Genomic DNA, 288,358 nt, shown 5'->3' with positions numbered 1-288,358 from the left:
ACCAAACAGATGTCAGGTTCCACAGGGATTAATGCTGGGACCACAACTGTTTACAATATATATTAATGACTTAGAGGAAGGAAGCAAATGTTAACTTGACAAATTTACAAGTGAAACAAAAACAGTTGAAAAGGATGCATGTAAAAGGGATAAAACAGCTTTCAGAGCAATATTTATTGGTTATGTAAGTACACAAAAAGTTGGCAAATAGAATATAATGTGGGAAGATGTTCATTTTGGAAGGGAATATGAAAGAACAGAGCAATATTTACACGGGGGGAAAAAAATTGCAGAAAGCTGCAACACAAAGGGACTTGAGGTTATATATGGAACCAAGAAGGGTGGGTAGGATGGCACTACTGCCTCACAGCGCCAGGGACTCGGGTTCGATTCCACCCTCGGGTGACTGAGTGGAGTTTGCACATTCTCCCCGTGTCTATGTGGGATTCTTCTCACAATCCAAAGATGTGCAGATTAGATCAATTCACTGTGCTAAATTGTCCATAGTGTTCAGGGATGTGTAGGTTAGGTGCATTAGTCAGGGGCAAACGTAGAGTTGTGGGAGAATGGGTCTAGGTGGATTACTGTTCGGAGGGTCGGTGTGGACTTGTTGGGCCAAATGGCCTGTTTCCACACTGTAGGAGTCTAAGAAAGAAAGCTAGCACACAGAGGCAGCAGATAATCGGGGAGGGTAATGGAATATTAGCCCTTAGTTCAAGAGGGTTGCAGTATAGAGTAGGGAAGGCTTACTGCAACTGGACAAGGGGCTGGGAGACCACACCAACAGCATTGTGAGCAGTTGTGGTCCTCTATTTAGGGAAAGCTATCATTTCATTGGAGGCAGGTCAGACAAGGTTCACTAGGATAATCCCCAGTTTGAAGGGAATTGTTCGATTAGCAAAGGCTAAATAGGCTGGGATGCTACTTACTGGAGTTAAGAATAAGAGGTGATCTCATTGAAACATATGGCATTCTTAAGGGGCTTGACAGGGTCAATGCTGAGAGGATGTTCCCCCTCAGGGGAGAGTCTAGGACCAGAGGGCACAATCTCAGAATAAAGGGCACCGATTTAAGACTGAGATGAGGAGGAATTTCTTCTCTCAGAAGGTTGTGAGTTTTGGAACTCCTTGTCACAGAGAGTTGTGAGGGCAGAGTCCCTGTGTATAGTTAAGGCTGAGACAGATAGATTCTGTCAGGTCAGTTGAGGAATCAAGGGCTACAGGGAAAGGATAGGAAAATGGATAAGATTTTCCTATCGGGTCAGCCATGACACTATGGAGGCTGCAGGGGCTGCTGGGCTTACTTCTGCTCCCATTTCTCACAGCCTTATGGTCGCATGGAAGAGAAGAGGTGGTGATGGGATGAGAAAAGAAATAAAAGCTAGGTCTAGAGGAGATGCAAATGGGAAAAGCAGGTTCATCACCTACAGCTATTGGCCATGAAACTGGGAACAATGCATTTTCATCACCATCTTTCACCTCCACTCCAGTTTCAGTCATGGCTCAAGGGTTCAAGCATCATTCTGGAGCCTTGTATAGGTAATGCAGTCACATACAGCACTAAGGGGTGCTGTGGTGTCAGTGATGTCTTCTTTCACTTGAGACATGAAACAGAGGCCTGAGCTACCCTCTCAGGTGGATCCCATGATATTAAAGAAGAGCAGAGGAGAAACCTGACTAAAACGTTGACATTAACCGGCAGTTCATGGAACAGGTATAAGGTCAACAACACTGGTGAAATGGGAGTGACAGTAGGAACTGAGTGAGGGTTGGGGGCTGGGGCGGGGGGGTGGTGGGAGTGATGTCTATTGAAGCAAAGGGAACTGAAATGAAAAAATGGGAGACACAAGTGGGCAGGGACAAGGATTGTAAGATACAGAATTCTCCACAACCACCTGATGAAGGAGCAGCGCTCCGAAAGCTAGTGCTTCCAAATAAACCTGTTGGACTATAACCTGGTGTTGTGTGATTTTTAACTTTGTACACCCCAGTCCAAAACTGGCATCTCGAAATCATCATAAAGTAAATCCAGCCGGAACACCTGGGTGAATGGACAGGAAAATCTTTCATTACTAAACCTTACCCCAAGATCTTTCCCCTCCCAATTATTTCCCATGAACGTTTTGTCCTGCCTCAGTCCTTACCGAAGTACGCCTTGGAGAGAAATGACGTAGGTTGGTGCAGGTCATTATTCCCAGCACCACTGAGTATCAGCTAGGTGGGGGGAGTGGGGAGGTTGGGGGCAGTGGTGCGTCACAGTTGGGACCAGGTTTGTGTACCCTCAATCCTCACACAGATACACATCTGAACAATGTCATAGGGCAGCACTTAGTAACAGAAACAGGGCTAGGATTTTCACTCCCCTTCAACAGCCACACCACAGTCCCTGACCTTTGACAGGACACATTGTTCTTGAAGGAAATGTAGCATCACCAGAATGTTGGAAGACTCTAAGAGTTTGATCATCAGGTGGGATTATGTAAACAAGGTTCACCGTCTCTGGAACAAAGAACCTTAAGAAGTGATTTACTCAAGATTTGTACAGTTTTGAGATGAAGCCCAAGAATAGTGAAGAAGGTGTTTGGTATGTTTACCTTTATTGGTCAGAGTATTGAGTACAGGAGTTGGGAGGTCATGTTGCAGCTGTACAGGACATTGATTCGGCACTTTTGGAACACTGCGTTCAATTCTGATATCCTTCCTATTGGAAATATGTTGTGAAACTTGAAAGGATTCAGAAAAGGTTTACAAGGACGTTGCCAGGGTTGGAGGATTTGAGCTACAGGGAAAGGAAGAATTGGCTGGGGTTGTTTTCCCTGGAGCATCAAAGGCTGAGGGGTGATCTTATAGAGATTTATAAAATCATGAGAAGCATGGTTAGGGTGAATAGACAAGGTCTTTTCCCTTTAGGATGAGAGGGGAAAGATATAAAAGGGAGCTAAAGGGCATCGTTTTCACACATGGGTGGTGCGTGTATGGAACGAGCTGCCAGAGGAAGTGGTGGAGGCTGGTAAAATTACAACATTTACAAAACATCTGGATGGGTATATGAAGAGGAAGGATTTAGAGGGATATGGGCTAAATACTGGCAAATGGGATTAGGTTAATTTAGGATATCTGGTCAGCATGGACGTGTTGACTGAAAGGTTTGTTTCCATGCTGTACATCTCTGTGATTCTATGACTTCAACAGAGTTACCAGCTAAAACCACAGTTGGAGGGGTGTTCAGTATGTAAGAACAGAACTTTAAAATGAAAACCTGATCATTCATGGGAGAAATTAGGAAAGACATTTTCCTCACAAAGGGTGGTAGAGGCATGGGACACCCTCTGACAAAAAGCAATAGACGCCAGGACTCAACCAGTTTGAACCTGAGATGAATTAAGTTTTGCTGGACAAAGGTATTAGGGACATAAGGAGAAATGGCGGGTGGATTGAGTTAGGATAGAAATCAGCCTCGAGGTGACTGAATGGCAGAAGAGGCTGGAGGGGCTGAATGGTCCACTCCTGTGTTCTCTGGACTTTTACCCACACAGCCATGTGAACTAATAATCCAGTGCAGACAAGTTTAAATCCCTCAAAGTTTCTGGGGAATGCAAATTCAATAAATTGAAAAAAAATGCAATATAAAGATAATTTCAGCAACAATGACCATGACTTTTGAATTGCCATAAAATATCCATCTGATTTATTACTGTTCTTTAGGAGAGGAAATTATCTTTACCTGGACTGGTCTACCCTGGCCCCACTCAGTGTGGTTGGTGCACAGCTCAGGGGCAACAAAGAGTGGGAAATAATTGTCAGCCTTCGCATGAAAGCAGAGACCGCTGTCCACATCGAGAGTGTGATTCAAAACGAATATGAACTAAATGCATTGCCAAGTAAAGGAGAAGCAATTTGACAGTCAAACTGAAACCTCTCGATAAACCATCAGAGATGCTATCATCTCTGTCCTGAACCTACTGCAGTGTTCCAACGAAACACAACACAAGCTTAAGGAGCAACAGGTCATCTTCTGTTTAGTCTATTTTCAACCTTGAGGTATCAACTGAATTTCATAATTTCAGAAAGTGAACACATGACCCCTGCCCTCGATTTATCTTACAATCTCCCCCACCTCACGATCTTGACTTGCTTGTTTTGTAGAGAGGACCCATTTTCTCCCTTGCACCCCTTAATTAACACCCATTTTACATCTCTATCTCTTTTTCACCACAATTTGCAATCCTTTTGTCTTTTACACTGGGCCTCCACATCATCAGTTGCCCTCATTTCTCCTCCATCTCTGTCAAAAGAAATTTTCAAAAACACTTTCCAGCCTCTTTCAGTTCCAAACAAGGATCACTGGATTCAAACTCTTACCTGTTTCTCACTGCACAAATACAGCCCTGCCCGCTGCGTTTCTTCAGCATTCTCTGTTTGTTCCAAATTTCCAGCATCTGCAAGTATCTTGCTTCTACTAAATCTGTCATTTATAGGAACAAAGTTAAAAAACACACACAAGGTTGTAGTCCAACAGGTTTATTTCATAAGCGACCTGATTAAGGAACTGTGCTCTGAAAGCTAGTGTGCTTCCAAATAAACCTGTTGGACTATAGCCTGGTGTTGTGTGATTTTTAACTTTGACCATCCCAACCCAACACCGGCACCTCCACATCATTTACAGGAACAGCAGCTAAACATCAAACACTCCCTACAATGCTCCTCTTTTCTACCATAGAGAGACAGAGATTCTTCAGAACCCAGTCTGACATACCTCATAACTAAAGACAAATAATCCAGTAGACCCAGCTTCAAGTGGTGCAATTTGAATTCAATAAAAAATCTGAGTTTAAATCAGGTTTAATTATAACCATGGTTGGTGTAAAAACTAATCTGATTCACTAACCTTCTTTAGGGACGGAAATCTACCAAAATAAAAGCAAATTACTACGGATGCTGGAATCTGAAACCAAAAGAGAAAATGCTGGAAAATCTCAGCAGGTCTGGCAGCAACTGTAAAGAGACAAAAGATCTGACATTTCAAGTCTAACTGACCTTTGTTAAAGCTTTGACAAAGGGTCAGTTAGACTCGAAACGTCAGCTCTTTTCTCTCCTTACAGATGCTGCCAGACCTGCTGAGATTTTCCAGCATTTTCTCTTTTAGTTAAGGAAATCTGCCATCCTTACCTGGTCTGGCTTTCACACGACTCCAGAAACACAGCGTTCACTTTTAACTGTTATTCTGCCCACTGAAATGGCCGAAAGAGCCAATCAGTACAAGGGTCAGTTAAAGATTTGCAATAAAATGATGGTCCAGTCAATGTTGCCAAAATCCAAAGAGACAATTTTTAAAAAACAGACACAATTGTACAACACACTTTCCAAGTAGTCAAACTTTATTACATACCTTGGGAAATCTTGCCACATCAAACCCACAATAGAATTGCAAATTACTGTTATCAGAACAATTGTTGCAGCCTTGAATTCGTTATTCATCATTTTTTTTAAAAATTCAATCACGCGACATGTGAATGGTTGGCTGAGCCCAGTATTTATTGCCCGTCCCTAGTTGCCCCTTGAGAAGGTGGGGGTGAGCTGCCTTCTTGAACCGCTGCAGTCCATGTGCTGTAGGTAGACCCACAATGTCTTGAGGGGGGAATTTCAGGATTTTGACCCAGCGACACTGAAGGACGGTGAGTGGCTTGGAGGGGAATTTGCAGGGGATGTTGTTCCCATGTATCTGCTGTCCTTGTCCTTCTCAATGGAAGTGGTCATGGATTTGTAAGTTGCTGTTTCAGAAGAAGCTTTGCTGAATTTATCTCAAGTAAGACAAGCAGAATTACCTCTAATGCAAAGCAGCCAGGGAAGCCTGTCATGGGGAATCCTCACTGTTATACTAAACCCTTATTCAAGAAACATGACATTGAATTTACAGCTCAGAAACAAGTCTTCAATCTCAATTATAGTTAGATATTCAAAAGCCTTCACTTAACTATCGATCCACAGACAAGGAGCAGAATTTGTGTGGACAGTTAACATTTCCTTGGCTGCAAGCCAGAATGTGGTCTTTATTTAAAAACTGACTCGACCTCCAATGGGTTATTATTCAGTCAGTAACTGCCTCACTGACACGGAAGGAACCTGGTTTAATCTCCAGTGAGCTTCACATTTGGTACAATGATGGCCCAGTCAGAGATGTCAACATCCAAAAACAATTATAAAAAAAGATATGATTGAACGATATTCTTTCCAGTTAGTCACAATTTATTACATATCTTGGGAAATTTTACCACATCAAAACCACAATAGAAATGCAAGTTGCTGTTATCAGAATGATTGCACAACTCTGCAGCCTCTGAATGCACAGTGGTTAGCACTGCTGCCTCACAGCGCCAGAGACCCGGGTTCAATTCCCGACTCAGGCGACTGACTGTGTGGAGTTTGCACATTCTCCCCGTGTCTGCGTGGGTTTCCTCCGGGTGCTCCGGTTTCCTCCCACAGTCCAAAGATGTGCGGGTCAGGTGAATTGGCCATGCTAAATTGCCCGTAGTGTTAGGTAAGGGGTAATGTAGGGGTATGGGTGGGTTTCGCTTCGGCGGGTCGGTGTGGACTTGTTGGGCCGAAGGGCCTGTTTCCACACTGTAAGTCTAGTCTAATCTAAGTCTAATCAAAAAAAAAATCATGGGATGTGTGAATCGCGCACTGGCCAACATTTATTCCTCATTCCTAGTTGACCCTTGAGAAGGTGGTACAATTGTACAATTGGGTATAGTACCTTGTATTGAGTAGGGCAGAACTCACTGTTCCCACTACTACACAATATACCAACACCACCTCCTGCACCATCTGCTTGAATCTCAGATGTGGTCAAGATTGGGTTCAACTTGTGTTCCTTACTCATCACTGCATTGTCAACTACACACAAAGTCTTATGAGGAAATGTACGTGCAGGGAGCAACTCCTTGTGTTGAGTACTAGAGATGGACAAGAGCTGGTAGATTTATCACCAGAAAGTAATCAATGCCATGAAGAATGACACCATGTAAGGGAAGGCAGTGGCACAGTGACCATGTCACTGAACTGGTAATCAAGAACTCCAAGTTAATGCTCTGGGGGTTATGGGTTATGGGTTCAAATCCCACTATGGCAAATGGTAATTCAATTTTCAAAAAATCTGGATTTAAAAGCCAGCCTAATGTAACCACTATCAATTGTCATTAAAAAGAAACCATTTGGCTCACAAATCTGCCGTTTTTTTCCAGTCTGGCTGACATATGCCCCCAACCTGGTTGACTCTTAACTGCACTTTGAAATGCCACTCCGATCGTGGGGCAATTAGGGATGGGCAATAAATACTGGTCCAGCCAGCGATGCCCACACCCCATTAATGAATATAAAAAAGTGAGGCAGCTAAAACAATTGACTGAAAGGGAAAGCAGGGGCGAGCAAGGAGATAAAGGACATTTTAGTAAATCCTTAGTCAACAGCAAGAGTGTTCTGGAGAATTGTGGTACTGTGACCATTTCTCATTCAACAAGGAGTGAGAAATCAAACAATCCTTGACAAAACTCAAGCTGTCCTAGGAAACACTGGTGCGCCAATTTTCAATTTTTCCAACTTCATCCAGAACTAGAGGGCATAGGTTTAGGGTGAGAGGGGAAAAGATATAAAGGGACCTCAGGTGCACTTTTTCACACAGAGGGTGGTACGTGTATGGAATGAGCTGCCAGAGGAAGTGGTGGAGGCTGGTACAATTATAACATTTAAGAGGCATTTGGATGAATATATGAATAGGAAGGGTTTGGAGGGATATGGGCCGGGTGCTGGCAGGTGGGACTAGATTGGGTTGGGATATCTGGTCAGCATGGATGGGTTGGACCGAAGGGTCTGTTTCCATGCTGTACATCACTATGACTCTATGACACTACTCAACACTTACACTGCACATAGCCTTAAGATAAAGACAATTCAAATATAACTGTCGCCAATCCATTCTGCTAAAATAGCATCCCTAGGAGCCAACAACTGTACAAGAAAGAAAATGTGCACACCATGCTTCAAAGGGAAGATCAACTTCCAAAAAACTATGAGATGCACCACAGATTAATTTTAAATTCCACTCACAGTAAAACCAGCCTGAACTGTGAATCACTTCAGCCATTTAAGTTTAAAACCTGAAGAGATCGAATTCCAGAAGCCCTACAGAGTAAAACTAGGCCATTCAGCCCATCAGATCCACACCAACCTTCCAAAGAGATTCCCACCAAAACCTACCCCATCCCTGTAACTCTGCATTTCCCATGGCTAACCTACCTACCCTTGGACAATATGTGTAACGTTGGCATGACCAAACTACCCTAAACTGCATGCCTTTGAAGTGCAGGAGGAAACCCACAGAGACATGAGGAGAACATGCAACCTCCACACAGACAGTTGCCTGAGGGTGGAATTGAACCCACGGCACAGGCACTATGAGGCAGCAGTGCCATCCACTGAGCCACCATGCCACCCAAGATGTTTGCTTGACTATCAGCAGTTGAAGGCTCACTGATGAATCAGGGAAAACTATTGCCAAGTCAGTAATCCAGCCCATTTTCCTGCCTCTCCCAATGTCTATGTTAGTTGAAAATAGAGTCAGTGGCCTGCTTTAACAGAAATGCTTCTCAAGCAGCTTTTCAAATCAGTTCAGGCCTAAACACCCAATTCCCAATCCGTCAATCAGAGCTTTGCTTCGTAGCTTAAACTGCTTTACAATAATATTGAATACTGCATTTCCACTGGCATGAGACAGCGGTAGGAAGTGAAAGCAGATGATCAGATGCCAACAAGGCAACCACAACCCAATATTAAGTCACTTGATTGAGGTGGATGTTATCATAACCTTAACCTTGGGGTAGGTAAAATGAGAGTGCCCAGGAGTTGAGTTGATTGCACACAAAAACCACAAAGTATCAAAAGTTCCACACCAAGGGCCAAGACTGAAAGTTCATTTTTAACAAAATACCAACTTCAGATGGTTTCGAAAGTTGTTTAGAATCTAAAACTGAGTGAAACTTAATCTTTAAAAAAATAGATGGGTGACACTGTGGGAGAAGTTTCAGAAGAAAACCATTGAGTGAAAGGAGCAGGAGTAGATCAATGATAACCTTTGAAAGGGAATTGGATAAATAACTGATAACGAATGCATTTACAGTCCTATGGGAAACAGCAGAGGGTGTGACACTAAGTCAAGATCAGAGTGGTGCTGGAGAAGCACAGCAGGTCAGGCAGCATCTGGGGAGCAGGAAAATCAACGTTTCGGGCAAAAGCCCTTCATCAGGAATGAGGAAGGGAGTCTCCAGGGTGGAGAGGTAAATGGTGGGTGGGGGGGGATATGCTGAGGAGAAGGTAGCTTAGAGCGCAATAGGTGTATGGAGGCGGGGGTGGAGGTAATAGATCAGAGATGAGGGTGGAGCAGATAGAAGATAGGCAGGTAGGACAGGTCATGAGAATTGTGCTGAGCTGGAAGGTTGGAACTGGGGTAAGGTGGGGGAAGGGAAATGAGGAAACTGGTGAAGTCCACATTGATGCCCTGGGGATGAAGTGTTCCAAGGTGGAAGATGAGGCGTTCTTCCCTCAGGTGTTGGCTGGTGAGAGGGCAGCGGTGGAGGCGACCCAGGATCTGCATGTCCTCGGCAAAGTGGGAGGGGGAGTTGAAATGTTGGGCCACAGGGCGATGGGGTTGATTGGTGCAGTTGTGCTGGAGATGTTCCCTTAAGCACTCTGCTAGCAGGCGTCCAGTCTCCCCAATGTAGAGGAGACTGCATCGGGAGCAATGGATACAATAAATTATATTGGTGGATATGCAGGTGAAACTTTGACCAGGATATGGAAGGCTCCTTTGGGACCTTGGATAGAGGTGAGGGGGGAGGTGTGGGCACAGGTTTTACATTTCCTGTGGTGGCAGGGGAAGGTGCCACGATGGGAGAGTAGGTTGTTGGGGGGTGTGGACCTGACCAGGTAGTCACGGAGGGAACGGTCTTTGAGGAAGGTGGATCGGGGTGGGGAGGGAAATTTATCCCTGGTGGTGGGGTCTGTTTGGAGGTGACAGAAATGTCAGTGGATGATGTGATTTATGCGAAAATTGGTAGTGTGGAAGGTGAGCACCAGAGACGTTCTGTCCTTGTTACGGTTGGAGGGGTGGAGGTGCGGGGTGTGGATGAGATGTGTTAGAGGGTATCTTCAACCGCATGGGAGGGGAAATTGCAGTCTTTAAAGAAGGAGCCATCTGGTGTGTTCAGTGGTGGAACTGGTCCTCCTCAGAGCAGACGTGGCAGAGGTGGAGGAATTGGGAATACAGGATGGCATTTTTGCAGGAGGTAGGGTGGGAGTCGGTGAGTTTGTAAAAAAAAAAATCAGTGTTGAGTCAGTCATTGTTGATGGAAATGGAGAGGTCCAGGAAGGGGAGGGAGGTGACAGAGATGGTTCAGGTAAATTTAAGGTCAGGGTGGAATGTGTTGATGAACTATTAGACCTCCTCGCGGGAGCATGAGGTGGCGCCAATGTGGTCATCAATGTAGCGGAGGAAGAGGTGGGGAATGGTGCCGGTGTAACTACGGAAGATGGACTGTTCTATGTAGCCGACAAAGAGACAGGCCTAGCTGGGGCCCATGTGGATGCCCATGGCTACCCCTTTGGTCTGGAGGAAGTGGGAGGATTCAAAGGAGAAATTATTGAGGGTGAGGACTAGTTCAGCCAAACGAATGAGAGTGTCGGAGGAAGGGTACTGGTGGGGATGTCAGGAGGCCCTGGTCAAAGACAAGTATAATTTGCCAAATCACATCAGAGTCATACAGCCCACCATGCCTGTGCCAGCTCTTTGAGCTATCAATTACCCTCACAACACCTGCTCTTTTCCCAGTAACATCATAACAGGGTCAGCTTGTTGAAGAGTACCCAGATTGGACACTCATTCCCTCCATTGTTTCCCTGATTTTCCACAGTGACTTTGAGGGAAACGGCCGTTTGCTTGTCTCTGCTAGGATGTTCTGTGGTCACTCCAGCTGTGTGCAGCGGTGTTCCTGCAGGCTGTTCAGCTGCGAATGCTAGGAAGAATGTCTTCATGAAATGAGTGGTCTGCAACCCCCACCGCCCCTGAAAAAGCTGCGAATGTCGGGAGTCAACTGGAACTTTCAAGACCATGATAGATTTATCTCGATTAAGGCATCAAAGGATTCAGAGCAAAAGCAGGTCAATGATGTTGACATGCAGATCAGTCCAAGATCTGCTGACCGACAGAGGAGACTTCTGTTCCTATCGCTGCATACTGCCACCAAACGCACTGCTTCTGCCCCTGCAGGTGCCACCAAACGCACTGCTTCTGCCCTCATGACAGCTACCATTTACATCACTTCCTCTGGTGATGTCACTGATGATCACGATTGTCCCCACTTCAGGGACACTGTCCACTCCCATTCCCAACTCGAGCTCTACACCAAGCCCCAGTCCCAAGCTCTGCTAGGTTTTCACCCCAGACCTCCCCCTCACTAATCAGTCCTCAGTAAAGGTCTCACCTTCATCCCACTACACTCCTGGATCAACAAATTCCGCACGTGTTGCAACACCAAATTTTTCTTCTGCCACCTCCGCCTCCATGCTTACTTTATCAATCGTGATTCCCACCCACCCTCCAAGGACCCCTTCTCCCGCCTCCTAAATACTCCATCCTCTGGGACACCAAATCCTGCTCTGTTACCCACCCTCGACCTCTTCATCTCCAACTGTTGCTGTGACATTGATTGCCTTAACCTGTCCACTCCCTCACCCACTCAAACCTCTCACCCTCACGTTGCACAGACCTTCACTCCAACCTCAACTTCACCAGTAAACCAGCCGGCAAGGAGGGTGCACTGGTAGTGTGGCACACCAACCTGTACACTACTGAAGCTAGGCACCAACTTATGGACACACCCCCTCTTACTGCCCCCTTGACCACGACTTCACCTCCCAACACCAAACCATCATCTCCCAGACCATCGACAACCTCATCACCTCAGGTGATCTTCCATCTGCAGCCTCCAGCCCCATAGTCCCAGAACCCCACGCCTTCCAGTTCGACCTTTTATCCAAAATTCACAAACCTGACTGCCCCGGTTGACCCATTGTCTCCGCCTGATCCTGCCCCATCGAACATATCTCTTCATATCTCAACACCATCCTGTTCCCCCTTGGTCCAGGATCTCCCCACATACATTCGGGATACCACCCCCTCATTCTACCTTGTCTATAACTTTCAGTTCCCCAGCTCCCGGTGCATATTCACCATGGACATCCAGTCCCTACACACATCTATCCGCCATGACGAAGGCTTCCATTTCTTCCTCTCGCGCCGACCCAACCAATACCCCTCCACTGATACACTCATTCAACTGGTGGAACTGGTCCTCACCCTTAACAACTTCTCCTTCCAATCCTCCCACTTCCTCCACACCAAAGGGGTAGCCATGGACACCCATCGGGCCCCAGCTATGCTTGTCTCTTCATCGGCTATGTAGAACAGTCCATCTTCCGGAATTACACTGGCACCATTCCCTACCTTTCTTCCTCTACATCGATGACTGTATCAGTGCCACCTCATGCACGAGGAGGTTGAACAGTTTATCAATCTCACTAACACCTTCTACCCTCACCTTAAAAGTTCACCTGGACCATATCAAACACCTCCCTCCCTTTCCTGGACCTCTCCATCTCTACATCCGGCGACTGACTCAACGCAGACGTCTACTTCAATCCCACTGACTCCCACAGCTACCTGGACTACACCTCCTCCCACTCCCCCTCCTGTAAAAATGCAATCCATTATTCCCAATTTCTCCACGTTCATATCTGCTCCCAAGAGGAGCAATTCCACTCCAGGACATCCCAGATGGCCTACTATTTCAAGGACCACAATTTCCCCTCCCACGTGATCAACAATGCCCTCCAGCATATCTCCTCCACTTCCCGCATCTCCACCCTTGAACCCCACCCCTCCAATCGCAACAAGGATAGACACTAGTTTGGCAAGGGGGTGGGAACCAGAGCTACATATCTGAGAGGGGGATAGTTGTAGATGGGGCTGTGACAGGATGCAGTAAATCTGTCGGTAAGGCTTTTCATCCGATGAAACAAAGGGATGGGCTAAAGTGTGTCTGCTTTAAGGCAAAGAGTGTCAGAAATAAGAGTGATGAACTTAGAGCATGGTTCAGTACTTGGGACTACGATGTTGAGGCCATAACGGAGACGTGGATTTTACAGGGGCAGGAATGGTTGATAGAGGTTCCAGGGTTTAGAATGTTTAAAAAAAAACGAGGGTGGAAAAAGAGGAGAGGGGGTGTACCGTTGCTAGTCATAGAGTGCATCACAGCTACAGACACGAAGGAAGGTTTGTCTACTGAGTCAGTATGGGTGGAAGTTAGGAACAGCAAGGGAGCAGCCACCTCATTGGGGGATTTCTACAGATCCTCTAATAGCAGTAGGAAGATTGAAGAACTCATAGGCTGGCAGATTTTGGAAAAATGCAGATGTAGCAGGGTTGTTATGGGTGACTTCAACTTTCCCAATTTTTATTTAGATTAGATTCCCTACAGTGTGGAAACAGGCCCTTTGGCCCAACCAGTCCACACCGACCCTCTGAAGAATAACCCACCCAGACCCATTTCCCTCTGACTAATGCACCTAACACTATGGGCAATTTGCCAATTTACCTGACCTGCACATCTTTAGACTGTGGGAGGAAACTCATGCAGACACAGGGAGAATATGCAAACTCTACAGTCACCCAAGGCTGGAGTCGAACCTGGGACCCTGATGCTGTGAGGCTGCAGTGCTAACCACTGAGCCACCGTGCCGCCCCCTAAAGGCTGTACCACACGTGCAGATGGTTTGGATGGAGTCGTTTTTGTCAGGTCTGTGGTCAGGAGGGTTTCCTTACTCAGTATGTAGACAGACTGACGAGGGGAGAGGCCATTTTGAATTTGGTTCTCGGCAATGAGCCAGGACAGATGTAAGATCTCACGGCGGGAGAACACTTTGGTGTCAGTGACCACAACTGCCTCACATTTACCATAGCATTGGAGAGGGAATGGAGCAGCTACCAGGGGAAGATATTTAATTGGGGAAAAGGAAATTATGATGCTATCAGGCAGGAGCTGGGAAGTACAGATTGGGAGCAATTGTTCCACAGAAAGGGCACAGCAGACATGTGGAGACTATTTAAGGAGCAGTTGTTGCGAGTGATACATGAGTTTGTTCCTCTGAGACAGGTAAGAAAGGGTAAGATTAAGGACCCTTAGATGATGAGATCAGAGGAGCTTCTCATCCAAAGGAAGAAGGCAGCTTATGTAAGGTGGAGGAAGCAAGGATCTAGTACAGCTTGAGAGGATTACAGGCTTGCTAGAAAGGAGCTCAGAAATGGACTGAGGAGAACCAGGAAGGGGCACGAAAAAGGCTTGGCAAGAAGGTTTAGGGAGAACTCAAAGGCATTTTACTCATACGTGAGGAATAACAGAATGATCAGGGAGAAGGTAGAGCTGGTCAGGGATAGCGGAGGGAAATTGTGTGTGGAGTCTGAGCAGATAGGGAAAGCCCTAAATGAGTTTTTTACTTCAGTTTTCACTAAGGGACCTGGTTGTGAATGAAAACTTTGAGGAGCTGGGGTACAGTCTTGACCAGATCAAGATTAATGAAGTTGATGTGCTGGAAATTTTGGAAAACATTAAGATTGCTATGTCCCCAGGGTCAGACCAGATTTATCCCAGGCTGCTCCAGGAAGGGAGAAAGGAGGTTGCTAAGCTGCTGGTAAAGATCTTTGCTTCCTCACTCTCCATGGCAGTTGTAGTGGAGGATTGGAAGGAGGTGAATGTTGTTCCTATTTTCAAGGAGGGGAATAGGGAAATCCCTGGCAAATATAGATCAGTCAGTCTTACATCTGTGGTCATCAAGGTTTTGGAAAGAATTCTGAGGGATAGAATTTATGACTATTTGAAAAAGCATAGCGTGATTGAAAGCAGTCAGCATGGCTTTGTGAGGGGTAGGCCATGCCTCACAAATCTTACTGAGTTCTTTGAGGAGGTGCCAAGACAGGTTGACGAAGGTCGAGCAGTGGTTGTGGTTTATATGGACTTAAGCAAGGCATTTGATAAGATTCCCTATGGTAAGCTCATTCATTAAGTCAGGAGGCATGGGATACAGGGAGATTTGGTGGTCTGGATTCAGAATTGGCTGGCTGGCTGACAGAAGGCAGAGAGTAGTTGTAGATGGAAAGTATTCTGCTTGGAGGTCAGTGTTGAGTGGGGTCCCACAGGGCTCTGTTCTTGGGCCTCTGCTTTTTGTAGTTTTTATAAATGACTTGTATGAGGAGGTTGAGGGGTGGGTTAGTAAATTTGCAGATGACACAAAGGTTGGAGGTGACGTTGATAGTATCGAGGGCTATTGCAGGCTGCAGTATGATATAGACAGGATGTAGAGCTGGGCTGAGAAATGGCAGATGGAGTTCAACCTGGATAAGTGTGAAGTGATGCATTTTGGAAGGTCAAACTTGAATGCTGAATATAGGATTAAAGACAGGATTCTTGGCAGTGTGAAGGTGCAGAGGGAACACTTGGTGTTCAAGTGCATAGATCCTTCAAAGTTGCCGTCCAAGTGGATAGGGGTGTTAAGAAAGCATATGGTGTTTTGGCTTTCATTAACAGGGGGATCGAGTTTAAGAGTCGTGATGTTTTGCTGCAGCTCTACAAAACCCTAGTGCGACCACACTTGGAATGTTGTGTCCAGTTCTGGTCACCCTACTATAGGAAAGATACAGACGCTTTGGAGAGGGTGCAAAGAAGGTTTATCAGGATGCTGCCTGGACTGGAGGGCTTGTCTTATGAAGAAAGGTTGACAAAGCTTGGGCTTTTCTCTCTGGAGAGAAGGAGGAAGAGGGATGACCTGATCGAGGTGTACAAGGTAATGAGAGGCATGGATAGAGTCAATAGCCAGAGACTTTTCCCCAGGGCAGGACTGACTGGTACAAGAAGTCATAGTTTGAAGATATTAGGAGGAAGGTATAAAGGAGACGTCAGAGGTAGGTTCTTTACGCAGAAAGTTGTGAATGCATGGAATGCGCTGCCAGCGGTGGTGATGGAAGCAGAGTCATCAGGGACATTTAAGCAACTGCTGGACATGCACATGGATAGCAGTGAATTCAGGGGTGCATGGTTAGGTTAGTTTAGTTTAGGTTAGGAATAATCTTCAGCACAACGTTGTGGACCGAAGGGCCTGTTCTGTGCTGTACTTTTCTATGTTCTATTTAACCCCCTAGTCCTCAGCTTCCACCCCAATAATCTTCACATATAGCTCAATATCCGCTGACATTTCCGCCACCTACAATCAGACCCCATCACAAGAGATATATTTCCCGTCCACCCCTATCAGTGTTCGGCAGAGACCATTCCGTCACGCTCCCCACCAATACACCCAGCACCTTCCATTGCCGCCACTATAAGTGTAAAACCTGTGCCCACATCTCGGTCCAAGGCCCTGAAGGATCATTTCATATCCAGCAGAGATTTTCCTGCACATTCACTCACCTCATTTACTGTGTCCATTCCTCTCAATGTGGTCCCCTCGGGGGGGACAGGACACCAACTTGTGAAACGTTTCAGGGAACATCTCCAGGACACACGCACCCTGTGGCTGAAACACTTCAACTCCCCCTCCCACTCCGCCAAGGGCATGCAAATATTGCCAAATCCAAGCCACCCAACAACTGGAAGAACATCACATTTTCCGCTTTGGGACCCTTCCACCACACGGCATCAACATAGCCATCACTAGTTTCCAAATCTCCCCTCCAATGATCTCATCCCAAATCCAACCCTCTAATTTGGCACCAGCTTCTTGACCTTCCAACGTTCTTTCCATCTGTCTGTTCCACCCTCCCCACCGACCAATCACAACTAACCCTACCTGAATCCACCTATCACCTACCCATCTACCCTCATCCCATCCCCACCCTGCTATTTATCTCTCAGCCCCTTCCCCCTCCACATTCCTGACGAAGGGCTTATGCCCAAAACTCTGACTCTCCCGCTCCTCGGTTGCTGCCAGACTAGCTTTCCCAGCGCCACACTTTTCAATTCTGACTCTTCAGCATTCAGTCCTCACTTTCTCTGAACATTCAAGTTGTAGAGTATATTGAAGATGAAGATCCATGGATTTTGTTTTGACACTAAGAAATAATGTGGATAAGTAGACTTGTACTAACTGGTAATGCAGGCTCAAGCAGCTGCACCTACTGTTCTCGTATGATTGCCCAGACACTGATCTCAAGCAGAACTCAAGTCTGGTTCCTGTAATTAGCTTTTGCTTTCCTGGGCAATACTCTGGGGATGACAGCACTCCTGTATGAACAGAACTCGTTAAAATCTGTCTGAACAATGGGATTGCTTTGATGAATTCTGATTTTTTGCAAATAGTTAAGAATTTGAGGGTTCATTTGCATGGCTCACACCAGACTGCCACAGCTGGCTTCACTGGTGTGGGGTTAGAGTTGGAAGTTCATTCTGCTCAGACGCACAATGTCACTGCTGCCTGCGGAACCCTCATGCTGCTCACTGCTCCACTACTCACCTACTCCATCTGGTGCTGAACTCTTCTGCTTCACTTCACTACAGCCCCCTAAAGTGCTTGCTACCTCCCGGCCATCTTGCTCCCCACCCCTCCCTGCCCCCCCCACCCCCTCCCACTAACTCACCATCTTGCTCCCTCCCCTCTAGAGACAGAGAATAGGGAGTTGCTCAGCAGTCGAGGAGGAAGGTATTGAGGGTCCTGGAGCTGAGCAGGCAAGTGGTTAGAATGAAACAGTGAACAAAGTGCAACCCTTGTGACAAACACATTTACAGTCTTGAGTTACACTGCATGGAAACAGGCCTATCAGCCCAACTCATCAATGCTCACCACCCTTCTGAAACTGAACTAGTCCTATTTCCATTTGGCCATACCCTCTAAACCTCTCTAATCCAAATGCCTTTTAAATGTAGTAACTGCACCCACTTCTACACTTCCCCTGGCAGCTCATTCCATTATGGACATCTGATTGAAAAAGTTACCCCTCAGATCTCTTTTAAATCTTTCCCCTCTCCCCTTAAACCTATACTCTCTAGTTTTGGGCTCCCCTATCTTTGCTCTTCACCTAATCTATGGACCTCATGATTTTATAAACCTTTATAAAGTCAGCCTCCTATGCTGCAGGGAAAAACAGCCCCAGCCTATCCAGCCTCTCTTTATAACTCAAATCTGCCAGTACTGTGACATCCTTCCTATAGGAGGGCAACCAGAATTGTACACAGTACTCACCTGGTTGGTGGCCCGATGCTACGGTACTCAATATCCAAGGTTTAGCAGAACTGATGAGAAGTAGAAGAGTTAATGCAACACCTGATCTGGTCGGCTGAGTGTAGTAAAGGCTGTGCAGCTTCTCTCAATGTGACCATGACATACAAGAATGAAATGAAAGCTGTTGTGGTTTCCCCATTTCATCATCAGTAGCATTATGAAATGAGCCGTATTTCAAGGCAGCTGGCATCATATGTATAGGTGGCAGATCAGGCTATGTAGCACTTTATAAGATCAGCATACAAACTGAAGTCACAAGTTTCCACATGCTGTAAGTGGCAGCTTGAGGACCCACACTCTTGCTTTGAAATCATGTTTTATCTTCTGGAAACCCCTGCTTTTCTTGGAACCAATGGTTAAAATTCAGCGGATCGAACATAGAACAATATAGCGCAGAACAGGCCCTTCAGCCCTCGATTTTGCACCGACCTGTGAACTAATCTAAGTCCGTCCCCCTGCACTGTCCCATCATCATCCATGTGCTTAACCAAAGATTGTTTAAATCTCTCTAATGTGGCTGAGTTAACTAAATTAGCAGGTAGGGTATTCCATGCCCTTACCCACTCTGAGTAAAGAGCCTGCCTCTGCCATCTGTCTTAAATCTATCACCCCTCAATTTGTAGTTATGCCCTCTCGTACACGGTGGCATCATCATCCTAGGAAAATGAGTCTCACTGTCCACCCTATCTAATCCTCTGGTCATCTTGTATGTCTCTACCAAATCCTCTCTTAGCCTTCTTCTCTCCAATGAAAACAGACCCAAGTCCCTCAGCCGTTCCTCATAAGACCACCCCTCCAAACCAGGCAACATCCTGGTATACCTCCTCTGCACCTTTTCCAACACCTCCACATTCTTCCTGTAATGGGGCGACCAGAACTGTACACAACATTCCAAGTGTGGCCGCACTAGAGTTTTGTATAGTTACAGCATGATATCACGGCTCTGGAACTCAATCCCTCCACCAATGAAACCTAACACTATATACCTCCTTAACAACACTATCAACCTGGGTGGCAACTTTCAGGGATCTATGTACATGGACTCCAAGATCCCGCTGCACATCCACACCACCAAGAATCTTTCCATTATCCCAGTATTCTGGCTTCCTGTTATTCTTCCCAAAGTGCATCATTTATCTGCATTGAACTCCATTTGCCACCTCTCAGCCCAATTATGCAGTCTATCCAAGTCCCCCTGCAACCTGTAACATTCTTCCACACTGTCCACTACTCCACCGACTTTAGTGTCATCTGCAAACTTACCAACTCATCCACCTATGCCTGCGTCCAAGTCATTTATAAAAATGACAAACAGCAATGGTCCCAAAACAGATCCTTGTGGCACACCACTAGTAACCGGACTCCAGGCTGAATATTTTCCGTCAACCACCACTCGCTGCCTTTTTACAGAAAGCCAGTTTCTAATCCAAACTGCTAAATTACCCTCAATCCCATGCCTCTGCATTTTCTCCAACAGCCTACCATGTGAAACCTTATCAAAGGCCTTACTGAAGTCCATGTATATCACGTTAACTGCCGTACCCTCATCTACATGCTTAGTCACCTTCTCAAAAAACTCAATGAGGTTTGTGAGACACAACCTGCCCTTGACGAAACCATGTTGACGATCCAAAATCAAATTGGTGTTTGCTAGATGATTATAAATCCTATCTCTCATAATCCTTTCCAAAACTTTTCCTACAACAGACGTAAGGCTCACTAGTCTAAATATATCCATGAGATCTCAGCTAACCAACTAGTTATCATTTGCAGGCATCTACAGTAAGTGTTGCAGGCTATTTGACCACCAATGTTTCACAAGATCTTATCTGACTTTCACCACATACAAAGCACCAGATATACTGGTCCATTTTCCCAGTTTACCCTTTCCTGCCTTGCTGTGAAGCTAACCACAGCTGCACTGCCCCCAATGTTACCGAATCCCAGATCAGAAGTAACTGAGCAATAACCTTACAAGGGCCTGCCTTTTTTATATATCACACACAGAAGGAGTTACTTGCAACAACAATGATTACACAAAATCTCTGTAAACTGTTATAAACCATCACATCATCTTTCAGATGTGGGCCAAAGAGCTACTGCACACCAGAGATTCTGACATTATTCAGAAGCATTTTCAATTTTTTGGTTTACAGTATCAAACACATCAGTTTGGTCACATTACTGAGACAGAGCACCACCCAGAGAGAAGGTGCTCCATCTTTTCATAGGGATGTTAGAAACAAGGGGCCTATCCTTAAGATTAGTTAGCCTGTTTAGGACTGAAGTCAGCAAGTACTTCCCACAAAGGAATCTGGAATAAACAAAAACTGCAATTGCTGGAGAAACTCTCTGAAGCAGATGCCTTGTGGCCAAATCAGTAGCAGCGATGTCACAAACACAGCGACTGGGTGGGCACTGAGTATACCCCTACAGTGGTGCTGACAGCGAATACAATCTTAACTGTATGAGGGGGGGAGCTGAAGGGGCTAACTCTGGTTCCTAATGCATTCACATACACCAGACAAAACTTTGATCAAGTCAGTCAAGTTAAGTCAACAGTGCTTTTACCCCAATGGCCCATGACAGCATGCTTACCCCAAACAAGTCTTTTCCCTAACCCTTTTTCATCTCACCCTATCAGCATATCCTTCTGCTCCTCAGAGGTAGGCACTACTCAGTCAGCCTCTGTCAATGAGAATGTCATCTGGAGCAAGATCTTCAGCTCTTTGCTGCCATGTGTCCTTTTGCGATGAATGTCAAAAAACGCAGAAATCTTTACTAGTGCCGACTGCTCACTGTAAAAATAACAGAGACTTCACCTCTCTGTCTACTGTGTGTGCAAGAGTTATTTGTTATAGTCAAACCCTGCTGAAAAGGCTCTCAATCTCTCTACTTCTCCAAACCACAGAAGCTTAAAGGACACCATCAAAATTTTCCGTATTAGCCACAGATCTACTACAAAGTCCTTTAATTAATAACTGTAATAATTATCACTGCATGGAAACGGAATTTGAAAACCACAAAGCAAGCAAAACAAATGTGCTGCATACTCGTAGTCAATGAAGCATGTTGCACTCTGTGGCAGCTGTTACTCCAAAGTCCAGTGGTGCCTGACCAGATCATTTCTCTTTCCCAGTAATCCTTCGGCTGGCTCAAACTCCAAGGGAATTGATTTCATTCTCTTCTTTGGTTCTCTTTCAAAAAGCTGCTTAAAACAAACAAAGTTATATAGACTGAGAGAATGAAAGACAATGCAATCTACAGTTTAAGAAGGCTCATAATATGTTCTTAATATTTAGGAACTTGGGTTCTGAAGTGGAACAGAAAAGGATTTTTCAGTCTGTGAAGATTTCACCTGGTTAAGGGCTGTAAAGTTAATAGAAACACTGAGTTGGAAGCAGCATGTGCAGTGATATGATTTCAGCTCAATGACCAGCAAGCCACTTGGGGAGATCACTGTTAAGGCATTTGCTGACATGAGTTATATGACGACCGACAAGGAGCCTGAAGCAGGTTTATGCAGTAGTGCTGTTATCAATAGTGTCCAAGCAGTCAGGGACGGGAGAAGTCCTGACTAATCCCGAGATGTCAGGGTTCCTTCAATGCTGTTGAAAACATGAGTTTAGAGAACCTAAATTAAGTAATAGCGAGCATAGTTGGCAGTTTGTTTTAACAATCTAAAAAGAGAAAAAGAGATTAACTGAACAACATCAAGTAATTTTGCAACAATTTGGTGAAAGGAAACAGATTCCAGCTGTAGCAGTGAGATTTAGCAGGAAATGGGTTGATTCTTTACTGAAGTTTGAAAGTCTGTTAGGGCATTGCTCAGATACAAGGGTTGAATCTTTCTGTCTGATGTTTCTAATGAGATTACTTCAACATTTTTCTACACTGGTATAATCTCTAATGAATATGTTCAGTGAATGATTTCCAAAGTAACTAAAGGAAAAATAAACCTTAATGCAGATTTCACTCTGGGATCTGACTGGTTAAGTCTTACCACAAACTGGCATCAGTATTGGCACCAACTCTAAGTTCCTCCATCCCCTGATTACATGACCTATTATAACACCTAAAGTATGGTGAGTTAGCCTGTTGATCATTCCCCTGTCCTCTTAGTCTTGAGCCCATTTTGCTTCTCCCTTATGAAACGCTCTGGGATGTTTTCTGATGTTAAATGTAATCCGAACCATTTACCAAGATGACAATGCTTCTTCAATTCTGTTCCCTCACTCAAAGGTAGCAGAAACTTAAATTGTGAAGGAGTCAAAAGAGATTACAGAGGGACAAAGATGGGTTAAGTGAGTAGGCAAAGATTGGCAAATGGAGTATGGAGTCATGGAGATGTATAACATGGAAACAGACCCTTCGGTCCAACCTGTCCAAGCCGACCAGATGTCCCAACCCAATCTAGTCCCACCTGCCAGCACCCGGCCCATATCCCTCCAAACCCTTCCTATTCATATACCCATCCAGATGCCTCTTAAATTTTGCAATTGTACTAGTCTCCACTACTTCTTCTGGCAGCTCATTCCATACACATACCACCCTTTGCGTGAAAAAGTTGCCCCGTAGGTCTCTTTCACCTTTCTCTTCTCACCCTAGACCTATGCCCTCTAGCTCCGGACTCCCTGACCCCAGGGAAAAGAATTTGCCTATTTACCCGATCCATGTAGGAAAATATGAAATTGCCTACTTTTTCAGGAAGAATAAAGGAGCACATTATCTAAATGGAGAGAGATTCCAGGGCTTTAAGATGCCAAGGGTTCAGAGTTTTCCAGTTCATGAATTGGAAAAGTTTAGTATACAGAAAGTAATTAGAGAAGCTAACAGAAACTTACTGATTATTCTAAGGGAAACTAAATGCAAAAGTTGGACACTTATGGCTTAGTTATACATCAGTTCTGCTATAATGCACATTTATTCAATGCGAATTGGCTTTAAAGCAATTGATGAATTTAGACTGTTATCTGTAGAATACAAACTTTCCTTACCTGTATTGGCTATTCCAACGCCATTAATTAAAATTGCGAGGCTATTGCATGATTTTCTTATAACACAAGGTTGTATAAGAAAAGGACTACCGCGTTTTATCAAAACCAACTGTATAGGATATTGGTGAGGCCACATTTGGAGGGCTGTGTACAGCATTTGTCATCCTTTTTAAGGATGTAAAGGCACCGGAAGCAGTTCAGAGAAGGTTTACTAGACTAATGCCTGGAATAGGAAGATAACTTGATGAGGAAAGGTTAGACAGTTTAGGACTGTCTCTCGCTGGAATTTTGAAGAATAAAAAGGATGATTGAAACGTTTAATATTCTGAGAAGACTTGACAGAGTGGATGTGAAAAGAATGTTCCCTCTGGTGGGAGACTCTAGAATTCAGGGTTGGCAATTTCAGACAGTGATGAGAAAAAAATGTTTGTTTCTCACTGTCATGAAACTCGCTTCTCGAAAAAGGTGGAGGAAACACAGTCTGATTATTTTAAGGCAAAAGTAGATAGACTCTTGATAAACAAGGGATGAAAGTTCATTGGGGCTGGGTGATAGCATGAAGCAATCAGATCTGAGTCATAGAGATGTACAGCATGGAAACAGACCCTTCAGTCCAACCTGTCCATGCCGACCAGATATCCCAACCCAATCTAGTCCCGCCTGCCAGCACCCGACCCATATCCCTCCAAACCCTTCCTATTCATATACCCATCCTATTGAATAGTGCAGCAGAGTCTAGGGCAGGAATGGCCCAGTGCTATTCCTAAGTGAGTTGTTCACAAGGTAACTGCTTCTGAGTTTGATTCAGGCCCTACAGCCAGGGACAACGAGTGTTCTATGGCCTCTGTCTTCATTGCGTCACCAGCACACCCAGACTGTTCAAGTTGTACAAGAATCGAGCATCTCTGACGCTAGGGTCAAGAAGTTAAGGAAACCCACACAACTTGTTTACAAACCCTGTTGTACTCTGCAGCAAACAGTATTTGATTTTGTGCAAACAATGAAACCCACACAAATGAAACTGCTTTTACTACAGTGAATATAGACGGTGGCTGTCAGAGCTTTTGAGCTGCAGTGATGATGGCCCTACCCGAGGCCAAGTCCCACTTGCCTCAGAAGTGCGTATTAATGCCTCTGATTAGAAATATCTAGAGGCTGTGTTTGTTAATCAGAAAGCGTTCTCATTCTCCTATAGAAGATCCCTCTCACTGGAACAACGTTATGTGCTAACACCTCAAGAAGTATTGCAAATCTCAGTCTATAAGGTGTAAATAGAGCTGTTTACCTGCTTTGTGCCTAAGTGAAGAGTTCATTTGTCCCTGTGCCAGCTCTGACATAGAAATCCAAAATTAATCCCACTGCGCACACTCTCCATAGCCCTGTATCAATCTCAAACTATTCCCATTGTCCCATTCTCTTTGTAAGCCACAAATTAATCCCCCTTTTCCATAATCCCACTGTCCCCTCTCTTTCCATAGCTCTGCATCTATCCCCAAATTACTCCTCCTCTCTCTCTCCACAGGCCTATATCAATTCCCAAGACGAGCCCACTGTCAGTCTCTTCCTCCGTCTCCCCCCTACCCCCACCATAGCCCTGTATCAGTCGAAGTTATCTGTCACGTGCTCGCGCTCCAAAACCCTGTAGCTCCCACTGTTTCAAATACAACTCCAGATTTATTTGTCACAAAATGGTATGACCCCAGCCCACCCATTCCTTGTGGTGAAAGCATTCCTGAGTAAAATTAGTAAGGCATTGTCTGGAATGAGAGCTGCAAAATGAGAGTCCACGCATTCAGTCTGACTGTATGAAGAAACATCCTCAACTCAAATCACTAGTGGGAAGAGGAAAGGGACTGAAAATTATTGTGGAGGAAATATTGTGGATTTCCCAAGAGGCGATGAGATTCCATATGCATCATGAGCCCTGTCCTTTCCAGCACACCTTGACAATGGTTCAGCACATGCGATTTATGGAACATAGGAACAGAAATAGGCCACTCACCCTCCCAAGTCTGATCTGCATTGTGTAAATCTGAGGTACTGCAGAGACGTAGAGATCAAGGTGGGGTGGGGCGGGCGGGGGGGGGTAAGTACATAAGAATAATGGGGAAGCAGAGGTCATGCTGTGAATTTATAGAAGTCAATATCAACTCTTAAAGGGTGCAAAGTGCCAAAATGGAAAATGAGGTGTTCTTCCACCAGTTTGCGTTGAGCTTCATTGGAACAGTGTAGCAGGCTAAGAATGGAAGTGTTAGTATGGCAGCAAGGTGATTAATGATTTCATGAATTGCAACCCCCCCTTCATATTCCAAGCATCAATCAGCAAAGATTTTAATGACAGGGTCCAACAGCTTCTCCATCAGTTTAGTAATCATCGAGCTGAAAATGTGTTGCTGGAAAAGTGTAGCAGGTCAGGCAGCATCCAAAGAGCAGGAGAATCGACGTTTCGGGCAGGAGCCCTTCTTCAGCTCTGATCTCCAGCATCTGCAGTCCTCACTTTCTCTTCAGTAATCATTGAGCCAAATACTGCCTTCAGTAGCTTAATGGCAACCATTAACCACTGTCAATTGTCCTAAAAGCCCATCTGGGTCCTGAATGACCTTTAGGGAAGGAAACTACCATCCTACCAGATCTGGCCTTTAAGTGAATCCAGACCCACAATAATGGGTTAATAATGGAAAGGCACTGCAGTTCAGGCAGCATCCGAGGAGCAGGAGAGTTGAAGTTTCGGGCATAAGACGCAGTTAGGGATGGACAATAAATGAGCAACAGCCCAACTGATGAGTAATGTTTTTAATTCAGTTACAGGATGGAGATGTCACTGGCTACACCCAGCATTTATTACCCAACTCTAATTGCCCAGACGGCATTATGGGTCAATCACATCACAAGGCAGATTTCTCTTCCTCTGAAGGACATTTGTTAAGCAACAGATGGGTTTCTTTAACAAAGTAACTATTGGTTCCATGGTGACCATTAGGCAAACATTTTATTCCAAATTTTTAATTAATTCAGATTTCACCATCTCCCACAATGGAATTCAAATCCACGTCATTACTTACTAATCCAGTGATATTACAGCTACAATACCGCCTCCCCCAATTAGTGGATCAAAATATAGCAATTGCACAAAGTTATTACTCACCTCTGAAACAGAAAGGTCAAGGAGTGTGGACAGGTCGGACTCTTGACTGGACAAAGCTTTATTTATTGTAGCTGCTTGATTGGCAACATCGGGATGGTAATGATACTGCAGAGTCTGAATGAGAGACAGAGAACAAAACAAAGCTGATATTGTGTCAGCATGAACAGAATTGGACTAATATTGAAACCAAACAGGCTGAGTTTGCTGGGGCAGCAGTCTTGAATGAGGAGTACAAGAAGTAGGAACAGCAGACTAGCCGGGCTGTCAAGCCGGTTCCATCATTCAATACAGTCATGGGCAACCTTATAGTTCATTTCCCAGACCATTTCTCATCTTCCTCAATTCGCCGAGAGACTAAAAACTGGTCTCTTCCAACTTAAAATATATTCCTGTGGTGAAGCCTGCACAACGCTCTGGGATAATGCTACAGTGTAGGCCCGGTACACTATAGCTGGGGAATGTACTCTGACATCCACACAATAAAATGTGCAAAGCATTGGTGCACTGACCAGGTAAAAATAAAGTTGCCGTAGTCTTACTAGACCACAGTGCTTGTTAAAAATTTGTTCATGGGAAGTGGGTATTGCTGGCAGGGACAACATTTATTGTCCATCTCTAACTGCCCCTCGTTCTGACTGACTTGTTAGAACCACTTCAGAGGGCAGTTAATACTGAACTCCATTGTCGTGGGTCTGGAGTCACATATCGGCCAAATCCAGAAAGAATGCAGATTTCTTTCCCTGAAGGACATTAGTGAACCGGATGGGTACACTGGTTAATGGTTACCATCAAGCTATCACAGCTTTCCACATTTTTCTTGAATTCAAATTTCAATGTGGTGGGATTTGAATCCATGTTGCCATATTATGAGCTTGGACTTCTGAATTACTAGTACAGTGACATTACCACTATACCACTGCCCCGTCAATGAACACTTTGGAATACGGTGAACAGTTGAGGTTTCCTTATCTTAGGAATAATATATTATCGTTTACAGCAGTCCAGAAAAGGTTCACCAAGTTGATTCCAGATTTGGGATGGATTTTATGAGGAGGAGTTGTTTGGATCAGCATTGTACTCAGTACAGTTTAGAAGAATGAGAAAAGCCTTTATTGAAACATACAAGATTCTTATGGTCTTGACAGGGTAGACGTTAAGAGACTGTTTCCTATTGTGGAGAATCTAGGACAAAAGAGTATAATCTCAGAGTATTTTCTTTTCTCTCAGAGAAAGAGTGAATCTGTGGAATTTTTTTTAAGGCAGAAGACTATCAAAGCTGGGTCATTAGGTATATTCAAGGTTCAGACAGACAGATTTTTAATCAGTAAGAGAATTAAGGAGATAAGTCAGTAAAGCGGAGTTGAAGATTACCAGATCAGCAATGGTTTCATTGGGTATGGAGCAGATTCAATCTAGCAAGTGGCCTACTTCTGCAACTATGGCTTATTTAAGAATGCCTTCATCTGAACATCCATATATTCGTAATTCCATGAGAATTGGTGGAAAGCTGAGAATTGGAATGAACACTAAATATTGAGGCCTGCTTTCTCATGAGAGACAGAGAGAGACAACTGATGGTGGTTTGACCCGTGGTCAATATACCTCAGGCAAGAGAAGAGGTTGAGAGGAGCGTCCTTTGTGCTAAAGCCAGCCGGAATTGAACCCACCCTGTTGTTGTCATTCTTATTGCAAACTAGCTATCCAGTCAACCCCTATGTAAAGTTAAACTCGAGAGCAGAAGGGCATGTAAACTACACTCGTTCCTGCAATAACTACTGCATGACCATAGATCTTTGAGGGCAGAAGGTCAGGTAGATAAGGTGGTAAAGAAGGCACATGGGATACTTGCAGTTGTTAGTCAAGGCACTGAATACAGAGGCAAGGAAGTTGTAATGGCATGGTGTAGAATGTTAGACTCCAGGATGTTGCCTGGGCTGGAAAGATTCAACTGTGAAGAGAGGTTAGATAGGTTGGGACAAAAAACAGAATTTTCAGGCAAAACTCAGCAGGTCTGGCAACATCTGTGGGGAGAAAGCAGATTTAACATTTCAAATCTGGACACTCTTCATCAAAACATTTTTGTGTTATTCTACACAGACTGGACTGTTTTCATTATTCCAGAAAAGGCAGAGGCTGGGGACGGGTGCTAATTGGGGTATACAAAATGAAGAGCAGAGACTGAATAGATAGGAAGAAACTTTTGCCTTTAGTAGATGGGCTAAAAAACCAGGAGGCACAGTTTTAAAGTAGGAAGCTAGAGGTTTAGAGGAATTGTTTATTTAGAACTCACTGCTTAAAAGGGTGACAGAGGTGGGCTCCCTCAAGACATTGAAGTATATAGATAATCACTTGAAATGCCATGTCACACAAGGTAATGGGTCAAGTGCAAGAAAACAGGATTAGAATCGAAAGAAGCTTGATGATCAACAGAGACAGACTGGGCTGAAGGGCCTTGTTCCATGCTGTTAAATCTCTATGTCACTCTGTAAGATTTTAAGATGACTGCTCAATGATGAGAGATGGAATAGAATTATTCCATACCCTTGAACTCAGAAGAAGTGATCTCATCAAAACATGTAAAACTTTTAGAGGATTTGACAGGTGCTGAGACACTGCATTCCCCTGAATGGAGAACTTGAGAGTCACGGTCACAGTCACAGAATAAGGATCCATTAAATAGGACTTTTAAAAAGCATTTAGATGGATGTATGAATAGGAAGGGTTTAGAGGGATATGAGCCAAATGCTGGCAAATGGGGCTAGGTTAATTTAGGAAGTCTGGTCGGCATGGACAGAAGGATCTGTTTCCTTGCTGTACATCTGATTTAGGAGAATGGTCCAAGAAATGGCTGATGAAATTCAATGTGAGAAAATGCGAAGTCTTTGGGAAAAAGAACACAGGCAAGGATTATTCTATAAACGGTGAGAAAATTCATAAAGCCAAAGTACAAAGGTATCTGGGAGTGCTAGTATAGAATTCTCTAAAGGTTGACTTGCAGGTTGAGTCCATGATTAAGAAAGCAAATGTAATGTTGTCATTTATCTCAAGGGAGTTGGAATGTAAAAGCAGTGAGGTGCTACTAAGACTTTATAAAGCTCTGGTTAGGCCCCATTTAGAAAACTGCTTCCAGTTTTGGGCCCCGCACCTCAATGGAAGGACATACTGGCACTGCAGCATGTCCAGCAGAGATCCACATGGATAATCCCTGGAATGGTAGGCCCAACATATGATGAACGGCTGAGGATTCTGGGATTGTATTCATTAGAGTTTAGAAGGTTGAGGGGAGATCTAATAGAAACTTACAAGATAATGCATGGCTTAGAAAGCGTGGATGCTGGGAATTTGTTTCCGTTAGGCAGGGAGACTATGACCCATGGGCACAGCCTTAGAATTAGAGGGGGTCAATTTAGAATGGAAATGAGGAGACATTTCTTCAGCCAGAGAGTGGTGGGCCTGTGGAATTCACAGCCACAGAGCGCAGTGGAGGCAAGGATGTTAAGTGTCTTCAAGGCAGAGATTGATTTATTCTTAATCTTGTAGGGAATTAAGGGATACGGGGAGAATAAGGGTAAATGGCATTGAATTGCCCATCAGCCATGATTGAATGGCAGAGTGGACACTATGGGCCGAATGGCCTTACTTCCACTCCTATTTTTTTATGGTCTTATCTCTATGATTGCAATGGGGAGAAACTTCTTCATTCAAAGGGTTGTGAATCTTTGGAATTCTCTACCCTAGAGGATATGGACTATAATTCAGTGAGCACCTTCAAGAAAAAGGTTGAGAGATTTGGACAGTAACAGAATTAAGGGATTTGGAGGCTGTGCAAGCAAATGGAATTGAAGTGGAAAATCAGCTATGATTGAATCGAACAGTAGAAATTTCTCGAGAGACTGAACAACCTACCCATGTCCCATTTCTATGTCTAAGGTAGTGGAACGTTTTGTTGAACAGTTTGCTTCAAATCCATGTAGTTTTTGAAAGGCAGGTACCTGGGATTAGAATACCAGCACATTTCTGAGTGCCCTATAGAGAGGAATTCCAAACAGACAGAAACGTTACCTCGTAAACTGACCAACCTGGATTTCCCACAGAGAACTCTCCATGGCTCGGCACTTGGCAGGATCTTCCTCCTCCATTATGTATGGGTCAGCAGCAAGATCTGAAAAATACACATGGTTAATACAGAATGACTCTTCTTCAGAGCTTAGGGGAAGATGGTGATGTAGTGGTCTGACATTGGAACCGTCAGCTGTAGGCTCAAGCTCATGCTCTGGGTCAGGGGTTCAAGTCCTAGCGTGGCAGCTGAAGGACTTAAAATTCAATTAATGAAATCTGGATTTGAAATCTAGTTTCAGAAATGGTGACCATGACAACTAACATCAATTGTTGTGAAGACTATTGCCCCTTTGAGAGGGAAATATGCTGCCCTTAACCAATCTGATATGTGATAGAAACGATAAAACCATTGACTCTTAACTATCCTCTGGAATGGCAAAGCAAATCCACACACAGGGCAGTTAGGGATAGGTAACAAATGCTGGCCTGGATAGCAATGCTCACAAATCCACACACAGGGCAGTTAGGGATAGGTAACAAATGCTGGCCTGGATAGCAATGCTCACAAAATCCACACACAGGGCAGTTAGGGATAGGTAACAAATGCTGGCCTGGATAGCAATGCTCACAAAATCCACACACAGGGCAGTTAGGGATAGGTAACAAATGCTGGCCTGGATAGCAATGCTCACAAATCCACACACAGGGCAGTTAGAGATAGGTAACAAATGCTGGCCTGGATAGCAATGCTCACAAAATACACAGAGGAAAAAAAACGCATCACCCTAAATTAGTTATTTGAATACAGGACAAAATGGAACTAAATCGGATAAGTCTTTCAAACAAACACAACAGACTGAATGACCTTCATTTAGCACTTAAGATTTTTTCCTTCTAGGTTTGATTCTAATCTGTCCCTTGTTCAGATTTGATAAAATCTTTACCTCCCTTTGAGGGAGTGCATCTCTGTAGAAATTCTACCCTTCAATATCTTCAGTCTTGAAGCCCAACTCAACTTTAACTTCCTCATGAGTTAATGACAGGTGTTCAAATCTAACCCAATTATTGAAGACCTTTGAAAAGCCTCTGGTTTCTGTGTCATCACTAACAAGTTCCTCAGCTTCTACTAAATTGAAAGTTACACCTGTAAAACATGCCATCAGAATGCAGGTACGTCATTTTACTGCAGCTAATTCACAGTAGCTGTAATAAGAGTAAGTGAAGCAGTTACCTTGAGGTTGATTGGATCTATGAATAAGAAGCTTGCATGATGGATGCCGACGGATTAGGTTACAGATGAACGGAATGAGCATCAGAAGAGCCTGAGGTGGGGAGGTTAATGCCAGGCGAGATAAACGCTTGCTAAATGCTGCCACAAGATACGCTGGCAAATGGCTAGATAAAGGAAAAGAAAAATCAAACACTTGCTGGTCCACACACAAGTAAACATTCAGAAATCTAAGAGCACCACATTGTGCTGCATCTTTATAAATCATTGGCTAGACCTTTACTGTAACGTTGTGTCCGATTCCGGGCACTGCACTTTCAGATGGAAGGAGAAAGTGAGGACTGTAGATGCTGAAGATCAGAGTCGAGAGTGTGGTGCTGGAAAAGCACAGCAGGTCAGGCAGTATCCGAGAATCAGGAAAGTCAGCATTTCGGGCATAAGCCCTTCATCAGGAATTTAAAATCCTGATGAAAGGCTTATGCCCGAAACATCAACTCTCCTGCTCCTCAGATGCTGCCTAACCTGCTGCGCTTTTCCAGCACCACACACTCGACTCTGATCTCCAGCATCTAGAAGAGGAAGTCAAGGTCAGAGGAGCATGAAAGATTTACAGCACACAAGGAGACTGTTCAATCCAGCATTTCCCAGTCCTCTGGGATCCTCCTTGAATCTAGCGATTCCTGAAAGATCACCACTAACGCTTCCACTATCTCTTCAGCTAGCTTCTTTAGAACTCTGGGGTGTAGCCCACATGTCTTTTAAACGCTGCATTTGTACCCACATCCACCACTTCCTCTGGCAGTTAATTCCACACACAAACCATGTAAAAAAGCTGCCCCATTTCCTTTCTAAATCTTTCTTAAAAATAAGCACTCCAGTTTTGAACACCCTCAACCCAGGAAAAAGACTCTTGTCATTCACCTTATGCATCCCCTTTGACTTTATAAATCTCTTAAGTCATTCCTCAACCTCCTACCATTCAATGAAAAAAGTCCGAGCCTTTCCAGTCTGTTTTTATACCTCAAATCCTCCATTCCCAACAACATCCTGGTAACTCTTTTTTTTGGTAAATTGGCAGAAGTGATCAGAGTTGATCAACTGTATAGAAAATGACTGTTTTCACTGGTGGAAGGATTGGTGACTAGATGATACAGCTTTAAACTCATTGACAAAACAAAAACGGCACAAGATAACAAAAATATTATTTCACACAGTAAATTGTTATGATCTATGCTGCAAAGGTTTCAGATCAAAAAAGGAATTGGATAAATACTTGCAGAAGAAAAAACATTGAAGTGTTATAGGGATACAGCAGGCTCTTTCGGTGAGTTTGCACAGGCACATTTGACTAAATCGCCTCCTTCGCTGCTTGATTCTGCTCCATGAACAGAAATGCCTAAGTACCAAGCTGCAGACAGTCAACTTATCAAGAGTTTACAGAAAAGATGGGTGATAAGTAAGCAGAGAGGATTGGACAGAAATGTCAAAGAATTGAGCGAAACAATTGAAGCCATCATCACTAATGGTGGGGTGAAGGGAGCTACATTAAAAGTTAGAAGCAGGGTAAACATCATTGAATGCAAGGAGAAAAATAATGAACTTGCGGAAAACAACCCGTTACCTCAGATTTTATCTCCTTGTATCATCAGAAATTTGTAGAAAGATAATCGAATATCAAAAGTTTAGTAATGGGGCTTAGAACTTGTTGACAGTTTAAAGTGAAAAAGCTAAAACAGGTGGTTACTGTTGGGCCACCTAGATGTAAATACTGACCTTGAAGACAAGAATACATCGAGAAGGTGGAAGAATCGTGCTCGGTACTTCACATGCAACACAGACGGGTCCAGCAAACTATAGAGCTTTTTGTAAAAGTCTGGGTATTCTCTACACACACACAAAATAAAACAAACAAAAATTATAAAATTTGAAAAATAACTTTAAAGAGCTACTTAGATCCTTCGGCAAAGCATGTTTTACAATTATGAATATTCTTAAGCAATTAACTGCAGCTTTGAACATTAAAAGATCGGAATATCGAAGAGCTGTAAGGTGAAATGGTTTTTTTTCAAATATTGCCTTCTAATTAGGATGGGTTTTCCCAGTGAACAATGAGAAACTGTTTTCAATGACACCTCTGCACAGGTGCAGACAACCTGTGTGTGTACACACACACACACACACACACACACACACACACACACACACACACACACACACACACACACACACACACACACAATGTATACACTCATACATAGACATGCACATAGGAAATACACAGACAGGAACAGCAGAAAGTCACAGACCGTGCACATACAGAGACTACACATGGATAATTACACTCAAGGAATCCACATGATTACTCAAATTCAAACAATACACAGTACACTCAAAATATACATAAGGACACACATCCACTGTATATGACCATGCACACTTCATTCAATCTTCATGCTTACTATACGCATGCTAATAGTTCTTATCATAAACTTCACACTGACCGTATACACATACAATATATAGGAGTGATACATTTTTGAGTTGCACTGTTAGCAAAAGCTCACATTCTCATCAGGTCAAATCAATAATCCTGGTCTTTATGTATAAAAAGGCAAAACTTCACCAGGAGCTACAGCCCAGGTTTATTAATTGTTCCTATCTAACAAGGCATAGAAACTTACAGGTTATGGTGATGAATAAGATAGAAGAGTCCATTCAAGGCAAGTAGACTAATGGCTCCTCCTGCAAAAGGCAAAGATACAAACAATGTTATTTCAACCATCAAAGGGCAGAGTCAACAAACTGGACAACAAAACTCAGTCCAGCTGGAATGTTAATGACCTGCTCTTATTGTGGGATACAGGAAAGCACATTGCTTAGAGAACGAGAACATCAATCAGAATTTTCAAAAGATAAATGGACAAGTGAACAAAGGCAGCATTGCAAAGGCTGGGAGGAGGCAGAAACCAATGTAACAAGATGTCAACCTGTCAGCTTTCTCAATTCTTTGATGGGATGTGGGGAATCACTGGCAAGGTCAGCATTTGCTGCCAATCCCTAATTGCCACTGAACTGAGTGGCTTGCCAGGGCTACTTTACAGGCTGGATATGAGTCATCCACACTGATAGGCATTTGGAGTGATATGTAGGTTTGACCAGGTAAAGATGGCAGATTTACTTCCAAAAAGGAAATTAGGGAAGGAGACAGGTTTTTACAGCATTTGAAGATAGTGCCCATCACAGAGACTCACTTTCCATTCCAAGTTCATTAACTGACTTCCAATTCCAGCAGCTGCTGTGTTTAGATTGCAAACCATGTCACCACATCTTTAGCCTAGGCTTCTGGATAAAAAGTCCAGTGACAATGCCACTATGTCCCCTCTAGAATGAGAGCTGTCACAAAAAACACGTGTTTAAATAACGCTTGCCATTTCTCCCTCGGACATCGCAAAGTGTCTTTACAGATCTCTATGGTCTTAAAACCTATAAAATCGAAATGCATAGATAGGGTAGATAGCCAATAGGTTTTCCCCATTATAGGGTAGTTCAAATCTAGAGGGCATGGGTTTAAGGTAGGGGGAAGAGATACAAAAGGGCCTATGAGGCAATTCCTTCACACTGAGGGTGGTAATTGTCTGGAATGGGCCACCAGACGTTATGTGCAGTTGAGTATTATTTTTTCATTTAAGAAACATTTGAAAGAGTATATGGATTTTTTTAGATTACTTAGATTACTTACAGTGTGGAACCAGGCCCTTCGGCCCAACAAGTCCACACCCATCCGCCAAAGCGTAACCCAACCAGACCAATTCCCCTATATTTGCCCCTTCACCTAACACTACAGGGCAATTTAGCATGGCCAATTCACCTAAACAGCACATTTTTTTGGATTGTGGGAGGAAACTGGTGCACCCGGAGGAAACCCACGCACACACGGGGAGAATGTGCAAACTTCACACAGAGAGTTGCCTCTGAGGCGGGAACTGAACCTGGGTCTCTGGCGCTGTGAGGCAGCAGTGTTAACCACTGTGCCATTGTGCCGCCCACGGTATTGAAAGATATGGACCAAACACAGGCAAATTTGACTACATTAATTGTGAAACCACATGGATAAGTTAGGCTGAAGGGCCTGTTTCCATGTTGTAAGCCACTTTGACTCTAAATGACTTCAAAGTACTTTTAAAATGCAGTTACTGCTGTAATGTAGGAATTGTAGCAATGCATAGAGACTCACTTTCCATTCCAGCGCAAGGGAAGGTGGTGTGATTTACAAAATAAGGGACTTTGGTGTTGCATTTCTAAACTGCGCTTGTGTGTAGTGAGAAAGTGGACAGTGCAGCTCATTCTTCACTGTAAGGACGAAGAGGCTGATTATGTTCAATTCCAGAAACGCCAAAATGAATGAATGACTAGGACTGGGTTTTTATTTAAAAATTACAGCCTTGGTCACATACCTATGTTGTAAGCAGCGGTAAGGAAGTCAATCATTAGGGTCGGCTTGCTCATGTGTGGCAAAATGGACTCATGCAAAATCACCAGCACCTTCTTATAAAGATTAGTTGATAGCTGTTGAAGAAAATGAGTGACATTCGGTTTCAAATCTTTAGTAATATTTCAGACTTGTTGCTGGATTTCCTATGTTTATGGCACAACAAAGACTTCCTGCCACAAGTGATGTGCAACTCAAACCAAAGAGTTCTTAAAAAAAAACAAGCTCTCTCATATATAACAAAGAACTGTGGATGCTGGAGATTTGTAACAGACAAAATCAGAAATTGTTGGAGAAACCCAGCATCTGTGGAGAGAGAACTGGAGTTAAGTTAACATTTTGGGTTCAGTGACCCTTCTTCAGAAATCTTCATTACTGAGGTTGCACATTTAATTACGACTGTCAGGCCCCAATACGAAGAGATGAGGGATGAACTGGCAAGCACCCGGAGGGAACTTTGATAGCAGCATGGCTAGAGAGTTGGGGATAGCAATTTGAATGAAACTGGCAAGAAATTTTATACTAGAATCTTGCCGTGCAGGAGGTCATTCAGCGAACTGTGCCTACGCAAAGTCTCCAAAACGGCTATCTAATTTGCCCCACTGCTCCTGCTCTTTCACTGTAGTACTCAACACTCCCCACTTCACCCCATCCACAAGTATTTACAAAGAATACATTTTTTTCCATCAAAAGAGATTTATAATATGTTTGTAAAACACCTACTTCCCACAACGATTGCAATATAATCACCACCTAGAGTTCTGTGATACAGCACAAGAGCAATACACATCCTGTTTACGGCTTAAAGCACCTGTCAGTTTCAAAATAACAGATCAACCACTTGCAGAGATGTAAACTGAACACTATTCACCATCAATAAGCTTAAATAACAGGGTTAAAACTTGGCACAGCTTTGTTCGCAAGGGAGATTTGAAAGGAAGGCTGAAGCCCACAAGAATGTCTCAATTAATAACATTCACTAATACACCTTCACTCTACAATGTGACAGATTCAGAGAACACATTCTAAATGCTAAATGTGAACTGAATCTTAGTTACAAAACATTAAAAGCATTGTGCTCAGTTCTGGTCTTCATTTGATAAACAAGGTTACAGAGACACTGGGGAAAGTGTATAAAAGATTCACAAATATGATCCAAAAATTGAGACATCATATCTACCAAGACTGAACAGGTAGTTCTCTTGAAAAAGAGGTCATAAGTGTTGAGGGAAGTGAAGGGGAGGGGGGGGGGGGGGGGGGTTCAAGGACAAGTGGGAGAAACAAACAGAATGATATATTGAAGAGGCAGACAGAAACTTACATGGAGCACATACATCCTCAAAGGACAACCTGAACCCAATGGTCTGTTAAGTTCTATAAAAACTTCGCAATATCATTGTGTTGCAAAGTGAATAATTTGATTGTCCCCAAAATACTTAACAGTATGTCAACTGCTGGAACAGGATTGGAGTATTAGCCACCTAAGTCTGACACACTGAAGATGTGGAGGATGTGTGAAATTAAACCACAAATCTAAACCACAATCAGCGAAGCAGTTAAAGAAAACGTGAACAGTTCTTTTTTGGAAGAAACGTACCTTATGTCTGAGGAATGCCAGCCACAGTCGCTCAAACACTCTTCTGTGTTCCTGTTAACAAAAAAAATGGAAATTTGTAAAAGATATAATGAAGTCAGCCCCTGCTCAGTACACAATTACTTTTTCAGATTAGCCCAACAGTATTTAACTAGTTCATTCCATCATACATTCACAATTCATTGATGGTAGCACAGGACCAATAGGGTTTCTCATTTCCCATCTTTCTCATACCCAGAAGTCCCCAATAAACAAGGAATTAATTTATTCCAAATGATGCTAGGAAAATTGGCTTAGGCAGTGCAGTTGCAATAATCGTAAAATGGTGACAGCGCAGAAAGTAGCCATTTGATCCATCATGTCTGTGTTCATTCTCTTCAGAAGAAACTCAAGTTAGTTCCACTGTCCAGCCACCCGCTTTTCACTGCAATTTGTTCCTCTTCAGATAATTATCCAATTCCTCTTTAAATGCTACAAGTGAAGCTGCATCTACAAAACTCCGAGGCAGTGCATTTCACATTCTAATCATTCAACTTTTAAAAAAACAATTTATTCTCATGTCATCGTTGCTTCTTTTACCAAGCACCTTGAACTGCTGTCCTCTGCTTCTTAACCCTGTCACAAATAAGAATGGTTTCTGCCCACCTACTCTGTCTCAGCCTCTGTTAATTTTGACCAAAGCAGTTAAGTCTCCTCTTCTCCATACAGTCCCAGTTTCTGAAATATTTCTATGTAACTAAGTTCCATATCCTTAGAACCATTCTCCTGCTTCTTTTTCTGCACCCTAATGAGTTTACATCTTCCACTCGATAAAATTTTCCTGCTGAGGATGGAATTTTATACACTCACTTTAACTTCCTTGCTTTTCAAAGGGGAAGGGGATTATGCTTCCATTAAAAATATGCATTTTGCAATGAAAAGTCATGAAAGAGATCTTGAGAATGGTAGATACTTGGAAGAGTCAGAGAGCTTTTAACGGAACTTGAACAATGTCACAGTGATCAAACAGTTAGGTACACAAAGCCAATGCAGCGCAGTGACCTAAAAGACCTTATAAATAACTAGTAAAGTACATTATCCAGGAGAACATGGTGGACAGATCTGTCCAAAAGGTAATGGTGTTTTTAATCTCCTGAACCCAGTGATTTATTCTCAACAGCAGTCTCTGTATTTGGATCAGAAAGGGAAATGGCTTTGGACTCCCTGTGTCAAATTGAGGGCATACTACATTCAAAAAGCACCTTCAATCTGGTCGCCTTCCATTCTGTGTGTTTACCTGTAAGCAGAAAGGTTGCAGTGTTAATATCTTAACTGAAACATCCTTTACAGTACAACCAAACAATTTCAGCAAAACAAACATCATTATTTTAAACCTATACTGCACAATGGGCCCCCACTACCTGCATGGAAGAGATTTTCACATTGTTGTCTTGGACTAGGCTTGAACTAGAATTCAGGAACTTGTAGACATTGTACTAACTGAACTACTCCTCCCACTGAAACTTTTAAAAAAAAATTGAGCATTCCACCTTGGACACAGTAACACCATTGTTATTCAGGCAGAACACCAAAGAAATTTTGATGGGAGCCTGCATAACCTCAGACTGACTTCCCCTGAAATGAAGCAAGAAGGCAACTTTGAGGACCAGAGTAAAAAGTGAGGTCTGCAGATGCTGGAGATCAGAGCTGAAAATGTGTTGCTGGTTAAAGCGCAGCAAGACAGGCAGCATCCAAGGAACAGGAATTTCCTGCTCCTTGGATGCTGCCTGACCTGCTGTGCTTTAACCAGCAACACATTTTCAACTTTGAGGACCAGCCTAATTCAGACTTTCCAGCTTTCTCCACATCGCAGTGGCAACCACTACACCTCAAAACCACCACACTGACAAAGAAGCTGGCTCGAACAATGCTAGGGCATGAACGCCCTGCAAGATTCTCTTTTAAAATACCAGAGCTGGTGAGATGAAATAGACTATATAATCCTCTGGAGCAAGACAGATTAATCAGGGACAATCAGTATGGATGTGTTCAGGAAGGTCGTGTTTGAAAAATCTGATCAAATATTTTGAGGTAGCCAGGAGTGTTGATGAGGGTAATGCATTCAATATGGTCTACATAGTCTTTAGTAAGACTTTTGATAAGATTCCTCTTGACAGACTGGGCTATAACGTTAACAGCCCATGAACTCCAAGGCAAAATAGCTCATTGGTTCTAAATGTAGAGAGGCATGAAGCAGAGAGTGATAGTAGCAGAATGCTTCTGTGACTGGAATTCTGTTTCCTATGGGGTTCCACAGAGCTCAAAGGCATGGGCAAGGGGTCTCCCTGCTGCTTGTGGTGTACCTTAATGATTTAGTTTCAAATTTGGGTGATACAATCAAGAAGGGACACGAAAATTGGTAGGGTGGCAAATAGTGAGGAAGATGGCAGTAAGCTGCAGGAGAATATCAACGGACTGGTCAGCCGGGCAGAGCAGTGGCAAACTGAACTCAAACTGGAAAAGTGCAAGGTAATGGATTTTGAAAAGGCTACCAAAATAAGGGATTACAGTGTGACTGGGGGCACCCTCGAAAGTACTGTAGGTCAGAGGGACTTTGATGTGCATATCCAAAGATCCCTAAAGGCATCTGGGAAGATAGTTAAGGCTGTTAAGAAGGCATATAGGATTCTTACTTTCATTAACTGAGACACAGAATACAAGAGCAGGAAGGTTATGCTGAAAGTGTATAAAATGTTCGTTAGGCCACAACTGGGTGCATTGTGTACAGTCTGGTCACCACATCGTAGGAAGGATGTGATTGCGCCAGAGAGGATGTTGAGGAAGCTGTCTGGGCTGGAGGGTCTGAGCTTGAGGAAAGGTTGCACAGGTTACGATTATTTTCATAGAATTTCACAGAATCCCTTCAGTGTGGAAACAGGCCCTTCAGCCTCTGACCCTCTAAAGAGTAACCCACCGAGACCCATTCCCCTACATTTACCTGTGACTAATGCCCCTAAACTTCTCATATCTGAACAATGCACAATTCACCCTAACCTGCACATCTTTGGATTGTGAGAGGAAGCTGGAGCATGTGGAGGAAACCCACACAGAAACGTGGAGAATGTGCAAACTCCACACAGACAGTCACCCAAGGCTGGAATTGAAGCCGGGTCCCTGGTGCTGTGAGGCAGCAGTGCTAACCATTAAGCCGTTGTGCCGACCAAATGGAACACTGAAGTTTGACGGGAGACCTGACAGAGACTATGAGGAGCATAGACAGAATGGAACGAAATACACTTTTCCATGAGTAGAGGGGTCACTAATTAGGGGAATGGACTTAAGGTAAGAGGTAGAAATTTAAGAGGGGAGTTTAGGAGAAGTTGTTTCACCTAGAAGTGGTGGGGATCAGGAACTTACTGCCTGAAAATGTGCTTGAGTCAGAAAGTCTCATATCATTTAAGCAGCATTGAGATATTCATTTGTATTGCCATAATCTCCAGGGCTACGAGCCAAAATCTAGAATATGGGGTTTGCGTAGTCATATCCTTGTTGATTGGCACAGGAATAGTCTCTGTGCTGTAAGCACCTCCAGGTGTACAGTGAGGGATGTACTGCTAAGGCTGTACAAAGCTCTGATCAAACCGCATTTGGTTTGAACTCCATATATAAGGAAGGATATGCTGGCCTTGGAGGATCATTGAAATAGGAAAGTAACACTCAAGCCTCCTTTGCCATTTGATTAATGGCTGACATGTATCCTGTATCCATTCACTCACCTGATCTCTGTAAACTCTTGAATATCCTTAACCAGCAAAGTGGGTCTTGAAATTTTTAACTGACTGGCCCTCTCCCTCAGCAACCACAGGTTTTGGAAAGTCCAACATACATTTCTTGGTAACCTTTCTTCTATAATCAATGAGACTTACTTTGTTGCTTCACGAGGAAATTTGAGAGTTCTTCCTGCTCAACTGGCATGCGAATTAAAGACAAAAGACCAAATGTGTTTTGTTGATAAACTGGAAGCAAATCCTACAAAGAGATGATGTACAAATGATTAAATAGCAATGACGCTTGTTCAGATTTGGAACATAGCAGAACATAAAGACTGAAAGTTTACCCCCTTCGAATTCTGCATTATCCTTGAGATATTATTAACAGCATAAACCATGACGTAATATCTCACATCCTCATATTCCATGTACTCCTGAAATCGAGACAGTAGGGACAAAGTATCTCTTTCAATCTGAAGCAAATTGTCCACAAGCAACTGAAAGGGAACAGACATTCGTGAAAGTTAAAAACAGAAGCTGAAGGTGGAAAAACAAGAAATATAGACTCAGCAAATTGACTTTACAAATGAGATCTTATATCTAAACAATGCCTATCAAAATGAGACATCCTGGGACACTTCAGGAAGGGAGGAGGACAGGGAGAAATAGACAACTACTTTTGTTAGTTTAGCAGCATTTTCCGCCACCATTGTGAGAACTTATTTTACAGAATCTTCTGTGTACTAAAATGTTCCAACAAGCTTCAAAGGAGCATGACACAACCAATGTAGACACTGAGCCAAACAAAAGAGGTATTGGGTCTGATTGGTCAACAGGTAGGTTTGAAAGAATGTTCTAAAGGAGGAGATCATTTCCAGAGCTCAATGTTCAGGCAGCCAAAGGCATGGTCTCCAATGGCACAGTGATTAAAATCGGGGGAAAAAGGTCAGCTACGGAGGAGCTCAGAGATTTATGGCAGTTCTGGAGTTGGAAGAATTTAGTGAAACAAAGGTAAAGCCCTGGAGGGTTTTAAGAATTTTAAAATCAAGGTATTGCTTCAGTCGGAGCCAATGTAGGGCCAGTGAGCTCACTGAGTGTTGATTGAAAATGTCTTACCACAAATAAGGGAATCAATACCAGAGGCTGAATATACTACCCAGACGACAGTTTTGGATTCTGGAGATAAACAATTTTAGTATTGCTCATTATTAACATGTGGACCCATGCAAACAGCAAGTACATACTAGAAACAATTCAGTGAACATCACCCCAAAGTCAGAAAGCAAGTCATTGCTCTAACCTCAGTTCACTCTCCACCCTTACAACTGGGTCAGGTTTCATGCAAAGGAGTAAACATAATCCAATTGTACTCTTAGCGCTGACCCACACCATCAACCTCAGGCACCACCCTATGATAACGCAAACCACTCAAGCGGTCCACAAGACATTGGAGCAAATAACACTTCACTATGGGTTTGGTTTCTGTCCTTCAAGTTCGCAGATCAACAGAAAGAACTCGTAAAACAGCCGTTGGCCTAAGAGCCATTTTCTGAATCTTGATGACTCTAACAGGTTATTCATTTCCTAACAAATATCACCCTGCTCTGATGTAGCCCCTCAAACAGCAGTTAAGACATTTCAATAGATCCTCACACTAAATGGAAATGAATAAAAACCAAATACCGTGTACCGCAGATGATGGAAGTCTCTAACAAAAACAGAAAGCACTGGAAACGCCCAAATGAGTCATATTCAACTTGAAACTGTAATGGTTTCTCTCTCCACAGTTGCTGTCAGGCCTGCTGTGTATATTTTCTGCAACTTTTATTTTTATTAAAATTCAGTTTGAGTTTTCTCTTTGCATCTTTTTAAAAATCAGGACACAGGAACTCGCATGTAACAATCAAAGTGAGATTGTTCTGGCACTTGCTATTTGATTGTAAATGATATAAAACAAATAACACACATCCTTTCTGGTGCTTATTGCTGTGATAGGTTAGTCAGAGGTTGCGCTAACTTCCTTCACACTCTAATGGCCAGAAGGCATGAACAGAAAGCCTAAAGAAAACTGTATTTTGTTCCATACTTATGTGCTTAATTTCTGTTTCTTTTAAAAATGGATAACCGCGCTGGAGTGAAAAAAGGGCAGAGAGTGAGCACACAATCATATTTCCAGAAGTATCTGAACCCCTTATATCATATAGATAACAGCCAAAGCTGCAAACGAGATGCTTGCTTTCAAACAGTTCTGGACAAAGAGATACTTCAAGAGCGAACATGCTAAAATGAGTGTTAATGCTTCTAAAGTCACTAAAAGTCACCACCTCACAGTGGAAAACACTGACGGAGGAAGTAAGCTCAACAACCTTACTAAGTTTGCGGATTACACCAAAATTGTGGCAGAGTAGACAGTGAGATTAGATTCCCTACAGGAGAGAAACAGGCCCTTTGGCCCAACAAGTCCACACTGACTTTTTGAAGAGTAACCCACCCAGACCCATTCCTCTATCCTGTATTTCCATCTGACTAATGCAGCTAATACTATGGGCAATTTAGCATAGCCAATTCACCTAACCTGCACATCTTTGGATTGTGGGTGGAAACTAGAACGCCCGAAGGAAACCCAAGCAGACTCAGAGAGAATGTGCAAACTCCACACAGTCACCTGAGGCAGGAATCGAATCCAGATCCCTGGTGCTGTGAGGCAGCTGTGCTAACCACTGAGCCACCGTGCCGCCTAAAGGTTTTCTAAGGCTACCAAGGGATCTTGATCAAATGGGTCAATGGACTGAAAAATGGCAGATGGAGTTTAATCTGGATAAATGTGAGATATTGCATTTTGGTACAACAAACAAGGGTAGGGCTTAAACAATTAATGGTAGGGCCTTGGGAGGTGTTGGAGAACAGAGGGACCTTCTTCTGGATTACTGTGTCCAGTTCTGGTCACCCAGTTATAGAAGGATATTATTAAGCTGGAGAGGGTTTAGAATAGATTTACCAGGACGTTGCTGGCTATAGAAGGCTCGAGTTATGAGGAGATGCTACATATGCTTGGACTTTTTCACTGGAGCTTAGGAGGTTGAGAAGTGACCTGATAGAAGTTGATAAAATAATGAGGGGTACAGATAGAGTTAATGGATTTCAATATAAGAGGGTACATTTTTATGGTGAGGAGAGAGATTTTAAAATGACATAAGGGGCATGTCTTTTACACAGCAGGTTGTTCAAATGTGGAATGAGCTTCTTGGAGTGGTGGTGGATGTGTGCACAATTACAATGTAAAAAGACACTTAGGTAAGTACATGAATAGGGAAGGTTTGGAGGGATATGGGCAGGAGCTGGCATGTGGGATTTTGTTTGGCATGGTCTGATTAGACTGAAGGGTCTGTTTCCATTCTGTGTGACTCTGTGACCTTTCAGTTAGCCTGAGATGAGCAAGGACGACTTGAAATGGCTGTCCTTGTCACCTGAGTGAAAAGCGAGCTTGCTAAAGTGTTTAAACGTACAATTCTGGGATTCTAAGGGAGTTGCTGTCTATCCACAGAACAGGTGGTCTCCAGGCTGAGGTGGCAGCTTGCTTTGGACCTCACACCTCTGCCTCCAAGTTGCTGACTGGAAAGAAACCAACTCTTTGCCTGTGAGAAGGAAACACCACTGGGCCCAGCTTGTCAAGGAACCTAAAACAGAAATTGCTGGAACCGCTCAGCAGGTCTGACAGCATCTGTGAAGAGTTAACATTTCGGGTCCAGTGACTCTTCTTAACTTTGATTTCTCTGCACAGATGTTGCCAGATCTGCTGAGCTTTTCCAGCAATTTCTGTTTTTTTTGTTCCTGATTTACTGCATCCGCAGTTCTTTGGGTTTTTACTGAGGAAGCTATTGTTAAGCGTGACCTCCAGGATGTTGCAACACACGCAAACTATTTTTAAAAACACCTCTCGATTTATGAAAATTTGAAATTTAGAATATATCACATTTCCTGCTTTCCTTAATTTTCTGACTGCTTGTCTATGTATATGGAGTATGGCAGCAATTTTCTGCAACTTGAGAGCTCCGTTAGCAAACCCTACCACTGACTTCACTTTTAAAGGACTTTACCATAGGTCTAGTTCAAAAACTGAAATTTGAAAACTAGAGCTTGGGGACCACCCTTCAGCCTACCTTAGGCTAGGGGCAGGCCAAAAAGGAGTAAATCTTAACAATAGCTAAAAATCTCAGTCTTAAAGGAGGCAAAGCAATCATAATTTCAATTCACCACTATTCCCACTCTGTCCATGATACAGCACACAAAATGGCAGAAGGAGACTGTGGGACTGGTATCAAGAAGCACAAGTGCTCAAGGAGTGATTGTATCTGGAGCTACCTGGGAATATGGATAGCAGCAGAGAACAGATGAATGAGGTATTACAAGTCAAGGTCTGTACCGGATGGGAAAGGCTGAATGCTCATCACCCACTGGTGCCTGCTGCAGTTCTGCAGTCAGTAGCATAGCATCATGCGCTGTCTCCACTTCCTTTTTCTACCTTGCACAGAGAGAGAAGCTCAGGACCTACAGTCCAAGCCTACCCAGTAAAGGGTGCACCCACTCAGAATCATAACTCACCTTTAACAGCCCTTGCGGAAAGATATTCCGCTCACTGTCTTCATGTCTGTCAAGGGGCCATCTTCCTTCTGCCTGAACAAATTTCATCAATGCGCAGAGTGCCACTTCCTGGGGAGAAAGCAATCAGGAGTGAACATGTTTCCACTACGATGCAAACAATCACGTACAGGCAACTAATGCTGCTCTGGCCAGTGGCACCCACATCCTGGGGAAATATTGAAAAAAGTGACAGTGCAAGCCACCAAACTGACAAGTCACATTTTACCACAAATTGCACTTAAATGCATCCGATCCACTACTGAATATAAAATGTAGATACAGTTGGTGGAATTCAAATTGTGAACTTATTCCATTTCAGTAACTGGACCTATGTTTTCTGTTTCTGCGCACCCCCAAATCTGAAGCAGAAACTGGTGGAACACAGTTTGTATTTGGACCTTGAGTAGGAATAAGTGAAGAGACATTTAACCTAAGATCAACCTTTTGACAAATACCTAGGAACAAAACCAGACATTTACATATATTTCAAACACAGAATGTTGGAGGAATTCAGGAGGTCTGGCAGTATTGGCAGGGAAGGAAAAACAGTTCTCCAGAAGGAAGGTTATACTGAACTCAACATTAACTCTGTTTTTCTCTCTCTCTCGAGTCTGCCAGAAACAGTTATTCCAGCGTTTTCTGTTTGTTTCAGATTTCCAACAAATGCAGTATGTTGCTTTTATTTACACATGCATCATCTATCAGCAAGCATTTGATCATACTGCAAAAAGTTAATAGACGTGCTGCTGAAATGTGGCATGTGGATATATATCCTGAGCTTACAGTGGGACCAAACCCTCAGTATCAGGCTAGAAAAGAGGCAGGTCAGAGTTCAATAAACCTGTGCACTGTCACCAAATTTATTCAATCCATATACAGAACTGGCTTGCGATGTACTTCCAGAGGAGAACAATTGGAGAAGCATAAACTTGTGGGTATGGTGACAACACAGAATCAGAAGAGGCTTTACAAAATGTCACAGATCAAGTAAAATCTAGAAGAGGTCTTTGAAATGTGGAAGTTTAATATATACTAAAAATTCCATGTAGAGACCATAAAACAAATGTAAAGATGTTAGAAATTCAAGAGCAAAAAGAATCCCCAAAAACTGACCTTCAGAAAAGGAAATGTCAGTACTCTGGCTGTTTGGTCAGAGATTTCTTCTGAGAACAGCAGAAAGTGGGGTCGATTCAAGACTGAGACGTGTGACGGATGTCACAAAGTGGTGCATATGAGCAACAGTGCGTGAGAAAATGGAGCAAGACAGATGAGTGTGTCATACCATAACAACAGATCTCCTGATAAGAATAGCTACAATCAGCAGTATGGTAAAAAGGACTGCAGATGCTGGAATCCATAGTCTAGATTAGAGTGGTGCTGGAAAAGCACAGCAGGTCAGGAAGCATCTGAGGAGAGAAAAATCAATGTTTCGGGCAAAAGCCCTTCCTGATGAAGGGTTTTTGCCCAAAACGTTGATTTTCCTGCTCCTCAGATGCTGTCTGACCTGCTGTGCTTTTCCAGCACCACTCTAATCTAGACCCAACAATCAGCAGTATCCCCATTCGGAGTTCAATCTTATAGCAGCTAAATCACCCAGTGCTCAAGATGGTACAAAACTCTCAGGGGCTGTGCTAACACATTGTTAGGACCACATCTATTTTTTCTGGCAAAGAATGCTGGAAAAATTGAGATTTTGGATAATGACTGGGGTGCAGAGAGCTTACCATGTGACTGTTTGGAACTCAAAGTCAAAAGTGGAAATGTGTTGAGTTGAAGTTATTCAAGTGACCTTTGGAAAAGCAGTTCCAAAATTGATTTTTTCTTTAACTTTTTGTGAGACAACACGATGGAAATAACTGTGAGCAGCAGGTGGCCTAGTTTCAGCTTTTGGACTGCTGGGCGCTGTTTGCCACAGGCTGAATGGCGGTGCAATTGAAGAGAGAGATCTCCAAAACGTTTGCGGCAAAGACAGACCCCTCTCTCACTCCAAGAAAAGGAAAACCGCTTGGTAGTTCAGAGCTTTGCAAGGGTGCAACACTCTCCTGCTCTCTGAAAACAAGTCAATGCTTTAACTGGTCATGTCCATGTTTGGGGATCTCCACAGAGTAATGGAGCATAGTTAACAGCACAATTTCTCCTGTCAGCTTTCATTGCATCTAGTATTGTCCCTAACTCTCAGCCAGGGGAGCTGCTTTCAAGGTTGAAAATGTGTTGCTGGTTAAAGCACAGCAGGTTAGGCAGCATCCAAGGAATAGGAAATTCGACGTTTCAGGCATCAGATTTCCTGATGAAGGGCTTATGCCCGAAACGTCGAATTTCCTAAACCTTGGATGCTGCCTAACCTGCTGTGCTTTAATCAGCAACACATTTTCAACTGTGATCTCCAGCATCTGCAGACCTCATTTTTTACCCGAGCTGCTTTCAAGTCTCACCTGCTCCAGAGATGTGTAATAATATCTCTGAAAAAGTTTTTTTGATTAGATTAGATTAAAAGGTTGATTAGAAAATATCTATTGCTCTTGTCAGAGTCTTAACAATAATGCAGAACATTTGAGTTGGATTCTTGGCTTAGGACTCAAAAGCTGAGAATAAACAGGGGAGCATTTAACAATCAGGTTTAAAATTTGCTTACCTACAGAGGTCCCAGGTACATACACTGAAGTTTACTCTGCTATTTTTACGAACTGTATATTTCCCCTACATATCAGGTTGGACTTGGGCTAACTATGCATCTGGGTTCTGGCCAGAGTTAATTTAGTGTTTACATAAGCACAGCTATATTCTCCCAGGTAACTGTACCATTTTAGAGGGTAGTTAAGACTCAATCACTTTGCAGTGGATCTGGAGTCACATTAGGCCAGACCAGTTAAGAACAGCAGATATAGAATCATAGAGATGTACAGCATGGAAACAGACCCTTCGGTCCAACCCGTCCATGCCGACAAGATATTCCAACATAATCTAGTCCCACCTGCCAGCACCCGGCCCATATCCCTGCAAACCCTTCCTATTCATATACCCATCCAAATGACTCTTAAATGTTGCAATTGTACCAGCCTCCACTACATCCTCTAGCAGCTCATTCCATACACGTACCACCCTCTGCGTGAAAATGTTGCCCCTTAGGTCTCTTTTATATCTTTCCCCTCTCACCTTAAACCTATGACCTCTAGTTCTGGACTCCTCGACCACAGGGAAAAGACTTTGTCTATTTATCCTATCCATGCCCCTCATAATTTTCTAAACTTCTATAAGGTCACCCCTCAGTCTCCGACGCTCCAGGGAAAACAGTCCCAGCCTGTTCAGCCTCTCCCTGTAGCTCAGATCCTCCAACCCTGGCAACATCTTTGGAAATCTTTTCTGAACCCTTTCAAGTTTCACAACATCTTTTCGATAGGAAGGAAATCAGAACTGCACGCAATATTCCAACAGTGGCCTAACTAATGTCCTGTACAGCCGCAACATGACCTCCCAACTCCTGTACTCAATATTCTGACCAAGAAAGGAAAGCATACCAAACACATTCTTCACTATCCTATCTACCTGCGATTCCACTTTCAAGGAGCTATGAACCTGCACTCCCTAGGACCTTACCATTAAGTGTATAAGTCCTGCTAAGATTTGCTTTCCAAAAATGCAACACCTCACATTTATCTGAATTAAACTTCATCTGATCCAGATTCCGTTGTAATCTGAGGTAACCCTCTTCGCTGTCCACTACACCTCCAATTTTGGTGTCATTTGCAAACTTACTAACTCATACTCTTATACTCGCATCCAAATCATTTATGTAAATGTCAAATCCACTGATCACAAGCCTCCAGTCTGAAAAACAACCCTCCACCACCACCCTCTGTCTTCTACCTTTGAGCCAGTTCTGTATCCAAATGGCTAGTTCTCCCTGTATTCCATAAGATCTAACCTTGCTAATCAGTCTCCCATGGGAACCTTGTCAAACGCCTTACTGAAGTCCATATAGATCACATCTACTGCTCAGTCCTCATCGATCTTCTTTGTTACTTCTTCAAAAAACTCAATCAAGTTTGTGAGACATGATTTCCCACGCACAAAGCCATGTTGACTATTCTGAATCAGTCCTTGCCTTTCCAAATATATGTACATCCTGTCCCTCAGGATTCCCTCCAGCAACTAGCCCACCACCAAGGTCAGGCTCACCGGTCGATAGTTCCCTGGCTTATCTTTACCGCCCTTCTTAAACAGTGGCACCACGTTTGCCAACCTCCAGTCTTCCGGCACCTCACGTGTGACTATCGATGATTCAAATATCTCAGCAAGAGGCCCAGCAATCACTTCACTAGCTTCCCTCGGAGTTCTCAGATACTCCTGATCAGGTCCTGGGGATTTATCCACCTTTAACCTTCTCAAGACATTCAGCACTTCCTCCTCTGTAATCTGGACATTTTGCAAGATGTCACCATCTATTTCTCTACAGTCTACATCTTCCATATCCTTTTCCACAGTAAATACTGATGCAAAATATTCATTTAGTATCTTCCCCCATTTTCTGTGGCTCCACACAAAGGCCGCCTTGCTGATCTTTGAGGGGCCCTAATCTCTGCTGAAAATGTGTTGCTGGTTAAAGCGCAGCAGGTCAGGCAGCATCCAAGGAACAGGAAATTCGACGTTTCGGGCACAAGCCCTTCATCCTGATGAAGGGCTTGTGCCCGAAACGTCGAATTTCCTGTTCCTTGGATGCTGCCTGACCTGCTGCGCTTTAACCAGCAACACATTTTCAGCTCTGATCTCCAGCATCTGCAGACCTCACTTTTTACTCGGGGTCCTATTCTCTCCCTAGTTACCCTTTTGTCCTTAATATATTTATAAAAACCATTTGAATTCTCCTTAATTATATTTGCCAAAGCTATCTCATGTCCCCGTTTTGCCCTCCTGATTTCCCTCTTAAGTATACTCCTACTTCCTTTATACTCTTCTAAGGATTCACTCGATCTATCCAACAAAACCTCCCAGCTCGGTGAACAGAACCACAACAACAAGCACCCGAGCTACAAATCTTCGCCCAAACTTTGAAGATCTATCCTGTCTATACCTGACAGATGCTTCCTTCTTTTTCTTAACCTCACTTTCTTTAGTCATCCAGCATTCCCTATACCTACCAGCCTTCCTTTCCACCCTGACAGGGATATACTTTCTCTGGATTCTTGTTATCTCATTTCTGAAGGCTTCCCATTTTCCAGCTATCCCTTTACCTGCGAACATCTGCCTCCAATCAGCTTTCGAAAGTTCTTGCCTAATACCGTCAAATTGGCCTTTCTCCAATTTAGAACTTCAACTTTTAGATCTGGTCTATCCTTTTCCATCACTATTTTAAAACAAATAGAATTATGGTCACTGGCCCCAAAGTGCTCCCCCACTGACACCTCAGTCACCTGCCCTGCCTTATTTCCCAGGAGTAGGTCAAGTTTTGCACCTTCTCTAGTGGGTACATCACATACTGAATCAGAAAATTGTCTTGTACACACTTAACAAATTCCTCTCTGTCTAAACCTTTAACACTATGGCAGTCCCAGTCGATGTTTGGAAAGTTAAAATCCCCTACCATAACTACCCTATTATTCTTACAGATAGCTGATTCTCCTTACAAGTTTGTTTCTCAATTTTCCTCTGACTATTGGGGGGTCTATAATATAATCCCAATGAGGTGATCATCCCTTTCTTATTTCTCAGTTCCACCCAAATTACTTCCCTGAATGTATTTCCGGGAATATCCTCCCTCAGCACAGCTGTAATGCTATCCCTTATCAAAAATGCCACTCCCCCTTCTCTCTTGCCTCCCTTTCTATCCTTCCTGTAGCATTTGTATCCTGGAACATTAAGCTGCCAGTCCTGCCCATCCCTGAGCCATGTTTCTGTAATTGCTATGATATCCCAGTCCCATGTTCCTAACCATGCCTTGAGTTCATCTGCCTTCCCTGTTAGGCCCCTTGCATTCAAATCAATGCAGTTTAATTTATTAGTCCTACCTTGTCCCTTGACTGTTTGACTCACTTCTGTTCTCAGCTGTACCCGTCTCAGATCGATCTCTTTCCTCACTATCTCCCTGGGTCCCACGCCCCCACCTTACTAGTTTAAATCCTCCCGAGCAGTTCTAGCAAATTTCTCTGCCAGTATATTAGTCCCCTTCCAATTTAGGTGCAATCCGTCCTTCTTGTACAGGTCACTTCTACCCCAAAAGAAATTCCCATGATCCAAAAATGTGAATCCTTCTCCCATACACCAGCTCCTCAGCCATGCATTCATCTGCTCTATCCTCCTATTCCTGCCCTCACTAGCTCATAGCACTGGGAGTAATCCAGATATTACTACCCTTGAGGGCCTCCTTTTCAAATTTCTGCCTAACTCTCTGTAATCTCCCTTCAGAGTCTCAACCTTTTCTCATCCAATGTCATTAGTTCCAATGTGGACAATGACCTCTTGCTGGCCCCTCTCCCCCGTGAGAACATTCTGCACCCTCTCTGAGACATCCTTGATCCTGGCACCAGGGAAACAACACACCATTCTGCTTTTTCGCTGCTGGCCACAGAAATGTCTGTCTGTATCTCAGACTACAGAAACCCCTAACACAATTGATCTCTTGGAAGCTGACGTAACCCTTGTTGCATTAGAACCAGTCTCAATACCAGAAACTTGGCACTAATGGGTACTAAAACAACGATAACCCACAGTTATGTATTCACCACAAACGATTGTTTTTAAATTGCAAATTTATTTAATTTTTTTATATTTAAATTTTCCAGTAGCTGCATGGGATTTGAAGTCACCTTTTTGGATCATTAGTCTGGGTCTCAGTATTACTCACCTTATCTACCAAACATTCTTCATTTGATGCATGGGGGCAAACCTGAGGCAGGTTCACAGTAGGAAACTCACCTGTACCTGACTCGATTCATGCACCATCAGGTTGAGTAACTGGTTGATGCAACTCTGATAACGATACCTCATCCACATCTTGTACTTCACCTCAGCACTGGAGTCGGCTGAAAATAGATGTACAGAACTCTTTATAATGTAGGTTTCTTGCAAATTCCAAAATAAAGGACACATCTTTACTGTATTTTAGGGTTTTGCTTTAAGTCTCTCTTTGCATCAGCCCAAAACTGACAATGATAGTATCTATTAACATTACGGGACCTCGTTACACATTAGGCTGAAGAGGAAGCTGAAATCTTGACTGTTACTACAACCTGCAGCAAGTTAGTTTGCACCTTCCTGCAACAAGAACTTTCTGCCGACCAACTCACACATCTTAAAAGACTTCATAAACAATTCAGTATCTCTGAAGTTCAAACATTGTGATAAATGTGAGATATGTAGTAGCCAATTTGTGCACAGCAAGCTCCCACAGGCAACAATATGATAATGTTAATCTGCCTGAGTGATAATGGCTGAGATATATAGTTCCCAAGACATCAGGGGAAACCTCCACTCACTTTCACAGTACTGCCATTGGAATTCAAGACAGCAAATGAGACACTTATCTGACGTGTCATTTGAAAGGCAGTACTTCTGCAGTACTGGGTTGGGAGGGTTTATCAATTTTGAATGATGTTGAGTTAGTGAAGAGGGTGTGAGATTGGAGGTCAGCCACGTTTTGGAAATTGTCCGTGCCTGCTGGATATCAGGAAGTTCACTGTACCAATTTTCACTTTCACCAATTTTCCCCCAAAAGGGATATGGAAGCTCAATCATCAAATACATTCAAGACAGAGGTCAAGATTTAGCTTTTTAGTTAATAATGACATCAAGGAATATGGAGATTGTGCAGGAATATGATAGGTAGATTCAGGTAGAGGATCTGAAATGTCACAGGAGGCTTGATGGGCTAAGTGGTCTACTCCAATTCCTATGTTTTCCTGAAATTATCACAAACTTGTTTCTCCCCAAATGAAACAATATCTACCCTCCTTTCAAATCACAACACAGATCAAGAATATTCCTCAAGCGTCTGCACCCCGCAACCACACACCACCACCACCACCCCCTCCCCGCACTGTTCCACTGGCATGAACACTAAGTGAACACTTTCTCTTTCCTGTTGCCTGTGCCTGTGTCACTCTGACAATGCTGTGGAAATGCTTATGGGAGCAAAGAGCCCAACAATTAACTTACTTGCCAGATACTCCTCTTCTCCAGGCAGCTGGCCAAAAAAAACTTCTCCTTGTTGCAGTAAAGTGCAAAATAATTTGCTGCAGGTTGCAGTTGCAGTGAGGATTTCAGCTTCGTCTTCAGCCTAATGTGAAGCACAGAATCTTACTGTCAATATATACTGATCATAAGAACGTTGAGGTTACTGATAGATTTTATTCAGGTCTTTAAACTGTGGAATTCAACTCATGCAAATAAATTAATTGCACTTATTCAGTCCTGAAACTATTTAATCCTAAATTAACTACTTTCTAAATATAACAAAAACTATTTTGCTGGCAAACACAGCAGTCAACGTGCAACCTAGAGGCTCTCACATAAGCAGCAAGCAATGATTTTTCAAGCACTGGGCAGAAATCTCCTGGTCTTGATTAGTGCAATCAGTTTTTTTTTCAGGTACTTCCGAGGGGAGATGAACCTCAGCTTAACATCTCACCCAAAAGGTCTCACCTCTGGCAGTACAGCACTCCATCGGTACCTACCCCAAACATCAATCTGGGGTTACATGCGATGCTGATAAGAAATCAGCTTTTTAAGGGATGAATGTTGGCCAATACAAGAGTGCAATTCCTGCTGTTCTTAACTGGCTTCATGTGAAAGACCAACCAAGTAATATGTGGGGTCAGCATTGAGTGCCAGCTTGTTTCTTTTGGAAGCATCCTTGTTTTGGGGACAAACTATTTCACACTGGATCTTGATACCAGAGTGATGGCAAATTTTCCAGCATTCTTTCCTACACAAACACCAGCAATTCCTTGTTATTTTAATGTTGCAGTGTACAAAATGTTTGGTAGGCTTGTCTACGTAAGATCACTGCATTTCAGAAGTTGTCTGTGAATGTACAATCCTTTCCTTTCTGTCCCCTGCTTCAGTCTCATGTCAAAAGTCACACAATACCAGGTTATAATCCAACAGATTTATTTAAAATCACAAGCTTTCAGAACATTGCACATCAGACCCAATAAGACCTTGGACATTCTCAAATAACAGGAACTCTACCATCACTACTGGAGTCTTCAAATTTCAATCAAAACTATCATATATCTACAGTATTGCACAAAGATTAATCCATTTGCCCCTGCCCAGAGGGAACCTCATCAAATGCAGTTCAGTGCAGTGCAGAAAACCATTTGGTCTCCCACTTAACATCTCAAGATTTGGGGTTCAAATGTATCATCTTCAGACATGGAAGTCATAGAGTTGAACAGAACAGAAACAGACACTTTGGTCCAACTCGTCCATGCTGATCAGATATCCTTAATTAATCTACTCCCATTTGCCAGCATTTGGCCCATATCCCTCTAAACCCTTCTTATTCACATACCCATCCAGATGCTTTTTAAATGTTGCAATTGTACCCAGCTCCACCACACCATACATCTTCTTAACAATGCTATCAACAGAGGTGGCAACTCTGCAAGCCTGAGCCAATCTAAATCCACTGTCTAAACTTGTCACCCAATTCCTAAGCATCTGTGTCCCTCTACTCCCCACCTACTCATGCATCTGTCCAGAGGCACCTTAAATGAATCTACCGTGCCTGCCTCTGCTGGCAACGCGTTCCAGGCACCCACCACCCTCTGTGTAAAGTACTTGCCGCATGTATCCCCCTTAACGTTTTCACCTCTCACCTTGAATGCTTGATCTCTCGTTATTGAAACCCTCACCCTGGGAAAAAGCTTATCTCTATCTACCCTGTCTATACTCTTTATGATTTTATAGACCTCAATCAGGTCCACTCTCAATCTTTTTTCTAATGAAAACAATCCTAACCTACTCGACCTCTCTTCATAGCTAGCACCTTCCATACCAGGCAAATTCCTTGCAAACCTTCTCTGCACCCTCTCCAAAGCGTCCACATCCTTTTGGTAATGTGGCAACCAGAACTGTACACAGTATTCCAAATGTGGCCGAACCAATGTCTTATACAATTTTAACATGACTTGACAGCTCTTATACTCAATACCCGTCCAATGAAGGCAAGCATACCATATGCCTTCTTGACCACTCTATCCATCTGTGCAGCCACCTTCAGGGTACAATGGACCTGAACTCCCAGATCTCTCTGCTCAGCAACTTTTCACAAGACTCTTCCATTTACAGTATAGTTCGCTCTAGAATTAGACTTCCCAAAATGCACCATCTCACATTTGCCTGTATTGAACTCCATCTGCCACTTCTCCACCCAACTCTCCAGTCTACCTATATTCTCCTGCATTCTGACAGTCCCCTTTGCTTTCTGCTACTCCACCAATCTTTGTGTAATCTGCAGACTTACTGATCAGACCAACAATGCCCTTTTCCAGATCATTTATGTATATTACAAACAACAGTGGCCACAGCACTGATCCCTGTGGAACACCACTGTCCTCTACACTATCAAGAAACCTGCCTTTAACCCTGTATTCTGCATTCTAATTCAACCTTCTAAAAATGAATCACTTCACACTTTTCCAGGTTAAACTCCACCTGCCACTTCTCAGCCTAGCTCTACATCCTGTCAATGTCCCACTGCAACCTCCACACTATCCAGAACTCCACCAACCTTACCATCAGCAAACCAACTCACCCACCTTTCCACTTCCTCATCCAAGTCATTTATAAAAATCACAAAGACCAGAGGTTCCAGAATAGATCCCTGCGGAACACCACTGATCTCGGAGCTACAGGATGAATACTTTCCATCTACTAAGACCCTCTCTCTTCTGTATACAGACAGCCAAAATTCCCTGTATCACATGTCTCCTTACTTTCTGAATGAGTCTAACATGGAGAACCTTATTAAACGCCTTGCTAAATTTCATGTACATTACATCCACTCCTCTAACTTCATCTATGTGTTTTGACACATCCTCAAATAATTCAATAAGGCTTTTTTTGATTAGATTAGATTACTTACTGATTAGATTAGATTACTTACAGTGTGGAAACAGGCCCTTCGGCCCAACAAGTCCACACCACCCATTCCCCTACATTTACCCCTTTTACCTAACACTACGGGCAATTTAGCATGGCCAATTCACCTGACCTGCACATCTTTGGACTGTGGGAAGAAACCGGAACACCCGGAGGAAACCCACGCAAACATGAGGAGAATGTGCAAACTCCACACAGTCAGTCGCCTAAGTTGGGAATTGAACCCAGGTCTCTGGCGCTGTGACGCAGCAGTGCTAACCACTGTGCCACCCACATGGCTTGTGAGGCATGACCTGCCCCTCATAAAGCCAAGTTCACTATCTCTGATCAGGCCTTGCCTTACCAAATACCTCCCTTGCCTTACCAAGTTCTCCCTGGTGTCCTACTCAATATTTACCCCTCCATCAGCCTGATAGGTGAACTGCTTAATGCTTTTTTTATGATTGTACTGTGTGCAGATTTGACTGCCATGTTTCTATTAAAACAATATTGATACTTTAAAAGCTTTCCGCCTTTGTCGCACTCTGTGACATCCTTGTGATGATGCACTGTACCATGAAATAAGGTCAAAAATCACACAAAACCAGGTTATAGTTCTACAGGTTTATCTGAAAACACAAGCTTTCAGAGTGTCACTTCTTCTTCAAATAAACCTGTTAGACTATAACCTGATGTGTGATTTTTGACCTTATTTCATGGTACAGTGCATCATCCCAAGGATGTCACAGAGTGCGACAAAGGCGGAAAGCTTTTAAAGTATCAATATTGTTTTAATAGAAACATGGCAGTCAAATCTGCACACAGTACAATCATAAAAAAAGCATTAAGCAGTTCACCTATCAGGCTGATGGAGGGGTAAATATTGAGTAGGACACCAAGGAGAACTCCCCTGCTCTTAGTCAATACAGTGCCATGGAGTCTTTTCCATTTGCCTGACGGAGTCACCATTTGATGGCTCATCCAAAAGACAGCACCTATGATAGAGCAGCACTCTTTCAGTGTGATAATGTTTGTTTATCTGAGACAGAGATTTCTCACTTTATAATTGGAGACATCCTGAGCACCATTTGGAACAGAACTGGTTGGGTGAGGTGAGGAAGGGGAGTTCACATGGGGTCCTGAGGCCACATACTCCAAACATTACACTCCGGTATTGTGTTCTGTTTACAAGATCTTACAGTGCACAGACAAACAGAAGGTCCTACCAATAGCACCCAAGTCCACTCTGGGATCTTACTGTGCCCAAGCCCACCCCAGCCTGAGATTTTCCCGTGCCCATCCCAGCCCCAGGATCTTGCTATAACCTGGTCCACCCCTGTCCTGGGCTCTTGCTGTGCACCCCCAGTCCTGGGATCTTGCTGTGTCCAGGAACCCCCACTACACCTCTGGAAGCACCAGGCCCACACCAGCTCCGGGATCTTGCTGTGCACCCCCAGACCTGGGATCTTGCTATGCCCGTGTCGCCACTCCCCCCCGGATCTTGCTGTGCACCCCTAGCCCTGGGATCTTGCCGTGCGCCCCTCCCCCAGCCCTGGGATCTTGCCGTGCGCCCCTCCCCCAACCCTGGGATCTTGCCGTGCGCCCCTCCCCCAGCCCTGGGATCTTGCCGTGCGCCCCTCCCCCAACCCTGGGATCTTGCCGTGCGCTCCTCCCCCACACACCCCCAGCCCTGGGATCTTGCCGTGCACCCATCTTCCCCAGCCCTGGGATCTTGCCGTGCGCTCCTCCCCCACACCCCCCCAGCCCTGGGATCTTGCCGTGCGCCCCTCCCCCACACCCCCCCAGCCCTGGGATCTTGCCGTGCCCGCACCGTCCCACCTCTAGCCCCTCCAGGATGTCGAACACGCTGTTAGCGTTCTTCCTGCTGCCGAGCACCAGCTCCAGGAGCTGCCGGTACCGGGGCCGCTGTGAGGCCGGGGCCGGGGCCGGGGATGGGGCCTGGGCCCCGGCGGGAGACTCCGTCTCGTGCTCCGCCGCCGCCGCCATCTTGCCCCGCGCCGGGGTCACGTGGGGGTGAGCCAGGGGGCGGGGCCTGAGGGTCACCGTCATTCCCCTCTCCACACAGATACTAACAAAGCCATTGCAGTACAAGTGTATGTTGTAATATTTAAACAGTAAATTAATGAGGGTTTTTAAAAAATAAACTGATTAAAATATATGCATATCACAGCCAAGACCAACACATGTTGTACATGAGGCAATGTGAGACATTGAGAGAGTGCTCCCATGATACTGACCAGGAATTCTGGTCATGCTGTATGTATGAACAGTTATAACATTAAAAAGACATTTGGATAAGTTCATGAATAGGAAAGGTTTGGAAGGATAGGGGCCAAGAGTAGACAGTGGGGACTAGTTTAGTTTGGGAACATGGTCAGCATGGGAATTACAACATTTCAAGGGCATGTGAGTAGGAAGGGTTTGGAGGGAGTGCTGGCAAATGGGACCAAATTAGTTTAGGATCTCTGGTTGGCATGGATGAGTTGGACCAAAGGGTCTGTTTCCGTGCTGTATATCTCTATGATTCAATGATTGATTAGATTAGATTTCATACAGTGTGGAGACAGGCCTTTCGGCCCAAGTAATCCACACCGACCCTCCAAAGTGTAACCCACCCAGGCCCGTTCACCATATTTACACCTGACTAGTACACCTAGCTCTGTGTGCAATTTAGCAGGACCTATTCACCTAACCTGCACGTTTGGACTGTGGGAGGAAACCGGAGCAGCCGGAGGAAACCCACGCAGACATGGGGAGAACATGCAAACTCCACAGAGTCACCAGAGGCAGGAATTGAACCCAGGTCCCTGACACGGAGAGGCAGCGGTGCTAACCACTGAGCCACCATGTTGCCCTAAGGTCTTTTTCTGTGCTTTATGACTATGATGAATGTACACTGATACTGTTCCTATTCAGGTCGTAATGCTATTATGTGCCTGCTGTCTGTGTGCTTTTTTTAAAAAAAAAGAGTATAAAGGCTGAGGGTTTGAATGGTAGTGGGAGCTTTGTTGTTCAAATTTTGGCAAACTGCCACAGATCACATACAAGATTGTCACTGCATGAGAATAGAGGGATGAGTGAATGTTTCAGGTAATAAACAGGGTTATGGATTTGCAGAAGATATGGTATCAGACATTTTCTACAAGACAGTCCTCTGATCCAAAAACAGGTGAAGCTGATATGATATTTGACTTCCTATCCACATATCTGGCACTAAGGCCAACACTGGCTTTTGGTCCAGCTATGTCAGTTTTAAAATATTCTCATTCTTACATTCAAATCCCTCCCTGGCCTTCCCTTCCCTCTGTCTCTATGATTCCCTGCAGCTCCACACATCACAGAAATCAATGCTCCTCTAATTTTGGTCTCTTGCATTTCCTTGACTTCCATCACTGCATTTCAACTGCCTCAGTCCTCAAGATCTGGAATTCCCTCTCTATCCATCTCTCCTTCTTTACAATACTCTTTACATATGATTCCTTATCAAGCTTCTCCACCTGTCCCAACATATTGCATGGTAAACAGGCAGGAGGCTGGAAGAACACAGCAAGCCAGGCAGCATCAGGAGGTAGAGAAGTTGATATTTTGTGTGTAACCCCAGCCTCCTGCCTGCCTTGGATTCCAGCACTGCAGTTTTTATTTTGTCTCCAACATATTGTATAGCTGAGATATGTTAGGGAGAGCTGGTGGCATAATGCTAACATCACTGCACTAGTAATCCAGAACCTCAAGCAAATGGGTACGAATTACACAATGGTAGATGGTAAAATTCACATTTATATAAATCTGGAATGAAAAGCAAGCTGAGTGATGACCATGTACCACCATCGTCATGAAAGTCTATCACATGCACAAGGAAATCTGCCATCCTTACCCATTTGGTCTCCATATGACTCAAGACCCACACCAATGTGGTTCACTCAACTCTGGGCAATGAGGTTTGTACAATAAATGCTGTCCTGCCAGCAATGCCCACTTCCTGTGAGTTCAAAAAAAAAAGGTGAAGTGCCCTGTGGTGCTCTATACAAATTAAAATTCAGTAGATGTTGTTGACAATTTGGTCATACTGGAAACTCTTTTAAGAGAATGTGAAAATGATGCTCGGTTTATATGGCTATTTCAACGTGGAGAATAAATGTACTTTAATTAATAAAACAAAGAACTGTGAGTGCCGGAGAACTGAGACAAAAATTGAAATTTCGGGAGATATATTTGACAGAATTTCAACCAGTACGGGGAAACCCCAATAGATTTCTAACCCATCATTCTAATCATTCTGCCACAACTACAGACTGCAAACAGAGAACAGTTAATCTAAGCAAGCCTAGCAGCATTTCATATCAAATAAGCAGGCAATCAGTTGGTCACAGTTTTATTAGAGAAAAGTAGAGTTAATATTTAGAGTCGATTCGATTCGATTCCCGAGTGTGGAAAGAGGCCCTTCGGCCCAACTAGTCCACACCGACCCTTCGAAGAGTAACCCACCCAGACCCATTTCTCTTTGACTAATGCACCTAACACTATGGGCAATTTAGAATGGCCAATTCACCTGACCTGCATATCTTTGGACTCCAGTGACCGTTCTTCAGAATGTTCTGAACAAGTCACATTAGATTCAAACTGTTAACTCAGTTTTTCTCTACACAGATGCTGCCATACCAGTTACTGTAGCAATTTCTGTTTTTGTCTGTTGTATTGTATTGAATGGTGATTTAAGAAATCTCCAAACTAGGATATATAAAGCCCATGACATAACAGCTAAAATAGAGAAAAATTTCTTTAAATAAATGATCAAGAACAACTGTAGTGCATTTACAAATGTGTTAATTTATTACAATGTGGTAGCAGTGGTTTATGAATACAACTAACAATCTGGTATATTTTGACAGTGTAACAGTAATTTCACACAATGTCATTGGAAATCAACAGTCCTGTCATGTTTGTTGAAAACTTAAAACTCACTCACTCTTTGGTCTCAGTTATCCTGGGCTGTCACTGAAACTCTATCCATCATCCTTTACCAAATTTACCATACATAACAAAAAATACCATGGCTGCTTAAAAAAAAAATCTACATCTGGCTCAACAAAGGAAAGATTAAAGGCAACATGACTGAGTGACCAACAAAAATACTTATATACAATTCTACTCAATCATTTCTTTGTGCCGATCACAATTGGATTTTTAATCATTTTTCAAGGACAGGGTTAAAGATGTTATAACACGATGCTATGCAAAACCATAACAAATACTGTACAACATGTACACTAAAAACTACAGGAAATACCTTTGTAGCATAGATTGCATTTTTAATGTGCATATACATACAGAATAAAAATAAAACATTATCACTTTAAAACAAATCCTGAACCATGGATGCGCAATGAAAAGAATGTAACAAAAATACAAAAACCTTGTATCAAAAATTTGTTAATAAACATTCGTGTCTTTCTCTAGATAAGGAATGTCAAATACAACTTATTCTGAAGTTCATTGCTGTTGGCTTCTTTCCAACTTTTACGTAATGAAAAAAACTACAGTTTAAGTACTTAATATTCAGCAACTACATTATGGATTTACAAATACTGAACACATGCCTATAACATCCACTTTCTGAATTTAACAAATACAGGGGCACATTAAAAATGTACCGAAAAAAATAGTATGTACAAAGATGACTAAGGTTAAACCTTAGAGTTATTGATCTTTTAAAAAGATTTACATTTGCATCAACATGTTACATTAACACCAAGATTCAATATTAAATGATGTACGTGAAGTTTATGCATGTCAACTTTTTTCTATACATTGGCTATTACACAGTGGAGTGAAAACAAACTTTACGACAATTTGTTCGGAGCACAGTCCAGCTAATGCTGTAAGCACATTCTTTACGTGGTGGGTTTCTCATTCCATTTAACAAGCTCAGTTTGGTTTTGTTGGGGCTTTCAGTCTCACGGTAGGGGCAGTTCGTGCTTGCACCTTGGCTTGTTGGCCCTGGGCATCAGAAGTTGCTGCTGGCTGAGCTGGGCTCTGTGGGGTCGGAGGCTGGATCTGAGAAGATGCTGCTGTCACAACTTGCTGCTGAATAAGTTGCTGCTGTACAACCTGAGCAGTAGCAGCTGCAGGAATCACCTGCACTTGCTGGCCTGTAGCTGCCTGCGACAATGTCATTGTCTGTGGCTGCGTCTGGACCTGACAGGGAGAAACAGAAAGAGGCAGATTGCAATCAGGAACACATTTCCATTTATTTAGCACATTTCACATTCTTGGAATGCTTCAAAGCACCTTTAAAGTGAGATCACTACTGTAACGTGGGCGAATACTCACCCATCTCAAGGGCACATTCACATGAACAGCAATGAAACAAATAACCAGATATCCTATTTTGAGTGAAGGGTGTATTTGGCAGAGACACCAGGCAAGCTTCCCTATTCTTCAAGTTGTCCACTGCAGTCTCTTCTGTTCAGCCAAGTAGGTACAAAGTGCTAATGCAATCATCATCATGTCATGACACATCTCGAGAATGCATACTGGCCATGATACTAAACACAAACAGCTTCTTTCACATTTCAATTACAAGGCAGCACCTCTGACAGTCCAGAACTCTACTTGTACAGTACTGCACTAAAATGTTAGCATAGGATGGGGCTGAACGTGATCTTCTGACTTAGTGGGTCTCCCAGTCTCATCTACTTTTTTACTTGAGATACCAAAGGAGGCAAATGGCCATAATACTGAAGCCTGAACATTATTATGGTTTAGATTAAATCAGGAAGCTTACAGGTCAACTAACTGATTGGAACAAATGCAAACTAATTTCAACAGACTTGATGTAATACTGCACAACATATTTGTACAGAAAGTAGATAACAGTATGGACCTGCAGGGTGAAATTGCCTGTGTCTGTGATGTAAATACCATGTAAATTCAAGAATTTGCAAATCAGTTTAACATTCTATTCAGACTGATTCACCAAAACAGGAGTACTAAATTAGAACCAAATGCACTAATTGGTGCTGCATAACTAGCCCAACTGTTGAATGACTGAGCATAGATCTGAAACATCAAGATGCTGCCTGACTTCTAAATATTTCAAGCATTTTCAATTTTTAATTCAGATTTCCAACTTCGGCTTTTCCATTGTTGTTCATCTAGGTTGACAATTTAATGCTAATGTTGATTATTTCATCAGTAAATTAGCAAATGAACAGACAATCATCTGGTCACAGCTCTCAACCTCCACAGAGAAGCTGGTGGTCAAGATTATAAGACCATAAGACATAGGAGTGGAAGTAAGGCCATTCGGCCCGTCGAGTCCACTCCGCCATTCAATCATGGCTGATGGGCATTTCAACTCCACTTACCTGCATTCTCCCCGTAGCCCTTAATTCCTTGTGACATCAAGAATTTATCAATCTCTGCCTTGAAGACATTTAGCGTCCCGGCCTCCACTCCACCCTGCGGCAATGAATTCAACAGGCCCACCACTCTCTGGCTGAAGAAATGTCTCCGCATTTCTGTTCTGAATTTACCCCCTCTAATTCTCAGGCTGTGTCCACAGGTCCTAGTCACCTCGCCTAACGAAAACAATTTCCTAGCGTCCACCCTTTACAAGCCATGTATTATCTCGTAAGTTTCTATTAGATCTCCCCTTAATCTTCTAAACTCCAATGAATACAATCCCAGGATCCTCAGCCGTTCCTTGTATGTTAGACCTACCATTTCAGGGATCATCCGTGTGAATCTCCACTGGACACGTTCCAGTGCCAGTATGTCCTTCCTGGAGGTGTGGGGACCAAAACTGGATACAGGACTCCAAACGGGGCCTAACCAGAGCTTTATGGAGTCTCAGTAGCACAACGGTGCTTTTATATTCCAACCCTCTTGAGATAAATGACAACATTGCATTCGCTTTCTTAATCACGGACTCAACCTGCATGTTTACCTTTAGAGAATCCTCGACTAGCACTCCCAGATCCCTTTGTACTTTGGCTTTACGAATTCTCTCACCGTTTAGAAAGTAGTCCATGCTTGTATTCTTTTTTCCAAAGTGCAAGACCTCGCATTTGCTCACATTGAATTCCATCAGCCATTTCCTGGACCACTCTCCCAAACTGTCTAGTTCCTTCTGCAGCCTCCCCACTACCTGCCTGTCCACCTAGCTTTGTATCATCGGCAAACTTTGCTAGAATGCCCCCAGTCCCTTCATCCAGATCATTAATATATAACGTGAACAGCTGCAGCCCCAACCCTGCGGGACACTGCTGGTCACCGACTGCCATTCCAAAAAAGAACCTTTTATCCCAACTCTCTGCCTTCTGTCAGACAGCCAATCCTCAATCCATACCAGTAGCTCACCTCGAACACCATGGGCTCTCATCTTGCTCAGCAGCCTCCCATGTGGCACCTTATCAAAGGCCTTTGGAAGTCTAGATAGACCACATCCACTAGGTTTCCCTGGTCTAACCTACTTGTCACCTCTTCAAAGAATTCCATAAGGTTTGTCAGACACGACCTCCCCTTACTAAATCCATGTTTAAAATTAAAATTGAAAATTCCAACAATTATTAGTAATCTCCCAATAGACCCAGGATTAGATCCAACTTGGGTACAGAGAACAATTCTGGTCTCAGCATAATAAAAAAGATAGAGACACTGGAGAAGGTGTAAAATAGATTTGCAAAGAAGATGTTTGAACTGAGATGCTATATATTTCAGGAATGGCTGAACAGGCTGGGCTGCTTGCTCTAGGTAAGAGAAGGTTAAGAGTTACATGATAAAGGTCTTTAAAATCATGACAGGGTTGGAAAGAAGAGAGCTCCACTTGTGAGGATATCCAAAAGCATAAAACTAAAATAGTTACCAATGAATCAAGCAAGGAAGTTTAGAGAAACATCTTCATCCAGAGAAGCAGCAGTTCAGATGAATATATAATTAAAGGGGAAAGTGAGATAAGGGAGGAAGAAATAGGAATTGCTGTTAGGATGAGATGAAGAGGAGATAGAGGATGCTTGCGTGGAGCATAAATGCTGGGCTGTATTGCCTGTTCTTGTATTCTAGATTCCTGTAATTCTATATTAACCTGGAATTCAGTCTATCCTAAGCAGAGTTGTTCACTAACCTCCCACTGGGGTAGCAAACCAGAGTGAGGGGACATAGGTTACTACTTTTAGTCCTATACAGCTGGTTAGATCTAGCAGTGGACAAAGCGAAAACTAGGCAAATACTAACAGGAATAAAGTGACTAATTGAGGGCAACATACTTTTGAAAAGACTTAAAGCTCTTAGGACCAGTTGCAGAAGAGGTTTACTAAAACAGTATCCGGGTGAGAGACTTCACGCACACGGGAGGAATGTCTTGGGTTGCTTTCTTTATAACAGATAAAATTAAGAGACCGCTAAGAAATTTTCAAAATCATAAAGGATTTCATTCAAGTAAACAAAGAGAAACTGTTTCCAGTAGCAGAAAGATCAGCAACCACTGAACACAGATATAAGATAATTGGCAAAGGAACTATAAGGAAATATGAGGAATTCCTTTTGCAGCAAGTGGCTTTCATCTGGAATGCACTGCTTGGAAGTTGTGAAAGTAAATTCGACAATAACTTTCAAAAAGCAATTTACAAATGATTGAAAACGAAATTTAAAAGAACCCAAAGGAGGGACCGATTGGATAGCCCTTTCAAAAATCCAGTATAGACACGATGGGCTGAAGGACCTTCTTTCTCACTGAGAGATTCTATAATTTAGGATCAAACATGGATGTTTCTCCTGGTCTTGGGATTTCCTTCATCAACTCATCTCAAACAGAGATTGCAAGTTACAGGTACCAGAAGAGTGGAAAGAGAGGCACGTAGAAGATTAGCAGAACCATTAAGTGCAAAGCGTAGAGAGGTAAAAGGAAAATAATGGAGGTAACAAAAGTTAGATTTCTTCTTTTACATCATGGAAAGTAGCAGCTGGCAGAATATGTGCAAAGTCCAATAGCTTCATCTGCGCAGAGAATGTAGATAGGTATGAGGAGGTGAAGTGTACCTGCTGGGCTGTCGATACCATCTGCTGGATACTCCCCACGGTTGCTTGCTGTTGAACCATTTGTGGAAGTTTTGCAACCTATTGAACAACAGCAGTTTATTTTAATTTTTTCACCCTTCAAGGTTTCCAAGCATGCAAGATTTCAGGCATGTTAAAGCATCATTTCTTCTGTATTCTTGGAGTTAATAGAGGAGTGTAAAATTGTAAAAAGAAAATAGGGCAATGTTAACAAATTACATTTGTGACTCTGAGGGGCCAGTGACAAAGAGCAAATGGTAGTGCTGGGACAGAATATAGCTTTGTTACGTAAAATAAGAGCATAACCTGGCTCTGGAAAGAAACAGTGCGAGAAATATACCATGAGTCTTGAACAGCAAAGAACAAAAGCACTTTGTACCAATGTGATATAATGGTAAAGAGTTCTGTGGCATTAAATGGTATCAACTTCATCAGGTTTGATGTACGCTTGCATATGCGAAGAACAGGGAGAAGTACAAATTCTCGTCATAAGACACAGCCACTCTTCCAGTCACCTGCTGACTGAAGGGATTGGCTAAAGTTCCCAAACTTTAGAGTAAATGAATAATGATTTTCAACTTACTAATCTATTAAAGCCACTTTGTTTATTAAACAACCGTGCGACGAACACACTCGAGGTATCAGCTGAGGATGAAGAATCCTGTTAAGATAATATTCATGTTTTCACCAAAAAGGATCAGCTTCAGGGCAGTAAATTACGACTATTGGCCTCCATTCATAATACAAGAATAAGGAGCTCATGTCTATTGATTTAGTTTTGTAATACACTGGAAAGTCATAACAAATTACAATTCGCAGCAAGATGCTGAGTTATTAACTGAAACATCAGACATAGGGAACATACATTTTCAATTCAGTTACTTACTTGTTGGTTATGAATCAAATGTATCTTGTAAAGATGGAAGGACAACAGAGATAGAACCCTCCCCAGCACAGCACTGCCTGCAAAATGGATATTTCTTCCAATCGCTAGTGCCCTTAAGATGAGCCTTTACCTTGGACTGTAGCAGTTTGAATGATTTGCTCGGCCACTTCAGTTAGTTGGTGCAACACTGGAGTTGTATATAGGCTCAGATTGGAGCAGGATGGCAGATCGCCTTGCCTGAAGGAGACTGGTGAACCTGTTGGACTTATTTTTATTTTACAACAATCCAGTAGCTTCACTGTCTTTTTTGCTCAACATCCTGCATTTAAATTCTCAAATTGCTTCCTTGGGATTTGAACTTGTACCTTCTAGATTATGGTTGAGTAGCATAACCTGTGTTACACTGCAAAGCTTGCATTGTTTACCTGAATTTGTGCCTGCATCTGTTGCGTTCCTGTAGGCTTTTGAGTCTGAGCACTCAAGAACTGTGGCTTCATTCCTGATTGGAGCTGGGCGGTGGTATAAGTGACTTTCTGTTGCTGTTGCTGTTGTGATTGAACAGTGACCTGCTGAGTTATCTGAAATAGAATGCAAATTGCAAATTAGCATAGCGCTGCTTTTACCCAACTTGTGCACCCTAAATACACTGGTGCAGAATAAGGCTGCTTTGACTTTTAAAATGTCAATGCTAAAGATGACATAGGTCTAGACTTTCTGAAATCCTGCTCCCACCCATCACCCAAAAATGATACAGGAAACTCGTAATGATCACCACCACCCCCCCGCACCCCCTACTCCCACTCAAATTTTCTCATCTCCATCCACAGCAGTGCAAAGCAAAATAAAAACAGAAAACACAGCAAACTTCAGATCAGGCAGCATTTGTGAAGTGAGAGAAACAGAAAGAACCTGAAACAGAATCAATCTGATCTTAACCATGTTTCTCTCTCCACAGATTCTGACAGACCTGCTGAGTATTTTAGGTTTTCGTTTCAGATTCCAACAACTGAAGTAGTGTTGCTGATGTTTTAACGTAAGCCAAATGTTTCTTATATTCACTGATTTTAGTTCCCTCTTCATCAAAAGGCACTAACCCCATGAGTGGCTGGACATTACACCCCTCCCCGCTCCAACAGCTTTAAGTGCATTACCATATACATTGACCTTGAGAGCAAAAACCGGCATGCTAGGCTGGAACACCATGTCTGTGTGCTGGCCCAGGTGTACCGAGCATCCTCTCAAGAACTGGCAAGTAGTCATCAGGGGCTGGAGCCCTGGATGACCCTTTCCTTCCTGGTTTATATGAGCTATCTCTCAGCAAAGACCAGGGCTAAAACCTGGTTGCCCATTCAAAGGTACACATTGTCAGCTAGAAGCCAACAGCATCCTGCTGCTGTCTGAGTACGTCATAGCCACCAGACATCACTTCCATGTTTTATTAAGCCTCCGTCATTCACCCATTTCAATTTTCCTCCTTTATTTTCTGTTTTCACTCTCAATTTGGCCTTCACTCGTTACCAGGGTAAAAGTATCAGGTCTTGGTTTCCATGATCTATATTTGGTTTTTTCCCTCTCTTTCTATAACTGTACTTAGCAACAGGTTTGATTTCTGAACTTGCTCCTATTCTTGATTTAACCCGCTCATTTGTTCCTGTCCGTCAAGCTGATTCTGTCCATCCTCTGCCAACCACATTTCAAAAGTTGTAAGTCTCCTCTCATCTCAGACATATACACCAAAAAAAAATTCAAAGCCATAAATTGTTGATGGTGAGGATTCAGTGAATTATTTACCAGGCAGGATTTGGGAGAAGCAAGAATAAATTACATAATCAATAGCCAGAAAGTTCTTAATCCTTCCTCTCCCCATCAATCCCCAACAATCTACTGAAGGTATTAAAGGGTAGGACATGTACCTTCTGTTGTGCAGTGATTGCTGCAGCCTGCACAGCTGCTTGTCCCTGTGTCACCTGGGCCTGACCTGCTTTCTGCTGTTTGAGTTTCAGAAGCTGCTGGACTTGCATTTGTGAGAAGTGCTGTGGTATGGCAGTCTTCACAACTGTTTGCCCTCCTGCAGAGTCAAGATCATGGTTAGGATCAGGGAACAGTTACTAATCTAAAACAACACTATAACAAGGCATTATTTCACATAGCAATTGAATACAATTGAGGTTTATTAATTTTCAACAAAATCTTTGTGTCACTTTTTAAATGGGAAAGACGCACATTACACGTACAAATCTAAAAATTAGTGCTCAGCTCACGTAACAAATTAAGAGGGTTAAGAATTTGGAGATACTTGCAAATGAAGAGGGATATCAGATGCCTGGGTTTAGGGCTAGAAAAAGAGATGCACATGTTGGGGGAATCAGGGTTCCTAGGTTTCTTTAAATTGGAGTCACAGGTAGGTAGGATTGGGTGGCACGGTGGCACAGTGGATTGCACTGCTGCCTCACAGCACCAGATACTCGGGTTCAATTCTCGCCTCAGATGACTGACTGTGTGGAGTTTGCACATTTTCCCTGTGTCTGTGTGGGCTTCCTCCGGGTGCTCCGGCTTCCTCCCACAGTCCAAAAATGTGCAGGTTAGGTGAATTGGCCATGCTAAATTGCCCGTAGTGTTAGATGCAGCTGGGGTAAATGTAGGGGTTTAGGTGGATGGCGTTTCGGCGGGTCGGTGTGGACTTGTTGAGCCAAAGGGCCTGTTTCCACACTAAGTAATCTAATCTAATCTAATCTAACGATAGTGAAGGTGCTGTTTGGTATGCTTTTCTTTATTGGTCAGAGCACTGAGTACAGGAGTTGGGAGGTCACGTTGCAGCTGTACTGGACATTGGTTAGGCCACTTTTGGAATATTGCGTGCAATTCTGGTCTTACTCCTTTAGGAAGGATATTATGAAAGGGTTCAGGAAGGATTTACAAGGATGTTACCAGGGTTGGAGGATGTGAGCTATAGAGAGAGGCTGAACAGGCTGGGGCTGTTTTCCCTGTTGGAGGCCAAGGGGTGACCTTATAGAGGTTTATAAAATCATGAGGAGCATGGATAAGATAAATAGACAAGGTCTTTTCCATCTTTTGTGTGTGTGTGTGTGTGTGTGTGTGTGTGTGTGTGTGTGTGTGTAGATCCAGAACTAGACGGCATAAGTTTAGGGTGAGGGGGGGAAAATTTAAAACTGACCGAAGGGGCAACGTTTTCACACAGAAGGTGGTGCGTGTATGGAATGAGCTTCCAGAGGAAGTGGTAGAGGCTGGTACAATTCCAACATTTAAAAGGCATCTGGATGAGTAAATGAGTAGGAAGCATTTAGAGGGATATGGGTCAAGTGCTGGCAAATGGGACTAGATTTAGGTTCGGATATTTGGTCAGCATGGACATGTTGCACCAAAGGATCTGTTTCCATGCTATACATTTCTATGACTACAATCACCCTTCATTAATGCAGGAATAATCAAGAAGCGTCATTACAGTGTGAGGGAAGAGAAGGAGGAGCGAGTGTTTGAAAACATGAATTGAGGTTTGAGTTCCAGAAGAGCATCATGGAAGTGTGTGTGTGTGTGTGTGTGTGTGTGTGTGTGTGTGTGTGTGTGTGTGTGTGTGTGTGTGTGAAGAGAAGAGAAGAGAAATGTTGCATTGCAGTGGCAGGGATCGCTGCAACTGCAAAGGATTCAATATGACCAGGGAAGTGCAACAGATTCCAAGTTTGGCAGCAAAAAAGAGGGAAGACAGAAGTGTGTTACCTGGAAAGTTGGAGCTGGGCATTACTGAAAGGGCAGAGTACTCCCATAGTCAGATACATTGTATGCTGCTATGGGGCTTGTAGCCAAATCTCCTAGACTCAAAATTGTCTCCTTAAGAAAAATATTGATAATTTACACTTCATGTGTTCGTGCTGAATGATTCCCTTTAGAGAACACATGAGCATCTCAGGAAATAGGAATTTAAAACTACATTGCTTCCCCTGCAAGCATCTCTCAGATTTGGGGAATGTGCACTTCAGTATTAGACATATCTCTCATAGTCAACGAACCCTTTTAAATCCCATGTAAGCAAAATCATTTTCTTATTCCCAATTTGTGGTGTTGGTATAAAATCAAGTGCATTAACAAGGGGCTATTCAGCTCATCAAGACTGGGCCAGCTGTCAGGTAGAGCTATCATAAGAACTAGGAGCAGGAGTAGGCAGTCTGGCCCCTTGAGCTTGCTCCGCCACTTAATAAGATCATGGCTAATCTTTTCGTGGACTCAGCTCCACTTACCCGCATTTTCATCATATCCCTAAATTCCTTTATTTTCAAAGAAGTATCTACCTTAGCTTTAAAAGCAATTACTGAAGTAGCGTCAACTACTTCCCTGGGCAAGGAGTTATACCGATTAACAACCCTCTGGGTGAAGAAGCTTCTTCTCAGTTCAGTTCTGAACCTGCTTCCTCTAAACCTTGAGACCACGTCCGCTAGTCTTAGGTTCACCCACCAGTGGGAACATCCTATCTATTTCTATTTTATCGATTCCCCCCTCATTCTTCTGAATTCCAATGAATATAATCCCAATCTACACAGCCTCTCCTCATAAACCAACCCCCTCAACTACAGAATCAACCTAATTAACCCCCTCTGCACCCCGTCGTGGGTAAGATCCTGGAATCATTCTGAAGGATGAGATTTCGGAATACTCGAGTGTATGGTAAAATAGGGCAAAGTCAGCATGGTTTCATCATGAGGAGGACATGCCGAAAGAATCTGCTAGAATTCTTTGAGGTGCTGAACAAAGAGATCTTGGAGTGCAGGTTCATATCTCCTTGAAAGTAGAGTCACAGGTAGACAGGATAGTGAAGGCAGCGTATTGTATGCTTTCCTGTATTGGTCAGAGTATTGAGTACAGGAGTTGGGAGGTCATGTTTTGGCTGTACAAGACATTGGTTAGGCCACTGTTGGAATATTGTGTGCAATTCTGGTCTCCTTCCTATCGGAAAGATGTTCTGAAACTTGAAAGGGTTCAGAAAAGATTTACAAGGATGTTGCCAGGGTTGGAGGATTGAGCTATGGGAAGAGGCTGAACAGGCTGGGGCTGTTTTCCCTGGAGCGTTGGAAGCTGAGGGGTGACCTTATAGAGGTTTACAAAATTATGAGGGGCATGGATAGGATAAATAGACAAAGTCTTTTCCCTGGGGTGGGGGAGTCCAGACCTAGAGGGCATAGACTTAGGGTGAGAGGGGCAAGATATAAAAGAGACCTAAGGGGCAACTTTTTCACACAGAGGGTGATAAGTGTATGGAATGAGCTGCCAGAGAAAGTGGTGGAGGCTGGGACAACTGCAACATTTAAGAGGCATTTGGATGGGTATATGAATAGGAAGGGTTTGGAGGGAGATGGGCCGGGTGCTGGCAGATGGGACTAGATTGGGTTGGGATATTTGGTCGGCATGGACGGATTGGACCGAAGGATCTGTTTCCATGTTGTACATCTCTATGACTCTAAGTAATAAGCAAGTTAGACCAAGGAGAGCCAATGGATGTTATCTACCTGGACTTCAAGAAGGCCTTTGACAAAGTGCCGCACAAGAGGCTACTGAGTAAGATAAGGGCCGATGGTGTTAGAGGCAGTATGGATTGAAGCTTGACTGTCAGGCAGAAAGCAGAGAATGGGGATAAAAGGATACTTCTCAGGTTGTCAGCTGGTGACAAGTGGTCTTCTGCAAGGCTCAGTGTTGGGACCACAACTTTTCACTTTATACACTACTGCCGTTCCTTCAAGGTCATTGGATCAAAATCCTGAAATTCCCTCCCTACCAGCATTGTGGGTCAACCCACAGCAAGTGGGCTGTAGCAATTCAAGAAGGCAGCTCACCACCATCACAAGGGCCAATCGGGATGGGCTATCAATGCTGGCCAGCCAGCAACACCCAAGTCCCGCAAATGGATAAAAAAATTAACGATCCAAATAAAGAAACTGAGGGCATTTTAGTTACGTTTACAGACAATACGAAGGTAGGTAGAGGGACAGGTAGCATTAAGGCAGCAGGGAGCCTACAGAAGGATTTGGACAGGTTAGCAGAGTGGGCAAAGAAGTGGCAGATGGGGTACAAGTGGGGAAAGCATGAGGTCATGCACCTTGGTATGAAGAATAGAGGCTTGGACTCTAAATGGGGAGAAAATTCATAAGTCTGAAGTGCTAAGAGATTTGGGAGTTCTAGTCCAGGCTTCTCTCAAAGTAAACTTGCAGATTGAGTCAGTAGTTAGGAAGGCAAATGCAATGATGGCTTGAGGACTTGAATATAAAAGCAGAGATGTATTTCTCAGGCTCTAGTCAGGCCACTGTCAGAGTATTATGTGCAGTTTTGGGCCCCATATCTCAGGAAGGCTGTACTGACCCTCGTGAGTGTTCAGAGGAAGTTCACGAGAATGGCCCCAGGAATGAAAAGCTTAACATATGAGGAACATGTGAGGACTTGGGTCTATACTCTATGGAATTTAGAAGGATGAGAGGGAATCGGATTGAAATACACAGAATACTGAATTGTCTAGACAGAGTAGATGTTGGGAAGACGTTTCCATTGGTAGAAGAGACCAGGACCTAAGGACATAGTCTTAGATTAAAGGGAAGACCTTTTATAACGGAGATAAGGAGAAACTTCTTCAGCCAGACAGTGGTGAATCTATGGAATTCATTACCACAGAAGGGAGGCTGGGGAGGCCAGGTCATTGAGTATATTTAAGACGGAGATAGTTAGGTTGTTGAGTATCAAGGGTTACAGGGAGAAAGCTGAAAAATGGGGTTGAGAAATTTATCAGCCATGATTGAACGGTGGAGCAGACTCGATGGGCTGAATGGCTTAATTTCTACTCTTATGTCTTATGCTCTAACATATAGGTATGTTCACCAAACCCTCTTTTAATGAAAGGAACTTATCTCAGTTCTACAGTTCTGTCACTCAAAAAACTGAATTCTATTATCTTTCAAACAAGTTGACAATTCACAAGAATTTGTTTTTTTCAATTACCTGCTGATCCTTTCTGAGGCTGACTGATAGCCACACTAATTCCAGCAACAGTAACAGGAAGCGTTGTTACACCAGAGGAGACTACCGCAGTAGGGACAGACACAACTGGTGGCTTTGTGAGCGTAACCTGGGCAGTCTGAACTGGCTGTGTCTGAATCTGTCCCTGAGCTTGTAGCTGTGATGTCGAAACTCTGGCCTGAAGAAAACAAAATAAAAATCATATGTTTCGGAAAATTCTCAAAAAAAGAAGCCTCATAGTTTTCAATGACACAGACGGTCAAGGAACAAGAAAATATTGCATGAAACACAAGGTGTAGAATTCCAATACAGCTACGATGTAACATTAACCCTGCAAACTCATGTAAAACAAATTTGTCAGTGGTAGCATTTAAGGATTCTAAGTTTACATGTGATGCTGAAATGAACACAAGTATAAAGAAAACTGTAATATTTATCAGTTAAATCTTGGATAAATAGTCAACCCTATATAAACATGAACTGTCAATTGATTTCTCTTTGCTTCCATTTATTCTTTACTATAAACTTTTATCACTTTAAAAAAAAAGGTTTTTCTAAAAGTTCTTCCTATCTGAAAAACTGTGCATTGATTTGAGTCTTATTTTACTGGCTTAAACAGGAAACTATTACAGGCATTGTACAGAACATTAAAGGAAAAGAGAATGCTATTTAAATGCATTGAAGTTAAGTGAAGTTTAACAAATACTGTATATACTCCAGTAGTGGCTGAATTTTTTAGACTACTTTTAATGTTAAATTTATGGGGTCGACTACTTTTGAGGGACTGAAATTCATACCCCTCAAAATTCACACCATATCATTAGCAGAAACCCAATTGATCTGTAAATGAAAATAAAAACCACAACCAATTACGGTCGTTACTGGATAAAGTCAACAGAAACAAAAATGAATTACAGGTAGCAGGCTTTTATTTATACATACAAATACTGAAGTAGAAATATAATACGGTTTTAAATGACAATTACTAGTACATGTTTAATTTAAGATGTAACATGTCAAACATCTTAAATCGAACATGTTAAACATTTAAAGCTGTATCATATAGAAATATAATACAGCTTTAAATGACAATTACTGGTACATTACATCTTAAATTAAACACGTCGAAAGTTCAAGAGTGCAAAATCACACTGTTCAACATCTTCAGCACATAAAGCTTCATAATCATCAGGATGAACGAGATCCCTGTATGGATCCTCCTCATCTTCGCTACCTGTAGTTAGAGATAGCACATCATCCGCTGCTTCATCTGTCATGCTATTGATAATCGTCTCTGTACTGTCCAATGCATTCAACATTCCACATTCCTTGAATGATTTGAAAATACTATCAACTCTTATTTCTTTCCATGAAGCAATGATCCATTCACAGATCAGGGGCAGTGATGAAGCCTGTACAATGTCTCCTTTCATATGTGTTTTTTTTCCCCATCACAAACCCAGTTATTCCACTTCATTCTCATCATGTCCTTAAATGGCTTATCAATACCAACATCTGTTGGTTGCAAAACACTTTCAAGCCAGCTGGAAATAATAGCTATGTCAGTGTTATATGATCAGATGTTATCAACAACATTCTTCACTAGATGGGATCTAAACTGATCCCAGACCTGCAAGCTCTTTTCCTTATGTAGTCCACCAATTTCAAACTTCCTTCATCCATTTCCTTCATCCATCTAGCCCTCTGCATACATATGGATGACAATTTCTTTTTGAAATTTCTCCTTCTCTTAAAAACAGCCATGGGTTTTAACTCAGCGCCATCAGCCATACAAAAAAGAACTAAAGTAAACCTACTTTTCTCATGGCCAATGGTTCTCACCATACTGTTTTTTCCCCTCTTTTTGGTTCACAGTTTGATTCTCTGGCATGTTGAGATTAATAGGGGTTTTGTCCATGTTTCCAATGGACGTTAACTTGTAAGCTTCCTTCTGCTGATTTCTGTTGACAAACTGGTAAACCTGTAATATCTTATCTTCTAGTCCAGCAGGCAGCTATTGTGCAGTCTGAGTTCTCTGCTGAAGTACTAAGCCATGCCTTTTCACAAACCTCGTGCACCATTCGACACTCGACATAAAATCCAAAATTCCATTCTTCTTTGATTTGTGTCTTGCATGGATTCAGATGGTTCACGACTAACACATATTCCATTTTGACGATTTTCAAGTATCCACTCAGCAACACCTTTCTCCAATTGTGGCCACTTGCTAGGTTTACCTCTGTTGGCAAACTTTCATTTTGGCATGCTCTGAAATTGAGTCGATACCTTTCTCCAGTCTCTCAAGTTTCTCTGATACACAAAATTATCTTGCTACTACACAGTCATTTGTTTCCTCTGCAACTCCAGTAACTTGCAAGGTTAATCACTGCTGTACATTTGTTGTTTTTTTCTGGAGGGCATTTTTACAAAAAATGAAGTAGAAATTTCAAAACCTCAATTAGGTATATAACTATATTCCACAAAGTTGGTTGTCACCTGAGTCTTTCGCACCAAATTGGTGTGAAATTGTACATCAAATCACATAACAGCACAAAAGAAATGAATTTCCTCATCATATAACCTCCACTCTTAAATGTTGTTCTGTTACCTGTGAAGATCTAGGGTCGACTTTTACACAAGATACATAGAAAATTCCAGGATTCTTTGGCCAAAAATAGGAGGTCAACGTTTACATGGGATCGACTATTACTCAAGTATACACAGTAAGAGAGACTGATGCCTAGAAGTGTACTGACACAAAACAACTCAAATTTAGAAATAAATAAGTAGACTTAATATTGTGAATGATGTAATTTTTGTCACAGGTTCAGTAGGATGAGCCCCAGTATGGGGGGATTGTCGTATGAGCAAAGGTCAAATAAATTGGGACTCTACTCTCTGAAGTTTAGAAGATGTGGAGGAGCCAGTGTTGGACTGGGGTGGACAAAGTTAAAAATCACACAATCGTCCAACAGGTTTATTTAGAAGCATCAGCTTTTAGAGTGCTGCTCCTTCATCAGGTAGCTGTGACACAGTGGCCTCACTGAAACATACCAGATTCTTAGCAAGCTTGACAGGGTAAATGCTGAGAGGATGTTTCCCATCATGGATCAAAGAGCATAGTCTCAGTATAGAGGGGCATCAATTTAAGACTGAGATGAGGAGGAATTTCTTCTCTATGAAAGGGGAGTGCCTTTGGAACGCCTTCTCACACATAGCTGTTGGAGCAAGTCCTTGTGTATACCGAAGGTCAAAATTAGGGGAATCAAGAATCCTGGAGAAAACGTGGTAAAGTGGATATGTGGATTTGTCAGAGCAAATGACTGCAGATGCTGGAATCTGTACTGAAAACAAGACCTGCTAGAGATCATAGCGGGTCAAGCAGTATCTAGGGAGAGAAAGCAAGCTAACATTTAGAGTCTACATGAAAACTGGAATGAAAGGTTCTGGGATTTTGGAATGCATAGATTTTGGAAATAGAAAAGAAAGTTGGATAGCTACATTAAATCTTTCCTAATAAAATTTCTAATTGTTTACATCAAAACCTTGGTGGCAGGGAAGGAACAATTAAAGTTTCACAACAGAAGGTCTGAAGGTGAAGCAGCAGGTTTACTCTATCTGATCCCCACCCCGCGACAAATGCACGTGTTTCCATTTTAGCTGGGGAGGAGTTAGGAACACCTAAGTACTCTACATTAGTAATATCGAGGCCCTTATTTACAGGAATAATTCTCAACTGTGAAGAAAAAAACTCTAGGTTTTTCCATTTTTGTTTCATATTTTTATCCTTTTTCTCTGCTTAGTTAAGTTCTCAGCCTGAATACTGACCTGATGCTATTTTATGATACTGTTCTTTAAATGCATAATTATACAAAAACATACAAAACCATTTTCTGTTACCGATGAAACAGACTTATCAGGAAAGATGCATAATGTTCGGAGATGTCTTGAAACATATAAAAGTGGATAAATCCCCAGGACCTGATCAGGTGTATCCTAGAACTCTGTGGGAAGCTAGGGAAGTGAATGTTGTGCCCCTTGCTGAGATGTCTGTATCAGCGATAGCCACAAGTGAGGTGCTGGAAGACTGGAGGTTGGCTAATGTGGTGCCACTGTTTAAGAAGGGTGGTAAGGAAAAAGCCAGAAAACTGTAGAACAATGAGCCTGATGTCGGTGGTGGGCAAGTTGTTGGAGGGAATCCTGAGGGACAGGATTTATGTGCATTTGGAAAGGCAAAGACTGATTAGGGATAATCAGCATGGCTTTGTGCATGGGAAATCATGTCTCATGAACCTGATTGAGTTTTTTGAAGAAGTAACAAAGAGGATTGATGAGAGCAGAGTGATTGACGTGATTTATATGAACGTCAGTAAGGTGTTCGATAAGGTTCCTCACGGGAGACTGGTTAGCAAGGTTAGATCTCCCGGAATACAGGGAGTTTTGGGAAGATTTTGAGAAGAATCTTCTCAAAAAAAATTTACAAAGGTGTTGCCAGATTTGGAGGATTTGAGCTATAGGAAGAGGCTGAATAGATAGGTTATTTTCCCTGGAGCATTGGACGCAGAGATTGACTTTATAGAGGTTTATAAAATCACGAGGGGCATGGAGAGGATAAATAGACAAGGTCTTTCCCAGGGGTGGCGGAGTCCAGAACTAGACTGTGCAGAACATAAGTTTATGGTAAGAGGTTGAGGGGACAAAGATATAAAAGGGACCTAAGGGGCAACATTTTCACACAGAGGGGGTGCATGTATGGAATGAGCTGCCAGAGGAAGTGGTGGAGGCTGGTACAATTACATCGTTTAAAAGGCATCTGGATGGGCATATGAATAGGAAGGGTTTAGAGTGATGTGGGCCAAGTGCTGGCAAATGGAACTAGATTATGTTAGGATACCTGGTCGGCATGGACAAGTTGGACTGAAGGGTCTGTGCTGTACATTTCGATGACTCTATACACACTGTAATGGTTTGTGTGAGCAATGAACTACAATTGTATAATCACATAGCAGTTGCAGTATTTGTAATATAAGTACAACTTACTATGCGGGCAACTGGGAGACTAGCCACAGCACCACCGAGGACAGTGTTCCTTTGTGTCACCTGAGCCAGCTGTTGTTGCTGCTGCTGTTTCTGTTTCAATTTTATTAACTGATCCTAATGAGGAAAAAGATTTTATTGAATTCTATCCATTTACATATTGACAGTCAACAGCACATCACTTTACAATAATCACATCTGATTGAATAATGAGGAACTCAAGTTCCCAACAAGCCTTAAGGTGGGGCCTTAAGAAATGTAGTGGGACAGAGGGACCTTGGAGTTCTGGTGCATGGTTCTCTCAAAGTGGAGTCACAGGTGGACATGGCAGTGAAGATGGCTTTCGGCACACTGGCCTTCATCAGTCAGGGCACTGAGTAAAGAAGTTGGGAATTTATGTTGCAGTTGTACAGGACATTGGTGAGGCCGTACATGTAGTGGTGTTCAGTTTTGGTCACCTTGCTATAGGAAGGATGCTATTAAACGGGAAAGAGTGCAGAAGAAATTTACAAGGATATTGCCAGGACTCAAGGGTCTGAGTTATAGGGAGAGGTTGGACTAACTAGGACTCTTTTCTTTAGAGTATAGGAGACTGAGGGGGGACCTTATAGAAGTGTATAAGATCATGAGGCATGGATAGGGTGAAAGCACTCAGTATTTTTCCCAGGGTTGGGGAATTAAGGACTAGAAGGCATCAGTTTACATAAGGTGCTCATCTGCAACTCCATTTTCTACACTAACCCATGTACACAGCTTAGGAGTCTCCATGAAAATACATCTTTGTAATGACTGCACTGAATGCTTATAGGGGTTTAAACAGCAATAGCATCTGTCAAGGTCAAGATGGATTGGGATTGAAAGTAGACATAAAAATGAAAATTGAACATAACATTAAATTTTTTGATGAAAGAAGGAACCCAAAGATTTCTTTTCACTGACACTTCCAAAAGATGAGGGAATGTGGTGGCATTGTGGTAATGTCACTGGACTGACCATCAGAACCCCAGCTTAATGTTCTGCAGACATGTGTTGAAGCCCACCATGGCAGATGGCGAAATTTGAATTCACAAAATCTGCAATAAAAAAGCTACCCTAAAGGCAACAATGTAACCATTGTCAATGCCGTAGAACCCCAGCTGGTTCAGTGATACACTTCAGGAAAGAAAAATCTGCCATCCTTACCCGATCTGGCCTACATGTGACTCCAGACGCATAGCAATGTAGTTGACTCTGAATTGCTCTCTGAGCAATGAGGGAAGCAACAATATATCCTGGCCTAGCTGGAGCCACCCACTCCCCATGAACAAGTGATTAAAAAATTGAAGGCGCAACTGCAACATACTTTTGTTTATGTAGTTAAAATAAAACATATACATATCTTTTTGTGTTTCAGACAGTAACTGAAAGCTCAGACTTACCGGCAGTTTCTGGACTGTCTTCAGCTGGGCGGAAGTTTGAGACTGTGGCTGGATTTGTTGAACCTGTACTGGAGCTGTCTGGGGTTGCCTGAAGAGCTGGATTTGTGCCTGGGAGATGGGTTTTCCGGTGGTCAGCTGAATGCCAGTAGCTGGGGATATAAATGTAAACTATCAAGGCAGGCTCATGGGTGAAGACTGTTAGCAAGAGTTGTACTCACTGTCATTATGATACCATTAAGGCCAGGATGAAATGTATAAAGTCAAATGAGTTTTACAAGTGTCAGTTCCCATATTAAACCAAGCTTTAACTTGCACTGCAATCATCTGCACTATATTTATTCCACTTTCTTAGGAAAATAATATCTTCTAACAGTGGAGGCCGGGACGCTAAATGTCTTCAAGGCAGAGATTGATAAATTCTTGATGTCACAATGAATTAAGGGCTACGGGGAGAATGCTGGTAAGTGGAGTTGAAATGCCCATCAGCCATGATTGAATGGCGGAGTGGACTCCAAATGGCCTTACTTCCACTCCTATGTCTTATGGTCTAATTATGCCTAGATTGTCACGGAGTTGAAATGACTTAGGAAGATGATTAAAATGTTTTGGGTGGAGGAGGATTGGGGCCCCAATTTTCTGGTGGCATTCAAATAAGGAATCCGGATAGGTTTTGGTTTGAAAATGTCAAAGAAAGGACATGTCTTTAACTAATTGCTTAGATTTACTGGAAGCCATGTGTCTGCATTTATGGCTGTCAGAGGTGTGTGATATTGTTTTGAAACACAGCTTGGGCATAGCCTGTGAAGACACAAGACATCCAGCTCAGCCTCTGCAACATGACCAACCCTCCTGAGTATCCCACAGATAGTTCTTCAATAACGCGATGGCTGCATTCTGGTTGCATGCCTGGGACTTCCATGTTGTGGCCATTTCTGAGACATGGATAAAACAGGGACAGGAATGATTGTTGCAGGTTCCACGATTTAGATGTTTCAGTAAGAACAGAGAAGATGGTAAAAGAGGGGGAGGTGTGGCATTGTTAGTCAAGGACAGTATTACAGTAGCAGAAAAGGCATCTGAAGACTCATCTAGTGAGTTAGTATGGGCTGAAGTGAGAAACAGGAAAAGAGAGGTCACCCTGTTGGGAGTTTTCTGGAGTCCTCCAAATATTTCCAGAGATGTAGAGGAAAGGATGACAAAGGTGATTCTGGATAGGGTCGAGAGTAACAGGGTTAGTTTTGTGGGGGACTTTAACTTTCCAAATATTGACTGGAAATACTGTAGTTCGAGTACTTTAGATGGGTCAGCTTTTATCCACTGTGTGCGGGATGGTTTCCTGACACATATGTAGACAAGCCAACAATGGGCAAGACCGCATTGGATTTGGTACTGGGTAATGAACCCGACCAGCTGTTAGGTGGTCGGTGAGCACTTCGGTGATCGCGACCACAATTCGGTTATGTTTAATTTGGCGAAGGAAAGGGATAGGTATATAATGCAGAACAAGAGTTATTGCTGGGGAAAAGGCAATTATGATGCCATTAGACAAGATTTAGAATGCATAAGATGGGGAAAGAAACTGCAGGGGATGGGCATAATTGAAATGTGGAGTTTATTCAAGGAACAGCTACTGTGAATCCTTAATAAGTATGTACCTTTCAGGCAGGGAGGAAGTTTTCGAGTGAGGGAGCCATGGTTTACTAAAGAAGTTGAATCTCTTGTCAAGAGAAAGAAGGAGGCTTATGTAAGGATGAGACATGAAGGCTAGGTTAGGGTGCTTCAGAGTTACAAGTTAGCCAGGAAGGACCTAAAAAGAGAGCTAAGAAGAACAGGAGGGGACATGAGAAATTGTTGGCAGATAGGATCAAGGAAAACCCTGAGGCTTTCTATAGGTATATCAAGAATAAAAGAATGACTAAAGAAAGATTAGGGTCAATCAAGGATATAGTGGGAAGTTATGTGTGGAGTCTGAGGAGATAGGGGAAGCGCTAAATGAATATTTTTTGTCAGTATTCACACTGGAAAAAGACAATGTTGTTGAGGGGAATAATGAGGTATAGACTACTAGGTTAGACAGGAATGAGGTTCACAAGGAGGTGGTGTTAGCAATTCTGAGAAGTGTGAAAATAGATAAGTCCCCTGGGCCGGATGGGATTTATCTTTGCAATCTCCTCCCTGGCTTTCCAGAGAATCCTGAGTCCTTGGCTTTGATCTTTATGTCGTCATTGTCTACAGGAATAGTGCCAGAAGACTGGAGGAATGCAAATGCTGTCCCCTGGTACAAGAAGGGGAGTAGAGACAACCCTGGTAATTACAGACCAGTGAGCCTTCGGTTGTGGATAAAGTGTGAAAAAGATTATAAAGGATGAGATTTATAATCATCTAGAGAGGAATAAGTTAATTAGGGATAGTCAACATGGTTTTGTGAAGGGTAGGTCGTGCCTCACAAACGTTAGAGTTCTTTGAAATGGTGACCAAACAGGTAGTTGAGGGTAAAGCAGTTGACGTGGTGTATATGGATCTCAGTGAGGTGTTTTATAAGGTTCTCCACAGTAGGCTATTGCACAAAATACGGAAGCATGGGATTGAGGGTGATTTGGCGGATAGAATCAGAAATTGGCTAGCTGAAAGTAGACTGAGGCTGGTGGTTGATTGGAAATGTTCATCCTGGAGTTCAGTTACCAGTGGTGTACCTCAAGGATCTGTTTTGGGGCCACTGGTTTTTGTCATTTTCATAACTTACCTAGATGAGGGCATAGAAGGATGGATTAGTAAATTTGCAGATGAGACTAAGGTCGGTGGAGTTGTGGTAGTGCTGAAGGATGTTGCAAGTTACAGAGGGACACAGATAAGCTGCAGAGCTGGGCTGAGAGGTTGCAAATGGAGTTTAATGTGGAAACGTGAGAGATGATACACTTTGGACGGAGTAACAGGAATAGAGAGTACTGAGCTAATGGCAAGATTCTTGGTAATGTAGAAGAGCAGAGACATCTCGGTGCCAATGTACATAGATCCCTGAAAGTTGCCACACAGGTTGATATGATTGTTAAGGCGGCATATGGCATGTTACCTTAATTGGTAGAAGGACTGAGTTTCAGAGCCACAAGGTCATGCTGCAGCTGTACAAAATTCTGGTGCGGCTGCACTTGGAGTACTGTGTACAGTTCTAGTCACCGCATTATAGGAAGGATGTGGAAGCTTTGGAAAGGGTTAAGAGGAGATTCACTAGGATGTTGCCTGGTATGGAGGGAGGTCTTATGATGAAAGGCTGAGGGACTTGAGGCTGTTTTCGTTAGAGGGAAGCTGCTGTCAGGTGACTTAATTGAGACATATATGATCATCAAGGATTTGCATTCAGCAGGGGGTGGGAACCTGTGTTGTAGTTCCAGTTCACAGGAGGATGAGAGTAGGGAGGATATGGACAGGATTCCATGGTCACAGGAATGTGCTGGCTGACAGCAAACCAGTTTGAAGTGTGTCTACTTCAAGGCCAGGAGTATCTGGAATAAGGTAGGTGAGGTTGCAGCATGGATAGGTACCTGGAATGTCGATGTTGTGGCCATTTTGGAGACATGGATAGAACAGGTCAGGAATGGATGTTGCAGGGGCCAGGGTTTAGATCTTTCATTAAGATCAGGGGAGGTGTGGCTTTGTTAGTCAAGAACAGTATAACGGTGGCTGAAAGAACTTTTGACGAGGACTCATCTACTGAGGTTAGAAACAGTGGAGGAGAGGTCACACTGCTTGGAGTTTTTTTTATATAGGCCTACGCAAAGTTCCAGGGATGCGGAGGAGAGGATTGACAAATCTATTCTGGGTAGGAGTGAAAGAAACACGGTGGTCATTATGGGAAACTTTAACTTCCCCAACATTGGCTGGAAATGCTATAATTCTAGTATGTCGGATGGATCAATTTTTGTCCAATGGTGCAGGAGGGTTTCCTGACACAGTATGTCAAAGAGCTGACAAGAGGAGAGGCCACACTGGATCTGGTGCTTAGTAATGAACCAGGCCAGCTGTTTGACTGAGTGGACAGAGTGACCATTATTTGGTTGTGTTTAGTTTAGCGATGGAAAGGGATAGGTACATGCCACAGGACAAGAGGTATAGATTTGGGGGGGGGGGGGGGGGGGGAAAGGACAATTATAATGCGGTTAGGCAAGACTTAGGAGGCATAGAATGGGCTAGAAAAATGCAGCGGATGGGGACAATTGAAATGTAGAGCTGGTTTAAGGAGACATATTGCATGTCTTGGATAGGTATGTCCCTGTCAGGCAGGTAGGAAGTGATAAGGTAAGTGAATTGTGGTTTAAGAAATTGCAACTCTTGTTAAGCGGAAGGAGGCGGTTCATGTGACGTTGAGGCAAGATGGTTAAGATGAGGCAATGGAGTTACAGATTAGTTAGGAAGAATTTAAAGAGAGAGAGTTAAGAAGAGCAACGAGGGGACATAAGTAGTCTTTACTCAGTAGAATAAAGGAGAACCCTAAAGCTTTCCATAGGTATGTGAGGAATAAAAAGGTGACTAAGGTAGGAATAGGGCCTGTCAAAGACAGAAGTGGGAAGTTGTGTGTGGACCCTGTGGAGATTGGAGAGGTGCTAAATGAATATTTCTCATCTGTTTTTACTCAGGAAAAGGAGAATATTGTAGAGGATAAGACTGAGATATAGGCTATTAGACTTGAAAGGATTGAGGTTAGTAAGGAGGAGGTGTTATCAATTCTAGAAGTATGAAAGTAGATAAGTCCCCTGGGCTGGATGGGATTTTTCCAAGAATTCTCTGGAATGCTAGGAGGGAGATGACGGAGTCTTTGGCCTTGATCTTTGAGTCGTCATTGTCGACAGACGATGAAGGAATGCAAATATCATGCCCTTGTTCAAGGAAGGCAGTAGAGATGACCCAGGTAATTATAGACCAGAGAGCCTTATGTCTGTCGTAGGAACAGTTTTGGAAAGGATTATAAGAGTTCGGATTTATAATCATGTAGCAAGCAGCTATTTGATTGGAAGTAGTCAACATGGATTCCTCAATGGCAGGTCATGTCTTACAAACCTCACTGAGTTTTTTTGAGAAGGTGACCAAGCATGTGGATGAGGGTAGGGCAGTTCAGTTAAGCCTTTGATAAGGTTCCACATGGTAGGTTTTTGGAGAAAATGTGGAGACATGGGATTGAAGGTGATTTAGCAGTATGGATTAGAAACTGGCTTTCTGTAAGAAGGCAATGAGTGGTGTTTAAGATAAGTGCATGTTAAAAGATGCATCGTGCATTAAGAGTTAACACAGGTAACTTCAGAGAAAGGCACTGAAAGAAATGAGCAGACACATGTGCAAAATAAATTCTGATCTATGTAGAAGTCATTAAATTACTCAATGATGCAATTATCAATTTGTGGCATGGCAAAAGGCAATAATTGTCCAACCTGGGGTGACTTGCGTGACCAATGGTCTTGTTTGGGACTGCACTGGAGTCAGGTTGGTCGTCACCACTGCTGCTGCTGTGGCTGTCACTGGGGCCATTGCAGCTCGGACACCCTGGTTGGTTGCTATGGCTACAACCTCTGTGGTAGCAGCAGATGTGGCCACGGTTCGCTGCTGAGCATGTACGACCTGAGCTGTTGTACCCCCTGCAGACTGGAAGATAGATAAGAGATATTAACACAAAATACTGTCTTCATTTGTTGGCTTTAAAGGAAAGAAAATGCAGGAGTGGCGTCTAATAGGTAGCTGATCTAGAATATAGAACACTACAATACAGAAATGGGCCCTTCGGCCCACGAGGTTGTGCTGAACATGATACAAATTAATCTAATCCCTTCTGCCTGCCCTTGGTCCATATCCCTCCATTCCTTACATACTCATGTACTTAACTAAAAGTCCCTTAAATGCCCCTATCGTATCTATCTCTGCCACCACCCTGGGAATGGTACATTCCAAACTCCTACCACTGAATAGAAAACTTTCCCCTCACATCTCCTTTGAACTTTTCCCCTCTCGACTTAAATACATGCCCCCCAATATTAGACATTTCAACTCGGAGGAAAAAGATTCTGACCATCAACCCTGTCTGCGCATCTCATGGTGTTACAGACTTCTATCAAGCCTCTCCTCAGCCTCTGCCCATCCAGAGAAAACAACCCAATGTTTTTCTAGCCTCTCCTCATAACCTCTAAGCTAGGTGGCATCCTGGCAAACTCTTCTGCATCCTCTCAAAAAGCCTCCATATCCAGCCTGTAATGTGGTGACCAGAACTGAATGCAATAGATTAAATGTGGCCTAACCTTGCGGCTTATCATGCTGCAATACCAGCTTTTATGGCATCTCATGCAGCTGAAGTGTAGTTTTGGGGGGAGGAGATTATTATTGTAACAGGTAACACCATGTTGTATCAAGCCCATGTTCACATTCTCAGTCCTCATCGTGTCTCTTGCACTGCACTGAAAGATGTGATATGCGAAGCCAATGAAATTGGTCATCCAAAGATGAGCAGCATTAGCTACAGGAGGATCGGAACCTGCAAGGGGAATCGCAGACAGGTGGCAGGTGAAATTTAAGATAAATTTAGTGGGCGGCACGGTGGCACAGTGGTTAGCACTGCTGCCTCACAGCGCCTGAGACCCGGGTTCAATTCCCGACTCAGGCGACTGACTGTGTGGAGTTTGCACGTTCTCCCCGTGTCTGCGTGGGTTTCCTCCGGGTGCTCCGGTTTCCTCCCACAGTCCAAAGATGTGCGGGTCAGGTGAATTGGCCATGCTAAATTGCCCGTAGTGTTAGGTAAGGGGTAAATGTAGGGGTATGGGTGGGTTGCGCTTCGGCGGGTCGGTGTGGACTTGTTGGGCCGAAGGGCCTGTTTCCACACTAAGTCTAATCGAATCTAATGTCGAGAAAACGCAAGTTGTATCACACGAGGACAACCTGAGTGTCGAGGAATGGATAAGTACATAATTGGAAAAAGAAAAATGGGCAATCAGAACTAACGAGATCCGAGAGTCCTGATTGAAAGTCAATTGAAACCATTGACGGCAAAGTTTAGTTGTAGCTGGTAAACTAAGTGAGGTGTTAGGGTGTACTGAAATATTGACCTGAAACAATGAGATAATCCTGCCTTTTTATAAGTAAAAGGCAGAAGTAGAATTTAAATCATATGCATATAATTCTGATCACTGAAATACAAACCAGGATCTTGCAGTAATTAAAAAAAAGGACAGGAAATGTACAGATTAGGTTCTAATGGAGTGATTATATAAAGTAGCCTTTTCTTCTTGGAGGGAGGAGTTAACTGTACACTTCAAGATTTTAAAAAACAACAATATATAATGAGATGGTCCACTATGCCCAGACAACAGATAACTAGAGGATATATCTTGTACTTGAATAGGGAAAAGGTAAAGTAAAAAAAATCTCAGGAAATACTGGGGACATTTCTTGGTCCCTGGTCCCTTGGAAGGAGCATGGGTAGGATTGGCAGCAAAATATAAAAACCTTTCACGAGGTCTCCCTGATGTGGCTCCCCCTTCTTGTAAATCTCCCAAATGTGCGCTGTCTCTGGAATTAGCAAAAATAAAATACTGCAGATGCTAGAAATCTGAAATAAGAACAAAAAACGCTGAAAGGACTCAGTACATCTGGAAACTCTGTGGAAAGTGTTATGTTTCAGGTTATCACCTGTTTTTCCACACATTCTGCCTGACCTGCTGGACCACTCCCGCAGTTTTCATCCCTATTAGTGAAATCAGCAAACCTTTAACCAAATGCAGGCAGGCAATCAAGACACTTAATATCTCAATCAGTCATCATTGTTGGAGTGACTGAAAGTCTACTGACATTGCAAAGCCCCTCAAACTGAGTCTGAAGTCTGCCATAACAGAAGATCAGAGGGCAACCAGGGAACTCCTCCTTCCACACGGACAGTTCTGGGCCCTCAGGTCATTCAGAGCATCATCTCAGACTCTCCAAGCCAGAGCAGCTCGCGCCTGTCTCTAACGAGTTCAACGCGTGGCGAGACATCGAACAATTCTTCCGCCGCCTTCGCGCCTACTTCTTCAACCAGGATTCTCGCCCACCCTCTGACCACCCCTTCTCCTGCCTCTAACACACCCCATCCATCTGGACACCCCGTGCTGACCACTTACCTGCCCTCGATCTCTTCATAGCCAAGTGCCGCCGCGACATTAACCGCCTCAACCTCTCCACCCCTCTCACCCACTCCAACCACTCACCCTCGGAATGTGCAGCCCTCCACTCCCTCCGTTTCAACCCCAACCTCACTATCAAACCGGCAGACAAGGGAAGCGCGGTGGTAGTTTGGCGCACCGACCTTTACACCGCTGAAGCTAAACGCCAGCTCGCGGAAACCTCCACCTACTGCCCCCTTGACCATGACCCCACCTCCCACCACCAAACCATCATCTCCCAGACCATCCATAACCTCATTTCCTCAGGGGATCTCCCATCCACCGCCTCCAACCTCATAGTCCCACAACCCCGCACCGCCCGTTTCTACCTCCTGCCCAAAATCCACAAACCTGCCTGCCCCGGCCGACCCATTGTCTCAGCCTGCTCCTGCCCCCCGAACTCATCTCTGCATACCTCGACACGGTCCTGTCCCCCTTAGTCCAAGAACTCCCCACCTACCTTCGGGACACCACCCACGCCCTCCACCTCCTCCATGATTTTCACTTCCCCAGTCCCCAACGCCTTATCTTCACCATGGACATCCAGTCCCTGTACACCTCCATCCCCCATCACGAAGGACTCAAAGCCCTCCGCTTCTTCCTTTCCCGCCGTACCAACCAGTACCCTTCCACTGACACCCTCCTTCGACTGACTGAACTGGTCCTCACTCTGAACAACTTCTCTTTCCAATCCTCCCACTTCCTCCAAACCAAAGGAGTTGCCATGGGCACCCGCGTGGGCCCCAGCTATGCCTGCCTCTTCGTAGGTTATGTGGAACAGTCCATCTTCCGCAGCTATACTGGCACCACCAACCACCTTTTCATCCGCTACATCGATGACTGTATCGGCGCTGCCTTGTGCTCCCACAAGGAGGTTGAACAGTTCATCCACTTTACTAACACCTTCCATCCCGACCTCAAATTCACCTGGACTGTCTCAGACTCCTCCCTCCCCTTCCTAGACCTCTCCATTTCTACCTCAGGCAACCAAATCAACACGGACATTTACTATAAACCGACCGACTCCCACAGTTACCTAGATTACACCTCCTCCCACCCTGCCCCCTGTAAAAACGCCATCCCATATTCCCAATTCCTTCGTCTCCGCCGCATCTGCTCCCAGGAGGACCAGTTCCAACACCGTACAACCCAGATGGCCTCTTTGTTCAAAGACCGCAATTTCCTCGCAGACGTGGTTGACGATGCTCTCCACCGCATCTCCTCCACTTCCCGCTCCTCCGCCCCTCCAATCGCCACCAGCACAGAACCCCACTGGTCCTCACCTACCACCCCACCAACCTCCAGATACATCGTATCATCCGTCGTCATTTCCGCCACCTCCAAACAGACCCCACCACCACGGATATATTTCCCTCCCTTCCCCTATCAGCGTTCCGAAAAGACCACTCCCTCCATGACTCCCTCGTCAGGTCCACACCCCTCACCAACCCAACCTCCACTCCTGGCACCTTCCTCTGCAACCGCAAGAAATGCAAAACTTGCGCCCACACCTCCCCCCTCACTTCCATCCAAGGCCCCAAGGGATCCTTCCATATCCACCACAAATTCATCTGCACCTCCACACACATCATCTATTGCATCCGCTGCACCCGATGTGGCCTCCTTTATATTGGGGAGACAGGCCGCCTACTTGCGGAACGTTTCAGAGAACACCTCTGGGACACCTGGACCAACCAACCCAACCACCCCGTGGCTCAACATTTCAACTCCCCCTCCCACTCCACCAAGGATATGCAGGTCCTTGGACTCCTCCATCGCTAGACTATAGCAACACGACGGCTGGAGGAAGAGCGCCTCATCTTCCACCTAGGAACCCTCCAACCACAAGGGATGAATGCAGATTTCTCCAGTTTCCTCATTTCCCCTCCCCCCCACCTTGTCTCAGTCCCAACCTTCCTAACCTGCAATCTTCTTCCTGACCTCTCCGCCCCCACCCCCACTCAGGCCTATCACCCTCACCTTAACCGCCTTCCACCTATCACATTTCCAATGCTCCTTCCCCAAGTCCCTCATCCCTACTTTTATCTTAGCCTGCTTGGCACACTTTCCTCATTCCTGAAGAAGGGCTCATACCCAAAACGTCGATTCTCCTGCTCCTTGGATGCTGCCTGACCTGCTGCGCTTTTCCAGCAACACATTTTCAGCTGATCTCCAGCATCTGCAGTCCTCACTTTTTCCCTAGTCAAGATGACAGCTAGCCATCACTTTGGCCCAACAACTGTCACTCTTGCTTCCATTTCCTGCCTGATTTTAACCACCCAATAAACAAGCCTGCAGCCAATTAGTCAGCCAGTCATGTAAACAACTTCTGGCAAGCAGCAGCAGCTCTGTACTCACAAAGTGTCCCAGTGTGGGCATCCCTACTGCTCATAGAACAGTTTAGATTGGTTATCTCAAGTAAGCACAGAAATAGACCCTTTGGCTCAACTTGTCTAAGTCAACCAGACATCTCAATGTGAACCAGCCCAATTTGCCAACATTTGGCCTACATCCCTCTAAACCCTTCCTATTCATATACCCATCCAGATGCTTTTGAGACAGGCACCAATGAGACGTAGGAATAGTTTATACTCATTCAATCAAACCAAATTAGGTAGATAAAATAACACTTTTGAATACAGTACAAGTAAAATAAACCCTTGTGTGTGGTAGACTGATGACTTTGCATCGATCATGACCAAATGGGGGTTTTCCTCATCTCATATGAGAGTTTGTTATAAACTGGTTGATAGAGGCTAATCATTGGGTCAATATCCCTTGCATCATGTGACAACCCACTGAATGTTTGTCCCTTTTCAATGAACAATCCCCATTTGTGTTCTTTTGCCCTTCTGTCCATGATTACACCAGTAAACTCACATCTTTGTCTTCTGTTTTTTTCCTTTGTCATTCTGTTCTCCTACTTCTTCTGCTTCTCTTTCACTTTTAAAAAAATTTCACTTATATTTTCACATTCTCCATACCTCAATGATGATAGGGAAGCATTGATGACATTGTTCAGGGTGAGGTATGGGGACATGCTAAAAAGGTGACACTTTAGGCAATGACAGGAAATGTGAAACGATATAGAAGAAAGCTGATCATTGTCAACCTGTCTCACAGGGACTCATTCATTATGAAGAATGTACCAACACAGGTGTAGCCAACTAACTGAATGGGAAATGTAATACAAAGGAAGCATGGCAATTAGCTGCTCCACCTAAGTTTTCTTTAGAAGTACATGTATGAATATTGTTTGCACTGCATCTTATAATTCTGAAGCAACTAAATATATTAACACATACTGTAAGAGTTCCAGAGATGACATGCGAAGTGAGTCGCTTGTTAATAGGCTGAAATGTACTCTGCTGGACTCCTGCTGCCGTGTTCACAATGACATTGCCTCCAACAGTGGCTACAAAGAAAAGAATCAATGTGAATGCCAGCTGAAATGAGAGTTGTGCTGACTCTATCAAAATGGATTCCTTGCAAAGCAATCACTTACCAGTCTGAATGCTTGTCGTGCCAGCAGCTGTTTTAATAGCTCCAGCCTGCTAAAAAAGAGAGAAAGCATTACTTAACTTGGAGCAATATAAATCCCACACCAATCTAATATAACAGTGAATGCTGTTACAGTGTGTCTTTAATGCACTATTAAAATGAGTTAAACCACTTACATGCATCCTTTAGCTGCTTAGCCCCTAAGCTCTGGAATACCCTCCCTAAAACCCACTCTAATTCTGTAATTCTCTCGCCTTTCCAAGATATTCCAAACCAAACTACGTCTTCAACCAAGCTTTTAATCACCTATTATATCAGCATGTGGCTCATAGTCTAAACGCGTTTGTTAATGCTCTCACAGACTAATTTGGAACATTTTACTAAAATAAAGATTGCGCATAGGTGCAAGGTGCTACTGGTTTTACTGTAAAGAATGTTTATCAAAAAGGCCAAATGCTAATGATATTGGAAATGACAAAATACAAGTCAATGCCCAATTCCCTGCTCAATCTAAAAATAGAGTCACAAATTTCCTCAACATTATTTCAATTAAGAAGCTCCAAGGCAAAGTAAAGGCCCAAATATAATTGCTGTCATGGTCTCTCACTCCCTCACACACTGGAAATCAAAAACAAGTTACTCATTATGGTCATTAATGCTGGGTCTTAAATGAATCAAACAATCAAAATTAAACATTTTATAAAAAGTATGAATAGATTAAAATTGTGGAGAAGCTTGATCCAAGTTTGTAGAAATAGGCAGGGGCATAGTTACATTATCATTGGACTAGTAATCTAGAGGATGTTTAATGCTCTGCAAACACAGATTCAAATCCCTTCATTGGCTGATGGAATTTCAATTCAGTTAATAAATTTGAAAAATAAAATTAGTTTCACTAAAGGGATGTCATTATGCATCTAATCAATTGTTTTAAAAAAAACCTGATTCGCTAATGTCCTTCAGGGAAGGATATAATGCCATCTTTACCCAGTCTGGCCTACATGTCATTCCAGACCCAAGGCAATGCTGGCCCTCTGAAATGGCCTGGCAAGCCATTCAGTTCAGGGCCAGTTAGGGATGGGCAACAAATGCCAGTCATTTGCAAAGCCCATGAAAAATATTTTGAAAGCCACATCTAGAAATCCACCAACTCAATTCTATTCCCCTGATTTCTTATATTTATGTTTGTTTTAAAACATTTTCTTTGATTCAATACAGGTTGTTGTGATCTGGAAAGCACAGTTTAAGAAACAATATTAAAGTTAATTAAATAATAACTTTCAAAATTAACTGGATAAACAGTCAAGGGAGAAATAAATCTTCAGAGCAATGAGGAAAGAGCAGGCCAAGTAGAATTAACAAGATGGCTCGTCTGAAGAGTTAAATTACCTCCTTTGTGCTGTGCAACTTTTATTATTCCTACGACACACACACTCCACACATGCATAAGGAAAACCCTCAAATAAAGAAAAGCAAATGAAAACAATCTTTCTTACTAGCACGGTGGTGTTGGGAACAGTGGATGCAGCAGTCTGCACGACAGCTTGAGACTGCTGAAGCACTGGAGTCTGAGCCTGTGAGCCCTGCTGCTGTTGTACAGCTGGCTGAGTATTTTGCTGTGCTTGCTGTTGTTGTTGTGCAAGTTGCTGGGCTCTCTGCTGCTCTGCTAAAGCCTTGGAGTTCATTACAAATAAATATACATATAATTAATCATGGTAGAAAATTTTGATAGAAATTAATTTGCATTCTAATTCTCTCATTTCCGATTCCTGTATTTTCCCAACATTGTTTCTTAGCCAAACTATGAACTGCTTCAAAGGAAAAAAATGACAGAAGATCTACAATTGCAAATCAAACAAAAAACAAGGTATAATATTATAGAAATTGCAGTGTAGATAAATCAACATCAGTCAAACGGAAAAAAAAGTAATGACGTCTCAAGTCTAGATCCTGATCAAAGAAAACGGTATACCCCCAAAACATCTTGCCTGGTCTATTCCCCTCACGAATAATGACTGCCCTTCTGTTTATTTGCAGCATTTAAAATTCTAGGTATTACTACTGTTTGTTAACCTGACACCAGAGAATAATTTAAAATGAATGAAATATTGCTCAGTTTAAATATAATTATAAAATTGAGAACTAAGATCCCTTTTACTGTGACATTTATTGTTTAATTCATATAATTGCGCAATCATTGGGCTGGTATGGCAGCATACTTCCCTTTATCTGTTGAGGCATAGTTTATAAGAGCAGGGAGACTATGTTAAAGCTGAACAAAAAACTTTGGTTAGGCCACCATTGGAGTACTGTGCGTAGTTCTGATCACACTATAGGAAGGATGTGACTTGCACTGGAGAGACTACACAGAAGATTCATCAGGACGTTGCCTAATTTTAGCTATGAAGACAGTCTGGATAGGCACAAGTTGTTTTCTATAGAAGTGAGAAGGCTGAGGGTGGAGCCTAATTGATGTGTATTTGTTTTTTAAATCAAGCTGTTCAGAAGTACGTTACGAAACACCTCGAACAAATGGGGCTTACAACAGCTCAAAGGTACTATCTCTGTGCCACAAGAGCCCATGATAGGAGATTTTGAGGAACATGGACAGGGTGAATAGGAAGCAGCTATTCCTCTAAGTTGAATGGTCAATAACAAGAGGGCATAATTTTAAGGTGAAAGGCAGGAGATTGAGAGGAAATTTGAGGTGAAGTTTTTTTCGCTCAGAAGGTGGTGGGAATCTGGAATGCACAGCCTGGAAGGGTAGAAAAAGTGGAAAACATCATAACTGCTAAAACAGGAGGATGAGTACTTGAAAAGTCACAACATTCAAGACTATGGGTCAAGTGCTGGAAAGTGGGACAAGTGCAGATAGGTCAGCACTGATTCAATGGACCTAAGGGCCTCTTTTGACTATAAATGTTTCAGAACAAAAAAATGAAAATTTTATGGATAATGCATTAACATCCAATATATACCTTCGAACAAAGAAACCCAAGAAATACTATATAGAATGTATAATTCAATCTTAATATTTTACTTGAATACATCTGCTCAAAAGGAAAATTACCATCAGTCATGAGAAAAAAAACTAAGTATTCAGTTAATATTTCAACTTAAAAATACAGAATTATTAACAGACTATAAATTTCTAACAAATTGCTTCAGAATGTGTGCTTCATCTTGAGACCTGTATCTTCATTACTTTTATTGTCTGTAAAAAACAAACATTTTCCCTCAAGTCTCGAGTAAGATTGATGACGAGTTAAAGCTAACCATGGAACTCTTGATAACTTCTACACGAGGCATTTATTTTCCACTGCAAGGCTACATGTCATGATAGATATTTTTATGCAAATACTAACCTTTTTCTCTTTTGATATGCGCTCAGCTCGAAGTGTGGCAACCTGGATTGGTGGTAGAGGCTTGTCATAGTTGATTCCACTAAGACAGATAAATAAAATGTTTTTATGCACAGACTTACACAAAATATAATGAACAGAAACAATCTATTTAGCTCAATCCATGCTAACGCGGTTGCTCCATTTGAAGCTCCTCCCATCTTTCTTCATGCAATGTTCTCCTCAGTTCTCTCCTTTCTCAGCTGCTCATCACACTTCCCTTAAACTATGCCTTGTGGTAGCCAGTGCCACATTGTCTCCACTTTCTGGGCAAAGAGGTTTCTTGGTTACTATCTTATGCTGACATATTCTAGATTTGCTCTTCCCCATAAGTGAACAACATTGTGCAGACTCCTAGTGACTTTGTTTGCAACAGCAGCCTAACCATGTGGGAACTGGCACTTGGCTGAATGTTGCAGGAAGGTCAACCAATTATGAAAACATTCTAGTTCAGTTGGCATTCAATTAAACGCAGTGAATAGACGGAACAATCAGATGTCTGAATGAGGACCGATGTTAAAAGGGCAGTGCATAGAGAGATAAAGAGATGTGACATCTTGTACAATAAAAGATGGAAGTAGTTGGATACCAGTAGGGGAAGGGAAGTCCATCGACATGTCACAGGAGGTCATCAAAGAGGTGTGGGGAGAGTACCAGTTTGCTTAGACTGGTAGTGTCATGAGTGGAACCCATAACCCCAAGTAAGGGCACAGTCTTAAAATGTCAATACAGCCGTTTATTTCTTTGATTGGCTTCAACTGAATGATGCTGAAAATGTGTTGCTGGTTAAAGCACAGCAGGTTAGGCAGCATCCAAGGAACAGGAATTTTCGAAGTTTCGGGCCACAGCCCTTCATCCTGATGATGGGCTCTGGCCCGAAACGTCGAATTTCCTGTTCCTTGGATGCTGCCTAACCTGCTGTGCTTTAACCAGCAACACATTTTCAGCTCTGATCTCCAGCATCTGCAGACCTCACTTTTTATTCAACTGAATGATATCAAGTTCTTTTTATTGAAAATTCCATCAAGCACGGTCTTAAGGGGCTGTTCTCATTTATAGCTAGCCTTGCATTAGGTGGGGTTTGCTAAAGTGAATGCCACTTCTCATTTCACAGTTTTGCAATGATAGCTTGTTGTGCACATACCTTCCTGACCTAGCTGGACTGCTGACACTTTATGGGACCTTGGAAAAGAGCTATTGCAAGTGTAAACTGGCTCTTCGTTGTCCTAACTATTCTAATAGACTGAAAATTTCAACTATTGGGATTCCTAATGTCAATGTTGACCCATCCTTGGAAAAACAAGGAGGGTGGTGCAAAGATGTTGGGCCCAATGTCCTTCTTATCACTGTTCTCCCACTCTCTCCTCCCGATTCTTAACAACATGGGGAAAGTCCTCTGTAATTGCTGAAACTACTTTATGTAAATACCTTGTTAGGTCACAACATGGTCTTTCCATGCCAACAAAAAATGGAGCCCAATTGCTCATCCCTTCCCAACAAGTGTAACATTGCAGTTCTGGTATCACCCAATTACATACAAAAAAAACTGAAACAGCAACAAATAATCAAAGTTTCAGACCTCTCTGCTAACACAGACGCGTGCTTTGGATTTTTCTGAAAGGGATTCATTCCAAGCCTAGAAAACAAAGCGAATCAATAGAGATTCCAGCAATTACAAAGAGAACACAACCATGTAGAAATATCACCTGTAAAAGTTATATGTACAACGTTTTACCCTGTGTACGACATATTGCATATATTTTTGCACACAAATTTGGAATGTAGGAGGAGTAGGCCATTCAGCCCATTGAAACTGCTCAGCCATTTAATGCAATCACTGCTGATTAAATACGTCAATGCACTCTTACCCTAAAGTATCCCCATTACGTCACTGTTTATCAGAAATCTATCAATTTTTACTTTAAACATACTCAAAGACTGAGCTTCTATATACATCTATGGTAGAGAATTCCAAAGACTCATCACCCTCTGAGTAAACAATATTCTCATCTTACTCCTTAACTGCATCCCCCTTACTTTTAAAATGAGGCCCCTGGTCTGGATTCCCCAACCAGAGAAAATGTCTTACCTGTATCTTCCCTGAATATCCATTTTAAGTATTTTGTGAGTTTCAATGAGATCACCTCTCAATCTTCAAAACTTTAGAGAATACATGTCCCAATTTGTCCAAAAGCTCTTCATAGGACAGTCCTACCATCCCAGAAACAAATCTAGTGAACCTTTGCTGCATTCCCTTTATGGCAATATCATCTTTCCTGAGATAAGGAAATGGAAACTGCACACACAGTACTCTAGATACTGTCTAACCAAGTTGCTACACAATTGAAGCAAGACTTCATTACTCCTGAATCTAAATCCTCCAATGATAAAGGCTAATGTTTTATTAGCATTGCTAACAGTGTGCTGCACCTGCATGTCCATCTTCAGTGAATTACTGACAAAGGTACCCAGATCGCTCTGCTTCTCACTTTAAAATAGTCTGCAAACTTGTTCCTCCTCTCACATTTTACACATTATATTACACCAACTATGCTCTTGCCCATTCACTATCCAAAACCTGTCCAAATCCTTCCGAAACCACTTTACATATTCCTCACAACACACATCCCTGCTTAACTTTGTATAATCTGCAAATTTGGAAATATTACATTTGGCCCCCACATCCAAATCACTGATATATATTGAGAAGAACCAGAGTCCAAGATCTGACCCTTGCTGTACCCCACCAGTCAATGTGAGAATGATCCATTTATTCCTTATTTTTGCTTATTTTCCATTAGCAAATCATTAGCTCTTAAGACCATAAGGGAATAGGAACAGAAGCAGATGCCTGCTCCGCCATTCAACAGGATCATGGCAAATTCCAAGCCGTACTTCACCTCTTGTTCCATGTGCTTTAATGTTACTAACTAATGTTCTTTTGATATTCTCCCCCAAATAAATTATTTTGTTTATTTTAATTTGAAAATGAGAGTTAACACGAAATGCAATACAAGAGTGTACAACCATCTGACTCAGTTAGAGAAGTGCGTTGAGGCCAAGAGGAAGGTCTGTGCACTTCACAGATATTTGAATACAACAGTGATGATTAGAACAGGCACAACCACAGACAAAACTAAATCTGTTAATGGGAAGATAAGGTGAACAGAAACAAAACACTAATTGTTCCTTTTAGGATGCTGAATGACCTACCCTGTATTTCCAACATTTTTCTTTCTTCTAACCTGCAGTTTCATTTTTTGTCTTGCCATCTGATTTAGGAGAGTTTGCATTCTGCACCCACTGGGTTACCTACTGAAACACTCTCAGTTGTATACTTAAAAGAGTGCCAATTTTCAGCCGTTAGCGCATTCTACAGCCATTGGTGAAGTACTTCTAAACTATAGCTACAGAATACAAAGTACTTGAAGGCATTAGATGCAAAACAACTAGAGTGAATGGTGAATAGTCTGACTGGACCATAGGGCTTCCCTCCCATTGGAGGGATGGCCAATAGTGATTTAACTTTAGGGTCACAGCGCCTCAGGTGAGGGATGCGATTGAGAAGGAGAGTCCTCATGGTAACCTCAACTGATTCAGGAATTGAGGTATATAAGATGTTAAAGATGATTGACAAAATAGGCACAGAGAGAATGCTTCCTCATGTAGAGCAAACTAGAATGAGAGGTCATAGATTTAGTATAAGGAGTGGCAAACTTAAAGCACAGATGAGGAGAAATTACTTCTCTCAAATCAGTATGAATCTCTAGAATTTATTAACCCAGAGTGCAGTGAACATGGAGACATTAAGTAAATTTGAGGAGGAGGAGATAGATAAAGACTTTTATTAGCAACGTTGAAGGATTATGGAGAGCGGGCGAGAAAATGGAAGCGAGGCTGAGATGAGATCATCCATGATCGTATTGAATGGCAGAGCAGGTCTAAGGGGCTGAATTGCCTCCTCATGCTCCTATTTCTTAAGTTAACGTGCAGAAATATTATTTCAGTGAGCAAACAGCTAATCCACTGTTCTCAGGGGACATAGCAGAAGCAGTTCATTCAGATGCAAGTTAAAAAGAATTTAAATTAAAATCTTGGAATATAGTAAATGGGTAATTTGAGACATAAGGCATTGAGTGGACAAATATTGGAAGGTGAGTTTAAACTCTGATTTCCAAAATGTTCCAGGATTGTCTGGATCTATTGCAGCTAGCTGATATGAGGCTGATTGCAGTCATTAGGCAATGGCTCCACCAAAATGACTTCCAGGATTATAAAATGCAATCTTAGATCAATTTTCTTTGTCCAGCAGCTCCTAATACACCAAAAAAAAACTTACATAGGTTTGATTGGCGGACTTCTTTTGCCAGCTATAAGCTTCACAAGCTCAAAGTGGCTTGTGAAAAGCTGTGTATGCATAACACTCTCATCTTGTGCATAGATTTGGCTGGTTCGCAGTGGACGACTGTTCTTGTTCTTCAAATGAAACACAAATACCATTTTAAGATGATACAATTTGCATTTGTTAAAGTGCATGCAATTTCAATTTAATGTAATACTGCAAAGCAATGATCTATCAAGAGATTAACCTACCTTGTAAATGCTTTTTGTCTTCTTCTTTGGATTAGTGTCATATATCAACTGCAAATGAGCAAGAACAGAGTCAATGAACTTCTTACTCATTAATTCAATCAAAAATTAACAGAGAATACATAAATTTACAAAGCATTGAAGCAAAAAGTAGCAGCATTTACATTTTATTAAAATGCTGTCAGAAACTGTGATACTGCTAAAACGTAACCAAACTGAACCGTCCCAATGCTTGAGAATTACAGATGGAGGCTGTAGACTGTATTGTTCTCTCTACTGTCCAAATATCGGCAAACTAAAACACTTTGTGCACCTTGCTAATAAGGAGGTCTAGTTTATTAATTCTTATGAACTAAACTCCATCTACACATGCAACATTGCCCCTCCTGTAAGCTCGAAGTTTTTAGAACTCTAATCTACTGGTCAATTTGATCAGAAATTTTGGAATCTATTTTCTTTCTTCCTTCCTTGTGCTCAAGGTGTGTCCTGCACAATCTCAATATGAAAAAATTATACATATCATTAAAATCCTACACAACTATCAATAAAGTTTTATCCAAATAGGTCTATTTGCATAGCTGTACACCATATAAACTCCTTGCAAACAAAAGCACCAACCGAGAATTCATGGAGTGGGTTTAAACTCATTAAAGATTTGCAGAAATGTTCTCTTAATATCGAACTCTAATTTGATCTGCAAATTCAGCCTTTAAAGGTCATCTTTCTGCTCTGTGGTTTTAACAGATATCTCTATCTAAATTTTATACAATATTTACTGTCATTGCTAAGCTGCAGGAACAGCATTAATTGAATTGCAGCACTTCTACTCTCTAATGTCAAGTCGTAACTGTGGATCACTGCTTCATACTGGTCCATTACTTCTGTTTGCAACATTTCACTCTTCTGTTCCATGTTATATAATTATTTTTGTATAGGTTTTATACATTGCTCTTCAATGTTTGCAATAATCAGAATAGTTATCTGAGCATCGCTCCTCTTTCCGTAAGTCAGTATTCTGCGGTTCTTTTTCTGGTCCTGCTGACTGCAACACATTGCTTGAAACAATTGTTGCTGATGGTCTGCAGCAATTGCATGAATCACAACAACAGCGCAAAAATTAAAAGTGGCATCACTTAGCCTTTGCTCCAGGTTAATTTACTTCACACGTTGAATGGCACTGAACACCCTGCTCTTGTGCACAATGTACCACTGCTACATTTTAAAATGACATTACAGAGCTCATTAGCACAAGATTGCTGTCTGAGCTTCACACATACAGTGAGCTAATATGCCTCCGAAACAAAGTGAACCACGACTCCATCCTCTGAGGAAATTTAGTTGCAGTGCAAACATAGACAAGGTGCATACCTAGTATAAAGCCAGTCATGCATGAACCTCTGATGTGAACCAGAAGCATCTGTACTACACTTGTCTGCAGATCAAATTTTACAAGTCCTAGCAATTACAGTAGAGAGTAGCCATTTGGCTCATCCTTCCTATTGGTGTTGGGCCTTTAACCAATGCAACCTACCCTTAAAGCATTGTCTGCCTTTTCTAAAGTTTTAAATTCTGTGTCTTCAAATACTTTATCTATTCCCCTTCTAATGATGCTTAAATCCTTGTTACAATTGAGCCAGTGTGGGAGGCATTTCATCTTCTAATTGATCCCTGGTTTGAAAACAGTTGCAAATTAATTTCCTCTTTAAATTAATCTGTCTCCAATAGGCTTTAGAAAACAATGATCTTCTAATTAGAGAATAGTAGACAGAAAGATACGCTGATGTCCTGACTATCCAGGAACTGACTTTCACTGTACAATTACTCTCGAGTCTGGAAATCTTAAAAACACAGAACTCAGGACAGGGTGAGTAAAATGGAGTGTGTTTACAAGTAAGCAAATGCAGCATAAGGACTTGCAGCTCATCCTGAATGCTGAAACATTCAACTTTACAAATTCATTGTTATGAAAGGTGGAACGGTGAAACATCTTTTACCTTTCCTTCTTCTCTTGGTATTATCACATTTTCATATCTGTTGCGACATTGTTTAGGTGATCTGTAAATGCGGCTGCAGGAGTTAACTACGTCACTGACAAGATCCCAGTTTGGTGTGTGTGCCGGGGAAATAATGGTCAGGTTTAAGGGCAACTCCAGTAACTGTTTCACAGCCTGTCACCAACAAACAATAAAAGTAAATAAAAGTGGTGCCATTAAAAAAACACCCACAAAATTGTTAATGCATTTGTTGGACACTCCGCACAGAATCTTCTGCAACATGAGGCACTAGAAATGGATTTGGACTGTGCAGTGCTTCGACTCCTTTCTACAGAGGGTTCTGCTGATTATAGAATCACTCAGCACTGAAGGAAGACATTTGTCCCAGTGTTCTCATGTTAGCTCTTTAGCCCCCTCTTTTCCAACGGTCCTAGAAATCAAATCCCTTCAAGCATTCAGCCAATTCCTTTTGGAAAGTTATTTTATCTATATATCAGATCATTATGATTTGCTGCGTAAAACCTTTTCATCTCAACTTCTGCTTTTGTCAATAACTTTAAAATCAGTTTCTTTATTACCTATTCTCGTGCTGATAGAAACGCTTTCTTCCCATCTATGATTCTAAATTCAATCAAACAAAGAGGACATTCTGCCCAACACGTTTACTGGTTCCATGCTACAGCAAACAGAAACAATTTCTACTTTTGGGATTCGTGATGCTTTATCATATATTTGGCTGATGTTGAAATCATATTTACGTATTAAAGATGCAAAGATAATTTCACATACCATCCCATCTTTTCTAAAAATAATATTCTTGTAACCTTGAGGTCAGTTAGAAAACAATTCATCATTCATGCAGAAACATAGAAATTATGTGAGTTTTTTTAAAAATATGAAAATAAAAGGAACAGAAATTTATATTATGCACCGAAAGCCAAAGGCAATGAATTAAGTTGGACATGGACTTTTTTTGCCTTACTTCCATAAATAGCCTGATCCTGCACCTGGCCTCACCACATGAAAAACAAGTCCCCAATCCTTCCATGCCAGTGGCATCTGTCCCTCATGTGATGACGGTCTCCAACCCACCCATTAATTACTCAGGACCTTATCTTTCCTCCAGCCATTTGTCTCGTCACCAGAGTTTTCCAATCCCCAGCTGTTTGCAGCAAATGTTGACTGAACATGAAGAAAGGGTTACCTGCAGCAAAGCCCAGTCCTCACTGATCAGCCAATCAGGGCTGTCTGTCCCACTATCCACTGGGGGCTTGGTCAGTGTGGGCAGGGGTTTAGCAAATGACGTTTGTTGTTTCATGAACATGTTCTTCTTCTGATCTTTAGCTTCACGACGTATCTTGAGCATGCATGGCGTTGACCTGTCGAACAGTGAGCGTGGTGGGGTGACTGGTTCTCCATGCCGAGCTTTCTTGAACTTCTTTCCAGCAGCTGCAACAACAAAGGTCAACTAGTTTTACTTTCTAGACTTACAAAAAGCAGTGCCAAATGAATGCTCTTCATGTAACTTGCCAGCATCTCTTCCTGCTGTTAGGGCCAGCATCCCACTCTGCTGAGAGTATGTGGTTGTCTTCCTCCTATATTGCCTACACAGCACAGCAATACAGTATTCAACCCAACTGGTCAGGTTCCACAAGAGCCTCCCTTTAACCTACCTCATCACCATATCCTTCTACTCCTTTATCTGGTGGGGAGTCCAAAACTAGAGGGCATAGGTTTAAGATGAGGGTGGAAAAATTTAAAAAGGACCTAAGGGGCAACCTTTTCACTCAGAAGGTGGTGAGAGTATGGAATGAGCTGCCAGAGGAAGTGGAGGATGCTGGTACGGTTACAACATTTAAAAGGCATCTGGATGGGTATATGAATAGGAAGGGTTTGGAAGGATATGGGTCAAATACTGGTAAATGGGACTAGATTAATTTAGGATATCTGGTCAATATGGAAGCGTTGGACTGGAGGGTCTATTTCTGTGCTGTATATACCTCTATGACTGATATTCAAACAGCTTTCTTGGAAATGCAGTAACACCATTGACCTCAATAATCACTGACCACTTTGACTAAAGATGTTTCGCCTGAACTTCCTATCTGAGTTAATAGTAACTATCATAGAATACTTACCTCCACTAATGTATGTGCACACGTGTCTGTGTAAAAATATGTAATTAAAAAAGACCTGCCCTAAGGGCAAGCACTTTGGATTGTCACAAACAAATCTGGATCACAAATGTCATTTAGGGAAGGAAATCTGCCAATCTTATCTGGTTTGACCTACATGTGACTCCAGACCCACAGCAATGTGGTCAGCTCTTAATTACCCAGTGGTACCCAAAAATGAATTTTTAAAATCTATTGGATCAATGCTGAGGCCTCAACTACTTATCGTCTACATTAGCACGGACCAATTAAGCTGCAGTGCTCAAGGAAAAAATAATATTAATTAATTGGATGAAGGAGCAAACTGTAAATTTGCCAAATTTGATAATGCTACAATACATAGGAAAGGAAGTTGTGAGAGGATAAAAGACTAAAAAATACAAGTCGATGTTGACAGGTTCGAATGCATAGAATCCCTACATGTGGAAACAGGCCCTTTGGCCCAACAAGTCCACACCAACCCTCCAAACAGTATCCCACCCAAACCCGTTCCCCATTACTTTCTTTACCCCTGATTAATGCACTTAACCTACACATCTCAGAACACTAATGGGCAATGCAGTATGGCCAATTCACCTAATCTGCAGTTAAGTGCAAAAGGTTAAATGAGTAAGTAAAAATTGGCAAATATAGGTGGGTTTAAAATTACTGAAATTCTTGAGAAAAGCAATGAACTGTATTACTACTACGAAAGAACTCATAATACGCCAATTTAGTTGAACACAATGTCTACTTACTATATTGGCACCTCTGAAGCCAAACAGAGTAAGATAAATGAAGTACGGATCCTTTCTTGGTAAATATAGGAAATGCAGCTAAGTTTTACCTTCCTCCAAATTCTTCCATTCTCACCAATTTGGAAAGAACATTTCTCACCTGTTGGGTCCAATTTTAGCCTCTTGTGTTCCTTTCGGACATAAACTGGCGGTAGTTTGGATTCCAGAATAGGAGTAGTGTCATAGAGCAGGCACATCACAGGATCCATGTAGATATCGTTGTCATCTTGGGGCGGTGTTGGAGGAGTCCATATCTGGCACAGATACAAATTAATGTTACCACCTCACCTGTAAATTGCATGAAGTCTCAAATTTCTTTGGGAGAAGTGTATGAGAACTCACTGGCATTATTTCAGTCTGGCCATCCTGACCTTCTTTCACATATTCCTTATTAAAAAGAAAAGACAATAATTGAAATCTCTCACCGATAATACAGCACAAATCACTTTATGATCACCTTTTCATTATCAGATTTTCTTAGAAACGTTGCAAAGCATTTACAGCACAGAAACTTGTCACCCAGTCCAATTAATCTGCATTGATGATTGTTTCATTGAAACATTAAATCTACTCTTCTTCCATTGCTTTCACTTTCACATGGTTATCTGGTGTCCCCTTAAAATCAGCATTACTATTTGCCTCAACTACCCCTGTGGTAATGTGTTCCACAATCTTGCCATTCACTGGATAAAGAAGTTTGTTCTGATTCCTTATTTGATTTCTTGGTAACTAACACATGTTTATGATCCCTAGTTCTGGTCTCCCTTTGAGACAATCACCTTCATCTCACTGCAAATTCTATTTCTTGATCAATGGATAGATATGTGGCTCGATTATCAGCTCTTGCCAAATCTGTCACTCTGCTCAGATAGCAGTTCCCTTAACACAAAGTTTGAGGGGGCTCCAACTGAAGTTTCATTCATGATGATGCTCCTAGCAGGTACCAAAGGCATGCTATATTGTCAGAGACTGGCAATCAGGTGCCAGACCCAACCAACCTAAGATGATGGAACAGTGCTTTAAGAAATTCATTGTACTATTTGAAAAGATTGAACTTCAGCAACTTTTGTAACCTCCCAAAGAGAAGGGCTAAGGCTCTACATAAGCAACTCTTTGTCTGTTCTTTTCTCCACTACATTAATAGCTTTACAGATATTTCAATGCAAATATACCCAAACAGCAGCCTTAAACACAATTAACTTCAGCCTGATTCTTCCTTTATTTATGGAGAAGGGATTCTGATCCTCCTCTTTCTAGTGTGAACTAAGACAGGAAAAAACAACTGAGGTATCCCCATTCAACTAAGCCTCATACTTGTACACCAACAAACTGTTCACAAAGGATTGTAAGCTTCACCAAATCATGGTAACCAGCAGCCCTCCAGATCCTTTCTTCACTTCTCTTCCCTCCACTCAACCTCTTCCTTTGCCATGACTTCACAGTATCTTCCAATCATCCCCTCTCTGATTCTGAATGCACTGCCATCAGCTTCACCCTTATTATGTTCTCACTGCAACGAATTTTAAGCTCAGCTAAGCTCTTCTTTGGATGCTTCTGTGTGCCCACTATTTTGAGGAGTCTTCCCTCTACTAGAGAACATTTCACCAGCATTGTCCCTCGAACAAAATCTCTTCCTCTGGCCTCTTATCCTTTCTAGATTTTAACTGAAAGTTGCAAACATTTTGACACTATCAGTTTCTCTGTTTCCTTAACTCACTACCTCCTTCCAAATGGCGTTCTCTCAGGACCACCACTAACATTATCATCAAACCTACTGACAAGCCTGGCACTGTCATTAGCTGGTGTCCTGATTTTCAGCAAGACCAATTGCCAAATCTCCAAAAATTTCACCTACCTCCCCCTGAACCAAGACCCCACGACACAATATCACAGCATTGTATCCAGGGTCATCACTAACCTAATCTCCTCTGTGGATCTTCTCTCCACCACTTCCAATATCATTGTCCTGCAATCCTGATGAACTCATTCATTGTCTTCCCAAAACTTATAGAGAAGACTATCCTGGTTAATCTACTACTTCAGCCTGGCTGGTCCCCTCCACCACCCCTATACAGTCAACAATACGTTCCACAATGTCTGATCTATTCCACACGCTTCAGTTCTCAACCCTACCCCAACATCCAAAACCACGATAAGGATGAAGGGAACCTCATCTTCCATATCATCAGCTTCTGTACTCAACAAATCATCTTTGTCCATTTATGTCACTTCCATCATGAAATCACCAGCAACCAGGTATTACTGTCCTCTGCCCAACGAGACCATTCCCTCTATAATAATGTGGTCTACTCCTCAGTCAGCACTACACAATCCCGCCCTTTCCTATCGCACTTTTCATGCAAGCACAAGAGACACAATATCTGTTCTGTTAACTGTTCCTCTATCATCAACATGTTTTCCAACTGCCAAGTGATATACTTACACTTCTTTCAATTTAATATACTGCATTTGTTGGTCATAAAAACAGAATGGGCGAGTGCTTTGCAAAACACTTCCATTTAGTCCACAAGCTTCCAATCATGAGGTATGTGAATTCTCCACCTTGCTGCTACCCTGAGTGTTGATGATCTCAAGAGCCTCTTCCCTACTGCATGATTCTATGAAACGATACCTTACCTTTTGACTTGGCATGTTAAAGCCTTCTAGACTCAACAACGTGCCCAATAATTTCGGGTTGCAATCTCTGCCTCCATTGTATTATGTATGTGTACTTTGTTGTTTTTATCTTCTTTCTTTTCTTTACCCATCGCATTGCTTAAGACAACAGCTATGCCCCCATTCAGCTCTCAACTGGTCATGTCTTTCGTTTCTGTACAACATGCAATGCAATTCTGTGCAAAATTTAAACAATGAAACCTTTTGTCATTTAATCCCTTCTGCTCTCCACCCTCCCAGCTTAAAATCTATTTTCACTGCTATCTTTACATACCTCTGGCGAAGAGTCATCAATGTAAAACATTACCTGTGTTTGATGCTACATATATTCTGCGTTCTACTTTCAAATCGACCAAATGCTAAAAGAATTTTGTTTTTATAGATGGTAAACATCAAGGGAGCACTTTCATGGTCATTAGAAAATCCTAAAACTGCAAGTGCACCTACACTGCATCGACTGCAGCAGGTCAAGAAAGCAGCTCACCACCACCCTTATACAGGCAATTAGAAATGGGATGAAATATTAGTGCAGACAGCAACGCCCACAACTCCAGAATAAACGAAAAAGCAATGCCAACCTTGTTGTAAGCATCCTCCCGACTGTATGTGAATAACACGTCATTTTCTTCATCCTCTAGCTGCCTCTTTTTTTCCTCCTTCAGAGAGTGCAAATGTCCAAACTCCCACACACGCTTGGCAGTTTTTATACGATCCTGACACAGCCAGAAATGACAGCAGTTAAAATTCTTTTTCTAACACAAATACACAGTCCTCATTGTGTTTGAAAACAACTTCCAACAACTCTATTTCCAAAAATGTATATTTGACTTGGCATTTCCATTGCGCAGACTTTTAACTTGATGATACCGGCTGCATTAAATGATACAAGTTGTGTTTATTATAACCACAAAAATACAGCTGAAGTGTTCATGCATTGGTTTAGCAAAAGGTTTGAAATCTAGAAGACATGCCATGAGTTTGAACACAATATCATAGTAACAATTCGTAGCTTAGGTTGAGGTTCTGGATGTAGGTTTGCTCACTGAGCTGGAAGGTTCATTTTCAGACATTTCATTACCATACTCAGTAACATCTTCAGTGAGCCTCTGAACAAAGCACTGCTGATATTTCCCGCTTTCTATGTTTGGGTTGGTGGATTCAAAGTCACCTGTTCTTCCCTCGACTGACCATATGTCCAGATTCACAACTTGCTTCTTTCCAGAAAGACACTGGTTTGATTTGGATAATGAAGAATTATTTGGGCTTTTATATCAGCGAGTTGAATAGTTCCTGGATGTAGGTTTGCTCGCTGAACTGGAAGGTTCCTTTTCAGATGTTTCATCACTATACTAAGTAACATCATCAGTGAGCCTCCAGATGAAGCATTGCTGATGTTTCATGCTTTCTAATTATATGTTTGGGTTGGTGATGTCATTTCCTGTGGTGATGTGATTTCCTGTTCTATTTCTCAGGAGGTGGTAAATGGGGTCCAAGTCAATGTGTTTGTTGACACAATACTATGCTTCTAGGAATTCTCGTCCGTGTCTCCATTTGGCTTGTTCTAGGATGGATGTGTTGTCCCCGTCGAAGGGTGTCTTTCCTGATCTGTATGTAAAGATACCAGTGAGTATCTTTACTAGTGAGGGACAACATATCCATCCTAGGACAAGCCAAACAGAGACACGCATGAGAATTCCTAGAAGCACGGCATTCCAACCAGAACTCTATCAACAAACACGTTGACTTGGACCCCATTTACCACCTCCTGAGAAATAGAACAGGAAATCACATCACCACAGGAAATGACATCACTAACCCAAACATATAATTAGAAAGCATGAAACATCAGCAATGCTTCATCTGGAGGCTCACTGATGATGTTACCTAGTATGGTGATGAAACTTCTGAAAAGGAACCTTCCAGTTCAGCGAGCAAACCTACATCCAGGAACTATTCAACTCACTGATATAAAAGCTCAAATAATTCTTCTTTATCCAAATCAAACCAGTGTCTTTCTGGAAAGAAGCAAGTTGTGAATCTGGACATATGGTTATATGTCAGTGGACATATGGTCAATCGAGGGAAGAACAGGTGACTTTGAATCCATGGTTGCCAAATCTCACCCCTCCCCCAAATGAGAGTTTTTCTCATTTCATATGGGTCTATTAGCAGTTTGTGATAGGGATCAATCACTGATTAGTCAACAACTCCTTTATCATTGTATAATACAGCTGCCAGGATGCAAAAGGTGAACTTGATGGACCTTAGCCTTTGATAGTTCCTATGTTCAGAGAAAGGAAACATTTCACAAGTATCGCACCACTTCCCCCACAGCCAAAGTCTGAATCCAGTGCTACAACGGGATTTTTGACTCTGAGGCCTTTAAATTGATCAACTCAGCAACCTACTTCAAAATGAAAACAGCCCAAGTCTCAGTGATTATGGTCCTATGTGGAGAACAAATTTTTTTTTAAAACTATTTTATTTGCACAGTATTAGGTGCAAACACACTTAGTTTCATAGATAATAAACCCTGAAAAGCGTTCAATATTGTACTTACATCCGGTAGTCTCTGCTCTGCTGGAGTTATAAATGCCTGTGTGAGCTCCAAATAATTCATTGCATACTTTTCAACAGGCGTAAGCTGTGGAAATGATCATTTGGATTATTATGTTAATTCATCTGGGGCAAAATTGAGAGTTCACAACTGCTAGGTTCTCATCACATATTATTGGGGCTATTTAATCATATCAACATGCTCATATTCAAGTTCCTCTTATTTTAAATTGCGCTCTGCTAAACCAAAGGGAAAGGAGATTTAACCCAAGCACTTTGAGACTCTGTACAATAACATCTGTCAGAGTCATAGAGATGTACAACATGGAAACAGACCCTTCGGTCCAACCCATCCATGCCGACCAGATATCCCAACCCAATCTAGTCCCACCTGCCAGAACCCAGCCCATATCCCTCCAAACCCTTCCTATTCATATACCCATCCAAATGCCTCTTAAATGTTGCAATTGTACCAGCCTCCACTACTTCTTCTGGCAGCTCATTCCATACACACACCACCCTCTGAGAAAAAGTTGCCCCTTAGTCTTTTATATCTGTCCCCTCTCACCCTAATCCTAAGCCCTCTAGTTCTGGATTCCCTGACCCCGGGGAAAAGACTTTGTCTATTTATCCTATCCATGCCCCTCAATTTTGTAAACCTCTATAAGGTCACCCCTCAACCTTCGACAGTCCAGGGACAACAGCCCCAGCCTGTTCAGCCTCTCCCTGTAGCTCAAATCCTCCGACCTTGGCAACATCCTTGTAAATCTTTTCTGAACCCTTTTAAGTTTCACAACATCTTTCCGATAGGAAGGAGACCAGAATTGCATGCAATATTCCAACAGTGGCCTAACTAATGTCCTGTACAGCCGCAACATGACCTCCCAACTCCTGTATTCAATACTCTGATCAATATAGGAAAGCGTACCAAATGCCTTCTTCACTATCCTATCTACCTGCGACTCCACTTTCAAGGAGCTATGAACCTGCACTCCAAGGTCTCTTTGTTCAGCAACACTCCTGAGAGGTCCTTACCATTAGGTCTTGCTAAGATTTGCTTTCCCAAAATGCAGCACCTCGCATTTATCCGAATTAAACTCCATCTGCCACTTCTCAGCCCATTGGCCCATCTGGTCAATATCCTGGTGTAATCTGAGGTAACCTTCTTTGCTGTCCACTACACCTCCAATTTTGGTGTCATCTGCAAACTTACTAACTGTACCTCTTATGATCGCATCCAAATCATTTATCATTTACATAAAAAGTAGGGAATCTATTCTAATCAACATGGACAAAACGTAGAGGACCCAGCACCGATCCTTGTGGCACTCCACTGGCCACAGGCCTCCAGTCTGAGAAAAAAAACCCTCCACCACCACTCTCAGTCTTCTACCTTTGAAATCTAACCTTGCTAATCAGTCTCCTATGGGGAACCTTGTCGAACGCCTGACTGAAGTCCATATAGATCATGTCGAATGCTCTGCCCTCATCAATTCTCTATGTTACTTCTTCAAAAAACTCAATCAAGTTTGTGAGACATGATTTCCCGCACACAAAGCCATGTTGACTATCCCGAATCAGTCCTTGCCTTTCCAAATACATGTACATCCTGTTCTTCAGGATTCCATCCAGCAACTTGCCAACCACTGACGTCAGGCTCACTGGTCTATAGTTCCCTGGCTTGTCCTTTCCACCCTTCTTAAACAGTGGCACCACGTTAGCCAACCTCCAGTCTTCCAGCACCTCACCTGTGACTATCAATGATACAAATATCTTAGCAAGAGGCTCAGCAATCACTTCTTTAGCTTCCCACAGAGTGCTAGGGTACACATAGAGCTGAAAATTCCTTTTAACCAACACAAAGGATAATGCAAGATGGCTTAAACACCAAAGCACATTTTGGAGAGGTCAACCTGCAGAATGGTGAAAAAGGCAGTGACATCTTGTACTGCTCGGTAACAGAGCTATAAAATGCAGATTCATTTAGCAATTTTCTAAATCCAAGTTTCTATAAATATCAAGTCAGTCAACAGGTCATAGATTCAGCTCCACTTCACAAGCCTGACCACAAAACCTTGACTGATACTTAACTGCTTTACTGTGACAGCCCTATCATTTAATTAACATATTTAGCAGTGGTCCTTGCGGTCTTTACAGATTAATGTACACGGTTAACAGCATTATTTGAGGATGAATCCAAAACATTCAGTCCATATGAGGAGGAGGAGGAACTGCAAGAATAAAATGTATGGAATACAACCGAAAGAGATGAGAAGCAGGAAGCAAGGATTTTCAATGGGCAGATTTAATGATATGGAAGAGAGTTTAAGCTTAAAATCTGAAACATATACAATTAAGCAATGACATACAATTAATTGTAAGCTAAAGTGTACAGTAAAAGACTTTCGTTGGTTTTTTAAAACGCTCTTTAAAAGGCAAATCAGAAGCACGAAAGTTAACTACAACACAAAAGCAGCAAAATCATAATAAATATAACGAAATACAAAGGCATTTAGGTGCCATTCAGTGTAAAAAATCAGTAAGTGCTGCCCAAATTCAATTTATTCATTCAGGCACGAGGCAATTAATTGAGATAAATTAAAGATCCGATACCAACTTCAAAGGAAGGCAGTAGATAGACTTTTTGACTAGAGTCCAGAGGTGAAAGTTTTCATTATGATCCCATTTCAAGGCTTGAAATAGTCACGGTCCCTCAGTGAGAACTGTGTTGGCAGGACTTCAACTGCTAGGACTTGGTCAAAGCTCCACAGAGCCACTGCTGCCTAAGAGCTCTCAACCCCACCAGGGGGGAGTCCTAGGTCAGCTAATAGAGTGAAGCTGAAGCCACATTCAGATTATCCATGATCTTACTAAATCTTACTAGGTTTAAGACACTTAAAAGGCTTTACCTCCTCTAAGTCATATGCTCTTATAGAAGGTTCAAACAACTGTTGTCATTCAGCTTGCTCAAAAACTGTTGTCAAGTCACCATTACATGGATCAGACTCCTCCAGGAGTAACATCTGGCCATAAGCAGGTATTGAAGGAGTGGATTTTGAAGCTGTTTTTATCTGCTTTTCCTCCTAGCTTAAAGAGATATTCGCATACCCCCACCAATACAAACCCATCGTCACTCTATTGCTCCCCCTCTCCTTAATCTTCTGCCCAAATTACTTTCCCACAGCTCACCTTCAACTTGATGTTCACATTGCACTCGTTTTGAGTCAAAGTAAGAGTTTTGTAAAATAGCAGATGTCACACTGGGACTCAGATGGCTCACAAGGCTAGTGAATGCAATAAATACTGATCCTAAAATCGTAAACTCAATTGTCAGTCTCTCACTTGCTAATTTCAGAGAAAAATTAAGTTACAAATTAGGCATAATTTATCATACTTAACTCAATTAATGAGAGTAACAACAATCCTTGCAGGCAAAAAAAGTGATAAAATAATTCTGAGAAGGACATAACAAAACCATTTGTAGTGAATTTAAAAGGTTGAAGGTGACACTTAAACTGGTAGTTCTGCTTGAAGATTGTTTACATAAACTATTCTCTGGATTTTAATATATGCCATGAGTAATGAAAAACACCTCAAATAAATTTATCTTTGAATATTCTGTTTGTACAGTGACTTTTTTAGCAAACTATATCATTCATCAATGGTATCCAAACTGACACCATGAGGTAGTGTCTAAGAGCTTGGTCAGTTTGAAGGCACACTCTAAGAGGAGAAAGACACAGAGGTTTGAAAACAAAACTCCAGAGCTTAAGGCCCAGATGGTTAAAAGCAAGGTAACCATAGGGTGGAAATATCAGGATGGTAACCACCAGAGATCAGAGGAATGGAGGTAAGGAGGGACAATGTCATACGAAAACAACTGAAGCTTTAATACAGGTAAATCCAATTGAGTCAATTTGTCTTTTTTGGAATTTAAACAAAAGCTGAGGGAATAGCAATGTCCTAGTGCAATAGTCCGATCAAAGTCCACTTGCTAACCAATCAACATGTTTTCAGTATAAATTTTGCATTCTCATGTATGTTCTGATGAGTGCAAGATAAACAGCTTCAATAGGAATTACAATTTTTTTTTTAAACAGCGAGATATTGTTTGTCAGGGAGCAAATTTAGATTAGATTTACAGTGTGGAAACAGGCCCTTCGGCCCAACAAGTCCACACCGACCCGCCGAAGCGAAACCCACCCATACCCCTACATTTACCCCTTACCTAACACTACGGGCAATTTAGCATGGCCAATTCACCTGACCCGCACATCTTTGGACTGTGGGAGGAAACCGGAGCACCCGGAGGAAACCCACGCTGACACGGGGAGAACGTGCAAACTCCACACAGTCAGTCGCCTGAGTCGGGAATTGAACCCGGGTCTTCAGGCGCTGTGAGGCAGCAGTGCTAACCACTGTGCCACCGTGCCGCCCACTTGTAAGTCAGTAAGTGAAAGGTTTGTGAATGAACTGACTTGGTGCAAATGGTACATTCACTGGCCATTAATTCAGAGGCCCAGACAGACACTCTAGGGGCATGGGTTCAAATTCCACTACAGCACCTGGTAAAATTTTAATCAAATGAATAAATCTGAAATTAAAATCACATCTCAGTTATGGTAACCATCAAACTATTGTCAATTGTTACAAAGCTCCATCTGGCTCACTAATGGCCTTTAGGGAAGGAACTCCTTCATGGTGACCTGACCTAGTCTACGTGACTCCAGATCCATAGCAATGCTGTTGAATCTCAATTGCCAACTAGTAATTTCCATGGCAACAAATGCTGTTCATTCCACTGATATCCAAATCCAGTGAAACAATACAAAAAAAGGAATACTTTAAGCTGACTTGAAACCAGTAGCGCAAGATATGCTTAACAAAATCATAGCTTTAAACTTGATCTGCAACCTCACGGTGCTCTGTCAAATCAAAGTGCTCAATGTATTTAAATCCTTCAAAATGACACAACATGACAAATACGTGCAAGGGGAAATTCTGCTGGTCTCTGGGGAAAGCACAATTGGATTAGAGCTTTCAAAGAGTCATCACAGGAAGAGTGGGCCAAATGGTGTTGCTCAATGAACACAAATCAAGAAACAGATCTTATAAAAGGAAACAGAGAAAACAAGTCACCTGCTCAACAAGTGCAGCCAATTCATCCAGATACGCAGGTTCTTCAGTGTTGGTACAACGGCGTTGCTCCAAGGAATTTCCAGCACCTTCCCTCAGTTCTGACCTTGCTATCTGTCCCGATCTAGCGTGATCACCAGTTTCCTGCTCAATGCTGTTAAGAGCCTTCACAAAACAGGAAGTAGAATTGTATTAAAAAGGCACATTTTCAATTGAAGGAGACGCCATTAAAAGGCACATATGAATGAGTGCAGTATTCTGTTTAATTGTTTTCGGGTATTACGAACTGGGTAAAATGTGCTGCAAGACATGAGAGCAATATGAACCTATATAGCTTCACAAGCCTGTCCCGTCACTCAATAAGATTACAGGTGAACTTCTATCTCAACTCAATTTCCTGATCCTATCCCAATTCCCTTGCGCACTCTTACCTGATTAATCTCCCCTCATTTCATCTGCTTCAGAGTATGGGCTACAGACAGTGTGGTGCAACAGCAAAGTGGAAGATCACCTCGACTCTTAATTCAATGAAGTGATCATGTCATTTATTATAAAGTCTTCAAAAATTGGTCAGTAGTCAGGGATGGAAGGGTGTGACTAAGTGAGGTAGAAAGGGAGATCAAGAAGGTAGAAGTGAAGCAGCCTTAGATACTCCATATACCCAACAAGTTTGAGATTCCTGCAGCTTGCATGGACAAAGGCAGCACCTGCAATCAAGCAGGGTGCTTTGTTCTGGATGATGTCCAGCTTCTTCACTACTGTCAGGAGCTGTATTCATTTAGGCAATTGAAAATTATTTCATCACACTCCTGACTTGTGCATGTGTGTGATGGACAGATTTGTGGACTGTCAGATGATGAGTTATTAGATTAAAGTAATCTAATCTAATCTAATTTGTGGACTGTCAGATGATGAGTTATTCGCTGCAGTTTTCCTAACATCTGAATGGCTCCTAAATCTATTGTTGTGGTTGGACCAGGTCAGGTTCTGGTCAATGATAACTCCCAGAATATTGCTAATGGAGTATTCAGGGATAATAATGCTTTTGAATATCATGGGGAATTTGAGACAATTAGACACTTAGAAAATCTCAATGCAAACAAGCAGACTGATCAAGGTTTTATGGACTGGAAATAATGTTTGACTAATTTGGGGAGTTTCTTGAAAAAGTAACAAGCAACGGTGCGCAGCACAGTGGTTAGCACTGCAGCCTCACAGCACCAGGGTCCCAGATTCGATTCCAGCCTCGGGTGACTGTCTGTGTGGAGTTTGCACATTCTCCCTGTGTCTGCGTGAGTGTCCTCCGGGTGCTCCGGTTTCCTCCCACAGTCCAAAGATGTGCAGGACAGGTGAATTGGCCGTGCTAAATTGCCCATAGTGTTAGGTGCATTAGTCAGAGGGAAACGGGTCTGGGTGGGTTATTCTTCGGAGGGTCGGTGTGGACTGGTTGGGCCGAAGGGCCTGTTTCCACACTGTAGGGTATTCAATCTAATCAACATGGATAAAAAAGGAACCTGTCAGTGTATCATACTTACATTTTCAGAAAGCATTTGACAAGGTTCCTCATCAATTATTGCCTCCTATACCAAGAGCTCTTATTTTGTATTTTAACATAAAAGCATGGATAGAGGATTAGTTAGACAACAAAAAACAGGGCAGGCATGAATGGGTTATTTTCAGGTTGACTGGGATCACTGCTGTGGCCTTAACTGTTTACAAACTACATCAATGTCTTGGATGAAGGCAGTGAAATGGATGGTTGCTAAAAGCACTGGTGACAAAAGGATAGGAAGGAAAATAAATTGTGAAAAGTACATATGGAACTTGCAAATGACACATGACGTGAATGGGCAAAAATTTAACTGACGTAATGTGAAAAATGTGAACTTCTCCACATTGACAGCAAGACTACAAAAGCAACATCTTATTTGAATGGCTAGAGATTGCATAATTTCTGTGGTACAGAGGGATCTGGGTGCCCTGGTACAAAATGTTAGTTTGCAGGTCCAACAAGTGATTAAGAAATCAAGTGGAACGTTGTTCATTGCAAGGAGAATGAAATGTGAAAATAAGGATCCTTCACTACAGTTGCACAAGGCACTGGTGAAACCACACCAGAAGTAACATGAACAGTACTGCTCTCCTTATTAAAGGAAGGACATTATTGCATAAAAGCTGTACAGATAAGGTTCAATTAATTGATTTCTGGCACAAGAGAGTTATGTAAAAATGAAAGGTTTGGCCTGTATCCATAAGACATTAAAAGAATGAGAGGTAATTTATTGCAGCATAATAGGTCTTGAGAGGATGTGACAGGATGATGCTGAAAGTATGTTTCCCCTTGTGGGATAGACTAGAACTATAAGTCACCATCTAACAATATGGGCTTTCCCACCTTATGATAAGGAGATATGTTTTCTTGATCTGAGGAAATTACTTCTTCAGTGAGCAGTGGAGGTGGGGGGGTCATCGAATATTTTTAATGCAGAAGTAGACAGTTTACTTACAAACAAGTGAGTCCAAGGTTATCAAGAGTAAGCAGGAATGTGGAGTTGAGGCCACCATTACATCAGTCACAATTTTATCAAATGGTGGAATAAGCTGGAGGGACCAAATAGTCTACTTCTGCTTCCTAACTAGTATTCCTGTATGAACACTGCACCCACACTCCTGCCAGTCACACCCTCCAGTAAATGAAGTACATGGAGCACATTCTATAGTAACAGTATGAAAATCAGTACATCACTTTTCTCGACTGCAGATTGACATTGTACTAATAATGCAAGAACAGACCATTCAACCCAACTAGTTTGTACTAGAAATAATACCACACTCCAATTCATCTGACATCTTCCCATTCCTTTTTTTAAAAAGTAATACACTTAAAATTTTGCATTCTGTCCTGTATCAAATGGTCCCCTGACCCACAAGCACAAATCAGTTTTAAAATAGTTTTCAGAAACCATGAATCAGATTCTTTTTTTCAACAAACTTTACTTAAATATTTTCCATTTGCATTTTTTAGTGCTTGGTTACTTGGTCAAAAGGAAGAAAAGTTGAATAATTTCTCTAAACACCTCAAATGTCCGTTTGGGAGGGGGGAGGGTTTTGGTAAAGAATCAATTGTTCTCAACATGTGACAACGGCAACACCTTGTGGTCAAAGTCTTAATAGCAATCAAGGTTTGTTCAATATATTGTTGCAGTTGCATGACTCTAATCTTTTGCTATAAACTGTCTTTGATCCTGCTCCACAGCTGGCTGATGAAGTAGCATCACTCCGAAAATAGTGCTTTCAAATAAACTTGTTGAACTATAAACTGGTGTTGTGCGATTTTTAACTTGATCTATATCACAACAACTTGTGGATCTTCAAAACAGTACAATGTCTTAAGACACTTCAGGGGAATAGTAGCAAACGCCAAGCACATAGATAGACAGAAGAGATAATATATCACTCACCACTGAAACACTGTGGATAATAACTTCACTATAAGCTTGACTGCTGGATTTATTTTCTCACAAATGTAAGATAGCCAAGCTTTAGCATGTATCAAACATTTTACAGAAGTGTCATGAGAAGGCACTAACAAACCATCCCTGCTACCTCCTAAGGAAGGGAGAACCTTCAACCATATCAAAACTACTAAGAAAACATTCAGGGGCAGGTTTCCCAGAGAAGGAACATTTATGTACAAAAACTGACAATATAAAACATGGAGTGATTTTACAAACAGTTGAGTTTGTTTTGAATTTGAAGGAAGTTATAGACTTCCAAATAAGATCAACAGCAAGCATCAAACTAACAAACTTGTTCTAAAATTAAGTTAGATTGGCATAATGTTGCCTCTCACCTATCATGGGTGATTGCATGTGTATGTATCATGATTTAATTATACCTCTGCCAATGGTGTTATAATCCCCTCCCCTGCAGGCTGGGTATGGTAAGGGGCTTGCGGGTGACAGCATTTACAACATGATATGTTTAGAGAGGCAATCTCTGTAATAAGGACCAAAGAATCATTTAATACAGTACAGAATGTATAATTTTAACATGGGGGATGGAATTATACTTGCACAGCATGGTCCAGCTAAACACACAGAAACAGCATCACTGGAAGTGGAAAATCATTTAGCCTCAAAAGTGGCTGATGGACAAGCTATTTCCAAGACTTTATAAAAGCTTCTGTCCAACTTAGAAGATGAACAAGACACAGAACAGATTGTAACAGCACATCAGTTACAAAGCTAACAATTAAAAGGGTTTGAATACCTCCAGGAAGGGCTTGGTCTCTTTTGGTGAGATCTGGTTTGCTAAAGATGGCACCTGAGACAGCACAACAAATTCCTCAGTCTTTAACTTTGACGCAGTCTCTCCCATAAAAGCAGGAATTTCAAACAAGTCACGGACTGTTTGCTGAAACAAAATGTCAAACAGAGTTTGCACTGATCATAACGAGTTCAGGTAATGCTGAATGTTAGCTGGAAAATGAACAATTATAAAGAAGCAATCCTAACATCATTGCAAATAATCAGTACATGCAGTTTAAGCCTGCCACCTAAACTTCCAAGATTGCAATAAACATTTTATACAGTCACAATCTGAACACACAGATGTCATTTCTTCAGCCCTCAGCCAGTTTTAAGTAAAGGTTAGGTCAGTTGCAATTAGGTAATACTTGCACACAGGAACAGACCATTTTCAAAGTTTGGGTGAAGATTTGTAGCTCGGGTGCTCGTTGTTGTGGTTCTGTTCGCCGAGCTGGGAATTTGTGTTGCAGACGTTTCATCCCCTGTCTGGGTGACATCCTCAGTGCTTGGGAGCCTCCTGTGAAGCGCTTCTGTGATCTTTCCTCCGACATTTATAGTGGTTTGAAACTGCCGCTTCCGGTTGTCAGTTCCAGCTGTCCGCTGCAGTGGCCGGTATATTGGGTCCGGGTCGATGTGCTTATTCATTGAATCTGTGGATGAGTGCCATGCCTCTAGGAATTCCCTGGTTGTTCTCTGGTTTGTCCTATAATAGTACCATACATCAAAACATTTCTGAACTGACAGCCAGACTACTGCGACCACTAGGACTCATAACAGCACACAAACCAACAACCACTCTCAGACAACAACTCACCAGGACAAAGGATCCGATACCCAGCATGAGCAAAACCAATGTAGTGTACAAAATCCCATGCAAGGACTGCACAAAACACTACATAGGGCAAACAGGAAGACAGCTAACAATCTGCATCCATGAACACCAACTAGCCATGAAACGACATGACCAGCTGTCCTTTGTACCCACACACTCCGATGACAAGCAACATGAGTTCGACTGGGACAACAATGCTATTATAGGACAAGCCAAACAGAGAACAGCCAGGGAATTCCTAGAGGCATGGCACTCATCCACAGATCCTATCAATAAGCACATCGACCTGGACCCAATATACCGACCACTGCAGCGGACAGCTGGAACTGACACCCGGAAGCGGAAGATTCAAACCACTACAAATGCCGGAGGAAAGATCACAGAAGCGCTTCACAGGAGGCTCCCAAGCACTGAGGATGTCACCTAGACAGGGGACAAAACGCCTGTAACACAAATTCCCAGCTCGGCGAACAAAACCACAACAACAGACCATTTGTCCAAACTAATTTGTTTGTTCTTTATTCTTCAGATATGGGTGCCACTGGTGACCAGGATCAGTAGCTCATTCTAATTACCAATGAATGGAGTGGCTTACTTAGCTATTTCAGAGGGCAGTTAAGAGTCAACTATGTTGCTATGGGTCTAGATTCATAGGTAGGCCAGACTGGGTAAGGATGGCAGATTTCGTTGTGTATAGGACATGAGTGAACCAGATGTGGTTTTAGAACAAACCATTGTTCTATATATTCCCTCTAATTTCTCCTGTCACCACACAGACCTCTAAGGTCAGCATGTGGCAACAAAGGAGACACTGGAAGTGAATGTGCAGACACATAAATCAGCATGCAGGACTCCATGTGGACACGTTGTCTACAGTGAACATTGGCTGTCATGGCCATTATTATTGATGGCTGGCTTTATAGTCCAGGTTTGTTTGAACTTGAACCCCAATGTGGTAGGATTTGAATATATTTCCCATACCATTAGCAGAGGTCAAATTGTTCTGGAGTTTCTCTCTCCAGATGCTGCCAGACCTCCTGGGTTTCTCCACGACTTTGTTTTTATTTCAGATCTTTAGCATAGTATCCCTACAGTGTAGAAGCGGTCGTTTGGCACAACAAGTCCACATCAACCCTCCGAAAAGTCACCCACCCAGTCCCATTCCCCTTTCCTGATTACTCCACATTTACGCTAACTAATGCATCTAACCTAGACATCAGTGAATACTATGGAGAATTTAGCATGGCCAATTCAGCTAACCTTTGGATTGTGGGAGGAAACCAGAGCACCTAGAGGATACCCATGCAGACACAGGGAGAACATGCAAACTCCATACAGCATCCGCAGTATTTTGCTTTTAACTTGGTCTCTGTATTACTAGTCGAGTGAGATTACAGCTATACCATCTGCCCCTGCTGGTATTTATGCTCCACGTCAGCAGCCTCCTACCCTATTTCATCAAATCATGTTGATGTGCTCCCTTCATAGCAACATCCAGGACAGATATCAATGAAACAAACTATTGTCATACGTGTAAAAGGGACAACAGCACAATCACTGTTTGGTTTAGGCAGCCATCACTTTGAGTCAGTGATAACACTCTCACCTCAGGTCAGAAGATTCTGGGTGCAGTCTCCAATTGAGACCAGGGTACACTCGTAACACTCCAGTGCAGTACTGGGAGAGTTCTATATGGTTGGAGGTGCATTCTCCTGGAAGAAATATCAAAAAGAAAGGGCCTATCTGTCCTCCCACGTGAATGCAGAGCACAAGTTTGTGATTGCCAAGGGGATCAAAGGTTACAGTGAGAAAGCAGGAAAATGGGGTTGATAAACCAATCAGCTATGATTGAATGATGACGCAAACTCGAGGGTCCAAATGGCCTGATTTCTGCTCCTACGTTTTATGGCCTATTACACATGGCACTGTATGGAAGAGAAGTTGACATGCAGCTCTTGGTGTTCTGGTCAGTATTTATCCCCTACTGAACATCATTCAGAATATGTGGGATCCTGCTGTGCGTAAATGGATTGCTATGCTCCTCTGCACAGTAACTGGGTAAAATTCAGCAGTAGTTTGCTGTCTGTAAACGGATTTCGGATACACTGAGATTGTGACAGGAGAACTGCATCTTTACTCCGTATGGTTTCAACCAATTACAGATAAAGGGAGAGAGAACCATATCAGAGGAATGTTGCCTGAAAGGCCACTGCATTACATTCAGCTCCAATGCACATGCACAACGTGACCTTAGAAAAAATTAACTTATTTGGTTCTCTGACGAGAAGGGCACATTTAGATTCTTTTGTCGTCTAGCACACAGTTTTGCCAGTCTCAAATGTGAGGAATCTCCGTTTTTAAGCTAAATGCCAAGGGAAGGGCCTGACCAAAGCAAACTTTTCTGCATAAGGGGATGAATCGCGTGTTTTGTTTTGCACATTAGAGGGATAAGAAAGGTTGTTATGAGGAGTCTTCAGCTTGAACTTATTCAAGAAAAGCATGCAAAACAGAAAAAAAATTCTAGATAAATAATTCAAAGCACAAAAAACATCTTTTGAAAAAATGTCAAACAATGCAAAATGTACTCCCACTTAATTCACCCCAAGTTGTTCATTTTTCCCAGGACTGTTTTTCCTCAAAATAACAGGAAATGTTCAGACTTCCCAAGTCACTCTGTAACAGCAAATAGATCACAGATAAGTAATACCTGCTGCAAGTATGCTGTGCAATAGTTGCTCCCATGTGAAGCCACATCTCTGATCATGTTCTTTGTACCATTTTTGAGAAGTTTCTCTTCGATGGAGTTGCCGATAACCAGTCTGCAGTGGTGACAGAAACAGGAAGGTGGGTCACAGACTCCAAAATGAAAATTTACAAAGCACCTGGTTACAAAGGTTAAACTGAACCTCACAAAATTTGAGGGCAGGAAACTCAAATAAAAAGATAATCACGCTCAGGATATGGGCATTGCTGGCAAGGCTGGATTAATTGCGTATCTTAAGATGCCCTGAACTTGATGGGCTGGTTCACTACACAACATCACTCATCTGATGTGGGACTTGAGTCCTACACAGGCTACATGAGATACTGGAAAGCCCAAGTTCCTGAAAAGCAGAACTAAACAGGAGAAGAATTTCTCCCAATTCATAAACAACAAATTCAACTGAATTCTAAACTGCCTGTACTATTCTAACTGTGGACCATAATGTTGGCTTTATATACTGTAGTCTGGATTAGTGGTGCTGGAAGAGCACAGCAGTTCAGGCAGCATCCAAAGTGCAGTGAAATTGACATTTTGGGCAAAAGTCCTTCATCGGGCTTTTGCCTGAAACGTCAATTTCGCTGCACTTTGGATGCTGCCTGAACTGCTGTGCTCTTCCGGCACCACTGATCCAGAATCTGGTTTCCAGCATCTGCGGTCATTGTTTTTACCTCTTCATATACTGTAGATTCACTACTGTAATTTGACTATTATGCATTACACTTCCTTTTTCAGATAAAATTCAAAATCTTTTTTTTTTTAAGTTGTCTTCTCTATACGAGGTGCTGCTATTAATAGCACCTCAACTCAAATCTCTGCCAACTCCAATTTTTCCACATCACAAAATTGCCAAAGTAATACATTTTTAATACCAAAACGTATTTGCTGACACTAGACTCCACTGGTCACATTGTTGGCAGTTTCGGCACCTTAACCAACATTCTCTGAAGTTTCCTACAGTTCTCAGAATTAAACCAGCAGTAGCAACAGCAATAGCAAGCTTGCACACCATCCCATAATACTGGATGTACACAGTGAGAAGCAGACCAATGGCAAAATCCTGTGTGTACCCACTCCCAACCACTTTGATAAACTGCACTTTAAACTCCATCTTGCTCTTTTCACTCCTCTAACCATCTTAGAATCCAATTTAATATTATATTAATGCTGCACCCGACTACCCACTAAATAGCAATAATTACATTAAGCAATTCATCAGTTGCAAAGTGCGCTGGCAAAGCCACTATATAAACCTTAGCCACAAAAACAGAAATTGCTGAAGAAACTTAGCAGGTCTGGCAGCAACTGTGGAGAATGACCGCTCTTCAGAATCAAAATGGACTCAAAATGTTCATTCTGCTTTCTCTCTGAAGAATGAAAAGTAATTAATTTAGCCATAAGGGGATTCGTACACAAGATACTGCACAAATGCAGGCTCTTTAAAATAATTACATGCATTTTAATAATTAATGTTTAGCTTGTTTATTTTAAGAAGCCCTTCATTCTCTTAACACAATGTCAGCATAATACTGTACAGTTTCACTCTGTCAAAAAGTTCTCCTTTTGAAATAAATTGAAAAACAAAATCCCCAGCTTTTAGTTTGGGCTAAAAGGTGGTGTGCAACACTCGTGCCATACTAATGTCAGGCAACGATCATCTCCACCAATCTAACCATCACTCTCGACATTCAACGGCATTACCATCACTCATTCGCCCATTAGCAACATCCTGGGGTTACCACTGGCCATAAAGTCCACTGGATGAAGTATACAAACCCAGTCACTACAAGAGCAAGCCAGAGGATAGGAATAATGTGGCAAGTAATTCACTTCCTGACTCCCCAAATCCAGTCCACCATCAACAGGCACAAATCAGTAATGTGATGGAATACACCCCATTGACCTAGATGAGTGCAACTCTAAGACTCAAGGAATGTGACACCACCCAGGACAAAGCAGCCTACTTGACTGGCTGAAATAACCAGAAATATTTAGTCACTCCATGAGTGACACTCAGGAGCAGCCGTGTGTACTATCTGTAAGATGCCCTGCAGAAATTCACCAAGTCTCCTTGACAGCACCTTCCAAACTTAGTAACACTTCCATTTAGAAGGACAAGGGCAAAAAATATGGGTCACCTACCACCTGCTAGTTCCCCTCCAAGCCACTCATCATTCAGACTTGGAAAGATGTCAACGCTCCTTCACTGTCACTGGGTCAAAATCCTAGAACTCCCTGAACAACACTGTGGGTCTACCTACAGTACATGGACTGCAGCAGTTCAAGAAAACAACTCACCACTACCACATTCTCAAGGGCAACTAGGGATAGGCAATGATTGATGACCCAACCAATGACACCAACGTTCCATGAGTGAATAATTATTTGTTTAAAAAAAAGCTCAAAAAATAAAGCTAATAAGTTATTAGATTACCTACAGTGTGGAAACAGGCCCTTCAGCCCAACAAGTTCACACCAACCCAGACCCATTTTTCCCTCTGACTAACGCACCTAACACTATGAGCAATTTAGCATGGCCAATTTACCTGACTTGCACATCTTTGGATCGTGGGAGAAAACTGGAGCACCCGGAGGAAACCACGCAGACACAGGAAGAATGCGCAAAATCCACACAGACAATCGCCTGAGGTTGAAATTGAACCTGGGACCCTGCTGCTGTGAGGCAGCAGTGCTAACCACCGAGCCACCAAGTTATTAGACATGACTTGGAGATGTTGGTGTTGAACTGGAGTGTACCAAGTTAAAAATCTCACAACACCAGGTTATAGTCCCACAAGTTTATTTGGAAGCACTAACTTTCGGAGCACTGAATCACCTGATGAAGTAGCAGTGCTATGAAAGCTAGTGCATCCAAATAAACCTGTTGGACTATAATCTGGTGTTGAGAGATTTTTAACTAGTTATTTAGATTTTGTATTGTTGATCGTATCCAGAATATAAACAGATACACGATCTGGCTCTTTGATATTCTTTTATAATATGGAGAACAGGACTTCTAATAGTGGCAAACTCCTGGGATACTTATACAAGCCATTCCTCGTGGCCAGTTAATCACAAGGAAGCTGTCACACAGAAAAATAGCATACAGCAATTAAAAAGATACGGAAGTCAATAAATATACAAATCTGATAGTCTGACAGATCCCTTGTACGGCATTCTTAAAAACGAATGTTTTGGCTAGGTTTTTGGTATGCAGTCTGATGACACTTTAATAATACAAGTTATTCTGCTATAACAAGTGTCCCATCAACGCAAATTCTCTCTTTCGCAAGTGATGAATTGGAGACGCTGTTTCTTAAGTGTGAACTTTTAAAACATGTGTTGGTTCTAATGCAATTACAGCGCCAACATTTTAAACACGTTTCTAAAGTGCTACTTTTCTATAACACGGGGTTGCACAAGAACGCAACCATTGTGTTTTATCCCTGCAAAGAACCTTGGGATATCTTACTTTGCTTACCAGGCTACATAAATCTAAGCTGTTGCCAGCTTCTGGACAGTTTAGAAAACAATTGCTCTGATCAATCTAGTGCAAGCTCCAAACATAATGAATGCAGTGATATAATGAATATTACTTTGTGATTCCAGATTACTCTCCATCTTAACTACTCCCCGAAATGGCCACGGAAACCACTCAGTCAAGGGCATTTAGGGGTTAGAAGCAAATGTTGACCTTGCCAGCAATGTCCACACATAAATAAAAAGGAGAGAAAAAAAAATCACAATACTAAAAGAATATAGACCACCCCAATAGTTAGCAGGAAATTGAGACACAAATTTGTAAGGAGATCTCAGTTATCTGTAAAAATAATAGTGATTATGGTAGGGGATTTTAACTTTCCAAACATAGACTGGGACTGCCATTGTGTTAAGGGTTTAGATGGAGGGGAATGTGCACAAGAAAATTTTCTGATTCAGTATGTGGATGTACCTACTAGAGAAGGGTCAAAATTTGACCTCCTCTTGGGAAATAATGCAAGGCAGGTGACTGAGAGGTGTCAGTGGAGGAGCATTTTGGGGCCAGTGACCATAATTCTATTAATTTTAAAATAATGATGGAAAAGGATAGGTAGGATCTAAAAGTTAAAAGTTCTAAATTGAAGGAAGGTCAATTTTGATCGCATTAGAAAAGAACTTTCAAACGTTGACTGGGGGCAGATGTTTGCAGGTAAAACAATGGCTGGAAAATAGGAAGCCTTCAGAAATAAGATAAGGAGAGCCAGAGACAGTATATTCCTGTTAGGGTGAAAGGGAAGGCTGGTAGGTGTAGGGAATGCTGGATGACTACAGAAATTGAGGGTTTGTTCAAGAAAAAGGAAGCAAGCATATGTCAGGTATAAACAGGAGAAAACAAGTGAATTCTTAGAAGAGTATAAACACAATAGGAGTATACTAAAGGGGGAAATCAGGAGGGCAAAAAGGGGACATGAGATAGCTTTGGCAAATAGAAAATAAGGAGAATCCAAAGGGATTTTAAAGACAAAAGAGTAATGAGGGAAGGAATAGGACCCCTCAAAGACCAGCAAGACAGGCTGTGTGGAACTGGAGATGTGGGAAGATACTAAACAAGTATTTTGCATCAGTGTTTTTACGGTGGCGAAGGACATGGAATAAATGGAATGTGGGTAAATAGATGGTGATCTATTGAAAAGTGCCCATATTACAAAGGTAGTGGTGCTGGGATGTCTCAAACCACATAAAAGTGGATAAATCCGCAGGACCTGATCAGGCATACCCTAGAACTCTGTAGGAAGCTAGTGAAGTGTTTGCTGAGCTCCTTGCTGAGATATTTGGATCATCGATAGTGACACATGAGGTGCTAGAAGACTGGAGGTTGGCTAATCTGGTGCCACTATTTAAGGGTGATAAGGAAAAGTGAGGGAACTATAGACCAGTGAGTCTGACGTCAGTGGTGGGCAAGTTGTTTGAGGGAATCCTGAGAAACAGGATGTACATGTATTTGGAAAGGCAAAGAATGATTAGGGATGGTCAATATGGCTGTGTGTGTGGGAAATCACGTCTCATGAACTTGATCAAGTTTTTGAAGTAGTAATGAAGAGGATTGATGAGGGCAGAGCGATGGACGTGATCTATATTGACTTCAGTAAAGCGTTTGACAAGGTTCCCCATGGGAGACTGGCTAGCAAGGTTAGATATCATGGGATAAAAGGGAGAACTATTCATTTGGATACAGAACTGGCTCGAAGGTGGAAGACAGAGTGGCAATGAAGGGTTGTTTTTCAGACTGGAGGCCTGTGACTAGTGGAGTGCCACAAGGATCGGTGCTGAGTCCACTGCTTTTCATCATTTATATAAATGATTTGGATGCGAACATAGGAAGTAATAGTTAGCAAAGTTGTAGATGGCACCAAAATTAGAAGTGATCTCGACAGTGAAGAAGGTTACCTCAGATTACAATGGGAACTTAATCAAATAGACTCAAGGACTGGCAGGAGTTTAATTTAGATAAATGAGAGGTGCTGCATTTTGGAAAGGCAAATCAGAGCAGGACTTATATATTTAATAGTAAGAACCTGGAAAGTGTTGCTGAACAGAGACCTTGGAGTTCCTTGAAAGTTGAGTTTCAGGTACGTAGGATAGTGAAGTAGATGTTTATTATGCTTTCCTTTATTGGTCAGAGCATTGAGTACAGGAGTTGGGAGGTCATTTTGCAGCTGTACAGACAATGGTTAGGCCATTTTTGGACTATCGCATTCAATTCTGGTCTCCTTCCTATCTGAAGATGTTGTGAACCTTGAAAGGGTTCAGAAAAGATTTACAAGGATGTTGTCAGGTTTGGAGGATTTGAGCTATAGGGAGAGCCTGAATAGGCAGGGCTGCTTTCCCTGGAGCTTTGGAAGCTGAGGGGTGACCTTATAGAACTTTATAAGGTCATGAGGGGTGTGGAGGATATCTTTTCCTGGTTTGGGTAAGTCCAGAATTAGAGGGCATAGGTTTAGAGTGAGAGGGGAAAGAATTAAGAGAGACCTAAGGTGCAACATTTGTTTTTACGCAAAAGTTGGTGCATGTATGAAATGTGCTGCCAAAGGAAGTGGAGGAGGTACAATTACAGCTACTAAAAGGGTGTGTATGTGAATAGGAAGGGTTTGGAGGGATATGGGTCAAGTGTTGGCAAGTGGGACTAGATTAATTTAGGATATCTCGTCAGCATGCACAAGTTGGACCAAAGGGTCTGTTCTCATGCTGTACAATCCATGACTGAGTAATATTTTCATACAATACCTGTAGATATGGATATCTTTACACTTTCCAATTCTATCACACCATTCCTGGACTTGGGAATCCAGGGTTGGGTTCAAGTCACTGTCATAGACTATAACAGTGTCAGCATCAACCAGATTGACACCTGTAGCACCACCACGGGTGGAAAGGATGGCACAAAAAATGCGCTTATCTGTATTAAAAAGTTTCATCAGCACCTAGGAAGGGAAAATTCACAAAGATTAGACTGCATCACTTTCCTTCACATACATACAGACTGACTGACTGATTCAGATTAAAAAGAAAACCAGAATTTGTAATTTGGTGCTGTCAGTTTACAAATTTCTAAATTTTCAAACAAATGGATAGAAAATCAACAAGTACATGGCTGAGTGAGTGCTACAAAAGTAAAGCTGCTGTTTCGGAGGATCCTGGAGTTGTGCTCCTGGCGGGGGAGAGCTGGCCTTAAACATCACTTTTTATCTTTCATTTTAATAGACTGTACATTTCTAAAAAATGTATTTGCTCTTAGAAAGTAGCTAACAATAACAATGCATCATTTATTTCCCAATCCCCAAATGGAAGAGTAATAAGAGTTGGCTGCACTGTCTGGCTTGAAGTAATATATTTAACAGCTAGCCGGGGAGAGGAGAGTTCAATTCCCTATATTCAAAGATCAACCAGTTGGCCTTTTCTCTAAAAATGTCACAAACCAACAGAAATTTTATTTGCTGTCAGCCAACTAATGATCAGCTTCTTGGAAGTCAAATTGTCATGATGAAATTTGATCTTGCAACCTCTAAGTGGGCAGTTCTGTGCCACAACCACTATGCTATTGCACTGTTTGTTGTAAGACATTGCTGATTTCTGTCATTACTTTCACTCCTAAAAGGAGTGAAAGGTTTCTGGATCAAACTGGTGTCAGCCTGTTCTAAAGGCCCCAGAGAAAATCACATTAATTCCCACTGGGGAGGGAAAAAAGGCTTTTTAATCTACCCCCAGGACAATGACAGTGCACAATACGGTTTTTACTGTGCCTGCAGTAAGGATGGGGGAAGTCTGCATCAGATGCGTAAGAGAAAGATCATGCAACACAAGCCATTAAACATGAACTACAGGAGCGAGTATTAGAAATTGAAGTTTCAAGGAATTACATATACAAACTTTATACACAAACAGGTATTTAATACAAAGAAGTAGTTATTAAAATAATGTACCTGTCTTTGATTAAGATGAACATTGCTATCAATTCTCACAAAAACAAAACTGTGATAATCCAGGAAACTCTCCAGAATGTCCAGCATTTGAACCATTTGTGTGAATATCAATACCCGGCGCCTTTCCGATTTCAATTTATGGAGCAGAACAGCCAGTGCCTCCAATTTTCCTAAATAAAGATTAATCACATTGATAGCTTAACCAAGCAATTGTTCTCACTGCAACCTGACAGCTGATTTCCTCAACTAGACCAAAAGAAACGGAACAGAAAGAAGGGGGACATGTTAAAACCTCCCCAACTCAGCCAAAACTAGGCATGAGGTAGACACAAATGAGCGAGAGACTTGCCACAGGCTTCCTATCACTGGGGACTCTGCTGCTACTATGGCATTGGGCTGAGTGGAAATTAAACTGGGGATTTTGTAGTCAGCCTATTGCAGTCCTGATCATCAGGACAAGACAACCTTTAGGTAAATTTAGAGGGGGAGCAGTGTCCCTCAAGATGCAACAGCAGGCCTCCTTTTATCCCTGAATATTATTGATCCTGCCCCGATTGTACTTTTAGATACTGCCTCCTAAAAGCCAAGATTTCTGAACTGCTCTAGGTTTAATTGCTCCATAATTGGCAACCATGAATTGAACTTTTCAGGCCTCAGGAAGGACCTAATCCTTTCCACCAGTTACCTCTCACTATGTAAAGCCTTTTTTGACGAAGTTTTTAATTACCCGTCCTAAACACCCCTTATATTGCAAAATTATTTTTCATTGATAAAGATTCAGTTATATACCGTAGATGTTTTACTACGTGAAGATATTTAAACAGAGGTTTCAACTGGATATTGACCAGCAAGATATCAATGAGTGAAGGCCATTAAAAACTGATTGAGTTGCCCACTGATGCTGGCTGACTGCTTGTTAAATTACTCTGCTACCAAGGATTTAAACATCCTCCACACCCCAAAATTTAGCTTTTCACCCAACTCTGTCAATAGGTTGGACATTTAATACAAAACAAAATAGAAGTCTGCAGAACAGCATGAAATAACAGCTCTATCTGAAGTTCATTAGTGACAAGTATCCTTAATTTACTGACCTGAGTCAAATTGTATAAGCCTCGGGTCAGTTAACAGCAACTTTGTTGTAGATGTAACCTGCAGCAATTGTTGGAGGTATGGAGCCAGCTCCTGTTTAAGGTTAGACTTAAATAGCCGCATGTTGTGCGCATAAGAAGGTGGAGGGTTAAACATATACAGAACTGGCGGAGGTGCCACTACATGTGGTACAACACACTGAACCCTGTGGAAAAAGCATAATGTTTCTTAGCATAAGTTTCAACGCAAAAGGTAACACCAATCTAAATGGAAATAGACAGTAATTTGTGTCATTGCATCACATTTGGGAAAGAAACATTGATTGAGATTTTGAAAGAAAATGTGACTTGCAGAATGACAAAACAATCGGCTGTGTTTTCGAATGCTCACAATTGGCCTGCAGGGATGTAGTTTCAAAATCACAGTTCTGCAGGAGGTCATCTCATGATCTTAATACCTCCAAGGTAGTTTCAAACCTACAAAGGAAATCGTCACGGGGAAAGAGAATAGTGAAAAGGAAACCTATTGGTGACCCTTGCCAGGCCATTAAGGAACATGCAGTCAGCTATATTACTTTTGATCTTTGTTCTCATGGACCCAAACATCTGATATATGCATCTTCCACAGCTATTTTCAAGCTACTTTTAATTGCAAAATCCAACACTACCGGTGGACTCCTATGAATATGTGACTCCAGGACCATACCTATTGACGCCACATAATTCCGTAATAGCATATGGGCAGGACTCCAAACCACTGTTCATCTGTTACTAAGAAAATGTGGCATAAATTTCCTGTTTTCTCTCAACACGCTAAACTGTGCTTCATAGTTTGTAAAATCCTTATCTGTAGAAAATACTTTCTGGTGTTAAAAGGTACAGTACTATGAGAGTGCTTGAAGAGAAACAAGGTATTCTCAGCATCAGAAACAACATCACCCCATCAAACAAACCAGGCTTATTCATTACTTGCCTCAGTGCCCGTATGGCAATAGCCACATTATTTTCAAAAGTCAGGGATTGCAATGCTCAATGGCACATGCTGAAAATACATAATGTCCTATTCTTTTCTCATATTTCTTGGCTAACATTATCCCACTAACCATATTTCTCAACAATTAATCTAAACATGGACTTCCTAAAATAGTTGCACATCTTGTCTTTAACACAGAGACTTAACACTGGGAACAATGCAACAGGTGCGCCTCATCAACTTTCAATGCCATCGCCTTAACTCACTCGCACCCTCTGACTTCAGCTTTTTTGATTCCAAGCTTCTTGCTTGCTTTCTTCACCTGTTATACATGATGAAATGGGGCAAAAGAATGAGATCAATTCTATTTCAATATTAGGCTATGGTTAATTTCATAGCACAGAATCAAAAAGCTGCTTTGGGTTCTGCATATTGATATTTAAAAAAAAATCTGAGACGACCTAACTATTTGGCATTTCATGGGATCAATGGCTTGATACCTTTGAAGATGTTCATGAAGACCTTTGGTTGTGATATAGAGATGCTCTGTAAAGCTCATTCTGCTATAATGCGTATTTCATTAACACAAATTCACAGTAACACTATTGACAAATTGGGGACATTGTTCCTAAAGCATGAACTTTTAAAACGTGTGTTGGCTGTAATGCGATTACATTGTCAACACCTTAAGCGCTGTTTCCAAAGCGCGATTTTTTCATAATGTGAGATTGCACACGAACGTAACCATCGCGTTATAGAAGAACTATGCAAATAGCTTATAATACAACAACTGCTCACCTTTTAATGATGTCTTGCATACTATCTTGCCTCTGATCCGTGGATAAAATTGCTCGTGACAAAGATTCTGTCTGCTTCCAAGATATCTCAGCAAAAGAGTCACTCACTGACTGCTGAATGTTGCAGCAGTTCACGTAACCAGAGAAAAGCCATGAGTTCTCAGCTGGTTTAGGCTTTGTAAGTTTATACTCGCCAATCAAGAAGCAGACTCCCAACAGTTCTGTACCATAGACAGGCATCACAGAACATCGTTTCTCATTTATCAAGAAAATTCGGTCCAATCGCTCCTTTATGAATTTTTTCTTTTCTTCTATAGAATCCTAGAAATCATAAACAAGATTCTCAAGTGTGACACAAAAACACTGAACCAAGCCCCCAGTTGTGTCAGCAGGGTAACTTTAAAAGTATTACAATTGGAGTTGCATGTTAATAGCTGAATAACTTATGCCCTTCACTTCTCCGAAAGCCATACACTGACCCCCACTGGTAATATGAAACAATTACAATGTGACAAGTTTAAATAGGTACTTTCTATTAAAATTATAGACATAGGAATTTATAAACTGAAAAAGTTTAGAATTCAATAAAAAAAATTATGGGAAACCTCCATGGGTTTTTGCTTAAAAAGATAATAAAGATAAAAAAGATGGCTAATCTGGCCCTCTTATGCTCTTTGTTCATAACTTTTCACAGTCTGACTAGTTTAAAAATATTGAATGTGCAAGTTAAACATGAATACTCAAACCTGTTTAAAAACAATGTGATTACCTGTGCAGCAGATCCTAGAGAAGATATAGGCCTTAGGATTGCTCCCTGCTCACCAGACGCTGAACTACTAACTGTTCTGGTCGTAAGGAAAGATGCTAAAAAAAAAAGATGTTATAAGCTGTGGAAAATGTAAATTCATAAATAAACCATATTATTGATAGTCTCTCAGTCACTCACCTTGTGTTGAAACAGGAGTGGAAACAGAACTGGGAACTATTCCTTGCTGGTTTCCCGTTGCTGCAGATGCATTTTGGACTGCATTACCCTGAGATTGTGCTTGCATTAGAGTCTGACTTTGTTGACGCATAATCTGCTGCCCTGGTGCTGATACAATTTGTAGGACATTGCCTGCATTTTAAAAAAAATAAAATAGGTAATTAAATGATTCTTCTCACACAATGCAAAACTACAATGAGAATTCCTTTGTAGAATATCATTGTTAGCTATGAACAGTCTCTATTAATAGCTATTAATTTTCCTAGTCTGATCATTATCTACTCCTTTGCTTGTCCAACTATTGTTCTCTCTCTGTGGGGTCTACCCCCACCTATCATTTATTCCTTACAGCCTCTCCTCACCCTATCTTCCACATAAAAACCCACTTTTTCCTAGCTACCATCCAGGTCACTGGACCTAAAACTTCAACTCTGATTTCTCTTCACAGATGCTGCCAGACTTGCTGAGCTTTCCCAGCGGGATTTCTGTTCCTTTGCTCTCCAACTCCTTACCTTTCTCTAGGCAGAGTTAAGATTTTCTTACTTTCTTTAACTGGGGGCAGAGATCCCTGAATTTTTAAAATAGATTTCAGATTCTTGGCATAAGTACATTGTGCAGTGTCTGTTGTGAATAGTTTCGATTATCTGAGTTAGTGCCTTCAGAGGGAGGTTTCCCACTAAATCACGTGATAGATTTGGGCTTTCCCAGCATCTGGATTCTTTTGTTCTCATAATTCATTCATAAACCCAAGTCTGAATCCTTAAGCAGTAAAGTGTTTCTTCAACAATTATACTCTCTGGTAAATGCTTGTTAACTAGTCCGAAAAACAAACAGAAAAATAAATTCAGATTTTTTTTTGAATGCTGAAATTATTCTACATCTCCACAGGATCTCGCTAGCCCCCAATAAGTAATAAAACATTACATCAATTTCAGATCTTATTCTCAGGTTTAAACTAATAAAACATCATTCAACAAACAAAAAGGACACAAATCATACATTTTTAGCAGAAAATGGGGGTTTTGTTCTCTACAAAAGGGAAGGCTGAGGGTTGACCTGATAAAGTCTTTGTGATATGAAAGCCATTGAGGGAGGAAAGTTGTGCTCATGCTTGTATGCAAGAACGAGTGGGGTGTCACAAAACTAAGATATCACTCAAGAATTCAGTAAAAAAATGTTTTTATTTAGACAATAGTGAAAAGTGAAACCAACTACCACAGAGTGGAGTTAATGGAACATGACAGACTCAAAGGGAAGCTGGATAAACTTAACAGAACAAGGAAAGAAGATTATCATTGTTCGGATTAGAAGAGGAGACTGGGATGAGGATTATGTGGTTCATAATCACCAGCCTGGACCTGCTATGTCAAATGGGTTATTTCTGTGCTGCAAACATTGTGTAACTTCAAAGATTCTGATATAGATACTAAATAGTTACTTGAAATATAAAATTGCAAGCACAAACTGCATCTACAGAAGTACAGCAACCTCACTTTTTTTTTTGTGAAGCATTCATTCCTGTTCAACTCAACACCTATCAACTTTGTCTTCTGTTCACTTTCTTAGCTTTTCTACAGATGCTAAGGGTTGTTAGTCAGACTGGAGATTCAGTCACTTTCAACAAAGACTGATCATCATCCAAATATTAATGATGAGACATCTAATGCATTTGTTGGTCTCTCCCTCTCTCATTCAAGGTTGGGACAATGCAGGTGGTTTCTAAACTTTAATCCCTGAATTAAAAAGAAAATGACCAGAATGGAACAAGACATAACTGCTTTTAGTGTTAATAAAGACAATCAATCAGAGGTGGGTATTTTAATTCCTTATAAGTGAGAAATGCAAATTTGTCAAAAGGCTGACTGAGAAGAATTAGCATGAGGAATTTAGATTAGATTAGATTAATTACAGTGTGGAAACAGGCCCTTCGGCCCAACAAGTCCACACCAACCCACTGAAGCGCAACCCACCCATTTCCCCTACATTTACCCCTTTACCTAACACTACGGGCAATTTAACTTGACCAATTCACCTGACCTGCACATCTTTGATCTGTGGGAGGAAACAGGAGCACCCGGAGGAAATCCACGCAGACACGAAGAGAATGTGCAAACTCCACACAGTCAATCAATCAGTCACCTGAGTCGGGAAGTGAACCCGGGTCTCTGGCGCTGTGAGGCAGCAGTGCTAACCACTGTGCCACCGTGCCGCCCGGCATGGAATTCTGCTGAAGGATAGCAATTAAGATATATTTCAATGCTCAAGTACAATTTATCAGCAAAACAAAATGGATAGAAACATTTGAAAGAGGATAAGGCAGCCAGAAGTGGTACTCTATATAAACCCAACAGGAAAATAAAGGCTGCTGGTTCTGCTTCCAAGAGGGGCTTTCTTTCCAATTGAATATCTCATGTAGATCAAATGCTGATTCTTCCCATTTGCAAGGATCTCTGATCATTTTCCCTCTCAAGAGTCAACCAACAATACAGGGTAACTGCAGTTTTCACCAGCTTGGTCTAAGAGAAGACAGATCTACGGACTCTTAGCTTGATGCCTTGGTAAAGCAGTATATTGGATATGTGATTGGACTAGAAAGCCAGAGACCTGAAGCCATGGGTGATGTACCCATCACAGCTGCTGGGCAATTTTAATTTCAATTGATTAAATAAATCTGAACTAAAAATGAGTACTGGTAAGGTTGTAAACTATTGGACTCTAATTTTAAAAAATCCATTCTGTACACATTCTGCTTTAGGGAAGGAAATCATCTATTCTTACCTGGTCTGTCCTTTTGTGACTTCAGAGCCAAAGCAATGTGGTTAACTCTGGGCTACCTTTAGAAATGGCTGAACAAGCCAACATGATCTTCGAAAGGACAACTGGGGGTGGGCAACAAATGTTGCTGGCCTATTAGTGATGGTCATACCCAAGGAAATAATAAAGTAGAGGATAGGAAATACTGTATTTCAGGTTTTGATTTCAATTTTGAGATGGGCAATGAGTTACGATATCTATCTGGCAACATGTTGCCTGCATAACAAAGGACTTTTAACATTGTATTAGCTGTTGGATGGAGTTCTTTGCATTTGGAAAATAATCTCCAGAAGCTGTACCACTCATGGCATGTCAGAAGGAGTGGAGGGTCTATTATCACCGAGTACAGTATCCGTGACTCCACCTACAGTGATGTGAGGAGTTGTCTGCATGGAGATTCCAATTTTGTAGACATTATCAAATATAAATGCTGCCTTAAAAAATGTGACCAAAACATCAGGGGCAAGGAGTGTGTGAGTGTGTGAGTGTGAGTGTGTGTGTGTACACAAGACAAATAAATGTTAAATGTTACGCCATACACATGATGACTGCTTGCTGCTCAATGTACCTTGTAACTGGAGATGCTGGCCAGCAGTGAGCTGCCGCAACTGACTGCTAGACAAGGTAAACTTGTTGCCTTGGAAGTGCAGCGTCACGGGCTGACTAGTCTGGGTGCCTCGTCCTTGCCCACCAGCTATGGAGGCAAGCTGGGCGATGCTAACGACTTCTCCACCTGCAAGGGAAGGACAATGTGCAACACAATTATAAACAAAATGTCAGCAGCACTGTGCTTTGGCAGTTAGTAAATCTGCACCCAAGCTCTACTCATGCAAGGTCGTCTACAGTGTGTAAACAAGGTGTCAGAGAAGTTTATGCAGGAAAAGCAAAAAGTGAGATAAAAATTTTTAAAAAGTTGGCCAGGCAATTAGTTATCTAGCTACTCAGGGAATATCTATTGATAGGTGTCTAATAAGATTGATTTATATATCTACACTGATCTTCAACTAGAGTTTTCTGGCAATAGTTAATGAAGGCAAGAATTAAACAGCGCTTCCCGCTTAACATATGTCCATATTTCTCTATTAATTCACAGGACATGGATGTCACTGGCAAGGTTACATTTATTGCCTACCCCCTAACTGCCCTCAACACCACCATCTTAAATACAAACGAGTGGTGCTCTCAGCCACATCAGAGGATAGAGTGAACTACACTGCACAGGATTGGAAATCACTTTTCACGTCAGATGAGGTAAGCACAGGAGGTCTCCTTCCCTAAAGGATATTTTCACTCTAGATTTATTTAATCAATTGATTTCCAGCTGTAGTGGGATTAGAACTAATTTCTCTGAATATTGGTCCATACTTCTGCATTATTAGTTCAATAATATAACAGCCTTGCTAGCATGCTCCTTTCTAGCATTAGGAAACTGTTAGAATACTGTTTGATCAAGCATAAGTTTTTGCTGACACAGTTAAAGATAGAATTAGATCATATACAAGTAAAGCTGTTATTTCTCTAATGAGATTTCTTTATTCACTTCTACCCCCATTTCACCCCACAGCAAAATTTTAGATAAACCTTGACGGAGCGTACTTTTTCCTACAATTTGAAAACAAACTCTCTGGCCATTTTTATTTTGTTAATTGTTATTTTAACTAGGGAAGTATCACTTACAGCTTCCCATCTAACTAAACAATGAAAACAAACTCCCTTTAGGAGAGGCACTTACAGGCTATGAAATGCTGATTGTGAGATGACAGAGCCTTTCAAAAGCAATACCTACACCCAATGCTATCAGAGAGTTATAATTAGTTGCCTGTAAAACCTTGAATGACACCCTGTTATTATCTGTGTTATGAAAGTTAAGGTGCATTTTCACACTGCCTTTCCAAGAGCACCACCAAAGCAGAAAAAGCAAAAGTAGGACAGCAGAGTCTCAGCTAAAGTTCATTAAACTCCTGTAGTCTGTTATAACTGCATTCATCCCTTGAAATATTACAGGATCAAGTTATCTTTCTCTCATGCTCTGTCAACTAACTTTACTACATTTAGGATGAAAGCAAAAGATAATGTCAAAAATTGTATATACTTTTTTTAAAGTGGAAAGGCTTTCTTTCCCAGCTTCACTTAAGAGCAGCAGGGAAAAGCAGTTTGAATTAATAGATTAGTATGACTGACAGTGAGGTTCAGAGAAGAGTCTGGAATTAACTCCCCTTCTTCCCTTATCCCCAACTCCTAGTTAATAAAACCATCTTGTAATACAACCTCTGAAAACTTAGATATAGGTTTCAATAATGGGTTTTTGTGTGCACAGAGATCAGATTTAACTATGATAAAATTTAAATGCTGTAATAAACACTTTCCAGCAATACTGCATTAATTTGTTGCAACTTAAGGAAAACCAAAATGACCTAACCCTAACACCATGTAATTACCACAAAAAATATTTGAACTGCCTAATCAATGTAACCTTGAAATTAATTATCCTACACTAGCTATTTTATTTGATACTGAGTTGTATTACAAAGAAAATTAAGTATTTTAATAGAGTCAAAATAATGTTTTGCAAACAACTAAAGGCCCGCAACTGGAAATTTCTGCAGTCCCAAACAATATAATTAAAAGAAAGACCAACTAATTTTTAAAAAGCAGCTTTTGTAAAGGCAGTGCATTATCTAGAGGACAAACGTATCATCAGGTCAGTACTCAATATCGAAAAGACATGCTAGAAGGCAACGTACGTACAAAAGTGAAGCAGAAGACAGTGTTGGGTTCATTAGCCATGAACCATGGCCAAAGCTTGTCTAAAGAAAATCTCAGCAGGTGATTAGTCCCTTACCAACAGAGAGATTTGCATAAATAGGGCAGCAAAAGAGAATTTGGAAAAAAAAGTTGGAAACTTGGCTGCTCATGAGGGACAGCCCTTGCCAGCAAGAAATGAGTGAGTCATGCAACAGAAATAAGTGGGAGAATTAGGCAATATTTGTGAGGCCACTTACTAGGCAATCGTGCCTGGGCCTGTGAGGTCAGCACCAGCCTCTGATGCAGCACATTGGTTGTCGGGGTGGTGTGAGCAGAAGAGGCTTGCTGCTGGGCCTGACCCGAGTGCGAGGTCTGGGAAGCAGCCTGTCCCTGCTGGGTGACCAGGCCTGCTGTGCTGCCCAGGGCTGGACTGGCTGTGCTAGAGGTGATGGTGCTGTTCACCGCTTGCTGCTGTCCCGGTGCATTGGCAGAAGTCTGATTCATCTGAAATGGAGTCGCTGCTGCAAATGACAAGTGGTTGGTTTGTGCTGGCCAACATGACAGATTTTTCAAAATTATATTCACATTTCATTCTGTGCAACTCACCATTCCTCCAAAAAAAAACTTAGGATGATAGTGAATAAAATCAAAGACATACTCACCTAATTAATGAAGTTAACTAGCACAATGTGTGCAATTCAAGACTTCTGTTTCTCAATTACATTTTTAAAAAATGGTACATTCAACTATGTTTAGTTTCAGCTCTGGCTGAATCACTGTTATCGGCGTCTGACAGCTATGGGTTCAAGTTCCACACTGGTGCCTTGAGCACATATCCACATTGGCATTCTCAGTACACTACTGAGTGAATGCTGCTACTGTCAGATGTGCCATCTTTCAAACAAGAGGTTGGAGATAAGTCAGAGTCTGGTCTCTCAGTTAGATGTAAAAGATATGACACACTTCTGAAGCGAAGGGATAGAGTTCTCCCTACTGCCCTGGCCCAAATTTTATTTCTCAGTCATCAGGTTAAGTCACCATAGTCCTAACAGGCTGCTCTCTCAGAGTTGGCTGACATTTTTTTTCTTATTTCCTCATTCAACACCTAAAGGAAATGGGAAGTTTAATGTTTCTGTTGTATGCATTGCTTGTTTTTCCCAAATTGGTTTACAGCCCTGACATTACAATAGTGAGTAAATTTCATTGGTTGTAAAGTGCTTTTGAATGCCCAGAGATCATTTTAAAAATGCAAATCTTTCTTCTTTTAATTACTACATAGATGCATTTGGACAATAGCCAGGTCAACAAATAAGAACAAAAATGTTTCACAAAGCCTTGTAAGTGTCTGAGATACAACTCGGGCTAAACTACAAACACATTTGCTACTCCCATAGGTCCTAATACACTTTGAACTGGTCAGGACTGCTCAAACCTTCCCCATATCCAAACTAGTGAAAGTAAACATCTATCACTTATGTTAATCACATAACAAGGAAGATGAGAATGAATTCTGGGGGATGCACAGCTTGTGCAGTACATTGATGTATCTCATGACAGCCTTATTGATTAGCCTCAGGATAAGCAGTTAGCCATTTAGAGGTTCAAAGTTTCTTCAGCTGGTGATAGAATTACCAAGATTGACTATGTCAGAAAACTGGATGTCCAGTGTTTAAGTACATCAAAGACAGTAATCAGAAACCTATCCATTTTTAAGAGAATCTAGGTACATGGGGATAACTGAATTTGAGTTAGAAGGTCAGTCATAACGTTGTCCAAATGACAGGTAGAGCAGGCTACAAGAGATAAAAGGTCAACTCCTGTTCCTTTTCCATATGTCTGCAGAAGTCTGAAGTTGCTGCTATAGTCATATTCTTGATGGCAGCCAGAACACTGGTGACAACAAAGACTATATAAGCTCAGCAACTAAGCCATCCAGGATTACTCTTGCATAAGCAGTGAAACACTGTACTATTACTACAGTCTAGGGTTCATCAATTCTGAATGGCCATATTCCTGGCATTTGCCATATCCGTTGAGTGTAGGGTGTTGGAAAAGCACAGTAGGTCAGGCTGCAACTGAGGAGCACGAAAATCGACGTTTTGGGAAAATGAAGGGCTTTTGCTCAAAACGTCAATTTTCCTGCTCCTCGGACGCTGCCTGACCTGCTGCGCTTTTCCATGAGCACACTCTTGACTCTATTCGCCAGTATCTGCAGTCCTCACTTTCAGCCAATTGCAATAACTGACCTGCTGCCTCCAATCACTTCACCTAATTATATAACGTTCCCCGACCACTGTATCCCTTTTTAAAATGTTATACTAATAAAGAAATATTTCTCATATAGGGCCAGTTAGCACAGCTGGCTGGATGACTAGTGAATGATTAGGTCAAATGCCATCAGCGGAGGTTCGACCTCTGTTGTGTTGATGTAGCCTTGGGAGCAGTGACCTCAGACTGTCCCTATGAGTGGAAGGTAATGGTAAACCTCTGCCCACAAAAACTGCCAGAAAATGGCTCATTTGAAACATCAGCACACAATGAATCAAGGACCTGCCTTCACCCATGAATGAATTGTATTTTCTCAAGGCACTCATGGCAATGGCATCATCAAATGAAATCTTCAAGGTCTGCTAATTCAAATGGTCTTTATTACACAAAATAGGGATTACAAAAACTAGGTGTGTGTTTCTTGTAATTAAGAGGTTAAGGAGTGATTTCATCAAAATTTGGAAGCTTTCAAATACAGTAGATTGCGGGACAATTGAGCAAACTGCAATTAGGGAGCTTAAGAAATAGGAACAGGAATAGGCCTTTCACCTCCCGAACCAGCTCTGCCACTCAACTTGATTATAGCTGATCTACTTCCACGCATTTTTTCATCTCCATAACCCCTCAATATCATTTAACACTGTTGATCTCTGTCTTGAACATACCCAATGACCAAGCCTCCACCAACCTGTAAAGTAGAAAGTTCCTAAGATTCACCACCCACGAGTGGGAAAGAAAATTCTCATCTCAGTTCTAGATGGTTAAAACCCTATTCTAAGACTACATCCCCTGGTTTTAAAATGCCAAGCTAAGGGAAACAGCCTGTATCTACCATGCTGAGCCCTTTAAAAATTTTGTTTGTTTCAATCAGATCACTTCTCATTTTCCTAAATAGTCTGAATAAAAATGCCAAACCTTTCAGCAAACATTTCTTCAAGCAAATGCTGCTAGAGATTTGGAATTCCATTCCACAAATGATAACAATTATTAACTTAATAACTAATTCTAAAACAAAGACCAATGAGGCTTTTAATTAACCAAGATACTAAGAAATATAAGGCAAAGAAGGTATACGAAGTTGGATCAGGTGGTCAGCCTTGATCAGATTAAGTCAAAGTCTCATGACACCAGGTTATAGTCCAACAGGTTTATTTGAAATCACGAGCCTTCACAGCGCTGCTCCTTCATTAGGTAAAGTGAAGTTCTATAATTTGGTGTCATGTGATTTCTGACTTTGTCCACCCCAATCCAACACGAGCACCTCCACATCTTGATCTATGGTGACAGAACAGACCTGAAGGGTGCCTGCATCTATGCTCAGAGAGATGCAGTCACAACTGAGATTACCATCAGATGAGCAAACTTTGAAAATCAGAATCTTCAGCTCCCCCCTCTCTCACATAAGAAAATATTAAAACATTTCCACAAAATCCCAAATTGATACCTGAACTGAGTTGAGCATCTTATGAGAAAGGGTTGGACAGGCTGGGCTTGTTTCCAGATGAGCAAGGGATGACTTAAAGTTTATATGATCCTGAATGATTGTGACGAGGTAGACATGGGAAGGATGTTTCCTATTGTGGATGAGTCCAGATCAAAAGGGCACTTTCATAAAGTTAGGGGCCCAAAAGTTAGTTTTGAGAGAGAGATAGGCCTTTTTTTTCTCTAGGAGGGTTGAAAGACTTTGGAACTCTCTGACCGCAAAGACGTTGGAGGTCAAGTACCTTGGATATTTTTAAGGCTTGAGAGATTAGAATATATTGTTGTTGGAAGTGGATGAGAATGTGGAATTCAAAACACAAGCAGATCAGCCTTGATCTTGCTGAATGGCCAAGCAGACTGAAAGGGCCCTATTTCTGCATTCGGTAAAAATCTGTCAGAGCAAATGTTATTCATCCCTTCCTTCAAATGTAAATATTGGTGTTTTAAAAATATTTTTATCACATTGAGAATAACACCTGAAAACTTAAGAAATATCTGAGGAAACAAAACAGAAACAACATTTTCATGAGAGGATTTCTAAGTTAGTGTACTAGCTTTGCTTAAGCCAAACCTCATGCTGTTAATAGTGTGGACAGCACTACGCAGCACTCAGACTCCATACAGAATTTAAAGTTGTTGTGATTCTATTCGCCGAGCTGGGAATGTGTGTTGCAAACGTTTTGTCCCCTATCTAGGTGACATCCTCAGTGCTTGGGAGCCTCCTGTGAAGCGCTTCTGTAATCTTTCCTCCGGCATTTATAGTGGCTTGTCTCTGCCGCTTCCGGTTGTCAGTTCCAGCTGTCCGCTGCAGTGGCCGGTATATTGGGTCCAGGTCGATGTGTTTGTTGATAGAACCTGTGGATGAGTGCCATGCCTCTAGGAATTCCCTGGCTGTTCTCTGTTTGGCTTGTCCTATAATAGTAGTGTTGTCCCAGTTGAATTCATGTTGTTTGTCATCTGCGTGTGTGGCTACTAAGGATAGCTGGTCGTCTCATTTCGTGGCTAGTTGGTGTTCATGGATGCAGATCGTTAGCTGTCTTCCTGTTTCCCATGCTATCCTTAGTAGCCACACACGCAGATGACAAGCAACATGAATTCGACTGGGACAACACTACTATTATAGGGCAAGCCAAACAGAGAACAGCCAGGGAATTCCTAGAGGCATGGGCACTCATCCACAGATTCTATCAACAAACACATCGACCTGGACCCAATATACCAGCCACTGCAGCGGACAGCTGGAACTGACAACCGGAAGCAGTAGAGACAAGCCACTTTAAATGCCGGAGGAAACATCACAGAAGCGCTTCATAGGAGGCTCCCAAGCACTGAGGATGTCACCTAGACAGGGGACAAAACGTTCGCAACACAAATTCCCAGCTCGGCGAACAGAACCACAACGAGCACCCGAGCTACAAATCTTCTCCCAAACTTTGAGAATTTAAAGTTTTCATTGCTATGTTTGATAACATCTTTAAGCTCAAGTAAAACTGTTCAATCACCAGGTGAGGATGGGTACTACTTCCCCAATTTAAAATAATTATTGAACTTTCATGACCAGCTACGTATACCAGTTTTATTTGTGAAAAGTGAAAAGGACCCTCTAACATTCAAAACATTCCATTTGTGGAGGGCAGCTTTTCCATCAGCACAGGGGACCAATGCATCCTCCAATGCAAAACAGTGAAGGGAGGAAAGGGAAAGAGACTAAAGACTAAGAGGGGGCACTGCTCAATTGGAGGATTCAAAAAATACCAACACAAATGGATTAGGCCCATCGGTTTCTTTTTGTGCAGTGTGACATGATCTTTACCATTATGATTTTGAGAAGGTAAGCCAAATGCTGAATTGCCTGCGAGCAGCAAGTTTTTGTTTAATCGAGGCTGAGTGACACACACACACATCAAATTTCAGAAAGAGGATGGGCAGAAAAAAACTCTCAACAGGAACTCTCTGAATTCAAAATATGTATGTTTTAAAAAATTTAGAAAAGAAAACCTTCGCACACTGTGTTATGTTACAATTGTGAGCATTTTACCGGGAAATAAACATCCTAAAGCACCAGGCAAGTTTCAATGAAGAAGAGATTTAGCAGGGAAGAATGTAGCATTAAAAATTCATCTAATAATCATACACACTGGATTTAGTCCTTACAAGCAGAAGATCGCTTGATGGTTTAATAGACAATTTGATTCCTATTTGCTGATCAGCAAGTACTAATGAGGCCAAATGTTTAAGACTAATTTATCCCTCACTCTGGTAAAATCCAGTACTCTCTCACCTTTTTGTCAAAGTTACTGTCCAGGATTTCAAGTACAAATTGGAAGGAGAAGTGTTGTATCATCAATGAAACTGCAACTAGTCATGAAACTCCATTACTGACGGAAAACTTTGCTCAACATTTTTGATTAGAAGGAATGAAGCTGTTTCTTACCCTGGGCAGAAGTCATAACCTGAGAAGCAGGCACCGCCACAGCTGAAGACTTGCCACGTGACTGCCCTTGATGGGTCGCAGCTGAAGTTGTGCTGGGTGCCCGCTGAGGTTGTGTACCAACAACCACAACCGTCCGGTCATCTGGCTTTTGGCCATACTGTACAGGCTGGAACAACCTTGACATTTTTTGAAGAACAAAAATCATAAATGCTAAGTTCATGCTTACTTTGGGAATTGAACTTAATAGCTCTCATTGGCAGTAGGTATCATAGTGTGTTATAAAAATCATTTAGCACCACAAAAGAACATGCTATCCCCCTTGTAATTTCAAAGACTGCAGTCCACAATCCAGGTCTCTCACACTGTTCAGTACTGGAGGAGTACTGCATTGTCAAAGGTTTCTGATATAACATTAAGCTGTGGCCCAGTCTACGGTCTCAGATGGACTTTTGTAAAAAAATTATTTCATTACTTAGATTTAGCAGTGGCAAAGCTTACATTTGTTGCATGTCTTACATTGGCCTTGATAAGAGGGTTGTGAACATAGAAAATCCATGGCATTATGCAAACAGCAGAGGAATTCTCCACCAGTATCTGGGTCAACATTTATCCCTCAGCAACATTACTAAAAGCAGATTGCTGTTTATTGGTCCTTGATGTGTGACAATTAGCTGCCATACTTCCTACAAATAGCGAGGAAAACGTATTTAAATGTCTATAAAGAAATACAGGAGTCCCAAGTCCAGGAAGGCTACAGAAATTCCATTAATTCAGTGCTGGTTCAAAGAAATTGCACTTTTCAATAAAACAGAAGACACATACTAAAATAATTAAAAGTGATTTGCTATTAGCCTTTTCTGAAGAATATAAAGAGATGAAAGGTATGTTACAGTTGTAGAGACTTCTGGTCAGAATGGATCTGGAAGAACTGAATTCTGCTATGGTGACCATGTACAGGAAGGTCACAGTAGTCTTAAAAGGGAGAGCAATGCAGATTCACCAGATAATACCAGGGCCTAAAGGTTATATTACAAGGACTGCATGCACTATTATCTCACATCTGGATAGTTATGTTTGACCTAATCAAGATGTTGAAGATAATCAAGAGGATTTGATAGGGAACCTATTTCTCCTAGTGGAGAAGGGGGAGAAAAGTCCAGAACAAGGAGGAAGAACCTTAAAAGTAGAGCTATGCTATTCAGGAAGCACTTCTTCATATAAAGATCAGAGAAAATCTGGAAGTCTGTTACCTAAAAACATGTTACAGTTTAAGCGCATTAATTGAAAATCCCAATACTGAGTGACAAATTTTAGTTCGGTAAGGACATCAAGATACACGAAGTAAAGATAGATATTTTGTTTCATTTTTATTCAAAGAGTTATTTTTGTCGGAATAGTACTGGGGAGCATGGGTGCTTGTTTGTTTGCATGCATTTATTTTTCATGATTTTTGCAACCCTGGCAGTGAAAAATGGGTTTAGTGCATTAAAAAAAACAATGCTTTGTCAAGTGACATGGAAGTCTAGGGACAAACAGAGATACAGTAAAAACTAAAAGTCAGTGTATGTGAATGTGCCAGATAAAGACTGCTGACACCAGATTTAAGGAAGTCATGCTTGCTCTGACGTTAAAGTAATAGTCAACTTTTGTTTTTAAAAATAATATAGCACAGAAGGGGACCATTCAGCCCATCTTGTTCATGCCAGCTCAAAAACACTCAGGTGCCTTTTCTAATCCTATATTCCCGCACATGGCCCATAATTTGTAATTTATTCTAGGTGGGTCAGAGATAACCACTGAAGGAAAAATGAAATGTTTGAAATTTCACTGCAAGGAATCTGGTTATAGCTGTGCCAGCCAGAGCAAGAAAACGTCGCATGGAGAAAGTGCTCTCTCTTCACTGCAGTTTTGTTGTTTGTAAAGATATCACTGGGATAAAATGCAAATATTGTGAAATTGAGTCTTTGTTTTCATATGTCTGCAATTAAATCTTTCCAACCTTTTGATTTAGAGCAATATAGAGGCATAGAGATGTACAGAATGGAAATAGACTGTACAGAATGGGGTGGCACGCTGGCTCAGTGGTTAGTACTGCTGCCTCACAGCGCCAGGGACCCGGGTCCAATTCCTGCCTCGGGCGACTGTGTGGAGTTTGCACATTGTCCTCCTGTCTGCATGGGGTTTCCTCCAGGTGCTCTAGTTTCCTCCCACAGTCCAAAATATGCAAGTTAGGTGAATTGGCCATGCTAAATTGCCCCTAGTGTTAAGTCAGGGGAATGGGTCTGGGTGGGTTGCTCTTCGGAGGGTTGGTGTGGACAGGTTGGGCCGAAGGGCCTGTTTCCACACTGTAGGGAATCTAAACTAATCTGGAAACAGACCCTTCAGTTCAACTCACCCATGTCAACCAGAAATCCAAACCTAATCTAGTCCCATTTGCCAGCATTTAGCCCATATCCCTCCAAACCCTTCCTATTCACATACCCATCCAGATTCCTTTTAAAATGTCGTAACTGTACCAGCCTCCACCACTTCCTCTGGTAGCTCATTCCATACATGCACCACACACTGCAAAGAAATGTTGTCCCTTAGGTCCCTTTTATATCTTTCCCCTCTCACCCTAAACCTATGCCCTCAAGTTCTGGACTCTCCCCACCCCAGGGAAAACACTTTGTCTAGTTCCCCAATATAATTAACATTTTTTCTTGCTTACGGCTGATAAAAGGCATTTTTTGCCAAAGCTTTTCAACTTGCGCTCATCAAAACATTTCACAAGAGCATGAAAAATGATTGCTGATTGGCTGGCATGGGAGAACATGTTCTTTTGCAGACAGAACAAACGTGCACTCTTTACTTAGTTGAGTTGAAAGAGATGCAACATCAGCCATTTACTAAATTTAAAAGGCTGCAGACAATGGGACTTACTGGACAGCTCTTTCAGAAGCCAGCACAAACATGATGGGTTAAATGGTCTCCTTCTGTACTGTACAACTCTATTTTTCTATGCTCATTCCTCAGGGCAATGCCTCGACCAGAGTCAACCTGCCTGGCTTATCATTTAAGCCAAGTGTGGCAGTTAACTGTCAATCAATATTAATGGGTGCATTCTCCAACATCAAATGCTTCCAATAATCAGAGTCTATTTGCCAATTCATCCACACTCTTTTCTCATGCAGTATCACTGTTGGCTTCCCCCATGAATTCACAATCTTGCAAAGCACCCTAATGACAGCAAGACAACAAGCTTCAACAAAAAGGGTCTTTTTTCAGCACTACTCTGTACTATCAAATGATTATTTTCTTGTTTAATAAATATTTTGTTTATTTGCAGTACAAATACACTGGAAGACTTTGTGAACATGTGCAGTAACCGATCTCTATGATTCCAATAGAAGTTGGGGTCTACTAAGCCAGGTTTCACTCCGAGATCTGACTTTTCCCAATAGCAACACCAGCTGGGATCAGAGCACAGGCAACGGGATTAAAAAAAGGTACAGATCAGCTACGAGCAAACTAAATGGTGGACCAGATCGGAGAAGCTGAATGGCCACTCCTGGCCCAACACTTGTTAGCAGCTGAACTGCCCTCTTAATGTCAATCTACAAAAGGGAAAAGCACGGAGGACAAAAGAAGGCAGGATTCTGGGTTCACTCAATAAAAGCTATACTCCCTCTATGACAAAAGAGAATCATGGTGCAGAGTTTTTTTTTTAAAATAGTGCCAGTGGTGACATTAGTATATACCAACTTGCCACTTTTAACATTCAGGGCGATTACATGGTGACATTTGCGACACTATTTTGAGTTTTAAAGAGGTTCAGCAAGAACTGTTCAGATCAAAAAATAGATACAGTGGTCATTAATTTCCTAGTTGTCTTCTTCATCCATTATGCTCCTTGGAAAATGACAGGACTTTTACCTCCACGGTTCCATTACTACAAAGTGCTCAGCTTGCCTTTTGTGAAAGTTATTTGGGGACAGTTATTTTGGGTTCCACTGTTCAGTTTTAGTGGGAGCAATTATATTAACAATGAATGATGCATATGTGACTAAATTATCCAAATTGAGGGCATACGTTTAAGAAAACCAAATGATTTGAAGGTAGGGGTATACTACTATTGGTGAGTTTAACTAGTGCTTTGTAGAGCTGAAACATGATTTCTATACTGAAGTCCAAACGTCCAGATATAAAGACAAGGTATAAAAAGAGAAGGCAGCCACCTACTTGCTGACTTTCACTTTAACCGGTCTGGGTCTGGGTGGAAGATCTGGCGAATAGTAGATTTCCTCAATGAGTTTTCTTGTCACCTTCCTTTTGGGCATAACCATCTCAGTCTCATATCGAGATAGTCGGTTTTCAATTCCAGTTAGATTGAAGGCAGACAAGTCCACATTCTGAAAAAAGTACAAAAAGTAAACATCTAGTTATCGTGGAGTAGCTACTAATAGTCAAGGAAAAAAGTGAAAGCAAAATCAATTTACAACACTTACCTTCCAAGGGTCATATTCAAGCACTTTCAACACAACTGATGCAACTGTATACTGCAGAGCTTTGAAAACATAGGCCGAACACACAGACCTGGGGCACTTCAGGTTAGGGTGATTACATATCCTTCTCAGTTGCATCAGGAGGTTAAGAACACTAACAAAATGACGAGATCTCAGAGCTTCCATTGTGCTATTGTTTAGAGAAGATATGAGCATTAGAAACGAGCAACTCAAAACAGAAATGCAATTTATTCTTCAACCAGCACTGTTACGTCTATCTCAAGTCTTGCAACTATCGGTGTGTTTCACACAACAACCATCATACACAGTTATAAGATACAAGACTCGATAATAACTAGACACTGACCGGCCCGTAACATAACAATTTATTGACCTTGGTGACAAATAGGTAGATTTCTGAATGGAGCACTTTGGCAAGTAAGCATCACATCTGTATCCTTGACAGCCCGTGGGCATCACTGAGTACATGCTAGAGTATTGCACAGCTGAATGCAAGCAGGTATTCTGTGGAACACTTTCAAAGCTGCTGCCAGTTTATGCCTTTATTAGTGATTTCTATGACTTAAATGAACCTGGCGCACTCATTCATATGAACAGTGTAATTTCAAGTTCCAAAGCATTATCATATGAAGGACACAATCACTAAATGAATATTATGCTAAATATAAAAACATCATGCAATAAAATCTCAATGGTCAAAGTTTGAGAAATGATTTGTAGCTCGGGTGCTCGTTGTTGTGATTCTGTTCACCGAGCTGGGAATTTGTGTTGCAGACGTTTTGTCCCCTGTCTAGGTGACACCCTCAGTGCTTGGGAGCCTCCTGAGAAGCGCTTCTGTGATCTTTCCTCCGGCATTTGTAGTGGTTTGAATCTGCCGCTTCCGGTTGTCAGTTCCAGCTGTCCGCTGCAGTGGCCGGTATATTGGGTCCAGGTCGATGTGCTTATTGATTGAATCTGTGGATGAGTGCCATGCCTCTGGGATTTCCCTGGCTGTTCTCTGTTTGGCTTGTCCTATAATAGTAGTGTTGTCCCAGTCGAATTCATGTTGCTTGTCATCTGCATGTGTGGCTCCTAAGGATAGCTGGTCGTGTCGTTTTGTGGCTAGTTGGTGTTCGTGGATGCGGATCATTAACTGTCTTCCTGTTTGTCCTATGTAGTGTTTTGTGCAGTCCCTGCATTTGTACATTACATTGGTTTTGCTCCACCAGTCAACAACCCACAAGCCAGGGACACAGCCAGACGGAAAGGATTCAGGATGATCCAGGTAATGATTACAGACGCTCACAACAGACTTCATAAATACAGACAAGAAATTGCGCGCCAAAAATCATTAATTTCAAAAACCACCAATCAGGAATGGACCCGGACCATAGAACAGGCCATCACCATAGGACAGAACAGGACCACACACTGCAAAAAACAGCACTAAACGAAAAAAATGACCAAACTAACACACAACAGAGAGGACACCACAACACAAACCTGGGTTAGAAACTTCTCCCACAGACAGCTCACAGACACGGAAAGAACAATACTGGCCAAGGGACTTAACTACAACCACAGGGACACCAAGACAGTACACTTCCTAGCAGCACTAGAATGCACACTCAGGAACAATGGACTGACAGAAGAGACACAACACACAGTGATACAAAGTATCATACCTCTGATAACAAGGAAAAGGCAAACACATAACCTCAACACCTAGAAGAGGGAAGCACTAAAATCACTAAGAAACGATAAGAACATAATCATACTACCAGCAGACAAAGACAGAATGACGGTCATCCTGGACAAAGCAGACTACATCCAGAAAGCGCAACAACTACTTGCAGGTACCAACACCTACCAAAAGAGGGATTTTGACCCTACTCACCAATAGGACAAACAACACACTGAGAAATCTATTAAAAAAAAACGGACAGATAACCAGGTTTGACCTACAAAGAATGAAACCTGAAAGCAACAACATCCCCAGATTCTATGGACTACCTAAAGTGCACAAACCAGACATCCCACTCAGACCCATAGTATCACTACCAGGGACACCATCACACAAACTGGCTAAAGAACTACAGCAGAAACTGAAACACCTTATCAGCGGACCCAGACACTCTATACAATCAACACAGGAATTCTTGGACATCATCAGAAATATACACATAGACAAGGAAGAAACTATGATCTCATTTGATGTAATGGCATTGTTCACCTCTATCGACAAAACCCTAGCCAGAGAAACAATAGCCAACTTGCTGGACATACAGAACAGACAACAGGATGGGGAACCTATCAACAAAGATAGCATACTCAAACTACTGGACCTGTGTCTCACAACACACTTCACATTCAACAACCAAATATATGAACAAATCAACGGCACACCCATGGGCTCACCCATCTCTGGACTCATAGCAGAAGCGGTAATGCAAAGATTAGAACAAACAGTCTTACCGCAAATTCAACCCAAACTCTGGGTCAGATATGTGGGTGACACCTTTGTAATCATTAAAAACACAGAAATAGAGAACACACACCGGATCATCAACACCACACTCACAGAAATCCGATTCACTAGAGAGGAAGAAAAGAACAACCGACTCCCATTCCTAAACGTGATGGCACAGAGAACACCGAACAGAGAATTCCCCGCAAAGATATACAGGAAAGCCACACACAACAGACCAAGTCCTAAACTACGAAAGCAACCACCCCAACATACACAAAAGAAGTTGCATCAAGACACTATTCAATACACTGCAGTACACCAGAACTGCAAAAAGAGGAAGAAGAACAATGTATTCGCCAAAAACGGATACCCGAGCAATTTCATCAACAGATGCCTAAGGGAAAGACAACGGAATGAGGACATGCCACAACCCAAAGGACTAGCCACACTACCATACATCAAGAGCATTTACGAACTGACAGCCAGACTACAGTGACCACTAGGACTCATAACAGCACACAACCAACAGCCACTCTCAGACAACAACTCACCAGGACGAAGGACCTGATACCCAGCATGAGCAAATCCAATGTAGTGCACAAAGTCCCATGCAAGGACTGCACAAAACACTACATAGGACAAACAGGAAGACAGCTAACGATCCGCATCCACGAACACCAACTAGCCACAAAACGACACGACCAGCTATCCTTAGTAGCCACACATGCAGATGACAAGCAACATGAATTCGACTGGGACAACACTACTATTAGAGGACAAGCCAAACAGAGAACAGCCAGTGAATTCCCAGAGGCATGGCACTCATCCACAGATTCTATCAATAAGCACATCGACCTGGACCCAATATACTGACCACTGCAGCGGCCAGCAGGAAATGACAACCGGAAGCGGCAGATTCAAACCACTACAAATGCTGGAGGAAAGATCACAGAAGCGCTTCACAGGAGGCTCCCAAGCACTGAGGATGTCACCTAGATAGGGGATGAAACGTCTGCAACACAAATTCCTAGCTTGGCGAACAGAACCACAGCATAATCTCAATGGGTTTGCAATATGATACACACTACATCGCAGCTTTAAAATGACTCCGCATTTAACACTGCAAAATGACTTTAAATTTCTGCTAAATGGGGATAAACTACAGGGAAACTTCACTGATTTACATTCCTAGATTTATGAAATGTACATATTTGGTTCCTGGTTACAAAATATTTCAAAGCAGTTAATGTATCTATAACATCCTACGGTATCTGATTTTTGGCCTGTTCACTAATGCAATATTGTTAGAGCTTTACAACCAATGAGAAAAATCTCCACGAGGTGAGTGTACAACATTAAAACATTTAGTTTCTCAACCCCAACAGTTCAAAAGTCCAAATCAACCATGAAAGATGTTGAGCACATCGCCCCATTTTCAGATACAAACTAACATACTCCAATGACAGTGCCCTGACAGCACCCAAGTAACCCATTCGAGTTCTAAAACATATTTGGACATCATTATACTAAATCTCGACACCATACCAGAGAAACCTAGTATTGGAATAAGAGTCTGACAGGACTAAATTCTCCAGTGACAAGGACAGTCCAATTTTGCTTCCAGCAACATGCTGATATTGGTAAGAAAATAACATTCCTTAGTATTTTCTGAAAGATAGATAAACTTTCCAAGGAAGAAATGGGCAAAGAACTCTCCACTATCACTGAATGGAACAGGAGGCTGTTTTGGTGTAGGGTCCTGCGAAGGTTGAGCATGGAGTACTCTGATACCATTCCTCCCACTCCCACTAAAGAGTAATAAGTATTCTGGTTTTTTCTACCAGTTGGATAAGGTGAGGTCCAATTTCTGGTCTACGCTGGACCAGCTGCCCAGGCAGAAAGAAGTATCTCACTACTGACCTCAGCACCCTCAGGATGAATCAGAGTTTCAGAGGCAGGCAGGGTGCATTATATCACTCTGTCACATGTACTTAACGGTTCTTCTCAATATCACAAAATTATATCCTATGCACTGGTCATAGATAAACTATCCATTGTTGCTTTCCTCAACCTTTTGGAAGTCTTTGATGCCGTTGATGTAATCAGCCAGTTCCAGATTATCCAATCATTTATAGGCAAAAAAATCAATTTTTTTTAATTTTACTCCAGTACCTGTGGTAATCACAAAAACTAGCCATGAACACACACTACTTCCCATCAACACAATGACCCCAAGGTAACATCACCCAGAAATGCAGAAACAGTTTTAACAAGTAATCAACTTCTCCTATTTCTTCCTCAGCATGACCTCTGCACTTCAACCCCTATCTCAACCTACTAACCCCACTCCCATCTCTCTCCACCCACAACCTACCCTTCACTACCATTAAATTTTCAGGCTATTTGTGGAATATCCTGTACTGAATGAACATACATTTTCTTTAAAAAAAACAAAAATCATCATCATCAGTCTTTGTCATAAACTGCACTCCCCAACTACCAACTTTCCCCTTCTCCAACTGACTGCCTTTAAGCTGAAACTAGACTCTTCACAACGTTGATATCATATTTAAATCAGAGATGAGTTTCCAATGATACATCTGCCCCACTATGAATAGCACCCATTTATGTCTTTGTGACATCACCAGATTCTACTCCTGCCTCAGCCCAGTTCCTACACTGTGTCTTTGTTATCTATAGACTTGACTTCTCAAGTGTATTCCTGTGACTGGGCTCCGACCTTCTACACTCTGAATTTAAAATCCCACTGGCACCAAGTTCCATTCACCGTTCACCCCAATATTGACTGATATATGCTGGCTCCCCATCTCTAAACCCCTCCAGCACTATAATTAGTCAAGATTTCAGTGTTCCTCTAACATTGACTTCTTGAATAACCCTAATTTTAACAGCACCACTACTATTGTACCATTTACGTTTGTGTGTCATTTTACTATATTAAATGTACCATATAAATACAGCTAGTTGCTGTCATTAAGCAGTATCTAGTCATGGTCTCTTGGTCAACATGTTGACATATGTCAGGATTCACACTTGGTTGTGGTACTCTTTGCGATTCTAGAGGTCTACCAAAGATTCATATGCAAGGATGATCCTCAGGTGGAGGTGCCAGAGAGGATTATCTGCAGCCATCCAACCAGCTCCTCACTTCAATTAGAAACTGGAGAGGGAAGGAGGAGGAAGCAGGCAATCAATGCCTTTCTCTGGCTTAGAGAAGTCCTACATTATGAAATTTTGGTAACTAATATGCAAAACATTACAATTCAGCTCAGATTCAGGCATCTAAAGCAAATCTTTCCTGATGAAGGGCTTATGCCCGAAACGTCGAATTTCCTGTTCCTTGGATGCTGCCTGACCTGCTGCGCTTTAACCAGCAACACATTTTCAGCTCTAAAGTAAACTGCCTTTCAAGATTTGGAGATGCCGGTGTTGGACTGGGGTGTACAAAGTTAAAAATCACACAACACCAGGTAATAGTCCAACAGGTTTAATTGGAAGCACACTAGCTTTCGGAGCAACGTTCCATCATCAGGTGATAGTGGAGGGCTCGATCGTAACACAGAATTTATAGCAAAAATTTGCAGTGTGATGTAACTGAAATTATACATTGAAAAATTGATTGTCTGTTAAGCATTTCATCTGTTAGAATACAGTGATAGTTTCACTTCTTTCACCTTTCAATAGGCATCTTATGAAAGACACTACTTACGCAGGTTGGTACATGACATCTTCATACATGATTTTCTGTCTCTTCGACAGGCAACACTTCAGAATGTGCTCATATTTCTTCGGCAGCTGTTTCTCCACATCCCTCTTCGATCGGCGTAAAATGAACGGCTGGATCATCTAAAAAGCAAAGATTTAAGCACTTTTAGATTCTAGATTCTGCATACATTTTAAGGTTTGTAATTTTAAAAAATGCAATTATGCGCAAATGTGATTATTTAATGTGTAGGTTTTTCATCCCATGAATCTGCTCCACCGTTCTAAATCATAGTAGACCATTTACCCCAATGCTACATTTCCACATCAGATCCACAACCCTCGATATCACTAGGAACTAGGAATACATCAATCGGTCTTAAACTGAGCTTCACAGCCCTCTGGGGTAAATAATTCCAAAGATTCCCATCCCCAGTGAAGCAGGTCCTCCTCATCTCAGTCCTAAATGACCGTCTTTATGGTGAATGCTACCACTAAATAGCTCACAAACAGCTTGATAGCAGAATGGCAGCTGCTTGCAACAAAGATGGCACCGACAGCTCCTGATTTTACTGAAATACTTTCTCATGCCCAAGTCACCATAAATACTGACTGGAAAGGAAATGAATTCACATAGCAGACTGCTCGTAGGTGAACGATCTGCCGTAGCTGCCTGTGTATTTAATTAACTAATTCCTGTCCAATATCGCCTTGTGAATTCATTTCCTTTCCAGTCAGTATTTATGGTGACTTGGGCATGAGAAAGTATTTCAGTAAAATCAGGAGCTGTCGGTGCCATCTTTGTTGCAAGCAGCTGCCATTCTGCTATCAAGCTGTTTGTGAGCTATTTAGTGGTAGCATTCAGCATAAAGACGGTCATTTAGGACTGAGATGAGGAGGACCTGCTTCACTGGGGATGGGAATCTTTGGAATTATTTACCCCAGAGGGCTGTGAAGCTCAGTTTAAGACCGATTGATGTATTCCTAGTTCCTAGTGATATCGAGGGTTGTGGATCTGATGTGGAAATGTAGCATTGGGGTAAATGGTCTACTATGATTTAGAACGGTGGAGCAGATTCATGGGATGAAATTTGCAGTCTGCCCTCCAAAGAGGAAAATCTCCACCAAACTTGGAAAACACTGAAAATCATGACAGACCTCTAAAATGGCCTTGGGGAAAACGTGGTGGGCTGTCACTCTCACTGGATGTGGGAAATTCTCTTCTTAAACAGGAGGGAATCCTGTCACAGTAACAGACAATCTAACAAATAGTATAAGTGACTGTCCACAGCATCCTGACACAGAAGCATCCTGGTGAAGACAGCTGCAAATGACTTTACTGGCCTCATTAGCACATGCGCTGGCAATCATTTCGGCATCTGGAGTAATTAGTCTGGTCCTACATAGTTTGAGTTTTGTCCTGAGACTATTCCCCAATTCTAGATCCCATAGTCAGAGGAAGCATCTATTGTTTCTATCCCTTTCTGAATTCCGTAAGTGAAATAACTGCAGAGAGGCTGGTATCCCATCACCAAGGCACCCTCTATTTATTTGTGCACATTATATTGGCTTTGGCCAGCCAGCTCGGAGTCAGTCACCTGAACGGAGGAGATTCTAATCTTCTGGTTATATTGGTCAGCCAGGCCTTTCCTGACTGGCCGAGGCGAACAACCCAAAGCAACAGCCTCGCAGTCAATGAGGTCAACCTGGTTCCATTCACTCTGGTAAGTTCTTATGAGATCATCCTTCATTCTTCTAAGAATATAATCCATTCTCCTCAAGGACAGTCACATCACCCTACAGGGCATAAGTGAGGACTGCAGATGCTGGAAACCTGAGTTTAGATTAGAGTGGTGCTGGAAAAGCACAGCGGGTCAAGCAGTATCCGAGGTGCAGGAAAATCGACGTTTCGGGCAAAAACTCTTCATCAGGAACCTGATGAAGGACATCACGCTGCAGACTTGTCTAGTAAACATCCTTGCACAGACAAGGGCACCAGAGCTGCACTCAACACCTTAGGTGCAGTCTCATATTTTTTGTCCTGTACATAAATCTTTTTAGGACAAAGGCTAACATACTTCTGAATTACATGGCGCACTTTCTGGGAGCATAAATTCTACAAAATCTAATTGCTTACTTCTGTCAAGTAACTGCAATTGCCCTACATTAGGATAAGTTAGTTTAAAAAGAGTAATCGGATTCATTTAGGCTCTTTCTGCAATGAAAGCATAGTGAACTAATCAAGGTGTAAGACATACAATCTCTTCCAAAACTAGTGAAGCCTTCAACCATGTTGAAGAAAATATAGTTGGTCACTGTACTTTCCCTCCCATCGCCACGTCCCACACTTCGCCATTCTGCAGCTGACTGCCCTAAGACACCATTTGCTGAAGTGGCAGGAAACTCCACATTCAGATCGCCTGCCAAGATTCCTTTACAATCTTGCCATTTTCTTTTTCAAATTTAAGCAGAAGTTGCACTTACCCTATGCATTCTTATTACCAATTTGTGGCAATAGTCCTGATTTTCATCTGTGCCAACTTTCACAGGGAAATCCAGGTAGGGTCTGGAAATTCCAGGCAGCAGGAAATGCATCATAGTCCACAGTTCCATCGGGGTATTTTGTAAAGGAGCTCCAATCAAAAGCAGACGCTGTTGACTAAAAAAGGAAAAGTTTGCTTTCAATTCACCCATTTGTATCCCATTACTATTCAAAAACCTAACTTACCAGAACTAAGTGTGTTCTATTGGAGTCTATCAAATGTCACCTTTGCACTTGTCAGCTGGCATGAAAACTTCCTAATTTCAACTACTCCCTTTCTCTCTCTCCCTCCACTCACCTAAGATAGGAGTTCCAGATGACTGCCAGATTCCATTATTTCATCCAACTGGTCGTTCTGTTGCAAATTCAGGGAGTCAGTGTCAATGGGCTGTTTAATCCTATTGGGCATTAAAATCACAACAGCCCTGCTGTGCAGCCAGGAGAAGACGGCATGCTTCTCAGCTTAGAAATTAGGTAGACAACTAGAAGTGGGAATGCTGACTGATTGCCCCTCACTCCTAACCCCAGGTCCACAGCATTCATCTTGTGCACCCAGCTACAATGAAACCGTGGACCTTTTGGTCCATGTGGCTCATTGTTCCTCACTTAACCAGGGCAATTTTGTTGTCAAAGTTCAGGCTTCTAGATATGAAAGATTAAAGGGATATGGAGACCGTACAGGAGAATGACATTGCAGTAGATCAGCCATGACCTAGCTGAACATCAGAGCAAACTCAAGGTACCTAATGACCTATTTCTTCAGTCCTCTGGAGTATTTTAAAGAGCAAGACGTACTAGAACAGGAGCTATTCCATCCCTCAAGGCGGTTCTTTCATTCGTTAACAGAATGGTTGATCCCTATCCAAGTTCTCATTGACCCACCCTGATCCCATAACCCTTAGAAACAGAAATCTATCAACAAAGGTCTTGGAACTTTTCAACTGGCTCCCCAGCCTCAGTTTTTTGAGGGACTATAGGTTCCAGATTTCCACTTTTCTTTGAGACAGCAACTGCTTGCAGAGGTTATCACTAAAAAGTCTGGCTCCAATTTTATGACTGGAATGCCTTATTGGAGGACGACTTCATCACTAATTCTCTCTAAAAACCCTAATTAATTTAATAATTTTAAACATGTTGATTTTACCATCCTGCAATTTTATATTAAACCTACTCTTAGGGAGTCCTTTTAGCCTTATATTTGTGCCTTTTTTACCTCAATATCTACTCCAGCAAAAAGTGAGGACTGCAGATGCTGGAGATCAGAGCTGAAAATGTGTTGCTGTTTAAAGCACAGCAGGTTAGGCAGCATCCTAGGAACAGGAAATTCGACGTTTCGGGCCAGAATTTCCTGTTCCTTGGATGCTGCCTAACCTGCTGTGCTTTATCTACTCCAGCAAGTCAATCACCTAGAACACAATATCATAACATGCTACATTCTGAGGATTTTATCATCTCTACTCTCAGCTTTCAAACAGAGATGCATTCCCTAAATTGAAACATAACCATAATTACAGCAATAGGTTAAAGTTAGTTACTGCCATAAATATATACACAGACCTCCTGAGATTGAACAGGGCCTCCCAGTGTCGTTCAGTAGTGTTCCTGAGCTGTTGGACCTCATCCAGTATTAGATATTTCCACCTCTTCCTTCGGAAAGCTTGGTGATCCTTTAGCAGAAGCTTGTATGAGGTTATACATACATGGAAGGCTTTGGGTTCCAACCAACACTGAAATTGATAAATATATACAGTTTAGCTACTCCATTCCCAATATTTATACATTATCATCAGACATAGATTAAGAGTTTTTACATCGGGGAAAAAACCAGCTCATACTAACAACCAAAGCAAAGGAATTAATTACAATCATAAAACACAGAAACAGGCATTTGGTCCCATTAATCCACTCCAGTTTTTATGCTCCACATGAGTCTCCCAGTTTTACTAAAAATCCATCAACGTACTCTTCTACTCTTTCCTAATTTGTGTTTATACAGCTTTCCCTTAAACACTTCAGTGCAATATACCTCTACCATTACTTTGGTTTACAACTTCAAAATTTTCACCACTGTGAAAAGAAGTTCCCAAATACCTTTTGAATTTCTTACAAACTATTTTATATTTACAATCACAGGTTTTGGTCCCCTCCCGTAAGTGGAAATATTTTCTCAATCTACCCTTATTGAACTTTCTGATAAATTTTGAAGACCTCCATTAGGCCCTCTTCTATGGAAAAATAAACAGTTTCAGGCTATTCAATCTTTCCGATTAGATAAAGCTGAAACAAATGAATTACAAAAGATTACCTCTCTCTTAACTCTACGTTCCTTCCTTGTGCCAAAGTACATCATGATCTTGAGACCTGGACACCATCGTTTGAATTCCATTTCCCAATTAAGCATTTTGCAAGTTCGCACCACAACAAGATGTGGACCCCAGATGCCTTAATTCAAAAACACACACAACATTAAAACCTACAGGCCACATACGCACAAATAAATTAAACACTTATCTGAAATAATTAGGACAATTACATTGGTTTCATACACGTGTGTATTTCAAGTTGAAAACCAAATAGAAAATTTAGAAAACAAAAATGAACCAGTCACTTCAAACGAAGTTCAAAACCATAAGTTCATACTCTTAAATATAGTCAATGTTGTTGTTTGACTTTCAAGACAAACGCAATGTAATTCCGTCTCCTTTCTTCAGATGTGAAGCAACTTGGTTTCCGCTTTAGTCAGTTTCAGCTTTTATTTTCCGCAGAACAACAGAACATAAAACTGACTAGGTGCAGATACAATTTCTGGCTCTGTGATTATTGAAGAATCGAGTGAAACCGCTCAATATGCAGTCCAGGCTAGGTGAGATTCTCAGGGGAGATTTATTTAAAGTGGCAACAATATGAACCAAGTTGTGAACAAATGTAAAGTATTTATCCTCTGCTACTACTCCTAGAGCACGAAAATAAAATTTAGTCCAATTCTCCAGTGTAGTTCTGGTCAAAAGACTGCTTTTGGCAAAGACATTAAATCACCCATCCATTTGCCCTTTCAGATAGAAATAAAAGATCTCACAGCATCTATTTGAGATGACATATTGTCTCATTGGTGAGACCATACCTTTAAATGCTGCCTGCAATTTTGATCTTATTTTGGGAAGGATGTAAATGCATTGGAGGTCGTTCAGAGGAAGTATATTAAACTCATATCTGGAATGAGTGGGTTGTCTTAGAATGAAAGATTGCAATGGACTGGGCCTGTTCCCCGGCTGGAGTCTACAAGACGGGTGGCCTGATTGAAATGATTAAGATCTTGAACAGTCTTGAGAAAGTAGACGTGGATGAGCCTCCAGCCAGGAGAGACAGGTTTAAAATTAGAAGCTGCACTTTTAGGGCAGAGATCCAGGGAACCGTTCTCTCACAGGGTGGATCCTCAAAAGGTGGTAAAAAGTAACCTCCTAGACATTTTCATTCCCCTTCCCACTCCCTTTCCAACATGACCATCCTCAGCCTCCTCCATTGCCACAACGAATCAGACCGCAAATTGGAGGAACAACACCTCATCTTCTGCCTGGACAGCCTACAGCACGGAGGACTCAACATTTCAGTTCACGAATTTCAAATAATCTCCCTTCCCATCATCCGACTCCTTTCACAGCCCCTTTCCCTCCCTTCCATTCCTCTGATTGATCCTTCCTTCCAGCTGCCAACCGGATTCATACCTCCCATCACCAACCAGGTCTTGGCTTTTCCTGTCTTCATCTATCCCTTCCTCATCACCCTGCCCCCTTTACCTACAGCTCCCCTTACATCTACGACTAGTCCTGAAGGGTTACACCCAAAACACAAATAGATCCACCACAATCTTATTGAATAGGAGAGCAGTCTTGAATGGTCAAATAGCCTACTTCTGATAATTCATATGTCTGCATTTAAGACAAAGGAGTTCTCCCCCAATACTCTGGACTGTAAACAATATCAGCAAAATCAAATAATCTGATCATTTAGTTTACAAGCGTTTGAGGAACCTTGCTCTTCATAAAGTGGTTGCCATTTTCCCCACCATTTTATTAATAACTGTATCTCAAAAGAACACTGACTATAAAACATCTGCAGTATCCTGAAGGCCTGAATGGCGCTGTATGAATGCATGTCTTATTGGATAAAGAAGCAATAAAAACTTCTATTTAATCTGTTGCTGTAATGTCAGTACTAAAAAGCCCACTTGACTGCTGCTCTACCCACTGTGCTTTCAGGTCCTCCCAAAACTCAAATGTATTTTTTCCAATTACATATATCAAAATGACAAAGCTCCAGCTTCTATACAAAATATTCAAGTTTGAGTTCTGCATTTGGCCTACCTTCGTTGGCAGCGAGATGGGCTAAAAAACCAATCATCTGCACAGTCTTGCCTAAACGCGAATCATCAGCCAAGATTCCATTTAGTTTTCTTCTATGTAAACCAGCTAGCCAATCAATACCAATCTGCTGATATTCTCGGAGAGTTCCACGAAGCAAGAAAGGAGCAGCATTTCTCACCTATCAAAAAATAAAATCGTATACCATTCACACCATTGTATCAAAAAGCCACTTAACTCTACAATTATCCTGAGACAGACAATTACCGAGGATGCATAGCGAGCTGTGCCCTTTGGCAGGATGGGTTCAGCAGCAGCAGAAACCTCAGCGATGTCCTTTCTTGGTCTCCTTCCCTCAGCCGGATTAGTATGGACTCGCTCCACCACTCTATACTGGTCTACGCTCAGCAAAGAATCGATTGCCACCTCTTGCTCCGGACTGTCAAATTCAGCATCAAACTCCTCTGCCATTTCTGAAACAGAGTCTCATTAGTATCCACACTGAACTGAGTTTCAAAATATCCAAGTGGCTTGTATTAAGCATACAGAAATGAGGAAAATTGCAGGAAAGAGCCTTAAATTTATCATGCACTGATGAAGTTGAATAATAATTATATTCATCCACAAGTCTTCATGAGGTAACACACCTTCAACATCCTCATCGTCGTCATCTTCACTGTCAGAAGAATCTGGAGCAGGCCAGTCAAAGTTTTCTGAATAAGCACCAGCATACTGTCGTACAAGGTCTTCCAGAGGGATTTCAGCTGTAAGCAAATTAATAATTGCACTTAAAATTAGGAATACGAGAGTCAACCAGCCATTGAATGCTGCTTACCATTCATCAGATCACAAATGAGCTGGAGCTCAATTCCAAGCATCCGCTGAAGTGCTATACTCCTTCATACCCTGACTATCAAAATCTACTGAGTTCAGTCGTGAAAGCTGAAAGTGATCCCCTAGCATTCACAGCCTATTGAGGTAGAGATTTACAGATTTCTACAAGACTTCGCGTGTAAAAGGTTTCCATGATTCTCCCCCACCCAAAATAGCTTAGCACTAACATTATATCCACTCTTTCTCGATTCCCACACCAAAACAAATATTTTTCAAAAAAATTATTTTAAACACCTGAATTAGATGACCTTTTCAGTTACTAAGTGGAAGGGAATACAAACTAAGTTTATGCAACTTAATCCTTTACACTGTAGTATCATTGTTGTGATCTCCATTTCAGCTTCTCTCTTGAACTTCAGTGATTAAAGTGGCCCCATTACCTTGCTTGGCTAAATCGGCCAATTCAGTCTGATGGTCAACAATGCCTTCAATAGCCTCTTGTTCTTCGATTGTTTCTTCACAGTCTTCCACTGAAAAATGAAAGTTGGAACACAGTTTTAGATACATCTGCAAGCAGATAGGTACCTTTTTAATGACAGATAATAACCTATGAACAAACCTGTTTCCATAGCAGCTTCATCCCCAGCAAATGAATCACTGGATTTCCTGTTGCTTTCATTGCCCAATGTATCCTACAAATCAAAAATACACAGTTCACATATCAGCATTTCTCATGCTTCAACTGTTATAACTATTACACAAAACCTTCTTTACTAAGAAGAACTGAAGCACTTGTCCATGTTGATAATAACTCCAAAATTAGTTAAAAAAACATAAATCACTAAACCTTGAATTTTTAAAAATCTTTTTATTTATACTGCACAGAAACCCCTACAACATTACAGTCTAACCATTTTCACATACAAATAGTCAATTTGAGAACTTACATCATTTGGCTTTTCTGACTTAGGCCATGGAGATACAGAGTTTGGACCTGAAATAAGAAAACCAAATATTACAAATGCAGTATTCTAACATTTAGACACAAGTTTAAACTCAACAAATGACTTTGATACATTCTCATTTACTGCCTGAAACTGCCAAAATACAAGCCCAATAATTTTTGACACAAGATGCTGAACTATACTTCTAACCTCTGTTTGATGATTCCCTCCGTAAATGTAATGCTTTTCTTCGCTGCTCTTCCATATAAAGCTGCAACTTAACTTCTACAACCTGTAAAGAAAATGCAAAAACCTCAGTTAGTCTTTTTCTAATCTGTATAATAGTGTTCTCTACATTTGGAGTAAAACATGATTTTTTATGACAACAGTTTCACCCAAAAATACTGATTACCCAAGAAGATTTCCCCTTCCATTTACACTGTCAAGAATAGTCAGGTGTTAGAAAATACAAAAACATTTACAGGATGTCTTTAGTGAAAAAGCATCTCAAGACACTTCACAAAGATGTAATCAGCCAAAAATGAATATCAAACCAAGGTGGGAACTATTGAGAGACGTGACCCAAGGATTGGTCTTCATTGAGACACAACCGGAACATGCTGGAGAAACGTCGCAATCTGGCAGTATCTGTGGAACATCTCTCTCCACAGATGCTGCCAGAGTTGCTGAGTTCCTCCAGCATTTTCAGATTTTATTTCTGGTTTACTTTCTTTTATTTGTTCTTAATCAATTCTTGAAGGAGAAGGTGATGACGCGACAAGTGTGATTTAAAGTCAAAGCATATAAAGATGATGGCACAGTTTAGAGTACTTCGTGGGCTTTTAAAGCAGTCCATCAGAGACAGAAATTCCAAGCAGCATAGAGAACTAGCCACTTTCTCCAATCCCCTGGAATTCTTTCTCTCATCCCAATTCTCTTCAAACGCTTGAAAAGAATTAAAACATATTATCAAAACCATGCTGTGGAGGTGCCGGTGTTGGACTAGGGTTGACAACATCAGAAGCCAGACAACATCAGGTTATAAGCCAACAGGTTTATTTGAAATTACAAGATTTTGGAGCATTGCCCCTTTGTCATGAAGAGGCAACACTCCAAACGCTTGTGATTTCAAATAAGCCTATTGGGCTATAATCTGGTGTTGTCTGACATCCAACCCTATCAAAACCAAACGCTGTGTTCACTTTGCACAGTCACAGGTGCTGTGGGATCTGAACTGCAGCAAACAGGTTTCAAATCTGTAATTAATAAATTGATTACAGACCAACCCTCATCTATGATCAGCCAAATCTGACAAGCAAACATGAACCTATAGGTCCAGTTTCAAATCCCACCTGCCACAAAAGGTGTGTCATAACATGTCCAAACAGGTCGATTAGGAAACAAACAGCATCATTGCTAATCATATCATTTGACTACTCAACCGAACAAAAACACATCAATTACCAAATGCCTGCATGATTAGCTAAAGAGCAACAACTACTTGCATTAATATAGCACATAATATTTTAATACAAACAATGTCTCAAATGGTTTCATAGGTGTGATAACCAAATAAAATTTAACAGTAAGCTACACGAGATAACAAAACAGACTGAGCAAAAGTTTGGTCATAGAGGTAGATTTTAAGATGGATCATATGAGAAGGTTTAAAATCTGATTGAAGATTTGTAGCTCGGGTGTCCGTTGTTGTGGTTCTGTTCGCCAAGCTGGAAGTTTTTGCTGCAAACGTTTCGTTCCCTGGCTAGGGAACATCATCAGTGCTGTTGGAGCCTCGTGTGAAGCGCTGCTTTGATGTTTCTTCCGGTATTTGTATTGGTTTGTTCTTGCCGCTTCCGGGTGTCAGTTTCAGCTGCAGTGATTTGTATGTGGGGTCCAGGTCGATGTGTCTGTTGATGGATGTTCTTGCCGTTTCCGGGTGTCAGTTTCAGCTGTAGTGGTTTGTATATGGTGTCCAGGTCAATGTGTCTGTTGATGGAGTTTGGGGATGAATGCCATGCTTCTAGGAATTCTCTGGCTGTTCTCTGTCTGGCTTGTCCTATGATAGTGGTGTTTTCCCAGTCAAATTCATGTTGCTGGTTGTCTGAGTGTATGGCTACTAGAGATAGCTGGTCATGTCGTTTTGTGGCTAGCTGATGTTCATGGATGCGGATTGTTAGCTGTCTTCCTGTTTGTCCTATATAGTGTTTTGTGCAGTCCTTGCATGGTATTTTGTAAACTACGTTAGTTTGGCTCATGCTGGGTATTGGGTCCTTTGTTCTAGTGAGTTGTTGTCTGAGCGTGGATGTTGGCTTGTGTGCTGTTATGAGTCCTAAGGGTCGCAGTAGTCTGGCTGTCAGTTCTGAGACGCTCCTGACGTATGGTAGAGTGGCTAGTCCTTTTGGTTGTGGCATGTCCTCGTTCCTCGGTCTATCTCTTAGGCATCTGGTGATAAAGTTGCGTGGGTATCCGTTTTTGGCGAATACCTTGTATAGATGTTCCTCTTCCTCTTTTCGCATTCAACGCCCATTCCTAGACGTGTTAGTAGAGAGAACACCCAACGGAGAATTCACCACAAGGGTACACAGGAAACCAACACACACAGACCAAGTCTTAAACTATGAAAGTAACCACCCCAACACACACAAAGAAAGCTGCATCAGGACACTATTCAAAAGGGCCACAACACACTGCAGTACACCAGAACTGCGAAAAGATGGAGTGATTTAGGAAGACAATGCCAGGGCCTAGAGAAGAGGCAGTTGAAGGTACAACCACCAATAACAGTGATGTTAATTAGGGAAGCTTGGCATTGCAGGTACTTTTTGGAACATGTAAATATCTGTTTCTGATTTTTAATGATATAATTAATAATAATATTTCATTGTTATACCTTTTCAATATTACACCAAAATTGCAGCACATCTCGAGCAACTGCAGCAGCTTTCCGTCTTAGTTTAGCATGTTCTTCTCGTCTTGCTCTTTCTTCATTCAGCTTTTGTTCTTCATGATGACGCACAACAGTTCGTGCAAGCTAGGTGAAAAGAAGGATTACTGGTGGTTATCTTTTTAAGAATCAGTATTGATTTAGATAATCGAAGTTAATAAAAACATCCTTCCAATATCTAGGTACACACATAGCATTCAATACTCACCGAGCAAACGGTAATTCTGTTAAATTAAGAAAATCCATATTTATTTCTTAAGTACAAAATCAGGACATTTGACTCAACAAATTCATGCTGGCGCTTCTGCTCCACACAAATTTTCTTCTGACATGTTCACCTGCGCCACCAGCATAACATTCTTATTCTTTATGCCTCGCATGTTTATCTGAGCTCTACTTAAATGCATCATATTATTTGTTTCAACCACTCTACGTGGCAATGAGTTCCATGTTTTCACCACTCCTTGGATAAAGTTAAAAATCATAACACCAGGTTATAGTCCAACAGATTTATTTGGAAGCACTAGCTTTTGGAGCACCGCTCCTTTATCAGGTGACCTGATGATGAAGCAGCACTCCAAAAATGTAATGCTTCCAAACAGGCCTGTTGGACTATAACCTGGTGTTGTGTGATTTTTTGTCCACCCCAGGCCAACAATGGCACCTCCAAGTTCCCGGATAAAGACACTGATCCTGAATTCCCTACTGAATTTATCCATGACTATCATAGATTAATGGCACAAAGATCTCTCATTTAAAGAAAACAACTTGAATCTGTAGGGTGCCACTTGACAACCTCAAGACTGAATGGCCAATTAATTATTTCTGATGTGCTCTGGGACAAATAAATCCTCTCAAGCAGCACAACCAAAAATTAACCAAAGGGACATGTTGTCTGTCACTGTTTACGGACCTTCCTGTATGCCAACTAGTTGCTGTGTTTACCCATATAACAGTGAAAATGCACTTGAAAAACTCTATGGCAATATTCCTTCAGAAGATCTGTGCACTCAACATTGACTTCCAGTTTTGGAAGCTATCGTTGTACATGAATGTCGTAGGTCAGCTCAGCAGCAAGAAAAATTATCGACAGGAAGTAATTTTATGATTGATTGGATTATTCTTGTCATGTGTACCAAAATACAGTTAAATATGCTGCTTTGTGTGCTACAAGGCAGATTGTACTACATAAAGTGTATCAGGGTAGCAGAACAGAGCACAGAATACAATGTTACAGCCACAGAGAAGGTGCAGAGATGGAGAGATCAGAATTAACATTTGAGAAGTCTGTTCAAAAGTCTGATAATTGCAGGGAAAAAAGCTGTCCTTGAATCTGTTCATATGTATATTCAAACTTTTACATCTTCTACCCAACGGAAGAGAGTATAGTTGGGGTGAGGGGCTCTTTGATTGTGTTGATTGCTTTCACAAGGAAGCGGGTAGTATAGATGGAATCAATTGAGTTCATGACTCTCTGTAGTTTCTTGCAGTCTTGGGAGGTATTTAGAGAAGTGTAATTAGTTGCAGATACATATGTTCTTCATTTATATCAGATACTAGTTTACCTTTTTAGCAATGCCCATCTTCCACCTCCTTTCTTGAGCGAAATCTGCAGCCATCCATTGCATTTCTTCCAATAGGTAGTCCCAGTGAGACTTTGGCCGTGGTGCTTCCTGAAGTCGTGGCAGTCTCCTCAGTGACCACAACCCCTCTTTCCTAAGTTCAGCAATTCGTTGATGTATCTGATTTTCCTATTAATGAAAAGTGCATTAGGGCAAAATTAACAAAGTCCACAGAACTCCAATTGATAAATACTAAACCTGGTGCAACTTGAGATCTATGCAGAATAAAGAGAGATAGATTGGAGCTTTGTATTCCTTCAAAGTTTCACAGTCCCAGCTGAATGCTCACCCGTTTTCCCCCACTCTTCAACATTTTAAATGACAGAGCCTCAGCTCTAAGGGATAAAGAATGCCAAAGATTCACTACCCTCTGAATGAAAAAAATCCTCCTCACCCATCTTAAATGGCTTGATACTTACTGAGACTGTGTCCCCTGCTTCTTGCACCACCCCAGCGAGGGGAAACATCTTTCCGGCATCTATCCTGCCAAGTCCTGTCAGGATTTTGCATGCTTACTTATCATTCTTCTAAACTCCAAAGAATATAGTGCAAACATCAGCTAAGAGGTGGTCAACTTACTTGGCACAACTAATTGCTGATGTTGCACACTGAAACATCATATTTGTTCAATAACAAAAGTGATCCAATGCACGGGTAACACGCAATCCCCAAAGCCCTGGATGTCTTGCCCAATACCCAGAAAATTTGAAGTCCTTGAAGTGGCACCCCTTTTTTGAATTCTGTTGAGATTGGGAAGGCCTACTCGTAATTGACAGTATACTAAGCCCCTCAAGGAGTTGAAGAAGTACTGTCTTGTGCCATTCACTTAAAAATAATCCAAGTACAAATAATAAAACATCAGTCAAATTAAGAACCTCCTCTAACCTTTTTCTCCCAGTATTGTCTTGATCCCAATTGATGGATACTACAGGACATGTCACATCCCAGAATGAAACCAGGCTTTGATAGATCATATCTTTTAAATATTATAGTTAAGTAACAGTGGTTACTTTCTAAAACATATCCACACAAGGCTACAAGGTGTTCTTTAACAACACAACACAAAATAAGAAAACTGAACAAACCAAGTAACATGCACATATATCAACAAAAAGATGTTAATGCAAATATCATAATGAAGTTTCAAACTGTTTCCCAATACCATCTAAGACTCCACTCTTGCAGATTCTGACAGATGGAGACAAAGTGATGAGTCATTTCCAGATCTGCTGTCAGGAATCTTTTCCAAATTTGAAGACCTAAACTTTCTCAGTTCTAATGACTTGCAGATTTCTATCCAAAAGCCAGGAGGCTCCTCAAGCTACACACTTCTGCTGGAGTAACTGGCTTCCTCAAACTGAAAAAACTACTCCTCTTGGAGAGAAAAGACAACTCACTTCTGAACTCAATGTCTGACTTTTTTGAACTGAACTCAGAGTCCTTTGCTGTGAAACTTTATGTATCGAACCAGCTGTCAAAAACCCAAAAGTACAAATATCTTATTCTATTAACACAGCAGAGGGCTACAGTCACACCCTTTGTGAGAAATGCTGGATTTAGATCACTATTCCTAATTTAAAAGTAACCCACATCACCCTGCCTTTTTCTTTAAACTACTCCAACCATCAAAATTGGAAAAAATATTTTATATGCTTTTCACCACGCTATATTAAACCGAATTCCTGGTACACAGCAATCAGTAACACATTAGACTCATTCTTAAACTAAAATCAAACAGCGTAAAGCATAAAAGTTTTCAGTGCATAATGTTATAGCACAGAAACAGGCCAAAGATAGTATAGGCCAGTGTTTAACTTCCTCTCAAGCCCCTCCCACCTAAATGCATCACACCATTTCAAGAGATCTTTCCATTTCTTTCTCTATGATGTAAAAGCTAAGCAATCAGATCATTCAGGCAGGAATGCCAGGATGAAACATCTAAATTACAAGTTAATGGCCTACCTGTTTGACCTGTTCAACAACTTTATCTTTTGCGTTTGTAGTGCTATCCTGTGAAACTAGTGAGGAATTCTGTAACAGCACTTGGGCTTTGGGTGGTACCGTGACAGATAAACTAACCAATCCCATTTGCTTGGATTGAGAGATTGGCGACACTGGCCTGCCTGCAGCCAGGGGAGTCCTATTAGTCAATGCTTGATGTACAGGCGCAGAAGATATTGTCCCTGAAAGGGTCACTTGTGGCACAGATGAGGTAGGCAGTGAATTAGCAATCAATCGTTGGCATGCCTGGCCAGAGTCACTTGTCGATCGCATCAGCGTCACAGTCTGTACAAAATCAGAAATGTAAATATAAAATGGTGATTTAACACATTTTTGACAGAAGCAGCAAATTCTTTGTATAAATATCACAACACATACTTGCATTTCTGTAGCACTCAGGCAAGTTCATGAACACTTTAAAAACACTTGACAAGGTCGTGCTTAAATAAATGGAAATCAAATCGGGGAAATGAAGCAGTAATGGCACGAACAGAGAGAATTATCTAAAGAAGGTGTTCGACAGGAGATCCTCCAATGAGTAGGGCAAGAGTATTACAGCTGCACACACCAATGATGCAGTACAGAAGCAGACTACCGCAAATAAAAGATTACATTAATGGAGATATATTCAGCAAACATTAGTGATCAATATGATATAATTCATTCCAGCAGATCAAATAAGGAGATCATATACTCTTTGGATGCTAGATATAGGAGCAAAATATCTAGGGATACAGAATGACAAATCTGCTAAAAGCAACAATACAGGTTAACAATATTTCTTTTACAAAACACAAGAGTACATTTGTCTAGATTCCCAATCTGGGAACTAGAAGCAAATAATTTTGCATAAGGGCTGCACGGAAAATAGCAGCATGAGCAAGCTTGTTCCATCATTCAATATGATGATGGTTGATCATTCAATTCAGCACCCTGTTCCCACTTTCTCCACACATACTTTGACTGCCATGGGGAGTAGTTGAGGCAAATCATATCAATTGTATCAAAGAGCAACTGGATAATCACACAATGAGCAAAGAATAGGCTTTGCTGATACATTGAGATAAACAATGGAGTGCATAAAGTTTTGAAGGGTCACTGACCAGAATGATGGACTCTGCTTTCTCTCTGCAGATGCTGCCAGACGTGCTGAGTTTTTCCAGCAATTTCTGATTATGTTTGTGATTGTAATTAGAATAATGAATGCCAGAATTACAAAATAGTTAGATAAAGCTAGAAACTATGATACTAATGGAAGCACAGAAAGTAGCTACAGTGAAGTATATTCACAGATGTCAACATGTCTTTGGTTTCTGCTTGAATCATTACAGTTTAAAAAGGTAATCTTCATCTTGATCAATACATTTGGCGCACATATCACCTTCACACAGTATTATTTACCTGCTGTTGAGGAAGGTGTGCTTGTGACTGAAGTTGTGCTGACGGTTGGGTTTGCATCGGCACATGAAGTGGAGCTTGCACCTGCTGCTGGAGCTGAACTTGAAGCTGGGTCTGAGACTGAGAAAGAGAAACAGGTTGCTGCTGAGCCTTGATTTGTGGAAGATTTTGAGGCTGAGGTTGGGGCTGGAGAAGAGGCTGGGTGTGAAGCTGGGGATGGGGTTGCAGTTGGGTTTCGACCACGTGTTGTTGTGTCAACTGAATAGTAGCTGGGAGTGATGTCAATGGCATAACTGAAGGTTGCAGTCTGCCAGGCAGCTGGGGTGGAGGCGTGTGCAGGCTAGCTGCGTTCTGCACTGGAGGTCCTTTGGAAGGGTCGTATTGCTGTTGGTTTTGTTTCTGGCCACCAAGCTGTATCGTCTGAGGAGTAGGGGGCATTCCACCTAAGGAAATGTGAAGCACAGAGAACGTAGAGTTAGCATTATTTGTTCTTGTCTTAACAAAGTCATTTACTTCTAGTGAATGGTGAATGTATGCAATTAACATAGTATAAATATCATCCATAGTGTCAGACTGTGAAGCAGTGCTAAAAACAAAATCTATGAGATCCTGGATTTCATAAACAGTGAAATAGAGCATAAAAGTTACACTAACTGTTTAGACAACATTGGTTAGACATCAGCTGGCAATATTGTGACCAGTTCTGGACATCTCACCTTTAGAAAGACATCAACACCTCAGGGAGGGAGCAGAGAAAATTCACCAGGGTGAAGAACACCAGTCATGGAGTGGAACATGAGAAGTTGGAAATGAAAAGGTTAAAAGGGCAGATGTACTTATGTCCAATACCATGAGAGTTTTGGATAGAGTGAACGAGAAGAAACTGGTTTCCATGGCCAGAGAGTGCTGATAACAATTTGGTAATGAATTTTAAAAACTGGTAAAGTAACCGGAGATGAGATTACCTTTCTAAGAATACAACACAGAGGTCTGATGATCTAAAGTGAACTGTCTGAAAGGGTAGTGGAAGCAAATTCAATAGCAACACTCAAAAAGAGACTGGATAAACATTAACGTTGCAGAGTTATGGACAATGAGGCTAATTAGATTGCTCCTTCCAAGAGGCAAAACGGACAAAATGGGCCAAATACACTCCTTCCAAGTTGCATGATCAAACCTGTGCTTCTCTACTACATAACAGTTCTTCTTAAATTCCTATATAGAGCTATTCAATTCCCAAATATCTCATAAAAGATGCCCTTGATGTAAAGTAATTCTTAAAACCAAACCTGATTGAAATCAAACTGAACCTTGTCAGCACACTTGACGAAAGGGAATAAAATAATTCTTGGCACAGAATTCCTTGTCGAAATTCAACACTGGCTTTTCTGTCATCATGCTCTATTGAAGTTTTAAAAAAATAGTTTACTGATACCAGAAGTAAATTAACTCAATAAACCATTGTAAAATTTCACAGAAGCAAATTTACTGAGCCAGCTCAACCCTAGAGGATTCAATCCGATTTAAACAGATAAAACACAGGGCTGTCTCAAACCTGTAAGTAAAGTTCATGTCGGGGGTTATGATGGTGATATCTACAACTAAACTGTTTGTGAGACTGCAGAATTGTAAATGCAATTATGATTATTGGGTTCCTGGTGCAGGAAAAGAGCAGGAAGCAGAAAATCAAATGCTGAAAGAAACAGCCTTTTTTCACTCTAAATGTCAAATATACAGTCCCCCCTATTCCTGCCATAACGGCTCTGTGAAAGATACGTATGATACCATTAATTTACAAAGTTAAATAACGTAAAACAGAATCCACAAGGCGATGCAGAAGCTTTACATGAGCAGTTTGAACCTAGCGGAGTGGATATAGAAAGAAACTTACCACTCAAGTCACCTGCAAATTATAAGCACTTCATTTTCAAATTAGTCTATTTACCTTCAAATTTTGTACAAAACAAACGTTGGTCATTCTGGGAATTTAAGCATGCACGTTCAGTTAATGACCTGTTAATGACTTAGAAAAACAGCAAATAGACAAGAACATGTCAATAACGGCAGACTGGAACAAGTTGCGCACTACACATAGTGCAAGTTAACCCACCTATACAGTTTGACCTTACAGCTCTGGCAACATACAGGAACTGCAAGGAAGACAAAGACCGACTCAATACCCACCAACATGCTCAGATATCTATCTTGGGAAATGAGAGTTAAAGAAAACAGAACACGTCACTCAGACAAAAGTTGAATTACACCACAAATTCCCCACAGGCTCCCTCTCCAGAGGTACAGTTTCAAAGCACCAAGAAACACGCTCTCACTTCATACAGTTTGGAAGAAGCTAATGTGTGCCCAGTCAGTGAAGATAAAGCATTTTTTTCCTTTGCTGAGTAAATATTATGCTGTACAAGGTGAAACTTATTAAGATTGAAGTGATTGTTATGTAGGCTATGTAACAACTGTCAATGCACTTCTCTGTTTCACACATTATGATGCAATAAGGCGTTATAGAATAGTAAGCATTATTTTAAGAGCAATTGGGTGGTTCAGAGGGTTTAGAATGGAGGTAAGCCATCCAATGTTTGTTGGGAGGTTTGCTTTGACAGATGTAGTTTTAAAACTGCAGAGCCACTTACAGAATGTGCAAGCCTGATGATATGCTGGAATCAGTTAGGGACTGACTTCAAGCACTGACAGCAACACTGAAATGTTTATACACAGTGATATTGTCTATGTTTCTTGCATAGATCTTGACTGATAAATCAGGAAAAGTTCTCCCAACCATAATGCACCTGACTGGCCTGTAAATATTAGTTCAATGCTAAATTCAGCCTGTAGCATTACATGTGACTTGACATGATCATTTGTGTTAGTCATCAAAAACTTAGGGTTCAAATTCAAAGAAATAAAGATGCTACATTTATACAGCAACTGACATACTTCAAGACATCTTAAAAAGTGTTTTACAGCCGACGGACTTCACTTTTGAAGTACAGCCAATATGCATTCGAGGAAGTCCCATTCGCAGCAATAAGAAAATATCCAGATGATCAGTTTTAAAACAGTTTTGGGTAAATACCAGTCAGAAAACTGGTGAGAATTCCTGCGCTTTTCTTCATATATTGAGTGTGAAATCGTTGCCCATCTGAGAGTACAGACAGGCATTCAGTGAACATCTCATCCAAGAGAGGGTACTTCAACAATACAGCAATGTCTCAGTATAGAACTGAAGGACTAGTGTAGTTGAAGTGCTTGAAAACCACAACCCTATGATTCAGAGGAGTATGTGTCACGGGTGACACCTGAAGACTTTTCATGGAATATAAATAAGAGGAATGTGAGGAAAAGCAGAAGGTGCAAGAAAATATGACACTACTTAATGACAATAATGAGTATAGAATAATAAAACTGGAAGAAGGGCATATGCATCAAATTTCAGAATACAAGGTAGCTCTCTGAAAGAATCTGATGCCTACCTAACAGGTTAACAGATCACCTGTAAGTCCTTCTTTACCTTCATAATTAGAAAATGCTAAAAATGAAAAGTTGATGTCTACACACCATGAGTTAGCCACACCATGCATGTATCTACTAGAAAACAAAGCACATTCCAAACAGAATTTTAAACAGTCTGCATTAAAAGAAAAAGTAAAGTTATGTTCAAAACCTCATTAAAGGACAAGTATGCTTTCCTCAGAGATCAATGTGCTCTGAAACACCAATTGTGAGAGCGTACGTCGATACAAGTTTGAAAACATCACATACTGCATTTATATTACACTGATACTTTCAATATAGGACAGCCCTCTTTCTAACGCACCAATTAACTCGCTGGAAGGCAGCATCATTAACATGGATGGAATTGAGTTTATAATTTCTCGCAGCCTCTCCCTGTAAACTGAAATTTTAGCCTTTTGAAAATGTCGCTCATGTTCATGCATACTGGTTGGATTGTGGGCACTTTAAAACTGGCATTGTTCACATTCATTAAAGTTCGGAGTAAGAAACAGAATAGAAACGAAACCCTTACTGAAACCATTAATGTCACTTTAAATAGATGGATACTCGGTCAAAGGATGTTTACACACAAGCTAAGTAAATGAAAAGGTCCTTGTAAATGAGAGAAGACATCAAAATGTGTATGTGAAGATGTGTTTGTTATCTCTTACCCTGCACTGTTGGCATGAGTTGCTGTAAGGGAACAATAGCTGGAGATCCTAAAGTAGTCATAGTTGTATGCTGGAAAACCATTCCATGACGACCACCTTCTATCCGTGGCCTTTTATTCTGATCTGAAGTCAAAAGCAAAACACAGAGTTCGCAATATTATGCAATAACAAAAAAGCTTACTGAAGCATCTCCTCTTCAAGGTCAACGCAGACTTGCTCATCATGCATGAAACTTCTGACTTTCAGCAAATGCCTTAACTCTTTCAAGACTTCATTGGAAGAATTTGTAAAATGATTTAAAAAGCTTCAAAGTATTGTGCAAATTAGTGAACAGCCAGGTACCTCACTTCAATGCTTCCAAGGGCCAAACTAATGGTGCAAGGGGTGCAGTATATTGAAAGTATCAGATTTGTGTGTGATGGGACACTGTTGTTACATCACATTATATGCAGCATGCACTCACTCAATGGCACTCCGGCTAGTGATATAGGCATATTTTCCACAGCATGAAGATCTGAGGAAGCTCTTTGGGGGTTTTCAACTTAAATAAAAAAAAATGATGAGCAACATTAGGTTAGTGAGAAAGCATTATATAAGAGGCATATAATGCGACATGTATACATTAGAATAAGCTCTATATGTACCTCAACCACATCTTACTGCAAATTAAATCTCTTCATTTGACATAATAACTAACTAAACTTAATAGATTATAGATATCAATCCATCTTGGGACTTTCAGCCCACCACATTTAGTCTTTAAAGTATTATCCTAGTTATGAATACAGACTAACCTTTCAAGCTTTAGTGAAGTGCAGACTTGCAGATTAGTTGATTGAGGTTTAGAGGTTATGAAGGGAATACATTGAGTTGTCATGCCAATTAAGTTGGTTAAAGGAAGGGGTCATATTTCAGATTACAGGTTTTTATAGTCCAGTTTTTTTGGAATCAATTTTCAATATCAGCAAGTGAAACTCTGGAACAGGCTCAGGAATTTGATATTCTTTCAAATGAGAATGGAAGCATTTTCTCGGTACAATGATGATCATTTCACAAGGGATAGATAGTACAAGGAATTAAATCAGGGCCAGACTGATCCCCTAGATTAGTTTTAATTGGCTTAATGGATCAGATTTACTTTTCCCAAATTGGCCTGGGCCTTTCTTCTCACCCAACAGGTCACAAGATTCCAGATGGGATAGACAGCATTAGCTAACATCTAAATAATTTTGCTTCATGTTAATCTTAGTATTTAGAATGCACAAGGCATCACAATCATATTAGGTACAGACTGGGCAAAAACAATGACTGCAGATGCTGGAAACCAGATTCTGGATTAGTGGTGCTGGAAGAGCACAGCAGTTCAGGTAGCATCTGACGAGCAGTAAAATCGACGTTTCGGGCAAAAGTCTTTCATCAGGAATACAGGGTACAGACTGGATGGACCAAAGGATCTGTACCTGTCCATCACTGTGCAGAAGAATGTTCTGAGCAAGTAACACACCCAAATGTACAAAATGGCATTCGCAAAATGCTTACATTTTGTTTTCACAGCTCAAGACTGTCAGAATGTGGGAACATATTACTTATTGGCATAATGTATACATACTGCAAAAAGTTAAGAATCACACAACACCAAATTGTGGTCCAAAAGTTTATATGGAAGCACTAGCTTTCGGAGCACTGCTGTTGTGTGTTGTGTGACTTTTTTTAACTTTGAAACCCAAGTCCAATACCAGCACCTCCACATCATATTGCAAAAAAGCTGGTCAGTCACAATGCTAAGGAGAAAGAAATGAATGATGTCCTCTCACCTTATTAGGGATCATGTCTAAAATGATCTCCAAAAGTAAACCAAACAGCAAACAGAGACTTGACACAGCCAACAAAAGATGTGCACAAAAATTAACAAAGATTAGCTATTAAATTAAATTTTCAGCTAAAACGAGTGATCATCTCAGGAATATTGACAATCCTGTTATTAGGGCAAATTGACTGAATTATGTTACTTAATTTTAATCAGTGTATTTAGTATAATCTCAAACTTTGATAAAAGACTTCAGCCAATTACAGATTTATCATCAGCAATGATTATCTGTGTAACTTATTTAATCATGATTTAAGCTCCTAAACGAGCATCTACTATTAGAATAAGAACAGCCATAGCAATTTGCATTTACATAGTGTTTATATGACACACCCAAAGATGCCTCAAAGAATTTGGGCCAATGGACTTTAAAAATATTGTCACTGTTGTAAAATAAGAAAGACAGCACCCAATGTGCCCATTGCAAGTTCTCAGAAAAAGTGATGCAATAACGATAAGATCATGTTTTTGATGATGGCCTTCTTCAAAATAATGCATGGTTTCTTTACAGCTTTGGTCTAACATCTCATTCAAAAGACAAGGCCTCTGACAATTCCGTGCTACTACAAGACTTAAAGCTGGAATAACTGCACTCAGAAGGAGTGCATTCATAAATGAGCTATAATTGCCACTGTTAAATATCTACATAAGTAGACTTTGCCAGAGGAGCATCGACATTGTTGAGAGAAGCCAACCACATAAGCATAGTAAGCCATTCTTTAAATAATTCATATACTAAAACAGCCCTAACACAGGCTGACTGTGTGCAAATAATATTAGATATATCAAATAATAATCTTTATTAATGGAGTAAGTATGATAAATCTACACATAACAAATACTACCTTGAACTCTATATAGAGGTTTGGTAAAGTAGATGAAGAGAAATGGCTTTAATTATGGGGAAATCCTAATCCAGGATCCTGAATTTAGTGTTGTCATTTATAAATCCAATAGGGAATAATTCAGGAGAAACCTATTTATCCAGAGATTAATAAGAATCTGGAAGTTTCTGGCAGGAGTAGGTAATTAAGGCAAACAGTATAATGACATTTAAGAGGAGGTTCAGATATATTTTGAGAGGAATGAGGGAAGAATGAGGCCTGCACGGAGTATAAAAATTGAAATAGGCAGCTCAGCTGAACAATCCATTTCTATGTCCAAGGCAGAGACTGCAACGTGACAAACAAAAATCACAGTCGTTAGCACTAAAATGAAGGCCACTGGGAAAACAGTCACAATTTCACCCCCTGGACACAAGTCTGAATCAGGACAGATCACTGTTAAGTAAGGGAGGAAGGGAATTACTACTACAAACGCTGGTAATAAAGGAAAAATTCTTAACAATAGGCAAAGTAGAAAGTACTGGAGTCAGAGCAGGTTGGCAAGCGAAAGGCAAAACCTGAAACCACATTCAATAAGCAAAAGTAACATGCTTTTTAATGAGATTGTTGAAAAGATTGTGGTTGCTAGAGTTCCAAACCTCACCCACTCTCTGTCCAGTCACTGTATTGGCTTCTGTACTGGTGCCATCTTTACATCAAACCGATCAAACACTTTCCTAATATAAAAGCCTATCCCGTATCTGGTCAGTCCTCAATCTTCTCTTTTCTAAAGAAAAGATCCCCAGCCTGTGAAATCTCTCCAAGAATCAAAAACTCTTAGCCCGGTTATCTTTAGAACTGTAGAATTTTACAGTATAAGAGGCCATTTGACCCAAGTCTGTAATGGCTGCCAAAAGAGCTTCCTAGCAAGTTCCATTCTCCTTATTTCCGTGGTCCTTAAATTTTATTCCTTTCAACATCCATCCAGCTTCCTTTTAAAATCTCCTATGAAATCCACTTTGATCACTTCCCCAGGCAACACATTCCAAATCCTAACAACTTGGAATAAAGGAGTTTCTCTTCATTTCACTCATAACTCTTTTGACAATTTACACTGTGAAAATTGTTCACCATTTTAACCACCTCAATAAGGTCACCTCTTAATCTTTTCTGCTCCAAGGAGAATAAGCCCAATTTTTTGAATCTTTCTTTGTATTTAAAATATCTCATTCCTGGCATCATTCCAGTAAATCTTCTTTACACACTCTCCAGTGCTTTAACATCCTTCCAAATGTGGTCACTTCCTTGCTTTTATAGTCTATGTCTCTATTTTAAACTGAAGAATCCTATAAGCCTTCCTAGCAACTGCTTCGACTTGCCTGGTCACTTTCAGAGAATTCTGTACTTGAGCCCCGAGGTCCATCTGCTCTTGCACTCCTCTTGAAGTTGTACCATTGAGCCTGTAATAACTATCCATGTTTCTTCTAGCAAAATCTATTATATCATATTCCTCTGCATTGAAATTCATCTGCCAGATGTCTGCCTGTTTGACCAACTTGTCAATGTCCCTCAGAAGTTGCTCATCATCATCATACTCTTCCCAGCTTAGTACCATCTGCAAATTCAGATATTGCCCTCAACAGCCATCCCCAAAATCATTTATATAAAATAGAAAAAGCGATGATCTCATCACAAAATCCTGGGAATACCATTTTCAATTTGTTTCCAGTCTGAGAAATGCCCTCGGTTTCCTATCTTTTAACCAATTTCTCATCCATTTTGCCAAGGAGCCATCAACCACAAACATTTCTAATTTCCTAACCAACCTGCCATATGGCACCACATAAAGTACTTTCTGAAAGTCCGAATAAACAATATTTATAACACTACCCTCATCCACTGCCTATGTCACCTCAAAGATCTCAATTAAAGTTGTGCCCTTGACAAAGCCATATTGACTGCCTAGTATTAACTTATTTTTCTCTATACAAGTATCTTATCCCACATTATGGACTCCGTCAGTCTTCTCATTGTTGGGGTCAAATTGACAGGTCTGTAGTTTCCTGAGTTATCCTTTGCTTCTTTCTTAAACAACAGTGTCACATTCACAATCCTCCAGTGCCCCAGTGCTTTACATTACATTTCTTTAATATAACAAACCAGATCTGTTCATAATATTCTAAGTATGGTCTAATCAAAGTTCTATATAATTTTAATATTATAAATGAAACAAAAACATTACCAAGTCTTACTAACAGTGAATGGTTTAGCACAAGGGATCCAGGACCTTAGTTGTATGGTGAAAATAAGAGAAACTGGAGGAGTTGCTGATAAAAGAAGCCAAGGGATGATTTAATAATGCATGTACAAAATCATGAAGGGCTTTGATAGCTAAGAATGAGACAGTTTCCACTGGTCAGAGGGTTAATATTCCGAGGATACAGCTTTAGGCTCATTAACAAAAGAATCCGAAGGTGAGATTTGTTTTGATCCAGTTAGTTGGTTGTTGTGATCTGGAACACACTGCAACAGTAGGTGGATTAATCCAAATGGCTTTTTAAAGTGGACCGAATGATTGCTTGAAGGAGGAACTCTTCTTCCACTATGTGGGAAATACAGCAGCTGAGTAATTCTGTATGACTAACTCTTTCAAAAAAAAGCTAATACAGGCAAATGGCCTAATGGCCTCATTTGGTGTGCGTCATTCTGTAACACGCCATTGATGATCAAATATTTATGTCCTGGGGGAAATTTCAAACAATATTTCTCAGGCACTTTTTGAACCAAAGCAATTGTGACAATTTCCATTTGGTTCAAAGAAAAAATTCCAACTCCTCAAATATTAGCAGGAAACTAATCAGAAAATAGCACAGAACACAAGTAAATGATTCTACTTACTAGGTCTGCATCAATGCTTTCAAAGATCAATCCAATTAGCCCTGCTCTTTCCCCATAGCTCTGCATTTTTTTGTTCCAAGTAATTATCCAACTGTCTTCAAAAGATACAGATTCAGTTGTATCTGCCACCCAATTAATAACAGATTCCAAATCTTAGCCACTCTTACATAGAGCAGCCTTTCAGCATGCTAGCGCAGTTATTTTGGTAACTATCTTAAATCTATGCCCTTTGATTATCAATCCTGAAGGAAATGGTTCTCAAAAAAAAGTCAAAAATTGATCTTTATAGTTTGTCAGTGGACATAGTCCATGGCGTTTTAAAATAAAAATGTTCTCTCAACTGGTGTCTTAGCCAGTCAACTCGGGACTACTGGAATCCCACAGCACTCCAGAACCAATCAATGGAGCTTCATTACACAGCTCTTCCAGAAACTGTCATCATGGGCGATAATGGTGTAGAGTGCTGAAACGTCCATTGTGACGAGGAATGCTCCTGGTTTGACTAGGCAGTGTTCTTCGCAGCTTTCAATATGTCATCAATGACGATGAGCATCTCACCAAGATTATCCCTACACCTCCACTTCTCGCATTCAAACAAACATCAAACCTTAAACAGACCATCGTTCACAGCAAACTACCCAACCTTCAGGACAACATCAACTGCAACACTACACAACCCTGCCATGGCAACCTCTGCAAGACATGTCAGATCATTGATATGGACACCACCATCACACATGGGAACACCACCCAGCACATACATGGCAGATACTCATGTGACTCTGCCAATGTTGCCTATTTCATAACGACCTAAGTAAGGATGCCCAAGGCATGATACATTAGCATGCAGACACTATGACTACGGATGAATGGACACCGCACAACAATTGCCAGACAGGAATATTCCCTCCCAGTCGGTCAAGGACATTCAGCCTCCAATCTTCAAGTAAGCATCCTCAAAGGGGGCCCTCAAGATAATTAACAATGCAGAATCGCAGAGCAAAAACTGATAGCCAAGTTCCATGAAGGCAACCTCAACCACAATCTTGGGTTCATGTTGCACTGCATGACCCCACCAGACTGTTCTGTATCTGTAAGATCTTTCTTAATGTCCTATTTTGACACTATCGCCTTCATAAATTGTTATGATCTCTCAACCTTAATTAGTTTGCATGGTTTTGGAATACTTATTACTTTGCTTAGACCCTTAACATGTGACTCATACTTACCATATTTTTCCAGTCATTTGGTTTGTTTCCAGCACCTTTTTATTTTTGATTATTTGTAATTACCTCTCTACCTCATGTAGTCAGATTATAGGTCACCCCTTACTGGTTATTCAGCTGTTGACACGTTCCTCACACCAACTGACACTTTTGATCACCTGCAGAGACTTATTATTCAACAGTTCAATCATATCATTTGTACGATCTTTTGATCTCGATGCCTATAAATGTGACATCTGTTTGCTTCTCTGTCACTTCACATGAAGGAGCAGCGCTCCAAAAGTTTGTGATTTCAAATAAACCTGCTGGACTATAACCTGGCATCATGTGACTTCTGAGTTTGTTTCGACCAACCCAGAAGATTTACTTTCTTTTTGAGAATTAAGAGCAATTCATTGTAAATGTGAAATTATGCTGCTCTTCCTGTTCTTTACAAGCTTTTATGTAGACTTCGCAAACCGGTTTCTCCTGCTCACTGTTCTGAATCTATCTTTTTGTAAAATTGAGGCTCCCTCATCTTAGAGCCCTTAATTGCTAAAACATTTCATTTCTTTCTACTCTATTTAATTCCTTCACTATTTTAAATACTTCAATGAAATCACCTAATCTAACAAAACCCAAAGAGGCTTTTTGAGCGGGGTAGGCAATAATCTCATGATATGGTTTGTTAATCCAGAGACCCAGGCAATGATTTGGTGACCCAGGTTCACTAGCAGATAGTGGAATTTGAATTCAAAAAGAATCTGGAATTAAACAGTCTAATTATTACCATGAATCTATTGTTGATTGCTGGAAAATCCCATCTGGTTGACTATGTCCTTTAAGAAAGGAAACTTCTTACATCCTTACCTGGACGCATGCAACTCCAGACCCACAGCAATGTCGTCAACTCTGAACTGTTCTGAAATAGGCAATAAATGCTGGCTTAGCCAGCGAATCCCTCACCCCATAAACAAATGAGTTAAAAAAATTGTTTTTGTTTCCTCACATCAAGCTACATTGCTCTCTTTCCATCTTGGCATTCGTCTTCTTATAGGAGGGGACCCAAATTCATGGCGTTTATAGCAAACTTAGAAGAGTATAGCAGTGCCAGTTCATGGCCCCCAAGCCTCACATGCAGTCAGCCAGCAAAGAAAGTCGGAATCTTTCAAACTGGTCATGTATGACTGCTGTCAGACTATTTGTGGCCACACAAGTCTGGTGTTTTGTGCAGCTATGTCACAGGCACCTTCTGAGTTTAGTGTGATACCAGATTTTAAAAAGACAATCACGACTGGATAAAACTGCATCAACAATTAACTTAGATAAAAGTGGCAACACAAGCTTTGCTAAAACTGCTTTCCATTGATGCAAACTGGAAAAAAAAGGTTAAATATTTGTAGCTGGCAGCAAATAACCTCTCCTGAAATAAAAATAATTATACCATAATATCACTCAGCAAGTTAATGCAGACTCATTTCAGAAAAAGAGCAATTTTTTTTATTGCTGTTTTAAATTATAAAAGCAATGCATAGAAATCTGAACCAGGCGATGGAAATCTTATGCTGATATTTCATTGCTATCAAATTGATTAGGAATGAACCACAGAAGGTGAAAAGAATCTACAACAGCAGGCTATGTAGGCCAAATGTAAGGAAGATTTATTGGAAATGGAAATGGAATTCAGAATAGCAGAATTGTTACACTGGAAGAGGCAGCCAAAAGGCCACACGGAGGCATTTGGCCTATATGATAGATTGCAGGCAAACAAGTTATCCAAATCCTCAATTCATCTGTAAACATCCTTCAGGGAGGGGAACCTGTCCTGTTGGTGACTCCACAAAGCAATGTGGTGGACACCCGTTAACCTTTAAAGTTGTCTGGTCAGGGAAACTAGTCCAATAAAAGTGGACACGTTAAAATACTCCATATCTCTAAAATAATTTTTTTTCTAAATCAAGCAGTAGTACACTGTATAAACAACTGGGAGAAAGTGAGGACTGCAGATGCTGGAGATCAGAGCTGAAAATGTGTTGCTGGAAAAGCGCAGCAGGTCCAAGGAGCAGGAGAATCGACGTTTCAGGCATGAACTGGCCAGTTAAGGTAAAAGTATTTATAATTTTTAAATGCTTCTCTCCAACAAGTAGAGATTGTGCTGCTTAAATCATACTACAAGTACAAATACAACAAATCATGAATTACAATTGTCAATGCAACTTATACACACAATTCTAAATGTGAACTTCAGTTAAATTTGATTTTCAGACCGGGAAATGTTATCAATTATTAAATCAGTGTCTTGAAATTCAGTTAGTGAATCAGAACATATAAGTGAGTTGCTCAGATTAACTTCCCATTATCCAGAAATGGTTTAAGAATTTCACCCATACCTAACCCAAGTTAGTGAGCTCTTCAGTCTGATAGAGGTGTAAAATGATCATTATTTCAGTTAAGTATAGAATGATCACAAAAAACTGCAACACCATGAGAAAATAAAATTACCATTTTCATATACAACCACTAAAATAAACATGAAAAGACAGACGAGTTAAGGGCACAGTTTAACGTGTGGAATCATGATGTTGTAGCCAGGTTTCTGATGGCAGAGGACTGGCAATTCAACATTCCAGGGTAAAGGATCTTCAAGGCATGACAGAGAAAGGTGTTGCATTAAGGAGTCAGTTACTGCAGCAAAGAGGGATGATATCACGGAAGGGTCTTCAACTTAGGCTTTATGGATACAGTTTAGGAATAAAAAGGGGACAGTCACACTGTTGTAAGTGTATTAGAGACATCCCTCCCCCAACAGTCAGCTGGCAATAGAGCAGCAGACGCACAAACAATTCAGAGAGTTGTTTAAAAAAAGGATTTCAGCTTTTCCAACATTAGTTGCTTAGACATTAGTGTAAAGGGTTTCGAGGTGACAGATTTCTTGAAATATATACAGTAAAAAATGCAGAAGGCCCAAATGATGCAGTGCTGCATCCAGTTTTGGGGAATGATGCCAGACAGATGTTCAGGGTGACAGGGGATGCATTTCAATTATAGTGTCCACATGACGATATGTTTTAAGTTTGTTATGGAAAAAAAGGTGCGTGTCAAAAAGGGTTTTGGATTGGTCTGGCCAATGTAGACTGGGAACAGGTACTTCTGGATAAAATTACAACAGTACAGTCGGAGTGTTCAAAATAGAATTGGCAAGATTACAGGTACTTTTGTTTGAGTTCAAGAGCAAAACCCCCAGGGAACCCTGATGTCTAGGAATATTCATGGCTGTCTGAGAAGACAAAGAGAGGCTTTTAACAGGTGGAAAGAGAAACAATCAACAGCAGCCCTAGTGGATTATAGGAAGAGCAAGAGGAATTTAAGAAAGCAATTAGAAGAATAAAGAGGATCATGAAAAACACTGGCAGGGTCAGATTGGGTAGAATTTCAAGATATTCTGGAAGTATATCAAAAAGTGAATAAGCAGGGGCAGATTAAGGGCCATAAGGAACCAAGGGGTAATCTAAATGTGGACCCAGAGGAAATTGGTCAGGTGTTAAATCAGTATTTCACACTTGTCTTCACTCTGGAGTTGGACGACATAGGTACAGAATTCGAGAGGATGGATAGGGAGGTTCGTCAGCAATTTGACATAGAGAGTGAGGTGGTAATGGACTTAAACATGGACAAACCTTCAGCCTGGGATACAACTTGCCCAGACCTGCTCTGTTAGGTGAAAGAGGAAATTACAGGGGCTCTGACCCAAAAGGTTTATTTAATTCCTCTTTGGCCAGAGGACTGGAGGCTAGCTAATGTGGTTTCATTTTTCAAGAAAAGTAGTAAATATAAGCCACCAAATTACAGACCACTGATGTGAGACTCACTGGCAAGGAAACGGTTGTTGGGAGAAACTTCTGAAGGAGAGTATGAATCTCCACCTGGACAAGCAAGGTTTGATCAGGAATAGTCAACATGGTTTTTGCAGAGGGAGGTCACATCTAACAAATTTGACTGGATGTTTTGAGGAGGTGACCAAGCGTATGAATAGGGTAGCATATTCGATGTAGTTTATGTGGATTTCAGCAAAGCCTTTGACAAGGTGTGACATAGGAAACTGATAAAGAAGGAAAAAGGACATGGGATCCAGGATAACTTGGCAAGGTTGATCCACATTTGGCTTAGTGGAAGGGTAGAAGGTGGTAGTCAAATGTGGTGTGTGAGACTTGAGGCCAGTATCCAGTGGGAGACCATAGGGATCAGTGCTGGGTCTCTTATTGGTGATGATAATAATAACAATAGAGAGGAAACTGTGGGAGTGCCGACAAGTAGATTTGTGGAGGACAAAGATCAGCCAAGTAGTAGACAGTGAGGAGAAAGGTGTCAGGCTAAAGTGGGATTCAGAGGAATTGGTCAGATGGGGAGATTTACGATAGATGGAATTTAACCCTGAAAAGTGTGAGGTGATGCACTTGAAGAAGCAACAAGACAAATGAGTACCCAATGAATGGCACAACACTCAGGAAACTCAGAGGATCAGAGGGATTTTGAACTCCTTATCCACAGTTCCCTGAAGGCGGCAGAATATGTCAATAGGGTAATTAAGGGGACATACAGAACATTTGTCTTCATCAGTAGTGGCATGGATTGTAAAAGCAGGAAGGTTATGTTGGAGCTGTACAAAACTTTGGTAAGGGTACATTGGAGTACTGTGCATAGTTCCAGTCACCACACTACAGGAAAGATATGATTGAACTGGAGGGAGGTGAAAAGGAGATTCACCAAAATGTTGCCTGGGATGAAGCAGTTTACCTACGAAGAGGGACTGAATAAGCTAGGGTTGTTTTTTTTTTAAGAGCAGAGAAGGTTGAGACTGGACCTAATTGAGGTGCTTAAGATGACAAGTATGGACAGAGTAGATGGAAAGGAACTGTTCCCCTTTGTTCAGGAGTCAATAAGAATGAGGCATACTTTTAAGATGAAAGGCAAGAGATTTAGAGGGAAATAATTGTTCACCCAGAAGGTGACAAGAATCTGCAATGCACTACCTGGGAGGCTAATCGAGGTAGGAAACCTCATATCTTTAAGAAGGTATTCAGATAGGCACTTGAAATGCAATAATATTCAACGATATGGACTAATTGCTGTAAAGTGGGATTGGTGCAGATTTAAGAGTAGTTTCTACTAGTGAAGACTTCAGGGACCAAAGGGCCTCTTCTGCATTGTACAATTATACAAGTAGCTCCAATTCTAAAGTACACAAGTTTAAGTAGCTTGCTTTAAGTGAATTAATCATTTTCACATTTAGTGAATTTTCAATGCTGATGGGAAACAGCACTAGAAAAGGAGGCAGCCAAGAAAATTCCTTCATAGGGGCAGCACAGTGGATCAGTGGTGAGCACTGCTGCCTCACAGCACCAGGGTCCCAGGTTCGATTCTAGCCTCGGGTGACTGTCTGTGTGGAGTTTGCACATTCTCCCTGTGTCTGTGTGGGTTTGTGCTCCAGTTTCCTCCCACAGTTCAAAGATGTGCGGGTCAGGTGAATTGGCCATGCTAAATTGCCCAAAGTGTTAGGTGCATTAGTCAGAGGGGGATGGGATTGGACGGGTTACTCTTCGGAGGATCAGTGTGGACTTGTTGGGCCAAAGGGCCTGTTTCCACACTGTAGGGAATCTAATCTGTATACGATGGTACCGGACTAGTAGCTAGGGAAGGGGACCACCATTGCATGCAGCTGTGGGGCCTTTGGAGTCCGCACTGATCCAGACGTAAGCCAACACACTATAGTGAATCTAATCTGAATCTAATCTAAATTGTGGAAGAAAAGACACTGTATGCCCTCCCCACCAAATTTTGCCACCTCCTAAGTGAATAGCTCTGGTATCCACAAACTACTCATCGTAACTGCGGGTGCACATCCTTTTATATGTTCTCTTCTTGCAGGTGCAGCAGCCCCAGCAGCAGTCACTGCCGATATGGCCAGCTGAGCAGCCCTTCCCAATTGGATGGCTACCACTTATTCAAAACGCTGCTGACTAAATAGGCTTCAGATCCCCACAGGTTGCTCAAGCAATTCCATCTCAGAGATCCCAACCACCATTAAATCCTGCCCACAGTTTAAAAATACGTAAGCTATATACACAATACCTTTTGAACGCCATTTTCTCAAAATAATTACAAAACATACATGTAATCCATAACCACTTGCAATACCCTTCCATTATTTCTCAACCAATAGAACAAACTAACATTTCAATATACAGTGTAAAAATTCTATAGATGTTTGGTCTAATCTATTAATTTAAAGGTTCAATCCTACCACAGCAAGTGATCAACTTGAAGTCACTTTAACAATCTGCAATTCCACATTAGTCTCAATAATGGCGACAACTAACAAAAACTCATCTTGTTCACTGATGTTCTTTAAAGGAAAGAAATCTACCATCCTTACCCAGTCGAGCCTACAGACCTAAATAAACATGGTTGATTCAAAATGGGCATGTGCAGAAGTGAATTTGGGGTGCAAGACGGGCTCAATAGCTAATTAGCTACACACACAGAATTTACCTTCAAAAGTGGACACCTCCACCACCCATATCTTGCATTACGCCAAACCTTTGATGCCCAACATTGCATATTCCTGAATGGTGTACCATTATGCAGCCTCCCTCCCTGTAAAACCACATTCAGGATATCTAGCTGTTTTTTAAATAGATGATTTATCCATAACCGATTCAAAACCACCAATTTCTTTGTCTCCTGCAAATCTTACAAACTGCTACCATCTCTTGGGTCCAACAGCTCCAACTTTGGTTCTTTATTTAAAAAGAATTTTTGTTGGATTTTCTCCTCTCTAAAAGAACTCCCTCACCTATTCCACGATATAATTGCTTTGGTTCCATCTTTCATGCCAAACAATGTTTTATTTTCTTAACTCAATGGAATCTATAGAGGACTAAAGTTTATACATTCCTGTCTGTCACAGTTGAAGTTACATTTTGTACAAGATTTAACTGGAGAATACAGGTTTTACTTTGAAATACCTGGACTTTAAAAGTATAACATCTTTTTACTTTTGTGAATGTTAAGTTTAATGAAAAATGAAAAACAGACTTGACAAGCAATTCAGATGTTAATGGAACACTTCTGATAATATTTCCCAATGAACCTTGAACAGCAAGCAACTTGCTCTTGGCAAATACCTAACTCAAATAGGTCTCTACTGGCTCAGGCCATAAACTGATTGAAAAATAGGGACAGGTACACAGAGTGAGATCCAACAAAGTCTGCAAATCAGTCTGATTTAAGCATTTTTGGCCAGAATTAAAAGGAGAATGCTGGATGGTAACGAAAGATTATTTTCTTCAACTGAACACACGCTACATAATTGACTAACCTTTCTTTACTTGTTCATGGGTGGGTATCACTGACCAAGTCAGCGTTTATTGCCCATTCTTAAATGTCCTGGGACAGTTAAGAGTTAACAATCTTGCTGTGGGTCTGGGGTTACATGCAGGCCTGATAGGTTAAGGATAGCAGATTTCATTCCCTAAAGTGCATTAGTGAACGAGTTGAATTTTGACAACAATGAAGAGTGGTTATAGAGTCATAGAGATGTACAGCATGGAAGCAGACCCTTCGGTCCAACTGTCCATGCTGACCAGATATCCCAACCCAATCTAGTCCCACCAGCCAGTACCCAGCCCATATCCCTCCAAACTCTTCCTATTCATATACCCATCCAAATGCCTCTTAAATGTTGCAATTGTATCAGCCTCCACCATACCCTCTGGCAGCTCATTCCATACATGTATCACCCTCTGCTTGAAAAGGTTGCCCCTTGGTCTCTTTTATATCTTTCACCTCTCACCCTAAACCTATGACCTCTAGTTCTGGACTCCCCCGACTCCAGGGAAAATACTGTGTCTATTTATCCTATCCATGCCCCTCATAATTTTGTAAACCTCTATAAGGTCACCCCTCAGCCTCCAACACTCCAGGGAAAACAGCCCTAGCCTGTTCTGCCTCTCCCTGTAGCTCAAATCCTCCAACTCTGGCAACATCCTTGTAAATCTTTTCTGAACCCTTTCAAGTTTCACAACATCTTTCCGACAGGAAGAAGGAGACCAGAATTACACGCAATATTCCAACAGTGGCCTAACCAATGTCCTGTACAGCCGCAACATGACCTCCCAACTCCTGTACTCAATACTCTGACCAATAAAGGAAAGCATACCAAACGCCTTCTTCACCATCCTATCTACCTGCGATTCTACTTTTAAGGAGCTATAAACCTGCACTCCAAGGTCTCTTTGTTCAGCAACACTCCCTAGGACCTTACCATTAAGTGTATAAGTCCTGCTAAGATTTGCTTTCCCAAAATGCAGCACCTCACATTTATCTGAATTAAACTCCATCTGCCACTTCTCAGCCCGTTGGCCCATCTGGTCCAGATCCTGTTGTAATCGGAGGTAACCCTCTTCGCTGTCCACTACACCTCCAATTTTGGTGTCATTTGCAAACTTACTAACTGTACCTCTTATGCTCGCATCCAAATCATTTATGTAAATGACAAAAGGTAGAGGACCCAACGTCAATCCTTGTAGCACTCCACTGGTCACAGGCTCCAGTCTGAAAAACAACCCTCCACCACCACCCTCTGTCTTCTACCTTTGAGCCAGTTCTGTAACCAAATGGCTAGTTCTCCCTGTATTCCGTGAGATCTAACCTTGCTAATCAGTCTCCCATGGGGAACCTTGTCAAATGCCTTACTGAAGTCCATATAGATCACATGTACTGCTCTGCCCACAATCTTCTTTGTTACTTTTTCAAAAAACTCAAGCAAGTTTGTGAGACATGATTTCCCATGCACAAAGCCATGTTGACTATCCCGAATAAGTCCTTACCTTTCCAAATACATGTGCACCCTGTCCCTCCTCCAACAACTTGCCCACCATCAAAGTCAGGCTCACCGGTCTATAGTTCCCTGGCTTGTCTTTACTGCCCTTCTTAAACAATGGCATCACGTTTGCCAACCTCCAGTCTTCCGGCACCTCATCTGTGACTATCGATGATACAAATATCACTTCACGAACTTCCCACAGAGTTCTAGGGTACACGTGATCAGGTCCTGGGGATTTATCCACCTTTAACCGTTTCAAGACATTCAGCACTTCCTCCTCTGTAACCTGGACATTTTGCAAGATGTCACCATCTATTTCCCTATATCTTCCATATCCTTTTCCACAGTAAATACTGATGCAAAATATTAATTTAGTATCTCTCCCATTTTCTGTGGCTCCACACAAAGGCCGCCTTGCTGATCTTTGAGGGGACCTATTCTCTGCTGAAAATGTGTTGCTGGAAAAGCGCAGCAGGTCAGGCAGCATCCAAAGAGCAGCAGAATCGACGTTTCAGGATTCCTGAAGAAGGGCTCATGCCCGAAACATTGATTCTCCTGCTCTTTGGATGCTGCCTGACCTGCTGCGCTTTTCCAGCAACACATTTTCAGCTATGATCTCCAGCATCTGCAGTCCTCACTTTCTCCTCTGGACCTATTCTCTCCCTAGTTACCCTTTTGTCCTTAATATATTTATAAAAACCCTTTGGATTCTCCGTAATTCTATTTGCCAAAGCTATCTCATGTCCCTGTTTTGCCCTCCTGATTTCCCTCTTAAGTATACTCCTACTTCCTTTATACTCTTCTAAGGATTCACTCGATCTATCCTGTCTGTACCTGACATATGCTTCCTTCTTTTTCTTGACCAAACCCTCAATTTCTTTCGTCATCCAGCATTCCCTATACCTACCAGCCTTCCCTTTCACACTGACAGGGATATCCTTTCTCTGGATTTGTGTTAACTCATTTCTGAAGGCTTCCCATTTTCCAGCTGTTCCTTTTAACTGCGAACATCTGCCTCCAATCAGCTATCAAAAGTTCTTGCCTAATACCGTCAAAATTGGCCTTTCTCCAATTTAGAACTTCAACTTTTAGATCTGGTCTATCCTTTTCCATCACTATTTTAAAACAAATAGAATTATGGTCGCTGGTCCCAAAGTGCTGCCCCACTGACACCTCAGTCATCTGCCCTGCCTTATTTCCCAAGAGTAGGTCAAGTTTTGCACCTTCTCTAGTGGGTACATCCACATACTGAATCAGAAAATTGTCTTGTACACACTTAAGAAATTCCTCTCCATCTAAACCTTTAACACTATGGCAGTCCCAGTCAATGTTTGGAAAGCTAAAATCCCCTATCATAACTATCCTATTATTCTTACATGTAGCTAAGATCTCCTTATAAGTTTGTTTGTCAATTTCCCTCTGACTATTTGGGGGGGGGGGGGGGGGGGGGGTCAATAATACAATCCCAATAAGGTGATCATCTCTTTCTTACTTCTCAGTTCCACCCAAGTAACTCCCCCGGGTGTACTTCCAGGAATATCCTCCCTCAGCACAGCTGTAATGTTATCCCTCATCAAAAATGCCACTCCCCCTCCTCTCTTGCCTCCCGTTCTATCCTTCCTGTAGCATTTGTATCCTGGAACGTTAAGCTGCCAGTCCTGCCCATCCCTGAGCCATGTTTCTGTAATTGCTATGATATCCCAGTCCCATGTTCCTAACCATGCCCTGAGTTCATCTGCCTTCCCAGTTATGCCCCTTGCATTGAAATAAATGCAGTTTAATTTATTAGTCCTACCTTGTCCCTGCTGCCCGGACTGTTTGACTCACTTCAGTTCTCAGCTGTATCCGTCTCAGATCGATCTCTTTCCTCACTATCTCCCTAGGTCCCATGCCCCCACCTTACTAGTTTAAATCCTACCAAGCAGTTCTAGCAAATTTCCCTGCCAGTATATTAGCCCCCTTCCAATTTAGGTGCAATCCGTCCTTCTTGTACAGGTCACTTCTACCCAAAAGAGATTCCAATGATCCAAAAATGTGAATCCTTCTCCCATACACCAGCTCCTCAGCCATGCATTCATTTGCTCTATCCGCGTATTCCTGCCCTCACTAGCTCGTAGCACTGGGAGTAATCCTTTTTAAATTTCTGCCTAACTCTCTGTAATCTCCCTTCAGAGTCTCAACCTTTTCCCATCCAATGTTGTTGGTTCCAATGCCACAATGACCTCCTGCTGGCCCCTCTCCCCCGTGAGAACATTCTGCACTCTCAGACATCCTTGATCCTGGCACCAAGGAAACAACACGCCATTCTGTTTTTTCTCTGCTGGCCACATGGTCATGGTTAGACTAACTTTTAAGTCAGGACTTTTCTTTAACATTGAATACTTATTTCAACATTTGTCATGGAGGAATTCAAACTCCTGTCCACAGAACATAGACTGGGTCTCTGGATTACTCGGCATAATGGTATTATAAATGGACATCATCTCCTTCATGTGTTTATTATTGTGTATTATTACATGAAGAAAAGCTGTATTGACTGAAGTGAAACAAATTATGGTTGACATTCACTTGTGAAATGGATTAACAATGAAATCTGATCTCGTTTTCATTAAGGGTCTCTGTCTTCCACCAGAGGGACTGATGAAAGATGCATATGAAAGCAAAAACACCCAAATCACAAGTTGTTAGTACACTGCACAAATAAAACAATGGAAAGGGCAAGTCTCTAAATGTAAAATGTTTAGAGTGTTTATGAGCGTCACTGACTCCATAGAACTCAAGAATATCAAACACATTAAGGTGAAAACTATTACACTCCCATAATGCAGTAGACTCTTTTAGGGCCTTATATAGAAAAACTAACCACTGCATAGACAGCTCCTACAATTATAATAATGTAACCATAAAACTATAGCAAGTCGACATTTAGCCTATCAAGTCTGCACCAACTATTTCAAAGAATGATTCAGCGAGGATAATCCACCATCCAAATCTCTGAAATCTTTTCCCCATTAAGAGTATACCCAGTTCTCTTGGAATATTATGACAGAATCTGTTTTCAACATCCCATCAGGCAGTGTATTCCAAAAGTTTACCTCTCAAATTCAGAGTTTTTCTACGTCGTCTCTAGTCCTTCGGCCTTAAATCTCTACCTTAACTAGCTGTACAAAAACAGCTTTAACCATTGCAAAGCATTTCCCCTTCGTTTACTCTTCCTAAACTCATGATGGTTTTAAACATCTATATCAAATCAGTTCTTGACTTTGTTTCAAGGACAAGTTCAACAGGGAGTTGGAACAAATGGCTCTTATTTGGAGTCAGAAGTAGTGCGGAGTGGGGTAACTTAAGAATCAACACTTGGGCCAATATTTCCAAGTTCGCTGACAGCACAGAACTAAGAGGAAATGTGAGGAGGAAGAGGCTTCAAGGTGATTTAGGCAAGTTGAGTGAGATGGAAAATACTGTATAGATGCAGAATAATGTGGATAAATGTGAAGTTGTCCACAGAAGTAGGAAAAACAGAATGGTAAGAGTATATTTAAACAGTGGTAAATTTGGAAATGTGATGTACAAAGAGACCCGGATGCCTTGCACATCAGTGACCAAGAGTAAGCATACAGCTGCAGCAAGCATTTAGAAAAGCAAATAGTATGCTTGTTTTCACTGGAAGGGGATTAGAGTACAGAAGCAAGCATGTCTTGCTGTAGGTGTGGACAGCGTCAATGAGACTTCACCTGGAGTACTGAATGCAGTTTGGGTGTCCTTACCTAAAAGATATACTTGTCATGGAGGGAGGTCAGCAAAGGTTCATCAGTCTGATTCCTGGAATGCAAGTATTATCATAAGAGATTGGGTTAACTAGGCCTGATTTCGCAAAGGTTTAGAAGAATGAAATGGGGAACTGCATTGAAATATATGAAATACTGTTTTTGGATTAGTGGTGTTGGAAGAGCACAGCAGTTCAGGCAGCATCTTAGGAGCAGCAAAATCGACGTTTCGGGCAAAAGCCCTTCATCAGGAAGAAAGGCAGAGAGCCTGAAGCGTGGAGAGATAAGCTCGAGGAGGGTGGGGGTGGGGAGAAAGTAGCACAGAGTACAATGGGTGAGTGGGGGAGGGGATGAAGGTGATAGGTCAGGGAGGAGGATGGAGTGGATAGGTGGAAAAGAAGATAGGCAGGTAGGACAAGTCATGGGGACAGTGCTGAGCTGGAAGTTTGAAACTAGGGTGAGGTGGGGGAAGGGGAAATGAGGAAACTGTTGAAGTCCACATTGATGCCCTGAGGATAGTGTTCCGAGGCAGAAGATGAGCTACACTGATGGCTGCATTGGCGCCACCTCATGCTCCCGCGAGGAGATTGAGCATTTCATCAGCTTCACCAACACATTCCACCCTGACCTTAAATTTACCTGGACCATCTCTGACACCTCCCTCCCCTTCCTGGACCTCTCCATCTCCATTAATGACGACCAACTTGACACTGACATTTTTTACAAACCCACCGACTCCCACAGCTACCTGGATTACACCGCTTCCCAACCTACCTCCTGCAAAAATGCCTTCCCGTATTTCCAATTCCTCTGCCTCCGCCGTTCTGCTCCCAGGAGGACCAGTTCCACCACAGAACACACCAGATGGCCTCCTTCTTTAGAGACCTCAATTTCCCTTCCCACGTGGTTAAAGATGCCCTCCAACGCATCTCATCCACATCCCGCACCTCCGCTCTCAGACCCCACCCCTCCAACCATAACAAGGACAGAACGCGCTTGGTGCTCACCTTCCACCCTACCAACCTTCGCATAAGCCAAATCATCCGACATTTCCGCCACCTCCAAAAAACCCCACCACCAGGGATATATTTCCCTCACCACCCCTTTCTGCCTTCCACAAAGACAATTCCCTCTGTGACTACCTGGTCAGGTCTACGCCCCCCTACAACCCACCCTCCCATCCTGGTACCTTCCCCTGCCACCGCAGGAACTGCAAAACCTGCGCCCACACCTCCTCCCTCACCTCCATTCAAAGCCCTAAAGAAGCCTTCCACATCCAAAGTTTTACCTGCACATTCACTAATATCATTTATTGCATTCGTTGCTCCCGATGTGGTCTTCTCTACATTGGGGAGACTGGACACCTCCTAACAGAGCACTTTAGGGAACATCTCCAGGACACCCGCACCAATCAACCCCACCGCCCCGTGGCTCAACATTTCAACTCCCTCTCCCAGTCTGCCGAGGACGTGGAAGTCCTGGGCCTCCTTCACCGCCGCTCCCTCACCACCAGACGCCTGGAGGAAGAACGCCTCATCTTCTGCCTCGGAACACTTCAGCCCCAGGGCATCAATGTGGACTTCAACAGTTTCCTCATTTCCCCTTCCCCCACCTCACCCTAGTTTCAAACTTCCAGCTCAGCACGGTCCCCATGACTTGTCCTTCCTGCTTACCTTCTTTTCCACCTAACCACTCCATCCTCCTCCCTGACCTTCATCCCCTCCCACTCCCATATTGTACTCCATGCTACTTTCTCCCCACCCCCACCCTCCTCTAGCTTATCTCTCCACGCTTCAGGCTCTCTGCCTTTATTCCTGATGAAGGGCTTTTGCCCGAAACGTCGATTTTGCTGCTCCTTGGATGCTGCCTGAACTGCTGTGCTCTTCCAGCACCACTAATCCAGAATCTGGTTTCCAGCATCTGCAGTCATTGTTTTTACCTATATGAAATACTGGACAGGACTGGGCAGACTAGAGCACAGATGATATTTCTCTTCAACAGCAGGGGGATGCGGGATGGTCTAGGACAAGGAATCATGACCTCCGGATATAGGAAAGACCATTTAGGGCTAAGATGAGGACTAAATTCTTCACTCAGTAGTTGATGTTCTTGTGAAATTTTTCGGAGAGAACGCTGGTAAGTGGAGTTGAAATGCCAATCAGCCATGATTGAATGGCGGAGTGGACTCGATGGGCCAAATGGCCTTACTTCCACTCCTATGTCTTATGGTCTTATGGAAATTCTCTACCGCATAAAGTGATGAATGCCAACTCATTGGATATAGTTAAGAAAGAAACAGATTTCTAAATACTTACGGCATCAAGGGATACAGGGAGAGAGCAGGAGAAATGATGCTGAGATGGAAGATAAGTCATGATCATACTGAATGGTCTCTTAATTTCTAGGTTAATGTTTCCCCACTCTATTGGTACAAATGATATACCTCACCCCTCAAACCATTCTAGCTAATCTCTTCTGTACTCTCTTCAAAACCACTATAAAGTACGGATAACAATACCCCAGATGGGGCCAAACCAGTGTTTTGTGGCCATTGAGCCTCACGTTTCTGGCTTTTATACTCTATATCTTTTCTTCTCAAGTCCAAACGTATGCATGCTTAATTAACTGCTTTGTTTAATCTATAATGCCAACTTTAAAGATAGGCATTCAATCACCATCACAACTCCCTCAATTCCCATGTATCTCTCTCCTTGTAAAATTGCATCATATAGCATGTATCATTGTACTTACTACAAAAATTTACCCCATCACACTTCTCTGCATTGAATTTCACTTGCCCTGGTTCACACAATTCACCAGTCTATGTCCTCTGGAAATCTATTACTGCCTTCCTCATTGTTTGCTATGTTGCGAAGTTTTGTGTCACAAGCAAATCTAGCTCTCCAAGTCCAATACATTAATGCATGTCAAAATCTGACAACTGAATCTGAGAGAGTACACTGTATACCTCCTGCTCTTACTTCTAGCCTCCAAAGCCACTATCAGCATCTTTCAACTCTTCCGCTTTATATAATACTCCTTTACTAAGTGCTATATAACTGGACTCTCGCATAATGCTCCACTAAACTGTTCTTTCTTTCTCTCCATGACTCCCTCCTTACACCTTCTGCTATTTAGACCCCCAAATTCCCTCAAACTAAATTACCATTTTTCTCTCCTCCAGACCAAAATTTTACCACCACCTTTTTTGGCTCAGTGTCAACATTTGCTTTGTTATGCACATGTTAGGTACTTCAGGCAGTTCTACCACACGCTTACGTGTATACACACATGTGAACAGCTACACCCCTAGGACTGCAACTGTCTTAAGACTATGTCTCACCAGCATTTTTCCAGGGTAGTCATAGATGAGCAATAAATGCTGGCTTAACTAGTGATGCGCATTCTCCAAAAATGAATAAAATGCCAAAATACCATTATCTACCAACATCATCTACTTCGCCATAGACAATTAGCATGTGCTGTTATATTCATTTCACAGCATAGAAACAAGCCATTCAGCTTAATTGCTCAGTGTGCTGGTATTTATATTCCACAAGGACCTCCTCCCAGTCTTTTATGGTTGCAAATGAAAAAATTCAATTAAAAACCTGGATATAAAATGCTAGTCAAATGGCAACCATGTAACCACTGTTGATTGTTGCAAAATGCCATTTAGTTTACTATTATGCAGTACAGAAGGAAATCTGCCACATTTATCTGGTCCGGCCTACATGCAAGTCCAAACTCATGGTCATGATTTGGAGAAGCCGGGGTTGGACTGGGGTGTACAATTATGAGTCCTCCACAACCATCTGAAGGAGTGGCGCTTCGAAAGCTAGTGTGCTTCTAATTAAACCTGGTGGACTATAACCTGGTGTTGTGTGATTTTTAACTTTGCGAACCCATGGTGATATAGCTGATTCTTATCAACCCTCTAAGCAATTCAGGCTGGGCACTGGATGTTGGCCTAGTCAAAATCCCTCCAGCTTTTATCAATCTTCCCTCACTTTGAATCACCATCACAGCCTAAACCTTTATCACCACCTTGTGGCCATCATTACTAAACCCTTTCCCATTCCCACCTTAGTTTGACCACAGGTACATTAATAGCTAATAAATAATTTCCAGTTGTTGTCGAAATCAAAAGGTGCAATTAAAACAACTGCACAAAGGCCAGTACCCTGCCACCAAATCACCCTTCATTTACATCTGCACATTTCATGGATTCGGACCAGCCAGCACAGAGCCAATCCTCAAAGAGAGGAGACTCTCCAGTTTATATCTGTCAGCCAGGGCTCCCTGATTAGCCCAAGTTAACAGCCCCAATCAGGGATCTCATTGTCAACAAGATCCATCTAGCCAATCTCATTTCAATGCAATGCAACATACTTTAAAATTTTTATCATATACTGTAAACTTTATCAGGGACAGATTCTGAAGTCGGGGAACCGTGAGACATTGTCAATGCCAAAGTAACACAAGTGACATGAGTGGTCATAAACACTTATAAACATAAATAAAAGGAAGTTGCGTTCATGGAAGCAAAAATAGCAGCAAATAAACAAGAGGCTAAACTAGAAAGGCTCAATATCACCTGTAACAGCTGCAAAACAAATCTATCTCAGAAGAATAGTGAGGTAAGTGCTTTTAACATTGCCAAAAGGGAGAGGAAACCTGAAAGAATGTGAAGTTGTATCTAAAGTAGGAGCACTTCAAAGGAGAGCACATACCCCCAACAACATATTAATTCACCAAATACATGGATAATGGATGGCTCTAGATTGGTTATGGGAAGAAAATCTAATCTAAAGCAGCAGCAGTTTATGTTTTGTCATTTGAACAGAGATTGAAGGAATGCTAGAATCCTGGTCGCATATAACATGCAACAGAGAACCTTTAAGCTTTTTACATTATAGCATGGTTTGCCATTTCAGATTTTAAAACGCAACATGGGGCAACACAGCACAAAAATCAGTACTGAGTTTACGATAAAGGATCCTTCTATTTGATTTATTTATTGTTACATGAACTTGCTACATGTATTAGTGAAAAGTGTTGTATAATCCTCCAATCAATGGAGGTCAAAGGTAAATTCACTCCACATAAATTATATCATATTTGTAGCACAAGTACTTGGGAAACAGTTTCAAAAAGAAATTTACCTGTTTGGGACAAAGCCTGCTGTCTTTTGAAAGCTTCAATCTCCACTGTATTGGCTGTGCCTGCCACAGGAGTACCTTGATGTGTTTGCTACAGAAGGGCAAGAGAAAAAAAAGCACATATCAGAAACGAGCACAGTAACCACAGCACAATGATGTAACAGGTTTTCACCCTTGTATTGCCATAATGATTCACAGACTTGTCAGTGCCACATTGACTCCTTACCTGAAACTGTTGCTGCTGCTGTGTTGAAAATGCAGCAGAAACATTAGGGGGAAGCTGTGTTGCTATGGCAACTGGTGTCCCAGTCTGGCCATCCTTTCCTGTCACCACTTTTACCTTAAATAAAAACAATGCATTCATTCACAGGTTCGAAACTGAAACATTAAGTCTGAGCGAAAGAAAGTAATTTGTGGTACAAGGACAGCCAGGAAACTTCTGTTTGAATTATTTTTCTTCCTAGGCTTGCTTCAAGGATTCATTGCAAACATTTTGTCGATTTTAATTTTTACCAATTGGTTTGGCGAACAAAGAAATTTATTCAAGGCCAAAATAAGATGTTTGGCTAAAACAACATCATTTGAAGCATCTCTGTAGGCAAGAATCAGTATGAATTTGAACCCAATGGAATCACATTTGAAAGTACAAACAAAGGCTACCTCAAAAATTCTGAGATGTGGAGACAGACGATGGGAAGTAATTATGTTGTTTTATTGATTTAAATGTTAATTCGTTAAAATTTCTCTGTGTAAAGGCCACATCTTTTTTATTTAATTTTATTTTTGGAATGTTGTCTAAGAAAGGAAGGTACTGTTTTAAAACAAGGAGGCTGTGCAAAGGGGTTCCCTCCAATTTTAAAAAAATCAGGCTTACTGGAGCATATTGAGATTTTCCTGGAACAGACACTATAAAAGTTCATAAGTTCAGAACTAAGGAACAATTGCTTGGCAATGTTTCGATTGGCTCCTGGATAGGTGACCAAGGCTTGTGTAGAGCCAGTGCAGCAAAGAACCCACTCAGCCTGTGAAGCGGCAAAGAATCTCTCATGTGGATGGACCACCAAATCTCCAGTAACTGCTGGCTGCCTTCCACTTTCATCTTCCGCCGTTTCAAGATGGAATAAAATGTCTTTAAAGGCAGTGAAAGAACAAATTCTCAATCAGTGAATGGTAGAGAGCATTGGTTTGCCACCAACCTGTGTCAACAGCAACAAGCTACAAGCTAAGAGGAATTAGAAAAAACAGAAAGAAACACCGCATCAGTTCCTCTGTACAAGTGTGTGTGTGAGACGAGATAGAGTTAAAGTTGTAGACTTATAAGCTAGCAATTCATATTTCCTAGCTGCCACTGGTTAAAGACAATTTGTTGGTAATAAACAGTTATTCTTCTGTTAAGTTCAGAACTCCTCTGGTGAATGTTGTATTTTAATCTGAGTTTGTCAATCAAGTAAACTTGGAATTTTGGATAATCTGACAAGATCTTTTCACATTTGCGATGACTCCAAGAATAGTGAGGCTCAATTTCCAGTGCACTGCCCCAGTGAATCTGAAAAGGTTTTATTTTATATAAAACAAGACACTTGTAGAGTTTATCACAGAAGCCTTCATGTTGATTATCACAATTCAACATCAGTTTCAGAAATAAAATAAATCCTAAAAGCTCCCTCGATGTTCCAAAAGACCTAAACAGAGAAGCCAGCAGTTAACAGTTCTGCTACCTCAGATCACTTGCAGCATGCAGTTTTAGAACCATTACTGCTACTTAAGAGGCCACTGATTTTAAATCTGCAACAGGCGGAGGCAAGTCTACAATTAAGTCTTTTTCTTTCATGTACTTTATGTTTACTTTTATTTTGTACAAATTGCAACCACTGCTTGTATTCTACAGGGACTTACGATAACAGGGTTTTCTAAATTAAAAGCACTGAGTGTAATAAAATAGGCTAAAAACAAGCTTTTTAAGGCAAAGGTGAAACAGAACTTGTATCATCAGTTTAGCAATCCTCTTCGAGACATTAAGCACTGGTAATTACATATTATTTCAATCAAACCCTGCAAACATCAGGTAAATCTTGCAATAAAGAAGGTTAAAGTCTCATTGTCAATAAAACAGAAAAAGTCAAACCTCTCAAGTAAATGTCAAGAGTGAGAATTCCAGATTCTCAAAGTAAAGACATTATAGGATGTCAAGGAGAGGTTGCAAACTTAACCATTAATATCACTGTCCTTGCTAATTTCCATAAAAATGAAAGTAAGGCCAGTCTATCAAAGTTAAATAAACATGAAAACTAATACTAGACTGATTAGTATTTCTAACTTTTGAGACACAAAAAAATTAAAGCTATTTGCCTTAATTTGTCTACGCAAGATTGCAAATTCCTCATTTTAGCATATTTCAAGAGTTTAAATTACATTTAATTAGATAAACTATAACACAACAAAAATCGTAAACCTGTGCACAACTCCAGTCAACATCATCCACTGGATATTTTTAAAGGAAACACTTATTTAGGAAATCACCCATGTAAACTTGACATGTTATTGCAACCTGTCACACTGGGTTTTGTTGTGGAATCTCTGCTTTGCATGTTCTTCCCAGCCAACACCTTAGCTAAGAATGCCAAACAATTTTAGCCTTCTCTCCTTCTCAAATTTTAGTTCAGCTTTGCTTCTGAACTACAAATCATTACTCTAAAAAATTACATGACAAATAACTTTAAGTGAAGATTAAGCTAAGTCTGCAGAAGCTGGGTCCAAATGCTGTATCCCTTTCCCTCACATCAAAGAATGCAATGGTCTTAATTTCCAAATGCAGTGTTACAGAATACAAAGATTTCAAAACTACGAATCTTTAAAGAGTCTATTAGGTAGCTGTCCAAAATCTAATTACTATAGACAAAGCCAATGCATAAATCTTTTAATTCATTACAGCATACTTTTAAGGTAGGACTTCCAAAAGCATCCATAGCAGCTGGCAATTGTCCTACATAATTAAAAACCCATGAGCTAGAGCTGCTTGATTGGATCTGTCACTTTGTCAAATAGCTCAGTAAGTACTGGAATATAATACGTGAGCTCATGCTAGAAGGACAGGAGTGATTTAAAACAAACCAAAATACATGAAAACCCAATACAGAAGTACGCCTATCAAACTTAAAAGGGCACAGCACATTTTTAATAGCTGAATCATTCATTTAAAACTGCTAATAATTTATTCAGGTTTAAAAAAAATCAATTATAACTGTCTGGCTATTCAGGTGCATGCAATAAATCCCATGGAGCTATTTGAAGAATAGGGCCCACAAATCGGCTGGCTGACACGGTTAGAGTGCAGTGCTAATAATGGCAAGGTTATTAGTTCAAATATCCTACTAACTAAACCTGCTGGCTTCTAACCGAGACTTTACTGATTCACATTTAGGGCCCTCTTGTGGCATAGTGATAGTATGCCTGCCCCTGGGTTCAAGTGGAGAAAGTGAGGACTGCAGATGCTGGAGATCAGAACTGAAAATGTGCTACTGGAAAAGCGCAGCAGGTCAGGCAGCATCAACGTTTCGGGCATAAGCCCTTCTTCAGGATGCTGCCTGACCTGCTGCGCTTTTCCAGCAACACATTTTCAGCCCTGGGTTCAAGTCCCAACTGCTTCAGAGGGGCGTAATAACATCTCTGAACATGCTAATTAGCTGGGCACTTGTGGCACAGTGGTAATGTTCCTAGCTGAGTCAAGAGGGCTGGGTTCAAGTCCCAACTTATCAATCTCTTGTTGATTATACTCATTGACATGGCTTCCACAGTAGTGAGAGATAATGAATTCCACAGGCTGACCACTCTCAGAGAAAAGAAATTTCTTCATCTTAGACCTAAATGTTCTACGTCATATCCTGAGACTGTGACCCCAGGTTCTAGTCTCCGCAACTAGAGAACTATCCTCCCTACATTTAGTCTGTCTAGGCCAATTAAAATCTTTACTTAATCAACTCTGATTTAAATGTGTGGTGCTGGAAAAGGCACAGCAGGTCAGCTGGCATCCGAGGTGCAGGAGTGTCGACATTTTGGGCAGGAACCTTCATCAGGACATTTAAATCAGATGCCCCCCTCAATCATCTAAACTCTAGTGAATACAGACTCAGTCAAGCCAATATTTCCTCATTGGATAGTCCTACCATTCCCGATACCAAGCTCATAGACATTCATTGCACTCCCTCCATAGCAACGATATCATTAGGTAGGGAGACCAAAACTGCAAACAATATCCCAGCTAAAATATTGCCAAGGCCGCTCAGAGCTACAGAAAGAAATCCCTACTTCAGAACTCAACAGTAAGTAAATCTCCTTAGTGCAGATGGTTTGGATGGAGCCATTTTTGTCAAATATGTTCAGTATGTAGGCAGGCTGACGAGGGGAGAGGCTATTTTGGATTTGGTGCTCGGCAATGAACCAAAACAGATATCAGATCTTGCTGTGGATGAACACTTTGGTGACAGTGACCACAACTGCCTCACATTTACTATAGCATTGACAGGGAAAGGAGCAGTTACATAAGGTGGAGGAAGCAAAGATCTAACACAGCTTTATAGAGGATTACAGGAAAGATCAGGGAGAACCCAAAAGGCATTTTACTCATAGGTGAGGAATAAGAGAATGATCAGGGAGAAGGTAGGGCCAGTCAGGAATAGCGTAGGGAACTTGTGCGTTGAGTCTGAGCAGATAGGAAAGCCTTAAATGAGTTTTTTGCTTTGGTTTTCACTAAGGAGAAGAACCTTGTTGTGAATGAGAACTTTGAGGAGCTGGGAAACAGGCTTGATCAAGATCAAGATTGAAGAAGTTGATGTGCTGGAAATTTTGACAAACATTAAGATTGCTAAGTCCCCAGGGCCAGACCAGATTTATCCTAGTTGCTCCGGGAAGCGAGAAAGGAGGTTGCGAAGCCGCTGGCGAAGATTTTTGCTTTCTCACTCTCCACGGGAGTCGTATCACAGGATTGGAAGGAGGCGAATGTTGTTCCTATTTTCAAGGAGAGGAATAGGGAAATCCCTGGCAATTACAGACCAGTCAGCCTTATATCTGTGGTCAGCAAGGTTTTGGAAAGTATTCTGAGGGATAGGATTTATGACTATTTGGAAAAGCATAGCGTGATTAAAGGCAATCAGCTTGGCTTTGTGAGGGGCAGGTAATGCCTCACAAATCTTATTGAGTTCTTTGAGGAGGTGACGAGTCAGGTCAACGAAGGTCGAGCAGTAGACATGGTGTCTATGGACTTCAGCAAGGCATTTGATAAGGTTCCCCATGGTAGGCTCATTTATAAAGTCAGGAGGTATGGGATACAGGGAGATTTGGCGGTCTGTATTCAGAATTGGTTGGCTGACAGAAGGCAGAGAGTGGTTGTAGATGGAAAGTATTCTGCCTGGAGGTCAGTGGTGAATGGTATCCCACACGGCTCTGTTCTTGGGCCTCTGCTCTTTGTAGTTTTTATAAATGACTTGGATGAGGTGGTTAGTAAATTTGCCGATAACACAAAGGTTGGAGGTGCCATTGATAGTATAAAAGGGCTATTGCAGGCTGCAGCACGACATAGTCAGGATGCAGAGCTGGGCTGTGAAATGGCAGATGGAGTTCAACCTGGGTCAATATGAAGCAATGCATTTTGGAAGGTCAAATTTGAATGCTGAATATAGGATTAAAGACAGGATTCTTGGCAGTGTGGAGGAACAGAGGGATCTTGGTGTTCAAGTGCATAGATCCCTCAAAGTTGCCACCTAAGTGGATAGGGTTGTAAAGAAAGCATATGGTGTTTTGGCTTTCATTAACAGGGGGGTCAAGTTTAAGAGCCGCAAGGTTTTGCTACAGCTCTACAAGACCCTGATGAGACCACATTTGGATCACCGTGTCCAGCTCTGGTCACCTTCCTATAGGAAAGATACTGAGGCTTTGGAGAGGGTGCAAAGAAGGTTTACCAGGATGCTGCTGGACTAGAGGGCTTGCTTGTCTTACAAGGAGAGGTTAACTAAGCTCGGAGAGCTAATCTGATTGAGGTATACAAGGTAATTAGAGGCATGGATAGAGTCAATAGCCAGAGACTTTTCCCCAGGGCAGGATTGACTGGCAGGAGGAGTCATTGAGGAAGGAGTGGAGGAGACATCAGAGATAGGTTCATCACGCAGAGTTGTGAATGCATGCAACGCATTGGCAGTGGTGGTGGTGGAAGCAGAGTCATTAGGGACATTTAAGCAACTGCAGGACATGCATATGGACAGCAGTGAATTGAGGGGCGTGTTCGTTCAGTTATTTTATTTTAGATTAGGAATAATCCTCGGCACAACATCGTTGGCCAAAGGGCCTGTTCTGCGCTGTACTTTTCTATGTGCTATGTTCTATGTAAGTAAATGATTGCTGGTCAATTAACCAGTTCATCATTGCGCTGACTGAGGAAGCAACGTGGGGCGGGATAATAGTAAAACTCCCTGCTCTTTCAAACAGAATCTCAAAAATAGTTAGATCCACCTGAGGTTCGCCATCTTCTGTCATAAATATGAAACTTACACTGTGTGTTACTTAGGATTGTTGGATGTTGGGATAAACCTGAGATAGTAACACTCAAACAAGACATATAAAGTAATGACGAGAAATAAGCTGAACTCTGATCATCAGACTTCAGCTTGACATCACTGTTGACTTCCTTATAAAGCAACAATACACAAAATCAAGGAAAAGGAACATTTATCCTTTTGTAGAAAATGTGCCAAACTCTCTTACTCATCAGTGCATGCATACAACGATCCTCACTCATTTGTCCATGTCTATTCAGAATGTATATGTAAGAAGTGCAGAGGATCAATAATAACTAGTTTTTTCATTGGTTCAAGTTCTATCATGCGTCAAATTTAAAACTTTAGATTAGATTACTTACAGTGTGGAAACAGGCCCTTCGGCCCAACAAGACTGTGGGAGGAAACCGGAGCACCCGGAGGAAACCCATGCAGACACGGGGAGAACGTGCAAACTCCACACAGTCAGTCACCTGAGTCGGGAATTGAACCCGGGTCTCAGGTGCTGTGAGGCAGCAGTGCTAACCACTGTGCCACCGTGCCACCCACTTACACTCTTGTAACTGAATGTTTCCGTGACTTCAGTCCTCTCAATCTTTACATTTCCACCAACTGTGCAATCTTCCAGGATCTCTGCGTTCCTCAAATTTTGACCTCTTTGGCATTTCCAATTGTCTTTGCTCTGTCATGGACAGCCATGACCTCAGGTACATTGACTGTAAAGCTCTGGAATTCTTTCTTCAGTGCCAAGACCTAGATTTTGGTCACCTTTCTCAATGTCCCTTTTTTTTCCCCACCTGGTGTCAGATATTTTTGATTATTCTTCTGCAAACTGCTTAAGGGCATTTTATCACACCAAAATGCTACATGGATTGCCATTTTTTAAAAAAAATTATTATTTGATGACCACCTCCACAGCAGCACGCATAATAAAGAATTGAATACACAACATGCATTCATCCAACTAACAGTTATTGAAAACACGGATCACACAGAAGAGAGAGAGATTATGGATAATAACAAATGTAGACAAATTAATTTTTAAAAATTAAGTCAATGAACATTGCAAACAATGGCACAAACAGCTGACATGAAAACTCTCAACCTGTACAATAAATTATAAATTAAAACACAATGCAAAGTAACTTTTAGCATCAGTACACAAAAATGTTGAATGTCTATCAAGATTATTGCTGTGGTACACAAAGAAGTTTCAAAGTCAAAGTTATTAAAACCCTGCTGCAACAACTGATAGACAACAAATACAGCTCTGCATGTATTGCCCAATACAGGAATTTTTTTTTTCAATGAAACTTTAGGAAAATAAAACATGTTCACTTTTTGACTGCACTAACTGAATGGAGTGCATTAGACACTTTCATAAGAACTACATTCAGGAAAAAGCTCTTCTCACACAGGGTTGAGAACATGTGTAATTCACAGTTCCAGAAAATCTTAGATTACAACGCAAAAACCTACTGAAATACTTAAAAAGAAAATTACTTGGAAATCAAGTGCTTTAAGCAATTGCAGAAAAGGCAGGAAATTAAGATTAAACAGAAGAGATAGAACTGTTGGAGCAGGTTCAACAGCCAAATTATTACCAAGATGCAATGAACATTTTAGCTTTTGTGGATGTTATAAGTAATTTACAGTCCTAAAAGACCATGCAAATACCCACAGCACCTAAATAAAGAAACAGTTTACTGTAGATCACGTCTGAGCCAAAGGTAAATCCAACAGCAAATTCCTGTTAAATTCAACTTTGGGTATATAAATAAATACTCCTTGGTTAAGGATACTGGGTTCTTTAACAGTAGCTGGACATTTCAAGCATAAAACTACAAACAATTACACAATTACTTAGCCCATCTCAAACATAACTTTGCCTGACCAGATGATCAAAATCCCAAAATTTTCATTGGATTAGAAATGTAATACAGAATTACAGAGTCTAATACAAATCACCATATTCTACCTTTGCTTTCACATTCTGACCCAACTTCCTCTTAAAATGCTGTTCACCAAAACTATTACATACATTAGCAAGTTTCACACAACTCACTATGATAGTGAGTTTCATACAATCACTAGTTAAATAAGTTGCTTTTGAATTTCCTGTTTGATTTCTTGGTGACTTCCTTATAATGATGTACTACAGTGTTCTGAATTTGAAATGTATCACTGCCAGTTTAGCACCAAGTGGTCCAGATTTGTCAAGCTTATCCACATTCTGGGCTCTTCCCACTAATATTCATTTAATTGATTCTTAATTTAAAAAGACAAATGTCTTTATTGTCTGCAGTGGTTTTTTTCTCATACTTGTAGTTTTTGCCCCATATATTCTACACTCAGCAAAAAAAAAGTGGCTACATCTTTCGCTTCTGCTGAATTTCATGGTTAACAGCACAAGTTTTGATGGAGTTATGTTTTAAAAGCCTCAACTGCACTTGTTTACACAGATCACTTTCCAGTCGGCTTCAACATAATGTATCCATACTTCATTAATACTGAATAATTTAGCCACTGTATTTATGAAGTTGTAAATTAGAAGTGTTTGCAAAATGTTGGCTTATCCATAAAAGCTTTGAAAGAAACAAATTACATCAACAATTAAACGGTATTTAGTAGACCATAATCTAAATTGTACTTTAACTCTTGTTTCAGGACTTATAAAATATTAAATAGAAAACAGAGTACAAAGAGAAAATCATTTCTTCTGGCCTTTTAAATCCACAGAGATATTCAGAATTGTTGTAATACATTCAAAAGTGATTCTGTTTGCTGTACTTTTTTTTAAAAAAAAGGGAGTTAACTTGATTGTTTTTCTTTCTAGGCAAATATACATATATACAATTAGAGCCATTTCATCAAAATACCCTTGGTTACTAGTTTTGCCAAGAACGGGTTAGCCAAACCCAATGAAGAACTGTAATCGGCAGATCAGTCTTGCTAAAGAATCAAACTCAATCTGTGGCATGGTGTACCCAATGCTTTACTGCTGGAGAAAAGACTCTACTCCTTTGAATATATAAATGTCTACAAGTGTTGAACTAAAAGGAACTAAATATCCCAAAACTGGCCTTAGAAAACATCACATCAAGCAGCGCAGCAGAATATTCCTGGCTTTCCTTTCACCCTTATACAGAAAACCAACACTGTGAAAATGGATGTGGCTAGATGGAGATAATCAACAGGCTAAGGTGATAAAATGAGCAAGTTGAACAGAAATGTGGAAAGAAACCATGCACTCAGTTAAGGTTTTCCATTACATTTCCACCAATTTATATTACTAAACAATGATATAAATGGGTAAGATATTCAAAGGTGATGTGTTGAAATATTATATCAAAATATTTTCGCTTCACACCCAACTCCATTTATTCTGAATGCCCATTACAAGGCTTGTGTGATTGATCCAAAGTTTTGACTTAGTCAAGATTTTACATGACTCCAGTTGGATTCCATTCAATCAGAAAATTCAATTTTTAATTATCTAAAATGAATTTGGCCCCTTTTAAAGCTAGAATGTTTGAAACTAATCACTTTAATATCATAGACTGAAGCAATGACAACACTAAAGTATAGAAAACATCCACAATCTAATTGGAACTATTAAAGAATTATGCTATAATTCAACTTGCGCTGTAGACATTGATTTTACATTCAGTAATAAATGGAGACATTCTACACAATAAAAAAAAAGGCAGCAGGATAAAACTACAACCCCACTACAACCAAGATGAAAATGATTTGTTTAAGTCCTCTAAACAGACTGCTGAACAAAGCAATATGGGCTGAGATTCTCACCCTTGTGTCAAGCAGGGCAAGAACGTGGTTGCTAATGCCAACAGGCAAGAAACTTCTAAATATTTCTGCCTTTAAAAAGGTTTGCAAACATTCTGTAGTCCAAATTTCAACTGATGTGAAAGACAGCTGAAGGATCTGCTTGTAAGTGAAGAGGTTATCATTTGCTTAGGCATATTGGCATAACCACTTTCTTGTGCTGCATTGTCACAAGTAATGAAATATGAATGGTCATTGGGCTAAATAGTAAATTATTAGTTTACCTCATCATTAATGACCTCAGACTCTTCTTCTTCCTCTTCCAGGTCCAAGTCATTTTGCTTCAAATATGCCAACAAGGCCAGACATGGCTTCCTTCTAAATGCCAAGTAATCCATCATATTTCCTTGACGGTGCTGAAGGAAGAAAAGTTCAATCAAGTAATCCTTAAATGTCTCTCGTAGAGTCTCCATTTCAGCAAGGTGGTGCTCCAAACACTGCTTTCTCAAATGAGAAATCTCTGGGGTGGCAGGTGGAATCTCTTCCAACTTCTTTGGTTGTTTCCTCACGAACGGGATGCAACTGCTACTAGGAGTCAGACAAGTTGATGCCAAGGTCTGCGTCACAGTGTTCCGAGATGGGCTAGGTGGTGTTGGAGATGTTATCCCAAAGACTGATGGCCCTCCCACACCCGCGGTAAGGGCCACAGATGTCCTTTCATAATTTACAGGTCTGGCTATCTGCTGACTGTGAAGAACTTGCTGTTGCTGCTGCTGAATCAGCTGTCCCTGTATGATGCTGCTGATCTGCGGAGGCAAGTTTGAGGTGGTGATGTGGCTCGGACTAGGCAAGGGTTGCATTGCGCCACTGGCAGCAGGACTCTGAGGCCCCAGGTGGTGAATAGTTCCACCAGTCTGGGAGTGAGGCTGTGAGAGTCTGCGTTCTCTGGGCACAGAAGCAGAGGTGCCCACTGTTGTCAGCTGTATCTGTCCACCAACATTTGAAGTGATCTGAGTGAGGCTGGACGGGTCCTGGTACACAAAGTGCCCAGCACTGGATGGGCTAAGATTCAGTTGCCTGACCAGCACATTGGCATCCACAAATCCTCGGGTTGGACTCTGGTTGCACATGCCCAACCCTGGGGCTGCAGTCCCTGGTCGTTGCACACTCTGCACAAGTGTTGCAGGGCTATGCTGTGTGGGGCTCTGTGGCTGGACTTGAGGCAAAGGAGAGGTGACTTGAATATATGAAGGTGATCCATGATCAAACCGCCTTTGTTGCCCCACAGCCTGAGAGCTGTACTGGAACCCTGGGGATGCTGGGTTTTGAATTGGTAAGGGAGCCAACGTAATTTGTTGACTCCCGGCCATCACTTGGCTCACGTTCTGCAGCGTGATGTTAACATTCTGGGCTGATACAGGACTACGATTCATTATAAGTTGCTGAAGTTGGTAATTGGGTGACTGGGGCCCAGAAGGACTGGCCACAGTACGTGGTACAGGGCTGAGGGCCGGACCAAATGCTGTGGCAGGAGACTGGGGTAAAGGAGTCTGATCATCTCCCTCATTGCCTGTATACGACTTGGATCTCTGCAGTGGGCGCTGTATGTTTTGTGAACCACTGCCATGGTGCATCATCACCAATATTCTTCTGGATGAGTGCTAACCTAGAAGAGAAGAAAATCTTTTGTTAAGAATAAGCTTCACTGACAGTAATGATAAAAGTGGTATTGTGCAACAAAACTGTAAATCAATATAATGTTCAGAAGCAAATTTTAAATGAGTTAAATTATTTTAATAGCAAATATCAGATCATCACAATTATTTTAGCTCAGTCAAAACATTTTAGACAATTTTGTACTAAATCTGCTGCAATCTTGGTAGCTTAGCTATTATGACGACTTATTGGGAAAATCTTGGTGCTTTCACAAATTTGTGTTGACTGCAAACATATAGTCATTAACACTTTGCTGTGAGTGGGACTGTGCAGTATTGTGGAAGAGACGAGAACTATGGACACAGGTTAAAAACACAGTATGGAAATGAGGAGGAATTTCTTCTCAAGAGGATCAGAAGTCATGGAATTCACTTTCCTAGAGAATGGTGGAGACAGGATCATTTAATATTTTTGAGAGAGAGAGAGAGAGTTGAATAAAGTTGAAAAAAAAACATAATTACAAGGGAAAGAGTTATCACTTCATGACCCCTGTTTTTAGTCCAGATGCACTGGTCAGATGGGCAGAACAAGGAAAATGGAATTTGATCCTTAAAATTATAAGGTGACAAAGTTTCGGAGGACTAACAAGGCAAGGGAGTTTACAATGAACAGTAAGATCCCAGAAAGTATAGCAAAACATTTGTGTGCATGCCCACAGCTCCTTGAAGGCAACAGGGCAGTGTTCTTAAGAAGGGTCACAGGTATCAAAACATGGAACCAAAACATTATCTCTGCTATTTCTCGACAGATGCTGCAGTTTTTCGAGCACTAGTTTTGTTTCTGATTTCCAGCATCTGCAGATCTTTGGCTTTTTTTGTTTAGAAAAGGTAGATAACGTGAGGAAGCATATGGGATACTTGCCTTTATTGGATTAGATTATTAGATTACTTACAGTGTGGAAACAGGCCCTTCGGCCCAACAAGTCCACACCGACCCGCCGAAGCGCAACCCATCCATACCCCTACATTTACCCCTGCCCCTAACACTACGGGCAATTTAGCATGGCCAATTCACCTAACCCGCACATCTTTGGACTGTGGGAGGAAACCGGAGCACCCGGATGAAACCCACGCAGACACGGGGAGAACGTGCAAACTCCACCCAGTCGGTCGCCCGAGGCGGGAATTGAACCCTGGTCTCTGGCACATGTGAGGCAGCAGTGCTAACCACTGTGCCACCGTGCCGCCCAAGAAACTAAATCAAAAAGCAGGGAGGTTAAAATAGAGCAGTATTTATACATGAGTTAGGCCACAGCTAGAGTACTGTACACCTTTCCAGTAGCCACACTATAGGAAGAATGTGACTGCACTAGACAGGGTACAAAAGGAAAATCATCAAGATGTTGTCGAGGCTGGAACATTTCAGCTATGAACAGAGACTAGATAGGCTAGGACTGTTTGCTTAGAGCAGAAAAAGTGATGGTGAACCTAATTGAGACATATAGAATTACATGGGGCACAGATGGGGTAGACAGGAAGAAAATTGTTACCTTTAGTAGAGGAATTAATAACCATGGAACACAGATTTAAGGTAAAGGACAATAAGTTTAGAGGAAATTTAAGAAGTTTTTTTTCCATCCTGAAGGTGTTAGGTATCTGGAACTCACTGACTGAAAGGGGCAGGAACCATTACAACAATTAAGTACCATCCAGATGATCACCTGAAACATGACAGACAAGTCTGGTAAATGGGACTAGAGTAAATAGTGTGACTAGAGTGGACACGTTGGGTCTCAGAAGAGTATCATTTTCTATGATACAAAACTGCATGACTCCATAACGCTTCAATTTTAAAACTGCTTTCCTAGTGTATATATCTATCAAGGTCTCAACACTCCCTTTAACTTCCTCCAGCTACAAAAGCTCAAAACATTTCCCATTCCCTGGACTCTGGCCTCTTGTGCATTGCCACTTGCTTTACTCCATTACTGACAGCCATGCCTGCCTTTTCCTATGTTTGATGCTCTGGAGGTAGTTCCAGAAACTCTCCATTTCTCTCTCTCTCTTTTTGGATGCTGCTGAAATGTACCTCAACAAAGATTTTAATCCTCTTTCTGACAGACTCTTATAGAATACTGCCAATTTTCAGCTGACAATTTTTTTTATTTCTAAATGCCTAGTTTGACCTTAGATTGAAACTCTGGACAATGCAGAGCATCTTCACTTCAAGAAACATGTGAAGGAATTAGAAACAGTCTAGAGATTTCCTGCATCACAAAGAAAGGCTAGAAAGGTAAAGGCTGGTCTTCTTAGAACAGAGAAGGTCAAGGGATGACCAAAGTAAGGTTTTCAAGAAGATTAAAGGTTTTGATCAATTAGGAGCAGGCCAATCTGCCCACCTGGTCTCTGTCAGTAAGGTAAAAACAATGACTGCAGATGCTGGAAACCAGATTCTGGATTAGTGGTGCTGGAAGAGCACAGCAGTTCAGGCAGCATCCAAAGTGCAGCGAAATCGACGTTTCGGGCAAAAGCCCTTCATCAGGAATCCTGGTCTCTGTCAGTGTTAATATTCTGTACAAGTTTCCTTCCAGCCTCAGATGAAAAGCTATCAGCATATCCTTTTAACAAACAGGGAAGAAAAGACAGTTGAGAAGCTGGAACAAGAACAAACAGTAAGTCATAAGCAGTCTTCTGCAGAAAGGACATAGTAACCAGCAAAGTGACCGTCTGTGTCATGGCAACGAAGAACGAATAGCCACTCTGGTCAAAAGGAGAGAGCACAAAAGTGATTTCAGACTAAACGTAGCCAAAATCTGGAAAAGAAAGCCTGCGGAGACATTTGAAGGAGAGGACAGGATTCTTTAAGGATAAAATGGAATACAAGGAGCCAGAAGAGAGAGTATGGCAAAGATTGCAAAAGGTAAGAAATGTAAATTGTCATTTTTAAAAATTGATCGCAGTTTTTTTTCCAGTACTTATTAAAACAATATTAATATTGCATAATAAGGCATGGCATCCCAACAGTGGAATGATAGTTTGATAAATGTGGTACCAAGGGTTTTTAATGTAATGAGCTGCATTAGTCTAACTTTAATTGTTAATGCAAGAATAATATATGGAATGCAAAAAATGCCTTGAGCAGCAAAGCCTGTTTCTTTCATCAAAACATTAATAGGCCACAGTTGCACTGGCTCTGTGAAACAATTTCATCACCTAAGGAAAAATTATGTCTTCCCCCATTATTTCAAGCAAAATCTCTAAGACAACAACCATTAGTCACCCTACTCTTGACATTTTTTCAAAATAATAATATTTCAATAAATTCACAAGCATTTGTATTATTTGTAGCATTATGAGCATACAATTTTCAGAGAGAAACAACCAGAATTATGGAATATGTTTCACAAGACACCAGTGAAAATAAATATCATATGCAATAAAATACTAAATGTGACCCCGGCAATACCAAAACAAAAGCTGAAACGAGCAACATGTGGCCAAAATATTTGATCATGCCCTCATCAGTGCAACTGCAAATGTGTTGCTGGTCAAAGCACAGCAGGTTAGGCAGCATCAGTGCAAATCTATGTATAGTGAATTTAAACAATTCAACAATTCATTCTCCAGAAGAGGGTCAGATTGACAGGCAAGTTGATACTCATTGCCTGGGACTCTAACATTGGAAAGAGCAACACACTGAACTACACAGCTCGGCGAACAGAACCACAACAACGGACACCCGAGCTACAAATCTTCAACCAGACTTTAAACACTGAACTACACAGGGTTTCCAAGCTTCCAAGTAATTCAGAAAAGGTGCAAGGCTTGAACATATTCCTTTTTGTTTACAGAGAAGGGTTCATGAATGAATGCACTTCCAACCTTTCAGCAATTGTGTCAGGTAGAAGAAAGTGATTTTTTTTAGGTAACAGTATCAAGGGATATGAAGTAAAATGGAGCTGAGGTATAGGTCAGCTATGATCTAACAGAACTATTGAGCAAATTTGAGAAACTGAATACAATTAAGCCCTCAAATGTTTGGATGAAACATAATAGCAATGATTAGCTTTGAGGAAAAGATAGGCGAAGGCAAATGGAGACCCCTTGCTGTCAGAAACAAGCTAAGTTTTAATGAGAACAATGAGGTAGCAGACCCACTAAACACAAGCGTTGGCTTTGCCTTCAAAAAGGAGAAAACAAACATGACGTTGGGAATCTCAGAATCTAGAGAGAGCGAGGAAGGAAATCAATATTATTAGCAAAATAACATTGGAGAAATTCATGGGATTAAAGGCCCAATAATCTACGTCTCAGAGTACTAAGGGGCCCTAGAAATAGTGACCACAGAGTATGAAACAGTTCCGATGGATTGGAATGTTGCTAATGCAATACCACTATGCATGTAGGTACAGCAAGTAGTGAAGAAGGCTAATAGCATGCTGGCCTTCATAACAAGTGGGATTGAGTATAGAAGGAAAGAGGTTCTTCTGCAACTGTACGGGGCCCTGGTAAGACCGCACCTGGAATACTGTGTGCAGTTCAGGTCTCCAAATTTGAGGAAAGACATTCTGGCTACTGAGGGAGTGCAGCGTAGGTTCACAAGGTCAATTCCTGGAATGGCAGGACTACCTTATGTTGAAAAATTGGAGCGACTGGATTGTATACCCTTGAGTTTAGAAGACTGAGAGGGGATCTGATTGAGACATGTAAGATTATTAATGGATTGGACACTTGGAGGCAGGAAACATGTTTCTGCTGATGGGTGAGTCCAGAACCAGAGGACACAGCTTAAAAATATGGGGTAGACCATTTAGGACAGAGATGAGGAGAAACTTCTTCACCCAGAGAGTGGTGGCTGTGTGGAATGCTTTGCCCCAGAAGGCAGTGGAGGCCCAGTCTCTGGATTCGTTTAAGAAAGAGTTGGATAGAGCTCTCAAGGATAGTGGGATCAAGGGTTATAGATATACGGCAGGAACAGGATACTGATTGAGGATGATCAGCCATGATCGTAATGAATGGTGGTGCAGGCTCGAAGGGCAGAATGGCCTACTCCTGCACCTATTGTCTATTGTTTATTGTCTAAAAGAAATATTGTATACCTCGGGTGAATGTCTGTGTGGAGTTTGCAGATTCTCCCCATGTCTGCATGGGTTTCCTTCAGCAGTCCAAAAATGTGCAGGTTAGGTGGTGAATTGGCCATGCTAAATTGCCCATAGTGTTAGACGCATTAGTCAGAGGGAATTGAGTCTGGGTGGGTTGCTCTTCGGAGGGTCGGTGTCGACTGGTTGGGCCGAAGGGCCTGTTTCCACACTGTAGGGAATCTAATCTAAAAAAACCTGTTACTCCGACATCAGGAGTAGGCATAACGCTTTAGTTCATTATAAAAGATTTAATATCAAGTACTTAGAAAACAGTGAGAGGATCCAACTGAGTCAGTATAAATTTACAAAAGGGAAAGCATGCTTGACAAATCTACAGGAATTCTTCAAGGATGTAACTAGTAGAATTGATAGGGAGAACGTAGTAGACGTGGATTTACTTGGACTAAATAAAGCTTTCAAAAAAGTCCCACGTAAGAGTTTAGCACATCAAATTAAAGTGCATGGATTAGAGGTAGTGTACTGACATGGGAACTCATTGGCAGACGGGTCGGAAAAAACCCAGTCTTTTTCCCAGAGGCAAATAGTGACTAATATCACTAATGATCAGCGTTTGGACTTCAACTGCTCACAACATGAATTAATGATTTAGATGAGGGAACTGAATGTAATATCTCAAAGTTGGCAGATGATATAAAGTTGACTGAGACCATAAGCTGCGAGGAGATTGCAGAAATTTGGATTGTAATTTGGTCAAGTTGAACAGATAGGCAAATGCACAGCAGAGGAAGTATGTGGATAAGTCCAAGCTATGCAACTTGTTAAAAAAAGACAACAGTTTGGGAAAGGAAGTGGTACCATGAGACTTAGGTATCCTTGTACACCAGTTGCTGAAAGTAAGAAGGAGACGAAGGAGGGAAATGCTATGTTATAGAATCATTGAGCTGCACAGCAGGATATCAAACCCATTGGTCCAACGCATCCATGTCGACTAGATATCTTAAAAGTATCTAGTCCCATTTGGCCCATATCCGTATAAATCCTTCCAATTTATATACCCATCCAAATGCCTTTTATATGTTGTAATTGTACCAGCCTCCACGCCTTCCTCTGGAAACATATTCCACAGATGAGGATGGGAAAAGATTGTGGCTGTAAAGGTTGCTCCTCTTTTGAGATATTTTCAGTATTGGAGCTGATTTCCTTGAAGTCTAGGAGCAGTAATTACTGTTTTATAAGCTGTTGTATATTGGCCTTCACAGCAAAAGGATTAGAGTACAGGAGCAGGAATGTCTTGTTACAATTATACAGGGCCTTGGTGAAACCATGCCTGGGATATTACATGCAGTGTTCACCTCCTTAACTGAGCAAGGATGTTCTGGCTATGAACGGAGTGCAACAGAATACACCAGACTGATTTCAGGAATGGCAGGACTGACATATGGAGAGAGACTAGAGAGGTTAACACGTCCTTCACTAGAGTTGAGAAGGGGGAGGGGTGCTCATCAAAACCTACCTAATTCAACCAGGACTAGACACAGAGAGACAGTGTGGGCTCAATGGGCTAAATAGCCTGTTCCCACACTGTAGCAACTCTATGATATCTGCGACAAAAGTTGCTGAACTTGATAAAACTGCTGAGTACATTTGCCAAACTAAAATCCACCAGTTGTTCTACTCTCACTAGATCAAATTACACATATAGAGGAAACTAATATTAGCATGTGAAATACTGCTGACAGGTTACAGTTATTTTACAATAATATAAAGTTCTATTTGTAGAAAATTAATGTTGCTCCATAATATACTTTCCTCCGTTTAGACTGCAGCTATTTATTTGCTCTTAAAACGCCAGGAAAGCTTGCAGTCTCTGTTGTAAGTTGTAAATAACATTAGTAGGTGCATTGAGCCAAAGGGCAGTGCGCGTCCCCACGCTCCACCTGCCCAAGATGCGCGCCCCCGCCTGCGCGCATGCGCCCATGCAGCCTCCCGCCCGCTTACCCGATTCTGTCTTTCACAGCGACCGCGGGAGCCGCGCCTCCATCCGGCCGGTCCCGCCGCCTCTCTCCGCTGCGACGACCGGGAGACCCTCTCTCCGTCCCAACCGCCCCGGAGAAAATCGAGGCACGACAATTAATAAGAAAGGGAAGGCCAGGGCGGGCGGCCTTGCCGAACGAAACGCCGATCAGAGCCCACAATCAAACATGGCGTCCGTCTCTCTGCCAGCCCTCACTCCCCCTCGGCCGGAAGTACGGGCAAGCACGTCGCCGACGTCCCGGTGGCACATCCTCCTGATTGACGTCCGCGCTGACCAATTAGCACTGGCAGCCCATGAGGAGGCGGGACCTAGTCTTGAATCTGCCCCAGTGCAATGTACATATTTACGTTGCAGGGCACCTTATCGCAACTTATGTATTTGCATTACAATGCATATCCGTTACAGTAAACCCCCATTGCAATGTACATAGTTGCATTGTAGTGCACCTTACTGCAATGTCCATATTTGTGTTGTAATGCACATATTTATAATGCAAGACATTCCCACTGCAATGTAGATATTTTTAATCAACCTGTTCAGAGACGTAGTTACTCACCTCTAATGCAGGTGGTACCTGTACCCAGACCCCCTGGCTCAGAGGTAGGAACACTGTCCCTGTCATCATTGCTATATACTGCAATAATGCAATTAAACTGCAAATTGCATTATTAGTGCTGCTGATCGCATGAAATCCTTTTTGTCTGCTTATAAGAAAACCAATCAGCTGACAAGGTTAAGAGTCACTTACTGGAAAATGGGACTAGAATGGCTGGATGTTTGAAACTTAGAAGATCGGAGCAGGAGCAAGTGATTTGGCACTTTCAGCCCAGTGTGTCAATTAATATGATCATAACTGATCCGCTATCTCAACACCACATGCTGCGTTCTTCCTTTTATTTAATGACTTTAAAATCTAAAAATGTTTGTATCTCTTTCTTGATAATATTCACTAACCCGGCCTCCACTGCCTTCTTTGGTAAAAAAATTTCAAAGTTTCACTAGCTTGAGAGTAAAGAAATGTTTCCATATCTCAGTTCTAAAATGACATAATTTGATTGGCATGGACACAATAGGTCAAAGGGCCTCTTTCCATGGTTTTTACAACAAATGCGCCACAGATATCCGTTCAAATCGTATTACGATAGCTGGAATGTAAATAAAAGCAAATACTGTGGATGCTGAAAATCTGAAAGGAAAGCAGAACATGCCAGAGAAACTCAGTAAGTCTGGCAACATGTAATGAGAGAGAAGCAAAATCAGTGTTTCAGGTCTACTGACACTTCTTCACAACCTGCTCTTTTCTACTTGTAATTCACAGGATGTGGACCTCATTGACTGCACATGTATTATTGCCCATTCCTTTCAGAAGGTAGTGATGAACAGCCTTCTTCACCCACCGTATTCCATTTGTGTAGTGAGTGGGGTCGGAGTTGCAGAGTTTTGACTTCAGAACTGGAATATAAAACTAGTCTCATGGTGACCACGAAACTAATACAGATTCCCATAAAAAAACTTATCACTTTCATCTATAATCCTTTGGAGAAGGAAATCTACCATTCTGGTCTGGCTGACATCTTATTCTAGACCCACCACAATGTAGTTGCCCTTGCAAGGTCAATTAGAATTGGCCATAAATGATGGCTTTACCACTGAATAAATAATAAGAAAAATGCCTGTTTCATACAAGAATAATTAGTTAATAATGATTAGACTCAATCAATAAATGAGTATAAATAAGTCCATACCCATTGATTAGAAGGTTTGACTTCCCACTGCCTTCTTTACCAAACTTGCTTTTCCAAAGATTTGCATTCCTTATAATAATGGCATTGAAATCACCAAGAGAATCAGCTGCTTGTCTATCTATGGAGACTTTGGGAAGAGACTCTGGATTTCTCCACCAGGAAACATCAAGACACTAGATTGATCAGGAGACCAAGGAGCTACTAAATTGTAAAGTAAGTGATATGGAACAGACCAAACTCCCTCAAAATTCAGAAGATAATTTAGACCCTAACCTTTTCTTATTTTCAAGGTAAAGGTAAGGTGCGGTGTTCCAGATGCAATTCCATTTGTCAAACTACCAGATTTAAATTAAAACACACTTCATTCAACCACTAAGGATAAAATACAACAAAAGAAAGAAGGGATTGGAATAATTCAATTCTGTTGGAAAACTTAACAAAATAATAGCTACAATAACTATTACTAATTAACTATTCCAATACAGTAACATCCCATAAACACTCCCTTGGCAAAAGACAAATTCAGAAAATAGGTTGTCACACATGCAACTCCCATAGCAAGAGAACCCCCAGCTTTTGGCTGTAACCAAGGGAGGGAACAATAGCTTCCACTTCTTCTCGACCCCAACAGCAACTGCTGAAAGCTAAATCTAAAATCCCTGGTTCTGTGGGTGGGAGCTTGACCACATCCATTCAGGCTGCTTCTATTATTTCAACTTTAAAAAATACTCCAATGCTTCACAAGTTGTTTATTTTTTAATAGATTGCTGTTCACTTGTCCACCAAACTCTCTCCAGGGAGAAAAGAAAATGAGGGAAAATTACACCTCTTAAAGTCGCAGTATCATTGCACAAGACATACTTTTATTTTTAGTGTTCATGGGATATAGCTGTCAAGGCTGGGCCAGTATTTTTTTGCCCAGAAGGCAGGTAAGAGTCAATCATATTGCTATGGGTATGTAGGCCAAACCAGGTAAGGATGGCAGATTTCCTTCCCTAATGGGCAAAGTGACCCAGATGGGTTTTTACATTAATTGACAATGGTTGCCGTTAGACAAAAGTGAGGACTGCAGATGCTGGAAACCAGAGCTTAGATCAGAGTGGTGCTGGAAAAGCACAGCAGGTCAGGCAGCATCCGAGGAGCAGGAAAATCGACATTTCGGGCAAAAGCCCTTCATCAGGAATAGAGGCAGGGAGTCTACAGGGTGGAGAGATAAATGGAGGGGGTGGGGGGGGGGGGGAGGTTGCTGGGGAGAAGGTAGCAAAAGTGAATGGGAGGTGGGGAAGTACATGGTTGAAGAGCTTCAGGGCAGAGGAGATGACCTGAGGGTTGCAGTGAGAGAGAGAGAGAGACTCCCTGAGATTCTTGTGGAGGCTCCTCGGATGCTGCCTGACCAATGGTTGCCATTGGGCAAACCTCTTATTCTAGATTTTTGCTAAATTCAAGTATCAACAGTGATGCCTACAAATTCACTGGCTGGATAGACACTCCAATTCAGCTCTGAAGAAGGGTCACTGAACCACAACCGTTAACTTTGCATTCTCTCTACAGATAATTGCCACATGACAGCGCCATCTTAAGTTTATAATTGCCACATGACAGCGCCATCTTAAGAACAAAGGTACCATTGTGTTGATACTTAAGATAAAACTTTAGGGAACAAAAAAAATTAGAAAAATCTCTAAGCTTTGTCATAGCAAGCAGCAGAAGAAATGCTTCAAGATATCTTAAGAGCCTCCCTGAAAGATTGTAACATCCCGACCAACCCCTGGAAGTATCTTGCCAAAGACAGGCCAAATTAGAAGAGAAGCCGCGCAGTCTCTAGTCATTTCTCTGACAGGCCCAGGTCGAGGTCATGCACAAACAGCAAAAGCAGCATCTCACGCAGGTCTTCAAACACCCACTTCCCCACCTGAAGCAAGGTGTGAGGATCCAGTATTGGATTGTTCAGTCAACCTCAGGAGCCACACCACGAGATTGAAGCGAATCATCCTCAACCCTAAGGGACTGCTTAAGGAAATGCACTGAAATAGTGGGCATTGCTGAGGTACTAAGTTAGGATATTGCAGTCTTTAGATGGGATTCCCTACAGTGTGGAAACAGGGCCTTTAGCCCAACCAGTCCACACCGACCCTCCAAAGAGCAACCCACCCAGACCCAATTCCCTCTGACTAATGCGCCTAACACTATGGGCAATTTAGCATGGCCAATTCACCTGACCTGCTCATCTTTGGACTGTGGGAGGAATCCAGAGCACCTGGAGGATACCCATGCAGACATGGAGAGAATGTACAAACTCCACACGGACAGTCGCCCGAGGTATATAATATTTCTTTTAGACAATAAGCAATAGATAATAGTTGAAGGAGTACGCCATTCTGCCCTTCGAGCCTTTACCACTATTCATTATATGGCTGATCATCTTCAATCAGTATCCTGTTCCTGTCTTATCTCCATAACCCTTGATTCCACTATCCTTGAGAGCTCTATCCAACTCTTTCTTAAACGAATCCAGAGACTGGGCCTCTACTGCCTTCTGAGGCAGAGCAACCCACACACCCACCACTCTCTGGGTGAAGAGGTTTCTCCTCATCTCTGTCCTAAATGGCCTACCCCTTATTTTTAAGCTGTGTCCTCTGGTTCAGGACTCACCCATCAGCGGAAACAAGTTTCCTGCTTCCAGAGTGTCCGAGGGTTACCTCAGATTACAACAGGATCTTGACCAGATGGGCCAATAGGCTGAGAAGTTGCAGATGGAGTTTAATTCAGCTAAATGCGAGGTGCTGCATTTTGGGAAAGCAAATCTTAGCAGGACTTCTACATTTAATGGTAAGGTCCTAGGGAGTGTTGCTGAACAAAGAGACCTTGGAGTGCAGGTTCATAGCTCCTTGAAAGTGGAGTTGCAGGTAGATAGGATAGTGAAGAAAGCGTTTGGTATGCTTTCCTTTAATGGTCAGAGTATTGAGTACGGGAGTTGGGAGGTCATGTTGCGGCTGTACAGAACATTGGTGAGGCCACTGTTGGAATATTGTGTGCAATTCTGGTCTCCTTCCTATCGGAAAGATGTTGTGAAACTTGAAAGGGTTCAGAAAAGATTTACAAGGATGTTGCCAGGATTTTTTTTTGGTTAGATTAGATTACTTACAGTGTGGAAACAGGCCCTTCGGCCCAACAAGTCCACACCAACCCGCCGAAGCGCAACCCACCCATACCCTTAACCTAACACTAGGGGCAATTTAGCACGGCCAATTCACCTGACCCGCACATCTTTGGACTGTGGGAGGAAACCGGAGCACCCAGAGGAATCCCACGCAGACACGGGAAGAATGTGCAAACTCAACACAGTCAGTCGCCTGAGTCGGGAATTGAACCCGGGTCTTAGGCACTGTGAGGCAGCAGTGCTAACCACTGTGCCACCGTGTGGTCTGAGCTACAGGGAGAGGCTGAACAGGTTGGGGCTGTTTTCCTGGAGCTTCGGAGGCTGAGGGGTGACCTTATAGAGGTTTACAAAATTATGAGGGGCATGGATAGGTTAAAGAGACAAAGTCTTTTTCCTGGAGTCGGGGAGTCCAGAACTAGAGGGCATAGGTTTTGGGGTGAGAGGGGAAAGATATAAAAGAGACCTAAGGGGCAACTTTTTCACGCAGAGGGTGGTACGTGTATGGAATGAGCTGCCAGAGGATGTGTGGAGGCTGGTACAATTGCAACATTTAAGAGGCATTTGGATGGGTATATGAATAGGAAAAGTTTGGAGGGATATGGGCCAGGTGCTGGCAAGTGGGACTAGATTGGTCGGCATGGACGGGTTGGACCGAAGTGTCTGTTTCCATGCTGTACATTTCTATGACTTTCATCTTATATGTCTCAATCAGATCCCCTCTCAGTCTTCTAAACTCAAGGGTATACAAGCCCAGTCGTTACAATCTTTCAACGTAAGATAGTGCCACCATTCCAGGAATTGGCCTCATGAACCTACACTGCACTCCCTCAATAGCCAGAAGAGTAACCCACCCAGACCCATTTCCCTCTGACTAATGCACCTAACACTATGGGCAATTTAGCATGGCCAGTTCACCTGACCTGCACATCTTTCGGCTGTGGGAGGAAACCAGAGCACCTGGAGAAAGCTATGGATACACAGGGAGAATGTGCAAATTCCACACAGACAGTTGCCTGAGGCTGGAATTGAACCTGGGACCCTGGTGCTGTGAGGCAACAGTGCTCACCACTGAGCCACACTGAGGCAAACATTCTAACCAGAAGAGTTAGCTGATACACAGTTGATAAAAATCAGGTATTAGATAGGCTAGTTGTACAAAAAGAATACTGAGGGAAGTAAGGGTGGAAATTGTAGATGAAATTGACCATAATCTTTAAAACATTCCTAATATAAGGATTCTGGGTAATCCAAGATGGAGGACAGGAAAAATTTCTGGCTGTAACAGCTGCTCCTTTTTTTGAGGTATTTTAGGTGTTGGAGGTGATTTCCTCGAATTCCAGAAGCAGCAATATTTATTTGCTGTTGCATTGTTTTGGAACTTTGGGGGAAAAAAAGTCAAAACAACAGCAGTTTTAAAAGGGAGAAGAGCAGACAAAGGAAGCACATGGTGAGGTCATTGCAGGAGAGAGAGAGGGAGAAAACCTGCACAGTTACTACCTTTGCTGTTTGAATTTGCGTATCGCTGGACATCGGAGTGCATCTGGGAAACTTAACAAACAGTGAAATTCACAACTAATCTTGGAGGAACTGTTGGGCGAAGTTCACAGCACAGAATCAGATAAGGTAATTGTTGTTTTAAGTCTGTCCAAGAGAAAGGCTGCAGTAGTGAGTATAGTGGATTCTTTCTTGATTATATGTTCTTGGAGATAAGTCTCTTGATTAAACTTAAAATATAAGCCATAGCTATTAATTTAACCTGGGGCAGTGTTTGTAGAGGAATAAGATGGTGTTATTTTCTGGGTCTGTAGATTGTGAAGAAACAAAAATTGCCTTTGCAGTGATATGTACTTCTTGGCAGATGTGGGAGTTTAAAGAGAGTTTAAGGGTTACTGCAGATTATATCTGTCATAAATGCTGTTGGATGCAAATGTTATCAAATCGAGTGGATCGTTTGGAGAGACAGATAGAAGCGATGAGGAATTTGCAACAGCAACAGTATGTGATGGATGGCAGTTATAGGAAGGGGGAAAGTCTCAGATACAGTCACATAGATGGGTTAACTCCAGTAATGGTGAGAGAGGTCGGCACCTAGGGCAGGAGTCTTTTGTGGATATACCCATTTCAAACAGGTATGCTGTTTTGGAAAATGTAGGGGGTGATGGATTCTTAGGGGAACATAGCATGAACAGCTAAGTTTCTGGTATTGAGACTGGCTCTAATTCAACGAGGGGTACGTCGGCTTCCAAGAGACCAATTATGTTAGGGGATTCTGTAGTCAGAGGTACAGACAGACGTTTCAGTGGCCAGCAGAGAAAAATCAGAATGGTGTGTTATTTCCCTGGTGCCAGGATTAAGGATGTCTCAGAGAGGGTGCAGAATGTTCTCACGGGTGAGAGGGGTCAGCAGGAGGTCATTGTCTACATTGGAACCAACGACATTGGAAGGGAAAAGGTTAAGACACTGAAGGGAGATTACAGAGAGTTAGGCAGAAATTTAAAAAGGAGGTCCTCAAGGTAGTAATACCTGGAGCCAAGAGCTAGTGAGGGCAGGAATAGGAGGATAAAGCAGATGAATGCATGGCTGAGGAGCTGGTGTATGGGAGAAGGATTCACATTTTTGGATCATTGGAATCTCTTTTGGGGTAGAAGTGACCTGTACAAGAAGGATGGATTGCGCCTAAATTGGAAGGGGACTAATATACTGGCAGGGAAATTGCTAGAACTGCTTGGGAGGATTTAAATTAGTAAGGTGGAGGTGTGGGACCCAGGAAAATAGTGAGGAAAGAGATCGATCTGAGACGGGTACAGTTGAGAACAGAAGTGAGTCAAACAGTCAGGGCAGGCAGGGACAAGGTAGGAATAATAAATTCAACTGTGTTTATTTGAATGCAAGGGGGCTAACAGGGAAGGCAGCTGAATGTTGCAGGATACAAATGCTACAGGAAGGATAGAAAGGGAGGTGAGAGAGAAGGGGGAGTGACATTCTTGATAAGGGATAGCATTACAGCTGTGCTGAGGGAGGATATTCCCGGAAATAATCCAGGGAAGTTATTTGGGTGGAACTGAGAAATAAGAAAGAGATGATCACCTTATTGGGATTGTATTATAGATCCCCCAATATTCAGAGGGAAATTGAGAAACAAACTTGTAAGTAGATCTCAGCTATCTGTAAGAATAGTAGGGTAGTTATGGTAGGGGATTTTAACTTTCCAAACATCAACTGGGTCTGCCATAGTGTTAAAGGTTTAGATGGAGAGGAATTTGTTAAGTGTGTACGAGACAATTTTCTGATTCAGTATGTGGATGTACTACTAGAGAAGGTGCAAAACTTGACCTATACTTGGGAAATAAGGCAGAGCAGGTGACTGAGGTGTCAGTGGGGGAGCACTTTGGGGCCAACGACCATAATTATATTCGATTTATAATCGTGATGAAAAATGATAGATCAGATCTAAAAGTTGAAGTTCTAAATTGGAGAAAGGCCAATTTTGACGGTATTGGTCAAGAACGTTCAAAAGCTAATTGGAGGCAAATGTTCACAGGTAAAGGAACGGCTGGAAAATGGGAAGCCTTCAGAAGTGAGATAACAAGAATCCAGAGGAAGTATATTCCTGTCAGGGTGAAAGGGAAGGCTGGTAGGTATAGGGAATGCTGGATGACTAAAGAAATTGAGGGTTTGGTTAAGAAAAAGAAGGAAGTATAGACAGGATAGATCGAGTGACTCCTTAGAGTATAAAGAAAGTAGGAGTATACTTAAGATGGAAATCAGGAGGGCAAAACAGGGACATGAGGTAGCTTTGGCAAATAGAATTAAGGAGAATCCAAAGGGATTTTTCAAATATATTAAGGACAAAAGGGTAACTAGGGAGAGAATAGGGCCCCTCGAAGATCAGCAAGGCGGCCTTTGTATGGATCCACAGAAAATGGGGGTGATACTAAATTAATATTTTGCATCACTAATTACTGTGGAAAAGGATATGAAAGATATAGGGAAATAGATGGTGACATCTTGCAAAATGTCCAGATTACAGAGAAGGAAGTGCTGGATGTCTTGAAACAGTTAAAAGTGGATAAATCCCCAGGACCTGATCAGGTGTACCCAAGAACTCTGTGGGAAGCTAGAGAAGTGATTGCTGGGCCTCTTGCTGAGATATTTGTATCATCAATATTCACTGGTGAGGTGCTGGAAGACTGGAGGTTGGCAAACGTGGTGCCACTGTTTAAGAAGGGCGGTAAAGACAAGCCAGGGAACTGTAGACCGGTGAGCCTGACCTCGGTGGTGGGCAAGTTGTTGGAGGGAATCCTGAGGGACAGGATATACATGCAATTGGAAATGCAAGGACTGATTAGGGATAGTCAACATGGCTTTGTGTGTGGGAAGTCATGTCTCACAAACTTGATTGAGTTTTTTGAAGAAGTAACAAAGAAGATTGATGAGGGCAGAGCAGTAGATGTGATCTATATGGACTTCAATAAGGCGTTCGACAAGGTTCCCCATGGGAGACTGATTAGCAAAGTTAGATCTCATGGAATACAGGGACTAAATTGGGTTAGGATATCTGGTCGGCATGGATGGGTTGGACCGAAGGGTCTGTTTCCGTGCTGTACGTCTCTAGACTTTATAAGGCCGGTGTCAGTGGCCTGGAGCATTGTAAATGTTACACCCTTGTTCAAAAATGGTGTAAGCATATGATTAGTTCTCAAGAAGTCATACCAGACTTTAAATGTTAACTTTTTATTCTCTCCACAGAAGTTGCCAAACCTGCTGAGTTTCTCCAGCATTCTCTGTTTGTTTCAGACTTCCAGCATCACCTGTTCTTTGTTCATTATCAAATTAAAATAAGTTAATTTGATGTTGGAGGCAATATAGCTTTTAAAAATGCAAAAGAAAATTAATTGTCACTTGGACACTTGCAGGCTAATCGTGGAATGTCACTCGTCGCAATTGTCTGGTCATTTTCAGGAAAAGGGTTTGCTACAGGAAGGTGCTGTATTTAAAAAAGGTAACTGTAACTTGGCAAGAACCGAAAGGCATGGTTTCTAATGCATCACCTGACTAGACCTCTACCAATTCTAAATGAATTACAAAGACCCCAGAAACATAACCTCTCTTGCCCAGGAGTTCAGAGTTCCTTGGTGACTCATTACACGAATATAAATTACCGTACATGCTGGAGTAATAGTCGATCTCATGTAAAGGATGACCCCTTACTTTTGGCCAATTAATCTGGAATTTTCCATATACCTCATGTAAAAGTCGACCCTAGTTCTTCACAGATAACAGATCAACGTTTGAGTCAGTGTGCCGGGCTGTCACGTCCCACTCCAGCTTTCCAGTCCACTGACTGTTGTGTTTCACTCCGGGTTTTCAGAATTACCATAATTCTTTTTTTTTCTTTATCCATTTAGAGATCAATTGAGCTTCTGCTATCGATATGCTATGAATTTTGACATGCATGAATTTCAGCCCCTCAATACGGTAATCACGTAATAGTCAACCCCATAAATTTAACAAGTAGTCAAATTTAAAAAGTAGTCAAAAAGATTCGACTATTACTCAAGTATATACAGTACGCACAGGACAAAACAATAATTATAAGCCATAGATGGGAAATGAGCCATCTTGTCAGCCAAGAATGAGTAAAAAAGACAAATTGCTGGGATAGAAGAGAGATGCTATATTGAAACTTCCTGGAGGGAACTCCTTTTCAGGCAGAGAGAGAGGAAAGAGATATCTCAAAACAGCTAATGGTCTACTGCTTAGTAATTGGCCAACTAAAAGTGCCACAATTGCAGAAATAGAAGCTAAAAATCTTTTCTCAAAATCTGATGTTCATTAAAATGTAGATTTGAAAGAAAACACAACGATTCAACAAGAGAAACCACTGCACTAGCTCCATCTCACATCAATTGTTAATCTCTTTGCTTCAGCAACAATGATCTCAAGCAACTAACCCCAATGGAATACCACAGAGACATATTGGGATTTTCTTCTTACTAATGTTCTTTATTCTTGTTTATACTAGTTTTATTCTTGATGTTATTTCTTGTTACTAATGTTCATGGAATTCATAGAGACAGAAGCAGGTCATTTGGCCCATCTATACCAACCCTCCAAAGAGCATCTCACCATGACCCATCTCCCTACCCTATCCCTATAACCCTGCATTTCCCACCCACCGAGCTTGAATATGCTGGACACTTTGGGCAAGTTATCACAGCCAATCCACCCTAACCTGCACATATTTGGACTGTGGGAAGAAACCGGAGCACCCGTAGGAAACCCATGCAGACACGGGGAGAACATGCAAACTCGAGGCTGGAATTGTAGCCTGGCGCTGTGAGGCAGCAGCGCTGATCACTAACCACCCCATATCTTTATCATTAAGGATCCTTCAGCAATAACTCACAATAAACTCATGTTTAATATGTAAACAAAAGCTTGACTGCTGCTCTGCTTTGACTGGAATCATTAAAAATTAAGGGGGCAACACGAACTGTTCTAATCTACAGATTACTGTCCAATAAATTCATGCCTGGTAGTTGTGGCACAGTGTTTACAAAGGACAATTTGTTATTAACAAATTTTCTTGAGTTTTTTGATAAAATAACAAAGAGGGTTGATGAAGGCAATGTGGTCAGTATGACACCCAAAGGCATTAGAGAAAGCTTCACATAATCAGCTTGTCATCAAACCTGAACCCATGGAATAAAAGGATCAATAACATCATGGTTACATGGTGGCTGTGTGACAAGAAATAAAGAATAATGGTAAATGGATGTCTTTCAAGTTGGAAAAAGGCTGCCAGGAGTTGGTGGTAGGGCCACTGCTTTTTTTTGTGACATATATTAATGACCCTGATTTGGGTGTGCTGAACACAATTTCAAAATTTGCAGATGAGACAAAGCTTAGAAGTGTGAGGAGGATATTGGAATAAAGTACAAAGGGCAGGCTGCTGAAATGAGTGGACCCATGGCAAATGAAATTTAATGCAAAGATGTGAGAAACACCATAATGTGTTTGGAAGAACATGGAGAAAATATAGAATGTAGGATACAATTCTAAAGTAAGCAAGTGGACTAGATATACGTGCACACAATCATTAAAGGTTGGTGAAGGGTTTGAGAAAAGGGTTAAAAAGACATACGAGACCCTGAGAGTACAAAAGCAAGGATACCAGGGTAAACTTTTATAAAACATTGGTTCAACCTCAGCCAGAGCATGGAGTCAAATTCTAAGCATTGCATTTTACCAAAAACATTAAGGTTTTAGTGAGTGTTCAGAAAATATATACAAGCATGTTACCAGGGAAGCGAAACTTCAGTCACTTGGTTAGCTTGAGGATGGGACTGTTCTCCTTGAAGGGAGATCTGATCAAGTTTGTTCCAATGTCTTAGAATTTTTTGAAGAGTAGGCAAGGAGAAACTGTTTCAATTGGTACTTCCCAAATGACACAGTTTAAGTTGGTGAAGGAAAGCTCTTACAGCCAGTGTCTTATTGTTATCTGAAATGTAGTGTGAGAGAGGAAGGTAGAAACCATTCAAAAAGGCTGTAAGCTGCATCCAGGCTGAAGCTGTAGCTGGTCACATTGGCCAGGCGCAGGAGATGACCCACTTAAGGCAGATGCTTATAATGTCCCACACATTTTAAGAATGGAACATGAAGCAAGACTGTTATAGCAGAGCTATTTTAAAAAATGGACAAGGAAAAACTTGGCACCAAGATGTTTCATAGCAGGGCAAATTTTAGATAAAGAAATTAAAAATCATTTCATTTTAGCCAATTATGTAGATTGAGGCCTTTGAAGAATTGATGGAACCATGTAAGAATAACACTAGGAGACTGGAGGGGCCCAAGACATAAAAAGTCACCATCGCCCGACCAGACCGTAGGGCTGCTCTTGAATGGGTGAGACTGGTTTAAACTGAGGGCCACCATGTGTCAGACTAGGGGCATGGTCAAGAAGGTGCAACATTTAGAGTAACTTCAGCCAGTGTGGGAATTGAACCCATGCATTGTTGTCAACTGTATTGCAAACCATTCATACTAGCTATCAAACCATTCACACATATTTTCAATCCCTGCACAGAGATCTTATGACACATCTGGAGAAGGTGGGTCTCAAACTCAGGCATTCTGGCTAAGAGACTATTGCAACACAAGAGCTAGTTTCTGGTCAGTAACAACCCCTAGAATGATAGTTGTAATGGTTGTGGTTCTGTTGGCCGAGCTGGGAGTTTGTGTTGCAAACATTTCGTCCCCTGTCTAGGATGTCACCTAGACAGGGGACGAAATGTTTGCAACACAAACTCCCAGCTCGGCGAACAGAACCACAACAACGAGCACCCGAGCTACAAATCTTCTCCCAAACTTTGAAGTTGTAATGGGATTTGCATCAAGCTCCTGTGGTTTCCACCCCCAATTCCTCCCCAAAAGCAGCCAATTAGAAATTGAAGTGGCAGAAATAGTTTATTGCTGTTGGTAAATTTCTCATTTCCAAGTTATCTACTTTAGACCAAGGTTTATCGAAAGCACAGACCAGGTATCTGCATTAAACAATAAATTCTTCGTTATTACAAGTAATTATTATAAGTAACAGATATAAATTATTCACATAACATTAACTAAAACTCTAATTTCTTTATAAATCCACCCTGCTTAGATTATTGGTGGAGGTAGAAAAAGTGAGAAGTCCGTACACTGGTCTTTGCTCCCCAGTTCTGATGTTGAGATGATCCATCTTCAGTTAGTCAGGCACATGGTGTTTAGTCGCCTCTTTCGAGAAGCACCCAATAGTTTGTGAAAAGTAAAGAGCAACTGATTCACTTGGAAAATATATGCGTTTTCAATTTAAAGTCACAGCAACTGCAGCAGGTAAAGGAACTTAGTCTTTTACTCCTGCTGGAGACAACAGCACACCCTTCTGTATCTGTGTGGCTGCGCCTCTGTAACTTGTTTCCAGTAACAACCTGCTCAGATAGGTGAGAACGAATCAGCTTCACTCATAAACTGCGGATCCTGAGTCTGCCGTTACAACTTTGCTGTGATTTTACAGTCATCTTGGTAAATCCTTCTTGCAGTCTACAACTTTAAAAGACAAAAATAAAAATACACTGTTCTTCCACTGTTTCGAGTGGCAGTTAGTCAGTAACCAGCAGACCCAGGTTGAAGATTCCATCCAGACTCCGAATGGAGGAGGAGGACTTATGCTATTTTTAAAATACAGAGAGTGGAGATGATCTCAAATATGCTGCTTGAATGGTGAGTGACGCTAGATTCACCTTTCTAAGAATTACTTTAATATTGTACTCAGAAAAAGAAAAATGTGAAGGCAATGAACAAAGAGCTTGCGATTAACTGGATAGGTTTTCCAAAAGATGAAGGTAATAGAGCAGTTTGGACAGCAATCTAGACACAAGGCAGCATTTGTCAAATTACTTTCAGCAATTCACTTTGTATTTAATGTTTGTTCCAGAAACAAAAATTATCACTTTATTGACAGATGCTGTAGCTGTTCCATGTTGAACTAGATTTTCCCAGCAGCTTCTTGTGCAAATTAACATGGTTAACTAATCAGATAACAGCCACATAAACTATACATTGTTCCATTGGTACTCTGGGTGTGGTGCAAATATATATAAATGCCGTGACTGCAAGAACTGTTCAGAGGCTAGGAATACTGCAGCAAGTAACTCACCCCCTCACTCCCCAAAACCTGTCCACCATCTACAAGGCACAAGTCAGGAGTGTGATTAGATTAGATTACTTAGTGTGGAAACAGGCCCTTCAGCCCAACGAGTCCACACCAACCCTCCGAAGAGCAACCCATCCAGACCCATTCTCCTACATTTACCCTTTCACCTAACACTTTAGCATAGCCAATTCCCCTAACCTGCACATTTTTGGACTGAGAGGGGAAACCAGGAGCACCCGGAGGAAACCCACGTAGACATGGGGAAAATATGCAAACTCCACACACGGTTGCCTGAAGCAGGAATTGAACCTGGGTCTCTGGTGCTGTGATGCAGCAGTGCTAACCACTGTGTCACCATGCTGCCCAGTAACCTCCACACGCATCATCTATTGCATCCACTGTACCCAATGTGGCCTCCTCTATATTGGGGAGACAGGCCGCCTACTTGCGGAACGTTTCAGAGAACACCTCTGGGACACCCGGACCAACCAACCCAACCACCCCATGGCTCAACATTTTAACTCCCCCTCCCACTCCACCAAGGACATGCAGGTCCTGGACTCCTCCATCGCCAGACCATAACAACACGACGGCTGGAGGAAGAGCGCCTCATCTTCCGCCTGGGAACCCTCCAACCACAAGGGATGAACTCAGATTTCTCCAGTTTCCTCATTTCCCCTCCCCCCACCTTGTCTCAGTCGAATCCCTCGAACTCAGCACTGCCTTCCTAACCTGCAATCTTCTTCCTGACCTCTCCGCCCCCACCCCACTCCGGCCTATCACCCTCACCTTGACCACCTTCCACCTATCACATCTCCATTGCCCCTCCCCCCTACCTTTTATCTTAGCCTGCTGGACACACTTTCCTCATTCCTGATGAAGGGCTTATGCTCGAAACGTCGAATTTCCTGTTCCTTGGATGGTGCCTGACCTGCTGCACTTTTCCAGCAACACATTTTCTGCCCAGTAACTCACCAAACCTTCTTCATTGGCATCTTCCAAACCCATAACCTCCAGTTAGAAGGGAAGTCTCAGAATTATTTGTCAATTTCCTGCAATTTGTCTGAACAACAGCCTGTTTGTGTGGTGGGTGCCAAGTAACTGGATCCTTATCAGCAATTGGTTTAGTGGCCAAGGTACCTTGGAGATAGTACACACTGCTGCCACTCCGTGTCAGTGGTGAAGAGAGTGAATATTGAAGGTGCTGGATGTCAGTCTATTCATAGTGTTGTTTTTTTTCTGGATGGTTAGATCTCTCAGAATACAGGGAGAACTAGCCATTTGGATACAGAACTGGCTCAAAGGTAGAATACAGAGGGTGGTGCTGGAGGTTGTTTTTCAGACTGGAGGCCTGTGACCAGTGGAGTGCCACAAGGGTGAGTGCTGGGTCCTCTACTTTTTGTCATTTACATAAATGATTTGGATGAGAGGATAACAGGTATAGTTAGTAAGCTTGCAGATGACATCAAAATTGGAGGTGTAGTGGACAGCGAAGAGGGTTACCTCAGATTACAACAGGATCGTGATCAAATGGACCAATGGACTGAGAAGTGGCAGATCGAGTTCAATTCAGATAAATGAGAGGTGCTGCATTTTGGGAAAGCAAAGCTTAGCAGGACTTATACACTTAATGGTAAGGTCCTAGGGAGTGTTGCTGAACAAAGAGACCTTGGAGTGTAGGTTCATAGCTCCTTGAAAGTGAAGTCGCAGGTAGATAAGATAGTGAAGGTGTTTGGTATGCTTCCTTTTAATGGTCAGAGTATTGAGTACAGGAGTTGGGAAGTCATGTTGCAGCTGTACAGGACATTGGTTAGGCCATTATTGGAATATTGCGTGCAATTCCAGTCTCCTTCCTATCAGAAAGATGTTGTGAAACTTGAAAGGGTTCAGAAAAGATTTACAAGGATGTTGCCAGAGTTGGAAGATTTGAGCTATAGGGAGACGCTGAACAAACTGGGGCTGTTTTCCCTGGAGTGTTGGAGGCTGAGGGGTGACCTTATAGAGGTTTACAAAATTATGAGGCGCATGGATAGGGTAAATAGGCAAAGTCTTTTCCCTGAGGTCAGGGAGTCCAGAACTAGAGGGGCATAGGTTTAGGGTGAGTGGGGAAAGATATAAAAGAGATCTAAGGGACAACTTTTTTTTTCCACAGACGGTGGTATATGTATGGAATGAGCTGCCAGAGGATGTGGTGGAGGCTGGTACAATTACAACATTTAAAAGGCATTTGGATGGGTATATGAATAGGAAGGGTTTGGAGGGATATGGGCCAGCTGCTGGCAGGTGGGACTAGATTGGGTTGGGATATCTGGTCAGCATGGATGGGTTGGACCGAAGGGTCTGTTTCTATGCTGTACATCTCTATGACTATGACTCTGTTTCTAGTTGAGACAGATTGCCACACAGAAAATACAAAGTATTCTCAGGACCAAAGTGATCGCCTGGATTCAATCTCATCACATCAATGGATTGGAATAGAATTTTCCAGGTTTATCCTCATATTTTGCCTCTCCCAATTTTTCATTCGGGAGGAATTCGCAAGCGATCACAAATGTATGGGACAGGATGGACCGGAGGATCTGGGAATGCTGAAGGACAATTTAAATATTCAGTAGAAAGAAAGATTAATTGATTTTTGTTGGGGAACATGAACCAAAGGAAACTTGACAAAGGCTGATAAACTATGATGAAGGGCTTATGCTCGAAACGTCGAATTCTCTGTTCCTGAGATGCTGCCTAACCTGCTGTGCTTTGACCAGCAACACATTTGCAGCTGATAAACTATGTCAAGGTACAAATTACTAATGCATCAATCAATGCGTTGGGGGCTAAATAGTTTCCTCTTCTTCGTATTTATAGAAAAAAGATGCAAATTTAAAATGGTATAATAAAGTCTCCTGAACAAAGATGAAAATGTCGGCCAGAATGAATAATTCCAGAATGCATTTTGGGTGAACTGCTTTCACTTTTATTATTTTGAAATAAACACATCAGCTTAAATGCCGCGCAGCGACACAATCCTGAAGTTCAGATACAAGAAAGCTTTGACTGTGTTCGTGTGTTGAAGCTATGATTCTCCGGTCCAATATTCTATCAATGCATGAAAGTAACATCAACATAAGACATGATTATTTGAGTAACAGTAAAGTTCGAAAGATGTCCCCTTAATTTGGCTATTCTCGCAGTCTGTTGAAACTGTCACATGAAGACTCAGGAGCAATTTTCTAAAATAATTTGATTAAAATTACAGGGGTAAAGTTTGCAGTGTTAAAATTAGGGAGCTGGAACTAACTGAATATTCCTTTCAGAATTAAATACATCAGGCCAAATGACCACCTGCACAGTATCCATTCTGTGCATCTCCTGTCCCTTAATCACCCCTGCAATGTGTAATGGATTTAAACTGGAAACAAACTCCTCCAAATATTATTGCTCCTTTAAACTGCCAACTGAGCAATAATTATAAACAAAATCAAGGGTAGAGGTATGTCTCAAAGTTAAATCATCTCAATAGAGTGAAATTTAAACAGAAAACCCAACTGGGGGCCCTTCTCGTTTTGCAAAGTAGCTTATTCAAGCGCCTCGCACAAGCACTGCAAGGAGAGATTTCCAACGACTGCTCTGCTCCCTCTGGTCTTTGCTCCCACCAGCTGGCTGTGGAACTGTTACTCGCACGTCCAAACGTTACCATCAGCTCAGTCAGAGTCACCTCCATCGCTGCCTTCATCCAAATCTTCAGTCACCTCCTGAAAGCAGAGAAGGGCAGGGAGTTTTTTTTCCCAAGTCATCACAGAAACACAAAACTCACTAGTTAGGGAAAACAGATTTATTACTAAAATCATTACAGCATAACAAATAGGAGCAGTAGCAGGCCATTCAGCCCCTCAAGCCTGGTCTACTGTTCAATAGGATCATGGCCAATTTGACATTTTCCTGCCCTTTGACCATAACCCTCGATTCTCTGACTGAACAAGAATTTATCAGCTTTAAATATAGATAAATACACTGCTCACATAGCTCTTTGTGGCAAGGAATTCCAAATACTCTCAACCCTCAGAAGAAATTCCTCCTCATTTCAGTCTTAAATCGGTGCTCCTTTATTCTGAGACTGTGCCCCCTGGTCCCTGACCCTCCCATGGAGGGGAAACAGCCCCTCAGCATTGACCCTGTCAAACCCCTTAAGAATTTAATATGTTTCAATGAGATCACCTCTCATTCTTCTAAACTCCAGTGAGTAGAGTCCTCATCTGGATCAGTGGTGCTGGAAGAGCACAGCAGTTCAGGCAGCATCCAACGAGCAGCGAAATCGACGTTTCGAGCTCATCTGTCTGTCTGATGAGCCAAGACTAATCTCTCAATACCAGGGATTATTGTCATGAACCTTCTTTGTACTGTCTCCAATGAAATAATATCTTTTCTTAAATAAATGGACCATTATGAATAATGATAAAACAAAATATTTTCAGTTTGAGATTTTACTGTGTAATTTTAAGTTATAGGTTGAATACTGAGAGGATGTTTCCCCTTATGGGCAAGACTTGAACAATTTAAAATAATGGATCTCTCATTTAAGATAGAGATGAAGAGAAAAAGAGGTCACGACCAGCATTCCCTCCAAGTTATTTTTCTTTCTGTTGGCTGTGCAAGCCTTCAAGGTCCATCTGTACCAGTGACTTTAGCAATCACTGACTTGGATCTCAGTGTGTGGAACCCTGGTACACATGCACTACTCTGTGGAACCTTCTCATCCAGGCAGCAGTAAAGGTAGAACATTGAATAGATTTTGAGATAGAGTTTGACAGATTCTTGAGAGAGTCAAATCGTATCATGGGTTTAGACAAGAACTGATATATCAAATGCTCCAGCATATTCAAAAGAATGAATGGACTACCCCGCTCCAACTCGTGTGTTTGCCCTCCCAGCACCAGTGCTTTACAATAAGGGTAGATTGCACTGCGGCAACTCAACAAGGTCATGTCAACAAACCAGAACCTCCCTCCGTCCATAACCACTGCTACCAAGAAGGGCAAGGGAAACACCATCACCTCAGTCCACAATGACCATCACAGATTGGCCATTTCTTCAGCTACTGGATGAACATCCTGCGATGTTAACACCCAACCTTGTCAGGAGTACCTTCATCACTTTGGCACACAGTGTTTCAAAACAACAACACACCATCTCCTTCTCAGAGCAGAACCTGTGGGCGAGCGGTTAATACCAGCTAATGTCCCAAAAACAAATAAGGAGATCCTAAAAGATTATAAAACCTATACTACATCAGACAAGTCAATCCTATAAAAGGTTGACTCAAGGAAAACTACCCACTTTCAACACCTGTCAAACTAAAATTAAATTTTCCAAAAGTATGTTCTTCTCTCAAGCCGAGAGAAGAACATACATTGTGCTGTTATCAGAAAAAGCTTGTGTACATATACCACTGGGAGCAATGAAGGAGAACACACTCAAGATGGTTCATGAAGGCAGCTCACACCACTTCAAGGGTAAGTAGGAATAGGCAATAAGTGTTGGCCCAGCCAGCGGTGCCAAATGAAAGAAAAAACAAAACTTTAATATTGTCCAAAAACAAGTCAGATACTGTCAGAAGATATTCACCCAAATTAGTATCATTCTTTCATCATCAGATTTTTGCCAAGCTTGTAACACATTGTCTGGTGTGAGTTTTGAAAAATTTAAGAGCAAAATAGGAAAAACCACCTTACTGTTATTCAGAGTAATTCTCATTTGCCATTCACATGGACATTGCCCAATACCAACAAGTTTACAGCAACTGGGGTTCATTTACTTGTCCTGAAGGACTGCCCTTCATTTAATTATCAGTGGCTCCATAACACAGAGAGCCCATTACCCTCAGGTACCTCCATTTTCAAATTATTTTAGGACCAGCTTCCATTAATATTAGAGAGGCAGAATATTCCAGATCCAGACAACTCCGAGCAAGAGAATTCTCATTACCCTTCTGTTCACTTTTCCAATAATGGTGATCGTCTGGGAAAAGTCGAGTATCAATTTGTTTCGACGTTGGGGGGTGGTGGAGGGTTGATCTGTACAGAACATAGACTGCACAGCAAATAACAGAAGGACAGACAGCTTTAACCATTTATATTTTTACTAGAATCAAAGTAAACAAAGCAATAGCCCATTTAAAATCAGTGCTCCGGTACCAGCATCAGATTATATTTGAGCATGTTACCACGTATATGGGGTTTGAAGGTGGAGTTAGAGATACCTATCAATCATGATGGGTAACACAGACTATTCCAGGCAAGAATATTCCTAATATCCCTGACAGCAATGTTGGTAACCAGAAATCCAATGAAACTTAGCCGACCCTGATGTAAATGTTTTATATACAGCAGTTCAAGGCAGCAGCTCACCTCCACCTTTCTCAGGGCAACCACGGACAGACAATAAATGCTGGTCCAACCAGCGCTGCCTATGCCCCATGTGTGATATAAATAAAACACTGAAGTTACACTTGAGGGGTGGTTGGTGCTGCTAAGCAGCTGTTGTCCTTGCGTTGAGTGGCTCTCAGAGCCAAGAGTCAACCACGTTTCCTTGAGTCTGGAGTCACATATGGATCAGACTGAGTAAGGATGTCAGATTGCTTTACCTAAAGGGCATTAGTGAACCACGTGAGTTTTTACACAACCCTGGGCAAATTCATAGCTACCATCACTGAGGTTAGTTTTCAATTTCAGATTTTTAATCACTGTAAATTCCATTAGCTGCTGCTGGAAAACTAGAACATGTACCCAGAGCACTAGCCTGGGCCTCTGGCTTCAATAATCCAGCAACAGTGCCAGTTTGCCACCCTTAGTGCCTGGCAGTAGGACAGATTGTAGCTATTACCTTGATGTGATTCTGATTTATCTGAACTCCTGATGCTGTGGCACTGAAATCATGGATTGGTAACGTACTCAGCCAGTTGGCCATGGACTGCTCCTCAATTTCAGTCTTGATGATGGTTGGATAGATATGATCTTCTTTAAATCCCATTATTTGGTCCTCAATGTCTTGCCACTCTAGTGCCTGGTGAACGCCATCGTTGCCAAAACGGTTGTTGTACTTCTCAAAATGGACCGTGTCCAATACAAGCCCCAGTCCGGGAGCCTTTGGGACATCAACCTTTTCCTCACCCCAGCTCCGGACCATGATGGACTCTGGGGCATAACCTCTCACTATGGCGATCACTAATCCAATCATTTTCCTAATTTGATGCATCATGAAACTTTGTCCTTTCACCTTCAGGACAGCAAATTCCATGCCTTGCCTCACAAATGGCTCTTCACAATACATTTCCATTATGTATCGCTTAGCGCTGGGGTCTCTTGGACCCTTCCCGGATGTGAAGTTGTGGAAATTGTGGGTCCCTTTGTAGCTGGCCAACAGCCTGTTGACATTGCTCAGTGTGTCACTGCTGAGACGGTACTCTATATTCTGCCTGTCGTAGTCTTTGTGGGCAAAGGAGAAGGTTGGCAGCATATAGAAATAGGTCCGTGCATCACAGGTATTCTTTGAGTTGAATCTCCCAGTTACTCTCTTCAGTCCTGGAAAAGAAAGCAGTGCATCTGCTGAGACCAATCTGCTGTCAATTTCATAGAATGCCCACAATGTGGAAACAAGCCATTCAGTCCATCAAGTCCATACTGACCCTGAAGAACATCCTCCTCAGATACACCCTATGCCAGTGCATTTCCCATGGCCAACCCACCTAGCTTGCACAGCATTTGGACTGTGGGAAGAAACCGGAGTACCTGGAGGAAACCCACTCAGATACAGGGAGAATGTCTGTGTGAAGTTTGCACAGTCACCAGAGGGTGGAATTGAACCCAGGTCCCTGGCACTGTGAGGCAGCGGTGCTAACCACTGAGCCACCATGTCACCCTGTAATTTTCATTACATTTGATTTTGAAAAACTTGGTTTGTTTGACCTCCCTGCCCACTTTTCTCCCTGGTATTAGGTTTTTCACACCAATGTTTACCACCATGGGGTGGCATGGTGGCTCAGTGGTTAGCACTGCTGCCTCACAGCAGCAGGGTCCCACGTTCGATTCCAGCCTCGGGCGACTGTCTGTGTGGAGTTTGCACATTGTGTTGGCGTGGGTTTCCTCCGAGTGCTCCGGTTTCCTCCCACAGTCCAAACGATGTGCAGGTTAGGTGAATTGGCCATGCTAAACTGCCCATCGTGTTAGGTGCATTAGTCAGAGGGAAATGGATCTAGGTAGGTTACTCTTCAGAGGGTCGGTGTGGACGTGTTGGGCCGAAGGGCCTATTTCCAGACTGTAGGGAATCTAACCTAATCTAATCCCTGCAGACTTGTACCTTCATGGCTCTGGAACGGAGGGTGACTAGTAGCCAATAGCATCCATTGTGAATTCCCCCCTGGTTGAAATTGGGAGTCTTCATTGGGACACTTACTGAGTTTGTGCAGTAGGTGAAGGGGTAAAGGGCTGTGGGTGGAAGTAGGGATTAAGTAGCATGGGGTTATAAGTGGTCAGGGGGTATGGGTAGAAGAGGTATTGGGCGATACAGGATATTTGAGGGAATACAAGATGGGTAAAAGGCATTAGGCTACATGGGTTGGCACAAGTGAAGCACAAGATGAGTCAGATGAGGGGTGCAGGGAAGGTGTGATAGCTGGAGGGATGTCTGATATTTCTAGAGGGAAGGTACCCCATGATATCCATTCCCATGGAGGTGAGGCACCCTTTGGATTGTGAAAAGGCTGTTTATGTGTAACAAGTGAAAAGTTCACTGAGGTTATAAAAGTTGTAAAATTCTATTTTCCTAACCATTCACACAGACATTGTAGTATTTGTGTTTCATGACTGATTTCCCAAATAATCAGTTTCACAATAGAGGCCCCATCAGATGAGCATTTTGATGGAGAGGTCCAACTGCTTATAAAATGGATGTGTTTGTTAACCTGAGACACTGACGACAGGAGTGTAATGTTTGCTTTCAAAAAGGATTAGAAAGATGACAACATCAATGGAAATATCTATTTTCTATCAAGGTGTCACCTGAGTTATGCCAACACTTGGTAAAAGGTGAGCTAGCATGGAGGGGCAAGGGCAAAGAGTGGTGGGTGGAGGGGAGTTGGTATTACATTGTAAGAGGGTATTAGGGCTACAAAGAGCAATGAGGATGATTTGGGGGGCATATGCAGTGTGCGGGACCATGGGAGATGGGTAGCTGAACACAGCATGCATGAAGGGATGGTGAAGGATGGATTATAGGGGCAGATGTTGACATGGATGGGGAGTCAGAGTGAGGTGTGAAAGCAAGAGGTGAGTTTTCAGTTTGAATCTTGAGTTTTAAACTTTTAACACATGCAAAAAACCCAAGGTAGAAATTTATCCTAAGTTTGAGTAGTCACCTTGGAAAGTGGTATCAGGGTCTTTGGAGGACAGTACAGAATTTCAATTTCCCTACCTGAGGAAGGAAACTGTTGCAATAAAGACTCACGGATTTAATCAATAGGACAGGAGATCACATCTATGATATATTCAGCAATCTAGGCTATCTTTCTCCAGAATTAAGCATTAGTGGAGATCTAATTGAGATGAATGCATTTTTAAAGGGTTTAACAGGCTAGAGGCAGAGATAATGTTTCCCCCAGTGGGAGGGAATGGAGACAAGAACAAAAGTGGGATTACAGTATCACAATAAAGGGGCTTATCCATGTCGGACTGTAAGGAAGAGAAATGTCATCACTTGGAGTTGGGAATTTTGAAATTCTCCATTCCAGAGAGTGCTCAATCATTGAGGAAAATCAAAGGAGAGATTGCTGATGTTTGGACATAGGGGTAGGGGTGGGGATGGGGTAAGAGAAATTAGATCTGCCGCAATCTTCATGAATGGAAAAGCAGGCTGAAGGGGCCGAGTGGCCTCCACCTTCATAGAAGTTAAAATGCAGGGTGGAAATAAAGTATCACTCGCTAAGACATTGAAGCTCATCAAATCAATGTGCTATGAGGGGAAGACTTCTCAACTGCAATGTGGTTTATTTACAAACTGGTGCTAGGGGCCATCCATCTCCACTATCTGACTCTCAATATTCAGGCAATTCCATTTTATTTATTCACTGGTACTTCGAGTACATATTTGGAGAGATATAGAGAAAGCTGTTGGTCAAATTCACTGTGTAAATGAACACAAGATCTACTATTATAAAATCAAGCTGGATATAGATAAGGTGACGGACAGGTGTCTTTTACCTACCTGGGGAGATTTCAAGATTACGCCGCATATTTTAAGGTGAGAGATGAAAGATTTTAGAAAACATATGAGCAACTTTTTTTTTAAACACACATAGCGGTTCATGGGTGGAATGAACTTCCAGAGAAAGTGGTGAATCCCAGTACAATTACATTGTTTAAAAGATGTTTAGATAAGTACATGAATAAGAAATGTTTGGAGGAATATGGACCAAGTGCAGGCAGGTGGGATTAGTTTAGTTTGGGAATATGGGTGGCACAGACTGACTGGACTGAAGGGTCTGATTTTGTGTTGTATGGCTCTATCAGTAACTTGAGATTTGGAACTGACTGGATTGTGCTATGGAAAGTCAGCACAGGCTCAACAGGCCAAATGGCCTCCTCCTTTACTTATGCAAATGATCAGAAGTAGAGGCACAAGCTTTTTTTTGTAGTCTTGTAGTTCACATGACACAACAAGGCTCCTCCAACATCACCTCCTAAAACATGCAAGCTCCTCCACCACCAGAACGACGAGGAGCAGTAGATACATGGGAACACCACCCCCTGCAAATTCCCCTCTGAGCCAGTCACCATCCTGACTTGGAAATATATTGCCGTTCCTTCAGTGTCACTGGATAAAATCCTGGAATTCCCTCCCTAAGGGACATTGTGGGTCTGCCTACACCACATGAACTGCAGCAGTTCAAGGCAGCAGCTCACCCCCACCTTCTCAATGTGATGCCCACACCCTCATGAATGAAAATGAAAAGAACCTCCAAGGTCCATGGAGTCAGAGAAAACTTGGGTCACCAGAGCGAGAGGTGTGAACAATGCTGGGAAGCTACAAATCAATTCATACCAAATTAACATATCTCCCACTTCATTTTCAAACAACTGCCTTTCACATTTAACGTCTGCCCACATATTTCCTGTCTCAGACTGGTATATCATTTTTATAAATTAACTCCTACACCAAATTGTCAAATAAACGCAAATTAAAAGCCATACCTAGTATTTTAATGCCTGCTGGTAGCTGAGCATTGACCTTATCCAACAGGTCATCAATGAGCCAGAGTTTCAGAGAGACTATTTGACCAGCAGCAGAAACACCCTGGAAATTAGCAAAATACGATGTCAACAAACTCCACATTATAAACTTTAATCCAAACTGACAATGGGTAAACTGGGGATGGTGTGTAATTTTAGCTTTTCACTGCATTGACATCAGCTGACAGCAACACGGAGCAGGACATTCTACTTTATCCCACAGAATTCCCACCCAGAGATTTAGTTACAATTTTCTCCTGTATTTCTAATGCAATGCATTTAAAATATCTAAATTACAGACTATGCAGTCTGCCCTTGCAGAATAACTGTAAAATGCAAAGGATTTGAGGTAAGGTGGGAATGGTCATGAAGTCAAACTCAGACACTTGCTTCAGAGAAAAGGGGTTTGTACAGAAGAGCTAACCTGAGTCATTACTGCTCATTTCTTTGTGGTCTTTTACAGAGCAGGGTTAATTGTACAGGTCAAGGTTAAGTGTATTCAGGAAGGGATCACTCACTGGATATTCACCTGACTACCTTAACTGGTACTCATGATGATCCGAATGGATTTCGTCCAATGGTCTTAAGAAGAGGTTGCTAATGAGGTAGCCAATGTGCTGCTGTTAATTTTCCAAAATTTGCTAGATTTTGCAAAGATAACATCAGATTGGAAGGTAGCAAATATAAACCCTCTACACCAGAAGGGATGGAGATAGAAACAAGAAATTAGGGCAGCACGGTGACTCAGAGGTTAGCACTGCTGCCTCATGGCGTCAGAGCCCTGGCTCGATTCCACCCTTGGGTGAACGTCAGTTCCCCCCTATATCTGCATGGGTTTTTTTTCCAGGATCTTCGGGTTCCTCCTGCAGTCCAAAGACTTTCAGGTTAGGGTGGATTCGCCATGCCCATCGTGTTCAGGGATGTGTAGGCTAGGTGCATTAATCAGGGGTAAATGTAGAGTAATAGGGCAAGGGGAATGGGTCTGGGTGGATCAGCGTAGACTTGTTGGGCCAAATGGCCTGTTTCCACACTGCAGGGTTTCTATGAATCAGCCAGTTATCTTGATGCCTATTGGTCATGCCGAAGGTGTTGGAACCATCACGGCAAGTTCCTTAGCCTTTGTCCTGCTGTTGAAGCCACTATGTTTATACAGTTAGCCCAGCTGAGTTTCTGCTTCATGGTAACCCCCCAGGATGTTGATAGTGGGAGGAACTCTGTCATTAACACCACTGAAATGTCAAGGGATGATGATTAGATTGCCCCTTGTTGAATATGGCCATTGCCTAGCACTGGTATCATGTGAATGTTACTTGCCATTTATCAGCCCAAACCTGAATTTTGTCCTGATGTTGCTGCATATGGACACAGTCTGCATCAATATCTTAAAAGCTAACTGTGTGAACATCCCCACTTCTGACCTTCTGATGGAGGGAAGGTCATTGATGAAGCAGCTGAAGATGGTTGGGCCTAGGACACTACCCTAAGGGACACCTGCAGAGATGTCCTGGAGCGGAGATGACTGACCTCCAACAACCACAACCATCTTCCTATGTGCCAGGTATGACTCCAACCAGCAGGGAGCGCTTCCCAAGATTCCACTGACTCGTTTTGCTAAAGCTCCTTAACGCCATAGACGGCCAAATGCTGCCAGCTGTCTTATAAGGAAAGGTTGGACGGAGTTGCTACCAATGCAGTTTAAATGATACGATTAAAATGTATAAAATCCTGAAACGTCCTGACAAGGTGGGTGTGGAATGTTTCTGCTTGTGCCTCTGCTGGTTCAGAACTAGATGACGCTTTTTCAAAATAAAGCTTTCTCAAAAGCTGCAGTTTCCCAGTTATGGCACCATACTTGTGGATAGTTTTAGCATTTTCTCCAAATGTACTTTCTGCGTTTTCTTGGAAAAAATAGTACATAGTTCAGATCTGCTCACAGCACTCAGTGCAGTCTGGTCAGGCTCCTATAATTAACGGTTAAAAGGTGAATAATTAACAATGCAGAGATGGTGAAATGTACTCAAGTGTGAATGAGACTGTCTACTCAAACATTCCACTAACAATTACAACACATCTCAGTTAAAAGATGTTCTGTTACACAGCAGTAATGATCAATTTAACTGGAAAACATGCTGAGTAAACAAAAGCTGTTTCGGTACTTCAAGAAAAAGTACAAATGGTACCTTGTCTGTCCGTGCACATCTCTGGAAGGACATCTTCCTCATATCATCACCGTGGTTCTCTGGGATACATTTGGCCCTTACAAGTGCCTTCACCAACTCATCCTCAATCGTTTTAAACTGGGATGATCCAACATTTCTCTTTTTAAGAGAATTGCAGAAAACAGTTATTTGTTAACAACACAGAATAATGAGCCAGTTATTATTCCACATTTTTATGGTGATTACATTCATACAACAAAGAAAAGGTGCGCTAAAAAAAAGGCCATTCAGCCCAGATCTGTAGTGGTCATATTCTAACTGACTTATTTCAATTCTGCACACCCAGGCTGATCCTTAATACTCCTCCAACTTTCTATTTAAGACAGCGACTTCTCTCCATGCCCCTTGCACCAGCTTCCCTTATCATTTAATCTCTTGCCCTCCACAGATCTTGTTTTGCTCTTTCCACCTCACCAGTAGCAACCCCACCATGATCTCCTCCAACCCCTACTCTGTCCACCCCCAGTCCCCAAATCCACATCCCCATTCCCTCTACCCCATGACCCCATCACCACCCTCCCCAACCAAATCCACAATCCTCTCACCCAAAGCCCATCACCCAAAATCATCCCTTGCTTAAAATTTGTTATATCTTCAAGATCTTCTGTTCTGTTGATGGATCATCAACCTGAAGTGTTATTTCGGTTTTCTCCCCAAGGTTATTGCCTGACCAGCTGAATAGTTCTAACATTCTGACAAACAGGAACAGGAGCATGCTATACAACTTGCCCCACTATTCACAATGATCGCAGCTAATCTTTGACATCAACATCACTTCCCACTTGCTCCCTGTGTCTCTCAATTCCTTTCAGTTCCATCTATTCCATCCTTGAATGTAACTAAGCTATGCACACCTACAGCAACCTAGGAAAAGGATTCCAAAGGATCACAATCTTTCAAGTGAAGAATGTTTTCCTATCTTGATCCTAAATGGCTGACTCTTCATGAGAATGTGGCCCACTGCTCCAGTCACTTCAGTCAGAGGAAATCAACCAGTAGACATCTAGTCTGGATGGGATTTCCCAAAGCCTGGCCATCATCGACAAGGCACAAGTCAGTACTCCCCACTTGCCTGGATGGGTGCAGCTCCAACAACATTCAATAAGCTCAATGCCACCCAAGACAGAGCAGCCCCCATCCACAAGCATTCACTCCCTCCATCCCTGACGCTCGGGAACAGCAGTGTGTAATCTACAAGATGCACTTCAGAAATTCATCAAGGTTCCTCAGGCAGCACCTTCCAAACCCACAAAGATCAAGGGCATCAGACACATGAGAACACCATCCTCTGCAAATGTCCCTCCAAGCCATTTGCTACCCTGACTCGGAAATCTATCGCCGTTGCTTCACTAGGTCAAAATCTTTCAATTCTCTAAGGGCATTGTGAACTTACCCAAACCAAATGAACTGCAACAGTTCAATGGGACAACTTACCATCACCTTCTCAAGGGCAAATAGGAACAGGCAATTAATGCTGGCAAAACTCATATCGCTTGAATGAATTTTTTAAAAAGCTTGTCAAGTCCTCTAAAAACATTCCATGTTTCAAACAGCTCTCATTTGTGCCAGGTGTAGGCCAAGTCTCTGTTGGGTAGTATTTTGGGTAAGATTGATCACCTTTTCTTATTTTAGACTATTAACGCAGAACAGCAAGAAACAAACAAGAGGGCTCTTTCCAATGGACCAAAATGAACTGGAACCAATGACAGACAGGAAACACAGTAATGGAGCATCGTGGAAATGTTTCAGATGCAGAGTCAGTACATTCCAACACTGGAGACAGTAAAGAGAACCAAACAATGGTCCCTGGATGATGAAGGAGATAGAAAATATCACATAATAAAAGAGAAGTGTGTGCACCATATATCGGGAGAATTCTTCAATCAAGAACCATAGGTTGAGAGAGAAAATGAAGAGGAAAGTAAGAGGGCAGAGAGAAAATATGACAGGAAAACAGCATTTAGCCTAACAGGGAATTTAAAAACCAGTTTCCTGTGTATAAATAGGAAGCAAGTAATAGGAGGTTGTGTACTTCCTTCATTCATGGGTTCTGGGTGTTGCAGGAGAAGGTGAGGACTGGAGATGCTGGAGATCAGAGCTGAAAATGTGTTGCTGAAAAAACACAGCAGGTCTGGCAGCATCCAAGGAGCAGGAGAGTCGACGTTTCGGGCATGAGCCCTTCTTCTGGGTGTTGCAGGCTAGGTCAGCATTTATTTCCTATCCCTAGTTGCCCAGAGGGCAGTTAAGAGCCAACCACATTGCAATGGGTGTAGAGTCATATGCAGGTCAAACCAGGTAAGGATGGCAGTTTCCTACCTTGAAGGACATTAGTGAATCAAAGATTTTTACAACACTTGACAACGGTTGCACGTTCACCATTAAGTTAGCTTTTTATTCCAGAATTTTAAAATTGAATTCACATTTCTCCATTTGCCAAGGTGGGAGTTGAACCCATGCTGCCAGAACATTAGCCTGGTGTTCTGAATGACTAATCCAGTGACTTTATCACTACAACACCACCTGCCCTGAACAACTCCCATTCGCGACAATAAGAGTGCCTCCATATTCTTAAAATTGACTGTTTCAAGAACACATTTGACAAAAGTATCGCAGAAAAGGCTAGTTAACAATATTGCAGTCGATTGCTCAATATGGACTTGGATTTTAAAAAGTTCAAAACAACAGGAAATAAAAAGCTGTGGAGAATGGTTATTTTTCAGACTGGAGGATTCCTAGACAGTGGTGCTCCCAAAAGGTCAGTGCTGGGACCAGTGCTTTTTGACTGACATAAGCTATTTGAGTATATTAAAGTTATGCACAGAGTAAAATTTCAAAACTTGTGAAAGCTACCAAACTTGGAGGAGTGATAAACAGAGAGGACATTACCAATCAACTACAACAGGACAGCAGCAGGCTGGCAAAATGTGACAAATGGGGAGACGACGTGAGGGAGACCGAACAGGCAATAGAGATGTAGCAGCCTGGTTCTAAACAGTGCTCAGGAACCCAGGCACAGACTTGTATTAATTCTGAAGGTGACAAGACAAGAGAACAAGTCACAAAGCAAATGGGATCTCGGGTTTCTTAAATAGAGGGACTGAATACACAACTATTGAGTTTATGGTGAGCCTTTCTCAAATTCTGTAATTCACAACTACAGTACTGCACCTGGCTCTGGCCTTAGGAAGGCCAAGAGGGTCTTGGAGAGAGATCGACCCAAATGATTGAAGGGATGAGGGGCTTTACTGACAGGGATAGATTGAGGAGGCTGGAGAATTTTATCTTGGAAATACTGAGGCTGAGAGGCAATTTGATTTAGATATACAAGCTTAGATAAGATAGACAAAACAAAGATGTTCCCGTTAGTTGATAGTATAAAGACTAAGGGACACAGTTATAATTTAAACTGGTGTAGGGAATACAGAGAAACATGCTGTTAACGGGACAATGGAATAGGAAACAATGAATACTTTCAGGTGGACACTTGCATAAAACAAACTCGCAAAACTACAGGGATGAAGAGGGGAAATGGGACTGAGCAGACCGGACTGCTCTACAATGAGAAGTATGGATCTACTGCAGCAAGGTCTTGAATGAGTATCTCTACATATTCACTATTTCTGTTTCAGAGGAAGGCCAAGGTAGGGGGAAACGGAGTGCCCACAGTCCCACAGGATGAAAGTTGAGTTCTCGCAAAAAACTAAAGAAATCTAGTAATTAACGACAGGTACCAGACACAACCCCATGAGAAGTTCAGCTCGCTGCTGCTGTGTGGCGGGACTTACAGCTGACACTCCATCAACAACACACAGCCAATTCTGAACACGTATTGAACTGGAAAAGCAACCTGGTAAATTTCTACAAGCAGCATCTCTCCAGATTATAGCACCGATCCACACGCAGATTATAACAAAATTATTTAAGGACTGTGCTTCATCAGCGATTCTTCAACTAACTTCAGAGAGACAAATCGGATAGGAGGTCATTCATCCATCAAGACAATGCCAGTTCTTAGAAAGAACTCACTTAATCCTGCTCTTTTCCATAAATGTTTTCCCTTCAAATATTTATCCTCTACCCTTCAGACACTGTATACGGGGAATGGGGGAGGTGGGTAGGGAATGGGGGGGGGGTGTGGTGGCGGGTTTACACACTGTATATTGGGGGTGGGTACCTGCATGCCATGGTAGCCTTTCCCAGAGTAGGCCAGCAGCAGCACCACCTTCCTCTTGGGGGGCTTCTTGTTCACTTCTCCCTCGGGATCCTCCTTTAGCCTCTTCCCAGCGTCAGGCCTCTCCCCGGCCGATAGCTTCCGTTTCCCCAGCTCCTGCTCACCGCAAATCGGCTCCTCCCTGCAGCCCCCACCCGCTGGAGCTGCCATGGCCATGCCCAGCACCCACTCTGTTACAGATACACAGGGAGGAAGAGAGAGAGGGTCAGTGTTACTCACACACACACACAGGGGGAGAGAGGGTCAGTGTTACTCACACACACACACACACAGGGGAGAGAGAGGGTCAGTGTTACTCACACACACACGGGGGGAGAGAGAGGCTCAGTGTTACTCACACACACACAGGGGGAGAGAGGGTCAGTGTTACTCACACACACACACACAGGGGGAGAGAGAGGGTCAGTGTTACTGACACACACACACAGGGGAGAGAGAGGGTCAGTGTTACTGACACACACACACGGGGGAGAGAGAGGGTCAGTGTTACTGACACACACACGGGGGGAGAGAGAGGGTCAGTGTTACTGACACACACACACACACGGGGGAGAGAGAGGGTCAGTGTTACTGACACACACACAGGGGGAGAGAGAGGGTCAGTGTTACTCACACACACAGGGGAGAGAGAGGGTCAGTGTTATTCACACACACACAGGGGGAGAGAGAGGGTCAGTGTTACTGACACACACACGGGGGGAGAGAGAGGGTCAGTGTTACTGACACACACACAGGGGGAGAGAGGGTCAGTGTTACTGACACACACAGGGGGAGAGAGAGGGTCAGTGTTACTCACACACACACAGGGGGAGAGAGAGGGTCAGTGTTACTGACACACACACACGGGGGGAGAGAGAGGGTCAGTGTTACTGACACACACACGGGGGAGAGAGAGGGTCAGTGTTACTGACACACACACACGGGGGGAGAGAGAGGGTCAGTGTTACTGACACACACACACACACGGGGGAGAGAGAGGGTCAGTGTTACTGACACACACACAGGGGGAGAGAGAGGGTCAGTGTTACTCACACACACACAGGGGGAGAGAGAGGGTCAGTGTTACTCACACACACACGGGGGAGAGAGAGGGTCAGTGTTACTCACACACACACAGGGGGAGAGAGAGGGTCAGTGTTACACAGTGTCGTGGGGGTGGGGGAGACACGGGGGGGTGTGGGGTTGGGGGGTGGGGTGAGGTACAGAGACTGTGGGGGGAGGGGGCACTTACGGCCCCGAGCTCAGGTACCGTCCCTCCCGAGGATACAGCAATGCACAGCCCGCCCGCGGCTCCGTGTCCCCACACTCACCTCCCGCAGGCCCAGGCCCAGCTCCGGGACCGGCTACAGGCCCAACTCCAGCCCCAGGCCCCGCCCGGGCCCGGGCCCGGGCCCCGCGCCCTCCCGCTCCCGGAAACAGCGGAGCCAGAGCCGGCCAGAGCCGCCGCAGCATCGGCCGGTTCACACTCACTCACACTCACCCGGCTCACACTCACTCCCGGCTCACACTCACTCACACTCACCCGGCTCACACTCACTCCCGGCTCACACTCACTCACACCCGCCTCACACTCACCCCCGCCTCACACTCACTCACCCCCGCCTCACACTCACTCCTGCCTCACACTCACTCACCCCCGCCTCACACTCACTCACCCCCGCCTCACACTCACTCACCCCCGCCTCACACTCACTCACCCCCGCCTCACACTCACTCACTCCCGCCTCACACTCACTCACCCCCGGTTCACACTCACTCACTCCCGCCTCACACTCACTCACCCCCGCCTCACACTCACTCACTCCCGCACGTGGGGCAGCTCACATGAGGTGAACTCACTGTGGAATGGAGTAACTCCTGCACACACTCACACTCAGTCTCACACTCACACACACTCAGTCTCACACTCAGTGAGTCTCCCCCAGCAGCTGTGGTGCCTGCACTCACACCAGGTGTAACCCCCCCCCGGGTCCGTGCTCAGAGCCCACACACACTGCCCCGTGAAGCAGCACCTCAGTCACTCTGCTCCTCCACACCCGGGGACACACCAACAGCAGCCTGGCTGACTGCTCTGAGAACACCCACACTCTACCTGCAGCAATGACCCTCAGGTCCCAGTTACCTCTCCCACCCTGTTCCCCTGGCCAACATCTCTGTCCCAGGCTCACTCCAGTGAAGCTCAGCGCTAACTGCAACAACAGCACCTCATTTTCCACTTGGGAACTCTGCAGCCCCCTGAACTCAATATCAAGTTCAATAACCCTTCAGAGAACACCTCTGGGACGCCCGGACCAACCAACCCAACCACCCCATGGCTCAACACTTTAACTCTCCCTCCCACTCCACCGAGGACATGCAGGTCCTTGGACTCCTCCATCGCCAGAACATAACAACACGACGGCTGGAGGAGGAGCGCCTCATCTTCCGCCTGGGAACCCTCCAAAACCACAAGGGATGAATTCAGATTTCTCCAGTTTCCTCATTTCCCCTCCCCCCTTGTCTCAGTCGGTTCCCTCAACTCAGCACCGCCCTCCTAACCTGCAATCTCCTTACTGACCTCTCCGCCCCCACCCCACTCCGGCCTATCACCCTCACCTTGACCTCCTTCCACCTATCAAATCTCCATCGCCCCTACCTTTTATCTTAGCCTGCTGGACACACTCTCCTCATTCCTGATGAAGGGCTTATGTCCGAAATGTCAAATTTCCTGTTCCTTGGATGCTGCCTGACCTGTTGTGCTTTAACCAGCAACACATTTTCAACTGTGATCTCCAGCATCTGCAGACCTCATTTTTTACTCAATAACTTTAAAGCCTGATTCCATTCGCCATGTTTTTTACCCACCTTCACACCCGGTCCTGTCATGATGTGGATTACTTTAAACACAGCCTACTCATTTGCTGCTACCCTCAATTCTCATTATCACTTGTTCAGCTATGTCTTCTGTCCTGTCTTATTACCAATATTCTTATCGTTTATTTACCCTTTTCATCTCTTTGTCTCCACCTACCCACTCACCTCTTCCCAAAACCCCAGCCCCATCTTCAACATAAATACCATCACTTCCAAACTACTAGCTATTCTGATAGATTCACCGGACCTGAAATGTTAACTCTGCTTTCTCCCCAAGATGCTGCCAAACCTGCTGAGTTGTCCCAGCAATTTCTGTTTTTGACTTGGTGAGAAATTTACCCTCACATGGAGTAAGATGCTCACCCAGAGGGTAGTTCATACTCACTCACATGGAGTTACTCGCACTGAGAAATACACACTCACATGGAGCAATTCACATGCAACAACACACATGGGACAAATCAGTCGCTAACCCAAGATCTGCCCTTATCAGACATCACAGGAACAGTCAGAGCAGAGAAGCAGGTCATCAGTCCTCTCACATTGCCAACTGATTAAATATATTCCTTGATCTTCATCACATGATATCCCACATTCCATAGTCATCTCATCCATCCTTGAGATGCACTGCCTTTCTACATCAATCAGGAAGCAAAAAGATGTATTACCCAAGTGATTAGATTCCCTACAGTGCAGAAACAGGCCCTTCGGCCCAACTAGTCCACACCGACCCTCTGAAGAGTAACCCACCCAGACCCATCTGGATGATATCTGACAGCCAACAGTTTCTACCCAATTTTTAATATTTTGTATCAGATAAGAGAAGTCATAGCATCATACAACATGGAAACAGTCCAACCAGTCCATGCTGAAGATAATCCCAAACCAAACTAGTCCCACCTGCCTGCTCCTGGCCCATAACGCTCCAAATTTTTCCTACTCATGCAGTTATTGGAGTGTCTTTTAAATGTTGTAACTGTGCCCACATCCACCAATTCCTAGGAAGTTCATTCCACACACGAACCACCCTCTAAAAAAATTTGCTCTTCATGTTTTCTTTAAATCTCTCTTCCCCCACCTTAAAAATGTGCCCTGTAGTCTTGAAATCCCCCATCCCCCATTAATTCTATATCCTCATGATTTTATAAATCTCTGTAAGATCATATTTTAATGTCCTGCGCTCCAGTGAAAAAGGTCCCAGCCTATCCAACCTCTGTTAGTAACTCAAACCTTCCATACCCGGCAATGTCCTGGTAAATCTCTTCTGAGCCCTTAATAATATCTTTCCTACAACAGGGCGACCAGAACCCTAACTCTGTCCCTTCCTGTCCCACTCTGTATACTGTTATCTAAATAACTCAAAGAGAGTAACAATCATTGATTTTTTTTTCCACTCAGTAATGTTCTGGAGATTGGCCTTCCACTTCTGGAGACTCCAGATCAATCCTCAAGGATTAGCAACTCAGCCCCCATGCACATGGCAGCTCTTTGCAAGAGCAACCCACCTGGACCCACTCCCACTGCCCTGCTGATATCTTTCACTTTGAATAATTATCCAATTCCTTTTTAAAAGGTACCACTCAATCTGCGTCCAGTGTCCTCCCAAGTATATTCATTTCAGAGAAGTATATTCCAATAAAAAAAGAGTAAACAAAACACTGGTGAGAGTCTGTTGATGATTAAATACAGAAAGGCTGAAGAATAAAAAACAAAGAAAATTACAGCAGAGGAACAGGTTCTTCAGCCCTCCAAACCTACGTTGATTCAGATCCTCCATCTAAACTTGTCACCTATTTTCTAAGGATCTGAATCCCTTTGCTCCCTGTCCATTCATGTATTTTCTAGATACATCTGAAATGACACTATCGTTCCCGCCCCATCACCTCCGCTGGCAACGCATTCCGGGCACCCACCACCTTCTGCATGAAGACTTTTCCCCGCATGTCTCCCCAAAACTTTTCCCCTCTCACTTTGAACTTGTGACCCCTAGTAATTGAGTCCCCCCCCCTCTGGAAAAAAGCTTCTTGCTATCCACCCTGACTATACCTCTCATGATTTTGTAGGCCTCAATCAGGTTCCCCCCCAACCTCCTTTCTAATGAAAATAATCCTAATCTACGCTACCTCTCTTCATAGCTAGCACCCTCCATACCAGGCAACATCCGGGTGAACCTTCTCTGCACCATCTCCAAAGCATTCACATCCTTTTGGTAATGTGGCGACCAGAACTGTACACAGTATTCCAAATGTGGCTGAACTAAAGTCCTATACAACTGTAACATGACCTGCTAGCTCTTGTACTCAATACCCCTTACAATGAAGGAAAGTATGCCGTATGCCTTCTTGACCACTCTATCGACTGGTGTTGCCACCTTCAGAGAACAATGGACCTGAACACCCAGATCTCTCTGTACATCAATGGACCTTTCCATTTACTGTATAGTTCGCTCTTGAATTGCATCTTCCAAAATGCTTCACCTCGCATTTGTCTGGATTGAACTCCACCTGCCATTTCTCTGCCCAACTCTCCAATCTGTCTATATTCTGCTGTATTCTCTGACAGTTCCCTTCACTATCCACCAATCTTAGTGTAATCTGCAAACTTGCTAATGAGGTAACCTATACCTTCCTCCAAATCATTTATGTATACCACAAACAACAGTGGTTCCAGCGCAGATCCCTGTGGGACACCACTGGTCACACATCTCCATTTTGAGAAGCTCCCATCCACTACTACTCTCTATCCCCTGCTGCCCTCTATCAGTTCTCTATCCATCTAGCTAGAACACCCTGGACCCCATGCACCTTCACCTTCTTCATTAGTCTACCATCAGATGGGGAAATTTATCAAACGCCTTTCTGAAGTCCATGTATATGACATCTACATCCTTTCCCTCATCAATCAACTTTGTCATCTCTTCAAAGAATTCTATTAGGTTTCTAAGATATGACTTTCCCTGCACAAAACCATGCTGCCTATTACTGATAAGCCCATTTTCTTCCAAATGGGTATATATCCTATATCTTAGTATCTTCTCCAGTAGCTTCCCTACCCTGACATCAGGCTCACAAGTCTGTAATTACCTGGATTATCCCTGCCACCCTTCTTAAACAAAGGACAACATTAGCAATTCTCCAGTTCTCTGGAACCTCCACCATTTTCAAAGATGCTGCAAAGATATCTATTGAAACCCTAACTATTTCTTCTCTTGCTTCCCTCAATAACCTTAATGCCGTTTAGAGTACACAACACTTCGTCCCTCCTTATGCCGACTTGACCTACAGTAATTAAAGATCTATCCCTAATCTTAACATCCGCCATGTCCCTCTCCTCGGTGAATACCAATGCAAAGTACTCATTAAGAATTGCACTCATTTTCTCTGACTCCATGCATATCTTTCCTTCTTTGTCCTTGCGTGGGCCAACCCTTTCCTTCATTACCCTCTTGCGAATAAAAGGCTTTGGGGTTTTCCTTAACCCTGCTCGCTAAGGGTATTTCATGACTCCTTTTAGCCCTCTTAATTCCTCATTTCATTATCTGGTTCTTATAGGCTTTAGTTCCTACCTCCTTCCTGTCTACCAACCTCCTCGTTTGGTTCCCATTCCCCTGCCATATTAGTCTAAACTCTCCCCAACATCAGTAGCAAAAGCACATCCAAGGACCATTGGATCCAGTCTGGCCCATGTGCAGACCATCCAACTTGTAATGGGCCCACCTCCTGCAGAACTGGTCCTAATGTCCCAAAAATCTGAATTCCTCCCTCCTGCACCATCTCTCAAGCCCTGTGTTTATCCTGCCTATTCTTTCATTTCTACTCTGACTAGCTCGTGGCACTGGTAGCAATCCTAAGATTATCCTGAGAGTTGAAAAAAGACGTTAATATTAACTGCAATGATAGCCATAAGGGAGCGCATGATCCTAGAGAATATGAAGACATTAGGGAAAATATGTAGAGGAATAATGGAATTAAATTTGTCAGTCAGGACATGGAGTATAGACGTTGGGAAGTTATACAGGACATTGGCGAGGGCGCACTTGGAGTACTGTGTTCAGTTTTGGTCACCTTGCTATAGGAAGGATGGTATTAAACTGGAAAGAGGTGCAGAAGAAATTTACTAGGATATTGCCAGGACTCAAGGGTTGGAGAGGTTGGACAAGCTAGGACATTTTTCATTAGAGCGTAGGAGACTGAGGGGGTACCTTACAGAAATGTATAAGATCATAAGAGGGATGGGTGTATAAGATCGTGGATAGGATGAGTGCACTCAGTCTTTTTCCCCAGTTGGGGAATCGAGGACTAGAGGGCATCAGTTTAAGATTAGAGGGGAAAGAATAAAATGGAACCTGAGGGGCAATGTTTTTACACAGAGGGTGGTACGCATATGGAATGAGCTACCAGTAGAAATGGTTGAGGCAGGAACATTAATAACATTTATAAGTTATTTGGATAAATTCATAGATAGGAAAGGTTTAGAAAGATATTGGCCAAGTGCAGGAAAATGAGGTCAGCATGAATGGACATTTTGGTCAGCATGAGCCACTTTGGGCTGAAGGGCCGGTCTCCATGCTGTAGGACTCTATGACTCTATAACTCTTAAATTATCAAGGAATGTCAAATAAAATAGTGAACTATTTTACAAGCTAATAAATAGAAAAGGAATAAAAACAAAAATTGCTGGCTGGAAAATCTCAGCAAGTCTGGCAGCATCTGTGGAGAGAAAACAGAGTTAACATTTTGAGTCCAGTGTCCACTCAGAAGGGTCACAGAAGCTGAAACATTAACTCTGTTTTCTCTCTCCAATGATACTCCCACACCTGTTGAGCTTTTCCAGCAATTTTTATTTTTGCTTCTGAATTCCAGCATCTGCAGTTTTTTGGAATTTTTTTTGTTTTATTAAAAGAAGGCTGTGATGGAAATAACAGCACAAAGGGACAGACAGGATAAAATCACCAGGAATGATAGAGTTGGCAGAAAAATTAAATGATTCTTTCTTTTTGGTATTAACATGGAGGGAGCAGGTAAACTACCATTAATTGATAAGAAAATCAATGAAAAAAATGTATTTAAATTACAAAGGTAGATGTTTTGAATAAGCAAAGCAAATTTAAAGATAACCAAGTGGGTTACATCCACATATTTTTAATGAATACAGAGAAGAGGGCTCTTCTGGCAAAGTTTAGTGTCCTTACCTCTGAGCTATGAGACCTGGATTCTGGATCAGTGGTGCTGGAAGAGCACAGCAGTTCAGGCAGCATCCAACGAGCAGCGAAATTGACGTTTCGGGCAAAAGCCCTTCATCAGGAATAAAGGCAGAGAGCCTGAAGCGTGGAGAGATAAGCTAGAGGTGGGGATGGGGAGGGAGTAGCATAGAGTACAATGGGTGAGTGGGGGAGGAGATGAAGGTGATAGGTCAGGGAGGAGAGGGTGGAGTGGATAGGTGGAAAAGGAGCTAGGCAGGTCGGACAAGTCCGGACAAGTCATGGGGACAGTGCTGAGCTGGAAGTTTGAAACTAGGATGAGGTGGGGGAAGGGGAAATGAGGAAGCTGTTGAAGTCCACATTGATGCCCTGGGGTTGAAGTGTTCTGAGGCAGAAGATGAGGCGTTCTTCCTCCAGGCATCTGGTGATGAGGCGGCGGTGGTGAAGGAGGCCCAGGACCTCCATGTCCTCGGCAGAGTGGGAGGGGGAGTTGAAATGTTGGGCCACGGGGCGGTTTGGTTGATTGGTGCGGGTGTCTCGGAGATGTTCCCTAAAGCGCTCTGCTAGGAGGCGCCCAGTCTCCCCAATGTACAGGAGACCGCATCAGGAGCAACGGATACAATAAATGATATTAGTGGATGTGCAGGTAAAACTTTGATGGATGTGGAAGGCTCCTTTAGGGCCTTGGATAGAGGTGAGGGAGGAGGCGTGGGCACAGGTTTTACAGTTCCTGCGGTGGCAGGGGAAAGTGCCAGGATGGGAGGGTGGGTTGTAGGGGGGCGTGGACCTGACCAGGTAGTCACGGAGGGAACGGTCTTTGCAGAAGGCGGAAAGGGGTGGGGAGGGAAATATATCTCTGGTGGTGGGGTCCGTTTGGAGGTGGCGGAAATGTCGGCGGATGATTTGGTTTATGCGAAGGTTTGTAGGGTGGAAGGTGAGTACCAGGAACGTTCTGTCCTTGTTACGGTTGGAGGGGTGGGGTCTGAGGGCGGAGGTGCGGGATGTGGACGAGATGCGTTGGAGGGCATCTTTAACCACGTGGGAAGGGAAATTGCAGTCTCTAAAGAAGGAGGCCATCTGGTGTGTTCTATGGTGGAACTGGTCCTCTGGGAGCAGATACGGCAGAGGCGGAGGAATTGGGAATACGACGGAAGCGGAGGAATTGGGACATCCTAGTTTCAAACTTCCAGCTCAGCACTGTCCCCATTACTTGTCCGGACTTGTCCGACCTGCTTAGCTCCCTTTCCACCTCTCCACTCCACCCTCTCCTCCCTGACCTATCACCTTCATCCCCTCACCCACTCACCCATTGTACTCTATGCTACTCTCTCCCCACCCTCCTCTAGCTTATCTCTCCACGCTTCAGGCTCACTGCCTTTATTCCTGATGAAGGGCTTTTGCTCGAAATGTCGATTTCGCTGCCTTTTTGGATGCTGCCTGAACTGCTGTGCTCTTCCAGCACCTCTAATCCAGAATCTGGTTTCCAGCATCTGCAGTCATTGTTTTTACCTATGAGACCTGGATTCAAGTCTCATCTGATCCCAGAGGTGTGGCATAATGTGTCTGAATACATTGATTAGAAATATCTAGAAACAGCTGGAGATGTTCTAGGCCTCATTTCTAAAGGAGGACGTGCTGGCCTTGGAGGGAGTCCAGAGGAGGTTTACAAAATGATCCCAGAAATGAAGGGCTTGTCATATGAGGGATGGTTGACGACTTTGGGTCTGTACTTGATGGAATTTAGAAGGCTAAGAAGGGATCTGATTAACCATCATAACTTCCAAAATAATCCTGTTTGAGGCTGAACCAGGGTTTTATACAGGCTCACCACAACACCCTTGCTTTTGTATTCTATGCCTCAATTTATAAAAGCCCAGGAGTCTGCCCTATACTCAGCTTGTACTGATTATATTTTTACTTTTGCACAATGCAACATGTCAAGAATTGAATTGAGTTAGGGTTATTGATGTAGAATTGTGCATTTACATCAACCGGAGTGAGTCATTGGCATGCAACTAAAACAAGATGCTTCATTAATTGCATGAACGCACGCCAGATCGTTATGCATGAAGGGATTCCTCAGTCTATTTGTTACATTGAGACTTTATTAATAAATGGACAGTGTTGACGATAATTATTTCATGATGTGTCACCTTGTTTTTGTTACATTGAGTTCCAAATTCCAAATGCTGGGCTGTCACAATGGTCCATTGTCCAAATCAGCACGCCAGCTGGGTTCCTGTAGCTCAGGGCAGTGTCCAACATGGCTTACGGCTGAAACAGAATGTAAAATGCACTTCTATGCTCAACTCTGGATCTTTACATTTTGCCTGCAAGCTGTTTCAGGTACAATAACCCACTAGATTAAGCGGTTTTGAGAAATTTCATGATTATTTACATCCTTGAGACAATAGAACACAGCAACCATCTGAAATGTTACCCACTGGATCACAATTATTAAAGCAAATCTCAAGTGAGGTGGACTGTTTGTGGTTGTGGGTATTCTCCATTGACATCTTGCCCTTCTCCAACAGACAATGGAATTTGTGTCACATGTTCCATCTCCTCTGAATTGGGCGACAATGATGAGAATAAATAAGTTCTCCAATTTTTCATGTAGGGAGACCAGGTCAAGTTCCGATTTCTTGGTCAGTTCAGCATCTCCAGTACTGATTACTATTATTTCACCTATTTCTAACCTACCTCAGATGAACTGTCGTGGAAACACTCATCCAGTTTTTTGCCATCTCTCATATTCCAATTGTTTCCAGATCAACTTGTCATTTTCAACGTTCTGTCAACTTTAGCTAATCCAAGATGTTACTGTCCTACCTAACCTCGCGTCAAGCTCCATTCACCATCACCCATCACACTGATGAGTGACTCACATTCCTCAAGTGTAAACTTCTCATTCATGCCTTCTAACCTTTCTGTGGCTTTGCCCCTCCGATCTCAGTAACTGCTCACGACTCCACAACCCCGGACTCAGCATTCCTTCAATTCTGGCCTCTTGAACTTTTCTGATTTTCATCATGTCGACTTTTCTCTCTGATGGTTGTTAATGTTTGAAATCCTCTTTTTGAGAGAGCAGTGAGGTTGGATCAGTGACCATATCCAGTGACCATAAGTTAGACAAATGTTTGATCCACCAGGCAGTCTAGGATTGTGGAGGGATGAGGAAAACACGGCTTTAAAATCATAATTTGGTGAGCTTGTTGTTGAAGGGAGAACGTTATCAGCTCATGTGGTCTGAAGAGATACCTGAGATCTAATAGAACATGGAAACAGATGGTAGATATATTCACTATGGGGTTAATTGGGTGAGAATTGGTTATATAAACATGGAGAGCTAGTAATCAATGAGATGAGAGTTTATGAAGTGTGACTAACGGAAATAAAGCTCTCACTCAGAGTGTGTAATTGCAGTCATCTTGAAGGGTATGTAGGCTGGGTAATAATGAAGCCGAAGTAGGGCATTCAGCCCTTCGACAACATGTGATCATTTGAAACAAGAACAGTACAGATATTGAAGTCAGAAAGCGAATTAAAACTTCCCTGTGCCAACAAGGCGTGTATTTCTTTATCAAAGATGGGCAATTACTGAGTCTGTCCCACTGTTCAATAAGATCATGGCTGAGCTGATTGTAACCTCAAATCTGCATTTCTGCCCACCCCAGATAACCTTATCCCCCCTTGCTTCAAAAGAAACTATATACCTCTGCCTTAAAAATATTCAGGAACTCTGATCATTGCCTCTACAGGAAGAGAGACCCAAAGATTCTCAACCCTGAAAAGAAAATGTTTCACTGAATGTCTGTTTTAAATGTAACCCTCCACTCCCTCCGCTCCAATCCCAACCTCACCATCAAACCCGCAGACAAGGGAGGCGCGGTGGTAGTTTGGCGCACTGACCTGTATACCGCTGAAGCCAAACGCCAGCTCGCGGACGCCTCCTCTTATCGCCCCCTTGACCACGACCCCACCTCCCACCACCAAACCATCATCTCCCAGACCATCCAGGACCTCATCACCTCAGGGGATCTCCCATCCACCGCCTCCAACCTCATAGTCCCACAACCCCGCACCACCCGTTTCTACCTCCTGCCCAAAATCCACAAACCTGCCTGCCCCGGCCGACCCATTGTCTCAGCCTGCTCCTGCCCCACCGAACTCATCTCCGCATGGTCCTGTCCCCTTTGGTCCAAGAACTCCCCACCTACGTTCAGGACACCACCCACGCCCTCCACCTCCTCCAGGATTTTCGCTTCCCCGGTCCCCAACGCCTTATTTTCACTATGGACATCCAGTCCCTGTACACCTCCATCCCCCATCACGAAGGACTCAAAGCCCTCCGCTTCTTCCTTTCCCGCCGCACCAACCAGTACCCTTCCACTGACACCCTCCTTCGACTGACTGAACTGGTCCTCACCCTGAATAACTTCTCTTTTCAATCCTCCCACTTCCTCCAAACTAAAGGAGTTGCCATGGGCACCCGCATGGGCCCCAGCTATGCCTGCCTCTTCGTAGGATATGTGGAACAGTCCATCTTCCGCAACTACACTGGCACCACCCCCCACCTTTTCCTCCGCTACATCGATGACTGTATCGGCGCTGCCTCGTGCTCCCACGAGGAGGTTGAACAGTTCATCAACTTTACTAACACCTTCCATCCCGACCTGAAATTCACCTGGACTGTCTCAGACTCCTCCCTCCCCTTCCTAGACCTTTCCATTTCTATCTCGGGCGACCGACTCAACACAGACATCTATTATAAACTGACTGACTCCCACAGCTACCTGGACTACACCTCCTCCCACCCTGCCCCCTGTAAAAACGCCATCCCATATTCCCAATTCCTTCGTCTCCGCCGCATCTGCTCCCAGGAGGACCAATTCCAACACCGCACAGCCCAGATGGCCTCCTTCTTCAAGGACCGCAGATTCCCCCCAGACGTGATCGACAATGCCCTCCACCGCATCTCCTCCACTTCCCGCTCCTCCGCCCTTGAGCCCCGCTCCTCCAACCGCCACCAAGACAGAACCCCACTGGTTCTCACCTACCACCCCACCAACCTCCGCATACAACGTATCATCCGCCGCCATTTCCGCCACCTCCAAACGGACCCCACCACCAAGGATATATTTCCCTCCCCTCCCCTATCAGCGTTCCGCAAGGACCACTCCCTTCGTGACTCCCTCGTCAGATCCACACCCCCCACCAACCCAACCTCCACCCCCGGCACCTTCCCCTGCAACTGCAGGAAATGTAAAACTTGCGCCCACACCTCCACACTCACTTCCCTCCAAGGCCCCAAGGGATCCTTCCATATCCGCCACAAGTTCACCTGTACCTCCACACACATCATCTATTGCATCCGCTGCACCCGATGTGGCCTCCTCTATATTGGTGAGACAGGCCACTTACTTGCGGAACGCTTCAGAGAACACCTCTGGGCCGCCCGAACCAACCAACCCAATCACCCCGTGGCTCAACACTTTAACTCTCCCTCCCACTCCACCGAGGACATGCAGGTCCTTGGACCCCTCCACCGGCAGAACACAACAACACGACGGCTGGAGGAGGAGAGCCTCATCTTCCGCCTGGGAACCCTCCAACCACAAGGAATGAACTCAGATTTCTCCAGTTTCCACATTTCCCCTCCCCCCACCTTGTCTCAGTCAGTTTCCTCAACTCAGCACCGCCCTCCTAACCTGCAATCCTCTTCCTGACCTCTCCGCCCCCACCCCACTCCGGCCTATCACCCTCACCTTGACCTCCTTCCACCTATCCCACCTCCATCGCCCCTCCCCCTAGTCCCTCCTCCCTACCTTTTATCTTAGCCTGCTTGGCTCTCTCTCTTATTCCTGATGAAGGGCTTATGCTCGAAACGTCGAATTCCTGAGATGCTGCCTGGCCTGCTGTGCTTTGACCAGCAACACATTTTCGTCTGTTTTAAATGTCCTGCTTCTGAGTTTTAAATAATGATTCCAGCTCTAGATTCTCGCATGAGAGAAAGCATCCAGTCCACATGCACTCGGTCAAGTTCCTCAGGATATGTTTCCTCTAAACCCCAGTGGATGCAGTCCAGCCTTCCTTCAATAAGAGATCAATACTATGCACAGTCCTCCAGACATGGTCTCACTTGTGCCATGTATAACTGATGTGGAGGTGCTGGTTTTGGACTGAGGTGGACAAAGTCAGAAGTCACACAACATCAGGTTATAGTCCAACAAGTTTATTTGAAATTTCAAGATTTCAGATTGTTGCCTTTTTGTCAGATCACCTGATGATGGAGCAGCGCTCCAGAAGCTAATGATTTCAAATAAACCTGTTAGAGTATAACATGGTGTTGTGTGACTTCTGACTATGTATAACTGATGCATAACTTCCTCACTTTGCTAATCAGTCCCCCTCACGATAAATGATAATATTCTATTAGCTTTCCAATTACTTGCTGTGCCTACTTGCTAACCTTTTGTCATGTAGGCATGAGGACACACCCTCTGCATTCTCACACTGTTTAGACAATAAGCCCCTTCTCACATTCTTGCTGCCAAAATGGACAACTTCTTATTTTCATCCAGATCGACTGTACTGGATCGACCATACCTGTGTCCACTCACTTAACCTATCAATATCTTTTGTATCCACATCATCCTCGCCACTTACTTTCTGACTAACCTTTCTGCTGCTAACCAGAACTTCTGTCCCTTCATCTACATAATTTGCAAACGTATCTAGTTGAGGTCCCTGCACTAATCCCAGTGACACAACACTGTATTGCATATTGCCAACCTGATTTACCCCTTCTCTGCATTTCCTGTTAGCCAGCCGTCTTCCCTCAATACCAATATATTATCCCTATACGAGGAGCTTTTATTTCCAGCAATCATTATCGTCCAATCTAATGGGACTGTCCCCGAGTCACAAGAGTTTGGAAAAGTCAATCTAATGCATTGACTTCCTCACTAGCCCTTTCTTTAGGACAATGTCTGTCAGGATGTGGACACTTATTTTGTCAGCCTACAGCTCCAACGATTTACCCAGTACCAATTCTCTGATGATTGAGATTTTCCTGAATTCCTCCTTCCCTTCTATTTCCTGATTTAATGCTGGAATATAACTTGTATCCTCCACAGTGAAGACAGATACCTATTCAATTCTCCTTATTTTCCATTCTTAATTCTTTGGTGTCAGTTTCCAACTGTCAACTGTCACTTTGCTAATTCTTTCCTCCTTTAAATATTTATTGAAATCCTTCTGTCTGTTTTCTAGAGTTTTGAATTTTTCTTACTTATTGGAATGCATTTATTCCGTGTTTTCTGAAAAATCTTCTTAAATGTCTGCCACTATGTTTCCATTGGCCCATCATTTAACCAAATTTACAAATTAATTTTAGCCAGTCCTGCTCTCAGAGTTATATAACACGGAAACGGACCTTTCAATCCAACTTGTCCATGCCAACCAGTCATCCCAATCTGACCTAATCCCATTTGCGAGCATTTGGCCCATGACCCTTCGTGTACCCATTAAGATACCTTTTAAATGTTGCTATTGTACCTGCCCTCAGCACTTTCTCTGGTAGCTCGTTCCATACACACACCACTCTCTATGTGAAAAAGTTACTTCTCAGGACCCTTTTCATTCTTTTCCCTTTCACTTTAAACCTATGCCCTCTAGCTTTGGACTCAGCTACCCAGAGGGATAAGACCTTGTCTATTTACTCTATCCATGCCCTCATGATTTTATAAACTTCTATAAGGTCACTCCTCAGCCTCGGACGCTCCAAGGAAAAAAGCCCCCCAGTCTATTCAGCCTCTCCCTATAGTTCATCTATCCAGTCCTGGCAATATCCTTGAAAGTCTTTTCTGCATCCTCTCAAGTTTAGTAATATCCTTCCGAAAGAAGGAAAATCAGAATTGTATGCAGCGTTCTAAAGGTGGCCTGACCAATGTCCTGTACAGCTGCAAAATGGCGTTCCAATTCCTATACTCAATGTTCAGACCAATGAAGACAAGGTGCCAAACACCTCCTTTACCAATCTGCTTAACTGTGACTCCATTTTCAAGGAACTATGCCCCAGCACCCCTAGGTTTCTTTGTTCAGCAACACTCCCCAGGACCTTACCATGAACTGCCCTTGTTTCCTTGTTTGCCTTTCCAAAATGTAACACCTCACATTTATCTAAATTAAACTCCATCTGTCACTCCTTGACTCATCAGCCCAACTGTACTCTGAGATAATCTTGTTCACTGTCCATTACACCACCAATTTTGGTGTCATCTGCAAACTTACATACCATGCCTCCTATGTTCACATCCACATTGTTTATATAAACAATGAAAAGCTGTGGACCCAGCACCAATCCTTGTAGCATACCGCTGGTCAGAAGCCTCCAGCCTGAAAGTCAATCCTGTACCATCAACCTCTGTCTCCTACCGTTAGACAATTTTGTATCCAATTGGCTAGCCCTCCCTGAATACCATGTGATCTAGTCTTACTAACCCGCCTACCATGTGCAACCTTGTCGATTGCCTTGCTCCTCTCATAATTGCTCTTACTTATGTTTAGAGAATAATTAGTGTCTCTATCTTAAACTGAATATAAAATCCAATATTACTACAATCACTGATAGCTAGGGGCACCTTCATTCTCAGGCATTAATTAATTCTATCTTATTGCACAATACCAGGTTTAGTTTAGCTGCTGTCTGATCAGCTCCAGGTCCACATCCATTCAAAAATCTGAAATCTTGAAAATGGTTTATGAACTCCTTATCTAGGCTTCCCTTGCTCATCTGACTTTTCCAATCAATGTAGATTAGATTACACACAGTGTGGAAACAAGCCCTTCAGCCCAACAAGTCCACACCAACCTACCCATTCCCCTACATTTACCCCACACTATGGGCAATTTAACATGGCCAATTCACCTGACCTGCACATCTTTGGATGATGGGAGGAAACCCACACAGACACAGGGAGAACGTGCAAACTCCACTCAGTCAGTCGCCTGAGTCGGGAATTGAACCTGGGTCTCTGGCACTGAGAGGCAGCAGCGCTAACCACTGCACCACCGTGCCACCCATGTGTAGATTAAAATCTCAAATAACTATTGCTGTACCCTTCTGACAAATTCTCACTATATCCTCCTCTGTACCCCATACTTTTTTATTTCTCATATCTACCCAAACTGTTCCCACATCTTGGTTTTCTGAAATAAGGACTTTGCTCTCTTCAATGATGTTACCAACATTAACTAACAGAGCTACCCTGCCCCCCTTTCCTGTTATTCCTAATTGTCTTGTACCCTTCAAAATTCAGGTCAAAATCCATATCATCCAGCAGGCATGTCTCTATCATAGCTACCAGATTAAATTTATTACTTCTTCCTAATTTTCTGAACAACCTGATCAGGTATGTCATTGCATACCTCTTGAGCAAGTGAAACTTGAACCTGGACCTTCTGGTCCAGAGGTTAGGACATACCACTGTTCATCTGTTGTGTTTCCATGCAATGTGTCATTCAGACACAAAGCCTTTAGTTTCATCCTTTTACTCTTTTTGTAAATTCTAGTTTTATCTGTTGGTTGATATCTCTATCCCTTCCTGTCCTGGTCTGTTTATCATTTCCAAATTGATACTTTTCTTTTTTGGCCTAGACTCTACTCTTTGATTTGCTATATCTTCCCAAATTGATCTTTTGCCCTTTCTATTCAGTTTAAATCCTTTTAACTTCCTTAGTAATGTGATTGGAAAGATCACCAACTCCCATACGGTTCAGGTGGAGACTGTCACATTGGTACAGATTCCATTTTCCCCAGTCCTGGTGCCCCATGAACCAGAATCCATTGCCGCCCTACCCCAGGGTCGGGGCCACATATTCACTTCTCTACTCTGATCCATCCCATGGCTCAACTTTCATGTGGCACAGGCAGTAATCTAGAGATTATGGCCATTGACTTTCTGCCTTTTATGTGGTGCCTAGTTCCTCATATAAACTATGCAGTTCCTCCTACCTAGCCCTTCCTGTGTGATCGGTATCGATATGGGCTATAACGACTGAGTCCTCTCCTCCCACTGCAAGCTCCTCTCCAGCCCTGACTGGATGCTGTGATGTACCTTGACATTACCAATGGAGGTCTTGTGGTTCATTAGATAGTGTCCCCTACCCCTGAGCCAGAGGCTGCAGGTCTGAGTGCCACTCCAGATCTTGATGTTCAAGGAAGGTGTTTCCACAACTGGAACTGTTTACCAATCTGTAAGCATTCCCAACACATGCACAATGGTATGTGGGCTCCCTGGTACTAGGGTCAGTGATATCTCCTAGCAGCTGCAGGGCATTCAGTAAGGAGAGGGTGAACAGCCAGCAGTCAAGTTACATGTCCGTACCAATGACATGGGTGAAAAAAGAAATGAAATCCTGCAGCAGGAATTTGCAGAGATAAGGAGTAGATTAAAGTCAAGTGTCCTGAGGTTATAATCTTCAGATTGCTTTCAGAGCCAGGTGTTGCAGAGTATTGGAGTAGGAAGATAGGTCAGATAAAACTTCAGCTAAAGGGATGGTATAGGAGGGAGGCTTTATATTTTTGGATGATGGGGACAGTTTCTGGGGGTAGATGGAACCTGAAACAGGATGGGTCCAATATCTTTGCTGGAAGATTTGCTTGTGCTGTTGGGGGAGAATTTAAACCAATTCGGCAGGGGGGAGGGGTCACAGAGTAGATGTAAAGTTGGGAGCAAGGTCCAGTCAGATATAGAAGGAATACTGGGACAACCCAGAGAAGACATTGGCAGGTTAAAGTATATGGGAGATCCAGAAAGCTAACTTTTATCTATTTTAATGCAGGAACTTGACTGATAAAGTGGATGAATTTAGAGTAATGATCAGCCTGAGGGAATACGGTATTGTTGCAATCACTGTGACATGGTTGATGGAAGGACAGGGACTAACAGCTCAGCATTCAGGGTATAGAAGTTCAGGCTCAAAAAGGAGTGAAGGTAAGAGAGGTGAGGACATTGTATTGTTGATCACTGAGGGATGGTGTCCTCAAAAGGGCCTTCAAATGAGGCCATCTGAGTAGAGCTCAGAAATAAAAAAAAAGGGCAATTACTTTTCTGGGATTACGCAACAGGCTTCCTAACAGTCAGACAGAGATAGACAAGCAGATATGTTGGCAAATCATAGAAAGGTCTGAGCAAAGTAGGGTAATAGTTGCAAGGGGTTTTAAGTTTGCTAACCTTAACTGGGATCACATTAGTGTGAAAGGATTAGATGAGGTGGAATTTTCAAAGTGCACCCCAGAGTCCTTTTTGTGCCAGTCCTACTAGAGATGGGTCAGTGCCAGACCTGACCCTAGGGAATGAAGCCGAAGCCAACAACAAAATCCCACATGGAAGGTTGGTCCAAAAGATATGAGCCCATGGGATCCAAGGCAACTTGGCAAACTGGATACCGAATTGGCCTTCAAACAGGAGACAAAGGGTGATAGTGGAGTGGTGTTTATGTTGTTGGAAGCCTGTGACCAACAGTGCACCACAGGGATTGGTGCTGGACCATTGCTGTGTGTTATGTACATTAACAACTTGGATATGAATGTACAAGGTATAAAGTAATTAGTAAGCTTGCAGGTGACATGAAAATAGGTGTATTGTTGATAATGAGGATCAGACTACAGTCTGATATTGATTACAAGAATTAGAATTTTTAAATTGAGACATTTCTGGACTTGGATACTGCAGATCAATGAACTCAGTGGTGATGCATTTCTGGGATTAGTTGAGAGTTAGGACATAGTCTGATACTTGGAATGTCTTGGATTCTTCTGTGGAGAAAAGTTGAACAGTGCTCCCTGGAGTTCAGAAGAGTCAGTACAAATTAATTGAAAAATAAGATCCGGAAGGGTCTTGACAGGGTGGACATGGAAAGGAGATTTCCTGTTGTAGGGGAATCTAGAACCAGGGGTCACTATTTGAAAATAAAGGGGTCACTCATTTAGAGTAGAGGTGAGTTGAAATCTTCTCTGAGTGAATCATGCATCTTTGTAACTCTCTGCTTGGAAAGGCAGTGGGAGGAGAGAACTTGTTCACCTTTTGAAGGGACTACACTCCAAAAGCTTGTGATTTCAAATAAACTGTTTGACCATAACCTGGTGTTGTGTGATTTCTGACTTTGAATATTGTTAAGGAAAGGGGGATAGATTCTTTAGAAGCAAGGCATGGAAGGTTATCAGTGACAGGCTGGAATGTGGTATACTCAGATCAGTCATGATCCTATTGAATGGTGGAGCAGGCTGAAGGGGCTCAGGGGCCTCCTCTTGCTCCTTCCGTTTATGGCAGAGGTGGGATCCACTAATATTACCAAGAATAATTTCCAGTTTATTAAACTAGATGAACTAATAGTAAAGGGTTAATTCAATTCCTTTTGCTTAATTTCATTGTCTTTCCATCTTAGCTTTAGCAATTCAAGATGTCCAGATACCTAAAACTAACTTTGAGGTGAATGAAGGAGACAGACTTTTCATTCCATGCTCATTCAAAACAGATGAAGATGTCCAACTGAACAACCTGCGACTGGAATGGGGAGCCATCTCAGGGTCTAGCGGTTACTACAGACCCATCTACCGAGTGGTTGGCTCTGTACTCGAGCCTGTCACTGAGCCGAACCCGTATGAAGGCCGTGCACAGATGTTTATATCACTCATTCCCAAAGGAAACTGTTCCCTGGTCCTCCAGCCAATTATAGCCACTGACGCTGGGCAATATGAGCTGAGGTTGTACTCTGAGGGTGAGGTAACAGTCAATGGACAAAAAGTCAATGTCGTGGTTACCAACAGAACAGGTAAGAACCAGAACACCTCTGTACAAGCTCCTGGGGGAGACAATGCTGCAAAGCTTAGCATCTTTCTTTCGCAATGAACAGCGGCATTTTGTAACCTAAACATCATCCTTTTGGAGCAAGTCACACTGACATCTTTTCAGTAAAGCCACAATGATTAAGGTTGGTTCTCTATCTCAGTGCCATACTCCCATCTTCTCTCTCTACATTGCTTGATACATTTAGTTTCTAGACATCTATCCATTTTGTTCTGATATACAGGGACCCAGGCTCCATAGCCTGCTGTTGTAGACAATTCCACAGGCTGACCACATTCCAAGGGAAGACATTTTACCTCATCTCAGGCTAAAGTTTGTATAAATGTCAGTTATATAAGTGATTCTGGTGTGAACATAGAAAGTTTGGTTAGTACGTTTGCAGATGACACCAAAATTGGACGTGTAGTGGACAACGAGGAAGGTTACCTCAGTGCAATGGGATCTTGATCAGATGGACCAATGGGCCGAGGAGTGGCAGATGGAGATTAATTCAGATAAATGCGAGGTGCTGCATTTTGGAAAGGCTAATCAGAGCCGGACTTATACACTTAATGGTAAGGTCCTGGGCAGTGTTGCTGAACAAAGAGACTTTGGAGTTTAGGTTCATAGCTCCTTGAAAGTGGAGTCACAGGTATATAGGATAGTGAAGAAGGTGTTTCCTTTATCGGTCAGAGCATTGATTAAAAGAGTTGGGAGGTTATGTTGTAGCTGTACAGGACATTGGTTAGGCCATTTTAGGAATACTGTATGCAATTCTGGTCTCCCTCCCATCAGAACGATGCTGTGAAATTTGATAGGATCCAGAAAAGATTTACAAGGATGTTACCAGAGTTGGAGGCTTTGAGCTAAAGGGAGAGGCTGAACAGGCTGGGGCTGATTTCCCTGGAGTGTCAGAGGCTGAGGGGTGACCACATAGAGGTTTACAAAATCATAAGGGGCATGGATAGTGTGAATATCCATGGTCTTTTCCACAGAGTGGGGGAATCCAGAACTAAAGAACATAGGTTTAAGGTGAGAGGGGAAAAATTTGAAAGGGACATAAGGGGTAACTTTTTCGTACAGAGGTTAATGCATGTATGGAATGAGCTGCCAGAGGAAATGGTGGAGGCTGGTACAATTACAGCATTTAACAGGCATCTGGATAGGTATATGAATAGGGAGAGTTTAGAGGGATATGGGCCAAGTGCTGGCAAGTTAGGGTATCTGGTCAGAATGGACGAGTTGAATCGAAGGGTCTGTGTCCTTGACTATGATTCTTTGACCTCCAGCAGTGCAGTGTTCAGTAAAAGGTTCACTCAAACTCCACTCTCTCTCTGTCTGGGGAAGACATTTTCGCAATCAGGTTAGTTAGTGTTGGCAGTGTGGTTACTTTAGTGACTTGATGACTGTGAGAAATATCATCAGCATTATTTGTAGCTAAGGTTGTGCTTTGGCTGTAAAACTTGCCAGAAGAAAGATTTAGTGTCTTGGCAGAGAGACAGGTCTGAGCAGGGTATGGTTTTGCTGATGGTATTGTACTCAGTGTCAGCTGGTGTGGAGGGCTCCAGGCACAGGGCTGAAAATCAGGGGTTTATACAGAAGAGGAGACACATTGGAATGAGATGTTCACCCTGTTGTTGTCTGCACAGACACAGCCAGACCTGCTCAGGATTTCTATCACTTCCAGTTTCTGTTTCTGCTGTAATTCCACTCGTTTAGACTGACCAATAAAGAAAAGCATACCAAACACCTTCCTCACTATCCTATCTACCTGCGACTCTACTTTCAAGGAGCTATGAACCTGCACTCCAAGGTCTCTTTGTTCAGCAACACTCCCTAGGACCTTACCATTAAGTGTATAAGTCCTGCTAAGATTTGCTTTCCCAAAATGCAGCACCTTGCATTTATCTGAATTAAACTCCATCTGCCACTTCTCAGCCCATTGGCCCATCTGGTCCAGGGAAGAGTCACAGGGAATTCTCCTCACTCTAGGGACTGGCTCTGAGCTGGCTGGTCAGAGTCCTTGTACTGTAAATAAAGAGTGAGTCGGTGAAAGGATACCACCTCTGTGGAGTTATTTCATAAGGAGACGAGAACTGTACACAATATTTCTGGTGAGCTCTCACCGAGGCTGCATCTAACTGCAGTAAGACCTTCTTGTTCCTGAACTCAAACCCTCTTGCAATGAAGATCAATGCAACACCTGCCTTCCTACCTGCTCGCTATTAGTGAATGGTATACAAGGACACTGAGGCTCGTTTATACATCAACATTTTGCAATGTATTACCAATTGAATAATACTCTGTCACTTTGATCCTTCTATCAAAGTGAACAACTTCACTTTTATCTACATTTTACTGCTTCTGCCACATATCTGATCACTCACTCAACTATATCTAAAGCGTCCTGAAGCCTCTTTACATTCTCATGGCCACCTTTTTTAGTATTACCTGGACATTGCACATTCTCAGCATTGCCAGCACACTGCCCTTACCACCGGCTTTATGATGAGCACATGAGGACCAGAGGGATGATGCTGAGATGATGCAACTCAGACTGCCGCACTCAGGCTGAGCTGTAGTAGACACTTACCTGCCTGTGATACCAGTAATCCCCCACAAACCCAAACCACACATTCACCAACAGTTCCACAGCTTTCCTTCAATGTGTTACTACCATCGCCACAACAAAAGCATTTCCAAAAATAAAACTACAATTTTACGACCTACTATTCCATACAGAAGTGGAGTGTCACAAGGATCGGTGCTGGGGCCTCCACTATATGTCATTTACATAAACGATTTGGATGCGAGCACATGAGGTACAGTTAGTAAGTTTGCAGATGACACCAAAATTGGAGGTGTAGTGGACAGCAAGGAGGGTTTCCTCAGATTACAACCAGATGGATCTGGACCAGATGGGCCAATGGGCTGAGGAGTAGCAGATGGAGTTTAATTCGGATAAATGCGAGATGCTGCATTTTGGGAAAGCAAATCTTAGCAGGACTTATACACTTAATGGTAAAGTCCCTGGGAGTGTTGCTGAACAAAGAGACCTTGGAGTGCAGGTTCATAGCTCCTTGAAAGTAGAGTCGATAGGATAGTGAGGAAGGTGTTTGGTATGCTTTTCTTTATTGGTCAGTGTATTGAGTACAGGAGTTGAGAGGTCATGTTGCGGCTCTACGGGACATTGGTTAGACCACTGTTGGAATATTGCGTGCAATTTTGGTCTCCTTCCTATCGGAAAGATGTTGTGAAACTTGAAAGGGTTCAGAAAAGGTTTACAAGGATGTTGCCAGAGTTGGAGGATCTGAGCTACAGGGAGAGGCTGAACAGGCTGGGGCTGTTTTCCCTGGAGTGTCGGAGGCTGAAGGGTGACCTTATTGAGGTTTACAAAATTATGAGGGGCATGGACAGGATAAATAGACAAAGTCTTTTCCCTTGGGTCGGGGAGTCCAGAACTAGCGGGCATAGGTTTAGGGTGAGAGGGGAAAGATATAAAAGAGACCTAAGGGGCAATTTTTTCACACAGAGGGTGGTATGTATATGGAATGAGCTGCCAGAGGAAGTGGTGGAGGCTGGTACAATTGCAACATTTAAAAGGCCTTTGGGTGGGTATATGAATAGAAAGGATTTGGAGGGATATGGGCCGGGTGCTGGCAGTTGGGACTAGATTGGGTTGGGATATCTGGTCGGCATGGACAGGTTGGACTGAAGGGTCTGTTTCCATGCTGCACATCTCTTTGACCCTAAGTCATGTCACTCTGCCTCAATCTCCCAGTGCACTGACTGCAATGTAGCTCGTAAGTCACTGGGGGAGACGGTGGATGGCCTGGAATGACACCCCTCCTCCCCACCCCCGCACTAGCTCGAGGGCTGCAGGATCCAGTTTCAGACCACAACCTGAGCTTTTTGGCAGACTGGCAGCATGCAAGCGTGGCAATGGTGGGAGGATCAAGTCCTGTTGTTCTGAGAAAGCACAATGGTGTGGGTAGCTAACCTGTACAAATCCCCAGATCAAACTGTGCTGAATTACCATGTATCCTATGGCTTTCCCTTCATCACTCCTGCGTTTCCTTGGGTTGGAAGGGTTGGGGCAGTCATCAGCTTGGATCAACAACTGAGGAACAGTTTTGAGGAACACAAGGAGGCCAATCGGCCCCTCAAGCTCGGTCCTATATTTAATGAGATCATCAATATCCTCACTCCTTCTGCCAGCCTTGGCTTGGTTTCCCTTAATTAACCTGCCCTGATAAAGTCTATGGATGTCAGATTTAAAATGATGCATTAAGCTGAGCGTCTATTGATTTTAAATGAGAGAGAGTTTCACAATTCTCTAACACCCTCTTTAATGAAGACAGTGGTCCTATATTCTCTTTGAAAAGCCTTTATTCCTCCACCAATTGAGAAACATTCTCTCCATCATGTTTTTCAATTCCTTTCAATATATTTAAAGCCTTAATGTACACCCTAATATTATAGGACCCAGCAGGTAAGAGCTATAGTTTATGTCATTCGGAATTTAGTGAGCCTTCTTGCAAGGGACTGGGTGGATAGAGGTGTGAAGTGAGGATAGAGTTTAGTATCAGCTGGACTCACACCCAAAGGCTAAAAAATATCCCATGGGTCCTGAAATAGATGCTCAGTGATAGCCACTTGAATCAATTAAACAAGTTCTTCCCTACGGGTGATGGAAAGAACATTAACAGAGGAGAAAATCCACAGGAGCATAAGAACTTGGAGCAGGTGTCGGCAATTCAGCCCCTCACTTCTGTTCTGTCATTTAATATGGGTGCGGCTGATCTCATCTCAGCCTCAACCAGAGGCAAAAGGGGAGCCATTTTTTAATTTGCTCATGGAATGTGGATCTTACTGGCTAGGTCCTGCTTTATTACCCATCCCTAATTGCCAAGAGGGAGGTTGAAAGTCATCCATCTTGCTGTGGATCTGAGCCACGCATAGGCCAGGCAGGGAAGGACAGCTGGTTTCCTTCCCTAAAGGACATTATGAACCAGACTGGATCTTATGTCAGTGAACGGTAGTTACATGATCACCAAAAGACCAGCTTTCTCTTTATTCCAGGTTTTGATTGAATTCAGGTTTCATTATCTGCCATATGGAGTGGAACCAATGTTCATTAAACAAACAACAAACAACAAACAACTGTGGATGCTGGAAATCTGAAACAAAACCAGACATTGACGGAAAACCTCAGCAGGTCGTCTGAACAAGGGTCACTGGACCCAAAATGTTAACTCTGCTTTCTCTCCACAGATTATAATTTTTTTTAGAACTAGAATCCCTACAGTATGGGAACAGGCTGTTCAGCCCATCAAGTCCACACTGGCTCTCCAAAGAGTAACTCACCCAGACCCATTCCCCTACGTTTAACCCCTGACTAATACACCCAACCTACACATCCTTGAATACTTTGGGCGACTTAGCATGGCCAATTCACCTGACCTGCACATATTTGGATTGTGGGAGGAAACCAGACCATCCAGAGGAAACCCAGACAGTCAGCCAAGGCTGGAATCGAACCTGGGTCCCTGGTGCTTTGAGGTAGCAGTGCTAACTACTGAGCCACCATGCCACCCCCTGCAACTCCAGCAATTTCTGTTTTTGTCCTCAGGACATTAGCCTGAAATTTTGGATTCTATTCCATTGGTGTTACACATTGCCAGTTTGCCATTCCCAATTTTTAGGGCTGTAAGGAAGAGATGGGAACTGGATAGCTCTTCAAAGTTCCAAGATAGGCACAATGGTCGGAATAATTTCCTCCCTGAGATACATTATTCTGGAAGTTGTCTTTTTCTCCAATAACAATATAAATCTGGTTACATTGTTTAGGTGCCAATACATGGAAAACAAATTCGGGAAAAGAAAGTGCAGCATTTAAAAAAACGTCAATGAAACACAAGGCTGAAGGCAATGACATTGAATCCTGTGATCAATTTGACAACTTTGATAAGCGCTTACTGACTTTAACAAAAGGAATAAAATCAGTATCGGTTAGGACTGGTGTGTCAACGTTGGGACTGGAGATCATTGCAGGAGTGGTGACTGCAATCTTACTGATGGGGACAATTGCTGGTGTCGTGCTTTGGTACGTTCAACTTTCTGCGCAGATTTCGCTTTGTCTCTTAGATTAGAGTTGATGGAGATGCTGCTGGAGAGATTACGTGGCTGCATTTCTAACAACAAGTAGGCACATAGGAACCTGGAGCAGGAGTAGGAGGAGGCAATTCAGTCCCTCACTTCTGTTCTGTCATTTGGTATGGATGTGGCTGATCTCATCTCAGCCTCAACTCCACCTTCCTGCCCACTCTCCATAACCAGCCATCTCATTACCGAATAAAAATCTGTTTACATCCTCCCTCAATTTAGTCAATGTCCCAATATCCATTGCATCGCAAATGGATAACCCACATTAAAGTTCATGTCAAATTTTGGCCCATTTACCTAATCTCTCAAAACCTATTTGTAAATTTCTTATTACTTCACTGCAACTTTCTTTCCCAATACAATGAAGTGCTCAGTGAGAGAACGGATATAAGAGGTAATTTGTGCAAATTTGATTTGATTTGATTTATTGTTGTCACATGTACCTGAGTGCAGTGAAACATTAGGCAGATCGTAACATACAGATCACAGGGTATTTACACAGATCGAGACAGACAAACTGCACAGGTGGTGCATAAAGCAAGGTCAAAATTCAAGTTGAATTTAAAGAGGTCTATTCAACAGTCTAATAACAATGTGGAGGTGTTGGACTGGGGTGGACAAGGTCAGAAGTCAGATGACACCAGGTTATAGTCCAATAGGTTTATTTGAAATCACAAGCTTTCGGTGCGCTGCCCTTTTATCAGATCACCTGATGAGAAGGGGCAGCACTCAGAAAACTTGTGATTTCAAATAAACCTGTTGGACTATAACCTGGTGTCATCTGACTTCTGACCCAATGTAATCACAGCAGGAAAGATGCTATTCTTGAACCTGTTGGTTCGCATGTTGAAGCTTCTGTATCTTGATGACCTGTAATGTTGCTGTTTAAATCTCCAGCAAAATGTTCGACTGTAGCTTCCCAGTAAGACACTGACTGCCTGTAATTCCTGACCAGGAATTCAACTCCTGCTTAGGGACATGGGATCGAGAGAGTGGAGGAAAAGAAATTACGTGAATATAGTGGTTTCACCTCGAGGGGATTTCTGTGACACATAGTCTTTTGTCTTATTCATCTATGGGATAGGAGTGTTGCTGGCTGGGCCAGCATTTATTGTTCATCTTTAATTGGATGCATGTGCCACTGAATGGCTTGCTAGGCCATTTCAAGAGGTAGTTAGGAGTCAACTGCATTCCCTGTGCGTCTGGTTTCACATGTCAATAATGGCAGTAGCTTTTTTCCCCATAAATGACATTTAAGAACTAGATGAGTTTTTGTGACAATCATTTCACATTTATTTTTGACTTTTGATTCTAGATTTTTGAACTGAATTTAAACTCCACTATCTGCCACGATAGGATTCAAACCCGGATCCCCAGAATATTTGAATAAAGACAAAATACAGCAGATACTGGATATCTGACAAGGAGCCATTCTGGACTCGAAATATTAACTGTCTTTTTCTTTCACAGATGCTGCCAGACCTAATGAGTTTCTATAAGATTTTCTGTGTCTGTTGCCGTGGTCATGTCCCAGCAACAATATTACTGTTGCCTGCACCTACCCCTGATCACTGCAATTCAGCAGAGTCTTTGGGGATATTTAAGCGACTGCTGGACATGCACACGGACAGCAGTGAGTTGAGGGGTGCGTAGGTTAAGTTACTATATTTTTACTTAGGATTAAATCTTGGCACAACATCATTGTGCACTTTGTTGTATTGGCCAAAGGGTCTGTTCTGTGCTGTACTTTTCTATGTTCTACATTCTATCCATGCACAAAAATATGACCTCTGATGAATTGCAGCAAGACTGGCTTGTTTCAGATCTGATGCACTTCCTGTCTGTCCCAGTCTTGTGACAGACAAGCCATCATCACAACAGCTCTTTGGCTCAAGAGTGGTGATGCTGACCGTGCTGAATAGCTGAAAGGTAGTAACTTTTATTTTTAAAGATAAGACAAAGCACAAAGGTCTGTACTCCATATGAGATACCACTGACAGGAAGTTATAAAGGAGAAATACAGTATTGTGCTGGGAATAAGGTCAGCTTGTGTAAAGACAGGGGTTTAGTTGTGATAAGTTTGGGGGTGATTTTAACCGAATGCACCAGATGTCACACTGTACTCACCCAAATTATCCTCTGTATGAATACCACAGCAACACATTGCATTCATCGATTCCAACCAGCAAGTGCTGTTAACATTCTTCCGGGCCTGTTCTGAAACAGAATAGTAAGTGCAATGAAAACAAATCTCACCACAGCATCCAAAACAAAACACTGCATCTGCTGGACTTTTGAAATTATATATGGAAAGTGCTGGAGAAACTCAATCGGTCTGGCAGCATCTATGGGAGAGAGAGAAACAGTGTTTATGTTTTGAGTCAGTCATGAAGAACAATGGCTGTTAGTGCAGGGACACCAATAATTTTCTGGGAATCCAGGTTCAAATCCTGCCACAGAAGTTGAATTCAATAAAACTCTGGAATTACAAATCAAACGATGACTGTAAAATTGTGAGGGGAATAAACCCATCTGGTTCACTAATGCCTTTTAGGGAAGGAAATAGCTAGCTTCCACGTGATTCCTGAATCTTAACTGCCCTCTGGGCAATTAGAGACAGGCCATCAATGCTGGCCAAGCCAGCGATGCCCTGATCCTGTCAACAAATCAAAATAGGATTCTGCTCTGAAAGGTCTATTTCTCTCTCAACACCTCTCGGCAAAGCCTGAGGTCCCAGTAAGTGCATACGGTCCTGCCCTCAGAGTCAGATCTTACTCTAGTCCCCAGCCTCACACTCTCCCCATCAGGTCCAAAATAGCCTAAAAACAACCTGACACCATCCCAAACTGACTAGGAACCCTTGTGCCTTCTGGATTCCTTCTCCAATTTACACTCAAATCTCAGAAGTCACACAACACCAGATTACAGTCGAACAGGTTTATTTGAAATCATAAGCTATCGTAGTGCTGCTCCTTTGTGAGATGAAGTGAAGACTTCACCTGATGAAGGAGCAGTGCTCTGAATGCTTGTGATTCCAAATAAATCTGTTAGACTATAACTCGGTGCCGTGTGACTTCTGACTTTACCAACCCCAGTTCAACACCAGCACCTCCACATCATGGCTACCATCTATATTTAATCTATTTGCTCCATTTCACTCGATATCCCCCAAACTCCAAATTCCCAGATCTTCCAAAGCAAATAAACAGCCAGTGTCTGAAAGGAAATGCTGGGTTGCTTTATGATTCGGTGGAGGTTGTGTTAAAACCCCCAGCCCTCAGCATCAAAATTACTCAGATGTTCTTGTGTCGTCCAAACTCCTTTACAGCTGCTATTTCTACAAGGCCATGAAGGAGTTCAAAAAGAAGAGTGAGCAGAGAAGGAAGCGAAAGCACCATCGAAGGCCAAATCACTGGCATCACTCTGAAGAAGATCAAACAGTCCAAGGAGAGGAAGTGATGTTGCAAGTCGACACGCCAGACCTTACAACCTCAACATCACCACTGGAGCAGTGTGGATATCAGATAGTTTCCGATACCAACTCGTCATTGAACAGTTTCGAAATGATGAACAATAATTGACATTAGAGCTCCCCTCTCCACGTTCCTTGGGAGTCTGTTCATTCAACCGTGCAATCTCCAATCACAGATGTGCTACTTCCACGTGAAATGTATTCAAGTTTTAGGATCATGAAGCTGCAGCTTGTATTTCTGTATTTGTTTTCTCACCTGTACCAAATTGTAAACTTCACCCAACTACTGATTGGGCTGTACACATTTTAAAAAAAAAACAAAATAATGAGAGATTATTACAATAAAATATTTATTTAAACTAGACTTTGAAGAACAGACTTTAACTGGACAGCGCTGGTGTGTGTTTGTGAGACAGAGAGAGAGAGAATGAGAGTGTCTGTGAGAGTGTCTGTGTCTTTGAGTGTGTCCAAGTGTCCTGTGTGTGTCTGTGAGTGTGTGAGTGTGAGTGTCTGTGAGTCTGTGAGAGAGAGTGTGTGAGAGAGTGTGTGAGAGAGTGTGTGAGAGAGAGTGTGAGAGAGAGTGCGTGAGAGTGTGTGAGTGTGTGTGTCTGTGTGTGTGTGTCTGTGTGTGTGTGTGTGTCTGTCCTTGTGTGTCCGTGTGAGTGTCTCTGTGAGTGTCTCTGTGAGTGAGTGTGTCTGTGTGTGTCTGTGTCTGTGTCTGTGAGTGTGTGCGTCTGTGAGTGTGTGTGTGTCTGTGAGTGTGTGTGTGTCTGTGAGTGTGTGTGTGTCTGTGAGCGTGTGTGTGTCAGAAATCCTGCAATGTGGCTTGATAAATTACTGTCAGAATCTGGTCAGACAGCTAGATCCACAATGTTTGTTGGGAGCACCTTTTCTTTATTAAGTAGAGATTTAAGATCACTCACATCAGCCCAAGAAGTCAGACAACCTTGGTTTAACATCTCATTTTAGAATCTCACTGCAGAAAAGGATGCCATTTACCCCAACATGCTGATGCTATTCTTTTGAAAGAGCTATCCAATTAGTCACTCTCCCTGCTGTCCTCTTTTCCCTGAAAACCTTTTCCTTTTAAAGGTTTGCTTGACATTTCATTTTGAAAGAAGCTGCTGAACTTGCTTTCACCACCCTGTGGTGGCGTTTGCAAGGCAGTAACTGGACAATCTGCTGAGGTTAGATTCAGAGTCCAGACTCACATATCCTGATCTGACAAATTTCTGAATCAAGCAATAGTGGAGTACCAACTGATCCAACTTAACACTGTGTCTGTTTACCATCTGTGTGGCCAGTGGCTAATATAACCGCTAGAAACACAGAACTGTTATTGTGTAGAGGAGGCCAGTTAGCAGGTCTTGCCTGGACTGATTCTATCTCCTAGTGCTAATTTCCTGCTATTTCTCCAACTCCCTTTAATGTAGTTCTCAGAACTGGGCAGAATATTCCAGCTAAGGTCTTGCACAAAGTGATTTTCAATTCTGGGGAGAGGAAGCAAAAGCAGAAAAGAAAACCCAAAGGAATTGTCGAAGGAAACCAGAAAACATTTTGGCGAGGTCTTCCCAAATATACCAGCAACTGAGATGTCCCAGTCCTAGCTTGAAACACACATGCAGGTTGGAAAGTTATGTCCTCCCTCAGAGGAGATGGGAAGGAGGACGGAGATGTACCCGAGAGCAAAATAGAAACTGACGGCAAATCTCAGCTCCAGTCCTGAGGAAGGGTCACTCAACCCAAAACATTAACTCTGATTTCTCTCCACAGACCTGCTGAGCTTTTCCGGCAATCCCTGCTTTTGTTTCTAATTTCCAGCATCCGCAGTTCGTTCGACTTTTACGATGACATCATGAGCATATCTCTTAAAGGTACACTGCATGCTAAGTGGGAGACATAGCACATTGTACTAATTAATGACATTTGCTCTTTAACGTGGGGGGAGGGAAGGGTGGTGTGAATGGGAAAAATTGGTAGTCCTGCCAATCAATACAATTTCTTCAAGGTTAACAAGGTCAGGAAATAAATGTTGATCTTTCGAGCAGCACCCACACACTCAGGATTAATTACAATATGTTTTTGCATAGAAATCTCTTGTTCACCAATGAGGAAGCAACATTAATCCATCCATCTGAGTGCCTCTGTCAAAACAGTCCACAATAGACTTGCATACAACACACATGTTAAAGGTGCACTTCTTAAGGTTGATAATTTAAATAATTTGAAGACTGACATAAATGTGACCAAACCAGAGAAAGGCCATGAGTGAGCAGAGAGCTGGATCTGAAAACTATCAATATAAACACTTGTCAATAAAAATACTTGTTTCATATATTAAAGAGCAAAAAGATACTCACAGCAGGTGGAGTCTTTCACACATTTGACAGAAACTCTGGAATCAAGGGAGGTTGTGACAGTAAAATCATTAAAACGGACTTTGAAACCCCTATTAAGGCAACACTTAATTTAAAAGACACAGGAGTAGATGATTACTTCAACTGAAAGAATTATGTGCGATGGGAACTAATGAGAGCTGGGATTCCTGAT

At 42.2% G+C, this 288,358-nt stretch overlaps 3 protein-coding genes and 1 non-coding gene across 12 annotated transcripts; all 4 read right to left on the bottom strand.

Moving 5' to 3' along the window:
- Positions 1-21,331: 21,331 nt before the first annotated feature.
- Positions 21,332-59,379, bottom strand: noc4l (nucleolar complex associated 4 homolog). Its single transcript, XM_060843903.1, has 15 exons — positions 59,198-59,379; positions 54,428-54,548; positions 53,189-53,295; positions 46,241-46,348; positions 41,986-42,135; positions 41,795-41,897; positions 39,131-39,165; positions 37,893-37,943; positions 36,261-36,372; positions 34,488-34,548; positions 33,580-33,690; positions 31,810-31,973; positions 30,599-30,681; positions 26,520-26,633; positions 21,332-21,585 (listed from the first exon to the last, which is right to left on the bottom strand). The coding sequence occupies exons 1-15, from the start codon at positions 59,363-59,365 to the stop codon at positions 21,469-21,471; spliced, it is 1,605 nt and encodes a 534-aa protein (XP_060699886.1). The 5' UTR covers positions 59,366-59,379; the 3' UTR covers positions 21,332-21,468.
- Positions 59,380-62,186: 2,807 nt separating this feature from the next.
- Positions 62,187-223,137, bottom strand: ep400 (E1A binding protein p400). 7 transcript variants are annotated; one of them, XM_060843381.1, is made up of 56 exons: positions 222,906-223,137; positions 214,435-215,816; positions 204,046-204,159; positions 203,823-203,910; positions 179,213-179,335; positions 175,038-175,477; positions 173,598-173,921; positions 171,579-171,764; positions 169,960-170,100; positions 167,280-167,361; positions 167,073-167,119; positions 166,745-166,817; positions 166,566-166,655; positions 165,939-166,055; positions 165,559-165,764; positions 165,295-165,472; positions 163,239-163,375; positions 162,491-162,660; positions 160,876-161,050; positions 158,399-158,535; positions 152,202-152,388; positions 151,936-152,105; positions 147,715-147,890; positions 141,788-142,051; positions 139,354-139,518; positions 135,933-136,103; positions 135,756-135,850; positions 134,988-135,307; positions 133,220-133,422; positions 132,126-132,295; positions 130,930-131,126; positions 124,612-124,723; positions 121,035-121,178; positions 116,766-116,927; positions 111,631-111,714; positions 109,649-109,783; positions 106,737-106,781; positions 106,495-106,648; positions 104,649-104,893; positions 103,445-103,618; positions 101,454-101,501; positions 101,200-101,336; positions 98,440-98,496; positions 96,825-96,903; positions 94,956-95,132; positions 93,464-93,512; positions 93,264-93,373; positions 87,208-87,418; positions 81,788-81,936; positions 80,373-80,486; positions 75,315-75,510; positions 70,235-70,389; positions 68,747-68,899; positions 68,019-68,096; positions 67,418-67,495; positions 62,187-63,574 (listed from the first exon to the last, which is right to left on the bottom strand). In XM_060843381.1, exons 2-56 carry the CDS (start codon positions 215,785-215,787, stop codon positions 63,305-63,307), a joined length of 9,615 nt encoding a protein of 3,204 aa, XP_060699364.1. In that variant the 5' UTR covers positions 215,788-215,816; positions 222,906-223,137; the 3' UTR covers positions 62,187-63,304. The 7 variants fall into 7 exon arrangements, with proteins under 7 accessions (XP_060699364.1, XP_060699366.1, XP_060699365.1 ...); XM_060843383.1 differs by having other exon boundaries at positions 93,464-93,509; XM_060843382.1 differs by having other exon boundaries at positions 141,788-142,048.
- Positions 131,826-131,965, bottom strand: LOC132827499 (small nucleolar RNA SNORA49). The gene has a single exon (XR_009646020.1). It is a non-coding gene; the product is annotated as a small nucleolar RNA SNORA49 (small nucleolar RNA).
- A 17,349-nt stretch (positions 223,138-240,486) lies between the features above and the next one.
- pus1 (pseudouridine synthase 1) lies at positions 240,487-257,679 on the bottom strand. Of its 3 annotated transcripts, none has more exons than XM_060843379.1 (6): positions 257,611-257,679; positions 255,208-255,434; positions 250,995-251,132; positions 248,776-248,878; positions 244,415-245,112; positions 240,487-241,287 (listed from the first exon to the last, which is right to left on the bottom strand). In XM_060843379.1, the coding sequence occupies exons 1-6, from the start codon at positions 257,639-257,641 to the stop codon at positions 241,237-241,239; spliced, it is 1,248 nt and encodes a 415-aa protein (XP_060699362.1). In that variant the 5' UTR covers positions 257,642-257,679; the 3' UTR covers positions 240,487-241,236. The 3 variants fall into 3 exon arrangements, with proteins under 3 accessions (XP_060699362.1, XP_060699363.1, XP_060699360.1); XM_060843380.1 differs by lacking the exon at positions 257,611-257,679 and adding an exon at positions 257,277-257,322; XM_060843377.1 differs by lacking the exon at positions 257,611-257,679 and adding an exon at positions 256,575-256,829.
- Positions 257,680-288,358: the final 30,679 nt, after the last annotated feature.

Source organism: Hemiscyllium ocellatum, chromosome 24, assembly GCF_020745735.1.
Source record: "Hemiscyllium ocellatum isolate sHemOce1 chromosome 24, sHemOce1.pat.X.cur, whole genome shotgun sequence".
NCBI lineage: Eukaryota > Metazoa > Chordata > Chondrichthyes > Orectolobiformes > Hemiscylliidae > Hemiscyllium > Hemiscyllium ocellatum.
The sequence above is the reverse complement of the archived record's forward strand: the minus strand, read 5'-3'. Positions and strand labels throughout refer to the sequence as shown.

Bases quoted from the DNA above. Each gene is read 5' to 3' on its own strand.
- noc4l (XM_060843903.1), bottom strand. From the start codon at position 59,365: ATGGCGGCGGCGGCGGAGCACGAGACGGAGTCTCCCGCCGGGGCCCAG. The intron at 53,296-54,427 runs GTAAGTTAATTG...ATCTATTTTCAG, and splicing joins AGAAGAGGAGTATCTGGCAA to CCGACTCCAGTGCTGAGGTG. The intron at 31,974-33,579 runs GTCAGTATTTAC...TCCTTTATCTAG, and splicing joins GATGTATTCTTGTCTTCAAG to CCATTTGCCAGCGTATCTTG.
- ep400 (XM_060843381.1), bottom strand. From the start codon at position 215,787: ATGATGCACCATGGCAGTGGTTCACAAAACATACAGCGCCCACTGCAG. The intron at 166,656-166,744 runs GTTTGTTCATAG...TTCATTTTTCAG, and splicing joins TGAAGCTGCTATGGAAACAG to TGGAAGACTGTGAAGAAACA. The intron at 162,661-163,238 runs GTAATCTTTTGT...TATCAATTTCAG, and splicing joins AACGTAGAGTTAAGAGAGAG to TGTTGGTTGGAACCCAAAGC.
- pus1 (XM_060843377.1), bottom strand. From the start codon at position 256,716: ATGCTGCGGCGGCTCTGGCCGGCTCTGGCTCCGCTGTTTCCGGGAGCG. The intron at 251,133-255,207 runs GTACCCACCCCC...TCTCTTAAAAAG, and splicing joins AAGGCTACCATGGCATGCAG to AGAAATGTTGGATCATCCCA. The intron at 248,879-250,994 runs GTACCATTTGTA...GCTAATTTCCAG, and splicing joins GATGTGCACGGACAGACAAG to GGTGTTTCTGCTGCTGGTCA.